Source organism: Bos mutus, chromosome 6 (assembly GCF_027580195.1).
Source record: "Bos mutus isolate GX-2022 chromosome 6, NWIPB_WYAK_1.1, whole genome shotgun sequence".
Lineage (NCBI taxonomy): Eukaryota > Metazoa > Chordata > Mammalia > Artiodactyla > Bovidae > Bos > Bos mutus.
In genome coordinates this window covers 105,243,252-105,531,609 of record NC_091622.1, presented here as the reverse complement: position 1 = coordinate 105,531,609, position 288,358 = coordinate 105,243,252, and the positions used below count along the sequence as shown (strand labels likewise).

The window sequence follows — 288,358 nt, the reverse complement described above, 5'->3', positions numbered from 1 at the left end:
AAGAATATAACTGTCACTGATCCTGGGAAGGTAAGCTATATTTCAGAAAAATTCATCTTAGTGACAGCAGACACCTTCTGAGCATTTCCTACAGATGGACCATAAAGAAGGCAGAGCACCAAAGAATTTATGCTTTCAAACTGATGCTGGAGAAGACTCTTGAGAGCCCCTTGGACTGCAAGGAGATCCAACCAGTCAATCTTAAAGGAAATCAACCCTGAATACTCATTGGAAGGACTGATGCTGAAGCTGAAACTCCAATACTTTGGCCACCTGATGCAAAGAGCTGACTCATTGGAAAAGACCCTGATTCTGGGAAAGATTGAAGGCAAAAGGAGAAGGGAGCATCAGAGGATGACATGGTTAGATAGTATCACTGACTCAATTGACACAAATTTGAGCAAACTCCAGGAGATAGTGAAGGACAGGGAAGCCTGGAGTCCTGCAGTCCATGTGTCTTAGATAATTGAATACAACTTGGCGACTGAGCAACAGGAACTTTGATGTATGCTTTTTTTGGATTATCTTTTGAATCTTTATAAGAACTTGAGAAATCTGGTGCATCTTGATTTCACAGATAAGGGAACTGAAATAGGTGAGGTTGGATGACTTAGTCAGAGTTACAAGATTAAGAAGGGTGAAGCCTGGGAGTGTTTTCATTAAAGAGGATAATTGCTTTATAATGTGTTAGTTTCTGCTGTACAACAAATTGAATCAGCTATCAATTCAACTGCCCAGTTGTGTCCCACTCTTTGCAACCCCATGGACTGCAGCACACCAGGCCTGCCTGTCCACCACCAACTCCCGGAGTTTACTCAAACTTATGTCCATTGAGTTGGTGATGCCATCCAACCATCTCATCCTCTGTCAACCCCTTCTCCTCCTGCCTTCAATCTTGCCCAGCATCAGGGTCTTTTCCAGTGAGTCAGTTCTTCACATTAGAGGGCCAAAGTATTGGAGTTTCAGCTTCAGTCCTTCCAATGAATATTCAGGATTGATTTCCTTCAGGATGGACTAGTTGGATCTCCTTGAAGTCCAAGGGACTTTCAAGAGTCTTCTCCAACACCACAGTTCAAAATCATCAATTCTTCAGTGCTCAGCTTTCTTTATAGTCCAACTCTCACACCCATACATGACTACTAAAAAAAACCCATAATTTTGACTAGACAAACCTTTGTCAGCAAAGTAATGTCTCTGCTTTTGAATATGCTATCTAGGTTGGTCATAACTCTTCTTCCAAGGAGCAAGCATCTTTTAATTTCATGGCTGCAATCACATCTGCAGTGATTTTGGATCCCCAAAAACTAAAGTCTGTCACCGTTACCACTGTTTCCCCATCTATTTCCCATGAAGTGATGGGACCAGATACCATGATCTTAGTTTTCTGAATGTTCTGTTTTAAGCCAACTTTTTCACTCTCCTCTTTCACTTTCATCAAGAGGCTCTTTAGTTCTTCTTTGCTTTCTGCCATAGTGTTGTATCATCTGAATATCTGAGGTTATTGATATTTCTCCCAGCAATCTTGAATCAGCTATATGTATGTATGTATATATACATATATATATGTGTGTGTATATATATATATATTTTTTTTTCCTCCCCTCCTTCTGGAGTCTCCCTGCCACCCCCTATCCCAACCTTCTAGGTCATCACGAAACACCAAGCTGAGTTCCACAGCAACTTCCTACTAACTAGCTATTTTACACATGTAATGCATATATTGTCAATGCTACTCTCTCTATGGTCCTTTTCTTGATACTACCATACAATTGCATGAGCTTCCCAGGTGGCACTGTGGGAAGAATCCACAGTGGTAAAGAACCAAGCTGACAATGCAGAAGACATAAGAGACATGGGTTGAGAAGATCCCCTGGAGGAGAGTATGGCAAACTGCCCCAGTATTCTTGCCTGGAGAATTCTGTGGACAGAGGCGACTGGTGGGCTACAGTCCATAGGATCGCAGAGAGTGAGACACGGCTGAAGTGACTTAGCACACTTGCACACATGTATAGATATTTTAGAGCCATGCTGCTTAACTCAGGGTTTATGAACAATTCCTAGCAACGTCTTAGAAACTGTTAATAATGGATAAGCTAATTATTTCTCTGTGGTGCATAAACTGAAAACCTGATTAGGAGTTGGAAGACAAAGTGGAGGAACAGTGGGTCAACTGAGACACAAGAGGAAACTGAGAAGAATGTGAAATTCCTCAGTCCAATCTTGGTGATATTAGACCCAAAAATGGTCATAAAGTCAAATTCAAAGTTTTTAAGATAAGACAAAAATTCTGAATATATAGTTTTCTTTATAGGATTCTTATGAGTATCCAAATAATTACTCGGAAGGAAATCCACTGAGAATTTAATTCTCATTCTTCACTTCCCAAGAGTGAAGAATGGCTTGCCCACAACTGGAGAGTCTTAAGTTATACTAACTCGGGGTACTCCTCTCTTGTCCCAGGATTTATCTCATTGCCCAACTCGGAATGTCATGTCTAACCACTGTGAGAAGAGACAGATTTTCCGTATTAGCCATCTATCAAAACCCCACACTTCACTCCTAAAGAAAATAGGACTTCTTTCTGCCTCTGTGTGTTGTGTTCAACGTTGTGGGCTGGAAATTTTTTCCTATTAAATGTGACTACCCCAGATTTCTCTATAGAAGTCTGACATGAGAGTAATGAGTCCTTCACACTAATCCTACAATATATAAGCAGAAGCAGGGTGTCAGAGAGCTTCCCCTTGGCAATATCTTTTATCCATTACTTTGATTTCACTTAGCAGAAAAGACCTCAGGGCAAGGGGGCAGTCACCCCATTCTTCCCAACTGTGATTAAAGGTGATGCCTACTGATGCAGCCCATCTTATTTGTACAGTGAATGGATTCTCATCACATAAACACTTAATATATGTCTTACCACATATAATTGGCAAAACACATTTTGTTTTTTTATACTAGTTCAAAGGAAACCAAATCACTTGTAGGTGACTTTGCAGAAGAGAGTGCTGATTAAATTCAACAAAAGCTGGTTTACTTTCTACCTTTTCAGGCAGAGGATAAACAAAAGAGACAACCAATTCAAAATAAATAAGATGGACTGTCCTTAGAAGTTTCCTAATCATGGAATAGAAAGGTCATGGGGGAAGAAAAAGCGATGGGGTAAGAGGACAACTTTGGCATTCATCCTTGCCTCATTCTTCCTCTTAGCTCCATCTCTGTGTATACACCACCTGTGTATCCACCTGTCATTGTCCTGTCCATGTTCCTTCCCCATTTATTATCCATTGTAGGTATAGATAATTTATATAGTTTTATAATAATCAAACTATTGTAGATATGTCTCTACTCATCCATCTCTCCACTCTTAATTTTTCCTTATTTTATAGGCATTTTACAGGCATATACTGTAAACTGGATACTTAAGGCCCCAATCAGTACCTCTATTAGAAAATATATCATAATCAATGAGTAAAAACCTGCCCTCAGTTTACAACACAGATGGGGAGAGTCTGACAAGTTGACTCTGGTGACAATTCAGAGGGATAATCGAAGTTAGCAGAGGTTCTGTAAGGACTCTGAGTGGGTGATGCCTGAAGGAGATTCAGTGAATAGAAAGCAATTAAACACTCAGGAAAGGGAGGAGGAACAGTATGTAGAGAGAACAGTGTGCACCAAAATAAGGAGACATAAAAGAGAAGTCGGAACCTGGTCAATCTGGAAAGGTGCACACAGGACCAAGTTAAATCTTTGGTTCCGCTTTGAAGTTGTTTTTCAACAAAAGTCATGAGTGTAACTGGAACTCTGCCCAGAGCACCTGCAACTCAAACGTAAATACTGCAACGGGGCTTAATTCATATTGCCAGAAATAGGTGAAAGCTGATGTCATGTAAAACACTCAGACTGTCAACAAAGGCTGGAGTGTATTTTCAGTTTAGATTATAAACTTGAAAGCTAGGATGTCATTTGACCCTATCAGGAAAACATGGTACTGTTAAGAGAGGAACTGTTAAGAAAGGTGGGGGGGAAACCAGAGGGAGAGATAGAAAGAAACAAAGAAAGGCAACCAGCACTAGATATATGCATTCTTTATCACCTCTTGGAGAATTTGTGTTTCCATTTAATACGTTTCTGTCCCAGGTGAAAACAATTGAGAATTTCAGTTATTATCCAAGTAGGATTAAGAATCTAGTTTCAACGCTGACGTGCAGATAGAACACGCTTTTCTCTTTGGAGTCAGTCTTTTAAACACAGCGTATTTTTGGAGAAATGTCTATTTAGTTCTTTGGCCCATTTTTTGATTGGGTCGTTTATTTTTCTGGAGTTGAGCTGTAGGAGTTGCTTGTATATTTTTGAGATTAGTTGTTTGTCGGTTGCTTCATTTTGCTATTATTTTCTCCCATTCTGAAGGCTGTCTTTTTCACCTTGCTAATAGTTTCCTTTGATGTGCAGAAGCTTTTAAGGTTAATTAGGTCCCATTTGTTTATTTTTGCTTTTATTTCCAATATTCTGGGAGGTGGGTCATAGAGGATCCTGCTGTGATGTATGTCGGAGAGTGTTTTTGCCTATGTTCTCCTCTAGGAGTTTTATAGTTTCTGGTCTTACGTTTAGATCTTTAATCCATTTTGAGTTTATTTTTGTGTATGGTGTTAGAAAGTGGTCCAGTTTCATTCTTTTTACAAGTGGTTGACCAGATTTCCCAGCACCACTTGTTAAAGAGATTGTCTTTAATCCATTGTATATTCTTGCCTCCTTTGTCAAGATAAGGTGTCCATATGTGCGTGGATTTATCTCTGGGCTTTCTATTTTATTCCATTGATCAATATTTCTGTCTTTGTGCCAGTACCATACTGTCTTGATAACTGTGGCTTTGTAGTAGAGCCTGAAGTCAGGTAGGTTGATTCCTCCAGTTCCATTCTTCTTTCTCAAGATCGCTTTGGCTATTCGAGGTTTTTTTGTATTTCCATACAAATTGTGAAATTATTTGTTCTAGCTCTGTGAAGAATACTGTTGGTAGCTTGATAGGGATTATTCTATAAATTGCTTTGGGTAGTATACTCATTTTCACTATATTGATTCTTCCAATCCATGAACATGGTATATTTCTCCATCTATTAGTGTCCTCTTTGATTTCTTTCACCAGTGTTTTATAGTTTTCTATATATAGGTCTTTAGTTTCTTTAGGTAGATATATTCCTAAGTATTTTATTCTTTGCGTTGCAATGGTGAATGGAATTGTTTCCTAATTTCTCTTTCTGTTTTCTCATTATTAGTGTATAGGAATGCCAGGGATTTCTGTGTGTTGATTTTATATCCTGCAACTTTACTGTAGTCATTGATTATTTCTAGTAATTTTCTGGTGGACTCTTTAGGGTTTTCTATGTAGAGGATCATGTCATCTGCAAATAGTGAGTTTTACTTCTTCTTTTCCAATTTGGATTCCTTTTATTTCTTTTCTGCTCTGATTGCTGTGGCCAAAACTTCCAAAACTATGTTGAATAGTAATGGTGAAAGTGGGCACCTTGTCTTGTTCCTGACTTTAGAGGAAATGCTTTCAATTTTTCACCATTGAGGATAATGTTTGCAGTGGGTTTGTCATATATAGCTTTTATTATGTTGAGGTATGTTCCTTCTATTCCTGCTTTCTGGAGAGTTTTTATCATAAATGGATGTTGAATTTTGTCAAAGGCTTTCTCTGCATCTATTGAGATAATCATATGGTTTTATTTTTCAATTTGTTAATGTGGTGTATTACATTGATTGATTTGGATATTGAAGAATCCTTGCATCCCTGGGATAAAGCCCACTTGATCATGGTGTATGATCTTTTAATGTGTTGTTGGATTCTGATTGCTAGAATTTTGTTAAGGATTTTTGCATCTATGTTCATCAGTGATATTGGCCTGTAGTTTTCTTTTTGTGGGGATCTTTGTCAGGTTTTGGTATTAGGGTGATGGTGGCCTCATAGAATGAGTTTGGAAGTTTACCTTCCTCTGCAATTTTCTGGAAGAGTTTGAGCAGGATAGGTGTTAGCTCTTCTCTAAATTTTTAGTAGAATTCAGCTGTGAAACCGTCTGGACCGGGGCTTTTGTTTGCTGGAAGATTTTTGATTACAGTTTCAATTTCCATGCTTGTGATGGGTCTGTTAAGATTTTCTATTTCTTCCTGTTCCAGTTTTGGAAAGTTGTACTTTTCTAAGAATTTGTCTAAAAAGACATACAGATGGCTAACAAACACATGAAAAGATGCTCAACATCACTCATTATCAGAGAAATGCAAATCAGAACCACTATGAGGTACCATTTCACACCAGTCAGAATGGCTGCGATCCAAAATCTACAAATAATAAATGCAGGGTGTGGAGAAAGGGAACCCTCTTACACTGTTGGTGGGAATGCAAACTAGTACAGCCACTATGGAGAACAGTGTGGAGATTCCTTAAAAACTGGAAATAGAACTGCCTTATGATCCAGCAACCCCACTGCTGGGCATACACACTGAGAAACCAGAAGGGAAAGAGACACGTGTACCCCAATGTTCATCGCAGCATTGTTTATAATAGCCAAGACATGGAAGCAACCTAGATGTCCATCAGCAGATGAATGGATAAGAAAGCAGTGGTACATATACACAATGGAGTATTACTCAGCCATTAAAAAGAATACATTTGAATCAGTTCTAATGAGGTGGATGAAACTGGAGCCTATTATACAGAGTGAAGTAAGCCAGAAGGAAAAACATAAATACAGTATACTAACGCACATATATGGAATTTAGAAAGATGGCAACAATAACCCTGCGTGCGAGACAGCAAAAGAGACACTGATGTATAGAACAGTCTTATGGACTCTGTGGGAGAGGGAGAGGGTGGGAAGATTTGGGAGAATGGCAATGAAACATGTAAAATATCATGTAGGAAACGAGTTGCCAGTCCAGGTTCAATGCATGATGCTGGATGCTTGGGGCTGGTGCACTGGGACGGCCCAGAGGGATGGTATGGGGAGGGAGGAGGAGGAGGGTTCATTTGTATACCTGTGGCGGATTCACTTTGATATTTGGCAAAACTAATACAATTATGTAAAGTTTAAAAATAAAATAAAATTGGAAGAATAAAAAAATAAAAAATAAAAAAAAAATAAACACAGCGTATTAAAAGTCACTAGAAAGTTAATGCAAACGTACCAAAAATAGCTTGTGAGGGAAGCAGATAAGAACACAAAAGACAAATGCATTCTAATTGCACAAATTCTTTTTCTTTCATTCAAACGCCCTTTCAAAGGCAGTTTTAAAAATAGTGTTTGAATAACTTAGCCTTGGCCAGTCTTTTCTCTCTGGCAGACTCCATTATTCCTTGAGGGATCTCTTCTGCTCCTGCTTCTAGACTTCTGTTCATATATTGTTGGTTAGGAGGTTTCTTACTCACTCAACCAATATTATTGATGATGCCTCGCATAGTTCTCCTTGCTACATAAAATCTCAGTTTGTTTGACTCTTTTCTGTTTATCCCTTTGACAAGAGAGCTACATTTTCATGTGTGTCCTTTGAGAACAATTTAAAAATCTTTTGTGGGAAGAGGTTTCACTGGAGTCAACTTTAATTTTCACAAACACGAAGATTCATGAGGTCTACTACATGCCAGGTAATAAAGGTAAAATATACACATAATCCTCACCTCCAGAAAGTTCACTTTCTTGTGGGCAAGATAAATAAACAGAAAATTACAGCAAAAATCAGTATGTGAGATCTTGAAGACCTATACTGAGACAGACAGAAAGGTTAAGAGACACAGTCTTAGAAAAGGGAGAATGAAAAGCTTCTATCCCCACTACACAAACTATGGAAGGTCCTGTATGTCATGAGATGGTATTAATCCTGTGGGTCACTGGGCTTGTCCAAGGTCTTCGTAACTGTTTCTTTTTTTTTTTTTTTTTTACAGACTCTTCATTTGCATACTTTTTTCATATAATAATCATATAATTGGGCACTAGTATTAAGGAATCCACCTGGCAATGTATGAGATGTAGATCAGGAAGATCCTCTAAAGGAGGAAATGGCAGTCCACTCCAATATTCCTGCCTGAAAAATTCCAAGGACAGATGATCCTGGCAGGCTACAGTCCATGGGATCACAGTCAGATTGAGTAACTGAGCACAATGTAATCATATCATTACCTTTCTCCTGAAGCCACGAAGAAGCCATTGAGTATATAAATTAAAATCTACTTCATTTGGCTGTCTCTTTTGTCTAGTTTGGATTTCTCTTGCTCTTCTACCTTCGTTACATGTGCCTTGTTCTTTCTCAAACCCCCACACCTGCTCTTCTCTCTCTGAAGCAAGTGTGCTGGTAAGGCTATCGATGTATGACTCAGAGCACAAGACGTCAGTGTAGCCACCACCATGCCCGTCATAGTGATTGTCACGTCTGTGGAGCACGGGGCAAATGTGTAGTGTGATGCTGATGCTCTTAAGGAAAACTTATATCTAGTCCATGAAGATGAGATTACTCTCTTTGCCAGCAGATGAGGAAGTAGGTGTTCGGAGGATCCCTATGCTTGACCAAGGTCACTCAGCTGGTTGATACCTGGACACTTTCTGGTGAGAACTGGGGCATAGGCCAGGGGGTGGGGAACAGACGTTGGGTTAATCAAAACAGGAGCTCAAAGTCTGGCTCACAAGATTGTGAGTCTACGAGTAGTTCTGTGCTGTGTGCTGCACTTAGTCACTGAGTCGTGTCCGACTCTTTGTGACCCCATGGACTGTAGCCCGCCAGGCTTCTCTGTCCATGAGGGTTCTCCAGGCAAGAATACTGGAGTGGGTTGCCATGCTCTCCTCCAAGGGGTCTTCCCAATCCAGGGATCAAACCCAGGGCTCCCCAATTGCAGGCAGAGTAGTTCTAGAACTGCCTAAATTCCTCCTTCCTGGTTCCTGGCTAGGGGAAGGAGAAGTAGAGGGCAGGAAGCAGGAAGAACTGACAAGGCAAGCCTGAGCATGAAGCTAGGACTGGCCCTGCATCTCTTGCTCACCACTGCACTAATCTCATTTGACGGTCATGGCTTTCTGACCTCTCACAGAGGAGCCAGCTTTGTTCAAGATCCTGTAGATGCATAGGGCCCAGAGGGGCTTTAAACCTCTGAGGTGGTACAGCCTGCACCCTCTGCCCTCCTAAGGCTGTATGCAACACATTAGCTGAAATTCCTGAGTATCAAGTCAGCTTTGCTCTAGTAGCTTCTGACCTTCTGCCTCGGCTCTGGAAATAGAGCTTCCTTGTCACTTACAAAGCCAACTTTCCATGTGACGACCCAGAACCAGTCCCAAGCCCTAGTCTCTTTCTGCTTCTCTCTACTCTAAGATTGATAACTAGATTTCTACCCCAACCCATCAATTACCCATTACTCTCATTATCTCCAATTTTTCAAAGACTAAGCCCCAAAGTTTCTCTTCTGTAGTCTCCTTTATATCTTCAGGTAGAAACTTCTGCTAAAAGAAGACATGAAGCTTGAGCCCATATCCTTAATGTAAAACCCAGCCGATGCTACTATCTTACCTGCCAATTGGTAAACATTTCCTGGTTTCTTCTTTCTGTTATTCTGTCTTTCACCCAAGCCTTATTTTACGATTTTACATATTTTGACCCTGATGCTAAATAAAAGAGAATACCACAGGCACCCCACAACCTGCAGAATAAAGTCTCAACTTCTTAACAAATATGTGTCCATGATGATGATATGAATCCCAGAAACCTACCCAGACTCATCTCTTACCATCATCTCTACACATGTGATGACACAAGACCACCAAACTGCCTGGATTTCCCTCAACATACCACTCTGTTCATCCCACTTCCCATCTGTATGCCTTGAGATATTCTCTTTCCTGCTTGGTAAACTTCTGTTCACCCTTCAAAGCTAGAGCTCATGTCCTCTCCTCCTAGAAGACGAAATTAGCCTGCCTTCTTGAGGGGAGAGAGAAAATATGTGTATTTCTACTAGCTTCTGATGATCTACCATCCCTTTTCCTTTCATGAATTTTTATCTTTCCATTCATCTATCCCCAGAGTTTCATCCAGTGGCTACATTGATAGAAATGTGAGCTGAAATCCATTTGATTATTTACCTAGCTTATTTAAGGACACAAAATGACAGTCCCAGGGGCCCTCATGGTTGTCAGATGTCCTTAAAAGATCAGGGTGCTCTCTCCTACTGAGAAAAGCGATGAAAGTACTCTGGACAAATTCTAACAAATTTACTCTCTGAAAAGTGATGAAAGTAACCCTGGATAAATTCTAACAGGCATCTGGTAAAGAACTTCTATAAATTACCTGGCCAGCAAGGTAAATACAACACGAGGCAAAGTATCTGGCACATAGCAGATACTTAGAATAGATGAGTAAGTTAATGGGTCTTTGGAAAAGGACATAGGTGCAGGGCAGGGCAGGTAGCAGATAAAAAGCCTACTGAGCTGCCCATGGTCTCAAAATCATTTGTAAAATAATGCTGCAGGCAACCACCACCAACCAGGATGAGATGGAAGTTGAACCTCTGTTCATCAAAAGTCTCCATGAGAGCAGTGAGAAGGCAAGCCTCATCCTGAGAGATGATATTTACAACATACATCACAAAGGACCAGCATCCAGACCTTATGTAGAACGCTGGCAAAGAAAGAAAAGAAACAGCACATTTGCTACCTTTACCCTAGGAAGGAAGATTCCTGGACTGAGAACAGTGGGGAGACAAGTTGCCTAAGCTTAGCCTTCATGCACAGAGAGGAAGAGCATTATGGGATCACAAAATTGTTTGATGTCAACAGCAGGTGTGAGTCAGGCTTGTGACTCTTCCTTGGCTCTGCTCACCTGCTTTGTCCCAGAGCCAGCCAAACCCAGGCTCCTAAGAGCAACTTTGTGTCCTTGTAAATAGCTACTGGGGACTTCAACCTAAACTTGGATCTCCTTGATCACTGTACCCGTCAAATAAACCAAGATATTTACAGACCAAGATCCTTACAGGGGATACAGAAAGGAAATAGATTTCCAAACCAGCACTGATAAAAACCATTTTAACGGTGAAGAAAGACCAATGATTGTCTTTGTCGTGGCAACTGGCATTTGGTCATAATCAAGAAGACAGACAGCAGATACAGTTGCAAGTTGTTTAGCTGTGTTTCTTGCTAAATTTCTGTGCCTTCAATGGTGAGTCCATTCAACTTTTTTGCTGTTAAGTTTCTCTGTGGGGAAAAAAAAAATTGTCGCACTGATCTGCATAGTAGAAAACCTGAATGAACAGGAGGGGAAACTTGAGCTGGGGGATGTCAGGATTCCCTCACCTGACAATACAATGCTTTTGCTCTCGTGTCTGAGAGGTGATGAGTCTTGGTTCAAAGCCAGAATGGTAGAACTGTCAGATGATTGGTAGATTGATGGCCCTGCAGGAAGCAAAATGGCGAGGCTTTGGTGTCCGGGAACCCAGGTTCAGGCTTTGCAAATCCTGGAATTGAGGGCAAGTTCCTTAACTGCTCTTACCTTTAGCTAACTCAACTATAAAACCAAGTGAAGGATGTCTTTGTACATGTTTGCTGTCAGGAGGAAATGACCTAATGCCTGTAAAACCCCAGTTTAGTACAAGCCTACACAGATGCTTGTGGAGTAGTCGTCTGTCCCTTCTTATTAGCACTCCTTAAAAAAAAAAAAAAAGGAAATGAGTATGTTTATCTAATGCCATAGAAAGAAAAACCCATAGACTAACTTTAAACATGCACTTAAAAAAGTAAGCATGGGTGACATGATCCAGAATTGACTGTTTAGGAGAATGACACTGATGTGTGGTGGTCGTGCAAGAAGGTCAACTCTCTGGGGCGGGGGACATCTCTAGTCATCCTCTGATAGATCTGCTAGCTCGGCTGTAACACAAGGCTAATACTCTCTGAAAAGTGATGAAAGTAGCTCTGGACAAATTCTAACAGGCATCTGGTAAAGAACTTCTATAAATTACCTGGCCAGCAAGGTAAATACAACACGAGATAAAGTATCTGGCACATAGCAGATACTTAGAATGGATGCGTAGGTTAATGGGTCTTTGGAAAAGGACATAGATGCAGGGCAGGGCAGGTAGCAGATAAAAATAATAATCATAGAAGGTAGCATATTATCAATTGTTGATTATGCTCAGTTCAGTCAGTTTAGTTCAGTCGCTCAGTCATGTCTGACTCTTTGCGACCCCATGGACTGCAGCACACCAGGCCTCCCTGTCCATCACCAACTCCCAGAGTTTACTCAAACTCATGTCCATTGGTTCGGTGAGTTGATTGTGCTAGGAATTTTGACATGCTCATTTCCTCTATACCTAACTTGGAAGAGAGGGAGTATTCTATTCCTCATTTTATAGAGAAGAAAACAGAAGCCCAAAGAAGTTCCCTAGCTCACCCAGTGTCCTATAATTAGTGCATAATGAAGCAAGAATTTGACAGTCTTCAAAGCCATCTTTCTTTTTATATATATATAACTTTATTTATTTTAATTGGAGGTTAATTACTTTACAATATTGTATTGGTTTTGCCATACATCAACATGAATCAGCCACAGGTATACACGTGTTCCCCATCCTGAACCCCCCTCCCTCCTCCCATCTTTCTTAAGGCTACCCCAAGCCAAGACTAATAGAGACTTAAACTCCGAGTGGAAAGTGAGGGGGAGAAGGTGGGATGTTGTCTGGAGTATCAACAGTAGTGGCTTGAAGGGGATGGTTCCCAGGGGATGGATTGTAGCCCTGGGTTGAGGCAGACATGGGGTGTCCTGGCTTCAGCACTCCTGCGATGGTTGGGAAGTGCTGCAGATCCTTCAGAGGCACCCCAGAACAGGCAGCTGTGGAGTCAGGAAGCCCTGTGTTTAAAACTTGGAGGGCAGTAGGAGTCACAGAAGACAATGCCATAGCTACTGCCGTAAATAAAAAGGAGCTTTCCGGCAGATTACTTTTTCCTCTATTTGAGGTTATTCATCAGCTTTTTTCTAATCTTGGATTGTACTCTCTGAAATCTCTCGCACAATGAATTTCCTAAAATGAAATGTTGCAGCGTTTACGGTCCTATTCACTCCCCCCAAGAGAGAATGGCATAAATAATTCACATTATCCTTTTTAGGATCACATTGGCTAAAATATATTAGCTGATATAATTGTCTGACACTTTGAGGAAGTGAGATTTCAAAAATAGGAGCCCATGGAGAATGAGGGAGGGAGAGAGAGAAAACACCTGACTCCCTTTGCTTCCTGTGGCTATTTATTTTAAAGATAAGACTTTTTTGGCCTCAAGTTTCTGGCATATTTATATATCTACTTATAATGTGCAAACCATTTCCAGGTTCTTAATGCACCAGTTCTCACATCTTCTACCTGTCCTCAGAAGCTTCAATCTTTCTTTGAGTGTCATGGCATTTCAGAATTGGAAGAAATTTAAACGGCATCTAGTCTCCAGTCAGAGCTATAACCCTTCTCTCTGTGCTTTTAGCTAAATTTACCCAAAATCACTCATTGACAGTGGGAACCATGCCCCCAACACATGGTCCTTCCACGACAAAAATTTCCCGAGAACAGCCTATAAACCTGCAGAGGCTACACTTGTTATTCAGATAAAGAACAAAAAGCCTTAGCAACCAGCTCAAGCTCCTTCTTACCACAGGACCTTTGCACATACTGCTATCACTGTGTAGTTTCCATGTTTATTCAAATCCATCCAAACTTTAGTCCTGTGCTGGATATAGCTTGCAAGGACTCACAAGGGCTGACTATTATACTTCCAGGAATGGTTCATGCTGGTTGTTAAACAGAACTGTTATTCAAAAATGAACTTATGAAAACTCATGAATAAATTATATTAAAACAAAGATAATACATACTCATTGGAAAAGACCCTGAGCTGTGAAAGATAGAAGGCAGGAGGCAAAGGGGATGACAGAGAACAAGATGGTTGGATAGCATCACTGACTCAGTGGACATGAGTTTGAGCAAGCTCTGGGAAATGGTGGACAGGGAAGCCTGGCGTGCTGCAGTCCATGGGGTCACAAAGAGTCAGATACAAGAACAACAATAAATACTCAAAAAAATCATCATCTCCTGATTCTTTCATTACCCTTCCCTACAACCTATTTTTTTTTCCCCAGATTCATTGGAGATGTAATTGACATTTAACATTATGTAAGTGTAAGTTGCACAGCCTGTTGATTTGATGCTCATATATTGTGAAATACTTACACCATAGTGTTAGCTACAGTATCTCCATCATGTCATGTATTTATGTTTCTTTTTTGTGATGAGAATATTTATGATCCATTCTCAGTGACTTTCTAGTATATAATGCAGTGTTATTAATTATAATCACCTTGCTGTACTTTTAGGTCCTCAGCACTTATCCACCTTAAAACCAGAAGTCTGCACCCTTTGATCAGCATCTTCCCATTTCTGGCACCCCCTAGCCCCTGGCAGCCACCATCAAACTCTCTGTTCCTACAAGTTCAACTTTTTAGATTTCACGTATAAGTGATATCACATAGTATCTATGCTTTTAAGTTCAATTCTGTGTGATCAGAACACTCAGTTCAGTTCAGTTCAGTTCAGTCACTCAGTCGTGTCCGACTCTTTGCGACCCCATGAATCACAGCACACCAGGCCTCCCTGTCCATCACCAACTCCCGAAGTTCAGTCAAACTCATGCTCATCGAGTCGGTGATGCCATCCAGCCATCTCATCCTCTGTCATCCCCTTCTCCTCCTGCCCCCAATCCTTTTCAGCATCAGAGTCTTTTCCAATAAGTCAACTCTTCGCATGAGGTGGCCAAAGTATTGGAGTTTCAGCTTCAGCATCAGTCCTTCCAACATGATCTATATGATGGCAATTACCATACTTGGCTTTCCAACTCCATCTTCAGACATACCCGATTGAGAGCCTGAAAGCAGAAAGACCATTTGAAAACTCACAAATGATAAACAGTAGAGCTTTTTTCCCCCCTCTCCTTTCCCCAGAGAGCTGCTTGTTAAAGCAAACAAGACACTGATGTATAGAACAGTCTTATGGACTCTGCAGGAGAGGGAGAGGGTGGGAAGATTTGGGAGAATGGCATTGAAACATGTATAATATCATGTATGAAACGAGTTGCCAGTCCAGGTTCGATGCACGATACTGGATGCTTGGGGCTGGTGCACTGGGACAACCCAGAGGGATGGTATGGGGAGGGAGGAGGGAGGAGGGTTCAGGATGGGGAACACATGTATACCTGTGGTGGATTCATTTCGATATTTGGCAAAACCAATACAATATTGTAAAGTTTAAAAATAAAATAAAATTAAAAAAAAAAAAAACCTTAATAGCACACCACTGCTTCAAAATCATCTCCACACTCACTTCCCGTGGATGCCTGTCTGGATCTCTAGTCTAGGTCTAATTCGTATATGGTGTTATCTCAGAATTTCTCAATAAATAGCTGTAGAGTGAATATCAAACTCAAGTTATTAGAAATATCTAACTTGAGTTGAAATCTTCAGCCCCTTTTAAAAGAGAATAATATTTATTATCTTAACACATGAATGAGAGTTTCTTTTGAGAATAAACTATCTTCTTTTGAAGTTACATCAATAAGTTATTTGAGGTTAAAGAGAATGCCTAGGACTGGGTGTTAACAGGAGTAAAAGGCACAAAGGATGTGGTTAAACTGCCTGCCTGAGAGGAGAGGAGTGGGTAACCTGAGCGCATAAAGCCAGAGGACTAGGGCTGTGAAGTGCCCACTGAGAAATCCCCTGTGGTTGACTGGCCAGAGAGTGTTTAAGAAAAAGGATGTCTGGTATTTTATCTGAAGTTTTGTTGATATTATGTAGATAATGCTGGTCTTCCTCTCTGACTGTGGTTAGACAATGGCATAAAGTCTACTATACACAGAAGTTGTGTGTGTGCCTATGAGTGTAAATTAAAGGAAGGGCCACATTTTGTCCTTGAATTGATGCTGCAATTCAACTGGTGTATGACAGCAAGGTAATTCATAACCTGAAATGATTTAACATATAATGGGCTTGAGAACTAGAGGTGATCATAATAAAGTAATATTTGGAATTTAGGAAAGACTCCTTGCCAGCTTTAGACTTCCAGTTCAGAAGACATATAAGATGTGAGGTTGTTTGTTGTTATTGCTTTTCCTTGGATCTTAAGGTGTTAGAAGATGGGAAATATTGACCTCAGTAGTGATCCTGTTTCTAAACTTAGAGAACAGAAAATGGTCATTTGTGGCTGGAAGTCCTCTTTGTATATAGTATATACAGTAGAATACTAAAGTGAGTGAAAGTGAAAGTTGCTCAGTCGTGTCCGACTCTTTGAGACCTCATGGACTGCGGCCTGCCTGTCCATGGGATTCTCCAGGCCAGTATCACTGGCCAGTATATATATATTGAAATAAGGAGAAAGGATACACTGTAGAATTAGGACCACTGAGTAGGTAGCAAAATCTGCAGCAATTTGTTAGTAAAGTGTCTCTCGGCCAAAGTGGAGCCTGGATATCTTGCTTTAGGCATTTCTTGTTGTTCTTTAGTCACTAAGTTGTGTCTGACTCTTCTGTGGTCCCATGGACTGTATCCCACCAGGTTCCTCTGTCCACAGGATTTCCCAGGCAAGAATACTGGAGCAGGTTGCTATTTCCTTCTCCAGGGGATCTTCCTGATCCAGGGATCAAACCTGCATCTCCTACATTGACAGGTAGATTCTTTACTGTTGAGCCACTAAGGGAAGGCTGCTCTAGTCACTAAGTTATCTCCAAAAGCTAAGGTCAACTATGCAAAAACAAGTATATCACATATGCACAAAGATAAAATATTGCTTCATTGATGCTTCTTCTCAACACAAGATCTAATAATTTAAAATAATTCATCATATGCATGCAGTCTTCTAAGCATAATTTGGCAAATACCGTTTGGAGGAGACAAGAGAGCGGCTCTGTGTAGAGGTATCAGGGTTTCACAACGTCATCACCACTGACACCCAGGGCTGAACAACCCTCTGTTGTGTGGGACTGTCTGGGGCATTCTAGGATGTTGAGCAGGATCCTCAGTGCCAGTTTACTAGATGCCAAAATTGCTTTCCCAGTTGTGAAAATGAAGCATGTCTCCAGACATAGTCAGCTCTCCTCTGGGAGGCAAGATCTGGTAAGAATCACCAAGCTAAATTTGAAGATGGGAAGGACTTGAGAGGCATCTCTGTAAGTTTCTGAGCATGTGACCTGGGGAAAATTTCCCAAGCCTTCTTCCTTGGTCTCCTCATTTCTGAGTTCAATGTTTTATGATGTGTCATGGGGTTCCTGGAAAATCCAATGAGGTGGTTCATGCAAAGGACTGAGAATCATGTTTAACAAAACACAAGGGAAGGTCTTGAGCAGTGCTATGCTTATTGTTAGTTATCTTTCCCACTTTATCTATTCATTTGTGTAGAATCTCATGTACAGAGTTGAGTCAAAATCACTTCTTGGATCATGGTAAAATATCCTTCTTAGATCATGGTAAAACATCAGCATTTGCTTAGACAAGGCTCAAAGCTTCTTTCTTTCCTTCCTTTTATCCCTCATTCCTTCTCACATTTAACTTCTTAAGTGGAAGAAACTCATCGGAACAGGCAGTTCTACCATCAGATACTTTTTGCACATGTGCATGGTTTTAGTTTCAACAACCTATTGAATAGTAAACCTCATTTTCTGTCTTACTTTTTAACCTATGACTGTGTTTTGTTTTAATATTTAAATTCTATTGGAGTATAGTTTTGGAGTATAGTTGATTTGCAATGCTGTGTCAGTTTCAGATGTACAGCAAAGTGATTCAGTTATCCATGTACATGTATTCATTCTTTTTTCAGATATTTTCTCATATAATTATCATAGAATGTTGAGTAGAGTTCCTTCTGTAGGTGCTTGTCGGTTACCTACGTTATATGTAGTCGTCTGTGTACGTTCATCCCAATCTCCTGATTTATTCCTCCCCATCATGTTTCCCCTTTGGTAACCATAAGTTTGTTTTCAATATCTGTATGTGACTGTTTCAATATCTCTGTGTACCTCTACTTCAGTGGTTCTTACTCTTGAGCAAATATCACAATTCCCTGGAGGGTGTGTTAAAACAGAGGGGTCACGCTCAGATGTTCTGACTCATTAAAATTACGGTGGGACCATTCATCTGCATTTCTAATGAGTTACCAAGTGATGCCTATGTCTCTGGTCCTGGTACCACAGTTTGAGAATCACTGCTCAGGTTCATTTCTTCTAGCTGATACCTAGAGCCCCATTACTGCATCTTCAGTATTTGACTTATTCATTCCTCTCATGATGGCTGACCTGGCCATCTCCACTTCTCTGAGCCCACAGACAAGGCTGCCATCAGCACGTTCCTTACCTCTCTCCCTGTACACATGGGCGGGACTGTCCCTATGTCTGTCCCCAGGAAGAGCATTGCTGATCCACAGGGTGAGAACACGCTTTATGTTCATGATACTGCCCGATCACTCTGGAATGGCTGAGCCGGGCTAAGCCCCCACCAACTGTGGCTAAATAGCTTTTCCCCCATTTACTACAAGAGGAGGGCTTTACCAATGGCTCAGCAGATAAAGAATCCACATTTCAACCCCCGGGTCAGGAAGATCCCCCGGAGAAGGAAATAGCAACCCACTGCAGTATTTTTGCCTGGAGAAGAATCCCCTGGACAGAGGAGCCTGGTGGGCTATACTCCATAGGGTCACAAAGAGTGGGACACGACTGAAGCGACTTAGCACACACACAACAGAGGAGAATCCAGGAAGGAGGAAGTAAATGAAGCTGACCCTCACCTCCCCAACCAGGAACAGAGCTAATGAGTGAAGAGTCTGACTCCACCCCACTACCATGATCTGACTCCACCCCACTAGTTTCCTACCAAACAATCTTTCGGTGGCTTTGAGTTCCACCACACGATTTTCCATGACTCGTAAACTGACCTTTATTATTCACCTCACCCTTAAAGTGTGCTTATTTACCCTCCCTAGTCTCACAGCCTTAAACTGGCAGATAAACAATCTTACTGTTGAGAGTCTTAGCAGTTAAAAGAGAAAAGGCACTCAGTGTATATGAACTTCCCTCAGGGCTGGGTTAGACCGCTGCGCCCAGTCAAATTCCAATTTTTTATGGTGTGAGTCTGTTTCTATGGTGTATTTCCCATTTGATCCCATGAGAGCCTCAGACCTCTGCATTGGCTTTCATAGAGTGGGGTGGCCAGGACCATGCTGTGTCTAAGGGAAGGACTCAAGACTGGATGTACTGCTCAGAGCTACCTATTGCTTGTGACTTTAGAGAAATTACCCTTTACTCTTCTATGTCTGCTAGAGGTGGTAAAACAGCTTCATGGCAATGGTTCCATTTGACCTTTATCCCCCATACCAGGTAATTCCAGGCAGGCATTGTATGCAAGTAGGGGATGGAACTTCCAGTGGATGATTCTAGGTCATGTGGATATAAGAGGCAGGGCTGAAATCCTGAAGTAGGCAAGTCCTTTTCATTCTACAGCACTCTGATATATCTCTGAGCTTCAACTTTCACCTATATAAATAAGAAGTTGAAGGAGTTGTTGGTTTCTTACCCTCAATGAATTTACAATAGATATCTTAGTTACACCATTTTTGGACATCATTGCCACCCCACACACACACATCCACGTGTTGAATTTCTAACCACTCAAAATGTGACCTTACTTGGGAATATGGTTGTTGTAATTAGTTAGAATGAGGTCCTATTAGAGTAAGGTGAATGCACATGAGAGCATAAAACAGAAGCCAAGTATTGCCTGCAGACCACCAGAAGCTGGGAGAGAGGACTTCTCTTTCACCGCTCGGAAGGAACCAATCCTGCCAACACTTAACTTCAGACTTCTGGTCCCCAGAACTGTGAGAGAATGAATTTCCATTGTTCTAGACCTTCCAGTCTAGAAGAAAAACTATGACCTTAAAAAAAAAGCTATGACCAACCTAGACAGCATATTAAAAAGCAGAGACATTACTTTACCAACAAAGATCCATCTAGTCAAACCTATGGCTTTCCCAGTAGTCGTGTATGGATGTGAGAGTTGGACCATAAAGAAAGCTGAGTGCCAAAGAATTGATGCTTTTGAACTGTGGTGTTTGAGAAGACTCTTGAGAGTCCCTGGGACTGCAAGGAGATCCAATCAGTCCACCCTAAATAAAGTAAGTCCTGAATATTCATTGGAAGAACTGATGCTGAATCTGAAAGTCCAATAGTTTGGCCACCTGATGCACAGAATTGACTTTTGGAAAAGACCCTGATGCTGGGAAAGATTGAAGGCAGGAGGAGAAGGGGGTGACAGAGGATGAGATCATGGATGGCATAACTGACTCGATAGACATGAGTTTGAGCAAACTCTGAACATTGGTGATGGACAGGGAAGCCTGGCGTGCTGTAGTCCATAGGGTCACAAAGAGTCAGACACAACATGACTGAGCAGCTGAACTGAACTGAGACCTTCCAGTACACGGTACTTTATATGGTAGCCTTGGGAAATGAAGACACCCTCCCTTGGACTGCAAGGAGATCCAACCCGTCCATTCTGAAGGAGATCAGCCCTGGGATTTCTTTGGAAGGAATGATGCTGAAGCTGAAACTCCAGTACTTTGGCCACCTCATGCGAAGAGTTGACTCATTGGAAAAGACTCTGATGCTGGGAGGGACTGGGGGCAGGAGGAGAAGGGGATGACAGAGGATGAGATGGCTGGATGGCATCACCGACTTGATGGACATGAGTCTGAGTGAACTCCAGGAGTTGGTGAAGGACAGGGAGGCCTGGCGTGCTGCAATTCATGGGGTCGCAAAGAGTCGGACACGACTGAGTGACTGAACTGAACTGAATATTTTTACAGTACCCCAACTGGCAGACCCCTTCCTTTCTCATTCTAGTTCCTACCTGTGGCACAGGGTTTCCCTTTAGCTGAGGAATGAGGGACATGAGGGTAGAGCTTTCTCTTTCTACATCTGGGACCCATCTAGGGGGCAGTCCCATCTGGTACTCATCACCAAGGAGCATGCAGAGTTGTCTTTGCAAGTGCTGCCAACTCAGAGACTAGAGAAGGGAGTGCACCCCCTTCTTCTCATTTCAGACACCTGCCCATCTTTACCTTGAATTCACACAGCAGCAAATGAAGCTTAGGTTCCCAGACAAGTCACACTTGCCAAATGGTGACATAAAAGTCCGAGTCCCTCACCTGGTATAAAACCACCAAAAATTGATATTCTAGCAAAATGGAGATTAAATGCCTGTGTAAAGTGATTAGGCACAATTAAATGAATTTTAAAGAACATCTCATCCCTTAGGCTACAGGCAGTCACCTCTGGCTTAAGCAGTTCTTTACCAAAGGATCCCCTTGCCATCTCCAAGGTGTTACAAAAAGCTGGAGGAGAATCATGACCCTTGTCTCATTGCTTTGGCTCTTCTACTCTGCAAGTTAAATAAGCTCTGAACTCAACAGATCGAGGGTCAAAGAAACCCACATGTGCAATTGCCCCCCACCTCTCAAATCCCAAGTGCAGGTCTCTCCCCTGGACCCTTCCTCTGCAGGCCACATGTGTATTCTTGTCTCCACCCTCTTCCCCAGGATTCAGCAAACACTGGTCTTAGAAATAATACATGTCAGTTCTCCCCATAGCATCTTCTTGAGTCTTGAAATTTTTCAAACAATTGCATTTGAATGACCTTTCTCTTGAGCTTCCCAGGTGGCCCTAGTGGTAAAGAAACTACCTGTCAGTGCAGATGTGAGAGACGTGAGTTTGATCCCTGAGTTGGGAAGATCCAATGGAGAAGGGCACGGCAACCTACTCCAGTATTCTTGCCTGGAGAATCCCATGGACAGAGGAGCCTGGAGGGCTACAGTCCACAGGGTGGCAAAGAGACATAAGTGGAAGGACTCAGCATGTACACGTGGCCTTTCTCTTATCCCCATTACTAAGCCTCCTCAGAGAGAAATCACGGGTTCTGTACGTGAGTCAGATGAGTCACCAAGAAAAGGGGAGGCTCCCTTCCCACACAGTGACTTGGGGAAGAAGCCCTGGACTTTATCTACTTCTCCCTGGGAGAGTCTCCAAGCAAACTCATCTCTTCTTCATCAGGGCAATTTCCTCTGCAAAGCTCCATCTGATTTACTCTTTTATTCACCCCATATTGAGCATCTACTGTGTTCTAAATGCTCAGTATACAATGGTAAACAAAAGAGATTAAGCCTTAGTGAAGTTTATGTTCTAACCAGGGAGATGGAAAATTAACTGTGAATATAACAACCAGGTGAGGCATATAACATTCCAGAAGGTGATTTGAGCTATTAGAACAAGGAAAGGTAGACAAGGAAGAGGAGGAATAAAATTCTGAGGATGGAAATTAGATACTGTAGAATTAAATATGGGTGTAGCTGGGCCTCTCCCAGGAGTGACATTTGAGCCAAGACTTGAAGGATGAGGTGAGGAAGTCATCCATGCAGATATGTGGCAGAAAATCTGGGAAGAGGGAATATTAGGAAAGATGGGACCATGGTTGGAATATTTAAGGACAAGCAAAGAGGCCAGTGTAGCTGGAGAAGAGTAAGCAAGAAAGAGATATCTACATGACCTATGTGACAGATTCATGTATATGAAACTTCATACAGTTTTTCTCCCTAATAATAATTATTCTGAGAGTATCCTTCAACACCTTGGTGGTGGTGGTGGTTTAGTCACTCAGTCATGTCTGACTCTTGTGACCCCATGGACTGTAGCCTGCAAAGGTCCTCTGTCCACTGGACTCTCCAGGCAATACTGGAGTGGGTTGTCATTTCCTCCTCCGCTCAACACCTTTATTTCACATCAAATATCTCACAAAATATCCTATGCAATAATTTCTGGGCAAGCTCATATGTCCATCCACAGTCAAAAATAACCAAAAGCCACACTGCCTTCCCTTCCCCCTCTCTTTCTCTCTGGTCCCTAGGCCCCTAGGCCCTCTCTGGACTCCTCCAGAGAGCACTAGAATTTCAGTCAATGTAGATTAATGTGATATAACTGGAAGAGACACAAGAAGTCCTGCAATTTAATGATTTCCAAACAAGCTATTTCAATAAACATTATCTACTCTGTACCAGCAAGTAAGATTTTGAATGACACACACCATTTTTTTTTTTTTTTTTTTTTTTTAATGTTATCATTGCTGTACAAGAATCAAAAATACAAAAATGAACAAGCAATAGTCCCGGCCTGAAGAGAAAAAGGAAGTGGCCAGAAATGCAAACAAAGAAAAGACTTCCCTTAATATAATAAGAACTAGCATTTCTTAATCCTACACACATTCTGAGCAGTTTTCTGAATGCATTCTATGTGTTATTTCTATTAACCTCATATCAGTTCTGAGACATGATCGCATTTGCATCCATTATGTTACAAGGAGAAAGATTCTGAGAGGTTAACAAGCTTCTCTGAGTTAAAACAATTGGTAAATGGGAAAAGTGAAGTTCAGTTTCTATCAGCTCTACCCGTTTGATCTCTGAGACTCCTAACACGCTCCGCTGGCACATGATTAGAACCTTAACAACATCTATACTCGAGTGCTGTGGGAACAGAGAGGCAGAGTCAGCCACTCTCCCTCCATGGAATAACCGGAAAGCCACCCAACGCTACAGAATGTGGGGCTTTGGGTTTAGAAGTGCGGAAAAGAACACACCTGTGGAGGAAACATAAGCTAAGGGAATAAAAAACACAGAGATTCCAGCTGAATTAGGAGATGAGGCAGGAAAGGGGGGTTAGGGACATGCTGTGAGATCCTAGTGATTCCTGTTTAGGAGCTTGGATTTTATACAGAGGATAATCCATAATAATAATAAAATAATAATCTGATGCAAGTGCAGTGGTAAAGAATCTGCCTGCAAAGCAGGAGACTTACAGGAGATTCGCATCCCTGGGTTGGGAAGATCCTCTGGAAAAGGACATGGCAATCCACTCCAGTATTCTTGCCTGGAAAATCCCATGGATGGAGGAGCCTGATGGGCTACAGTCCATGGGGTTGCAAAGAGTCAGACACGACTGAGTGGCTGAGCACACAATGGTATTCTATCTTGATGAATGAGCAATTTTACTCATCCCTCTATACAGAATTGGTGAATTACTCCCATTTTTCATTCACCTTATTTCCTGACTTCTTCAAAGACTAATAATTTGGCATCCAGCTCTGAAAATAAGCCTCATATGCAGTCAATAAACAGTTATTAAATTAATGGCATGTATGCTCATAGTTTTATGCCAAGCAGTAAGGCAGGCTTTCAGGATAGAATAAGCATTTATGGACATGGGCTGATTATTTGGTTAGTTGGTTGGTTGGTTGCTTGTATTGGTAGAGTACTTGGTAAATGGAATGTATAAATGAATTACTGTGAGCTCCCTAAATTCAGAGGCCATGTCAAACTCGTTCTTGCATCCCCCTAGTGCTTAGTACTGTACCTTATAAACAACTGGTCTCAATAATTACTGTTTGAATGAAAGGTAAGATGAACAAGTCCCTCACCCATGATGAGTGAGGGACTGTATGATCATATAAATAAGTAGAGGAATTGGTTGCATGAACAAATGAAGGAATAATTAAACGTGCCTGTGTTCTACCCTATCTCTGTCTTTCCCTCAAGGAAACAGACTTTTACAAGCACATAACATTATCTTACACTTATTTCAACCTCTTTCCCCAAAACACAACCCAGAAGCAACCTATATTCCTGGTTAGAGGAATGTGTCAATGTGTTCTTTTTATTTTTTTAATTAAACATTTAAAGTGTAAGATTACTGTAGGTTCTCATACAGTTGTTATAAAAACAAAACAAAGCAAAAAAACAGTGTGCCCTTCACTCAGTTCCTCCCAATGGTAATATTTGTGAAACTATAGCACAGCATCACAACTGGGATGTGGACATAGATAGCAGTCAAGACATAGAGATTTCCATCACATGGATCCCTCTCATTGCTCTTTTATGGCCACATACCGTTTCCCCCCAAGCCCCACTTCCTCCTCAACCCTTGACAACATCTTAACTGTTCTCCTTTCCCATCATGTTCTCACTTCAAGAATGGTAAGTAAACGGAATCAAGCGAGAAGTAAACTTTTTCAAAATTGTCTTTTTTTCACTCTTCATGATTCTCTGAGGAGTCATCCAAGTTGTTGGATATAGCCACAATTTGTTTCTTTTTTGCTGTTTCCACATATAATTTTTTTAACACCAAAAACATTTTCTATTGGGATATAGCCAATTCACAATTTATTTCTTTTTACTACTAAGTAAAAAGAATTTATTTCTTTTTACTTTTACTAAGTAGTGTTTGACGTTATGAAAGTACCAGATTGTTTAACCGCTCACCCACTGAGGACATTTGCATTGTTTCTAGGTTTTTACTGTTATGAGTAATAACCTGTATTTGAGTATACATTGTTGTGTGAGCATATATTTTCATTTGGGGAGGATAAATGCCCAGGAGTGCAATTGTCAGACATTAGTGTTTCAAAAAATGGTAAACAATTTTCCAGAGTAACTATACCACTTAAGCATTCCCACTAGCAATGTACGGGTGATACAGGATGTGGAAAAACTAGATTGCTCGTACATCACTGGAATGCCACAGACACTGCCCATAGTCATATATTTTATTTTACCTGATCTAACAGGTAATGCTAGCTCATTGAGATTTTGATTTGCATTTTTCTAATAGCTAATGATGTTGAACATTTGTTCATGTGCTTATCTGCCATCTGTGTCACCTCTTCTGTGAAATGTCTGTTCATGTGTTTAGTTCATTTTTTTCTAACTAAATTCTTTCCATTGACCTTTTCAAGTATTTTACATGGTCTAGATATTAGTTCTTTGCAGGTATGCGGTTAACAAAGGTTTCCTCCCACTCTATAGTTTGTACTTCATCCTCTTAACAGGATCTTTCACAGAGCAGAAGTTCTTCAGTTTTACGAAGTCAAATTTATCCATTTTCCTCTTATCAATTATGCTTCTGGTGTCAAGTCTAAGAACTCTTTGCTTAGTTCTTGATTCAAAGACTTTATCTTATTTTTTCCAAAAAGGTCTTATGTTTTACATTTAAGCCTGTGATCCATTCTGAGTTAATGTTTATATGAAGTGTGAGCCTCAGGCTAGGTTAAGTTTTTTGGTTTTATTTTCCATTGCCTCTGGTGTTCATCCACTCAGTCATGTCTGCCTCTCTGCAACCCCATGGACTGCAGCATGTCGGGCTTTCCTGTCCTTCACTATCTCCCAGAGTTTCCTCAGATTTTTGGTTTTAAGTGTACAGCACAATGGTTCAGTTATATGTATATATTTGTTGAAGTTTAGTCACTAAGCTATGCCTGACTCTTTTGCAATCCCATGGACTATAGCCCCACCAGCCTGCCCTGCCCATGGGTTTCCCAGGCAAGAAATACTGGAGTGGGTTGCCATTTTCTTCCTGACCCAGGACTTGAATCTGTGTCTTTTGCTTGGCAGGTGGATTCTTTACCACTGAGCCAACAGGGGAACTGGTGCATATGTATAGATAGGTAGATAGATAGATAAGCTAGATAGATAGACAGACAGACAGGTAGATAGATGATAGATAGCTTTTAGATTTTCTTCCTTTATAGGGTTTTTAAAATATCGTGTCCAACTCTTTGCAAACCCATGGACTATACAGTCCATGGAATTTTCCAGGCCAGAATACTGAAGTGGATAGCCTTTCCCTTCTCCAGGGGATCTTCCCAACCCAGGGATTGAACCCAGATCTCCCACATTTCAGGAGGATTCTTTACCAGCTAAGCCACCAGGGAAGCCCCCAAAATATTGAGTATGCTATACTCTAGGCCCTTGTTGTTTATTTATTTTATATATAGTAATTGTGCATCTGTTAATCCTAGTCTCCTAATTTTTCTCTTCCCCCATCACCCTTTCCACTTTGGTAACCATAAGATTTTGGAGCCCCAAAAAATAAAGTCAGCCACTGTTTCCCATCTATTTGCCATGAAGTGATGGGACTGGATGCCATGATCTTCGTTTTCTGAATGTTGAGCTTTAAGCCAACTTTTTCACTCTCCTCTTTCACTTTCATCAAGAAGCTCTTTAGTTCTTTACTTTTTGCTATAAGTATGGTGTCATCTGCATATCTGAGGTTATTGATATCCCTCCCAGCAATCTTGATTCCAGCTTGTGCTTCATCCAGCCTGGCATTTCTCATGATGTACTCTGCATATAAGTTAAATAAGCAGGGTGACAATATATAGCCTTGACATACTCCTTTTCCTATTTGGAACCAGTCTGTTGTTCCATGTCCAGTTCTAACTGTTGCTTCCTGACCTGCATACAGATTTCTCAACAGGCAGGTCAGGTGATCTGATATTCCCATCTCTTTCAGAATTTTCCACAGTTTGTTGTGATCCACACAGTCAAAGGCTTTGGCATAGTCAATAAAGCAGAAATAGATACTTTTCTGGAATTCTCTTGCTTTTTCGATGATCCAGCAGATGTTGGCAATTTGATCTCTGGTTCCTCTTTCTTTTCTAAAACCAGTTTGAACATCTGGAAGTTTACAGTTCACATATTGCTGAAGCCTGGCTTGGAGAATTTTGAGCATTACTTTCTTAGTGTGTGAGATGAGTGCAATTGTGCGGTAGTTTGAGCATTCTTTGGCATTGCCTTTCTTTGGGATTGGAATGAAAACTGATCTTTTCCAGTTTTGGACATGAGTTTGAGTGAACTCTAGGAGCTGGTGATGGACAGGGAGGCCTGGTGTGCTGCAGTCCATGGGGTCACAAAGAGTTGGACATGACTGAGCAACTGAACTGAACTGAACTGAACCATAAGATTGTTTTCTATGTCTATGAGTTTCTTTCTGTTTTTGGAAATAAGTTCATTTATATCTTTTTTTTATAAATTATGCAAATAACAATGGATTAATGTCCAAAATATAAAAATGGCTCATACTGCTCAATATCAAACAAACACACAAATCACAGAGTCTTCATTACAGTAGCTATGTAAGTCTTGCAATTGGGTGAACTGATTCCTACATTTGTTCTCTTGCTCAAAACTTATGTTGGCTGCTCTAATTCTTTGCCTTCTCATATGAATTTGTGATAATTTTATCTATATACACCAAAAAATCTTGCTGGGATCTTGATAGCAATTGTGTTAACACCTGTATATCAACTTGAAAAGAAATGAGGCCTTTACCATATTGAGTCTTTCAATCCATGAACCAAATATACATTTAGATCATATTTGACTTTTTTCATCAGCATTTGTGGCTTTTAGCTTAAAAATTCTGTACATATTTTCATAAATTTATGCCTAAGCTTTTGTAGTAATTGTAAAAGGTCATTTTATTTTATTGTCCATATGTCACTGTTAATGTATTGAATACAATTGATGTTTTAATGTTTATCTTTTATGTTGGAAACTTGCTGAACTCATTTCTTAGTTCTAGAAGTATTATTGGTAGATTCCTTGTATTTTCTATATAGGCAGTTATACCATCTACTGATAAGAACAGTTTTATTTCTTCCTTTATGATCTGTTTTACTTCTATTTTCTTTTCTTAACTTACAGTATTGGCTAGAAATCCCAGCATTATGTTGAATAAGAGTGTTGAAAACAGATATCTAAGGAGAAAGGAGAAAACATTCACTCTTTCACCATCAAATATGATGTTAGCTGTAATTATTTTTTTTTCTTTTGTAGATGCTCCTCAACAAGCTGAAATTTATCCTTCTACTCCTATTTTTCAGAGATTTTATAATGAACAGGTATTGAATTCTGTTAAATGATTTTTCTGCATCAATTGATAAGATTTTGTGATTTTTTTTTTTTCTTTAGCCTGGTCATATAGTAGATTACGTGGATTGATTTTTAAATATTGAACCAGACTTGTGTCCCTGGAATAAACTTCATTTGGTCATGATATACAATTCCTGGGTAGTATGTTAAGACTCTAGATCTTCAGTTCAGTTCAGTTCAGTCACTCTGTTGTGTCCAACTCTTTGCGACCCCATGGACTGCAGCACACCAGGCCTCCCTGTCCATCACCAACTCCCAGAGTTTACTCAAAACTCATGTCCATTGAGTCGGTGATGCCATCCAACTGTCTCATCCTCTGTCGTCCCCTTCTTCTTCTGCCTTCAATCTTTCCCAGCATCGGGGTCTTTTCAAATGAGTCAGTTCTTCACATCAGGTGGCCAAAGTATAGGCGTTTCAGCTTCAACATCAGTCCTTCAATGAAAATTCAGAACTAATTTCCTTATTTAAGCCTATGTTTTATCTGGTCTACTCTGATACAACTCTGAGATGGGACGATGCCACACCATTAATGCCAGGGGTAGTATAAAGTCTAGATACCCCACATGACTTCCATGGTACCCTTTGTTTTTGCTGGATAAGGATGGGACATCTCCCCACCAGACCTCATGCATACCTCCTTGTTTGGGGGAGTAGAAAGGTCTCATTATGACTCCCCTTCTTTGACAGCATCCCAGTGTGTGGGGGTAGGGGAGAGAAATGCATTACTGCCCAATAAGGTTGGAAGTCCAGGTACCCCACACCGTCTCCACAGACAGGAAGATGGGGAAGAGGCTCATTACTGCCTGGTAGGGATGAAAATCCCAGCTTCCTATTTGGCCTCCCTGACACCACCCCAGCAGGGACTTGGGGTCCCTTGTTACACCCGGAAGGATAGAAGTCTAGGGTCTTCACTCAGCCTTTGCTGCTATGGGTGGTTTTTCATGTGGGGTGTGGCTGCAATAAAGTGGTTATTTCCTGGAAGTTTTCTGTTGTCTACCACACACCCCTTTCCTACTCCTCTGGGTAGAGAAGGCAGGCTTTGGTTAAGTGTTTTTTGTTTTTTTTTTTTTTTTTTTGGTTTTTGGTTTTTATCTATGCCTGTTGGCAGATGCCAACAGGTGGCTGGCTAGGTGGCTGGCTTCTTCAGCTCCAAGTTTGGGACATGTGAAGACAAAGAAAATTCAGGGAACTCATAACCTTGTTTCTCTTTAAGTCCAGAGATTTCTAGCCAGTCCATCATCTTCTTCACACACTGCAGTTTTCTTACATTATTCTTGATGTAACATCTAGGGTGTTTAGCTGGACTTAGTGGAAAGACTAGGTCAAAGTCCAGTTACCCCATCTTCCCAGAAGTAGAAGTTTCCAGCTGTTCCTCATGGTTTTCCTATTAAAAATATTAAATTGTTCACATCCTTGGCCTCAGCAGAGACATCCATGTATTTCTTATTAACCAATTTACTTGGCTTTACCAGAATTCTAAACCTCAAAGCCCGCCCACCCCTCAAAAAAAAAAAAGTGAAATAAAAAGAGGAAAAAACAAAGTTGTGGAAGTTTTCTTGAGCCAGAGAGTGCTAATGTTGCCACTTATAAAGAAGAAGCCTCTTGAGAATTAATTCAGATAGAAACTGCTTATTTTGATTTAATATTGCTGAAGCCTCAGTTCTAGGGCATTCATTCAGAAATCCCAATTTTAAAAATAATCTTGCATGCTCAACTTTTGGTTAGATATCATTAAAAACTTCCCTACCCTTTCACACAGTAGAGACTCGGGAAAATAATTCAACTCTTCTTGATGACTCAGACCCCAATTCTAAGCTGCTGGGGCAGCTCTCCTCTCTCTGTGCCAGGCAACTGCAAGCTCTTAATGCACGTTTCCGCAGCTGCCTTTCCCACATCCCTAATTTCTGCTCATAATGTCCTAGGGAACTGGAATAAAAAAAACCTTTCCTGATAGATTTGTGGGTAGACACAAAGTCAAATGCTTGGTCTAAGGACACAGGGTCTCACCCACCATACAACAAGTAATTGACTCATGGTGAGTTTCATAATTGTAGTGTAACTGCAGAAAGGTAAACTTAATTCAATATTCTTAATTATACTCTGGGTGGTTGAGATTGCCAAACAAGTAGAAGTTAGAAGAAGAAGAGGAGGAGGAGGAGAAAGGAAACAAAGAAGAGCAACTAAGTGTCATTTTGCTAATGATGAGCATGCTGTTATCCTGTTGGAAATATATGAAGTTTTGTTATAAACCAGATAGTACACTGGATCCACTACAGATATTATTATTCTTGATATGGTCTACTCTAAAGAGTCACAGTAAAGCATATTATACACATTTTTAAAAGGAGAGAACTGGGTCTGAAGTTAACTGGATCGATTGCCTGAAGCCGCACACCTTGCACCAAAGTAGCTGGATTAAACCCAGTTCTGCTCTTATCCTTGCCATGACAATGGTATCGGGGTAGGAGTCACAGGTCTAGCTAAGCACACAGATGATAAAACCCATGCTAAATACAACACAGCTACCTAGAAAAGTGCTTCTCAAACTCTAATGGCTACAGAAATTGCAATTGAGTAAGTCTAAGAGAAGTCAATCCTGAATATTCTTTGGAAGGACTGGTACTGAAGCCGAAGCTATGATACTTTGGCCACTGCTGGCTCATTGGAAAAAACTCTGATGTTGGTGATGTTGGTGAAGTTGGTGATGGACAGGGAAGCCTGGCATGCTCCAGTCCATGGGGTCACAAAGAGTCAGACAAGACTGAGCAACTGAACTGAACTGAACTGAATTGAACTGACGTTGGGAAAGGTTGAAGGCAAAAGGAGAAGGTGGCAGCAGAGGAAGAGATGGTCAGATAGCATCACTAACGCAATGGACATGAATCTGAGCAAACTCCAAAAAATAGTGAAGGACAGGGGGGCCTGGCGTGCTGCAGTCTATTGGGTTGCAAAGAGTCAGACATGACTTAGCGACTGAACAACAACAGCAGCTAGGGCCCGGAAAGTTAGCTGGTGAGAAAAATCACCCAGGTTCTGAGTGGGAAAGCTGGAACCAGCCCAGCTGCCCTGAAGAGCAGACTCCTCCAAGGACTAGGAAAAAGACAGAGATTTCAATATTTGAAAAATCTTTTAAAAAGAAAGTTGTTTTTTTTTTTTTTTAACAAAACTATCAAAACAAAAAGATTTGGTGAAGAAAACATGAACGGTATGTGTTTCCAAGACGCTGTGTTCCAGGGTTCTCTGAGACATTTTGTTTTATGGATTAGTATATATTTTTATGTCTCAAAATTATTTGGCAGTTATTCTTTGGGAGAGAATGTTCTGTGACCCAGCAGTGTTAGGTTAGAAGGGCTTCAGTGAGATAAAGACGAAAGTCAGAGAGCACTGGCTTTTGCTAAGAAAAAATGATGGTGTTTGAGCCTGTGTTGGACACCAGGTCCCATGCTGCATTAAAAAAGTTCAATGCCTCCCTGACCCCAAAGCCCATAATGTTGGTGCCACAGAGCAATTAAGAACACAGATGCTCCAGACCTAGGGTTGGCCACCGGCTCACACCTGTAGAGAAAGATGAGTATGTGGACTACAAGTTCTAAATCTGTGATGTTATCTACAGATTCTCCTCTTTGATGAGGGGGTACGACCCTCACACCTTGAGCTGGAAGTTACCCAATAGGTCAAGCCAGATCCCGGGGCTATAAATATCTCACATCTCATTCTCCTAGTCAAAGACCTCAGAACGGAAGCAGGCTTCTAGCATCTGGTTTCACATTCAAAGCAAATAGGATATCCTACTCATCTATTCTGTGCTGCTGTCTCATCAAATCATTCATTTGGCTTTTAACGAGTAGGTAATATGCTTGCAATTCAAGGGAGGTGTAAGGGACAATGTAAGGGAGATGGTTGGATGGCATCACTGACTCCATGGGCGTGAGTTTGAGCAAGCTCCAGGAGTTGGTGATGGAAAGGGAAGCCTGGCATGCTGCAGTCCATGGGGTTTCAAAGAGTCAGACACAACTTAGGAACTGAGCTGTACATGTTTACAATTGCCTGTCTTGTTAATAAGACAGGCCCTGAGTTTGAGGAGGTGGCAATGTAAAGGGAGACAAACCAAGAGTGGCTGCACATCCCTCTAATACGAACCTGCGTGTGTGTGAGTGCTCACTCAGTTGTGTGCTGTTTGCATTCCCGTGGACTATAGCCCACCAGGCTCCCCTGTTCATAGGATTTCTCAGGCAAGAATACTGGAGTGGGTTTCCCTTTCCTCCTCCAGGGGATCTTCTCAACCTGGGGATCGAACTTGTATCTCCTGAGTTTCCTGCATTGGCAAGTGGGTTATTTACCACTTTGCCACTTGGGAAGCCCATCCCTCTGATAGTATCAATAATAACCCAAAAAAAAACCGTCTGGGACATACCCAGGTAGTTTGGGAGAGAGCCAGTTCAACTCCTGGGTTGAACACATCACAGCTGTTGCCAGGAGTATGGTGATGCCATTTCTTCAATCAAGGACCTTCCTCTCCAAAGCAACTGTTTCCTCTGCTGTCATCTGGGGACCAGGACGGTGCTTGCCTAGAGGGTCTGTTGTGAGGATGAAATGAGTTGATACTTTCAGATGGGCTGGAATAGGGTCCATCAGGTAACTAGTGTCAGACAAACATTAGCTCTGATTATTAGAAAGAACTATGATAGGAAATATGTGCCAACAATAAACATACAGAGAAGGCTGGTGTCTTTTCATTTTTGTATTGAGTGTTTCTTAGCCCACTTCTTTTCTCTCTACTTTTATTTGTGGCCAGCTTCACATTCACCCCCTTCTTAGGAAACTGGACAACACCTTGGCTCTGGTCAGTCTCTCTGAGTCTTGTCTCTCCTGCTCCCCCATCGCCATCAGACTGATGAGCACAAGAAGCAAGCATTCTCAATGCCTCCCTCCACTGCTAGAAATCCAAGGGATGTGTTACTCCCACAGCCTAGATCCATGCCCTTTCCTCAATATAGCTCCCACAGAGAGGAGACCTGGGTTAGCTCTCTTTTGTTTATTACCTTGGTGGGCCTAATTTATCCTCTGTTCCCTTTCATAAGTGTTCTGGTCTGATTAAGACCATGGCTGCATCTGAACCCCAGCTCTGCTGCTAATTAGCATGTAACTTTGGACATGTTGCTAATACTTTTATTTTTGCATTCGGTTCTTCATCTATAAAATAGGGGAAGGTGAGGTGAAAGTCTCTCAGTCAGGTCTGACTCTTTGCAACCCCATGGACTATACAGCCCATGAAATTCTCCAGGCCAGAATACTGGACTGGGTAGCCTTTCCCTTCTCCAGGGGATCTTCCCAACCCAGGAATCGAACCGAGGTCTCCCACATTGCCGGCAGATTCTTTACCAGCTGAGCCACAAGGGAAGCCAAAATAGGGGAAGGGTGGTGCCTAAAACAAGGTGTTGAGAAGATTAAAGAATTAATAGATATAAAGCACTTGGAATAATGTCTGGAGATAATAAGTATGTTGTTAGCTCTCTTACTATTGTCTGATATATTAGTAATAGTCATAGAATGATGCAGAAACATACTTCTGCTTCCAGAAGTAAAAACCCTATGGACATAAAGATTTAAATAGCAGCAGTAAGTGATGCTGATGCAAACAGGATGTGAGCCCAGGTCTCTCTGACATCAGCATTGACTACTGTCCGATAAGCCACTTTTCCTCCCACTACCTCCCTCCGTCAGAGGGAACCACCTACTCTTCTCTGAAAGAGCCAGGGCATCTTTCACTTCTGTTCCATTGCCGAGAAACCCCGCATCCCACTTTGGTCCAGGCCTTGGTAGAGCAAAAGCTTCCTTTGCTTTCAGCATTTAGTGCAAGTATAACTTCCTCCCTGGGAAGGGACTAACCATCTCTACACTGGCTCAGGTGACTCCCTTGAGTTGGAACACACCTTGCACTTTGCACCGTCATGACGCATGCTGCCCTGTATCACTGTAAATCTCCACCTCTGTGCTGTCAGATGCTGAGGGTGGCATCCAGCTCAACTAAATGAATAAATAAATGAATGAACCTTGGCTAGGTCCTCAGGAAACCTATGACCCCAGGCATTAGAAGGGGTAACTCAGAGACCTCACAGACGTTAAGGAGATTCATGATGCATTGACCTTATCAGTGACCAGTTGAGTAACCTGGACTCCACCTTTTAAATTTTATCTATTTATTTATTTTTGGTCATGCTGGGTCTCTGTTGCTGTACACCAACTTTCTCTAGTTGCAGCGAGTGGGAGCTACTGTTCGTTGCAGTGCGTGGGCTTCTCACTGTGCTGGTTTCTCTGGTCGTGGAGCACAGGCTCCTGGCACACGGGCTCAGCAGTTGCAGCTCACAGGCTCTAGAGCACTGGCTCGGTAGATGTGGCCCATGGGCTGAGTGGCTCCAGGGCATGTGGGATCTTTCTGGACCAGGAATCAAACCTGTGTTCCCTGTACATTGGCAGGTGAATTCTCATCAACTGTACCTCCAGGGGAGTCCAGACTCCACCTTCTTTATCTGGGTGAAAGCAATCATAAAAACCCCACCTCCGTACCTTTACAGATTTTGGAGGAGGGATCAAGGAGGAAAAATGAATGCGACAGCCCATGACAACCTTGCGAGAAGCGCACAAAGGTCATATATTCTCTTGTCCCGGTCATGTTCCCACAGCTGATATCAGACCCTGATATTTTCAGAGATGCTTCAGGAATAATTGAAGCTTGTCCCTTGCCCACTGAAACACTAGTGCTTACATTGGCATGTATACTGGGGAGCCCCAGCATGTGGCCCTGGGAAGGGAACTTCCCTGTGGAGTTAGTTCAACAAAAAAACAAGCCGAGGGGATGTCTCTAAGTTTCCCCCAAATGGGCCTCTTTAGCTTTGTACTTACAGTGAGAAAATTACCATCCTGGGGAGGGCACTGGAGACCCAGGAGGTCATACCCTAGATGACCCTCTTGAAAAAGAGTATGTCAAGGCTGTATATTGTCACCCTGCTTATTTAACTTATATGCAGAGTACATCATGAGAAACGCTAGGCTGGAAGAAGGACAAGCTGGAATCAAGATTGCCGGGAGAAATATCAATAACCTCAGATATGCAGATGACACCACCCTTATGGCAGAAAGTGAAGAGGAACTAAAGACCCTCTTGATGAAAGTGAAAGAGGAGAGTGAAAAAGTTGGCTTAAAGCTCAACATTCAGAAAACTAAGATCATGGCATCTGGTCCCATCACTTCATGGGAAATAGATGGGGAAACAGTGGAAACAGTGTCATACTTTATTTTGGGGGGCTCCAAAATCACTGCAGATGGTGATTGCAGCCATGAAATTAAAAGATGCTTACTCCTTGGAAGACAAATTATGACCAACCTAGATAGCATATTCAAAAGCAGAGACATTACTTTGCCAACAAAGGTCCATCTAGTCAAGGCTATGATTTTTCCAGTGGTCATGTATGGATGTGAGAGTTGGACTGTAAAGAAAGCTGAGCACTGAAGAATTGATGCTTTTAAACTTTGGTGTTGGAGAAGACTCTTGAGAGTCCCTTGGACTGCCAGGAGATCCAACCAGTCCATCCTAAAGGAGATCAGTCCTGGGTGTTCATTGCAAGGACTGATGTTGAAGCTGAAACTCCAATATTTTGGCCACCTGATGAGAAGAGCTGACTCATTGGAAAAGACTCTGATGCTGGGAGGGATTGGGGGAAGGAGGAGAAGGGGACAACAGAGGATGAGATGGCTGGATGGCATCACCGACTCAATGGACATGAGTTTGGGTAAAGTCCGGGAGTTGGTGATGGACAAGGAGGCCTGGCGTGCTGCGATTCACAGGGTCACAAAGAGTCAGATACGACTGACCGACTGAACTGACTGACTGAACTGATAGAGAGTCAAATTGAGAAAGAGAAAGGGGGTGAACTGCTCAGAGACACACTTAGCCTGATGCTTTGAGATTCTGAGACAGGCGGGCTTTCCACTGCACCTGTCTCCTACTTTCCTTCGTCTTGGAGGATAATGTCTGGAATCTCTTTGTAAACAGGCAGGTGTGTTACCCCAGCTAGGGAACAGAGCAAGGCTCACACACACTCACCCTGCCCTTGCTTCCTTCTCACATGGCAATCGCTCTGGCTCCAGACAGGGCTGCTGATACCCAAGTGAAGAAACAGGGAGCCATCAAATAAGATGAACTAGCAGATCACACAGATTGTGGGGCTTCCCTGGTGGCTCAGATGGTAAAGAATCTGCCAGCAATGCATTAGACCCGGCTTCGATCCCTGAGTCAGTAAGATCCCCTGGAGAAGGGAAAGGCTACTCACTCCAGTATTATTGCCTGGAGAATTCCACAGACAGAGGAGCCTGGCAGGCTACAGTCGATGGGGTCACAAAGAGTCAGACACGACTGAGTGACTAACACTTAAATGAACAGTGACACACAAACCAAAGCCCTTGGCTTCTGAAACTCGTCTAGCACCTTATACTTGTTGCACACCCTTCATCCAAAGTAAACAGCACATTTGATGTTGTGCAACAGTGTCAATAGAAGACAGAAGAACAACCCCAAATATGTTTATGCCCTCATTCCTGGAGCCTGTCAATGTGTCATATCACATGACAAGAAAGAGTTACAGTTGCAAATGAAATCAAGGCTGTTAAGCAATTGACCTTAAAATAGGGAAATTATCCTGGATGATTTGAATGGGCCCAATGTAATTACTTCCCAATGTAATTACAATGTAATTGGACTTCCCTGGTGGCTCAGACAGTAGAGCATCTGTCCACAATGCGGGAGACCCGGGTTCATTCCCTGGGTTGGGAAGATCCCCTGGAGAAGGAAATGGCAATCCACTCCAGTACTATTGCCTGGAAAATCCCATGGACAGAGGAGCCTGGTAGGCTACAGTCCATGGGGTCACAAAGAGTCAGACATGACTGAGCAACTTCACTTTTCCTTTCCAATATAGTTACATTATCAGGGCTTCCCTGATAGCTCAGTTGGTAAAGAATCCGCCTGCAATGCAGGAGACCCCAGTTCAATTCCTGGGGTGGGAAGACCTCCTGGAGGAGGGATAGGCTACCCATGCCAGTATTCTTGGGCTTTCCTTGTGGCTCAGCTGGTAAGGAATTACCCCACAATGCGGGAGACCTGGATTTGATCCCTGGGTTAGGAAGATCCCTTGGAGAACGGAAAGGCTACCCACTCCAGTATTCTGTCCTGGAGAATTCCATGGACTGGATAGACCATGGGGTCACAGAAGAGTTGGACACAACTGAGTGACTTTAACGCATGCAATGTACTTACAGGGATCCTTAAGTAGGAAAGAGTGGGGAAGAGAAAATAGAAAGAGGGAGAAAAGAGTAAGAGTCAGAATGATGCAACATGAGAACAACTCAACTTAGCTGGTTTTGATACAGGAGGGGGCCATGAGCCCCAGAATGCAGGCAGCATCTAGAGGCCAAATAGGTAAGAGAAAGGATTCTTCCTGAGAGTTTCCAGAAGGGAACACAGCCCTGCCCACACCTGAATTATAGCTCGGACCCATTTGCACTTCTGACCTCAAGAACTATTAGATTAAAAAAATATATATACATTGTTTAAGCAGGTAAGTGTTTGGCTATTTGTTATAGTAGCAAATAAAAAAGTAATACACTGTCTAAGAATAACTAGTATGTCCCAGAGTCACACCAGCTAGGGGATGTGTATACCAACCTGAATGTGTATTTTGTTCATCCTTTCTCTCCACTTCCTGGAGAGGGAACCATCAAACAAAATGAATTAGCAAATCTCACGGCTCACAGGGCTTCCCTGGTGGATCAGATAGTAAAGAATCATCCTGCAATGCAGGAGACCCGTGTATTTTGTTCATTCTTTCTCTCCACTTCCTGGAGAGGGACCTTCAGCTTCCAGACTCTATTCCTCTGACCTTGTCACCATTGGTCATTCCCAGGAGTGTTTTAACTGAGTTGACCTATAAATGCTTATAAAGAGGCCCAGACAAAATCTTACTCTCTTCAACCCTTTACCTATGTTCACTCCAACGGCCACCGCAGCTTTCCTGGCTCCACAAAGGCACTTCTTTGCACTCACTCTCTGTTCTTGAACCAAATCATCCTGTTCTCTCTGCATTCAGATGCCACTCTGACCACACTGGTCCCACAGAGCCATGGGACTGAGCCCTTGATGCAACCAAGAGAAATGTTATCCCATCAAATCAGCCATCCACTGGGTCCAGCTCCTCCTCCCTAAATCTATTGCCCAGCTCCCCATGGACTCTTGTCCAAGAAAAAATCCGAGGGGCAAATACCGTCTCATTTAAGGAAGACCTGCTTTCTGACTCCAGAAACATTTCTGTAGATCAAAGATCTCTGTGTCCAATAGGATGAGTTTGCTGGGAGTTCCTTGCCTTCTTCATGAAGCTCACGGGGCTCAAATCCAGAGAGACCCATTTAAGGCTGAATTTAAGAAAAGTAAGAAAGCCAACTGGCTTCCCAGGCGGCTCAGTGCTCACGAAACTGCCTGCCAGCGCAGGAGCCACAGGAGATGCAAGTTTGATTCCTGGGTCGGGAAGATCCCCCAGGAGAAGGAAATGGCAACCCACTCCAGTATTCTTGCCTGGAGAATCCCACGGACAGAGGAGCCTGGTGTGCTACAGTCCATGGAGTCGAAAAGAGTCGGACACAACTGAGCACACACACACACACACACACACACACACACACACACACACGCAGGCCAGCAGGGACCAGTCTGCTTTGATTTATATGCCCTGCAGATCCACTGTGTGCCAGGCCTTCTACCAGACACTTTATATAATTGTGTTGTTAATTTGTCTCAGTTCAGGGCTCTGAGCTTCAGAGAGTTAACCCTTCCCACATCCCTTCATCGGGAAGCAATGCGCTTAGAACATCGGACTCAGGGAGGCTGGGCCCTGTGGGAACAGAGGCTCCACCTGCACCAGCTGCCCTGGGCAGAGATGTCGCATCCTGGGTACAGGGGCGGGTCTGCTGCCCTAGCAGCTCCACCCTGCCCAGCCTGGGAGGAGGTGGCAGACTCAGACCTCCTCCAGCATATGGTTGATCAAGGAGGAGGGAGGGGAGCGGCTGCAGGTGGCGCCATCCCCAGGGCCTCAGGATAGGCAGCTGACATCAGCCGGTGAGAAAAAAAAAGAATCTATTTTTAAAACAGCACAAGAAAAATTAAACTTGCGGGTCCATTATTTCCTATAAAAAAATCAAGTAAGGAAATAAAAATGGTTTCAAGTTATTTTATTCTGAATGTATTTTTAATGCCAATGACAACAAAATCACTCTTTCACGTGAGTCACTTTACAAAACAGAAAACATGATTTCCTGAAATGGCATGTTTCAGAAGCTGAAAGGAAACCACGCTCTGACTTGAGGAAGATGGAATGTAGCTAACTCTGTTCAATCCGGGGTCTTTTTCTCTGGAATGTTCTCCCTTCTCTAGCTAACTCCTGGTTCTCTCCGTAAATTTTATTTAAGCTGTTACTTTCTTAGAGAGTCCATTTCTGGTCACCCCCTCCTTTTAAATGAGGTCCCCCCATTACACAATCTCAGAGAACATTGTCCTTTTTCTTCATTGCACTCCCTGAACGTGTGTTCATTATTCTGTATGTGTTCGAGTGCCAGGCTCTTGCAACGTGATGAAGTATGCCAATGCAGACACAGCCCTGCTGTCTTAGAGCTTATGGTTTAATAGGGGGAGTAAGAAAGGTTCTGTGTCTCTCTCAATCAATAATACTAAGAGATGCAGAATTCCCAAAAATGAATGTCTTTAAGTCAAGAACTCTGAGCGCACATAGCAAAGGACTGTGCTTATACATTAAACAAACATCAAGATGTGTAGCTCTCCTACCAGACATATTCACTCCAAATATGTCCCCCCAGCCACTGACCCAGTGTTGGGCACATATTAAATGCTCAACAAATGGTTCAGTTCAGTTCAGTTCAGTCACTCAGTCATGTCTGACTCCTTGCGACCCCATGAATTGCAGCACGCCAGGCCTCCCTGTCCATCACCAACTCCCAGAGTTCACTCAGACTCACGTCCATCAAGTCAGTGATGCCATCCAGCCATCTCATCCTCTGTCATCCCCTTCTCCTCCTGCCCCCAATCCCTCCTAGCATCAGAGTCTTTTCCAATGAGTCAACTCTTCGCATGAGGTGGCCAAAGTACTGGAGTTTCAGCTTTAGCATCATTCCTTCCAAAGAAATCCCAGGGCTGATCTCCTTCAGAATGGACTGGTTGGATCTCCTTGCAGTCCAAGGGACTCTCAAGAGTCTTCTCCAACACCACAGTTCAAAAGCATCAATTCTTCGGTGCTCAGCCTTCTTCACAGTCCAACTCTCACATCCATACGTGACCACAGGAAAAACCATAGCCTTGACTAGATGGACCTTTGTTGGCAAAATAATGGTTAGTGAAACTCAATGAAATGGAAACTCGTCTACTTCTGACACATAGGTTAGTGGTGTAGTTACTGCCTGTGGCTGTGAGTTCAAAGCTGAACCCAACAGGCCTAACAGACAAATACGTGGACTATTATCACTAATGACCCTGCAAAACATGCCAACTCTCAGCCTTGGCATGGAGTCCAAATCTAAAGAAGCATTTTTCAGCTTTAACTTCATTCTTCTCTGGCCTGGGTTGGGTCCTGCTGACATGACCTTCTGGAGAAAATGCATCTGAAACGGCACGAGCTTCTGCCGGGCTTCTTCTTTATCTTTCTCTGGCTGGTCCTTCTCACCGTCTTCTTCAGCCAGTTTCTAAGATGCTGGTCCTGCTTAGACTCCTCTCCCTCTTCTCCCACCCAGGCCAGCAGGCATCAAGTGGAAAGGCATAGGTCAGCTGCCGTCTAGACGAGGTTTCATTTATCTAGTTTGCTTAACAAGCACTCGTTCGGCAATGACTAGATTCCAGGCACCGTTTTAGGTGCTTTATAAATAATTCATTTAGGGTTACAACTTACCATATAGGATTAAGGGCTGGCTGGTGGCAGAATTCTAGACTCGCATCCAAGAAATGATGGCACAAGGGAATAGAGTGAGAGTCTGGCTGCCCCACAAGCCTCCAGCACCTCCTTCCTTGAGAAATAGCCAGTTGGCTGTATCCCCATTCTATAAACAGGTGCAAAAGCCCCCACTTACCACTTCTACCCAAATAGCATTCTCTCAGCACCTCCAACCTGATGCTGATCCTGCTGCATCCATTCTCATCCCAAGCAGATCACCCAAGTACTGCCAGCCCTGAAGATCTCAAATTGGACTATCTCTGCCTCCCTGCTCCATCTTACATGTTTTTTTTAATCAGAGTATAATTGATTTACAAAGTTGTATTAGCTTCTGCTGTACAATAAAGTGAATCAGTTATATGTATACATATATCCCCTCCCTCTTGGCCTCCCTGCCATCCATCGCACCCTTCTAGGTCATCACAGGAAACCCAGCTGAGTTCCCTGTGCTACACAGCAGGTTCCCCTAGCTGTTTATTTTACACTTAGGAGTGTGTTTCTGTCAAGCCTAATCTCCCAGTTCACCCTACCTTCCCCTCCTCTCCTGTGTCCACACATCCATTCTCTACACCTGTGTCTCTATTCCTGCTCTGGAACTACATTCATCTATACCATTTTTCTAGATTCCACATATACGTGTTAATATACAATATCTGTTTTTTTCTCTTTCTGACTTACCATATGATCCAGCAATCTCACTCCTGGGCATGTACCCTGCTGCTGCTGCTTCTGCTGCTAAGTCGCTTCAGTCATGTCCGACTCTGTGCGACCCCATAGACAGCAGCCCACCAGGCTCCCCAGTCCCTGGGATTCTCCAGGCAAGAGCACTGGAGTGGGTTGCCATTTCCTTCTCCAATGCATGAAAGTGAAAAGTGAAAGTGAAGTCTCTCAGTTGTGTCCGACTCAGCGACCCCATGGACTGCAGCCCACCAGGATCCTCCATCCATGGGGTTTTCCAGGCATGTACCCTGAGAAAACCACAATTCAACTGGTGTTCACTGTGACACTATTCACAATAGCCAGGACATGGAAGCAACCTAAGTGTCCATTGAAAGATGAATGGATAATGATGTGGCGCAGCTACACAATGGAATATCATTCAGCCATAAAAAAGCACAAAACTGGGTCATTTGTAGAGATGTGGATGGACCTAGAGTCCATCTTACATGTTCCTGAAGACCCATCTAACCTGGCCACGGTCCTCAGAATCTTCCTCCTCTCCATGCCCCATCAATTCTAATTCTACTTCTCCCCTGTTTCCCAGCCCATCTTGGGCTCTCTGCTCTTCCCGTCTGCACCTTCTTTCTGTTCCTTGGCACCTGGAGAGTTGTAAGAGTCTCCTCGCTGGCCTCTCCTTTGGGTCCCCACTCACAGAGACTTTCCTTCGCATCTCCTCCAAATAACCTCACAGATAATGGAAATTAGATCATGCTACTCCTCTACCTACAATTATCCAATGATTTTTTATTGTCTTCAGAAAAAAAGCAGGGAAGTCTTTCCTCGAAGGGGCAAGATAAACACGCTGAAATGTCTAGCCTCACTCCTTGGCATTGTGTCTTCAACACCTGTGTGTCACAAGTATCCCAAGCTGCAGGTTTCCACCCCTGCCTTGCTTACCTGGTCCCTTTTGCCCCAAATCAGACAACTCTCTCTACATGGAATGTGCTTCCTCTGGTTAATCATTCCTTCCCTACTGACCAGAATTGAGATGGTGTAGGATTTTGGCCACCTCATGCAAAGAGTTGACTCATTGGAAAAGACTCTGATGCTGGGAGGGATTGGAGGCAGGAGGAAAAGGGGACGACAGAGGATGAGATGGCTGGATGGCATCACCGACTTGATGGATGTGAGTCTGAGTGAACTCCAGGAGTTGGTGATGGACAGGGAGGCCTGGTGTGCTGCAATTCATGGGGTCACAAAGAGTCAGACACAACTGAGTGACTGAACTGAACTGAAGATAGCAGGTAAGTGTATGGAATGTGGACCAGTCTGTGAGTGCTAAGTTGCTTCAATTGTGTCTGACTCTTTTGGACACTATGGACTGTACCTTGCCAGATTCTTCTCTCCATGGGATTCTCCAGGCAAGAATACTGGAGTGGGTTGCCATGCCCTCCTCCAGGGGATCTTCCCAACCCAGGGATTGAACCCACATCTCTTATTTCTCCAGCATTCACAGGCAGGTTCTTTACCACTAGCCCCACCTGGGAAGCCCCGACATCTGTGGTACTAGTGAATAATACTTGTTTTCACCTGTGTTCTCAACCTGGTATAGAGGGGCTGGGACACACGCCTATAATGTAGGACATTTAACCACACTGGTTAGGAGAAAGACAAGGAAGGGAATATTTTCAAGGAGAGCATTTCGGTTTATTTCTCCAGGCAAGAGATGCAACCAAGCCTGAAATAGCTAATGTCTGCTTGCAATGTCTGCAGCATGATTTTAAGCATGTCCTGGTCAAAATACTGAAAAATAAACAAAACAAATATATTTTACTCCCGGTAGGAAAGTTGGATGGTGGTATCCTCATGGACATCTTTATAAAAGAAATGGAAGAAATAATTGAGGGCTTAAATAAATCTTGACTAGGCAAGGGTTAAGGCTGGCCAAACATTTTACAGACACAAAAACGATCACCATTTTTCAGTAAATTGAAATCACTACAATTTGCTAACATGTTTTAAGCAGTAAACCAGTTAAATAATTTAATTTCTAAAAGCAGATTCTCTGTGTAAATATATATATATATGTGGAACTGTAGCCCACCAGTCTCCTTTGTCCATGGAATTCACCAGTCAGGAATACTAGAGTGGGTTGCCACACTCTTCTCCAGGGGATCTTCCAGATCAAAGGTTTGAATCTAGGTCTCCCACATTGCAGGCAGATTCTTTACTGTCTGAGCCATCAGGGAAGCCCGTGTGTATATATAATAATGAGTATTTATATTACAGTATATCATTAAGATACATACATATTGCAGATACACCATTGCATAGTACATAGTCTGCAGTGTGTGCTGTGCTTAGTTGTTCAGTCATGTCCAACTCTTTGCAACACCGGGGACTGTAGCCCACCAGGCTTCTCTGTCCATGGAGGTTCCCCAGGCAAGTATACTGGAGTTGGTTGTCATGCCCTCCTCCAGGGGATCTTCCCAACCCAGGGATTGAACCCATGTCTCCTGCATTGCAGGCAGATTCTTTACCATCTGAGCCCCCAGGGAAGCCCAAGAATACTGGAGTGGGTACCCTATCCCTTCTCCAGGGATCTTCCCAACCCAGGAATCGAACAGAGGTTTTCCTGTATTGCAGGCAGATTCTTTACCAGCTGAGTTACTAGGGAAGCCCCCACAGTTTGCTATGGTAAGATCATGTTCCTATTTGCTGTAGTCTACACAGAACTGTGTTTCTTCTACTTTATGATAAACAGAGATGTGTTTGTAGGTAATTTTCCACACTTATTATCATTGCCTTCTCAGTTCCTATAAGAACCTAAATTCTTATAGAAGCCAACTCCTCTAAATAGAGATGACTCCAAGCACATGGCTTGGAGTCAGGAGGTCTGAGCCCCTGTATCACCACTGCATTCAAGCTGCATGATTATCAACTCACTTCTCTAAGTCTTGAGCTTCCTTATCAGTAAAACTAAAAACAGTACCTACATCACAAGTTGGGTTCTGAGGTTTCAATGAGGTAATGAGTGTTAAGTTTTTGGTGACTGGGAAACACTGGGAATGCATAATAATAGCCCACCTACATCTCTCATGCAAAATAATGGATAATTCCAGGGTTTCTGTAAAGTCATCATGGGTATTTATTTGCATTTGGAATTGGGCTTGGGATACTTTTCCAGCTTCCTTTCAGTTCAGTTCAGTCGCTCAGTCGTGTCTGACTCTTTATGACCCCATGGACTGCAGCAGGCCAGGCTTTCCTGCCCATCACCAACTCCCAGAGCTTACTCAAACTCATGTCCATTGAGTCCGTGATGCCATCCAACTATCTCATCCTATGTTGTCCCCTTCTCCTCCTGGCTTCAATCATTCCCACGATCAGGGTCTTTTCCAAGGAGTCAGTTCTTCAGATCAATTGGCCAAAGTATTGGAGTTTCAGCTTCAGCATCAGTCCTTCCAATGAATATTAAGGACTGATTTCCTTTAGGATGGACTGGTTGGATCTCCTATCTGTCCAAGGGACTCTCAAGAGTCTTCTCCAACGCCACAGTTCAAAAGTATCAATTCTTTGGTGCTCAGCTTTCTTTATAGTCCTACTCTCACATCCATACACGACTACTGGAAAAACCAAAGCTGGACGAAACTTTGTTGGCAAAATAACGTCTCTGCTTTATAATATGCTCTCTAGGTTGGTCATAACTTTTCTTCCAAGGAGCAAGCGTCTTTTAATTTCATGGTTGCAGTCACCACCTGCAGTGATTTTGGAGCCCAGAAAAATAAAGTCTCTCGCTGTTTCCACTGTTTCCCCCTCTATTTGCCATGAAGTGATGGGACTAGATGCCATGATCTTAGTTTTCTGAATGTTGAGTTTTAAGCCAACTTTTTCACTCCCCTCTTTCACTTTCATCAAGAGGCTCTTTAGTCCTTCTTTACTTTCTACCATAAGGGTGGTGTCATATGAATACCTGAGGTTATTGGTATTTCTCCCAGCAATCTTGATTCCAGCCTGTGCTTCATCCAGTTCAGCATTTCTTATAATGTACTCTGCATAAAATTTAAATAAGCAGGATGACAATATGAAAGGCAAAAAGACAGGATACTGAAAGATGAACTCCCCAGGTTGGTAGGTGCCCAATATGCTACTGGAGATCAGTGGAGAAATAACTCCAGAAAGAATGAAGAGACAGGAGATGGTAAGAGTGAAACGTTGACATTTTAGCAATCAGTGACCTAAAAGGGACTAAACATATGAATTTAACTCAGATGACCATTATATCTACTACTGTGGGCAAGAATCCCTTAGAAGAAATGGAGTAGCCATCATAGTCAACAAGAGTCCAAAATGCAGTACTTGGATGCAATCTCAAAAATGATGGAATGATCTTAGTTCTTTTCCAAGGCAAACTATTCAGTATCACAGTAATCCAAGTCTATGCCCTGACAAGTAACACTGAAGAAGCTGAAGTTGAATGATTATGTGAAGATCTACAAGGCCTTCTACAACTAACTCCAAAAAAAGATATCTTTTTCATTACAGCAGAGGACGGGAATGCAAATGTAGGAAGTCAAGAAAAATCTGGAGTAACAGGAAAATTTTCCCTGAGTACAGAATGAAGCAGGGCAAAGTCTAATAGAGTTTTGCCAAGAGAACACACTGGTTATAGCAAACACCTCTTCCAACAACACAAAAGAAGACTCTACCCATGGACATCACCAGATGGTCAATGCTGAAATCAGATTGATTATATTCTTTGAAGCCAAAGATGGAGAAGTTCTATACAATCAGCAAAAACAAGACCAGGAACTGACTGTGGTCAGATCATGAACTCCTTATTGCAAAATTCAGACTTAAATTGAAGAAAGTAGGGAAAACCACTTGCCCATTCAGGTATGACCTAAATCAAATGCATCATGATTATACTGTGGAAATGACAAATAGATTCAAGGAATTAGATCTGATAGAGCACCTGAAGAACTATGGATGGAGGTTTGTGACATTGTACAGGAGGCAGTGACCAAGACCATCCCTGAGAAAAAGAAATGCAAAAAGGCAAAATGGTCATCTGAGGAGGCCATACAAATAGCTGTGAAAAGAAGAGAAGTGAAAGACAAAGGAGAAAAGGAAAGATATGCCCATTTGAATGCAGAGTTCCAAAGAATAGTAGGGAGAGATAAGAAAGCCTTCCTCAGTGCTCAGTGCAAAGAAATAGAGGAAAACAATAGAATGGGAAAGACTAGAGATTTCTTCAAGAAAATTAGAGATACCAAGGGAAAATTTCATGCAAAGATGGGCTCAATAAAGGACAGAAATGGTATGGACCTAACAGAAGCAAGAGATATTAAGTGGCAAGAATACACAGAAGAACTGTACAAAAAAGATCTTCATGACCCAGATAATCATGATGGTGTGATCCCTCACCTAGAGCCAGACATCCTGGAATATGAAGTCAAATGGGCCTTAGGAAGCATCACTATGAACAAAGCTAGTGGAGGTGATGGAATTCCAATTGAGTTGTTTCAAATCCTGAAAGATGACGCTGTGTAAGTGCTGCACTCAATATGCCAGCAAATTTGGAAAACTCAGCAGTGGCCACAGGACTGGAAAAGGTCAATTTTCATTCCAATTCCAAAGAAGGCAGTGCCAAAGAATGCTCAAACTGTCACACAATTTCACTCATCTCACAGGCTAGTAAAACAATGCTCAAAATTCTCCAAACCAGTCTTCAACAATACTTGGACCATGAACTTCCAGATGTTCAAGCTGGATTTAGAAAAGGCAGAGGAACCAAAGATCAAATAGCCAACATCCGTTGGATCATAAATAAAGAGAGAGAGTCCATCAAGGCTCCCTTTGCTAGGTTTCTTTTTTATTCACAATGACCTTTGGTTTTCTGTAGACTAATCCTATCAATCTCTTAGGGTTTACTGAATAATTATAGTGTTGGATGCATTGCATAGATTATATCATTTAATCATCACAGTAATTCCACTTTCTTTACTCCCAGAGTCAGCACCTTCATCTCTATCTCATGCTTTAAATCCCATAGATACTTTCCCGTTTACCAAACCTGTTTCTTATAGAATTTCTATTGAAATGCAAAAACTTTATACATGAGTTTACATCCAGGGTTATCCACACATAGATAGCTAAATAGACAATCATACAGATAAATAGCCATGTAGATAGATAGATAGAAAACAAATTTGATCATAAAATTGTGGAGGCTAAAAATGTTCCAAGATCTGCTGAGGGAGACCCAGGAAAGTCAATGATTATTAACACTTTCAGTCTGAGTCCAGAACCCTGAGACTCAGGAGAGAAATGATTTAAGTTTCAGTTTGAAAACTGATAGCTTCAGGACCCTAGAAGAGCCGGTGTTTCTATCCTGAGTTCAAAGGCAGGACAAGCCCAATGTCCCATCTCAGACAGTCACGCAAAAAATGTTCCCTCTTTGTTTCTACCTAAATCTTCAAGTGAGTAGAGAAAGCCCACCCAGGAAAGGGCATCTGCTTTTCCTTTACCTACCATTCACTCCACTGTTCAAAAATCTGTTTTAGCTTTTCCCACCAGAGTCCTATCTAGATTACAGAAATCAACACAAAGCAATCAACTCTCCCATAGATACATATTCTGTTCTTGTCTTCTTGGCCCAGTTTGACGATCGTGGTGGTGAAAGTGATGATAACACTTAATTATTATTTTTAAAATTTCCGTAACTTATCACGATCCTTTCATAATTTGCCTCACTTCATTCATACAAGCTGAAGCACACTGCCCATTGTTCAAATACGCAGACCACAATTTAGATACAGGGACTAGTCTGCTCAATGTACCCAAGAGAATGAAGAGCCCAGTTGGGTTTTTAAAGTCATTTCTGTATGACTCCCTAGTCCCTTCTCCACCTACCACATTAGATAGCTTTGCCAAATGTAGCCAAAAGAAAAAAATCAAAAGCAAATTTATCCTGTACACATCCAGTGGACCTGCTAACTGCATAAAGAAGCACTCTAGTATAAGAAGTCACTTGTGTTGAACTCTTGAACTTAAACAGTGAATGATTTGGGGGAAAAGAGGCAGTCATGATATTCTCCTTCACAAGTTTATTCACCACTGTAATCTTATTTTCACTGCTCTTATAGATACCACCAGTAGCTTTTTTTGCTTACCAAGAGAGATGATCGGCTGAAATTTCTTGGCTGCCCCAGGGTTAATTCTGCAGGAAACCTTTCTAATTAAGTCAGCTGTGCAGACTTTTATAAGATAGTCTTGGTTCTCAGGAATTCTACCCATCCAAACATCCACGTCCCCAGACTTCAGATGCTAAACGAACTGTGCAAAACCTCAGCAATTCCTCATGGATAACATTGGGGTGAGAGCAGGCAGAGGGCCAAAGGCAATAAGATTACTGCCCTGAAAGTCTCTGGTACCCTCTGGGGGATTCCACTGACTTTTCTTGAGTGGGATTTAATTAAGATTTATTTTGCTATCACAGGCATCTGTAATCACTCACTAGTAGCAAGAAGTGTGTAGGTTGAGGCAATGATAAGTTTGCAAGAGATTAGAGATAGAGATTTCTCAGCTGTTCCAAGAAAATAAGATGCCAAGGGTTATGTGCACCACCAGGCTTCCCTCATAGCTCAGTTGGTAAAGAATCTGCCTGAAGTGCAGGAGACCCGGGTTCAATCCCTGGGTTGGGAAGATCCCCTGGAGAAGGAAATGGCAACCCACTCCAGTATTCTTGCCTGGTGAATCACATGGACAGAGGAGCCTGGCAGGCTACGGTTCATGGGGTCACAAGAGTCAGACACGACTTAGCAACTAAACCACCACCATGTGTAAGATAGGTACTTGGAACCTGCCATACAAGGAGCTCAGCTCAGTGCTCTCTGATGACTTAGACGGGTGGGACATCACAGGGGAAGTGCACAAGGAGGGGGTGGTATATGCATGTGTGTGTATATATATATAGTGATTCATTGTGTTGTACGGCAGAAACTAACACTGTATCGTAAAGTAACTATACTCCCATAAAAAAATAAAAAGATGCCATGTGCTGATCACATAACCTACCTTTTCTTCTTCAGTTTACCTAGACTAGTACACTGGTTCTCAGACTAGATTGTGATGTGCATGAGAGCAAGAGAACGTGTTTAGAATGCACAACCTGATGCCTGAATTCCAGAGCTTCTAAATCATAGATCTTAGATAGGGCCTTGGAATCTGCATTTTAATGTGCTTCAGTGATCCAGAGAAAATACTTTTAACACCTACCATAGAGGGAATCTGTATTAACCTGGTTTCCCAGAACACAAGAGCTTAAGGTATTAATGGTTGATGGCTTTATTGGATAAGCTGATCTTCAGTTCAGTTCAGTTCAGTTGCTCAGTCCTGTCTGACTCTTTGCAACCCCATAAATTGCAGCACGCCAGGCCTCCCTGTCCATCACCAACTCCCAGAGTTCACTCAAACGCATGTCCATTGAGTTGGTGATGCCATCCAGCCATCTCATCCTCTGTCATCCCCTGCTCCTCCTGCCCCCAATCCCTCCCAGCATCAGAGTCTTTTCCAATGAGTCAACTCTTCGCATGAGGTGGCCAAAGTATTGGAGTTTCAGCTTTAGCATCATTCCTTCCAAAGAACACCCAGGACTGATCTCTGAAGCTGGAATGAGGGCAAATGGGAATATGACAGGTTCAGTTCAGTTCAGTCATGTCCGACTCTTTGAGACCCCATGAACTACAGCACGCCAGGCCTCCCTGTCCATCACCAACTCCCGGAGTCCACCCAAACTCATGTCCATCGAGTTGGTGATACAATCCAACCATCTCATCCTCTGTCGTCCCATTCTCCTCCTGCCCTCAATCTTGCCCAGCATCAGGGTCTTTTCAAATGAGTCAGCTCTTCTCATCAGGTGGCCAAAGAATTGGAGTTTCAGCTTTAGCATCAGTCCTTCCAATGAACACCCAGGACTGATCTCATTTAGGATGGATTGGTTGGATCTCCTTGCAGTCCAAGGGACGCTCAAGAGTCTTCTCCAACACCATAGTTCAAAAGCATCAATTCTTCAGTGCTCAGCTTTCTTTATAGTCCAACTCTCACATCCATACATGACCACTGGAAAAACCATAGCCTTGACTAGACAGACCTTTGTTGGCAAAGTAATGTTTCTGCTTTTTAATATACTGTCTAGGTTGGTCATAACTTTCCTTTCAAGTAGTAAGTGTCCTTTAAATTCATGGCTGCAGTCACCATCTGTAGTGATTTTGGAGCCCAGAAAAATTAAGTCAGTCACCATGTCCACTGTTTCCCCATCTATTTGCCATGAAGTGATGAGACCGGAGGCCATGATCTTCATTTTCTGAATGTTGAGCTTTAAGCCAACTTTTTCACTCTCCTTTTTCACTTTCATCAAGAGGCTTTTTAGTTCTTCCTCACTTTCTGCCATAAGAGTGGTGTCATCTGCATATCTGAGGTTATTGATATTTCTCCCAGCAATCTTGATTCCAGCTTGTGCTTTGTCCAGCCCAGCGTTTCTCATGACGTACTCTGCATATAAGTTAAATAAGCAGGGTGACAATATGCAGCCTTGACATACTCTTTTTCCTATTTGGAACCAGTCTGTTGTTCCATGATAGGTTAGGAAAGTGAAAAAGTGAAAGGTGTTAGTCGCTCAGTCGTGTCCAACTCTTTGTGACCCCATGGACTGTAGTCTGCCAGGCTCCTCTGTCCATGGGATTTCCCAGGCAAGAATACTGGAGTGGGTTCCCATTTCCTCCTCCAGGGGATCCTCCTGACCCACGGATTGAATCCAGGTCGCCTGTATTGCAGGTGGATTCTTTACTGTCTGAGTCACCAGGGAAGCCCCGATAAGTTAGAAGGGAATGTCCATATGGTAAGATGCCACCAAGCTGGCTGAGCATTTTATGTCACTTCCAAGAAATTATTCTATCTCATTCTCTCATGATATTCCCTTCCAAGTGTCTTCACAAGTCACTGTGTTCTGGACAGTCTCTTTGGAGTTATGAAGAAGAGCTTATCTGATAGCTTGCATTTCCCAGTGTCAAAGATAAACCCCCAAGAGTTCAAATTCCCCTGTACTTCCGGTTATTCTGCCTGGGCCTAGGTGAATCCTATAGCATCTTATCCTTCAGCAGCAAGTGGGGTGCTCAGTGTAGCAGGTGAGAGGCTCAAGGTGTGGCTATGAGGCTGGGGGCTGGCAGGCTGGGAGGTAGGGTGGGATAAATGCAGAGGACATGGCTGAGGAAGCTCCTGTAGAATGTGACTGTAGCTGGATCTGGGTCTAAACAGATGGCGAAGGGGACCAGAAGTGGCACTTAAAAGCCATTGGATACAGATTCCAGGGCCAGCCTCCTTACCCCATCTACTTGGGCAAGACACTCTAATTGTGGACAGGAACAAAACAAAGGGAAACCACAGGGACTGAGCTCTCTGTGAACTGAAATATGAAACTCTGAACCAGAAACTCCTCTGTTTTCTTCCCCACATGCACCTGTTTTGAACAAGGTTGACTGGAGAACCGTATGCCTGGAAACTTGACCTGGACCAAGCTGAGGGGAGAGGAAAGCAAGCATTGAGGGTGTTACCTGGGGGGAGGGAGGGTTTTATTCCCACTTTGTATCTCTCTCCTCTGTCATAATTTGATCCAGATGGCCCTGCAGAGTCAGGGTGAGCATAAAGAGAGCAGGTGTACAACAGGACCTCGAGTTTAGTCTGGGAGGAAAAATGGAGCAAGGAAGGGCTTTGGAGTTGGCCAGGTAGAGTTCGGTTCAGTCCAGACTCAGTCACTTTCTGGTTTTGTAACACAAACTCTTAAAGTCCAGTCTGTTTCTTTTCATACAAAGGGTAGTGCTCACACACAATAATATACACAGATTATCTGGAGCCAAACAGGTGCTCAACTGGTATGAGTGCCCTTGTTCACCTTCTGGCCCGAGGTATAGTGTAAATGTGCAAATGTAAGCTGAAGGCCCACCCTTGGTACCTCCTCTGTGTGTGTGTGTGTGTGTGTATGTTCATGAATGCTCAGTGGTGTTTGACTCTTTGCAACCCTATGGACTGTAGCCCACCAGGCTCCTCTGTCCATGGGATTTCCCAGGCGAGAATACTGGAGTAGTTAGCCATTTCCTCCTCCAGGGGATCTCCCCAACTCAGGGACTAAGCCCACATCTCTGGCACCTCCTGCATTGGCAAGCGGATTCTTTAGCCACTAGTGCTGCCTGGGAAGCCCTTGGCCCTTTCTAGTTGTATAGAAATTAAATAGAATTTGGGAATCTTGTGTGAGTCAGCAAAAAAAAAAAAAAAAAATATATTTGCTTGTGCTTATGCCATTGGTGTTTATGCTGATGTGGCAATTATAGGGTATTTGTGGATAATTTAGGGGTGGGCCCTAGAAATGGTGCCTCTATCACAACCAATAGCAAAAAACCTGAGGAAGCCAGGGCACCGTATTGAGAAGACAGGGCAGTCTATGTGTTGAAAGGCCCCAAATGCATTCTCTCAAGAGCTATTTAAACAGGGATTGCAGCTGGTCTTCCTAGGATGTCTGACCACTACCAACACAAGGTGATTTAAAAGCTGTGGCCTCCCCACCCCGCTATAATATATGGCTATAATCTATCATATTTGCATTCCTACAAGACCTCAGATCATTTATTTAAAATTACATTATAAAGGCATTGCTTCAATGAGAATAAAAGTGTATTTGGAACTGGAGCTTTATGGTCTTTCAGTATGAAGATTGTTTTTATGCAGGAATTTCCAAAATGATGTTTCAGAGTAAGTAGCACAAACTGTGTGGCTTACAACGACAGCGATGTGTTCACTTACAGTTCTGGAAGCTTAAAGTCCTAAACCAAGGTGTCAGCTGGGTCAGCCTTCCTCCAAAGCCTCTCAGGGCGACCCTTTCTTTGTGTCTTCCAGTTTCTCGGAGCCTAGGTGTTCCCTGGCTTGTGGCAGCAGAACCCTCAATCTCTGCCCCTTCTTCATGTGATTTTCTTCTCCTTGTGTGTCTCTGTGTCTTCTCAGGGTGCTCTGTTTTCTGTGTGTCTCTCCTCTTCTTTTAAGAACACCAATTATCCTGGCTAGGGGTCACCTAATGACCTCATTTGAAGTTGATTATATCTTCCAGGTGGTGCTAGTGGTAAAGAACCAACCTGCCAATGCAGGAGATGTAAGAGATGCCAATTTGATCCCTGGGTCGGGAAGATTCCCCTGGAGAAGGAAATGGCAACCCACTCCAGGATTCTTGCCTAGAGCATCTCCATGGACAGAGAAGCCTGGAAGGCTGCAGTCCATGGGGTCACCAAGAATTGGACCGATTGAAGCGACTGAGCACACATACAAATGCATGTACTGGGGGTTAGACTCAATTCAACCCACAACAGGCTTTAAAGATAAAACCTAACTAAACAAGTACAGTCTTTAACTACATCATTTATGTTTTCTTCTGAATCTTTTCTTCCATCAACATCATCAGAAAGTCACACTGCTTCTTATGCGCTCTCATTGCATTTACACCAACTGTTATGATAACCTAGGTCCAAGCAGAACTGCCATGTAATAATGGAATATTACTCAGCCATGAATAAGAGTGAAATAATGCCATCTGCAACGACATGGATGGACCTAGTGATTATCATAGTAAGTAAAGTAAGACAGAGAAAGATAAATATCAAAGGTATCATTTCCATGTGGAATCTTAAAAAATGTGATACAAATGAACTTATTTAGAAAACAGAAATAGACTCATAGACATAGAAAGCAAACTTAAGGTTATCAAAGGGTAAAGTGGGCTAGGATAAATTAGGAGTTTGGATTAACACTAATATAGTAACACTAATATATATATTACAAATAATCAACAGGAACCTACTTGATAGCACATAGAATTATATTCAACATCTTATAATAACTATAATGGAAAAGAATCTAAAAATTATATATGTGTGTGTGTGTGTGTGTGTGTGTGTGTGTGTAACTGGTTGTTGTTGTTTAATTGCTAAGTTGTGTCTGACTCTTTGCATCCCTATGGACTTTTAGCTGCCAGGCTCCTCTGTCCATGGAATTTCCCAGGCAAGAAGACTGGAGCGGGTTGCCATTTCCTTCTCCAGGGGATCTTCCCAACCCAGTAGTCAAACCCGTGTCTCCTGCATTGGCAAGTGGATTCTTTACCACTGAGCCACATAATATATATAACTGAATCACTTTGCAGTACATCTGAAACTAACAAAACACTGTAAATCAACTATACTTCAAATAAAAATAATTACGTTTTAAAAAGGAGACCCAAATAAAGCGGTAGTTCTGAAAACCCAATAGCTTCCCGGATACCCCAGAATTAGCAATACTTCCCATCTGAAACTCTGTTACATATATAATAGACATAATAAAAATCCTGTCCTCTAATTAAATGTTTAGAACATGTAGTACATACATACAATGGAATATTACTCAGCCATAAAAAGGAACAGACTGGGTCATTTGTAGAGACGTTGATGAACCTAGACTCTGTCATACAGAGTAAAGTAAACCAGAAAGAGAAAAACAAATATTGGGTATCAACTCATATATATATGGGCTTCCCAGGTGACACTAGTAGTAAAGAATCCATCTGCCAATGCAGGAGATGTACAAGACACACATTCAATCTCTGGGTCAGGAAGATCCCCTGAAGAAGGGCATGGCAACCCACTCCACTATTCTTGTCTGGAGAATCCCATGGATAGAGGAGCCTGGTGGGCTATGGTCCATAGGGTCACGGAGTGTCAGACATGACTGAAGTGACTTAGCACACAGCATAATCCATATATGTGGAATCTAGAAAAGTGGTACAGATGAACCTATTTGCAGAGAAGAATAGAGAACAGACAGAATGGACTGTGGACATGGTGGGAAGGAGACAGTGGGGCAAATTGAGAAAGTAGCATTGACATATACACTCTACCATGTGGGAACTAGTTAGTAGGAAGCTGCTATAAAACACAGGAAGTCCGGCCTAGCACTTTGTGATGACCTATAGGGGCAGGATGGGGAGGTGGAATGAAGTCTCAAGAGGGAGGGATATTTATATATATGAGGGCTTCCCTGGTGGCTCAGCAGTAAAGAAGTCACCTACAACACAGAAGACACAGGAGACTCAGGTTCAGTCCCTGGGTCAGGAAGATCCCCTGGAGAAGGGCATGGCAACCCCCTCCAGTATTCATGCCTGGAGAATCCCATGGACAGAGGAGCCTGGCGGGCTACAGTCCATAAGTGACTCACACACACACACACACACACACAGCTATGACTGATTCGCGATGTTACATGGCAGAAACAAGTACAACATTGTAAAGCAATCATTCTCCAATTAAAGATAAGAAAAAAAAAAATGGAAAAACTACTGGTTGGGACAAGCAACCTGAAGCTAAGAGACATGAGTTTATCCTTGCTCAATGGTTTGCCACCTGCGGATCCCAGGCAAGACTTGTAACTGAACTTCTTTGAGTCTCAAAGAGACATTGTGGACCAAGATTCAAATGAAGAAATCCAATGTTTAGAAGAGCATCTGAAAATAGTAGTTACTCTACTGATGTCAGCTATTGTCATTCTTCTTTCCTTAGAGAGAAAAGTAATGTTGGTTTCCTTCTCCTTCTCTTAGAAAATATTAGAGAGAGAGCATTAAAGAGATTAAAAGCCCTGTCCCTACTAAAAAACCAAAGGTCCAACTTCATTTTGAATGTTGAGCTTGACTTGATTCCTCTGTTCTTCTACCCTCCACAAACTGTTAATCACACAGGCTAAGCGAAGCCCGTCAAGGATTCTAAGGCAGTGTTTGTGCTGTTTTCTTTTTTTCTTAATTCAATTCTTATTTCAAGACCTAAATTCAACTGATGTGAAGACAGATGGCACAAGGCCCTTTGCCCTGCCAATTTAGCAACCCTGGCAATGATTCAGGTCCTTCATGGAGAGAGAGCAATTTTGCCCACATGGTTTAAAAATACTACAGTGTTTTTAACCTCTGGGAAAAATGTTTGGCAAACAACCTAAAGCAGATTTGGTGTGGGGGGAGGGGCAGGGAGGATGATGTCATATTCCTAGCCAGATTTGTGTAAACAAGGCTCTGCTCACAATTTACATATAGAATTAGGAGACATAGCTGGACTGGGCTGGCAAGAGATTTGGCTAAGACACTGGGCTTTGGTCCACTATGTTGGTTCTTCCCCCAACTCACCACAGTGGGTTTGTCACTTCACCTCAAAAAGACTCCACTTCCTTATTTTACAATGAGAGGTTTAATCTATAGCCAATTCAGTCCAACAATTACTGGATGATGCAAGGTCGGTTTTTGGTATTGTGATGAATTCCAAGATGAGAATTAACTACAATTGCCCTCAAGAAATGTACTAATTTATTGAGACATATACACTCCCAAAGCTCATCGCTTGGTTCCCTTTACTCAAAAATCTCTTCTCTCTAAAATTACACTTGGCTGGGTTCTTTTCAACACTCAGGCCTCAGCTGAAAAGTCACCTTTGCAAAGACTCAACCCCAAATCATCTGATATAAAGAAACTCCCAACCCATACATCCTTTGTCACTCATTGTCCTCTTCTCCTACATCATTCATTCATTGCACTGTGCTTTCTTTCCCAGAGGGGTGGTATGGGGAGGGAGGAGGGAGGAGGGAGGAGGTTTCAGGATGGGGAACACGTGTATACCTGTGGTGGATTCATGTTGATATATGGCAAAACCAATACAATATTGTAAAGTTAAAAATAAAATAAAATATATATATATATATATATAAGAATTTCTTTATCACTGGCATCTCATCAGGCAGAGTAACTTCTACCTCCCCATGGTCCTGGTAGGACAAAGCAACTAATATTCTGAAGCCATTATGGTGTCAAAGCCAGGAAGGGACACCTGGAGATGAGGGGGCAAATGAATCTATCCCCAATGTGGTGAGAACCTAATGATTCTGAGGTTGCTTTTTTCACAATGTATGCATATGCATGCTAAGTCACTTCAGTCATGCCAGACTCTTTGAGGCCCTATGGACTGTAACCCAGCAGACTCCTTTGTCCATGGGATTCTCCAGGCAAGAATATCAGAGTGGGTTGCCATGCCTTCGTCCAGGGGATCTACCCTACCCAGGGACTTTTTCACAACAGTGAAAGTCACTCAGCAGTGTCTGACTCTTTGTGACCCCATGGACTATACAGTCCGTGGAATTCTCCAGGGGAATCCCCTCCTCCGGGGGATCTTCCCAACCTAGGGATTGAACCCAGATCTCCCACATTGCAGGCGGATTCTTTACCAGCTGAGCTACAAGGAAAGCCCAAGAATACTGGAGTGGGTAGCCTATCCCTTCTCCAACAGACCTTCCTGACCCAGGAATCGAACCAGGGTCTCCTGCATTGCAGGCGGACTCTTTACCAACTGAGCTATGAGGGAAGCCCTTTTCACAATAGGTAATAGCAAAAATGACACCAACATTGAGGCATCATTGTGATTATTAAATTATGCCTTTATGCAAAGTGCCAAGAACAATGTCTAGTATATATTGAGGTTTTAACTTTTCATGTTAGTCCCATGAGGCTCTCCTGGGGAAAATTAATGTAAGCTAGGCAAAAAATTCAAATTTAATGGAGATTTATTAATTGGTAAACCACCTAACATTCTGTGAACAATGAATTAGGCAATGGCACCCCACTCCAGTACTCTTGCCTGGAAAATCCCATGGATGGGGGAGCCTGGAGGGCTGCAGTCCACGGGGTCGTGAAGAGTCGGAGATGACTGAGCGACTTCACTTGCACTTTTCACTTTCATGCATTGAAGAAGGAAATGGCAACCCACTCCAGTGTTCTTGCCTGGAGAATCCCAGGGACAGGGGAGCCTGGTGGGCTGCCGTCTATGGGGTTGCACAGAGTCGGACATGACTGAAGCGACGCAGCAGCAGCAGCAGCAGTAGGAACCCGGGCAGAGATTTTAAGGAAAATCTCTTTCTTCATTTACTTACCACCTTCACCTCTCTGATGGCTAAAAAACCTTAGCATGGAAGCAGAAAAACTAGGCCAGGAGATAAATCCAAAGATCAGGAACATGTTATGTTCAAAATAATGGTTTACCTCTAACCCATGAGCTATGACACTGAGTCCTGAATTTCCCTTTTTTAGGGTCAGCCTTTTGGTGGGATGTGTCAGGGTGGTTGGGCCAAGAATCAGGAAAAATCTGAAGACCCCTTCTGGAAAGAAGAGACTTCAATGGGACAAGATCCACCAGCTCTAGTTACCCAGATATGATCAGATGTGTTTGAATGCCAGCTGTGTTTATGCTTGAGATTTTCCCCAAGAATCTATTTCTTGGCAGTCAAGAAAATTGACCAATGGGCAACACAGACCCAGGTGAAATGGAGCACATAAGAAATCCAAAAGAGGATAAGCCTTAAGTTCAGCAGAGGTTCTTCCCCATCCAAAGATGTCAGAGTGATACAAGAGGGAGAACACATGGGGGCCTCATGGGATGTGTCCTGAAGGAGCTGGTATAAGAGATGAGAAGGGAGAGGCAATCAGTGTGAGGCAAGTCCCATTCAGGGGCCCACGGTCAGACCACCCAAGGCACCCACATAAACAGATGCTAAACTGTAAATCAGAAATTGTTGTTGTTGTTGCTGTTTAGTTGCTAAGTCATGTCCAACTCTTTACAACCCCATGGACTCCAGCACACCAGGCTTCCCTGTCCTTCATATCTGCCGGAGTTTGCTCAAGTTCATGTCCACTGAGTCAGTGATGCTATCTGACCATCTTATCCTCTGCCATCCTGTTCTCCTTTTGCCTTCAATGTTTCCCAGCATCAGAGTCTTTCTTCCAAATCAGAAATAGTGGTGCTAATTAATCCAGGTTTTCACACGGTAACTCCCATACAACTGGTAAAAAATCCAGAGAGTTTGATCCATTGCAGGAAACAGCGCTCTCAACAAGGAGTTTATGAAATAAACATCACACCTACCGTGATGGTGCTAGACAGTCTCTTATGTTCCCAGGATATCTGTATGTGCAAGTTGCAAAGTGCAATCCCAGGCTGACACCACCCTGATACCAGCTGCTTGACAGGAAGCTGAACTTGGCAGTCACCACCTACTGAAAGGAAGAAACCCAAGACCACATGGGGACATTGCGATGCTCACCCTGAACCCACAAACTGATCACCTAAATTTGTTTTATTCAAAAACTTTCAAGAGAAACATGAGGAGAGTGCAAGAGCAACAGGAAAGTGGTAAAGTTAGGTCAGACCTTGCTCTTCTTTTTTCTCATCCAACACTTTATCTTGGCCTTAACAGAAGAAGTAAATTAAGAATAAAATCTGTTTCTGCATAAAATGGTTATGAGAGAGTTAATTCTTAGGCAGATTGATTCTTAGGAGTCCAGGACCCTCGAGGAGGAGAAAGAGGTCTGGGGCTCTCCAGGAGGAGAAGGGGACAAACATTATTTTTCTCCATTGCTCTGTTTTAGTTACATAGGACATTTTTTCTTAAACTCTGAGTTGTTATAACAACAAACTTGCTTTAAGCCTAATGATTACACAATAAACAATTAATTCATCTTGCTCAAGGGTTTGTTTTTCCTTAAGCTCTGTACTAAAGATTATATAAAAACAATGAGTCTTGCTCAAGGGTGTATTTCTCCTTAACAAGAACCTTTTCTAAATCCAGCTTTAACAGCTGGAAGTTCATAGTTTATGTACTCTTGAAGCCTGGCTTGGAGAATTTTGAGCATTACTTTGATAGTGTGTGAGATGAGTGCGATCATGCAGTAGTTTGAGCAACCACAGATCAAGTTGCCAACATCTGCTGGATCATCAAAAAAGCGAGAGTTCCAGAAAAACATCTACTTCTGCTTTATTGACTGTGCCAAAGCCTTTGACTGTGTGGATCAGAAATGGGAATGCCAGATCACTTGACCTGCCTTCTGAAAAATCTATATGCTGGTCAAGAAGCAACAGTTAGAACTGGACATGGAACAACAGACTGGTTCCAAATTGGGAAGGGAGTACATCAAGGCTATATATTGTCATCCTGCTTATTTGACTTATATGCAGAGTACATCATGCAAAATGCCAGGCTGAATGAAGCACAAGCTGGAATCAAGATTGCCAGGAGAAATATCAATAACTTCATATATACACATGACACCACCCTTATGACAGAAAGCGAAGAAAAACTAGAGAGCCTCTTGATGAAAGTGAAAGAGGAGAGTGAAAAAGTTGGCTTAAGATCATAGCATCTGGTCCCATCACTTCATGGCATCTAAATGGGGAAACAATGGAAACAGTGACAGACTTTCTTTTTAGGGGGGGACTCCAAAATTACAGCAAATCGTGACTGAAGCCATGAAATTAAAAGATGCTTGCTCCTTGGAAGAAAAGTTATGACCAACATAGACAGCATATTAAAAAGCAGAGACATTACTTTGCCAACAAAGGTCCATCTAGTCAAAGCTGTGGTTTTTCCAGTAGTCATGTATGGATGTGAGAGTTGGACTATAAAGAAAGCTGAGCACCAAAGAATTGATGCTTTTTTAAATTTAAATTTATTTATGTTAATTGGAGGCTAATTACAATATTGTATTGGTTCTGTGGTGTTGGAGAAGACTCTTGAGAGTCCCTTGGACTGCAAGAAGATCAAACCAGTCCATCCTAAAGGAAATCAGTCCTGAATATTCATTGGAAGGACTGATGTTGAAGTTGAAACTCCAATACTTTGGCCACCTGATGTGAAGAGCGACTCATTTGAAAAGACCCTGATGCTGGGAAAGATTGAGGGCAGGAGGAGAATGGGACGACAGAAGATGAGATGTTTGGATGGCATCATCAACTCAATGGACATGAGTTTGAGTAAACTCTGGGAGTTGGTGATGGACAGGGAAGCCTGGTATGCTGCAGTCCATGGGGTTGCAAAGAATGTTTCAGGACTGAGCCACTGTGAACTGAACTGAACTGAATCTTCTGACTAATCTTGTCTTATGTTGTGGCAGTGGGTCTGGTAAAACTTTCTATTGTTGGTTCTAATCTTGTTAATTTAAGGTGTGTGTTGTGGGAGTGGGTCTGGTGAAAGTACAAAAGGCCTGGATAAGACTTGATAAGTGGGGCACTCTCTAATATCTATGTCAGAAGCTTTCTGGGTCCTTTTTCACTGCAATAAAACTACTGCCACACAAGAACTCTGAGTATTCAAGCATGGGCCCTGATCTCAAAGCTAAACCTTCTTTAGAGATCACAAATCCAATATTGTTCACCATAAGCTATCAGTTATTTTTAAGAAATCAATTTCTAAAATAAAACTATATATCAAATTTGCTCTGGAGACCAAATTAGCATTAAAATGTAGCATGTTCTTTTTTATGGCTGAGTAGTATGACATTGGGAGAAGGCAATGGCACCCCACTCCAGTATCCTTGCCTGGAAAATCCCATGGATGGAGGAGCCTGGTGGGCTGCAGTCCATGGGGTCGCTGAAGGTCAGACACGACTGAGCGACTTCACTTTCACTTTTCACTTTCATGCATTGGAGAAGGAAATGGCAGCCCACTCCAGTGTTCTTGCCTGGAGAATCCCAGGGACGGGGAAACCTGGTGGGCTGCCGTCTCTGGGGTCGCGCAGAGTCGGACACGACTGAAGCGACTTAGCAGCAGCAGCAGCTTTGCCACTGTATATATGCACCACGTGTTCTTTATCTATTCATCTGTCACTGGCCATTTAGGTTGTTTCCATATCCTGGCTATTGTAAATAGTGCTGCAACGAACGTGGCCTTAGAGCCTGTCCTACAGAGTGAAGTAGTTTAGAAAGAGAAAAACAAATAGTGTATATTAACACATACATATGGAATCTAGAAAAAAACAGTACTGATGAACCTATTTCCAGGGCAAGAATAGAGACACAGATGTAGAGAATCAACAAGTGGATGAGAGTAGGATGAATTGGGAGATTGGGATTGACATTAATACACTGCTGCTGCTGCTGCTAAGTCGCTTTAGTCGTGTCCGACTCTGTGCGACCCCAGAGACGGCAGCCCACCAGGCTCCCCTGTCCCTGGGATTCTCCAGGCAAGAACACTGGAGTGGGTTGCCAATTCCTTCTCCAATGCATGAAAGTGAAAAGTGAAAGTGAAGTCGCTCAGTTGTGTCCAACTCTTAGCGACCTCATGGACTGCAGCCTACCAGGCTCCTCCTTCCATGGATTTTCCAGCCAAGAGTACTGGAGTGGGGTGCCATTGCCCTCTCCCATTAATACACTACCATGTATAAAATAAGCTAGTGGGAACCTGCTGTAAAGTACAGGGAGCTCAGCTCAGTGCTCTGTAGTGACTTAGTGGGGGCAGGTATAGGGATGGTGTTCTAAGAGGGAGAAGATACATGTATACATATAGCCAATTCACTTTATTGTACAGCAGAAAGCAACACAACATTGTAAAGCAATTATACTCCAAAAAATTTAATAAAATTAAATTTAACCATATGTTATAGAATAAAAATAATAAATAAAAATTGCTTTCAAAAAGTAAGTAAAGATAAATTAAAATATCATCTGTTTGGGGGCTCTAAAATGGTATCTCATTCTGATTAAATTTCCATTTTCCTAATTATAAATGAGATTGAGCAAGAAAAACAAAAGAAATCAGTTTCTCTGGAAAAACTGAGTACTTTTTGAACTCTCTCTATACTATTTTGGCATTTTCTTATGAGTCTATATTATTCCAAAATAAAAAGTTTAAAAATAAAATTATTTTTAAAGTATAGATAAAAACTTCAGTATCTCCTCATAAGCATTAAATTCATAGAAGTTGAAAAAATATCTTAAAATCTGTCTGAACGGGTTCCATGTTGTTGACATATTTTCTGATCTACATGTATTTGTGAGATAATTTTATCATTTCATGCACTGAAAAAAATGCTACGAGGTTAAGAGTGTCCCACTCTCTTTCACAGGCAAGAAACAAGAAAATTGGTTAAATTAGATAACTTGCTGAAATCCATTCAATTAGTGAAGCTAGGAGGGATTTGAGCTAAGCTAGTGTAACTCCAAAGCCTGACAGTCTTGGAGCTCTGCCTCCCAGGGCGATTGCAAGAGCCAGTAAAGACCTTCTTTCTCTCCATCTCAGAATCCATAGTCTGACTTGAATGTGCTTGGACTTTAAAATTCCTGCTTTTTTTGTAGGATTGTGTTTTGTTTTTTCTGTAAGTCTTTCTTGTGATCTACCCAAAGGCATCATAGCTTGAGTGGACTACCTAGAAAGTAAAGACTGGATAAACTCACAGTGGGCTTCCCTGCTGGCTCAGTGGTGAAAAATCTGCCTTCAATGCATTAGACACAGGAGACACAGGTTTGATCCCTGGGTCAGGAAGATCCCCTGGAGGAGGGCATGGCAACCCACTCCAGTATTCTTGCCTGGAGAATCCTGTGGATTGAGGAGGCTGATGGGTTACAGTCCATGGGGTTATGAAGAGTCAGACATGACTGAAGCGACTGAGCATGCACAAACTCACCTTATCAAGTGTTGACATAGGATTGTCCTACTCAGACTCACAGGTGACTCTGCACCCATCCTGGATCCTCTACTCGCACACGTAGGGGACCACTTATCCATCAGCTAGCATTGCTGGTGGCCCTGTATTCTGCTTTAGTGGCACTGTGAGAGACCCCAGGTGAAACCAAAACACCCAAGGTTAATTAGATGCCAGGTGCAGTACTGCACACAGGAGATCAGCAATTTGACCTCGCATCATCCCTCCAGGTAAGTATGACCACCCTCATTTTAATGTGAGACTCAGAATTGTCAAGTCTTTGCTCCAGACCAGCTAGTCTTTCAGGGGTGCACCTGGGTAATTGTAATCTGGCTGTCAAAACCCAAACTCCTCTGGATTTTCCTAATACCCTCAGGGACCATGGACCTAATAAACTCTGGTTGAGGGGAACAGTGTGGTGGACAAGAGATAAGGATTCATGAAGGAATTAATACAAAAGCAACTGTTATCCAAACAGAAGAAGAGTCATTCTCTAAGTACGGTTCTGTTTTGTAAATAAATTCGTTTGTATCATTTCTTTTTTAGATTCACATGTAAGGGATGTCATACGATATTTCTCTTTCTTTGTCTGGTTCGCTTTACTCAGTCTGACAATCTCTAGATCCATCCATGTTACTTCAAATGACATTATTTCATTGTTTTTAATGGTTGAGTAATATTCCATGGTGTATAGGTACCACAACTTATGGTTACCAGGTGAGAAGGGCAGGGGGAAGGTATAGTTAGGGAGTTGCACGTACACACTGCTAGATTTAAAATGGATAACCAACAAGGACCTGCTGTATAGCACAGGGAACTCTGTTCAATGTTATGTTGCAGCCTGGATGGGAGCGGAGTTTGGGGGATAACGGATAGATGTGTATGCATGGCTGAGTCCCTTCACCATGCACCTGAAGCTATCACAACATGGTTAAGTGGTTACACCCCAATATAAAACAAAAAGCTTACATTTAAAATTAATTCGTTAATTTAAAAAGAAGAAAATTAATATGAGAGATTCTTTTGACCATGGAATGTAGGATATAGATAACAGGAAAGAGGGAGAGATGGGTTGGAACTTGTGGGTAGCTGGGCTCAGGCTCAGAGAGAATTTTCCTTGTCCACCCAGCTATGTCTGTATCACACTTCGTTCTTAGCATTCCAAGCCCCTTTTGCTTTTCTAGATTCCCCCACTGAGCTCCTCTGTCTCTTCCACCCATGCATTTAGTCATACAATTCTTTTGACCTTGACTCTTCTTCCTGACATTAGATTTACTCTTCCTCCCTCCCCTCCTCTTCCCTTCCGATTTCCATTCTTTTTTCCTTCCTGCTTCCTTCCCTTCCTCTCCCTTCCTCCTTTTTCCTTTTGTTCTAGCAAATCCAACTCATCTTAGAGGCCCTGACTTTAGCATCACTCCCCCTCCCAAGGAAAGTCATTCCTGAATCCAGACTAGAGCATATTTTCTTCTAGTGCACCAGAGGGCTTTCTTTGTTTCTGTCTCAGAGGGGCATCACCCTGATCTTTATTTTGTGTTCAGTGTGGCTCTAATCCATTGGATTTTAAGCTCCATAAGGGTAGGAGCAAGATTTTTCTTTTTCACCTCTGTACCCCACACCTAGCCAGTGCCTGGCAAATAGCAGGTAGGGGAGGTCAAGAAGTGTTGCTACCTGAATGGATGTCTGATTAGGTCACTTCATTGCATTTATCACAAGTTGTAGTTTTATAGATATTTGCAAAGTCCACTCATTTGTTTTCCCTTCCTCTGATCTGAACGTTACAGGAGGACAAGATTAGCTTGTCTTTCACCAAACTGTATTTTCAGCACCTAATGGACTGTTTGGCACATAGTAAATATTCAATAGATAATGAATGGATGGACGAGCTAATGAATGAATAAATGAAATTGCTGAAAGGCTATAAATATCACCTCCAGTATTAGCCATATTTTCATTGTACCAAACTGTTTTCTATTGTCTGATATGAAGCAGGGAGTTTCATAGACGTGGATTCCCATTGCAGTCCAGCCACTAACTAGATGTAAATATAGGCACTCTATTATTTGTCAATGAATGCCACAATGATCCCCTTTCTGTTTCTACCCCTTGTGTGATCTTCTCCCACACTCCTTTGGATTTGGCCATGCGTTTGGATTTGGCTAATGAAGCCATAGTAAACAGGATGCAAGCAGCATCCCAGAAAAGGTTTAATTACTGAGACTTTCCCGTTCTTGCTGCACTTGGAACCCAGGGCTCACCGGGGGTGGAGGAGTCCTAGCTAGCCTCCTGGATGATGAGAAGCCTTGAAAAGGAGAACTCAGGCATCTGGATGACCTCCTGACAACTGACAGAAACATGAATGGGACATTTCTACATCACTCAGCTGCCTGCCAACCCACCAGCAGACACCTCATGGTCAGATTGTCCTGGTTGTGTCCGCCTCCCCAAATTTGTATATTAAAGTCCTAACCTCCAGTGTCTCAGAATATAACCTCACCTGGAAAAAGGTCTTTAAAGAAGTGCTGTTGTTCAGTTGCTAAGTCATGTCCAATTCTTTGTGACCCCATGGGCTGCAGCACTCCAGGCTTCCCTGTCCTTCATCTCTCCTAGAGTTTGCTTAAACTCATGTCCATTGAGTCAATAATGCCATACAATCATCTCATCCTCTAATGTCCCCTTCTCCTCCTGCCTTCAATCTTTCCCAGCATCAGGGTCTTTTCCAATGAGTAGGCTCTTAAAATGAGGTCATTAAGATGAGACCTAATTAGACGTGACCGGTATGCTTAAAAAAATGAAATATGTGGACATGGACACAGGAAGAGTGCTGTATAAACATGAGGACCACCATTTATCCTTACCTCACGTCCCTTGGAAGAAACCAACCCTGCCAACACCTTGATTCAGACTTCCAGCCTCCAAAACTGGGAGACAACACATTTCCGTTGTTTTAGCACCCACTTTGTGGAACTCTGTTATCACAGCCCCAGGTAATGATCACAGGTCCAGCCCAAACTACCGACAAAGTGACCCACACAACAGCAAACTAAATGAATGGTTATTGCTTTGAGCCCCTAATGCAGCAAAAGCTAACTGATTAGGTGGACATATTATGCAGTCTCTCTAGGCTTCAGTTTTCACAATTACAAAGGGATTTAAACATATTTTCCTCATCTGATTATCAGGAAGATTTAGTGGAATAATGTCTCCAAATTGCTCAGGACAGTACCTGGCATATGAGTAATACTTAACCAGTGCTTGGGGCCTCGCAGGTGATGCTAGTGGGAAAGAATCTGCCTGCCAATGCTGAAGATGCAAGAGATGTGTGTTCGATCCCTGGGTCGGGAAGGTCCCCTGGAGTAAGAAATGGCACCTTGCACCAGTATTCTTGCCTGGAGAATTCCCTGGGCAGAGGAGCCTGGTGGGCTACAGTCCCGGGGCCTCACAGAGTTGGACATGACTGAGCACCATGCATGATGAGTGCTTACCTTAGCATCCCCTTTGGAGTGTATGGTAAGTCAAAATCAGAGTTATATATCTCTGAAAATATAAACTTCTATACCTTTGAGTATATTTTAAATAATTATGGAATTCAACATCATTTTGTATAAAACATCAATTTATATAAAACTAGAGTATCGAGTGGTGAGCACCAAGAGAACAGCAGGCACTTTACAAGGACTTGCTGTCAGTCTAAATGAACTAGGATTAAGGTAGAACAAAATTAAAATATACTGAGCAACTAATATGTTCCCCAAACTTTTCCCCATGCATTTATTGAACAAATGAGCATCATTCCATTCATTTCTTGGAATATCTCTAAAAGATAAACATTACTATTTCTCAATCATAGACAGGGAAACTGATTGAGAAATAAACTGCGACTTGTCCAAGATCACATAACTAAATATTTAGTACAACAAGAAAAAGACCAGACTCCACATTCTCTACATCATACCTAAAGGATTCGGTCCATATGCCTTGCAGGGGGAAGAGGGGATGTCTCAGGAAGCCATCAGCAACATCATGTCACAAGATAAATCAGTGTTCCTGAGCTGTGTGCTTAGTCACTCAGTCGTGTCCGACTCTTTGTGACCTCATGGACTGAAGCCAGCCAGGTTTCTCTCTCCCTGGGGATTCTTCAGGCAAGAATACTAGAGTAGGTGGCCATGCCCTCCTCCAGGGAATCTTGCCAACCCAGGGATCGAACCCACATCTCCCACATTACAGACAGATTCTTTTCCATCTGAGCCACCAGGGAAGCCCAAGAATACTGGAGTGGGTAGCCTACCCCTTCTCCAGGGCATCTTCCTGACCCAGGAATTGAACTGGGGTCTCCTGCATTGCAGGCAGATGCTTTACCAGCTGAACTGCTAGGGACACCCAGTCAGGGTTCCATGTGCATTAAACCCATATGCTTCCATGTTACTCAGCAATGTTTCCAGATGTTCTGGTAATTTCAAAGTGCCACATGAGGACCTCATGTGTGTTTAAGGACACCCTTCGGGTTGGGAGACCTCAGCCTCCTATAGCTTCATTTATTGCACTGAACTCAAGAAGAGGAAGTCCCAGCCCTACACAGGTCACACCACCCAAACTCTGCGGCTGCATTTCACAGGAAACCAAACCTAAAAGGACCTAGGAGGAGGGTTCTGCTAAAGGACACTGCTGAACATTGAGAATTTTTCAGCCCCCTGCCTCCTGGATTACCGGCTCCTGGAGTTCTCCGTAATGCCCTCACGGACCCCTCACGCAAGGGACATCTCAGCACAAGGCTGTTTGCACTCCCGACACTGCTCAGGTAAACCTTGTAGGCCAGCCTCATCTGAGTGGTCATCTCACTGTCGTAGAGGATCATTAAGAGAGAGCTGACAGCAAGAATAAAAGGTGTTTTCTAACATGAATTCTGGGCCATCTATAAAGCATAGAAAGGGAGAAAAGAAACCAGCTCCCTTGATCGGTTTTTAAAGATCCCTTTCTTCTGCTGGAAGAAAGAATCGAGATACTGACCCACAAAAATTTAAAGATGAAATGTTTTCAATCTTCTGACTGTTGGCAATTCAGATTTAAGGTCAGGCTGGTCACCAGCTTTCTTGACTGATGTTCATGACAACAGCCACCTGGAAAGGCAACCTCCATTCAAAGTAGGCCATTGAAAGTAGAAGTTAACTCCTGGAGCCTTTGTGGGGGGATATTTCTTAAATGTTCTACATTGAAGTGGTTTGTTTTGTTTTTGGTTTTTTTTCTGTGTTGGGCTCAAGGAGTATGGACTTAGCAATCATGCTCATTGTCTTCCCTCTCCAGGGGCAAGGAGCTCAAGAGGGAGAGTGAAGTTGCATCGAAATGCCCACCCTCTACGGGTGCCAGGAGGCATCTCTTCTAGATGTCTCTTCTTCTTAGAGACCAACAAATGATAGAGTTAGAATAAGACAGAAAAGAGAATGTGTCATCAAAGTGTCTATACTTTAAAGGGTACTGATGCAGTTGGACTTCATCAGCGCTGATTTTACTAGGATGTACCCATTTACTTATCTAATTATCTCTCTTTATTGTGGTGTATGTGCATGCTAAATTGTTTCAGTCATGTTCAACTCTTTGCAACCCTATGGACCATAGCCCACCAGGCTCTTCTGTCCATGGGATTCTCCAGGTAAGAATACTGGACTGGGTTTCCATTCCCTCCTCCAGGGGATCTTTCCCACCCAGGGATCAAACTGTCCTCTCTTACATCTCTCCTGCATTGGCAGGTGGATTCTTTATCTCTAATGCCACCTGGGAAGCCCCTCTATTGCAGCATGACCTCTCAATGCTGTTCCTTTGTATCTCCAAGGACCACCCAGAGCACAGGGAACAGTTATGTCAAAAATCAGAAAGTCAGTTGTAAGTTAGGAACAGTTATCTCAAAAATCGAGAAGTCAGTTGTAGGTTAGGCAAACGAGGTCAGCAAAGAACATAGTTTCAGAAATTATCTGAGAAACTTAAGATAAAATATGCCCTAAAGAAGCAAGAAGGCTAACTGGGGTTTATTTAGCTCTTACCAACCAGTCTATAGCAATCCACTCCAGTATTCTTACCTTGAAAATCCCCTGGACAGAGAAGCCTGGTGGGCTACAGTCCACAGGGTCATAATGAGTCGGACATGACTTAGCAATTAAATGAACCAGTCTATATGCATTAACTCACTTAATCCTTACACCCAAACTTGAGAGTTAGATATTGTTTTGCCTGGTTAACAGATGAAGAACTCGAGTGGCCAAGTTAATATTCAAAGTTGTCCTGTCACTAATATCAGTAACTGAATAGAAAACTACCCTGATTTGCACCTGATTCTGGCTGATACTGGAGAAGGAAATGGCAACCCACTCCAGTATTCTTTCTTGCCTGGAGAATCCCATGGACGGAGGAGCCTGGTGGGCTACAGTCCGTGGGGTCGCAAAGAGTCGGACACAATGGAGTGACTTCACTTTCACTGGCTGATATAAAAGGTGGCCACTGTTTCTTTGCAGCTTCATAGAACTCACTTTGAATCCATTCCTAGAGTGGTTTTTTACACCAGCCCTACTTTTAATTAATTATTATTATTTTTGTCTCTACTGGGACTTTGTTGCTGTGCACAGGCTTTCTCTGGCTGCAGCAAATGGCTACTCTTCACCGCAGGCTTCTCATTACAGGGCTTCTCCTGCTGTGGAGCACAGCCTCGGTAGGACTGCAGGCTCAGTAGTCGAGGTGTACAGGCTTAGATGCTCCACGGCATGTGGAATCTTCCCAGACCAAGGACCAGACTCATGGCCTTGGCATTGACAGGTAGATTCTTAACCACCTGAGATCCTTACCCCAGCCCTCTTCATGGTGACATTGCTTTTATTTTCTCCAAGGAGCTCTTTCAGATGATTTTATGAACAGCTCCATTCTAAAACCAAAGATTATGGTTTTCTGTACCACCTGGCCAACCCTGGCTTAATGCCCAGGAACCTGTTTCTAGCTCACTTTGCCATAAGTCAGGTGCTCTCTTGAAAAGACTATAGGATTTTACATCTGAGTAAGTTGATCAGGATCCAAATTCCACAGCTTGACCAGATATGCTACTTTATTCCCTCCAGTCCTACATCTTTATAATGGAGCAAGAGCACATCACTAGTACTGACAACTCTTTTTAGCCTCAATAATATGATATTTATATTAAATAACATACAGCATATATTAATATCGGGTTGGCCAAGAAGTTCATTTGAGTGTTTCCGTAAGATGTAACAGAAAAACCCAAACATTTTGGCCAACAATACTTAATATGTGCTCAATAAATGTTTGTTTGTTTGTTTGTTTTTCTCTCTCTCATTGGAAAAGACTCAGATGCTGGAAAATTGAGGGCAGGAGGAGAAGGAGACGACAGAGGATAAGATGATTGGATGGGATCATTGACTCAATGCACGAGTTTGAGCAAACTCTGGGAGGTAGTGAAAGGGAAGCCTGGCATGTTGTAGTTCATGGGGTTGCAAAGAGTCAGACATGACTGAGCAACTAAGCAATAACAATTAAGTATGTGCTCAATAAATGTGGTTTTTTTCTCCATTACTTTCTTTTCCTCACCCCACATCAGCTCTGGCCTTATGCTTAAAACATGCTCACAATCAGCATGGAATTTATTAATATAGAAAATTTTATGAATATTTTATTTTTATAAACTCATTAGAGAATAGTAATATACCACAGTTGCATAGCCTCATAGAATCAACAGAGTCCTTGGGCACTTTTTTTTTTAATTTAATGATTTTAACTGCTTAATGAAGTAAGCAGGGCAATGTTAGATGTTGAAACTGAGGCTCAAAAAGTTGATGAGGATGGACAGTATGGTGATATGGAAAAGAGGCTTTGAGATCAGTCAAAACGAATATGAATGTGGTGTGTGATTTAAATATGTGTTTGGGGGGTAAGTGACTTATCTCTCTGAGTTTTGGTTAGCTGTTTTTGTTTTATGTAGTCTGAAATGGTGTGGGTTAGTACACACTAGAGGTTACTATGAGGATGAAAGTGAATGTATATATTGTGTCTGACACAGAGGAGACATTCAGGAAACAGATAAATGGCAACTCTATAGTGTTGCTGCCACATCACAACAGATAGCTGAGCTAGTGCTGGAAGTACCATTTTACGAATGCCATCACACAAAGCAGTTAGGTTCACCCTGGTAGGCAGTCGCCAAGATCCGCCAAGACTTGAGTTCTGGACGGTTGCTCCAAGTTGTGCCTACCCTTCCTAGCATGAAAAAAATGTTCAAAGGAGTTAAATTATTGAATAGAGATAAGTGGCTAAATCTAAGTCAGATTTAAGATTTTTAACAGATTGAACAAAACTTTCAGCAATTTGGGGAAGTAACTTACCAATAAGACTGAGAAACATCAGATTATATAGGTTAGATAGGAGTGGCTTGATAAGGAAAAATGATCATGAAAACCAGAATTATGGGAAACCGTAATCATAGAAATTTTGCTATTTTTGTTACTTTAACGGACAGAATACTTTGGGAATCATCATCATGTTTATTCAAAATTAAGGTTAATCGGTTTAATTTTAATCCTGTTCTCCAAATACCAGTGACCAGAAAAAATTGCCATTTGAATGCCTGCTGTGTGCTAGGCAATGAATACTCACTGTTTTCTACTGTTTTAGTAGATAAATTAGTTCTCACTCTGTAAAAGAGGATACCAAGGTTCAGAGAGACTCCATACATTGTCCATTTCACAGCAGAAAGAGGAGCCAAGTCTGTTGAAATCCCAAGTTCCTGCTCTTTGCACTGCACACCATCAGGGTCCTGCTGAATGTGTTCAGGGTCATGATCATAGCATCAGTGTCCTTCCAACTAACCAATAGCATTTTAGGACTCCCAGATATACCATTAGCAATAGTAAAACATGTGTGTGAGTTTGGATTTTTGTACTTCATTGGTGATGCTCACTGAAACATTGCTTCCCAAACATCTAAGCCTGAGAATTAGAACCCCACCAGTTTAGATGTCTCTGTGAATAGCTATGTGTGCTATGAAATAAGATAAGCCAGAAGGTCTGGACATAACACGGCAATTCAGTAGCCATGTGTTTGAGGGCACAACCCTTATTGTGATGTCTTTTCTGTTGATTCTATCATGAGATAAAGATGAAGGGTGGCCAGTAGTCAAGCCCAACATCTGAAAGAATTGAGCCTATACAGGGCACCCAAGGACCCACGTTTCATTATCGAATCAGCAGATTCAGAAAGACTAATTTTATACAAGACACTCTGAGTTAACAGGACTTGAGAGCATTGTCTCACTCTGGTATTCTGGCCCATACATCCATCTTCTGTGACTTTGTTCAAGTGTGAAGGGTGTATTCAAGTTGTAAGTTCCCTCCCAACAGGTAAATCTACACGAGATATCAAATAACTGTCAGGAGCTAGCTTGATGAGCACAGAGTCCAAGCTGTGTCATTACAGTAGCTGGATTTGCCCAGCTACTGATGATCTAATGACTTGATAGGCACCTGGGAGCCAGTCTGTGCCCTCCCCCACACCCCACGGCTACTTATGAATATTCATAGAGCTGGGCAAGTCTAGGGATCTGCTGGCCAGCTCCATGTCTCTCTGGTCCCTCCCAGAGAACACCTCCACACTCTGCTCATCCCAGACTCCTATTTCTGTTACCAAGTTCTCCCTACTAAACCACCCCATCCATCTGGTGAGAAATAGATAGCCTGGGGTTGAGTTCAAACCTTCCCTTCCTAGCAGGATGATTTTAGACAAGCTACTTAACTTCTCAGAAACTTAGGCTATTATTTACCAATTGGAATTGGCAATACCTAACTTCTGAATGTGTGGTGAGAAATGAGATGTAGTATGTAAAATTTACATATTATAGTGTCTAACAAGTATGAAGTGCAATATAAATGAGAGTGGCTACATTATCATTTTTAGCACTGTTATCGTGAGTTATTTTATATTCAGACAAACCATCATTAGAATCTTTGGGAGTTTGGGTCTCTTTCTAAGAATGTTGACCTAAAGAAGTCTTATTATAAGGTGATTTCTACAGAAAGGTAATCTTGTCATTTTTCCATTTATTTTAATCAGCCATTTATCAAAGCCTTAGGAGTATCTTCCAACTCCCCAAATGTACTTATCTCCTGAAAACACAAAGATTTAATGAAAAATGATGCCAACTCCTTTAGAATACTTTCCTTGTCAATTTTATATCCTCAGTATTCTTCGTGGTACATAGAAATTGCTCAATAGTTGCTTGTTGAACTAGATTTGCCTAACAGTTAATAGTTTACAAAATACTTTCACTTCCATAATCATGAGGTCTTATATCCCCATTTTTTCAGAAGAGAGATATAGAGGCTCAGTTGTACAATTCATTGTACAATCTGGCGTACCTGGACTTAGAGACCTGCCTTGCCCCTGGCTAGGGAAGCAATCCTGAATAGAAAAGCGGATAAGGAAAACCTTAATTACATGGAGGAAGTTCAGTTCAGGAGTTAAGTTCTAAATGCACTTTAAGTCACAAATCAAGTGATGGTCTCATCTGAATCCATACTGTGAATGTGTCTGCTGGACAGATTTGGCTCAAGAGGACTTGTGCTGAATGCAATGACAGAATGGTTCAATACTGAAAAATCTGGGTCACTCAGATTGTTGCCTTACAATGGAGTCTAAATTACACAGGATGTTACATAGGGTTCTGGCATTCAGTAAATAGTATCATCATCAACATTATCATTATTATTAAATTATATTATTCTTGAAAGTGAAAGTCACTCAGCCCTGTCCAACTCTTTGCAACCCCATGGACGGTAGCCGCCAGGCTCCTCTGTCCAGGGAATTCTCCAGAAAAGAATACTGGAGTGGGTTGCCATTTCCTTCTCCAGGGGATCTTCCCAACCCAGGGATTGAAGCCAGGTCTCCCACATCGCAGGCGGATTCTTTACTGCCTGAGCCATTAGGGAATACTGGCTTTTCAGGCCTCTTCGTGTATTTTTAGGTTTCCTTCAACACTTCTTTGAAGTCCTTATGGTGAAACAGGTCCTCAGAGATGACTAGCATACAGCAAGTGTCTAACAAATAACTGCTTGCAGAATAACAGTGCTTTCACCATTGGACATGAAACTTCTGTGGGAGATAGGCTGCCCTATATGTTCTGATTGACAGATAAACAGGCCCATCCCTAAATCTCAGTTTATTTTCTTACATCTTTCTTTCTCCCAAAATTCTCCTTTGGTTCTGCCCTAATGCATTAATCAATCAGTGGAGAATTCATCACAGTTGGGATTAATCTGGGCCTGGCAGTTGTTGTTTAGTCACTAAGTCATGTCGGACTCTTCTGCAACCTCAAAGACTGTATCCCACCAGGCTCCTCTGCCCATGGGATTTCCATGCCAGAATACTGGAGTGCGTTGCCATTTCCTTCTACAAGGGGATCTTCCCAACCCAGGGATCGAATTTGTGCCTCCTGCATTGCAGGCGGATTGTTTATCCCTGAGCCACCTGGGAATCCCAGGCCTGGCAGCACCTGCCCCCGGTCAGTGTGCTTCTAGCATCATCTCTGAGTGCCAAATGAGAAAAGGAGCGGGGTCAACAAGTAAACTTTGAAAAAATAAGAAAACACCAAACTAGGCTCCTGATAATCTACATTTTATTTTGCTCTAGTTCCATTTTATCTGAACAGTAAAATAATATTAATGAGAAAAGTGCAGAAAGGGGAAGGGTTGAGGGAAAGGAGGAGGAAGTTGGGGAAGAAGGAAGGGAGGACAAAGGGGAGAGAGGAACATGTGAAAGCAAAATGAGTGAATGAGGAGAAGAGAGGATAGAGAGGCCATTTACTACAAAGGGAAAGGGGGACAGGGAAAATCTTACTAATTTTGCTACTGGAAAAAAAAAAGGAACTCTTTCTGCAGAAGAGAAAAAGAGATGGCTTTTGAAAATCAAAAACACTAAGAGGAATAAATTCCAAAGCAATAGACTGCACTCAGTTCATTAAGGGTGTTTTCAAAATCACTTAATATTAAAAATGGATGCACATGAACATGGCCTTAAGATATTGAAGGGAAGTTATTTGTTATCAAGACAGTTGCAAAATCTTTTTTAAAAATATGTCCATACTTAGTAGAAAAACTAGGAAAGCAATCTCCCATATTTCTTTTAAAAAAATCTATAATAGCAATCCACTTGACTTCAAATGCCTCCATTCATCAAAAATCCAATAAAATTAAAAGTTAAATTAAATTTAGCTGATTGTCCTGACCAGGACGTAGAATTAGAAATCCAATCAGCATATATCTTTCTCTAACTATGTGTACCTTTAAAATGTAACTTAGTCATTTGTGATATGAAAATAGAGGAAAATTACATATGGTGAGGACCAAATAAACGAATATCTGCATCTGAGAAATCTTGATTTCAATATGTTTGCTCAAAATTTGTGCACCATGCACACACACGCACACACACACACACACACACTTCCTGCCCCTCCTCACAAAATATACAAACGTCCACATGTCACACCCTCCTTCAACTCCAAATAACAGCCATCACTTTATGTATACTGGGTGTGATTGTGTAGGGAATCAGATGAAGGCTGCATTTATTTTATATTCATTTCTTTTCTTGTTTTAATAAGAAAAAGCAGCCACTTTTAATTTAGACCTGCTCCTCCAGCCTTGACCCAGTTTTGGTTGCAGTTATACACCTTACCTTTATGACTGATTCTAACATCCTCTTCAGCAATTCTTAGTTTGCTTCTGGTCATTTCCTATATCTATTTAAGTACCTTATCATTATTACAACTATGTTTCTTAAACTTTGCAATAAACAGAGGCTAGTATTTTTATAAGCTTCATCTTTGAGGAATAAGTGAGAAATACTTGAGAGTAAAAAAAAATGTCCTTACTGCAAAAGCATTGTTTTCCCTTCATGAAATATTAATTTCAGATCAGGTTGAAATGCAGCAGAAATATTTATGATAAAAATGTCTCAGTTTGGTAGCATGGGTGAACTCCCAGTGGAGAACAAGAGTTCTGGATAACAAGGAAATACAATTTGTTACTTTACATGTTTCCAATTGTTTAACCTGCTTATGATACCATAAGGGTATTAATTATTTGGGGATTAAGATTCTCCCCCAAATTCCATCTATTTATAAAGCAATTCTTTCCTTCCTAACACATCCACTGAGACCCCAAGTGGGTTACAAGTTCAGAAGTAGCCTTTCTGGTTTTAATGCCCAAATTTAATGTACATTCTTTTGGAGGTCTTAAGCACGCTCCCAGTCTATAGAATCTTGTTTCTTTAATTTCAGTTTTTTCTGAAATATTGATATGTTTTAACCATCAAATCCATTACCTTTACAAAATACTTTTCAACCTACAAAGTGAGCAAATCTTTGGGATCATCTCCAAAATGGTGGGATTAATGGCCCAAATGGATGACTAGGATAGGAACCCCTTTACTCTCAGAATCCCAGTCAAGCCACGCACCTCTCTTGACATGGCCCTCTTTATACCTTGAGGGAGGTGAAAGAGACCGATAGGGAGGGCAGGGACGGATGGAACAGCTATTTCTCAAACAGGTTCATTTTGGACTCCCGGGGCACCCCAGAAGCCTGCTGCTGCTGCTAAGTCACTTCAGTCGTGTCCAACTCTGTGTGACCCCAGAGACGGCAGCCGACCAGGCTCCCCTGTCCCTGGGATTCTCCAGGCAAGAACACTGGAGTGGGTTGCCATTGCCTTCTCCAATGCATGAAAGTGAAAAGTGAAAGGGAAGTTGCTCAGTCATGTCCAACTCCTAGCAACCCCATAGATTGCAGCCTACCAGGCTCCTCCGTCCATGGGATTTTCCAGGCAAGAGTACTGGAGTGGGGTGCCATTGCCTTCCCCACCCCAGAAGCCTAGGGGTCTGTAAACCCCAGGGGAACTGTATTACTGAAATGAATGCATAGATGCACATGGCAAAATAAATTAATGACGAGTATATTCCAGCCCTTTCTCTTAGGCTTTGGAGCCTGGTGTATATTCAGGCAATTCTAGCACTCGGCGTGGCATTTATGATTAGCCCTGTATTGGCTTCTACCTCTTAATGCCATTGGTATTTTCCCTTGTTGGAGAAATAAACAGGCATCATGAAAAAGGAGAAAGGTATCTTCTTTCTGTGGATTCCCAGAGGGCCCAGGGTCTCTTCCTGCTCAGACCCTCCCTGACCATGGGACCTAGGAGGCCAGGTACAGTCTCTTGGTACAGGCAGGATTCAGGCAGCGTCCCCATGGCAGAACCAACTCTTGACATGTTAGCACCATTTGTAATAAGCGCCCTGCTGTGACTGACAGGTGGCACTGGAGCATCACTTCCCTTTCAGCAAGAGCCATGCTTTGGCTTTATTTCTGTGGCTAACTGGGAAGAGAAACTGAAATCAATGCCTCAGTTCCTATAGAAAATGAATGCACAAAACACGATGAAATGTCCCCATTTCTGGGATGCTGCAGCCTCTCAGGGTGCCTGAATGAAGGCAAGTATCTAATGGCGCTATTTTATCTCAGATCACCTCTAGATCATGGAGATTCCTGGAGAAAGACCTGCAGCCCTGGGGGTAGCAGTGGGGGGTGTGGGGAAAGGTTCCTCAGCCTGGAGACCCTTCCCCACTCCCATTATCATGTCCCAACTAGGGGTCAGGGTTATTTCTAAGGAAAATTACAGGGGCCTTGGGAAGAAGTTCCTGACCCACAGGGAACTGGTGGATCCCCTCTGGGCATGCCTCCACTGTATCCCTCTAGCTCCTTATGTTCCTCTATTATTTATAGATATGCATCTTTAATCTCACTCCCTTAGAGTTATTTATGGCACTATGGAGAACAGTATGGTGGTTTCCTAAAAAGTAAAAATAAGACAACCGTATAACCCAGAAGCAATTTCACTACCAAGCATACACCCTGACAAAACCATAATTCAAAATGACACACGCACGTTACAATAGCCAGGACATGGAAACAACCTAAATGTCTGTCAACGATGAATGAAAAGGAAGATATGACATTTATATACAACAGAATATTGCTTGGCCATTAAAAAGGAACAAAACTGGGTCATTTGTGGAGACGTGGATGGACCTTGAGACTGTTGTATAGAGCGAAGTCAGAGAGAGAAAAATAATCTATATTAATGCACATATGTGGAACCTAGAAACGTAGTACAGATAAACCTATTTGCAAGAAAGGAATAGAGACATAGAAAACAGCCATGGACATGGTGGGAGGAAGAAGGGATGAGCTGGGAGATTGGGGTTGACCTATGCACACTACAATGTCCAAACAGGTACCCAGGGGGAACCTGCTATCACAGCCCAGGAAGCTCAGCTCAGTGATGACCGAGAGGGGCGGCTGAAAGGGAGGACATGTATGTATACATATAGCTGATTCACTTCATTGTACAGCAGAAACTGGCACAATATCGTAAAGCAACTATACCTCAATAAAGCAATAATAAAAAATAAAACGAAGTACTATGGAAAAAGCAGACAAATGCTATGAGGGCAGAGCCTTGCTCTGTGGTGTCTAATCCCTAGTATCTGGACCATGTCCAGCACTTAGCAGACCTCAGTACATGTTTGCTGAATACATGAATAAATTCTGAGGAGGGCATGGCAACCCACTCCAGTATTCTTGCCTGAAGGATCCCATGGACAGAGGAGCTTGGCAGGCAGTCCATGGGGTCACAAAGAGTTAGACACAACTGAAGTGACTGAGCATGCACACAGGACTGCTAGGAGAATCAAGTGTGGTTATTGTACTTTCTGTAAGAGTGAGAAGTGTTAGTGAGTGGTGGGTGTGGAGCAGATGGAAATGAGTGAACTGAGGTTCTTACATCCACTTCCTCTGCCTCACTGCCCAATAACATGCCTGGGGTATTTAAAAAATACCAATATCTGGACTCCAGCCTGTAGAGCTGACTCAGACTTTTGGAGGCATCAATATATTGCATTGGCCAAAAAGTTTGTTCAGGTTTCCATAACAAGTTATGGAAAAATCCAAATGAACTTTTTGACCAACCCAAGAAAGAATCCATACCTCCCTCATCTGGTGGTCATGATTTGCAGGTAAGCACTTCTTATTTCTGGAGACTAAAACCCAAAAGTGACATAAGGCATTTAATTATAAAAGTTCAAGTTAATGTGAATCACCATTTCTCCATGTCTTAACTATCTTCTGTTCTCATGTCTTCCTGACAAGAGTCTTACTGACAGCTATTATGTTACCCCCATTTTATAGATAGGCAAACTGAGGCTCACAGCAGGTAGACAAGGTGTCCCAACACCTAACTGAAACATTTGAAGTCCAGTGGTTTGTAAAACCATCTTGTAGAGCAGGCTACCTGCCACCTCTGAATGTTCGGTTTGGTTTTGTAGAAAATAAGAATGATAATACAGATCATATGGGGTTACTGTGACAGCAGCTGGGGACACAGTAGATGCTCAGTGTTTGTTCCATCTTTTTAAAAAGTGTATATGTCAGGAAGGGACGGGCATGGTCTTTAATAGGTCACATTTGTAGAACTGACGGACATGAATCTTTGTCTGATTCACCACATCCCATTCTCACCACATCCTTTACAAAAATGACTCAGATCAGGTAAGACCTCAGCGCTCTCAGACGGGGCTTAGACATTCTGAGTAGAGCAAAGCCCTGTACTCCTCACGGAGGGCCATCCATTCTGTCTTGTGGACAGCACCACTTGGCTGACTCATCCTCTGATATGGGTCAGTAAGACCCCAGTTTTGCTCTTGAAATGCCAGAGAAGTTGGGATCCCTTAATAACATTTTAAAATTATTTTTGTACAATACATTGCTCACATCTCTTAAAAGCTGCTAGTAAAATCTCTCTTTTAAACTTTTACTAAGATTTTAAAATACAAACCTAATAAGCACGGATGTTACAGATTGCATAATTTTCAAAGGTTTAGGTACAAAGCAAAAGCTAAGAATTCCTTCCCAACCACTCCTCTGTCCACTGCTGATGCCCTAAGTGTTAGCACTTTGTCAAAAGTCTTTCTGCAATTTTGCTCTGCAAGGAGCTCTATTAAAGAAGACAATAAAATGTGAGAAACATAATAACATACTTCCAACTTTTTTAAACCATTCTTTGTCACCAAGTATGGAGGGATTGCAGTTTTTAAATGGATTTTTTAAAGGAATCTTTGAGCTGGAAGAGACCTATTGGGCCCAACCTTTTCATTATTCAGATGAAAAGAACAATGAGGTCCAGAACATTCCAATGCTTTGTTCAAGGCTACACCGTGGATGGCTGGAAAAGAGCTTTCCTGACCACCTCCCCAAGGCCTCTGATCCTAGGTTATAAGCTTTGGAGGAAAATACCCTGTACCTGTGATTTCTTCACATTGTACATAAGCTTGAGCTGAAAGCTAGGCACAGGGGTAGGTAACCCTCCACAAAGATAGCCTTATTTTGACTCATTTCAGCATAACTTAAAACTCCTGGTTAATGAACTCAAAGGAATGAAGGAATTATATATATTTTTTAATTTTATTTTATTTTTAAACTTTACAATATTGTATTAGTTTTGCCAAATATCAAAATGAATCCGCCACAGGTATACCCGCGTTCCCTATCCTGAACCCTCCTCCCTCCTCCCTCCCCTACCCTCCCTCTGGGTCGTCCCAGTGCACCAGCCCCAAGCATCCAGTACCGTGCATCAAACCTGGACTGGCGACTCGTTTCAAAGGAATTATATTATAAGCAAGACATTCAAAATCATAAATGCTCCCAAAGTGGGAAAGGGGTTACAAATTTGACCTGCATTACTGTAATCAAGTCACTGAATTACTCTAAATATTAATATCCAAAAATCAATGTCCATAACCATGCTCTGTGCTTAGTCACTCAGTCGTATCCAACTCTTTGTGACCCCATGGACTGATTCCCACCAGGCTCCTCTGTTCATGGGGATTCTCCAGGCAAGAATACTAGAGTGGGTTACCATGCCCTCCTCCAGGGCATCTTAGCAACCCAGGGATTGAACCCAAGTCTCCCACATTTCAGGTAGATTCTTTACCATCTGAGCCACCAGGGAAGCCCAAGAATACTGGAGTGGGTAGCTTATCCCTTCTTCAGGGATCTTCCCAACCTAGGAATCAAACCAGGGTCTCCTGAATTGCAGGCATATTCTTTACCAGCTGAGCTACCAGGGAACCCTGTCCATAACCGTACATATCCAAATATAATATGACCAATGTTAAAACAACTTGTAAGCTTTACTTTGTTATGCAAGGGAAGACATATCCATATTTCCATAATGTTTATAGTTTGTAGGATATTTTCAGAGCATCAGCTTATTTCACACTTAATACTGGAAAGAGATAACATGGACATTCCCATTTATAAAGGAAGAGAGGCCAAGTGCTCCTACAAGGTCATGTGCTGGTTAATGACAGCACTGGAGGTCAGTTTTCAGTCCAGGACTCTTCCAGGAACTGATGTCCATTGCTTGTGTTATATTGATGAAGTCCTCTTCCTTACTGGACAAGACAACTTACAAAGAGGCCGTGAACTGGACACTCCACAGTCATCCAGAGAGAATGGCCAGAGTACCTAAAGGCCAACCCCCCTTTCCCTGTATCCTTTGTTGACCTAGAAGCACAGGGTGAGGCTTGCTGTAGGGTAGGACATCGGGTATCTGGGGAACTGGAGTTTAGTCCCAGTTTTTTAGTAATTTTCTTGAAGCCAGTGGTCCAAGATCACACAGCTCAAATCCAAATCCCATCCTTTGTCACACATGGTCCTTGACGATCAAAACCCAATAGACCTTCCCAGGTTCTTTTTCACATGCTACTAATATCCAAGCTGCTGGCCTCTGTGATCCCATCAAGCCATGTAAAGTCTCTGTGTCACACTATATATTCTAACATCTTCACACCCTTGCACATGGCACCCCATTTACCCAGAACAACTTCCATAAATCAAGAAGATGCTGACTTAATCTGCAAGATCCAGATCAAGTATGATCTCCTTTATGAAGATCCTCTGGGCTGTCCAAGACAGAGTCAGAATTCATTCTGTTTTATCTGCATCTGTTTTTACAAAGCACTTTGCTAACAACCATCATAGGGGGAGTTAGAATAGAATCTACCTTATACTGAGTTTTAGGCATGCCTGGAGGGAAGGCACAATATTTGAATAAAGTTAGTTTTCAGTAAATGCTATTGGATAGATGAATGAATGGATGGGTGGATGGATAGACGGACATATGGATGACAGAATGATATAGGAGTACCTAAAGCTCAGTGGGCAATATGGTTGAATTGCTAGGAAATGGAATGCTTGAGTCCTGTAGATTTGGGCTCTTATTGCAGATGGGTGACCTTGGGTGCATAATTTAACCTCCAAGGATCTCATTCTCTTTAAAAGTGAAATCCACTCTCTACCCCACTGCACTAGCTTGGAGCCCCAGGAGGCTGATGGATAGAAGTCATACCAATGGCTCCTCACACTTGGCTTCCTGTTGAGTTTGGTCAGTGGAAGAGATTCAGGGCAGGAGACCCATGAGATGTAGATTTTTATTCCACCTACCACAGCTCAATCCCTGCGAGTCCCTCACCTGAAAGTCACAGTTCTTTTCCCATCAGCCTGCTTCTGGATCCCCATGACCACTGGCTCCCTTGACCCCTCCTGGCACATGCACAGGCACAGCCCCTCAGGCCCTTCACAGTCCTTTGGGATCCCCTACACCCTGCCCAGACCTTTTAAACCGTCTCTTTATTAAACTGTTCTCAGATTACCCAATTTGAGGGTGCCATCTGTTTCTTGCTGGAACCCCAACTGATCCCATGGGTAATATCCTTTATACCTCCCAGAGTCTCTGTGCAGCTAAATGGGGATCATGGATGTAAAGTCCTTGTTGAATACTCTCAGGGTCTCTGCTGCTGATTTATATGCTAAGTGGGACTAATGATCTCTCCAACGCAAGCGAATACAAGCCACAAATAAACTGTCGTGTCCTACGTGACGCAGTATATAAATGTAACTCCCAATAAATATTTCATGGCGAAGTCGCACTCTGAAAGGAAAAGCATCCTTTCTGCACGCACTTGGGCTCCCCAGAGCAGAGCTTGGGCTAATGCACCCTGGGCGCCCAGGGGAAGCACGCGACGGCACGTCAGGCAAAACCAGGCTTGCTCAGGATAGGTTTGCCCAGCTCCCCGGGGGGCAGATTGGATGAATGCTGACATGAATGCTGACAGAAAGAGGACAGCGTGTCAGGGAAGACGTCCTCTCCCCCATCCCCTCCCGAAATAAACCAATTATCAACCTGGATTGATTCTCTCTCTGTCGTTTCCTCTAAGCTGCCACCTGCATCCCGTCTTAACAGGAAGCGACAGGAGCCTGTTCACCAGAATTAAAACATGTTGCGGAAGGCCCAGTAATGAGCTTGCTTTTGTTTCCACAGGCTGAGTTGAAGATCCCTCTCATTTGCCGGGTGCCAAGAAAGATGAACAGACCGTAAGTACCGCAAGGTCGCCTTGAGCTTGCACCTAGCGTCTCCTCCATGGGGACGGGAGTAGGGTACTGGGGAGAACCGCCGGAAGGATGCGGTGTGCCCACGTGGAAAGGCCGGGCTTGAGGATGTGTGGGTGCTCAGTGATTTCTGCAGGAGGTTCCTTGTTCTTCCCCAGTGCAGTCGGGGATGTGGGGTTAGGCAGAGACTAGATACCCAGCATCGGAATGCCAGGAGGGCATCCAGAAATACCACCCATCCACCTCCCACCAGGGTGTGAAATGAAAATTAACAGAACCGCAGCATGCACACTTATTCCGACAGAGAGAGCCTGGAATCCAGCTTTCTGTCTGTGGAACACCCAGAGCGGGTGCTGCGGCTGGTTTAGGATCCTGTCTAAATGGGTATCTGAATCAGCAAAAATTCATCCCATTTCGGATGTAGTAAAAAAGATAGCAGGCCTCCAAAGTATAAGAAATATTTATAATGAAAAACAAAAGTCCTTTAAATTGGGAAAATTGGGTGCCCTGATTTTAAAATCAAGCTATTTATTTATTTTGCCGTTTGGAGAGGCAGTACTGTTTTTCTCCTCTGTGTGAAAAGAGCAGTCATGTGAGAAAGAACAAGGATTACAGAGTCAGGCAGACCCTACTATCAACCCTTGCTTTGCCCTACTGTTTTATAGCCATACAATATTCAGGAAGTTTTACCTGTTAATAACTCCCTGGATATATTAACCCTTTCTCTGGGAAGAAGGATCTGGCCTGGAAAGGAAGACTGCCTAGGGGTAGCCCATGGTAACCAGGTGATGCCTGGGTATCACAGGTGGGCACTGGGCATGTGGTTGACACCAGGGTGACACAGAAGCATAACCCAACAAGAGACTTAGACCCCTTTTGGGGGGCAAAGTAGGGTTACTTTGACAGTCTCAGCAATATTTGCTACAGGCTTCTATCTGGCTTGGAGGTCATGAATCCCTCCCCTTCAGTCCTTGCTTCTGTTTCTCTCTCTGCAGTTCTGCTCTGTGCCAATAATCTCCTTCCTAAATAGGAGAGGTGTCTCCCTTTCATGACTTGAGATGGCTTTGCTTTTAGCCAGATCTTGGTCGCTCAGCAGTTGCTCTCATCAACCTTCCCGAATGGAAGTTTTTTTGAGTTCAGCTGTAGAGTCATATTGGATGTGAAGCTGCCCATACACAGACCAGAAAACAAATCAAATCATCATAACATCATAATCATGAGTTTTCTATCTGAGGATGTTAAATCTGAATCTGTACTTTCGCAAGATCCCCAGTTGATTTATATAAGCTTGTTAAAGTCTGAGCAGCATCTGACTGTAGAGGAATGGTTCACAGAGCTGTCTCTATCGCAGTACCCTGCAGAAGTATCTCGAGTATTTGTCAACTCAGGGAAGGCAGTTACGTATCAAAGGTTACATGAGTGTAAAATGGAAATTTTCTTCTCTCCCTACACACACACACACATACACACACACAAATATACACACTGTACATACACACAAGATTTTGTTCTGCTACACCTTGGAGGGAGCACGCCTTCCTCTGTGAAAACCATTAACCCAGTTTGTTCAAGGCAGTAGATTTTAAATCTGACTGACCATTAGAATCATCAAGGAAGCTCCAGACAAAATTTCAGCAACTTTCCCCAGACCAAAGAAATCAGAATACCTGAACAGTGGGCCGTTCTACTAATGCACAACTGAGTCTAACCTGCAGCTAAGCTTGCAAAATTCTGGTCTAAGATATCTTACAATTCCATAATCTAGAATTCTGATTTTCTAACATGAAATTCTAAATGGCCTTTATAACTACGGCTATTTACTCTGAGCCACTGGGCAGTTTTACAAAGAATGAATAAACATAATGAGAGGATGATATAGAAATAGATTATATATTTATGCACTTGCACACACATATGGGTACATACACAGTGTGAATATATGCTCATGCTTTCCCCTTCAAATATATCAGCTGGGTCAAAAGCATTTACTGTACTTGCTTTTTATTGCTTATTTCACTTAACATAATCTCTTTAAGCATCATCCATCTAGTGTCAATTTCTTTCCCTTTTTTTAAATTCCTTCAGTGAGTTTATTTATTTATTTTTTTGGCTCATTTGTTTTTGAGAAGTACAGAACAAAATACAATTATTGGAGGACAACTGCTCTACAATACTGTGTTGGCCTCTGCCACACATCAATACAAATCAGCCACAGGTATACAAATGTCCCCTCCCTCCTGAACCATTCTCCCATCTTCCCCACCATCTCACCGCCCCCCCCAGGTTGTCACAGGACACTGGGCTGAGCTCCTTGTAGAAGGTAGAACAGCCATTGCCAGTGACTGGGGCAGGGCAAATAAGTAGCTGTTTAAAGTATATAGAGTTTCCTTTGGCAAAATATTGTGAAGTTTGGTTGCACAATGGTGTGAATATTCTTAACCATGACTGGACAGTATACTTAAAACGGTTGGCATGGTAAATTTAAGCTTTATATTGCTTTTCTGCTATTTAACATGAGGCTCCTTTGTGATGGACATGTACACTCTGCTGTATTGAAAATGGGTAATCTACTGCATGGCACAGGGAACTCCACTAGGTGTTGTGTGGCAGCCTGGATGGATAGTTTGTGGGAGAGTGGTTACATGTGTATCTACGGCTGAGTCACTTCACTGTTCACCTGACACTATCACAACATTGTTAATCAGCTGTTCAGTTCAGTTCAGTCGCTCAGTCGTGTCTGACTCTTTGCAATCCCATGAATCGCAGCACACCAGGCCTCCCTGTCCATCACCAACTCCCGGATTTCACCCAAACTCACGTCCATCGAGTCGGTGATGCCATCCAGCCATCTCATCCTCTGTCATCCCCTTCTCCTCCTGCCCCCAATTCCTCCCAGCATCAGAGTCTTTTTCAATGAGTCAGTTCTTCACATAAGGTGGCCAAAGTACTGGAGTTTCAGCTTTAGCATCATTCCTTCCAAAGAAACCCCAGGGCTGATCTCCTTCAGAATGGACTGGTTGGATCTCCTTGCAGTCCAAGGGACTCTCAAGAGTCTTCTCCAACACCACAGTTCAAAAGCATCAATTCTTCGGTACTCAGCCTTCTTCACAGTCCAACTCTCACATCCATACATGACCACAGGAAAAACCATAGCCTTGACTAGACGAACCTTTGTTGGCAAAGTAATGTCTCTGCTTTTGAATATACTGTCTAGGTTGGTCATAACTTTCCTTCCAAGTAGTAAGCGTCTTTTAATTTCATGGCTGCAGTCACCATCTGCAGTGATTTTGGAGCCCAGAAAAATAAAGTCTGACACTGTTTCCACTGTTTCCCCATCTATTTCCCATGAAGTGGTGGGACCAGATGCCATGATCTTCGTTTTCTGAATGTTGAGCTTTAAGCCAACTTTTTCACTCTCCACTTTCACTTTCATCAAGAGGCTTTTTAGCTGTACTTCAATATAAAATTAAAAGTTAAAAAAAAAAAAAAACATTTACTGAATAATATATCCTATGCCAGGCACTAAGCCGGGCCCCTCCCTTATGAAGATGAATAAGGTCTAGCCCCTGCCCTCAAGAGCATTAGCCGTACATTAAGCAAAGCATTTTAGTATTAGGTTAAAAGTGATGGGAACGCTCCACAAATGCTACAGAGTCCAGCTGTCCTGATTCAAAATTGCTTCTGAAATTAGCAAGCTATTCTACATTTACTGTCTCTGCAACCAGACTCCTTAGTAATCAATCAAGCTACATAAAGCCTCTTTCCTTGGAACAAACTGGTGGAGTTAGAGTAGACTGATCACGTGGGCCCACTGCTCATGACACCCTTGGGGCTGGATACAGGAGTCCCCGATTTGGTTTCCAGTATCTCTCCATCATTCTGGACAGAACAGATAAGAACTGTGGTGCTGCGGTTCTGGGTATTCTGGAAGAGACCATTAGAGTGATGGCTTCTAGGCCTTTCCAGTAAGAAAATGCCCTCCCTGGCCCAGCTCCTTTGGGAACTCAGACACTCAGATCAGGGACTGATGAGGGAATAAGCACCCCCAATGTGCCCCCTTTGAAATGTGCTGAGAGGGTGTAACAGTTAGCTCACTTTGTTTACCCTTAAAATGATTCCTAGTTCCCGTGGAAATTTCAGAAAATATACAAATATACCAAGAAGGAAACAAAAATCACCAATTATCCTAAGACCCAGAAATAACTGTGTTTTGTTACCAATCCTTCTCACTGTTCTATGTCTTGTGTAATATTTGGAAATTTCAGGAAGTCTACTTTTAAAACTTGTATTGTTTTCAGTTATTCATTCAATAATACTGTTTTATGTTATAATTATTGTCTCATGTTAGTAAGTCCTCTTCAAAAGCAGAGTGTTTTAAGGCTTGTGTTGAAATAAGATCCACAATCCCATAGCCATAATTCCAAAGTCAAGAGGCTTCCAAATACTGAAAATTTTTGGTAACTAGAGTGAGAACAAAATTTGACCCTCGATGAGGTGAAGTTATGGATGTTCTTCATTTATCCCACTTACTGTGAAAAACCCACACACTTTGTGTTTAATGACTACCTATTGCTCCAGAACTTACTGGAAATATTACATAGTATTCAATACACGTACAATATTACTTTTCTAAATTCCAAAATATCTTGAATCGCTAGCCGTAAGGGATTTAGAAAGCAAATGGTGGATCTGTATTTTATCTGGTGGTTTGTTTTATCTTGACCTTGGCTTTGGCCATATCACTGGTTACCTATAAAGTTTTATGAGGCAGTTTTATTGCTGAGATCTAACTTAATACTTTATACTCTAGGAGTAATAGCCTGTTTCACTATGATCCCCAGCATGTGACGTTGGGTGTCTTATCACAGGTAATACAATTATTCTGTGATAGTCTAGTATTACATAAGAACACAGGCTCAATCAAATCATCTAACAGAACTTACAATATTTTTTTTCCTGCTCTGGGGAACTTGTCTCTCATGTCTATTTTGGAATGAGTTTTGATGGCTAAAAAATGTTTGTCTCTAAAAGAGAGAGTCTTAATAGTATGGAACTCAAGTTTCCATATATGGTTGTAACCCCATTAGTAATAGCTCTAAGAGATATAATTAAGACTCTCCTTTTTTCTTCAGCATGCACACATAATCTTTATTAGAACCTGTGAAGAGGGAAAGTATTAGTCACTCAGTTGTATCCAACTCTTTGTGATCCCATGGACTATGGCATGTCAGGCTCCTCTGTCCATGGGATTCTCTAGGCAAGAATACTGGAGTGGGTAGCCTTTCTCTTCTCCAGGGAGTCTTCCTGGCCCTGAGATCAAACTCAGGTCTCCTGCATTGCAGGCAGACTTTTTACCACCTGAGCCACCAAGGAAGCCCCATTAGAAACTCTATGCTGTGTTTAAAACCAACCACCAAGCCTATTTCAGCTTTTAGTTAATTCAAGATCACTTTACCTCCAAAACTTTTCTACCTATTTCTGTTCTGTACTGTTGTTGTTCAATCACTAAGTCATGTCCAACTCTTTGCAACCCCATGGACTGCAGCACGCCAGGCTCCCCTGTCCTTCACTGTCTCCCAGAGTTTGCCCTAACTCAAGTCCATTGAGTCGGTGATGCCATCCAACCATCTCATCCTCTGTCGTCCCCTTCTCCTCCTGCCTTCAATCTTTCCCAGCATCAGGGCCTTTTTCAATGAGTGGGCTCTATGCATCACGTGGCCAAAGTATTGGAGCTTTAGTTTCAGCATCAGTCCTTCCAATGAGTATTCAGGGTTACTGTTCTGGAAATACATTTTCAGATGAGTGGACTCTATACACAAATAGAACAGGAATGACTGGTTAGATTGTTCCCACTTGAAAGCTTCTTTATTTCTTTAAAGTGTTCAGTGGTTTTTAGTATATTCACAGAATTATGCAACCATCATCCTCAATCAATTTTAGTGTTTTCATATTCTTTATATATTATAGATATAAGTCCTTTATCAGATGCCTCAACATTTTCATCAACTCCAAAAGAAACCCAGTTAGAGGCTCTTCTTGAATAGTCTTAGGATAAAAGGCTCACTACCTTCTGATACAGTGAGTTTAAAAATTGTAAGAAAGGTTATCTTTTTACTGACATCAGCAAAGCCAGCTTCAAGTCAATGCCAATCATTAATCATTAAGCAAAATAATGATACTTTCCCACAGTAATTTACTCACTGGAATTCAGCATCTAGTTAAGAAAATATGTGCTTAGTTGCTCAGTCGTATCCAACTCTTTGTGACCTCGTGAACTGCAGCCCACTGGGCCCTCTGTCCATTGGATTCTCCAGGCAAGAATACTGGAGGGGGTTGCCATGCCCTCCTTCAGGGAATCTTCCCAACCCAGAGATCAAACCCATGTCTCCCGCATTGCAGGCAGAGTCTTTACCAAATGAGCCACCAGAGAAGCCCAGTTATGAAAATAAAAGGGTAGAAAGAAAATTTCCTGGCCAGTAAGGCCTACAGGCCAGGCACCCGACTAGTCAATTTGCAGGAGGATCTCTGCCATGCTGACTGGCTGTTCAGCACTAAAACATGCTTCCCATATTGCCACAGAAGATCTGCCACCTTGGATAACCACCCAGTTCAGAGTCAGTTGAAGCCACATCTCTCTGACTCCAAAGTCCATGATCTTTGTGACAAATTGAGCTGCTACACAATGATTAGGAAAATAATCCTGTGCATATCTCATCAAGGACACATTCACAAACTGAATGACTGCTTTCCTTGTATGGGCATATTTTCTCTTTGAAAACTCACCTGATGAAACTCACTGCATCACTGGGTGGCAATGGATATCAGTTTCTCTTGAAATGGTCCACTTCAATGTTTAGTACACACGAAGTCCCAATAAATATTTCTCTCTATTTGTATTGGATGTGGCATATCAGTTTTACGATAAAATAATAAAATCTTGTGTAAACCCCAGGTCATTATTTCCCTTCCTGATACATGTGAACACCACTGCCTTTGACCTAAGGGAGCAACTGAGTTTTGATTTGCAGGAATTAATAAGTGTAAATCCCACCAAACCTTGGGGAAATGAGAAGCAGCAATTTGGGCATCCTGAGATCAGAGCCTTGCATCCAGCAGGGGAATCAATGTGGCTGGCTTCCCAGTTACTCAGTAGTAATTACGAACCAACTCTCGGGGCAACCAGGCTCGCCCACTGGTGCTATCAAAGTCATGGAGCTAGGATTCAGCTTCGTGGTTGGCTGGCAATTAAAAAGCTACAAGCTGTGAGAGAACATAGCTGAGATACAGGGCGAGAGTTTGACCGAGGTTGCAGACAAGGCCAAAGACACTATTGTAAGAGTAGCAGGTGTGGTTAGTCCTGAGACGAATGAAGATGGGTGGTGATGGGGCAACAGGGGGTGTGAAGGTAGACTTTCTTCTCTCTTAATGGCAGAATTACCAGCTGGGGATGGAACTAGCTGACTGAACTCACCTACCACCACTTGGGAAGCTTAACAAACTTAGTCTTCTGCTAACTAGCCATAAGGCTGGACTTTTCTTTGTATGGGTGGCCTTTAAAAACATCACAAAAAGTAAAGAAGGTTGTGACTTATTTTCATCTTTGAGTTTATTGTTATCATTCAAGTAATATATATTCACTGCTAAATACAAAATATGTTTACATAAAGAAAAATACCACTAATCAAGCCTCTAAAAAGGAGTCAACATTACTGGATTTTTGCTTTACGGCTTTTTCATACAGCTATGCATCCTATTTTATTTTTTTAACTTTAATGTGTTATAAATATTTTCAAGTGTTACTAAAGTCATTTTCATGGCCGTAGAACCTTCCATCATTTAAGCAGCTCATATTTTATATTCTTCCACTGCTAGAGAATACCACAACCCACAGACAAATTTGACAAACTCTATTCATCTAACCATGTCCAAACGCTAAAATGCTCTGTTTCGTTACCTGCAATGAGCAAATCCAGCACACCCAGGGAAACTTACAAGTCTGGCCAGTGTTTGGAGAAACTGACCCCCAATGATAGCTTATAATGATCACAAAGTATTTTATTATATAAAGGTGCAGAGAAATCAGAGATAAGGATCATTTATGGTTGGATACTCCATAAAGATCGAATTACCAGTTGCTTGCATATTCTCCTTTACACACACCTGACATCTAAAAGGGGCTTTAAGACAGTAAAGCAACAATGTATGCAATAGGTGTAGCACCCTGGCTGGCACAGGGAAGCATGTAGTAGATACTGTAGCAGATGGTACTTTCTAAACATGGCAGCAACAACATCTCCCACCCCACTTGCTCTAGTGCAACATGACCTGGACACTCCCTGTTCAGAAGTCAATCAATGTCTCCACTTCCCTCAGCTTGTGAGGGCCTGTGGCAGTGTTGACCAATGGCATATGGCAGGAGGGACACTGCCCGGTCTGGGCAGAGGTTTTAACAGCCAGGCAACTCTGCTTTCTCCCTTTGGAAGACCACTTCCAGCTGTCACATGCCATGACCGTCAGGCTATGAGGAGCTCCAATCTGTGGAGAAGCCCTGGGGAGAGAGATCCCATGGAAAGGCGAGGGGCTGAGGGTCACTGGGCGCTAGGCTTAAGATCAAGAAGCCTTCTGGGGCATTCAGCTCAGTCCAGTTTTGAGAGCGCAACAGCATGATAGAACCTGAGAGGAGCCCATCCAGCTAAAAGCCAAGAGAGAAAAAAATAAGTTGTTTCTAAGGAGCTGCTTTGGAGGAGGGTCTGAGGTAGCAAGAGGTGACTAGGACAGATATTGTCCTTTTTATTTACATATTTTTATTTATTTTTGGCTACTTGGGCTCTTTGCTGTGCACAGGCTTTCTCTAGTTGTGGCAAGCAGGGGTACTCTTTATTGTGGTGCTTGGGCTCTAGAGCATGGGCTCAGAAGTTGTGGCACATGGGCTTCGTTGCCCTGTGGCATACGGGATCTTCCTGGATCAGGGATCGAACCCACATGCCTTGCGTTAGCAAACAGATTCTTAACCACTGGACCACCAGGAAAGTCCTTTGTCTGATATATTTCTCATCATTGCAGTTATTACCACAAGCTAGAGTCTGTTGGATATTCAGGATTCGACTTAGATATTTGTAGGACTTGGGAAAACATCCATTCCAGAGGAGCATGACAGTAAACAAACAGCTCCTTGTGGGCGAGCAGAGGGCTAGTAAGGAGTGCTTTGTTCCACGTGTGTGCAAATGGCTAAGGGCACACAGAAGAGGTTCTGGTTACTCTGTGAGAGAGCAAATCTTGGGAAAGGGTAGGGTGGTATTAGAAAAGACATCCTCAGAGGAGGTGATAGTTGGGCTGAGCTAGGGGAATGATGGAAAGTTACCGAGTAGCAAATGGAGGAAGAGTAGGGATATACTTAAGAAATCACTGCAGCTGGAAAAGCTCAATCAGGATTTAATATAAAGGGCAATGTTACATTGACTCATAATTTGAATTTTGTTGTTTCAAAACTGAATCTAAGTAATTGGAGAGAGAATTTCTTAGCAATTTATGATGGCTGATGGAATTCTAGTTCCCATATCTCTTTAACGATGGGAAAAGAAGGCCCTTCAATCCATAACCAGAAGGAGGATGAAGGCCTGAATCTCGGTTGCAATGCTTAAAATCTCATGTTGGGGGGGTGGATGTTTGCTGCCCTGCCATGTTCTTTGTAAATAGGCTGCAATTAGAGCATTTATCCTGCCATTTGGTGCCATTGTTTGTTTAAACAAAAATGCTTTGAATAATGAAAATTCTACACCCAGGTCAGTTTCTGTGGGCTTTTCTAAGGATTCTATCAGCAAAGATACAAGAAACTTCTTGAGGAAGAAACATGAAGATTTTTTTCTGCCATTTCGCAAGGTTTCATTCTCTTCCTTTATTATCTGCAATTGCTTTAAATATTGAATAGGAACAAAAGAATAGCCATAAAATATGCATGAGGTGTAAAGAACAATAAAACAGTTGATATGTTCACTCGTTCTCAGTTTTTTTAATTACTATTATTTTTGCAGTTTTCATTCACTTTTCTGTGATCACAACTCCTTACCTTCAGCCCTTCACACACAGGGGAGCAACTGTCCTGAATTTTGTGTTAATCATTCACTCACTTTTATTTTTAATTTTACAATATATGGCTATATCATTAACAATAATTTGGTTTTGTTTGTTGTTGAACTTCAGATCAAAAAATCACACCAGAGGGTCTATTGTGCACCCAGACTGCCTGGTTTTTAATAACTGTTTCCTTTGGTTCCATTACGAGACCTTAAAAGTTAAAGTGGTTGTCCCTCAGTCGTGTCCAACTCTTGAGATCTTGAGTGTTAGTAAACATTACTGCGTCTGTATTCTCAACTACAAAATGAAAGTAATAGCAGTGCTTTCTTTGTGGTGGTCTTGTGACCAGTAAATGAGCTGATTGATATAATAAGACATTTACACATAAATGGAACATAATCTGGGCTCTGTATGTAATAGTCATCATCATTCTACAATCTGTTTTATGACTATCCCAGCTTACATTTCAGAGATAATCCTTTGCTATTGTGGATAATCATAATTCCTGCAGTTTCACGCCCATGTGAGATTTTTATACGTGCATATAATACTATGTATTGCTGTCCGATCAATAGACATTTGGATTGTCAGTGCTGCTAAGAACACTCTTGCTTTTGTCTTGGAGTATATACTCAAGAGTATCTGTATATAAGGGCTTCCCTAATGGCTCAGCAGGTGAAGAATCTGCCTGCAAAGCAGGAGACACAGAAGACACAGGTTCACTTACTGGGTCTGCAAGATCCCCCAGAGAAGGAAATGGCAACCCGCTTCAGTATTCTTGCCTGGGAAATCCTCCATGGACATAGGAGGCTGACAGGCTACGGTTCATGGGGTGGCAAAGACTCGAACATGACTGAGCAAATGAGCACACACACATCTGTATATAAAGGTATATTCTCAGGATGGAAATTTCTGGATCACAAGGTATGCACAGCTGCAAATTCCAACAGGTCATGCCACAGTTTCCAAAGTCAGCAGGCCAGTTTGCACTCCCACAAGTGTGTGTACATGGCCTATTGGCTATGCCGTCTCATTAATCGTCCATACTAGCAGTTGTCTTGTTCACCGAACTGGTAGGTGGTTTTGATTTGCCTTTTGTTGACCACAGATATGGTCAAGCATCATTTCAGATACCTATTAGCCATTATGCTTTTCTTTTTTGCCCACAGTACTAGTAGAAATCGTTTGCTTACTCCTCTGTAAGGCTTTTTGTCTTTTTCATATTGTTATGTAAGTTATTTCTTTATTCTGTACATTTTTCCAGTTTGTGACTTAAGTTTCTTTCTCTTTTAACGTTTTGTTTTGCATAATTTTGAGGCCGTCAAGCATCACCAACTTTTCTTTTTTTATTCAATTTTAGTATTGTTTGCAAAAACTTTCCTTATCCTGAGATCAGTAAAGTAGCTCCCTAGATTGAATTCCAAAATCATAAAATTTGCTTTTAATCAGTCTTCAATTGATTACTTTGAGTGTAACAGGAAATCCTAAAGGAAATCAACCCTGAATATACATTGAAAGGCCTGAAGCTGAAGCTGAAACTCCAATACTTTGGTCACCTGATACAAACAGCTGACTCATTGGTAAACACACTGGTCCTGGGAAAGACTGAAGGCAGAAGGGGGCAGTAGAGGCTGAGATGGTTAGGTATCAACTCAATGGACATGAGTCTGAGCAAACTCCAGGAGATAGCGAAGGACAGGGGAGCGTGGTGTGCTATAGTCTGTGAGGTTGCAAAGAATCAGACACAGCTTAGTGATTGAACAACAAAGAGAAGTAGGGGAGAATTGTTGTTTTTCATACAGATAATTTACTCAGCAACATATAATAAAAAAGCCTACCTACCCCTTCTACACTGATTTGAAACATCATAACCAAATTTTCTTAAACAGGTGGATCATTTTCTGGCCATTCTCTACTGTGCCATGTTTCGCCATGTCAATTACACAAGTTTTAATTGCTATAACTTTGTAGTAACTCATGGTATCTAGAAATTTGCAAACCCCAGTTTGCACTTTATCAATGAATTGGCTCTTGAATATGTATTCTTTCAGTTCAGTTCAGTTCAGTCACTCAGTCACGTCTGACTTTTCACAACCCACGGACCACAGCATGCCAGGCCTCCCTGTCCATCGCCAACTCCCAGAGTTCACCCAAACTCATCTCCATCGGTCACTGATGCCATCCAACCATCTCATCCTCTGTCGTCCCCTTTTCCTCCTGCCTTCAATCTTTCCCAGCATCAGCGTCTTTTCCAATGAGTCAGCTCTTCACATCAAATGACCAAAGTATTAGAGTTTAAGCTTCAACATCAGTCCTTCCAATGAACACCCAGGACTGATCTCCTTTAGGATGGACTGGTTGGATCTCCTTGCAGCCCAAGGGACTCTCAAGAGTCTTCTCCAACACCACAGTTCAAAAGCCATCAGTTCTTCGGCACTCACCTTTCTTTATAGTCCAGCTCTCACATCCATACATGATTACTAGAAAAACCATAGCTTTGACAAGATGGACCTTTGTTGGCAAAGTAATGTCTCTACTTTTTAATATGGTGTCTAGGTTGGTCATAGCTTTTCTTCCATGGAGCAAGCATCTTTTAATTTCACAGCTGCAGTCACCATCTGTAGTTATGTTGGAGCACAAAAAAATAAAGTCTGTCACTGTTTCCCCATCTATTTCCCATGAAGTGATGGGACCAGATGGCATGATCTTCATTCTTTGAATGTTGAGTTTTAAGCCAACTTTTTCACTCTTCTGTCACTTTCATCAAGAGTTTCTTTAAGTTCCTCTTCACTTTCTGCCATAAGGGTGGTGTCATCTGCATATCTGAGGTTATTGATATTTCTCCTGGCAATCTTGACGCCAGCTTGTGCTTGATTCAGCCCAGCATTTTGCATGATGCACTCTGTATATAAGTTAAATAAGCAGGGTGATTTTATACAGCCTTGACATACTCCTTTTCCTATTTGGAACCAGTCTGTTGTTCCATGTTCAGTTCTAACTGTTGCTTTTTGACCTGCATACAGATTTCTCAGGAGGCAGGTAAGGTGTTCTGGTATCCCCATCTCTTGAAGAATTTTCCATAGTTTGTTGTGATCCACACAGTCAAAGGCTTTGGCGTAGTTAATAAAGCTGAAGTAAATGTTTTGTGATTTGCTTGATCTAATAAAATAAAACTGACTTTAAATAATTTACCCAATTTATAATTTGTATAATTTCTCAATTTGTTACTATACTTTATATTGTTTTTCCATTTACCTGTCCTTTTTTCTTTGTTTGTTTGTTTTCTTTTTGGTCTTCAGTTTTTCTTTTTTCTGATTTTATATGCACATGTGCATGCATGTGTGTATATATATTTTTTCTCACTCCATTATACCTCTACTAGTTTATTAGGTATGACTTATAATTCTCTTTCTGTGATCTCCTTAGATATTTTTAATATATAATTAAATTACAAACATCTAAGGGACTCCCCGGATGGCTGAGACCTAGGTTCAATCCTTGAGTCAGGAAGATCTCCTGGAGGAGGAAATGGCTCAGCTGGACATGACTGAGCAACTAACACTCATTTACAAGGTTATTTAACCCTCTTTTAGAATAATATATGCATTTTCAATACTTTATTTCTAATCATCCATTCACAATTTATATGCTTCTGCAGTCATGTATTTTAATTCTATATTATTGTTAACCCCTTGAAACCATTCAGTTCAGTTCACTTGCTCAGTCCTGTCTGACTCTTTGGGACCCCATGGACTGCAGCGTGCCAGCTTCCGTGTCCTTCACCAACTCCCAGAGCTTACTCAAACTCATGTCCATCGAGTCGGTGATGCGATCCAACTATCTCAACCTCTGTGGTCCCCTTCTCCTCCTGCCTTTAATCTTTCCCAGCTTCAGGGATTCTTCCAATGAGTCAGTTCTTAAGACTGTAGTATTGTTTTAAATAGTCAGTGCTTTAGAATATTTATCCAAATATTTAATGTAATATTTGGTCATTTTCTTTTCTTTTTATTTCTCAAACATTCTTGTGAAGACCACCTCCTCTCAGTAGAGCACAATTTGGAATTTTCTTTCATGTCAAGGCCCCTCATAAGAATATTAAAATGTCTTAACTTTTTCCTCATTCTTAAAATGATATCTTCATTGGACAAAAATTCCATATTGACCGTTATCTTACCTCTGAACTATAAAGTTATTTTTCTACACTCTGCTTCCAACCACTGTTGGGACTGAAAAATTAATTATGAGTATAATTGTCATTTTTTTGGAGGTAATATTTCTTTTCCATCTGGATGCTTCGAGGGTCTTCTCTTTGTCTTTGGTTTTCTGCACTTTCACTATGATGAACCCAGTGAAACTTATTTATTTGTCTCATTTTGGACACAATGATTGTGTGTCCTATGGACAGAGAAGCCTGGTGGGCTACAGCCCATGGGATTGCGAAGAATCAGACATGACTGAGTGACTAACACTAACACTTATGTGGAGGCAGGGTCTCCGACTAGTCCCTGAGCACAGAATATCTTAAATTCTCAATATTTCAAATTCTCAGTGTTCTATGAGGCTATAAAAATCAAAGCCCATCCCCCAACCCCCATTTTAGCAATGCCATCAAGGACAGGCTGTTTTCAGTATTCTGTTTCCATCTCTGAGTTCTCACTTCATTTAAATCTGAGCTCTCTCAGAGCAGTTCTTACTGTTGCCAGCAATCAATTGCAAATTTTTTTTTTTTTAACTATTTTCTGTGGAAGTTTTGGTCAGAGTGTCTTGTTCATTATGCCACAAGAAATAAGTTTCTTCCTTTCACCCTATGGAATTCAATTTTTTAATTTATTTTGGTAAATTTTTAATTAAAAATAGAATAAAAGAATTTTCATGTTTTCAGTTTTATCAGTGATGCTCTTATTTTTATATAAAGTAACACATCCCTGGGATTGATGTGTTCTTTACTCAATATGATTCATCACAGCTTTGCAAATGCTCATTCAATGAACATGAATTAAGTTCTTACTACTTGCCAGACTTTGTATTATTCATATTTGTATACAGTATCTCATTCCGTGTACTCATCAGAGATAGAGGATTCCAGGGCTACCCTATATATTAAAAAGGAAAAACAGTATCAGATAGAAGTCTGTATGAAGCTATTATTGCTTGTTATGTGCCTGTATTAATAGGTCTATATATGTACTACCAGTTAATCCTTGTATGCATAAATGAGCAAACAAATAAACATAGCAATAAATAAATCCAAAATACATGAATGACCTTAATGCTGTGAAGGAATGGTTATGAGCTTGGGCTCTAATACCAGCTATGACAATTCTTAAGACTAGAAGGCTGGACTGCTCATGTCATTTCTCTGTCCCACAGTGCCCTAGATCAGCAGGAGATAATAATACTCCATCTAATGTAATAAAAGGCATCCCCAATGGCTCCGTAGTAAAGAATCCACCTGCCAATGCAGGAGACCCAGGTTCAACCCCTGGGCCAGGAAGATACCCTGGAGAAGGAAATGGCCACCCACTCCAGTATTCTTGCCTGGAAAATGCCAGGGACAGTGGAGCCTTGCGGGCTACAGTCCATGGAGTCACCAAGAGGTGGACATGATTCAGTGACTAAACAACAACAATGTAATAAAAAGACAGATTAAATAAATAAACTGTAAAAACACCAGTACTAGATATCTCTTTCCTCTTAATCAAGTTATCTTTGATAACTTATCAGTTGTGTGACCTTGGACAGGTTACTAAACCTCTGTGCTCCTCAATTTCTTAATCTAGGCAATGTAAATAATAATAATAATTAATATAATTATTTTATCTTCAATATAATAATTATAATTGTTATTTTATTACATTGTCCTGATTACTAAATGACTTAATATATGAGTGCCTAGAACATTATCTTGAACATGGTTTAAACCTTCATAGATTATAGCTATTCTCAGCAGTTACGGTCTCAATTTAAGAGAAACTCTAAACTGTACTAGCTTTTTCAATGTAAGAAATAACATTTTAAAAAATTTATTTCCTCTAATTGTAAAATAGGAACACATTCATATAACACACAAAGATAAATCAGAAAGGCATTTAAAAAAAAGTAAAAGTAGCCAAAAATGATACTCCTGTTACAGATTGCTACAACATTTTAGGTTCAGAAAATTCTGGAAGAATGTATACTAAAATGTTAGTAGTGGTCGGTCTCTGCATGTGGGAGCAGGGTGATTTTTAACTTTGTGTAGTAGGTACATAATGCTGATATAAGTATAACTACAGGTATATTCAAGCAATATATGCACATGTTGTTGTTTAGTAGCTAAGTCATATCCTACTTTTACAGGCTCCTTTGTCTATGGGATTTCCCAGGCAAGAATACAGGAGTGGGTTGCCATTTCCTTCTCCAGGGGATCCTCCCAATCCAGGGATCAAACCCATGTCTCCAGCTTAGCAGGTGGATTCTTTACCACTGAGCCACCTGGAAGCCTATATGCATGTGTAGACATATCTAATTGTTTCTTTATAATTCAGTCACTGAAATAGGGCCAGTTAGCAGTGTTTAAATTAAGACTTTAATTGATTCAGTCCTCTATTCTCTTCTTTCTTCATCCATATGTTAATTCAATCCAGCATCTATATTCATTTGTGCATCCATTCATCCATTTATTTCCTATGTGCAAGGCTCTGTGCTGGCTGTTAGGGACAAATAGAGGGAGATGCCTCAGTCCCATATTTAACAATCCAGTGGAGCCAATAGAACAACGGATCAGTAAGCAAGGAGTTTCCAAACAGTGACGTATATTATGTGCAAATGAAAGTGCAGGGTAGTGCAGGAACTCAGAAGTAAGGGCACCTGCATCCACCCCAGAGGGGTAAGTGAGAGGTGCAGAGCTGCAGAGACTTATGTGAGACTCACAGAAAGGTTTCTCCAGAGCTTGTGTTGAAGACAAGTCCCTGGTAGCTCAGCAGTAAAGAATCCGCCTGCAATGAAGGAGACCTGAGTTCAATCCCTGGGTCAGGGAAATACCCTGGAGGTGAAATGGCTACCCACCCCAGGATTCTTGCCTGGAGAATCCCACAGACAGAAGAGCCTGGCGAGCTACTGTCCATGGGGTTGCAAAGAGTCGGACAGGACAGAGTGACTAACTTTCACTTTCAGGAGTTTGCCGGGTACACACGGAAGAGAAATGCATTCCTTGGATGAGAATGCTTAATGATGTCTGGAAAACCTGCTTCCTTCTAAGCCAATGAAGACTGCTGCTTCCGTCCTCCCAGGAAGACCAAATCTCCCTTATTTGAGAGCTGAAAGTAAGGGCATTCAGTCCAGTCGCTCAGTCCTGTCTGACTCTTTGCAACCTCATGGACTGCAGCATGTCAGGCTTATATGTTCGTCACGAACTCCAGGAACCTGCTCAATCTCATATCCCTCGAGTCAGTGATGCCAACCATCTCATCCTCTGTCATCCCCTTCTCCTCCTGCCTTCAATCTTTCCCAACATCAGCATCTTTTCCAATGAGTCAGTTCTTTGCATCAGGTGGCCAGAGTATTGGGGTTTCAGCTTCAGCATCAGTCTTCCAATGAATATTCAGGATTTATTTCCTTTAGGATTGACTGGTTTGATCTCCTTGCAGTCCAAGAGTCTTCTCCAATACCACAGTTCAAAAGCATCAGTTCTTCAGCGCTCAGCTTTCTTTATAGTCCAACTCTCACACCTGTACATGACTACTGGAAAAACCATAGTCTTGACTAGATGGACCTTTGTTGGCAAAGTAATGTTTCTGCTTCTTAATATGCTGTCTAGGCTGGTCATAGTTTTAATTCTAAGGAGCAAGCATCTTTTAGCTTCATGGCTGCAGTCACCATCTGCAGTGATTTTGGAGCCCAAAAAAATGAAGTCTGTCACTGTTTCCATTGTTTCCCCATCTATTTGCCATGAAGTGATGGGACCAGATGCCATGATCTTCATTTTTTGAATTTTGAGTGTTAAGCCAGCTTTTCACTCTCCTCTTTCACTTTCATCAAGAGGTTCTTTATTTCCTCTTCGCTTTCTGCCATAAGGGTGGTGTCACCTGCGTATCTGAGGTTATTGATATTTCTCCTGGCAATCTTGATTCCAGCTTGTGCTTCATCCAGCCTGGCATTTTTCATGATGTACTCTGCATATAAATTAAATAAGTATGGTGACAATATATAGCCGTGAGGTACTTCTTTCCCAATTTAGAACCAGACCATTGTTCCATGCCTAGTTCTAACTGTTGCTTTTTCACCTGCATACATATTTCTCAGGAAGCAGGTAAGGTGGTCAGATATTCCCATCTCTTGAAGGATTTTCCACAGTTTGTTGTGATATACACAGTTAAAGGCTTTGGCATAGTCAATAAAGCAGAAGTAGATGTCTTTCTGGAATTCTCTTGCTTTTTCTATGATCCAAAGGATTTTGACAAATGATCTCTGGTTCCTCTGCCTTTTCTAAATCCAGCTTGAACATCTGGAATTTCGTGGTTCATGTATTGTTGAAACCTGGCTTGGAGAATTTTGAGCATTAATTTGCTAGCATGTGAGATGAGTGCAATTGTGCAGTCGTTTGAACATTCTTTGGCATTACCTTCCTTTGGGAGTGGAATTAAGACTAAACCTTTTCCAGTCCTGTGACCACTGCTGAGTTTTCCAAATATGCTGGCATATTGAGTGCAGCACTTTAACAGCATCATCTTTTAGGACTTCAAGTAGCTCAACTGGAATTGCATCACCTTCACTAGCATTGTTTGTAGTGATGCTTCTTAAGGCCCACTTGACTTTGCATTTCAGGATGTCTGGCTCTAGGTGAGTGAGTGCACCATTGTGGTTATCTGGGTCATGAAGAAATGGATTGGTGGTGGTGGTGATTTAGTCGCTCTGTCAAGTCTGACTCATTGCCACTCAGTGGACTGTAGCCCACCAGGCTCTTCTGTCCATGGGATTTCTCAGGCAAGAATATTGGAATGGGTTGTTATTTCCTTTTCCAAGGGATCCTCCCAACCCAGGGATCAAACTTGTATCTCCTGCTTGGCATGCAGATTCTTTACCACGGAGCCTCCTGGGAAGCCATTGAATGGATTATTAGTAAGTAAAACTGAGTTTCTTTGTTTTCTCAAGCTTTGGGCACCAAGGTTTAGAAGGCTAGAACAAGAGGACAGCCATTGGCTCAGAACCAGAAAGCCTGAGTCTTCATCCCCTGTCTGCCATTCACAAGCTGTTTGAACCCAAGCAAGATCTTTATTCAATGAGTCTTGGACTTGCTTATCTAAAAAGAAATACAATAGCATCAATTTTCTCCACCATCTTTCCTTTGCTGGACGCTTAAAACGGCAGCGTGTTTGATTGTGAAGATAAATGACTGCGGCTACTGTAAAAAGAGGTTATGCAAAAAGAGATTAAGCCTTGAAATCAACCAGACTACAGTCCCAATTTTTCCTCTGTCACTTGCTAGATTAGGGTTACATTATATAAACTATGTAAAGCACCTGGGAAATGCCCATTGTCAAATCCTCTTAACTGTTGGTTCTTTGAACTTGGAGTCATAAGACAGTAACACCTCCATCATTTAGTGACATTTTGAGACTAAGATAAATTGCCCTGTTACCTCATCTATAAATAGAGATGTCTCACAAGATTTTGGCCCCATAATGTCACTTTAGCTAATATGTGGGGAACATCTTAATCAGTTCAATGATACCAAAAGGATGTGACTACTCATTACATGGTAATTTGTACAACGAGATATATTGCTGAGAAGATGAGTAACACGGTGAGGGTCCTGTCCTACCGTACCAGAATGAGAATGAGAAATGAAGCGTAATGATATTTCTCCTGCTTTCTGATCTATGCAGAGGGTGAATTGCCAGAGTTTAATGTAAAGTCCTCTTGCCTGGAAACTCCCATGGACGGAGGAGCCTGGTAGGCTGCAGTCCATGGGGTCTCGAAGAGTCGGACACGACTGAGCAACTTCACTTTCACTTTCACTTTTCACTTTCATGCATTGGAGAAGGCAATGGCAACCCACTCCAGTGTTCTTGCCTGGAGAATCCCAGGGACAGGGGAGCCTGGTGGGCTGCCGTCTATGGGTTCGCACAGAGTCAGACAGGACTGAAGCGACTTAGTAGTAGTAGCAATGTACAGAAAGGGGCTTCCCAGATGGCTCAGTGGTAAAGAATCCACCTGCCAATGAAAGAGACGTGGGACTGATTCCTGGGTTGGGAAGATCCCCTGGAGGGGGAAATGGCAACCCACTCCATTATTCTTGCCTGGGAAAACCCATAGACAGAGAAGCCTGGCAGGCTACAGTCCATGGGGTCACAAAGAGTCAGACACGACTCAGTGACTAAAGGATAACAAAGTACAGAGAGGCCACAGCAGAACAAGTGGATTCAGTATAATGGGATGTAATGAAATGGACACTAATTTAGAATCCAGAGCCCAGATTTCATTTTAGATTCTGACCCAGCTGACCTTTGGAAGATCAGAGCAGGGGCATCTTTGGACTGTAGCACAGATAACTTGCCTGTGTTTATCAGGCAATTGTTATTTTGCATTGGAGAATAGTTGATTTACAATGTTGCGTAAAGTTTCAGGTGCACAGCTAGTGATTCATATACATACACCTTTTCTTTCTCAGATTCCTTCCCCACGTAGGTTACTACAGAATATTGAATTCCCTGTGCTATACAGTAGGTCCTTATTGATTATCTGTCTTATGTATAGTACTGTATATATGTTTATATACACTATCCTAATTTATACCTCTCTCCCATGTTTCCCATTTGGTAACTACAAGTTTGTTTTTAAAGTCTATGAGTCTGTTTCTGTTTTGTAAGTTAGTTCATTTGTATCTTTTTTTTTTTAGATTTCACATATAAAGGGATATAGTATGATATATTTCTTTCTTTCTGATTTATTTCACCTAATACTATAATCTCTAGGTCCACCCATGTTGCTGCAAATGATGTTATTTCATTCTTTTTACAGTTGAGTAATATTCCATTGTATACACGTACCATATCTTCTTTACCCATTCTTCCGTTAATGGACACGTAGGCCTTGCCTGTATGTAAACACTGTGTTTGTTACCATCACCTAGAAAAGTATCTTTTATGAGTCAACTGAATGAATAACTGAAGCCCTTTTTACAATTAGCTTTCTCCCCGATGCAATGGAGATTATAATAGCTGTCTGTTAGAATTACTGCGATAAACAAAAGAGGTCTCGCCTAGGACACAGTAGGTGCTTGACATAGAGCACGTCTCTCCTGCACTGATGAGAGGCTCTGTCCTATCTTGTAGGAGGATTTAATATGGCCTTTTCCTACAAGTTCCACCAGAGATCTCTTCGTATGTCCATAAGTTAAGTGCCCTTACAACTTCCAAAGGGCTCTGTCTTAAATTGCCTTCTTCAATGGAATTAATGATAAACAAAATAAAACAAATCGTTTCTGGTAATAACACTCAAGATACAAAAAAGACAGATGTCTAGCTATTCCCCATCCTTAAAAATATTCAAATTCATAATCCATCATCTTAGAAGCCTCATATAAAATAATCAGATAAGAGAAAGGGATGGAAGATTTTGAAGGTTTCTTAATAAGCCTTAGATTATAACTGCAGTTGCTAATTCCCCAGTTTTCATCAGAGCTATAGAGGGAAACCATTGAGAAAAGGAATGATTTCTTGAAAGACAGCAAGTTCTTGGAAGTAAACTCAAGGTTAGTCTGGGATAAGTCATGTCTCCTGTGCATCATACAGAACCTGGACCCAGGTGAGAAGTGAGGCCTGATCCCTGGGCCAAGGACCTGACACATATGAAAAGCCTGGGAGGTGGAGAAATGACAACACTGCACAGGAAATGCTGGGATCAAATGTATACAATGTTCAGTGATGGCAACAAAAAGACTGAAAAAAGCTGCCTGAAGATAGGGAGAAAGGTCCAGAAAGTCTGTCTCGAGAATATTTCCTTCAGTGTAGTCTTAACAATAAGAACCTTAGTTCAGCAAAGTCTTCATATTGCCAGATTCATAGCTTTGAAAATAGGTCCGCACCTGGCGGCGGAGCGGGAGCAGGTGAGGGCTGCTGGCCGGGCCGAGCTCCATCTCGGGGGACGTTCGAAAAAAAAAAAAAAAGAAAATAGTGCTGGGATTAACCAAGCTTCTATCACTACACCTGTGTAAAGTGGGTCCTAGTGGGCAGTAAACAGATAGGAATAATGGTTTGAATGCTGGGCTATTTGAGTTCCTGTGAGTCATAGAAAGTTTCATTTGCCCATGAAAACACTCAGAGTTTTACATACAAGAAAAAGAAAGGAACAGGTAAAGAGACGGTCTGCCACCATCACATCAGCATGGCTCAGAGAGACAGGACTTTTATCAAAGTAGTGTGTCTTGAGAGCCACGTTTTTCTGCCAACAAACACATGGCTTAGTTGCCCACTTCTGTCTCCTCCACTCTGTCTTCCACAGGCCAGGGTCACTGGCAGTGAGAAATTTTGTCCTGACAAAATAGATTTGCTCGGGCTCATCTGTTCCAGAGCTGATAATATGTCCTAGAAACACCTCACTGGGCCGTGTCATTTTGCACTTCAAGTCTTGGGTCTATTTCCAGAACTGAAACATAAGCGACATAGACTGTCTCTTCTTCCAAAGCTCTCTGGGTCTAAAAATAAATCTTAACCTTGCAAAGCTCAGTCTGTGATTCACCTTTGCTCTAGTTTTGATTAAAATAAATATTAAAGTTAGCAGAACTGCAATCAGAATTTTAAAATTTCAAAATGAATATCTATAGATACAACCATAATATGTATGTTGGTATGTGTGCATGTGTGTGTGTGTGTGTGTGTGGCACACATGTGTGCCATTTCTAAATTACCAGTATGTACCTGATACAAGCATTATGTCATAGGATGATCCTAAAGATTATATGTATTATTATATATTTGCCATCACTTCATGGCAAATAGAAAGGAAAAAAAAGTTGAAATAATGACATATTTTATTTCTCTTGGCTCCAAAACACTGCAGACAGTGATTGCAGCCATGAAATTAAAAGATGCTTGCTCCTTGAATGGGAAGCTACGATAAACCTAGACAGTCCATTTAAAAGCAGAGATGTCACCTTACTGACAAAGGTCCATACAATCAAAGCTATGTTTTTTCTTAAGTCACGTACAGATGTGAGAGTTGGACCATAAAGAAGACTCAGTGCCGAAGAATTGATGCTTTCGAACTGTGGTACTGGAGAAGACCCCTGAGAGTCCCTTGGACTGCAAGGAGGTCGAACCAGTCAATCCTAAAAGAAATCAGCCCTGAATATTCACTGGAAGGACTGATGCTGCAGCTAAAGTGACAATACTTTGGCCACCTGATACAAAGAGCCGACTCATTGGAAAAGACCCTGATGCTGGGAAAGGTTGAAGGCACAAGGAGATGGGGACAACAGAGGATGAGATGGTTGGATAGCATTGCCCACTCAACGGGTCTGAGTTTGAGCAAATTCCGGGAGATACAGGGAAGCCTAGCATGCTGCAGTCCATGGGGTCACAAAGAGTTGGACATGACTTGGCCCCTCAACAACAGCAACAACACATGTATTATTGTCTTCAAAAGTAAGCTAGACAAAGTGCTGTGCTGTGTGCTTAGTTGCCCAGTCATGTCAGACTCTTTGCAATGCCATGAACTGTAGCCCATCGGGCTCCTCTGTCCATGGGGATTCTCCAAGCAAGAATATTGGAGTGAATTGCCATGCCCTTCTCCTGGAGATCTTCCCAACCCAGGGATCGAATCCAGGTCTCCCACATCGCAGGCAGATTCTCTACCATCTGACCAGGGAAGCCCAAGCTAGACAAAGTATGTACACTTAAATCTATCTGATTTTAATGCTGTGTTAGTTCTACTTAGCCATGCTGATTTATAAGGTTTTTACCCTCAAAAGGAGAGGAATTGGTATTTCAAGAGCCACATAGACTCTCAGAACAATAGAGTTAAAAGTTTCCTTGAAGCACATTTACTCACATTTCAGGCACCTAGTGAACTGTCTGTTACAGCTTGGGCACCGAGCAGGCACTAAGCACAGCAACAAGGATGCGTTGTCAGTCATCCCTCAGGGGTGTCATCACACCCTATCATTAGCTGTTAGAGGCAACAATTGCTGTGCAAAGGATAACCCAAGAGGCTTGATGTTTCAGAGAGGACCATCCGCCTCAGGCTGGGGCAGGAGCCTAGAGATGAGCAGCATCAAGGAAAGTCTTTTGGAGAAAGTTTTCTGTTTTACTATTCACCCTACTCCCTTTGGGGACTTCCCAGGTGGCTGCTGCTGCTAAGTTGTGTCAGTCGTGTCCGACTCTGTGCGACCCCATAGACAGCAGCCCACCAGGCTCCTCCGTCCCTGGGATTCTCCAGGCAAGAGTACTGGAGTGGGGTGCCATTGCCTTCTCCCTCCCAGGTAGCACTAGTGGTAAAAAAAAAAAAAAAAAAAAAATCCTCCTACCAATGCAGGAGATACAAGAGATATGGGTTCAATCCTTGGGTCATAAAATGGCATCCTTTGGAGTAGGAAATGGCAACCCACTCCAGTATTCTCACCTGGATAATCCCAGGGACAGAGGAGCCTGGTGGCTACAGACCATGGAATCGCAAACCGTCAGACACAGCTGAGCGACTGAGCACTACTCCCTTTTATGGCTTGAGGTCTTGCAGAACGATTCACAGTAGTCAAGATGTGAAAACCACCTAAATGTCCATCAGTGAATGAATGGATAAAGAAAATGTGATACGTGCATGCACTAGAATATTATTCAGCCTAACAATGAAAGGAAATTCTGCATTCCACAATAACTTGAGTGAACCTGGAGGACAGTAAGCTAAATGAATTAAGCCAGTCACAGAAAGACACACTGTGTAATTCTACTTGTATGAAGTATCTAAAATAGTTAAATTCATGGAATCAAAGAGTGGAATGGTGGTTGCCAGGGCCTGGACAGAGGAAAAGAAATGGGGAGATATTAATCAATGGACATAAACTTCAATTAAGCAGGATGAGTAAGTTGTAGAAATGTTTTGTCTAACATGATACTTACAGTTAACACTGTACCATCCATTTTAAAATGTGTTGATTATAGATCTCATGTGCTTACTGTGATCAAATAATTAAAAAAAAAAAAAGAACCAACTCAGGAGTCATAGCCAGGGAAAACATTATCTACAAATTCAGGGAGACCCATGACAGGCACCCAGCCATCAACTGGCATCTTCTAACGATTGCCAGCTAGCAAGGATCAACATGAACACCCTCTCCATGCTATGCAGAAGTGGAAAGCTCTACCTAAGAATTTCACAAATTTCAGCATAAGTAATTGCTCAGAGCTCTCTCTGGTTCAGAATGGAGAACAAGAATTAAGAAGCAGCAGGAAAATTTAACTACACTTAGAATCGTGCTGAGCCACGTTGGAACAAGTGGGAAAAGAAAAATCTGAAATACTGATCCTGTCTTTGTTTTGAGATTTTATATTTCCTCATAGTAGATATTTTGCTTCAATTTTAAAAAGTCATGCTCAAACTATGCTCAGCTTGATTACTGAGTTTTTGGTGCCCCCTTAAATTTTGTTTCCAAGGTGAATGCCTCACCTGCCCCCCCTCCGCCCCCCCCCCCGCCCCGCTGATCTCCATCCTAAGCCTCTGGTACATTCTGGGCTTCAGGGCGTAGACCCAAAAGTGGGCTCTGCCTCTTACTGGTAGAGACGAAACCTCACTGTGCCTCATTGCCCTTATCTGTAAATTGGGGAGAATGGGAGCACCTCTCACTGAGTTGTGAGGTTTAAATTGAGTTAATATCTGGGCTGTGATAGAACATGGCCAGCCCCCTGGCAACTACAGCATTAAGTTATAACAAGGACACATAATAAGTGTGAGCCATCATCATCCTGCTCATCCCCATTTCTCACCATAGCAATGACCAAGACAACTCTGGTGTGTGAAGCAAGGCTTGTGGCTGAAGACTGAAAAGTGAGAGAGAATGGAAACTTGATGCCCTCCACCACATGCAACTTAAATCTCATAGTAGACATTCATTCCCTGGAGCCTCTTTTCATGAGGGCTCCAGCCCTCATGTTGCTCAGCTTCCTAACCTCCTCTTGACCCCTCCCTCTGTCCTCCTCTGTGTCTCCTTCTCACCTTCTTGCTCCTATGTTGTCTAAGTTTTTGTTGATCTGTACAGAATACGTTGGCCTTCTCCAGTCCCGTCTTCCTGTGTGAGGAAAACATGAAGCTGGTGTGTTTAATTAACAGAGATGCAGACATAGAGAATGAACTTGTGGACACAGTGGGGGATGGAGTTCAGTTCAGTTCAGTTCAGTCGCTCAGTCGTGTCCGACTCTTTGCGACCCCATGAATCGCAGCACGCCAGGCCTCCCTGTCCATCACCAACTCCCAGAGTTCACTCAGACTCACGTCCATCGAGTTGGTGATGCCATCCAGCCATCTCATCCTCTGTCGTCCCCTTCTCCTCCTGCCCCCAATCCCTCCCAGCATCAGAGTCTTTTCCAATGAGTCAACTCTTCGCATGAGGTGGCCAAAGTACTGGAGTTTCAGCTTTAGCATCATTCCTTCCAAAGAACACCCAGGACTGATCTCCTTTAGAATGCACTGGTTGGATCTCCTTGCAGTCCAAGGGACTCTCAAGAGTCTTCTCAACACCACAGTTCAAAGAGGGTGGGGCAAATTGAGAGAGTAGCCCTGACACATATACATTGCTGCTGCTCTTTAGTCACTAAGTCACACCTCACTCTTTGTGACACCATGGACTATAGCTCACTAGACTCCTTTGTCCTTGGGATTTCCCGGGCAAGAATACCAGAGTGGGTTGCCATTTCCTTCTCCAATATATACATTACCACGTGTAAAATGGATAGCTAGTGGGAAGTTTTCCAGGTGGCGCTGGTGGTAAAGAACCCGCCTATCAGTGCAGGTTAGACGTAACAGACGTGGGTTCTATCCCTGGGTGGGGAAGAGCCCCTGGAGAAGGGAATGGCTACCCACTCCGGTATTCTTGCCTGGAGAATCCCATGGACAGAGGAGGCTGGCGGGGTACAGTCCACAGGGTAGCACAGAGTCGGACACGACTGAAGTGACTTAGCACAGTGGGAAACTGTTGTGTAGCACAGGGAGCTCAGCTCAGTGCTCTGTGATGACCTAGACGGGTGGGATGGGGATACTGGTGGGAAGGAGATCCAAGAGGGAGGGGATACATGTAAACACATAGCTGATTCCAGTTGTTGTACGGCAGAGACTGACACAGCGTTGTAAAGCTGTTATCCTCCAATTAAAAGACAAAGTATTTAGCACAGTGCCTGAGGCATTAAAAAGAATTCAGTAAATCCTACTGTTTTATTATTTATTATCATCATGTGTTCAGTGGCTAAGTCGTGTCTGACTTTGTGACCCCATGGACTGTGGCTACTGGGATAGCCTTCGCTGCTTGTCCTTCACTACTTACCACTATTAAAATGATATATTATTGATAGTTTAAAAAAAAGGACTATGTAAATGATGACTTGCTGAACAACAGGGAGACACAAGCCACCCACACGGAGTCAGCAAGGAGGTGCCTCGGTGTCTGATTTCCCACCCCAGGGTGATTTTGATTGGAGACGCAGTTTCAGTGCATGCACACAAAGGAAGTAGCGTCACTGGATTTCTTGCTTAGAGATCCCAGAATAGGTGTGCAATGAAAGGGCAGTCCTCTGTCCCTGGTCACGAGAGAGCAGGAGACAGCAGGGTAGCAAACACCTGTTATTTACAAGGTGGTTGGGGCAGAGGTCACTAACTTTTCACAGACTCAACTTGAAGTGGTTATTTTAGAAGGTGCCCTGAGCCAGGAAAGCAGGAACCTGTAGCAGGAACCCCAAGCTCAGGTCCTTATCTGAATGTCCAGACTCTAGTTATGAGCAGGTAGTCACAGTGCGAGATGCCTGGACAGTAACTCAAAATGTCTGTTTTCTCAGCAGACAAGCTCAGGTTCAGGCCAGCTAATGTAACCTTTTTTTTTTTTTTTTTGAGTTTTTTTTTTTTAACGTGCAAAAAGAACATCCCAGAAACAGAAGAGGTTTTAAGTTATTAACAGTGAACCACTACATAAGAAAGCCCCCTCTTCACTTTGTAAATAGGAATATAGTGCAAATAGACGTAAAAGGAGATGGACACTTTAGGATTCAATGCAAACCCTAAAGTTGTTTTGAGGTTGAGATTTTCATCGGTGTTGACAAAAAAAAAAAGCGGGGGAGATTTCCACGTATGATGATCTAGGACCCTATGATGATACACACAAGAGTGTCCAAGAACTTGTTGTTTGTTGTTTAGTTGCTAAGTCATGTCTGACTCCTTGTGACCCCGTGGACTGTAGCCCACAGGCTCCTCTGTCCATGAGATTTCCCAGGCAAGACTACTGGAGGGGGTTGTCACTTCCTTCTCCAGGGGATCTCTCCAACCCAGGAACTGAACACACATATCCTGCATTGGTAGGCGGGTTCTTTACCACTGTGCCACCAGGGAAGTCAAAGAACTGAGGAACCACAAGATACTTGGTGTCAGTGATTCCCGACAACGTATCAGTGGAATTTCCCTCTGGACATTTGGACTTTCGTTAGTGACACTGAGAGTTTACACTCGTGTTGTGACTGTGGAATGTGAAGTCCTAATTTTGAAAGCTGGTGGGGGCATGTTAGAAAGCGGAGGGACTTTGAGGACGGAGGGATACTTGTGGGCTTCCCAGGCGGTGCTGGTGGTAAAGAATCTGCTTACCAATGCAGGAGACATAAGAGACATGGATGTGACCTCTGCGTCAGGAAGATCCCCTGGAGGAGGGCACGGTAACCCACTCCAGTGTTTCTGCCTGGAGAATCCAATAGTCAGAGGAGCCGGGTGAGCTATAGTCCGTGGGATCACAAAGAGTCGGACACTACTGAACTAACTTAGCATGCAAGCAAAGACCAAGTCCTAGGTGGTATATGTAACTTTGGGGACTCCCTGGTGGCTCGGATGTTAAAGAATCTGCCTGCATTGCAGGAGACCAAGATTCAATTCCTGGGTTGGGGAGATGCCCTGGAGAAGGGAATGACAACCCACTCTAGTACTCCTGCCTGGAGAATACCATGGACAGAGGAGCCTACCAGCCTACTGACCACAGGGTCGAAAACAATCAAACACAACTGAAGCGACTTAGCACACACACAGATACTAGTACAGCCACTCCTTCCTCCAACAAGACCCTCCTCGACTATTACACTCCTACGCATGGCAGCGCGTAGGAGTATCTTTTCCTAATGTGTCATCTTTTGTCGCATCAGCATCTACCATGGTGGCAGCAGGAAATTCTGAGATGGTAGCTATAGATAAGAGAAAGGAAATCAGTCATTATCAGACAACCACCAAAGGCTATCTTGTTGCTTCTGGACAGTGAGCACCATCAGGATAAGGATGCCATCTCTCGGGGTCACTGCTGTATCCTCAGTCTGCAGCACAGAGCCTGTCACAGAGCAGTCTTTCAGTAGCAATTTGTGTCATTTATTTTATTGAAGTATAATTTACAATTAATTTCTGCTGCACAGAGAAGTGATTCAGTTGTATGTGTATATATACATTCTTTTTCATTTTCTTTTCCATCATGGTTTATCACAGGATATCAAATGTAGTTTCCTGGGCTTTACAGTAGGACTTTATTGCCTATCCATTCGAAATGTGATAGTTTTCATCTTCTAACCCCAAACTCCCAGCCCATCCTTCCTACACTCCATGCCCCTTTGACAACCACAAGTCTGTTCTCTGTCAGCACATTTCTGCCTTGTAGAGAAGGTCATCTGTGTCACATTTCAGGTCCTACATATAAATGGTATATGGTATTTTCTATAGACCTTGATGGATGGAAGTTATTGCCAGTGCAACTGAAAAAAAGGAACCTAAAGATGGAATCTCATGACTGATGTCATATGAGCTCTTCCTTCTACTGTCATCCCAGGGAGGAGAAACCTGCATTTACCTCTTTTGGAAAAAGCCATTCTTATCCAGGTGATGTAAGTTAGAAATCCAACAGCAAAGAAAACCATGATAATAGCCCAGATCCTGAAAACTTACTTCCTAAAGTTGGACCAGCCACTTTAAAATGCCATGTCTGTCTCTCTGTCCCTCTTCCTGTGGGCATATAGCCTGTTCTGTACTTGATAGATCTATTGACCATCCATCAGTGTGGATTTGCCAGGTACATACTAAAATAATTTTTAAGTGTGACTTAGAGTGTTGCAGTGCTTAACATTTTGAATGTCCTTCAAAGTCCACTGTTTTACCTAGTCTTCCCAGGAGCTCTACAGGAATATCAAGGCATATATAATTATTCCCACTTCAGGCTTTAAGGTAACTGATGATTTAAAGTTAGATGACTTTCCCAGAGCCATCCACTTATTAAATGACAGTGCAACCCAGTGAGATAGATTATGGTTTTTGCTTTATTTGTTTTCCATTTCTGTTAAGTAGATGGGGATACAGAAGCTCCAAGATTGCTTGGCTCACCCGAATTCATTCAGGTGCCATTGGTGGCAGTACCAGGATTCAGGCCAGCAAAGTCAGATGACCTGGGTTTTCTTTCTAACATCCATGCTGCCTGTCTTCTCCTTCCTCATTCTCAGTCCCCTGCCTCTGTCCTGTCTGGAATGACCTCCCCTTCCCAATAGGCTCACCTTTATGATGTAAATCACATGACTGTCTGGCAAAAAAATGTGTCCCTTATTCCTTCAGACCTCACTGAACACCCTGTCAGTACCCGCTTGCCCTGACTTTGCATTTGTTTATTTTGCCCCTGCATCTCAATCTGAAGCTCTCTGAAGGCAAGTGCAATGTCTTGGCCATCTCTGCATATCCCAGAGAAACTCTGGGATGGGCGTCAGGTACACGGCAAGGGGCACTGAACATGAAGTCTGAATGTATACGGCACTGCAAGCTGACAATGCAACAAGCTGTATATATGTCAGATTCTTACATATACTTCACTTTTTTCCCCCCAAAACTGATGCTAAAAAACATTTTTCATGTATTCGTGACTGCAGTTGTATTCTTGAGAAAGTGAAAGTGAAGTCACTCAGTTGTGTCCGACTCTTAGCGACCCCATGGACTGCAGCCTACCAGGCTCCTTCGTCCATGGGATTCTCCAGGCAAGAATACTGGAGTGGGGTGCCATTTCCTTTTCCATAATTGAGAGTGCCATATTAATGGGTGCTGTATTGGAAGGATGCGCTTTTGTCATTCATTTCTTCTCTCACAAGTTCATTCGCTCAGATGAAGAGATCTGATGGTTGTCTACAAGTATCCTGCCCAATACCTGGGGGAGGGGGGCTCCTTCAGCCTCACAGGATAATCTGGGTGGTGCATCACACCATCCACTACAGAGAGCCTTGGTGTGGTTTGGATTCTCTCTCAGGCACAGTGGGGAAGCCTGTGGAGTGAGCCTGGTATTTGCAATTGACCCGTCACTCCATGTCAACTCTTGTTTTCTGTTGACGTGATGCTGCTGAGCCCTTGGTGCAGACCCAGATTGAATCAGCGACCCAGACTATGGGAAGCACTGGATTGTTTCTGCCTCCCTTGAGGCCTCTGTTCTGAGCAGCAGCATTCCCATCATGCCCCTGCAGTTACCCATCCCCCCCAAGCATGCCATCCACTCCAGGGGGCCTGTGACACCCCACTCCACTCCATGTGCCCTGCCACACACAACCCAGCTGTCCCTGGAAAGCCAATTCCTTTCTACGTAGAGGTCTAAAGCAGGCTTCAAAGCACAATCTTACTCCCCTATAGCTTTAAGACATTAAGGCAAAAATCACACATTCTGATCTAATACTTGATTTTTTTTTTTTTTTTTCATATGAGAAACAGCCCCACCATGCTCAGAGGCTGGGGACTGGGCGAGCTTCCAGAGGCAGCTGCCTTGAGCCCGTCTTAGCTGTGGCTTCACTTCCAGCTGAAGCAAAGGTCTGCCTCTGAAGCTCCAAGCACAGGCTCCCAGGCGGGCGCCTTCTGGCTTCAGGCATCTGCCTTTCATCTGCCTCAAAGTAGGTTTCACGTTGCTGTTTTTAGTTCTTGCTACAAGGACGGCTCTTGGGCGGGGAAGCAGACACCCGCGGCGCTGGAGAGAAAGCAGAAGCGTGATTATGGGAGAGTAAGAACAGTCTCGTAGCAGGTCATCCTTGTACAGCTCTGTGTAGTCTGTAGACTGTATCTTCAGTCTCCAGACAAGAGCTAATGGCCCAGCCATAGCATCCCTGTTTTACTTAGGGATTAGGAGTGAAGAATGTTTATGCAGCTTGGTTAAGATTGCACAGCACTGAGCACTCAAGGAAGAATTGTGATACTCAAGGGGTGTGGGTGTGAGTACGTGTGTTGCAGAGAGAGGCAAAGAATGAATGACACAGGTGCAGAGGCAGAATCAGAGAGAAACCTTTAAGATCTCTTCCAAAAATTTCAGTCCAGTCCCTGACCAATGCAGGAACGTCCTGGATAGATTCCAATAACCAAAAGCTTACTCATTGCCTCTCAAGCTAGACTACAGTGTTGTTGACTCTAAAGACTAAACAAGTGAAAATGTTAGTCACTCAGTTGTGTCTGACTCTTTGGGACCCCATGGACTGTAGCCTGCCAGGCTCCTCAGTCCATGGCATTCTCCAGGCAAGACTACTGGAGTGGGTTGCAAGAATACCCTTCTTAAGGAGATCTTCCCTACCCAGGATATTAAACTGAAAATAGGAGGTAGTGAAACAGAACACAGACTCTAAACGATGGGCAGTTCTGGAGTTGAGGCTCAGCCATCCTACTTTGTATGCGACAGAAAAGTAAAAGTGTTAACTGCTCTGGTGTGTCTGACTCTCTGTGACTCCGTGGACTGTAGCCCACCAGGCTCCTCTGCCCATGGAATTCTCCAGGGAAGAATACTGGAGCGGATATGTTACACAGAAGAAGAGCTTAATATTGCTGCATCTTGGATGCTTCACCACACAGTAGTAATAATGTCCTTCATGAGAAAAGCTATGTAAAGCTCCTAGAACTTTCCAGGAGAACTTTCCGTAATGATGGGAAATGTTCTAAATCCGGACTCTCCAATATGGTAGCCACATGTTACACATGAATATTGAAAGCTTAAAATGTGATGAGTGCAACCGAGAAACTGATTTCGTGAGTTACTTTTGAGTAACCACATGAGCATGTGATGATCTGGAAGCTACAAATTCATGACCCCATTTGTCCTTCATGACTTATACGATGCAGAGATGATGCATTTTATTAATGAGGAAGTTGAGTCTCAAAGGAGACCCTACTGAAATCTCACATGGGCACCTCATGCCATCAGTGGGCTCCTAAATTTGGGAGCTGTAAAGTGTCCCCACCCACCCAGCTCAGCAGGCACACGCAAGCCCTAAGGCCAGCCAGGCTTGGCCTGAGCAGAGAAAGCGTTTTGCCGAGAGAGCCAAAGCCACTGACTAAGTATTATTCATTGTCCCAGTGTTAAGACATTCTGTCTAAACCATTTCCCATCACCAATAGGAGAGAGTTGGCTGGGGACAAGCCTTGGAGTTTCATACAATCAGTTTCACACAGCCTCACTCAGCAGGGCAAGAAAGGGCTTAAAATTTGATGCTAGATTATGCTCTGCATTAGCCAGAAATGGTTCTAACTCCAGATCAAGAGTATTCTTAAAATTCCTTCAATACGGTTTGGGCCTTGATATATACCAATATTCCTTGAGGAGAAAGGCATCTATTATGGGATGAAGTGTGTTCTCCATACCCACCAAGTTCATATGTTGAGGCCCTAACCCACAGTACCTCAGAATGTCACAGTATTTGGAGATAATCTCTTTAAAGAGGTCATTAAGGTTAAAATGGGGCTTCCCCGATGGCTCAGCAGTAACGAATCCACCTGCAATGCAGGAGAACCAGGAGACATGAATTCGATCCCTGTGTTGGGAAGACCCCCTAGGGAAGGGAATGGTAACCCACTCCAGTATTCTTGCCTGAAAAATCCTATGGACAGAGGAGCTTGGCAGACTACAGTCTGCTGCTGCTGCTGCTAAGTCACTTCAGTCGTGTCCAATTCCGTGCCACCCTATAGACGGCAGCCCACCAGGCTCCCCCGTCCCTGGGATTCTCTAGGCAAGAACACTGGAGTGGGTTGCTATTTCCTCCTCCAATGCATGAAAATGAAAAGTGAAAGTGAAGTCGTTCAGTTGTGTCTGACTCTTAGCAACCCCATGGACTGCAGCCTACCAGGCTCCTCCACCCGTTGGATTTTCCAAGCAAGAGTACTGGAGTGGGGTGCCATTGCCTTCTCCGAGACTACAGTCTATGGAGTTGCAAAGAGTCAGATATGGCTGAGCATGTGCACAAGGTAAAATGAGGTCATTAGAATGGATCATAATCCAGTATAGTCAGTATCCCTGTAAAAGGGGAAATATGGACACAGATGTACAGAGGAAGACCAATCCAAGCAAGCTTACACTGTCATCCTTGGGTTTCTATGGAGGCTTGTTTCCAGGCCTCCCATAGACACCAAATCCATGGATGCTCAGGTCCCTTATATAAAAGAGTATAGTATTTGCATATAAACTACACACATTGTCTGGTACAATACCTAGTAGAATGTAAATACTATGTAAGACTGCTTACCAGGTGGCACAGTGATAAGGAATCCACTGCCAATGCAGGAGACACAAGAAACGAGAGTTCTGGGTTGGGAAGATCCCCTGGAGGAGGGCATGGCAACCCACTCCATTATTCTTTCAGGGAAAATCCATGGACAGAGGAGCCTGGTGGGCTACAGTCCATGGGAGAGTCAGACACAACTGAGCACGCACACAATTGGAAATACAACGTAAATGCTATGTAATCGGTTGCTGTTGCACAGCAAATAGAAGTTTTTCTTCTTGGAACTTTCTGTAATTTTTTTCCAAATATCTTCTATCAATGGTTAGTTGAATCCACAGATGCAAAACCTGCAGACATGGAGGGCTGACGGTACAGCATTTATTTGATCAGTCTTCCCAGATGACTCTAGAAGCAGCACAGGTGAAGAACCTCAGCTTTAATTCACCAAGGAACAACACTCATTACATAGATGTCAAGAGCAAGGATGATAAGAACAACTTAAAGCATTATAGCTTTTTAGAATTAATACAGCACTTTCATATACATTTTTACAATGTTGTTGTAAGAATTAATCATCTTCCTAATTTACAGATGAGCCTCTGGAATCTTGTTTCAGTTCAGAGTCTATAATTAATAAAGCCAGATTACCCACACTACTTCCTGGACTACTCAATCCTGGGCAAATCCATTTCATCACTTCATCTGCTTTTCACCAAAACCGTCTTTGAGCAGGGTGAATGTGTATCCCGATTTGCCCAAGGCACTGCATGTCTACTGCTTTTTCCCAAAGTAATTATGAATAACACCTTCTTTCACTCTCAGAAGCATCTGTGTTTACACGATTTATCTTATGTTCAACTTACAGATAGGGCACTTTTCCCTGTAAAAGGTTTCCTGCGGTGGTTGTGGTGGCTGTTGTTTAGTTGCTAAGTCACGTCTGACTCTGTGACTCCATGGACTGTAGTCCTCCAGGTTCCTCTGTCCATGGAATTCCACAGGCAAGAATACTGGAGTGGGCTGCCATTTCTTTCTCCAGGGGATCTTCCTGACCCAAGGATTGAACCTATGTCTCCTGCATTGGCTGCACTGAGCCAACTGGGAAGCCCATGGTAAGGGAATGTCTTTGTGCAATTCATGGTCTCACAGACACATCTATTGGGTAAAACATAGACTGAACAGTGGGCTGTTTTATAGAGGACAAAGCACACCCAACAGCCCGATTCAAAAGACCAGGACCCTGATTTGACCTGCTTCAGGCTTGCAGTGGGAATTTAGATAAAGAAGAAGGAATTCAGCTAGATGAACCTTAGTTCAATTCAGCTTGAATTCTCTGGTTAACTTGATGAGTACTTAATGTGTTTAAGCACCATCCCTACTAGCGCAAACAGTAAAGAATCTGCCTGCAACAGAGGAGACCCTGGTTCGATTGCTGGGTCAGAAAGATCCCCTGGAGAAGGGATTGGCAACCCACTCCAGTATTCTTGCCTGGAGAATCCCATGGACAGAGGAGCCTGGCAGGCTACAGTCCATGGGGTTTCAAAGAGTTGGACAAGACTGAGTGACTTTCACTTTTCACTTTCATTTTCAATGTGTTTAAGGGACTGTGAGTGGGAGTGGGCAGTAAAAGAATGATCAGGGTGTTCTGGGGCCTTTGGGGGAAGGAGGACATATATGTGATGGTGATGTTTTGCACCCAGACGTCTGAAATCTGCATTCATTAGTTGGTTACAATAGTAAACGAACCCCAGAAAGATGAGTTGCTAACCATAGAAAAGTTTATCATTTTGTTCATGCAGTGTGTGGTGATTCCCGTGGTGCCCAGGGTGGACCCCTTCTAGTGGTTCAGGGATGCAGGCTTGCATCTGGCAGCTTCAGCCTTTCGAGCAGGTACCCGAGGCAAGGACAGCGAGAGCCGGGCAGTGATGACACCCTTCCTGTTTTGCTCACACTCCATTGACTAGAGCTAGTTGCTTGGCCCTGCCTAGGAAGTGGGTTACTTGCTAAACCCCACCCTTTGAATTTCAGTCCCCAGCTAGCACTTCAACCCTGCAGCCTACAGCTTCCTGCCTGCCTCCCCAGCTCCAGACAAACTCTCAATGGACAACAGAGAAGTCGTCCCCATGCCTTAGCTTTCTACTGTCCCTTCCTGCCTTTCTTAACCTCCCTGTCCCTCAGCCCAACACCTAAGTGATATCTGCTTGTATCCGTTTCCTAAAGATGCTACAACAAGTGACCACAATTGTATAGATCGCTCAAAGCAATAGAAATGTATTCTCCAACAGTTCTGGACATCAGAATTCTGAAGCCAAGGTTGTCTGCAGACAGTGCACTCTCTCCTAGCTTCTGGCGGTTGTTGGCAATTCTTGGCACTTCTTCACTTGCAGCTGCATCACTCCATCTCGGCCTCCATCGTTCCATGGCCACCTTCCCTCTGTGTGTGTGTGTCTTCACATGATGTTCCACTCTCTGCATCTGACTCTTTTTTTCTCTTCCTATAAGGTCCAGAGTCATATTGGATTAAGAGCCCACCCTACTCCAATATGAACTCAACTTATATTTTAATCACACCTGCAAAGACCCTATTTCTAAATAAGGTCATATTCACAGGTACCAGGGGTTAGAACTTCTACACATTTTTTGGCGAACACAGTCCAACCCAAGCCATTGTTTGAGAAGCCTCCTCACATGCCCTGGAGCAGAATTACCCACTTCTGCCTCTGTGTTCTCATGGATCATATGCCATATACCAGAGGATGGCTTTGTTCCAGTGTGGGAGTTACTGGTTTGCACACTTCTTTTTCCCATTTTGTGGACAGGGATGATGTCTTGGTATCCTTGACATCTTTTTAGGAGCATTTCTCGTAATGCCAGATGTTGTAGTCTTGTCTAGAACAAAGGACAGGGGTTTTGGCAACAGATATTCCCTTGAATTCCAATCTTGCCACATCCTAGCCACGTAGTTGGAAGAAGATATTTAACCTATAAGATTTTCAGTTTCTCCTTCTTTTAAGTTGAGAGCTCTAACCCAACCAAGCCAGCTTAAGCCACAAAAGAAATTCATCCTTTCCTGAAGAAGACCCAGTCCAACCTCACCTTACCAAAGTTCCCTCTAGCGATTATATTCTCTGGATCTTCCTCGTCTCTGATGACTTTCACTAATCTGAATGGAATCGAAGGGAAAAATCATATTGTTCTCCTGAGCTCTGCCCAGGTAGGAAGCTAAAGAGCTTCAGGAGGCTTGAGCAGTGACAGAGATTTCAAAAAATCAAAGTGTGACTAGGAATGCTGGAAGCACAGAGGTGTCTCTGAGAAGCAGTGGGGCAACTCACACGCAAAGCAATTAGTGCTCTCAGCGCCCAGGCTGGCAGAGAGCAGCGTAAGCCCACCAGGCAAGATTGGGGCTACAGCATTGTTTTCTCTTCTGGTAGATCAAATGCAGAAAGGTAGACAGCGTGAAGTTTGAGTTGCAAGGGGAAATGACAGGCAAACGCAGTAAACAGAACTAATTAACTTCAGCTTCATTCCCAGGTTACAAAGGGCCAAGTAGGCACAGCAAGCTGGCGGGGGAACAGTGGGGTCTCTGGCTTTGCCTACTGACCCAGAGACAACTTGTAAGATACGTCCCCAAGTGCCTTCCCAGGTTTCTCCTTTTATATCCAAAGTGTCCAGTGGAATGCTTTTTTTTGAGACAAATATTCACCCTTCCTCCTTCATCTTTCCTCATTGTCTCCTCTTTTCTCAGAAGCCTTCTCTTAAATTCCCACTGGCTTCTGTCCGCCTTCTCTGAGCTCTCAGCCAGAATCCAGTGCTGACCGAGGAGAGGGAGTGTGACAGAAGGTTACAGACAGGGCTCAGGACAGGACTGTCTGTCTGGACGCAGCTCAACCTGTGTGATCTTAGCAGGCAACTGAACCACTCTGTATCTCGTTTTCCTTGTCTGTAAAATGGAAATTCTAAATGCAACTTCACTGGTTGTCCTAAGTACGCATGGGAGAATGTAAACACAATGCATGACCATCATCTTTTCATGATGCCACCCAACATGGTTTTACCTGTCCCATTTCAACCCACCTCACAGCGCTGCCATGGGGAGTCAATGAATTATTGCATATGAAGGCACATCACAAAGTCTAACACTTTTTACGTTGCAATTGTTGGTCCTATTGCAATTATGTCTACTTCTTATATGTACAGCTTTCGGCCCAACTCCATTTCTACTGTTCAGTATGGTGTGGAACAATTATAAGGGCTTGGGGTAGAAAGATGACCAAACTCTTGATCTTCAGAGAACTTGTAGAGATCCAAGAAGGCATCGTGGTCAAGAGGAAAGAGCATTAGTTCTGGGATCAGATATACCTGGATTAAGGTGTGCCATCTCCTTCAAATTGCTCATCTCCTTTTCCTCACTTGTCAACTGTGGTCAAAATTGAACTTCCTACATAGGGAATAATAATAAAATGAGAGAATGTATGAGTTGGCCAAAAAGTTTATTCAGGCCCAAGAAAACTTTTCAGCTAACCCAACAGAGTGTTAACATACCACTCTGAATATAGTATTAAGTAAACAAGCACTCTCATCAGAGCCTCTGAGAAAGCCACAAACCACTAAAAATGGTGAGGAAGATAATCACAATTAACAGCACAAAATGATGATGCTCTCAAGCTGAAATAATGCTCAGTTCGGTTCATTTCAGTCACTCAGTCATGTCCGACTCTTTGCTACCCCATGGACTGCCAGCACTCCAGGCTTCCCTGTCCTTCACCAACTCCTGAGTTCACTCAAACTCATGTCCATTGAGTTGGTGATGCCTCACAGGCAGCCCTGTGAGGTGGGTTGAAATGGGACAGGTTAAACCATGTTGGGTGGCATCATGAAAAGATGATGGTCATGCATTGTGTTTACATTCTCCCATGCATACTTAGGACAACCAGTGAAGTTGCATTTAGAATTTCCATTTTACAGACAAGGAAAACGAGATACAGAGTGGTTCAGTTGCCTGCTAAGATCACACAGGTTGAGCTGCGTTCATCCTCTGTCAACCCCTTTTCCTCCTGCCTTCAATCTTTCCCAGCATCAGAGACTTTTCACATGCATCAGCTCATCAGATGGCCAAAGTATTGGAGTTTCAGCTTCAACATCAGTCCTTCCAATGAATATTCAGGAATGATTTCCTTTAGGATTGACTGGTTTGATCTCCTTGCAGTCCAAGGGACTCTCAAGAATCTTTTCCAACACCACAATTCAAAAGCATCAATTCTTCAGCACTCAGCTTTCTTTATAGTCCAACTCTCACATCCATACATGACTACTGGAAAAACCATAGCCTTTACTAGATGGACATTTGTTGGCAAAGTAATATCTTTGTTTTTTAATATGTTGTCTAGGTTGGTCATAACTTTCCTTTCAAGGAGCAAGCATCTTTTAATTTCATGGCTGCAATCACCATCTGCAGTGATTTTGAAGCCCAGAAAAATAAAGTCTGGCACTGTATCAGCTGTTTCCCCATCTATTTGCCATGAAGTGATGGGACCAGATGCCATGATCTTCATTTTCTGAATGTTGAGCTTTAAGCCAACTTTTTCACTCTCCTCTTTCACTTTCATCAAGAGGCTCTTTAGTTCTTCTTCACTTTCTACCATAAGGGTAGTGTCATCTGCATATCTGAGGTTATTGATATTTCTCCCGGCAATCTTGATTCTAGCTTGTGCTTTATCCAGCCTAGCATTTCGCATGATGTACTCTGCATATAAGTTATATAAACAGGGTGATTTTATACAGCCTTGATGTACTCCTTTCCCAATTTGGGACCAGTTTGTTGTTCCATGTCCAGTTCTAACTGTTGCTTCTTGACCTGCATACAGATTTCTCAAGAGGCAGGTCAGGTGGTCTGGTATTCCCATCTCTTTCAGAATTTTCCACAGTTTTTGTGATCCACACAGTCAAAGGCTTTGGCATAGTCAATAAAGCAGAAATAGATGTGTTCCTGGAACTCTCTTGATTTTTCCATGATCCAGCGGATATTGGCAATTTGATCTCTGGTTCCTCTGCCTTTGCTAAAACCAGCTTGAACATCTGAAAGTTCATGGTTCACATATTGCTGAAGTCTGGCTTGGAGAATTTTGAGCATTACTTTACTAGCGTGTGAAATGAGTGCAATTGTGTGGTAGTCTGAGCATTCTTTGGCATTGCCTTTCTTTGGGATTGGAATGAAAACTGATCTTTTCCAGTCCTGTGGCCACTGCTGAGTTTTCCAATTTGCTGGCATATTGAATGCAGCACTTTCACAGCATCATCTTCCAGGATTTGAAATAGCTCCACTGGAATTCCATCACCTCCACCAGCTTTGTTCGTAGTGATGTTTTCTAAGGCCCACTTGACTTCACATTCCAGGATGTCTGGCTCTAGGTGAGTGATCACACCATCGTGATTATCTGGGTCATGAAGATCTTTTTTGTACAGTTCTTCTGTGTACTCTTGCCACCTCTTCTTAATATCTTCTGCTTCTGTTAGGTCCATACCATTTCTGTGCTTTATTGAGCTCATCTTTGCATGAAATGTTCCCTTGGTATCTCTAATTTTCTTGAAGAGATCTCTAGTCTTTCCCATTCTATTGTTTTCCTCTATTTCTTTGCACCGATCACTGAGGAAGGTTTTTTTTATCTCTCCTTGCTATTCTTTGGAACTCTGCTTTCAAAATGTGCATGGCTTAAGTTAAGAACATTTAACTTAGCTTTCATTCTATAAATGAAAAGAAGTTCCAGATCTTAACTGCTTCTGTTATGAGTAGCCTCTCCATATTTGCTTACATGGGTCTAAGTTTGAGGTATTTTTAAAATATTGCTTAGTTAAAGATATGTGATGAATGCAGAAGTAGTAACAACATTGAAAGTGGTGGAAATAAAAATGGAGACTTTTTATGTGAGAAAATGAATAAAAATGATGAATGTCCTATGGTTTATTTGCCATGACTCTTTCAATAGTAGGAACATTCTGGAAGACAAACTGTGAATCTGTTGTGTTTGAAAAGTGTGGTCAATATGCACCAACAATATATATCAAAAGAAGAGGAGAGTGATTGTCAGCCCCTGGGCTGGACTGGGTCTAATAGGATTCATGATAAACAGAGAGCCAACCCACGCTCTTGTGGTGTTACAATATGGTGGAAGAAACAAATGCTCCACACAGAGTCACACGAAGGTCAGATATGCTCAGTGAAAGTTGTATGTTGGGATACGTCTGAAATGCTCTGCAGATTGCAAGGACAAAATAGAAGTCCCCTACTTTCTTCTTTGGTACTCCTTTACATGGAGCACTGATAAGGGCTAAGGAGGCTGTCTGCATACTTCATGGACCAGGAAGCCAGCAAAAATGATGGTGGATGTGGAGGAGGTCAGATAGAAAGAAGTGGACTGAGTCAGGAGGTGGCTTGAAGAGAAACTTTCCAAGACTATGATGACTTGATCTGGAGGTATTAGATGGTTGAGGATGATTTCTGAACTCTTTTATTTCACAACTGGATAACAGAAGTTTCCATTTACAGAACCAAGGAGGCCTGCAGAGATGGATGTCTGAAAGACAGGAGTCACATTTTTAATTTTTTTAATTTTTAGATGCTTGTCACCCATAGAATTGTAGATATCAGGGGTCCCCCCTACACAAGGGCTGTTCATGCTGTCAACCACCATTTAATACTGTAACACAAACTTTGAAACAGGTAATATACATATCAAGCCCTCTATTCAGAAACAGAGCTGGGGTTCAAATAAAAAGATCTCTAACCAAACATATTTGAGCTTTTATTCCATTGTCATTAACTGTGTGACATTTGGAGGAAAACTGGGAAAATCCTTTTGTGGTTCAAGCTTCACTAAAATCTAGGAATAATCCCCACATCATCAAGTGATTTTGAGAATAAAAAGAGAGAGAAATTGTTTTATAGCCAGACTCTATAATTTCCCTGTTCACTTTTCCATTTCTCTCTCTTTCTTTCTTCTATTGCCCTGTTACTTGGTGATAGAACTGGAGTAAGTTATTATCAGATGTCTAATGAAAGTTTGTTGAAATTGTCTGGGAATGCTAAAAAATTATTTGCCTTACCCCAAGTTCCTGACCATTTCAGATAGAGATAGATAGATGATAGATTAGACAGATAGATAGAATTATATAGATCTATATATCCAAGAGATATAGATATATCAAATGTCCTCATCTTATTTTCCAACAACACAATGATCTGAACATTTTCTAGCTCCCTGTAATTGTGATCTCCACTCTCCAACTGTTTCGTCTTCTTTCTCTTCATCTGAGCATCTGAGACAGAGGCAGTATCTGTATTCTTTCTCACCTGTCTCCAGTCTGCAGCCTTCTGCTTTACCTGCTGCTGCCCATGCTAGAGCAGAATGCAATTAAAGGACTTCAGAAGGCAGCTGGAGCTCAGCCTTCATGAGAGACAACACGTACCTTTGACAGCTTGGAAATGCTTTTCAATCAATATGGTCCGGGCAGGGGTCACTCAGAGGGTACTTAGATTCTTCAGAGTTCTTCAGGAGCTGACCTTGTCATGTTGACCCAAATCTGAGTAGACACCAGGAGGAGCAGGAAGGAAATGGAGGGCCAGAAGAGAAGGTTTTCATTAAGCTGTGATGGGAAGTGAGAGTGGATCAGGAAATGTTGATTCCTGATTCCCAAAGCGGCTCTGGCATTTGGCAAGATTGCTATGAAACGGGAGTGAGGAGAGGGCATCTTTTTGTGTTTTTCTCTTCTACACTTTCTGCAAATACCTTCCTCACAGCCCTTGTTCATTTTCCCATCCGTTTGTTCAGCAAATGTGCATGGAGATAAATGTGTATGGGCATAAACATCACCCTCAATTCTACTGACATATTGTACGGGACTGCCCACTATGGCATACACACAACAACAGTACTGCCTGGCTTGTGGTAAGCTTCCCATAAATAAGGATGTATTGGTGTGATTACTAAAGAAGCCTATGAACTCATGAATGAACGGAAGGATGGATCAATAGATGAATGAATCAATGAGTGAATGAAAAGGAAAGGAAGGATGCTCAGCCCAGCCTATGAGATTGTGTAAGGAATAAGAATGAGGTGAACTAGAAGAAAGAAAGATAAGCTTTCTCACTCAAGCTGTGTTGGTGTAATTAATTTTATTGGCTCCTGCCTTCTCAGAGTTCATACTTCATTTGGAGAGAGCATGCCACCATCATTTCTGAATCCCCAACACGTAGTGCAGGGCTCTGCAGAGAGTGAGAAGAAAGGGGGTGTGTACCTGGATGAGGAGATGCAGGTTAGAATCCCCATTCTGCCACATTCTACCTGTTAGAGGCTGGTCCCTGGAGCTCTGGGCTCTTTGTTTTCTCCTCCACATAAGAATCCACCTGCAATGTGGGAGACCTGGGTTCGATCCCTGAGTTGGGGATGATCCCCTGGAGAAGGGAAAGGCTACCCACTCCAGTATCCTGGCCTGGAGAATTCCCATAGTCCTTGAGGTCGCAAAGAGTCGGACATGACTGAACGACTTTCACTTAACTTCACTTCCACATAATAAAGGTCATGAGAGCCTTTCTCAGAGTATCTCACAGAATGGTCACAGAGCCCAGAGGGGGACAAATACGTGTCCCAGTAAGTTGTCAACCATCAACCGCTATTTAGAGGCAAACTTGCGAACAAGACATCAGCAGGCTCAGGAGTGAAATGACAGAAAACAAGCCCAGCTCAACTCATGATACAACACTGAATCAGCAGCCATAGGGCTGGAGAATTTTCAGAGAAAATAACCTGATTCTCAGAGCAGGAGCTTAGGAAGGCAGTTCTCTGGTGCATCCCGTAAGTACCATCCATCTTCCACTGCTTCTGACTCCTGCGGGCCTCAGAGGTTCTCAGACACCGGGCATCTACTGGGTGTGGCTGGCAGTAGCAGAAACACCAGGCATGGCTTTATTAAATTTTCCAAATTTTTATTAAATGTTTCTGAAGCTTTGAAAAAAAATAGATGATTGGGCTTCCCTTGTGGAGGTTCTAATTCCATAAGTCTCTATAGAGACTGTGACTGTTTACTTAAAAAAGGCCCCCAGTGAGCAGTCACAGTGGGGACCACTGTCCTGCTCACCACTGGGTTGCCTTACCACCATGTGCCTTACTGCTGGGAAGATGTTGCCATGAGACCTGCTTAGGTTTATGAGACATTGGCCTGGGGAGTAGGGGCAAGGAGCTCCTCACAGGTAGACCTGCACGTTCTGTGAGGTTAGCTGGAACTCCAAATTTGGGTTGAGGTCTGGCCATCCTCTCTCCAGCCTTGAGAGACGTTAGCATCTCCTCGCCCTGGCTGGGTCAGAGTTTACTTCTGGATCCCAGGATGAGTGAATTGTCAGGGGATCTCCCAAGCGAACACTCTATTGCCTTGAATCTCAACTGTCCATATGTTTTGGGAAGTCAAGCCCCCTCTCATCCCTCCTCCTTAAGTCCAGGCCAGTTTAGCTCTAGTTGTTAAACCGCTAGTGGCTATAACCACTAGTTACTGAGCAAGGTCCTTTATACAAGCCCATGAGGGAGGCTGGCTTTGCTATCTTCACTGAAGGTGTCAAGACAGAGGCTAACACGGTTTTGTGTGTCCCAGGCAGCTAAGAGCTGAGTTCATCTCTCCCTGCCTCCAACCCTTACCTCCCAACCCCTCTACTCCATTCCGCAATGATGCCGGCCCCTTTCTAGGGGCTGCCATATCCTGGTAAAGCAGAAACAATCCCTACCTTTTAGAAAATGAACATTAATTCAGAGAAATAAAAGGAGTAATATCTCAGAAGTCGTTGTTATTATTCAGTCACTTAGTCGTATCCAACTATTTGCGACCCCATGCGCTGCAGCACCCCAGGCTTCCCTGTCCTCCATTATTTCCCAAAACTTGCTCAAATTCATGTCCATGGAATTGGTGATGCTATCTAACCGTTTCTTTTTTTTTTTTTTTTAAACTTTACAATATTGTATTGGTTTTGCCAAACATCGAAATGAATCCACCACAGGTATACTTGTCGGGCAGAGGATGAGATGGATAGAAATAGATATTTGCAAACTCCATGAAGTCCAGGGATGGTGTATAAGAGGGGGCATTGATGTCATCTGAGTTACAATGTTACCCCGCATTGAAATCCAAAGGACAATTGGAAAACAAAGCAAAGAGTGAAGAAAAATAAACAAACATCCCACCTGGGGGAACCACGTGAAGAAAGACTTTGAATTTAAAGGGATAATGGCCTTTTTGAGGAAATGAAAGGTCAGGAAGGCCTGAGTTAGAGAGGAGGCTTGGAGTCAACCTGCAAAGGTCAACAAAAGACAAGCCATGTGGTCCATGCAGTCTTTGCTGTGAGAACAAGGAGATGCTGAAAGTGTCAGGCATGGAAGTAAAGTGTTAGTTGCTCAGTTATGTCTGACTCTTTGCAACCCCATGGACCAGACTTGCCAGGCTCTTCTGTTCATGGAATTTTCCAGGCAAGAATACTGGAGTGGGTTGCCAGTGAGATCAACATACACAGATACATTTTAGAGTATCCATAGGCTGCTCTCTGGAAACAGACTGGAGGGGGACAAGAAAGAGAGAGTGTGGAAAGTCCCTAAAAGGCTCCTCTCCAAGTGCCAGATGGTGCTGAAGTCCACCTCATTGTCCGCTAAACTTCATGCCCAACATCAGCGTCTACAGAAGCAGAGGCTGCAACAGGGATTCATGTGCGAGTGAGTTACGGAACTCGTGCTGGCAGGAGCATCCTTCAAGGGGGAAGACACCAGGAGGGGCTGGAGAGTTATGAAAAGGTTTTCCTGACTCTGTAGGAAGCTCCTGGGCCTGAGTGTCAGAGAGATTGTTGAATGCAGAGGCAGGGAGCTGACTCAGCAGCTCAGGATGCCCTTGAGGGTGAGAGCGAACAATCCCTTTTCTCAGGCATCACCAGGCCAGGGGGCTCCAGTCAGTGAAAAGAGTGCAAATCTTAACAGTTACCCCCTAGCAGCAGAGGAGGGGTATGCCAGTCCAGTAAAGGGGACCCAGCGGGGTCACCAGTATCATCTGCTGCACTTCCACCCATGGACCCAAGTGGTCATATTGTTTGAATAAGTGAGTCAATATAAAACAAACTTATGGTACCAGGGGATATGAGAGGAGAGGAGGGGTAAATTGGGAGATTGGGACTGATACATACATACTATTATATACATATGTAATAAGGATCAATGCTACGGCATAGTGAACTCTACTCAATACTCTGTAGTATTAGGAAATAGCTGACCTATATGGGAAAAGAATCTAAAGAAGAGTGGATTTATGCATATGAAATGACCACCCACTCCAGTATTCTTGCCTGGAAAATTCCCTGGACAGAGGCCTGTAGTGGGCTACAGTCTATATAGTCGCAAAGAGTCAGACAAGACTGAACAACTGAGCATAAATAATTCACTTTGCTGCACACCCAAAACAAACACAACATTGTAAATGAACTATATTCCAATGAAAATTAATCTTAAGAAATAATGTGGTGTGGTTTACATTCACTAAGTCATATGTGACTCTTGTGAAAGGATTCTTATTTCGCCCAGGCTCAGAAGGTTGGTCAGAACACTGGGCACTCACAGGCCTTTGGCTACCAGGCCAGGCTTGCAAAGTGTGTGTGGTGAGCCTCGTCTTCTACATAAAGGAGGTATTTGTGCTTCAATGTCTGGAGCTGAGTCTGGGTCCACAGTCCTGGGGCTGAAAAACTCACAGTTTTCACCAGTAAAACGGATCCATTCTGTGACTGTCAACCTTCCTGCCAACCATGGAGAGGGGGAAAAATAAATTTTAAACCCCTGGAAGAGGAAGGCACAGCTGACGTGGCCATGCCTCTGACTTTAGGTGATGTTTACCCAGCATAAGTAAACCGGAAACTAGGAAAGCTGGGTTCTAGAGCTAGTTCTATGAAAAAAAGTGGGCAAAAAACTCTCCCTGCCTGCAGTGCAGGTGAGGAATCTGAGGAACACAGAGGCACAAAAGCCTCCTCAAAATCCCATAAGTAATGAGTGTCAAGACTAAGTCATTTTTGAAAGCACACACCGTTCATTTGGGACATTTTATAATGTGGTCTAAAAGCCATATTCCGAAATATTGTGCAGCCATCAAGTATGATATCACGGAGGCAAACTGCACAAGCAACACACAGACACGCACACACACACACACACACACACACCCTTAGCACAATAAATGCCCCCCTCTCTTCATTCCATTAACCCTAAAGGAAATCAGTCCTGAATGGTCACTGGAAGGACTAATGCTGAAGCTGAAGCTCCAGGAATCTGGCCTCCTAATGCGAAGAGCTGACTCACTGGAAAAGATCCTATTACTGAGAAAGATTGAAGACAAAAGAAGAGGGCAACAGAGGATGAGAGGGATAAATTGGAAGCTTGGGATTAACATACACAGGACTGTGTATAAAATAGATCATTGTTGACTAAAAAGAGGTACAGTGTGAGAGTTGTGAGTTAAGTTTTATTTGGGACTGCAAATAGGACTGCAGCCCAGGAGGCAGCCCCTCAGATAGCTCTGAGACACTGCTCCCAATAGGCAGTGGGGGAAGGTCAATATATAAGATTTTGGTGAAGGAAAAGTTCAATACACTTAAGCACTCATTTTACAAAAGGTTTTCTGCTAGTCTTGAGGATCTGATGTCATCATGAAGAGATCTAGTGTTTTTCTAGATATGAAGAGATGCAAGGATTGGGATCATAAAATCTGTTCCTGAAAATATCCAACTGTATAAAGACCTGTCCCACCAGATTCCCTGGAGCACAGAGTGCCTCACTCCACCCTGAACTCCCTCAGGGGGTGTTGAAGGTCAGCAGCTGCAGATGCACATCTGAAACTAACTCAACACGGTAAATCAACTCTACTCCAATCAAATATTTTTTAAAAGACATCTTGAGATTAGGGGCTAGCAAAGCACATCGGTGTTTATCTGTCCCAGCATCACTGCCCTCCCTCAGTTCTAACACTCTGGACTGTTTAAATACAACCTAAACTCCTCAGGCTCCATACTTTTCCACTTGGAGTGGGGAAGAGAGAGTTCAGTTCCGTCGCTCAGTCATGTCTGACTCTTTGGGACCCCGTGGACTACAGCACACCAGGCCTCCCTGTTCTCCTTCATTGTCTCCCCAAGTTTGCTCAAACTCATGTCCATCAGCTTAGTGATGCCATCCAACCATCTCATCCTCTGTCGTTCCCTTCTCCTCCTGCTTCAGTCTTTCCCAGCATCAGGGTCTTTTCCAGTGAGTCAGTTCTTCGCATCAGGTGGCCAAAGTATTGGAGCTTCAGCATCAGCATCAGTCCTTCCAATGAATATTCAGGACTGATTTCCTGTACGATTGACTGGTTTGATCTCCCAGCATCAGGGTATTTTCTAACGCATTGGCTCTTCACAACAGGCAGCCAAACAATCTATGCAAACAAAGGGTTAGCACGCAAAGACATTTAAGTTTTTTCTACTCCTTCAAATCTTCCAAGGCCTAGAATATAAGGACTCAAATGTCCAAACAAAATTTTTTTCTGGTCTCTAAGCAACCTTTGTTCCCAAACCACTTGCCTTGATGACCTAGACTGCAAATACCAAGTCCTGTTTGGCCCAGATGAGAACCATTCAACAGTTGTGCATTTATCAGCATTGCAGTCACAGAAATACCTGCACTAAATGGCTCAGTGCTGATCCACGGTGAAAATTTGTGGAGTGTTCAATTACCCTTAGAATTGTTCATCTCTTACCTGCGGAGCCCCAGCGTCTAATCATGGAACGAGAGGCTGCAGTCAGGAAGCTGTTCGCTGCACACAAAGGCAGTTCAGTGAGAAGCCACGGGCTCCAGGCCGCCCCAGCGCAAAACAAGTTGTCCATTTTCAAACCTGCATCATCCTTCTCTCAGCATTTTGTTCCTAACATCTTCCTGAGAGGACGGAATAACAGTGAATCTGATGTCACTATAGGGAATTTCAGGATGGAAAGAACTCAAGGAGTAGAAGTCCCAGGGGCTACCGTTTGTGGGTCTTCACTGGATGTCATCTGTTTCAGACACGAGCCATGTTTCTAGAAGCAAGTCTATCTAGCAAAGCTTTGCCCCTGACTCCAAGGACCCCTATGTGGAAAGGCCCCAAGCTTAAGCTTCTTATACTGAGTTAGAGATTTATTCACCCATTTCCCTATTTAAATTTAGTTTGTTTTATTGAAGAATAGTTGATTTACAATGCTGTGTTAGTTTCAGGTGTACAGGAAAGTAATTCAGTTATACATATGTATGTATATGTGTGTGTGTGTGTGTGTGAGAATATGTATACATATTCTTTTTCGGATTCGTTTCCCTCCTCAATGGCACCCCACTCCAGTACTCTTGTCTGGAAAATCCCATGGATGGAGGAGCCTGGTGGGCTGCAGTCCATGGGGTCACTAAGAGTCTGACATGACTGAGTGACTTCCCTTTCACTTTCCACTTTCATGCATTGGAGAAGGAAATGGCAACCCACTCCAGTGTTCTTGCCTGGAGAATCCCAGGGACAGGGGAGCCTGGTGGGCCGCCGTCTATGGGGTCGCACAGAGTTGGACACGTCTGAAGCAACTTAGCAGCAGCAGCAGCAGCATTATTGTTGTTTAGTTGCTAAGTCCGGAGAAGGCAATGGCCACCCACTCCAGTACTCTTGCCTGGAGAATCCCAGGGATGAGGGAGTCTGGTGGGCTGCCGTCCATGGGGTAGCACAGAGTCAGACACGACTGAAGTGACAGCAGCAGCAGCAGCAGCAGCAGTTGCTAAGTCATGTCCAACTCTTTTGAGGCCCCATGGACTGCAGCCTGCCAGGCTCCTCTGCCCATAGGATTTCTCAGGCAAAAATATTGAAGTGGGTTACCATTTCCTTCTCCAGGGGATCTTCCCAAGCCAGGGATTGAACCCACGTCTCTTGCATTGGCAGGTGGATTCTTCACCACTGAGCCAACAGGAAAGCCCTCTTTTCCCTTATAGGTTACTACAAATATTTTTGTTGTTGTTGTTGTTGTTATTTTTTTTAATTTTATTTTTAAACTTTACATAATTGTATTAGTTTTGCCAAATATCAAAATGAATCCACCACAGGCATACATGTGTTCCCCAATCTGAACCCCATGTAGCTCCCTATGCCATACTGTAGGTCCTTGTTGGTTATCTATTTTGTATATGGTAGTGTTTATATTATCATCCATTTCTTATTCCACAAATGTTTAATGAATATCAGTTATCTACCAGTAACCACATAGGAATTAGAAACCAAATGAGATCCAGTCCCTGCCCTGAAGAATCTCCCTAACTCAGATACATTGCTACTCTTCTGCCCTTTCCAGAAGATGTTTATACTCTCTCTCTCAAAGGACAGACAGACAAGGAAGTTAGTGCTTATAACCTGATATGTAAAACATGATGAGGAAACAAACACAGACCATGAGATCCAGGAGAGAGACTGCTTAACAGAGCAGGCCGGCAAGCTAGACTGGATCTTGGTTTTGAAAGATTTGAAAGTAAGAATCAGCCAGCTGCCTTACAATCTGGGCAGAAGAAACTCTTTGGGTATGAGATTCAATATTGCATGGGTGCGGGCATGGTGCCTTTAAGGGAAAATGAAGGGAGGCAGACCCTGAGGTTAGAGAGAACCCCACTGAGCAGCTCCAGATGTAATCATCGAGGATCCTGAAACAGTTAAGTTAGCCTCTAAGTGAGGCGATTCTGTAATACCTGGGTTTCTGCCATCAATGTTAACATGGCAATTCTGGGTACAAAACCCCACTGAAAAGGATAAAACCATTGGCCCCTCCCGCCACAAAAGGCTCAGATGCCCAGTAAAATGGTACCCTTAGGAATGGAGGTAGCTCTGGCTTGTGTGGGTTGAATGTACAGTTTCCACTTCTGAACTTTAAGTCTCTCATTTTTACAGTGAGGAGCTGTGAACTCTAAGGGATTGGGGGGTAGCTTCAAGGAGATGGATGCATGCCTCCCTTTATCTTGATATATAGAATTTCCCTCATAGCTTGACTGCCCAAGGGGTAAGAAGGAGTGTCCAGGCTATAGATTTCCCACATTCTTTTGTGCAAAAAAATCGGGGCTTGTTATCTAGGTGCCTTCTTTGTACGCCACTTAGAACCTCTCAGTGAATACTAAGTCAGAGCACTGTGGAAAGAATCTTGGGCTTTGAGTCTGAGAGGAATCAGTTTGGGTGGCCCTGCCACTCATCACTAGGGGACAGGGTGTTACATGCCTCTTGGCCTCAGTTTCTGCATCTGCAAAATGGGGACAAGAACACCCATCCTCTTAGAAGGAGAGCACCTCAGTGTCTGTCTCCCTTCATTTTCCTGTAAAGGCACCATATTCATCACCCATGGAATGTTGCATCTCATATCCATAGAGTCATCTTAGAGGACTCCCTGAGCTGTTGTTGTTCAGTCACGTATCTGACTCTTTCTGATACCATTGACTGCAGCATGTCAGGCTTCCCTGTTCTTCACTGTCTCCTGGAGGTGGCTCAAATTCATGTCCATTGAGTCAGTGATACTAACCATCTCATCCTCCGTCACCCCCTTCTCCTCCTGCTTTCAATCTTTCCCAGGATCAGGGTCTTTTCTAATGAGTTCTCTTCGGTTCAGGTGAACAAAGTATTGAAGCTTCAGCTTCAGCATCAGTCCTTCCAGTGAATATTCAGGGCTCTTTTTATTTTTTTTGTGCTTTGACTTTTTGTAGAGTCCTCTTTAATATTGTGAAAATCTATTCAAACCCATTTATAATGCTGACTGTCCTCTTTCCTTGCATTTTTATTTCTTTTCTTTTCCCATTTTACTCCCTACCTCATGTCTCTCTCTCTTTCTCTCTCTCACACACACGTCTGTGTTTCTGGCAGAAATGAAGCCAATTTTAATAACTAGTGAGGTCACAGTCATACAGAGAGCAGCCAAGGTGCTCTGAGAAGGACAGCAACCCATAACGTTGAATTTTATTCCAACAAGGTGTTGCCCACATCATTATTACCTAGACATGGTCCTAAAGATGCCATCTGTCTAGACTGCATACCTATCCCTGGCTTGCTGGCAGCAGTCTGAGAACTCTGACTGGTTAGAAAACACAAAGCTTCTAAAAACAGAGGGAATTCATTTTCCTAACAGGTGATTACTATGCTTAACTCTAATTTAGCATGAAAGGCTGGGCAATTGCTTTCAGAGATAGCGGAGTGTCATTAGAATGAATTACAGCACTTGGTCCCTGGGTACGCGCCAGTACAGCCACAAAGGCTAAGCCTTTAGGGAGTTTCAGCTGTTTAGTAGAATTATCGAGTTGTGTGGCCATCACCATAAAACACTTTTACATTTCCATCATCCCCATTTACTATTAATCCCTGTCTCCCAACCCACACCCTCTGCCTCCGGCAACTTCTCATCTACTTCCTGACTCTGTAGATTTATCTTTTCTGGACATTTCATGTAAATGGAATTGTACAATATGCAGTCTCTTGTTTCTGGCCTCTTTCACTTGACATGTGTTTGAAGTTCATCCAAGTTGTAGCATGTAAAATAGTTCATTCCTTTCTACTGCTCAGTAATATTCCATTGCATGAATATACCCCGTTTTGTCTGTCCATCCCCTGACTCATGAGCTTCTTCAGTTAAGTTCAGTTCAATTGTCCAGTCGTGTCCAGCTCTTTGTGACCCCCTGGACTGCAGCACGCCAGGTTTCCCTGTCCATCACCAACTCCCGGAGTTTACTCAAACTCATGCCCACTGAGTCGGTGAAGCCATCCAGCCATCTCACCCTTCCCCTCCAGCCTTCAGTCTTTCCCAGCATCAGAGTCTTTTCAAATGAGTCAATTCTTCGCATCTGGTGGTGAAGTATTGGAGTTTCAGCTTCATCATCAGTCCTTCCAAAGAATATTCAGGACTGATTTCTTTTTTTTTTTTTCCAGTTTTATTTATTTTTTTACTTTACAATATTGTATTGGTTTGCCATACATTGACATGAATCCACCATGGGTGTACATGTGTTCTCCATCCTGAAACCCCCTCCCACGTCCCTCCCCATCCCATCCCTCTGGGTCATCCCAGTGCACCAGCCCTGAGCACCCTGTCTCATGCATTGAACCTGGACTGGTGATTCGTTTCACATATGATATTATACATGTTTCAATGCCATTCTCCCATATCACCCTGCCCTTGCCCTCTCCCACAGAGTCCAAAAGACTGTTCTATACATCTGTGTCTCTTTTGCTGTCTCACATACTGGATTATCGTTACCATCCTTCTAAATTCCATATATATATATGTTAGTATACTGTATTGGTGTTTTTCTTTCTGGTTTACTTCACTCTGTATAATAGGCTCCAGTTTCATCCACCTCATTAGAACTGATTCAAATGTATTCTTTTTAATGGCTGAGTAATACTCCATTGTGTATATGTACCACAGCTTTCTTATCCATTCATCTGCTGATGGACATCTAGGTTGCTTCCATGTCCTGGCTATTATAAACAGTGCTGCGATGAACATTGGGGTACACATGTCTCTTACAATTCTGGTTTCCTCAGTGTGGATGCCCAGCAGTGGGATTGCTGGGTCATAAGGCAGTTCTATTTCCAGTTTTTTAAGGAATCTCCACACTGTTCTCCATAGTGGCTGTACTAGTTTGCATTCCCACCAACAGTGTAAGAGGGTTCCCTTTTCTCCACCCTCTCTCCAGCATTTATTGCTTTTGGACTTTTGGATAGCAGCCATTCTGACTGGCGTGAAATGGTACCTCATAGTGGTTTTGATTTGCATTTCTCTGATAATGAGTGATGTTGAGCATTTTTTCATATGTTTGTTAGCCATCTGTATGTCTTCTTTGGAGAAATGTCTGTTTAGTTCTTTGGCCCACTTTTTGATTGGGTTGTTTGATTTCCTTTAAGATGGACTGATTGGATCTCCTTGCTGTCCAAGGGACTCTCAAGACTCTTCTCCAACACCACAGTTCAAAAGCTTCAATTCTTTGTCACTCCGCTTTCTTTATAGTCCAACTTTCACATCCATACATGAGCTTTTAGGTTTGTCTTTTTTTTTTTTTTTCCATTTTTGGCTCTTATGAAAAATACTGCTGAGAACATTTGTGTGCAAGCCTTGTATAGATACTTAAGCGTGGATTTGCTGAGACATATTATAAATTTGGTTTAAATGTTTTAGAAACTGTCTTGAGAGTCTTGATTTTTTTCAATAAACCCATTCACTCTTCCCTTCACAACTAAAAACCTAGTGACTCCACCATGAGGAACACATCCAGTTCATTCTCTCTCTCTGCTCACACCACTCCTTACAGCCTAGGATTAAAAACAAAAACAAAAGCCACTCTTTATCTCCTGGTTAGACACTTAGTAGAAGAGATGTGAAGGGTTCGAACCACAAAATGAGCCTGCCAGAGAAGTATGAAGGCTATTTTTTCTTTCTCTCTTTTTCTGCCTACATGGTGCAGGGAAAAAATGAAAACACATTAGAAGGTACTGGGAAATCAAACCTTCCACTTGAAAAGGTTGGTGTGGTTCCTGAATCACTAGCTAGAGTCTTTATTTGTAATGCTCTGAGCACACATTAACTGTTACCTAATTAGAATTTAATTTACTGGAGAGCTGTAGGTACCTACCAAGTGCCTAGCATAGAAATTACTTCTCTCATTTCCAATGAGCAGCTTCCCCACTTCAACAGGTTGTGATCCCACCAAAAGGAAGCCCCTACCTCGTAATTTCTTTGTAATCAGGTTGCAGATCACAAGGGAATTTTGAATCTTTTCTCCTGTTTTGCTCGCAAGTCAGTTGACAAAAAATTTTTAGGTGGAAAAAAGAAAAGGGTATTTGAACTTAAATCTACCCTGAGTTTATAGCTCCTCCAGCTATGAAATAATAGATGCTGGGGGACTGATCCAGAAGTACAGCAAGACAAGTATTAAAGTCATCAGTGTGTTAGGAAGGGGGTACAAAAGCCCACTGATTTACATTCATTCTGGAAGAGCAGAGGGGAGGAAGGCAGCATGATTCTATGGGATTCTGTTCCCTTTGTGTTCCTACACTTGAAAGGAACTTTTGCTGGACACCCAGCTTCACATCCCATCTGCCAAGGCATTATTATTGTTCCCATGTCGACCTGAGAAACATGTGACTCAGAACAGTAAAATCAATGCTTCAGGCTGAAACCCAGAGTCTAATCACAGACGTAAACGTGCCAGCTATTTCTGGCACCTAAGCAGAACTCATTCTGCTTTTAGGACACTGTAAATTGGCGATGGTTCAGGGTGGGTTAGCCAGTGGCATTTCGGTAAATTTTAATAAATGTTTGTCAAACAACTCCTTGGGTAGGGGGAAATGTATGCTTATATAAGTACACAAGTTTGTTACAAATTTTAGTGATGTGAACATCTACTACATACCATTTACAAAGAATAATGAAATATACAGTGTTCTTTATCATCCATCCCATATAGCCAGTTGATTCTCACAGAATTATTTTATTGATTTTTGCTAAACTCATAGCCTTAGCCAACCTCTGGTTGCAATTGACAAGGGACGACAGTTCTGACATCAATATTGATTAATATTTTCCTTTACACGAATGAGTAAAACAGAAGTGAAACCACAGAGAAGAATGCCAGAACCTCACTGGTTTGTCAGCGACGTGAACAACCTCATTGCTGAATCCGAAAATACCTTCTGGAAAATAACTTCTTGGTTTTTGTGCTAGTCACAGTGGCTCAACTCGAGACATGACTCACGTTTAAATTAAACCTGCTTTACTAACATTTCTTCCATCATTAAATCAAACTCTGATCTGCAGCATGTGCCGATGCCTGCGGGTAAGTGCTCCTAGTGTGGAAAAAGTCAGTGCCGATGTGAAGTCATGAAATGCACTACGGCACGTTTCCATCATGCATCGGCATATGCACATACATACATCATACAGGTATGACAGACAAAACTAGCACCAAGACCACAGGTAACAGTACACTATGGTAGAATAAGTAGGAAGTGATGCATGGCACAGTGGTAAAGAATCTGCCTGCCAGTGCAGGAGATGCAGGTTTGATCCCTGGGTCAGGAAGATCCCCTGGAAGAGAGCATGGCAACCCACTCCAGTATCTACCCAGGGAAGACAGCCCCTCCTCCCCGCTCCCATGCAGGTTCAATGTTACAGTCCTCAGTCATTACTGATCTTTTGTTTAAAAACTCAGGGCTTTCTCTGAACACTGACAGTTATTAGTTGACCTTGGGAAAGTTGTTTGACCTTGACACTCATTTCTTTCATTGTAAAGTGGGGAAGTTCATAGTTTCATCACAGTATCACTGTGAGGACTGATAAAGCAACCAGCACAGAGACAAGACCGCACACACACTCAGTAACTAGGAGTTTGCACCCCAGTCTGCCCCTCCCTATGTCCTGGGGCTCTCTCTGACCCCCATTCATTCTACACTGACCCCCATTCATTCTTCCCATCTCTGTCATTATCATTTCCAATTTCTGTGCCCAAAGATAACTGACCACGGGACCTTTCTGACTAGGAGAATACATACACATAAAAAGCAGTAGTAACAAGGCTTTTCATGTATTAACTCATTTGATTCTCCTGACAGTTCTATGAAGGAAGTGTTTTTCTTTGCTCCATTTTGCAGATGTGGAAAATGAAGTCCAGAGGGAACAGGTCACTTACCCAAAGTCACATTACACCTTTCCTACTTGATCTCATGGCCTCTAGTTACAAGGCAGATTCCGGTTCTGTAGGGTCCGGGTGTCCCTGGGATTCTGCATTTCTAGCCAGCTCTTGGGAGTAGTTGCTGGTCCAGGAACCACACTTTGACTGGGGAAGAACTGGATTGGTAGGCTAAGAAGCAGACCATGCCACTTGCATGCATGCATGCTCAGTCGCTCAGGGGTGTCCAACTCTTTGCAGCTCCGTGGACTGTAGCCTGCCAGGCTTCTCTGCCCATATAATTGTCCTGGCAAGAATACTAGAGTGAGTTGCCATTTCCTACTCCAGGGGATCTTCCTTACCGAGGGATTGAACCTGAGTCTCTTGCATCTCCTGCATTGGCAGGCAGATTCTTTACACTGAGCCACCAGGGAAGCCCCAGACAATGCCACTTAGCTGATTCCAAAGTTCATGTTCTCTTCTGGGAAGTAAGAACTCTGTACCAAGCAGGAGTCTTCTGATGGGGACACCTGGAGACACCACAGTATCAGAAATGTCTGCAGAACAAGAAAGACAACACAGATCCAGGACACTATGTGAATAAGCTTCACATACCCAGGGCACCTGGCTTCTTCATAATGATCATGTTTACCATTATTCAAGCCACTCACCAACATGCTACACACCATACACCCAGAATGACTCAGTTCAATTCAGTTCAGTCACTCAGTCATGTCCGACTCTTAGGGACCCCATGGACTGCAGTGGCCTCCCTGTCCATCACCAACTCCCGGAGTTTACTTAAACCCATGTCCATTGAGTCGGTGATGCCATCCAACCATCTCATCCTCTGTTGTCCCCTTCTTCTCCTGCTTTCAGTCTTTCCCAGCATCAGGGTCTTTTCAAATGAGTCAGTTCTACTCAGTTCAGTTCCGTTGCTCAGTCATGTCCGACTCTTTGCGACCCCATGAATTGCAGCACACCAGGCCTCCCTGTCCATCACCAACTCCCAGAGTTCATTCAAACTCATGTCCATCGAGTCAGTGATGCCATCCAGCCATCTCATCCTCTGTCATCCCCTTCTCTTCCTGCCCCCAATCCTCTCAGCATCAGGGTCTTTTCCAATGAGTCAACACTTCATATGAGGTAGCCAAAGTATTGGAGTTTCAGCTTCAGCATCAGTCCTTCCAATGAACACCCAGGGCTGATCTCCTTTAGGATGGGCTGGTTGGATCTCCTTGCAGTCCAAGGGACTCTCAAGAGTCTTCTCCAACACCACAGTTCAAACGCATCAATTCTTCGGCACTCAGCTTTCTTCACAGTCCAACTCTCACAGATCAGTTCTACTAATGCCCCACAACAATTCCCTACCACTAGGCCCCTGCCAACATGTCACCGAGGCACATGCTGGGGAGAAAATTTAATCACTGAATCCATTGATGTTTGAGCCGAAAGAACGTCAGTGCTCAAATAATCGGAGTTCTTACTCTATAGCCGGAGAAATTAAGGTCCAGAAGTGGCAAACACTCCATGAGGTAGAGGCTAGGTGACCCCCTAGATTTGCCCCGTCACTCTCCAGCCAGAGTGGCAGTCTACAGCCAGGGAGGGTGGCCTGGGCATTCAGGGCACGTGGTCAGCCCCCTGGTCTCTGCTTCCTCTGGAGTCCTACATGCAGCTGGTCTGTGCTCCAGGTGGGACAGAATATCTCCAGGAGGCTCTCATAGACAACATCAAATAGATAAACAATGTGAGACAGAACAGAAGAAATTATGCTGCTGCTGCTGCTGCTAAGTCGCTTCAGTCGTGTCCGACTCTGTGTGACCCCATAGACGGCAGCCCACCAGGCTCCCCCATCCCTGGGATTTTCCAGGCAAGAATACTGGAGTGGGTTGCCATTTCCTCCTCCAATGCATGAAAATGAAAAGTGAAAGTGAAGTCGCTCAGTCGTGTCCGACTCTTCACGACCCCATGGACTGCAGCCTACCAGGCTCCTCTGTCCATGGGATTTTCCAGGCAAGAGTACTGGAGTGGGGTGTCATTGCCTTCTCCAGAGGAAATTATGAAATGCAGGAAAACTTGCTTTTTTTAATGGTTTTTGGAGGAACCATCATTGAGGAGAGATTAATCCTATGGGCGGAGTTGGGAGAGGTGATGCAGAATGTTACGGAGTTTTAAGCATTGTTATTCGAGTAATAACACTCCCTTGATCCCTGACTCCCACTATTCCTGGGACCCTGGGGTCCCAGGTAGCATCAGTTTCTGCCCAGGTTACTGCAGTAACTTCCCCAAAGGTCTCCTGGCTTCTACATTATTCACCAAGGATAAAACTATTCTCCACACAGCAGTCAGGGAGATGCTACAGGAACATGACTGGTATCACCGTGTTCCTCTGTCAGAGACCCTGCCATGACTTCACGTTTATTCAAAGCCTCAGTCCCACCCTCTCAATCACATCCTGTCTCACCCCGTATGCTGTCATGCCTCCAGAAGCACTTATATGGTCTTCCCAACCCATCCCCACACTCAGTCCAATTCAACCATGCTGAGCCCCTCACCATGACCCCACCACCCAGCCAGGATTCTGCCTTCAGACTCTCGCCCCAGCCATCCCTGGGGCTGGATGCTCTTCCTGCAGACTCCCCACAATTGACACCTGCAGCACCTTGTCCGTGCTCACTCCTCCTTAAGGAAGCCCACCTTGACCACCTCATGGAAAGTTGCACCTGTCTGCACATCATCCTGTGTGTGGTGATTGTCGGCTTTCTCTCCCTAAGGGTGGAGCTCCTTTTCTGTGTTGCTCCATGGGAGTGAGCTATCTTTACTCTGTTCACTGATATCTCCCAACCCCAAGGACAAGCCCAGCCTGGATACTTAGAGCTGTGTGGCCATGAGCAATGTGTTTGGCCTCTCTGGGCTTCTTTTGTCCCATTTGCAAACTATAATAATGGAGAAGGAAATGGCCACCCACTCCAGTATTCCTGCCTGGAGAACTCCATGGACAGAGGAGCCCAGTGGGCTACAGTCCATGGGGTCGCAAGGAGTTGGACACGACTGAGCAACTTTCACACTTCAAAGTATAATAAGGCAACAGAAATAATTGAGAAAAGTGGTTGACACTTTAAGTAGTATTTTGGGTCAGTTTATCCATTATCTCTGACTTCAAGCTCATGCTTCTTCATCGGGACCATGATATCAGACAGATCTGGTATTAAAGCTCAGTTTTGTCATGTCCCCCCAAGCTGTGTTGAACCCTTCCTCTGGGTGGGGCTCTGTACTAAGAGCTAAAAAGACAGGAATGCTATCTCTTCACTGAGAGATGTGGGCATGTTCCTTGAGTTCTGTCAAGAATCAGTTGCTGAGAGGATGAAACAAGACATGTCTGAAACAAGAGAACTTGCCTTAATTGTTTATCTGTGAATCTCTTGTAGGAAGTTGGGCATGTTATTTATGCTGTTTCTCTACATACTGACAGAGATTTCAGGGGTCGGGCCCATTCAGAGACAGGCCAGTGGCTCATGATGGCTGCCGTTAGGGTCAACTGAGTGCTGTAGAGAAAGAACTGTGGAGAGATGTCAGGGACCAGACCGTGGGGGCTGTGTGTCACGCTCAGAACACGGACCTTAACAGAACATGGACCATAACCGCAGGCGGTGGAAATGACAGATTTTAGAATGAAGACCCCGGCTGCAACATGGCTGAAGGATTGAAGAAAATGAGATGTTAAGTGGAGGGATTCCTGAGAAGGGCTGCAGATTCCAAGGCAGAGAGGGGGCACCAAGCCCAGGAGCTGGCATGATATAGAACTTTATCCTTTCTCACCCCATTCCCCCTCACCCACCTTGATTTCTCTTCCTTTGTTTTTCTTATTCTTATTTTTTTGTTTATTTTTGGTTGCACTGGGTCTTCACAGCTGTACACAGCCTTTCTCTAGTTGCAATGCACAAGCTTCTCATGGAGGTGGCTTCTCTTACTGTGAAGCACAGGCTCTAGCCACGTGGTTCAATAACTGCATGTGGCTTGCAGGCTTAGTTCTCCATGGCACGTGGAATCTTCCCAGACCAGGGATTGAACTTGTGTCCCCTGCATTGGCAGGTGGATTCCTATCCACTGCACCACCAAGGAAGTCCCTCCCCTTCCTTTCTTTTGGGCCTTCTAGAGTCAGTGAGTGTTGGCCCAGGAGATGGAGGGAAGGATATTGTCTTGGGGAGCTTCATTCTCTACATTCTAAGCATGAGGTCCCTCCTGGCATTCCTGCAGATCACCAAAGAAGGTCCCTTATGACCCTTTACTCTTGGGCTTTAATGGATTGTGTATAACCAGGCACAAATCAAGTTTTTATTTTGAGGGTTTTTTAAAGATAAGCATATTTCTTTTCTCTTGTTGTTTTCTATCACACATCCAGAATCTTTCAGGCATGACCATCTATAAATTAAATTCCACCCTGAATACATCTATGGACCTATAAAAAGGGTAATTCAGTGTTATTTTTGTATTTTCTCATTACATACATTGATGGCCTATGAGAAGTTACATCCCTGACAATCAAGATGGGGTGGGGGTGGGGGGGATTGTTGGAGAAAGCATTTGAAAAGATGATATGTAAGACTTCTATTCTTTAGCACATTTGTTTCCTCTCCCTAAATCAAAATTTAAACCTAACAACTAAAAAAAAGCAGGAGAAAAGGTTTTATAGGATTTCTTGAAACCTGGACATAAAAGGATTCAGAATTACTTTCTTGTTTTCTAAATTAGGTTATCTTTCTTTTGTCTTTCCGTCCTCAAGGAGATTAAAAAGAAAAAGAGAATTTATTTAGAAGGCATGCAAAGAGGCTTAATTGGAAGACAAGCACTGGGGAAATGAAAGGGACCTCAGGCACCACACGGGAGCCAGGAGCTGATCCAGAACTTTCTGTATCAGCATCTGGTTAGTGTGGGCAAGTCATTCCACTTGTCTGGGCCCAAGTTGTCTCATCTGTACAATTAACAGGTTCAACATATGGTTGCTGGGCGGGGAGGGGTAGTTAGGGAGTTTGGGATAGACTTGTACACACTGCTATATTTAACATGGATAACCAACCCACCAACCCACCGCATGGCACATAGAACTCTGTTCAATGTTATGTGGCAGCCTAGATGGGAAGCGAGTTTGGAGGAGAGTGGATATATGTGTGTGCATGGCTTAGTCCCTTTGCTGTCCACCTGAAACTATCACAGCACGGTTAATCGGCTATGTGTGTGCATGCTAAGTCACTTCAGTCGTGTCGGACTCTTCATGACCCTATGGAGCCCGCCAGGCTCCTCTGTCCATGGGATTCTCCAGGCAAGAATACTGGAGCAGATTGACATTTCCTTTGCCAGGGGATCTTCCTGACCCAAGGATCAAAATTGCATCTCTTATTTCTCCTGCATTTGGCAGGTGGTTTCTTTACCACTGGTGCCACCTGGGAGGCCTAATTGGCTATACCCCAATACAAAATAAAGGCTTTTTAATCAAAAATTAACAGGTTCAAGCAGCTTCAAGATGATATGCATGTATCTTTCCATGGAGACTCACACTCTGGGACCCTCTGAAACTGTAACTCGGGGAAAGCAGAAAGCAGCATTCAGACACCACCCTCTACTCTGTACCTGCAACCCATAGGCAGAGCTGGTCTATTCTAGAATATTCCAACTCCATTTCCTCCCTTAGTAGTAGTAGTGTTAGTCACTCAATCATGTCCAACTCTTTGCGACCCCATGGACTGTAGCCCGCCAGTCTCCTCTGTCCTTGGGATTCTCCAGGCAAGAATACTGGAGTGGATTGCCCTTCCTTTCTCCAGAGGATCATCCCAACCCAGGGATTGAACCTGTGTCTCCTACACTGCAGGGAGACTCTTTACCATTTGAGCTACAGGGAAGACTTGTCCTGCCTTAATAAACAAGAATTAGTAATTCCCTCCAGAGATTCTATGGATCTTCTCAAGAGTGAATGTTTCTTCTGCTGCTGGTCTGCAGGAAAGAATGACAAGAGTTCAGAGCTTTGGTGGGAGGTGCACACACCAATCATGACCACATAGGTGGCCACCTCTGAAAACTGAGGTCTGATCCATTTCATCAGAGAACCCAAAGCCTCTCCCTGAGTCTGGAAAATCTAGAGGAGGAAGGGAAGCCCACGTGGCCTAAAGGAGGACCAAGGCTACCTCCTGGCCATGTGTAAATCCACAGGCAGCTGTCAGAGCTGCGTACCAAGGGAAACTCAGGTCAGAGCCAGGTGGACTGTCTTGAAACCAGGTAGCCATTCAAATCAGGAGTAAATGAAACAGGAAGCCATGGGGGAAAAGAAAAACAGAGGAGGTGAGCTTCTTGTTCACTAGCTTGGTTCCCACTCATGGGCTGCCAGCTTCATGAGGGTAGGACCTTTTGTGTCTTGTCTGTGTTCCCAGGCATAATAACCAGCACATAGTAGCTGCTCAATAAATATCTGACTGGAGGATGGTACCAGGGTCCACTGCTCAATTTCAATTCAGTTTCAGTAAAGGACTTGAGTCTGAGAGGATTTTGTTTCCAAGACCGTGAACTATCAAAGAGGATACAGGAGGAGAGGGGCCAGGTTCAGGATAGAGTGAGGGCTTAGGGAACATGGCTGCCACCAGCCAAGATAGAAAGTGAGCTCCATTCTAGCTCATGAAGGATATAGCACATCTGTCCAGATACTTTGGGGAAAGATAAGCGGAAAAGATGGCATCTCTGCTGGGCCCAGCAGATCAAGAATTTGATGTTGTGGAGACGTTAGAAAGAGAAGAGAATGAGGGAGAAATGAATCACAGGCAGGGGAGACCACATGAATGGAGAAATTTTCAATGTGCTGTGTTTCAGCCTTGCCAGAGGTTCGGTTTGCCTGGAATGTTGGTTTGTAAAACAAAACTGAGAGTTGAAATGATGGCTGAGACAAAATTGGCAACGATCTTAGAGTAGAAAGGGACAGATGTCAAGGAGAACAGTTAAGGGGTCCAGATGAAAGATCAGGGGAGATTCCACGAGGACAGGACCCTTAAGCTAATTCACTGTGCCACCAAGTTCTCAAGTTCTGTTAGGTATACCCACCCCTCTTATGCCATGGTTTTTAGGACTTTGTCATAGACTTTCAGCTGCTTACGAAGCAAGACTCTTATCCCCTCTGTTTAATGCAGGAACAGCAAAGTGTGCAGAATATATGCAGTAATGATGCTTCAGGAAACATACCCACCCATCCTACTCTGATCGTATGCATGGCACAACCATAACCAGGCTGTGGTTAAGTAACATGGTTGAGATAACACAATGAAGCAGTAAAATAGCTAGGGCCTAAACCCAAACCCTAAAGCCACAAGGCCAAACTCTCTTTCCACTCCAGCTGTCTGTCCCCAAAATTAGCATCCAGAGTTGCAGCTAAAACTTCATAAATGGAAGACACTGGACAGGACAGATAGAAGGCAATGCCCCCAGTGCTGAAGCTGCTTTGAAATATAAGTCTGTCTTGTATCTGGGCTCTTCCCTCACTTTCTGCTACACACGTACTGTCAGGCAGGGCAGAGATATCTCCGAATTGTGTACTGTGATCTCCTGGTGTGCACAGACAGAAGGAGATACAGGACCTTACCGCATTCCTGTCTCTGAGCAGTGTTTGAAACAATGCCTTATCATCAGTATCTGCTTCCCAGCAAATGTAGCCTCCTGTGAGAAGCTAGTGTGTGTGTGCGTGATCTTCTTCTCCAAGATCCTTTGCCAATTTTGAATGGGGAGGCTGCGTGAGCTTGAGAAAATTGGCCCTGGGTAAATAGATTCAAATTCAAACTTTAAAAGAAAAAAAAGTCTGTATGTTCTTCAGCTTTTCTGGGTTCAGCAGTGCAAGCGCATAAAAGGTATCCATCATCCCAGCTATGGCATATCAAATTTGCAAGAGCCTGGGCTTTGCTCAGATGCTCGGGATGGGTGAAGGGGGCGGTAGGGGAGGGCGGTGTTGAACATTTCCTAGGCTTAGAAGAAGCTACGCACAGGAATATACAACTCAATGGAAGTTTGTGCATATCACACATGTGCCCTAAAGACCAAATGGAAGGAACAAAATAGGAAACTCTAGTTCAGAAAAAGTTGTTTGTGATGACTCACTCAGTGACTATTTTAAGAAAATTAGAAGTATAGCATTCTGCTGCAAAAAATAATTACAATGGCCCCTCACATGCAAGAGCAAAGATTCAGAGAACCAGTCTGTTCTGACTTGCTGGTGTCTTCTGGAATTAGCTGAAAAACTTTTGAGAACTGGCCTGACATTTTCAGGAGTCATGGAAGGTTATAAAACAGGCAGCAGGAAGAGTCTAGCTGATTTGGCTTGTAGGTTTGTCAAATACCTTCTGGATGCTAGTAACTAGTGTCACATCTACTCACACTTCCACACTTAGTTCAGTTCAGTTTAGTCACTCAGTCGTGTCTGACTCTTTGTGACCCCATGAATTGCAGCACACCAGGCCTCCCTGTCCATCACCAACTCCCAGAGTTCACCCAAACTCATGTCCATCGAGTCGGTGATGCCATCCAGCCATCTCATCCTCTGTCGTCCCCTTCTCCTCCTGCCCCCAATTCCTCCCAGCATCAGAGTCTTTTCCAATGAGTCAACTATTACATGGGGCAGACAGACACTAAAGTGGCCCCCAGTTACCTCTTCACCTGGTACTTGCATCCCTCCCTGTGTAATCCACTCCCTCTTAATTGTGAGCAAGGCCTGTGATCACCTGTAAACAACAGGATATGGCAAAATTGACAAGACGTCATTTCCGTGATGACATTATGTGTGATCACAACTTCCCTCTTGTCTGCTTGATTTACACATTTTGATAAAGCACGTGGCTATATGGGGGAGACCCAGGTGGCAAGGAACTGAAGGCATCTTCTTACCCACATACACCAAGGAAGCAAGGCCCTCAGTCCAACAGGCCATAAGAAACTGTTGAACCTTCCAACAATCCCATGTGCTTAGAACCATGTAGAGCCTTTCCCAGTTGAGCTTTCAGAGGAAACCCCAATTCTGGCTGACACTTTGATTTCAGCCTCAGCAGAGACCATGAAACAGAGGACCCAGCAAAGTCACGCCTGGATTCCTGACCCACAAAAGTTCTGAGATAATAGCATTTTGGCCTGGATGAAAATTTTTCATTATCAACTGCCCTTCTTGGTCCTCCTGGTTGTCCACCTCTGTTATTCCTTGCTTGTTGGAGTAAGACTTGAACCCTAGATAATAAAAATGATTACCAACATGCAATCAATATGTGAGGGAGTTATTATAACTCCCCCTTCCTTGGGTGTAAAATGGGGATGATGAGATAAACTGCTGACTTCTTCTGTTGGCAGAACCAGATTCAAATTCTGATGGAGTCCAAATGAGTGCTCTTAACATCTGTGTCCACACCACACCACACCACATCCTGTAGAGACCAGCATCTCTCTGATTTGCTTCCCCACTCCTTCCTAGGGGATGCCCTACCCTCAGGATCATCCTGCCCTGGGCCCCATCCTTCCTTCCCCCACCACCCCCCGCTTCCATTCTCTAATGAAAACTATAGTCAAGACCTATGTTGAGCTTGGGACCTCAGACTCTCTAGAGTCTGAATCCAATGTGACGCTGTACTAGACTTTCAGAGTCTCTCCCTCTCAACTTCCTTTGGGAATTGTCCCAGTTGAATAGAGTTGCCTCACCTGGGGCAGCCTGCATCCACCATCTGGTTCATCCAGGAGTACAAAGGCCTGGCCCGCTGCCACAACTCAGGATAGTTCTGAAGGGCCCTGGTGCCAATCTCAGAGCACAGCCCAACCGTTGCCCCTTCCAAATTCTGCTTCCTTCCCTGCCCTCCACAGCGACTGATGCCAGGATCTCACCCTGATGGACTTCCTGCATCATCCTCTCCATCTCAGTGTTTCCTCAGGAGCCTGTGCATCCATGTATGCGTGCTAAGTCACTTCAGTCGTGTCCGACTCTGTGCAACCCCATGAACTATAGCCTACCAGGCTCTTCTGTCCATGGGATTGTCCAGACTAGAATACTGGAGTGGGTTGCCATGCCCTCCTCCAGGGGATCTTCCTGACCCCAGGATCGAACCTGCATCTCTTATGTCTCCTGCATTGGCAGGCAGGTTATTTACCACTAGTACCACTTGGGAAGCCCCCTCAGAAGCCTGATATGTGGCAATTCCTGAGAAGAAGGAACATGAGCTGAACACAAGATGAAGAAATTTAACAGGGTTGGGGATAGGCTTGGACTGGACTCTTAGGGTTGTGGTGAGCATCAGTGACCAGTAAGTTGTAAATCTTATCAAAGTTTAGGGCTGTTGTTATTAGCATGATAATTATAGCATTATACATTATTATTATTCATGATCTTGGAGTCAGCAATCCAGCTGCATGGCCCTTAAAAGAGAATTAAGGCATAGGGAAATTTTATGTGATTTCTCAGAAATCTGCACGCTCATTGGGAGTGTAATGAGAAGCTTCTGGAAAAAGCTAAACTTGCTCTCAGTACTTATTAAGAGAAGGTCATTTCACAGCAGAAGAAATGGTAGCTTTTCATCTGTGCAGGTCAAACTGTACCTGCCATCTTGGGTGTGCCTGGGAACACTGGTAAAGGTGAAAAATTAGAGGAAAATGGCCAGGAAAGCATGGAGCAGGCATCTGCCCCAAAATAGGTTGCTCTGCCTCACTCTCCATCAGTCTGGAAAATGCTGTACATCCTCATTCATTGAGCTTACCAGGTGGCACTAGGTAAAGAACCTGCCTGCCAATGCAGGAGCTGTAAGAGATCTGGGTTCTATCCTTAGATCAGGAAGATCCCCTGGAAATGGACATGGCAACCCACTCCAGTATTCTTGACTGGAGAATCCCATGGACAGAGGAGCCTGGAAGGCTACAGTTTATGGGGTCACAAGGAGTTGGACACAACTGAAGCGACTTTGCATGCACCTCATCCATCAGTCTGTGGAAGCCTTCCTTGACTACCCCCTCACTTAAAGATGTTCCCATTTATTTCTTTTTCCTTCTAGACTATATGCATTTTTGCCATTACACTTCTTGTTTTGTCCTGCTGGAGATTTGGGTCTTATTTATTTTCTGTACTTTAGGATGGGTTGGGTTACATATTCTGTGTATTGAGTCCTCTAGGGCTATAGTGGGAGAAGGCAATGGTAACCCACTCCAGTACTCTTGCCTGGAAAATCCCATGGACGGAGAAGCCTGGTGGGCTGCAGTCCATGGGGTTGTGAAGAGTCGGACACGACTGACTTCACTTTCACTTTTCACTTTTATGCATTGGAGGAGGAAATGGCAACCCACTCCAGTGTTCTTGCCTGGAGAATCCCAGGGATGGCAGAGCCCGGTGGGCTGCAGTCTATGGGGTCGCACAGAGTCAGACACGACTGAAGCGACTTAGCAGCAACAGCGGCAGGGCTATAGTGGCTTAAATCAACCATGGGATTTAAAACAACAGAAAGGTATTCTCTCACTGTTCTGGAGCCCAGGAGACTGAAATCAATCCCGAGGGCTGTGTCTCCCCTGAAGCCTCTAGCGTAGGATCCTTCCTTTCTTCCTCCAGCTTTGGATGCTCCAGAAGCTCCTTGGATTGTGGCAGCATCACCCCAATCTCTGTCTCCATCTTCCCGTGGGATGGCACATGCCCTTCTCTTGTGTGTCTTCTATGGTCTTCTTTTCTATGCAAACCTGTCCTTAGATATGATGTGTGTGCACATGCTAAGTAGCTTCAGCCGTGTCTGACTCTTTGTGACCCCATGAACTGTAGCCCGCCAGGCTCCTCTGTCCATGGGATTCTCCAGGCAAGGATACTGGAGTGGGTTGCCATGCACCCCTCCAGGGGATCCTCGTGACCCAGGGATCAAACCTGTGTCTCCTGCATCTCCTGCATTGCAGGCAGATTCTCTATCCACTGAGCCACCTGAGAAGCCTAACTTTGAATATAAGGCCACCCTAATCCAGAACAATTTCATCTCAAGATCTCACCTTAATTACATTGCCAAAGACCCTCTTCTCAAATAATTCGGTTTTGATAGATATATCTTTCTGTAGACTGATTCAACTATGCAGAACTGACTTCTGTTAGATCTACCTGAAAAGTCCTTGGTCCTGAGAAGAGAGAGTGTAAGAAAGGGATGGAACAAGAAGACATGTGAAGGAGGACTGGATGAGTTTTGTCAACTGACCACTCAGGAGGGAGGTGCCAAGGAGGAAAAGGAAAGCAAAAATAGCCAAAAAGTGTAAAACCAGAAGTGATAAGTGGATAGTTAAGTAGAGAACCTGGCTCCTGAGAGATGATATGCTCTTTCTCAGCAGAGGACAAGGTGATTACAAGAACAACTAATTGGCTCACCCACTGGCACTCTGTGCCTCAGTTTCCCCACAAGCCTATGGCACTTCCCCTTTTTTGGGGATGTGCTGAGTTCACTGTTCTGTAAACTAACCTGTGTTGCTTTCCTGGGGGGCACTTGATGAGGATCAAAGATAAGCAATAGAGCAGTCATTTGAAAGTGCCCATTGGATTATGTGGATGAGGCAGGCTGAACGGCCCACAGGAAGGACAGCTGGTCTTGGATGTTTGAGGTCTTGAAAATGGTGCCTAACTACCTACACTACTGCCATATACAGAATCATCAACACAGGCTCACAAATGCCAAGGCCAATTTGTGGCAACATTGACTGTCTCCTTCAAAGCTTTTATCAGTTTAATGCAAAGCAAACAGTTTTGACCTGGTATGATAAACATTCTTAAATAATATTTTCTGTGATATACTGAGACTTTATAATTCTTTCATCGTGGTACATTTTTTTTAATGTGTTCCTAAAACCTGGAACCCTAAGGAATGATTTGAGCCAGAAAGAGCTGGTGGAGAGGAAAACTGTGGGGTGGGACATTGTGGTTCTCCTTGTGCTTAGCAAGCAAAACTCAATTCCAAATAACTGGAAAGGGAGAGGGAGCAAGGAAGAGAACCTCTTCTAATGTTAAAGCTTCTATTGTTCTCTGTTCTTTCTATGTGTTTTAAAAACAAATAAACTTAACTGCTCACTGTCCAGGTTCAGTTCAGTTCAGTTCAGTTGGTCAGTCATGTCCAATTCTTTGCATCCCCATGGACTGCAGCATACCAGTCCTCCCTATTCTTCACCAACTCCCGGAGTTTACCCAAACTCATGTCCATTGAGTCAGTGATGCTATCCAACAACCTCACCCTCTGTCGTCCCCTTCTCCTTCCACCTTCAATCTTTCCCAGCATCAGGGTCTTTTCAGATGAGTCAGTTATTTGCATCAAGTGGCCAAAGTATTGGAGTTTCAGCTTCAACATCAATCCTTCCAATGTATATTTAGGACTGATTTCCTTTAGGATGGATTGGTTGGATCTCCTTGCAGTCCAAGGACTCTCAAGAGTCTTCTCCAATACCACAGTTCAAAAGCATCAATTCTTCGGTGCTCAGCTTTCTTTATAGTCCAACTCTCACATCCATATATGATTACTGGAAAAATCATAGCCTTGACTAGATGGACCTTCGATGGCTGTTAACTTGCCAGCTTTGTTCATCTGTTAAATAATCTGTTGTGGGAAGGACAGCACCACCTCCTCATCCTTTGTACCCCCCCACCCCAACTCATTCTTACTCCTGTTCCTTAGTGGGTCTCAGAGGGGCCTGACCCTGAGTATCAGGCAGCTACACACCCTGGCTCCCCCAGAGGGAGGGTGCATGTAGCACATACCTGGCAGATTAGAGACCTGGTGTGGAGCACTGGCTGGGCCATCAACCAACTTGGTGACCTTGAATCAGATCCCCTCCACTCTCAAGGTCCTTGTTCCCTCATCTGTAGCAAAAAGCTGAGAAGGATGCCTGCCCAACTTAGGTTACTTAGGTTAACTGCCCTGCTGAGGGTTACTGTAAAGATGAAATAGAAAAAGAGCTTGAATTAAACTCTCTTCCTAAAGTAAGAAAGCAAAAGTAGATTCTCTGGAAAAGTCAGAGGAAGCTCTCAGGCTGTTGGGTTCTTGGGGATCCCAGGAAGAGGTTGAGAAAATTCCCAGAACCCCCCCCCACCATATTCTCCTAAAACTGAACTGGTTAAAGCCATTTCAGAAAATGTTACCCTGGCTGTCAGAGCACAGAAATGTTGCCCATACCTTAGAGATGTAATGAAACCTGAGGTCTCCTCAGTGCAGGGACACATCAGAAGTTGCCTGGTATCAGAGAGACCTAAAAGACCCTACACAATAGAGTGAGTGGTTCACTATTGTGTAAGAGCCCAGATAGGCAGGGCATTCGTTTATCTATTTATTATTAATGCGTCATTTCATATCTTAAAAACATTCCTGAGGGCACAGCTGAGGTCAGCTAGTCCTTGTGCTGGGAGAGAAAATATTCCCAGGATATGTGTCTTCTCACAAAAATCCTCTACTCTAGGGGAACATGAACACCTGAACAGGCACACATACACAGCAATATGATAAAAATATGATTGTTTATCTACTTGTTCATGGTCTGTCTCCCGACAACCATAAAAGATTCACTAGGAAGCCTTCATGTGTCTTCTTAACAACTTCATCCCATTGCCGGGCACAAAAGAGATCTGATATCTACAATATCTCTAATATTGTGTTGAGTTAATGAATAAATGGATTCATGAACAAATGAATGAATGGTAGAACAGAGACATACCAAAAATACTAAAATGTTCTAAGAGGAAGCAGCACAGAAGACCTCACAAGGATCTAATGTTTGAACTAAGCCTTGAAGACTGGAAACTATTATTGCAGGAAAGACCCAGTTCTGACTCCATACGGGAACTGTTTCTTGCTGTTGGAAGTGTTTGACTTGCTTTACATTGCTTTTGTTATTGTAATCATAAATGGTGTCCTGTCTCAGAAAATCCTGCCCCTCTGCCTGATTGTTAATTAAAGTGTCTTTGTTCAGGACCCTGTCCACCTGTGGATGTCAGGAAGGAAGAATTATCACACGCCCTGTCCTAGGATTGCCTTTCTAAGAGATATTTGCAAGATTAATGGCCTTTTAACTTCATTTCCTCACTGCCCCCCATCTCTGTTCTATAAAAGAAACTGGCATCCAGAGTGCAATAAGAAGGTTATTTTGAGACACTAGTCTGCCATCTTCTTGGCAGTAAGCTCTCCAGATGAAGTATTCCTTGCTTCAACACCTAGTCTCTGATTCACTGGCCTGTCGTGTGGCAAGCAGGGACAATGTTGGGGGCTTGGTCAGAGAGCAGGGCTAGCAGGAAATAAGAATACAAATAATACAAATTGTATCCAAGGCCCCTGGAGCAGGGATCCTGGTAAAGACTGTGGACTGGGTCCTGTGAAATGGAGGAGGGGTGGGGATTTCAAGTAGAGGTGACTTGGTTATATTCTGCCAGTTAAAAAGATGGTTGTTCTCATTGCAGTTTAGTGGGTGGATTGGAGCCCAGGAAGCTAGGGGGCTGACACTGGAGTCCAGGCTGGAGAGAATGAAGGCAGAGCTAAGACTAGGTATCATTTAAAGGATTGAAGAGAGATGTTTGGGACTCAGTTTCTAGGATCTGGTAACAAATTGTGGAGATGGTGAGGATGGAGAGGACAAGGGAAGGAAGACTCAAGGTGAGTGCGCAAATAATTGTTTGGAAGTTCTGTGAATAATGGGGCCATTCCTTAGGAAAGGGCCTGAGTCAGCTGGGGGTGACCAATTAAAAAATTCCAGAAGGTAGATGTTTATCTCCAGAGCTTAGAAATGAAGTCAGAATGCAGATAAAGATTTATGAATCGAGCTTTCACCCAGATAACTAAAAAACAACGAAATAATAAAATGTATTGAATATAAAATAATACAATAATGAAACAACTGTGTAATTGTGGAATAACAAAAACTGGAAAATAATGGAATCATCCATTATCTTTCTAGATGATCAATTTACACGGTGACAAAATATATTCAAACAACTCACTACATTTTTAATTTATTGTGTTGCAGTTAATAGGCTATACAAAAAATCCTAGATGGATATTTCTCTGTCTCTGTCTGACTTTACTCAGTATAACAATCTCTAGTTCCATCCATAGTACAGGGAACTCTGCTTAATGTTATGTGACAGCCTGGATGGGAGGGGAGTTTTGGGGAGAATGGATACATACACATGTATGGCTGAGTCACTCTGCTGTGCGCCTGAAACTATCACAACATTGTTAATCAACCATACTCCAATATAGAAAAAAAGTTTAAAAACATCCTGGGTGGAGAGAGAGCCTCAAGTTATCTTTCAGCATGTCCTATACAATCAGGCACAGTCCCAAGCCCTGGACATGCAGTCTCCTGCAGTCTCTGCCCTCATGGAGATGGCAGTTCCTCAGCGTCACAGTCGTGAATACAACCTATACATTAAGTCGAAGGACAACTAAAACTCAGGCGAGTGCTAGAAGGGGTCTGTCTCAGAGGAGAAAGGAGGTTTCTCTGATGAAATGACAGGTGAACTGAACTCAGAAGCTTGAGTTTGATGCAGGGGAAGAAAGTGTTTGAGAAACACTTCCCCCTGGAAGAGCCCTGGGGGAGGGAGGAAAGGAAAATATAAGGTCCTAGAAGAAGCAGGTGTGGCCCAAGTGGAGAGAATCAGGAGGGCAGGCAGGTCAGAGGAGCTACCCTGGTAGCTGCCAAGGAGCATTTGTGGAGGAAGGGATCATCCGTTAACGTCTAATAGAGCTCACAAAATGCCTGCGAGAAAAATGAAAGTATATTAAACTTGGCTAATGAAATGAACTAGAGATTCTTTATGATAGAGAATGCCTTACTGAATTTGAACAAATTAACTCAATTTAAAATTAGTTAATCTCTTCATAGAAAATAGCATCGCAAAGTCCCTAAATTATACAGGAGTTCAATAAATATTATTTGGATCTGAGTTGCTATTCCTAAGTCATCTTCCTCCCTACCCCAGATGATGTTTGCTAGTTTTGGTCGAATTCAGCCAACACAGGAAAGCATGTAGGACATTTCCTGGCCTGCAGGCACTGTCCTTGTTTGACAGCCTCCCCTTAACCGGGTGGCATGCGCGTGATTCTTTTTGCTGTACAGAGCAATGTTATGGAAATTCAGGGACCTTAGGGAGGACACCACTTGACCACGCTGATGTGAGAAAGCCCACGTCTTCATCCAGTTAGGGGCACTTATTCTACCCCAGGCTATTGCTCCTTGTAAAATAAAGCTCTTATATTTAAAAAAAAAAAAAAGTATATTTTCAAGTAATTGGATTATCTTAAGTCCAGATTTTGTTTAACTCCACTGGAAATGCAAAGAGAGATTTGGAATTACGTGTGAGACATTAATTACTTACATCTGACTGAGTGGTTATTTCTATGAATGAATGCACTTAATTAATTTTTCCCCTCACTTCTTGCTATTTCCTGACAATAATCTATTTTCTTTCATCACAGGGGCAATAGAAAAATAGCCAAAGAAGGAGCCAGTGATTTGAAATTCCAGAACTTCGCTCTGCTGAAAAATAGGTCAGAATATTTCTTTGTTCATGAATAAAGGAGTAAAACTTTTGATGCTGTGGCAAATAAGCTGACCAGCACACACACACACGCGTGCACACACACACACGTATCATTAATGGGATAGACTTATATTGCTCTCAGTGATCTTAGACGTTACAGGGAGACCGAGATCTAGAACAAGAAGGGACTTGACATAGGTTGAACTTCCAGACGGCCAGCATGTATGTAATGCAGGTGTTGGTTATGGGAGAGGGATGCAGTAGGAGTTTGGGGTTAGCAGATGTAAGCTATTATATATAGGATGGATAGACAAGGTCCCACTGTACAGCACAAGGAAGTAGAGTCACTATCCTGGGATAAACCATAATGGAAAGGAATATAAAAAAGAATTATATATATATATGCATGTGTGTGTGATAAGCCACTTCGGTCATGTCTGACTCTTTGTGGCCCCATAGACTCCTCCGTCCATGGGATTCTCCTGGGAAGAATACTGGAGTGGGTTGCCATTTCCTACTCCAGGGGGTCTTCAGAACCCAGAGATCGAAACCACATCTCTTACATCTTCATTGCCAGGCGAGTTCTTTACCACTAGAGCTACGTGGGAACCCCCCTATACACACACACACACACACACACACATATATATAACTGAATCACTTTGTTGTACAGCAGTAATTTACAAACATTGTAATTCAACTATAATTCCATTAAAAAAAATCAAAGATTATGTGTAAGGTAAAACAGCCAATAAAAAAAATTAAAAATTTTAAAAAAGCACTGCCCAGGCATCCATAGCATTTCAGACCAGGGCTATTTCCACCGCCCACCTGGGTCTCTAAACAGCCCAAGAGACAGCCTTTGAGGGGAAAGCTTGCATCCTTCAGCTGCTGAATGATTTAAGTGATGAATCATGGGAGGATCTGGCCATGAGTTCACAGCCAGGTCTCAGAAGTGAGGAGACTAGAGGGAGCCATATGCCCACTTGGTTTCTTTTCTTTTTATTTCAATTGAGTGAAACATTTACGAGCAATTACGGCATTAGGACAGGCTCTTGAAAATGCTGAAATGAGAGCCAGAGTCCTGTCTCCAAGGGGCTCGCAGCCAAGTCTGAGAGCTCAGAAGGAGGGCCACTCGATGAAATGAGTGACAAGGGACCAATTGTGAAGCCAGCTCTAGCTCTGTGTTGAGCCAGGTCTGATTCTGACCAATGCCCCATTGCCCAGAAGGGTTGTAGGCCTGCCTGCCCCTAGCCAGAGCCCCTCACCAAGCCCTGCCAGAGCTGTCTCCATACCTAAAGGAACCCAAGGGTTTCCAGGTGTCATAGCAACACTTGTATCCCAGCTAACTTCAACTCAAGTCAACCTTCAAACATCCGTTCAGTTCCTACTAAGTGCCAGACACTAGAAGTGTTCTTGGCATGCTAAGATGTTCTTGAAGTAATATTTTCCCTAAGCAGAGTGAATGCATGCCTGTAAAACAGAATATTTGAAATATTTTCAAGGCTGCATTAAGCAAAGGAAAATTTGTGGCTGTTCTCAGACTTCTTCAGTGTTTACATTCAACACATTTGAATAATGCCTTTTAAGTCAATATTTCTGATTTCTTGACAATAGCAAGAGATGGGAGATGGACGGGTTAGAAGTCTTCCTTCAAATGGAGATGGCTGCAGCAATTACATACCTCAAAGTAATATTTACAGTTACATTTGCAAAAGAGGGAGAGCAGTGCTTTTTTCCGAAGCAAATTATTTCAGGATGTGTCATAGCATGCTCGAGATATATTAAAAAGAGCAACAGACGATGTTTCTGCAACCTGTTCCAAACCATTTATAAACCCAAATTAAAAAAAAAAACTCCTATATACATACAAATCTTTGTACCACTGCATATTTTATAATGAAAGTATTATATGAATATAAATTAGTATCTGAGATCTATAAATCAAATCAAAATGTCTAAAAACTACAGATTTGGATCTACCATCATACTTTCAGAACTAGTAAATGGATGTTTTCATTCTCCACTCAAATGATCATTATCAGCGTCTGGTGATGATGCAGTAAGGGCAGTGCCACATATGGGCAGGACCAAAGGACAGAATAGGTTCTGCTCCCTAGCTGAGTGACCTCACTCAAACAAGCCCCTTTCCATTTCAATGCCTTGCTTCTTTTAGAAATGGTACTTGGAAACAAGAGCAGACTGAATTAACTGGTGGTCAGGTGCTTAGAACTCCCACACTTTCACTGCTGAGGGCCCAGTTCAGTCCATGGTTGGGGAAATAAGATCCCACAAGCTGTGTGATGCAACATGAAAAAAAAAAAAGAAAAGCAAGAGTAGACTGTCTTACCCACCATCAATCCCCCGGATATAAGGTAGTGCTTGTGTTTGGGGAATAACTGCCTGACCTCTGCAGCGTGCCTGGAACACAGTAGGTTCTCAGTAAATAACAAAGGCCAACAGGCACTGAGTGCTCGCCACGGGCTAGGTGCTATTTTAAGAGCTTGTATGCTGAGAAAGGTAAATATCATATGAAATCGCTTGTGTGTGGAATCTAAAAACCTGGTACACATGAACCTATTTGTAAACAGAAATCAAGTCACAGATGTAGAAAACACGCTAATGGTTACCAAGGGGGAAAGAGGGGGAGATAAATGGGGAGACTGGAGTTGACATATACACACTACTATATATAAATAGGGGCTTCCTAGGTGGCACTCGGAGAAGGCAATGGCACCCCACTCCAGTACTCTTGCCTGGAAAATCCCATGGATGGGGGAGCCTGGGGTCCTCAGTCCGTGGGGTCGCTAAGAGTCGGACACGACTGAGTGACTTCCCTTTCCCTTTTCACTTTCATGCATTGGAGAAGGAAACAGCAACCCACTTCAGTGTTCTTGCCTGGAGAATCCCAGGGGCAGAGGAGCCTAGTGGGCTGCCGTCTATGGGGTCGCACAGAGTCGGACACGACTGAAGCGACTCAGCAGCAGCAGCAGGTGGCACTAGTGGTAAAGAACCTGCCTGTGCAGGAGACCTAAGCAACCTGGGTTTGATCCCTGGACCGGGAAGAGCCCCTGAAGGAGGGCATGGCAACCCACTCCAGTATTCTTGCCTGGAGAATCCCATGGACAGGGGAGCCTGGCAGGCTACATTCATAGGGTCTCAAAGGGTCGGACACGACTGAAACAACTTAGCATGGCACTCACAGCACATATATGAATAGAAAGCTAATAAGGACCTACTGTATAGCACAGGGAACTCTACTCAGTACTCTGTAATGCCTATATAGGAGTAGAATCTTAAAAAGGGATTGGATGTATATACGTGTATAACTGACTCAGTGGTGGTGGTTGGTGGTTTAGTCGCTAAGTCATGTCCAACTCTGCAACCCCATAGACTATAGCCTGCCAGGCCCCTCTGTCCGTGGGATTTTCCAGGCAAGAATACTGGAGTGGATTGCCATTTCCTTCTCCAGGGGATCTTCCAGGCCCAGGGATCAAATCCAGGTCTCCTGCAATGCAGGGAGACTCTTCACTGACTAAGCAATGGGTCGTTGCCAGTAACATTGTAAATCAACTATACTCCAATTTTTAAAAATGAAAATAAAAAATCTCAATAGGTAGTGTCTCACTGCAGCCTAGCAGTCACATTCTCACTAAGAGAAGAACACAGGCTGGACACGGTGAATAACTTCCCTGAGGCTGAGGTGTATGGCAAACAATAGGCCTGAGTAGGATAAATATTACCAATCTCTGAAGCAACCCTGGCTCTGCATCGCTGACCTCGTGACTGCCATCCCTCAGTTAGGTGTTGGGGTCAACTCCAGCAACAGGCACAGAAGGGCTGTCCTCCCCCACCCACCCCAAACTCAAACATGCACGGACCTCCTGGTAACATACAAGGGAGAAAGCAAAGCTCGGTGCTGGGGGTTCACAAAGGTGATACCGCCCAGGAGACTATCCAAGAGAAACACAGGATCACATACCTGTCCATTACCCGTGACCTGTCCACAAGACTGAGACGACTGTTTTCTAGAACAGCCCGTGGAATCTACCTGGCAGAGTCTTCAACACCCACCACATTCCCATGTGGGCAGAAACAGAAGCACGTCACTGATGTTTTCCAATGGAGTCCAAACTCGAATCAATAACGGAATGCCTAACAAGCACCAGACTCTCCATAAAAGAAACCTCAGCATTTAATCCTCTGAAGCAGGTATTGAGTTGGCCAAAAAGTTTGGGAAGATGTCACAGAGAAACCCCAATGAACTTTTTGGCCAACCCACTGTGATCATTCCCATTTAACAGATGAGGAAAGAAAGCCTGAGAGAGGCACCACATCTTGGTCACAGCCACAGAGCCGGTAACTGGTAAGAGCTGGATCTAGATTCAGAGTCTGACTTCAAATCCAGAGCCTGTTCTGGGTTCTAAGTTTTCTGTTCCTGTGAGTCTCAAACCTACGCTTGTCAAGACTCCACTATGAAGAAGGAGCACATGTCCTGAGAAAGGACATTCACACCCACAATCACGAAGCCTCCAGTGTCGATTCTTCGAGCTGACATGTCCTGAGAAGGACATCCCCAATCACGAAGATTTCTAGCAGCGATTCTTAGAGCTGGTCCCTGGACCAGCAGTATCAGCATATCTGGGAGCTGCTTGGAAGTGTAAGTCCTCAGCCCCACCACTGAATCAGACACTTGGGTTTTAGAGTCTGAGCCCCTGGATTAAACAAGCCCTCCCACTGATGATGACGGCTGGGCATGTTTGAGAACCTCGACATCAAACATTGTTACCAAGAGTGCAAGCTTTGGAGCTGGAGTAAGAGGCCTCTGGGCTCAGCCCTCTCAACTAGATAAACGAGATGGAAGGAAGAAGATGTAAGATAGGGGTGCGGGAGGGTGGGATGGAAATGGGAGAGAACGCTGTCCTCACCTGTGAGAGATCACTGCCCTGGGGACCAGAAAAATCAAAGACGAGGAAGACAAAGCCCCTGCCATCAAGATGCTCAGCCTCTGGTGGAAAGAAACAAAAAGGCCGGTGTCACAGAACACAAGACACTGGGCCCCATGCGGCGGCCGAAGCAGACGCAGGCCCTGTGAGCTCGGGGGGTGGCAAGGACTGGGAGCCGGAGGGCTTTCTCAAACCCACTTTCTAGGGAGAAGCCAAGCCAAGGCTCACACTCCAAGTGCAAGGCTCTGTTTCCATCCCCATTCCTGACGAGGCCATTCCTAACAGCGTCGCTCACGTTTCCCACATTCATACTCTGTCCAATGCATCACCTCACTGTCTAGGGATTTTTCTCTCCCACCATTAATACCTGCAGCAATAGCCAACTCCAGGGGACCAGGTGGAGCTGGCTGTCAATTCTCAGGCCCCAGGAGGCCGGTCCTCAGGGAGCTGGCTTCCCTGTTCCGTTCAGTGCACTGGGAGGCCCCCTGCCGGCTGTCCTTGCCAGGCACCCCTGAGATCACAGCTCAGCTCGGGATGGGCGGCCACAGCTGTAGGTCTGAGCTTGGCTTCCCTGGTTTTCCCCTTCCTGTTCTTCAACTGCTCTGAGTATCTGCGGCGCCGAGAGAGATGTTAAGAATCACTTCTGTTCCCTCTGGTCCCCTCACTGTGCAGAAAGTGTCCTTCCTAAAGATTCCCCCAAGCTGAGAGCTTTACAGAGGGTGCCAGGAGCTTTCAGAGGATGCGTGGGAAAGTGTGCTGTCCCCCCAGCTCTCATCTGCAAGGAGCTCCTGCGTCAGCTCCTATGTGGAAAATGGTCAATAAACACAGCTGAACGGAATAAGAAGAGCGGGAAGGAGGTGGATAAAGTCAGGATGCCCCAGGATGCTACGAGCTTGTACTCCTCCCAGCACCTGGCAGAGACTGGATCCTGAAATAGGTGATAAAAGAAACTTTTCACGGAGCAAGAAGGATGGAAAAACAAAAAGAGAGAGAAGGGAATTTCCTGGCAGTTCCGTGGTTAGGACTTGGCAATTTCACTGCCGAGGGCCTGAGTTCTATCCCTGGTCCAGGAACTGAGATCCCACAGGCTAGGCTGCACAGCCGAAAAAGAGAGCGAGAGAAACAGGGAGAGATGGCAGAACAAACGGGAGAGGGACAGAGAGCATGTGGAGGGTGGAGGGGATGGTAGATTCAGGCGTTGCTCTGCCCACTGGAGCTAAAGTCGGCCTGGCAAAGTACCGCGCTCTGCACCGCTCACTCGTCTGCTGTATGACCATCAAACTGCCAAATAAATTTATTTTCCTCTTTGAATATTTGTCAGGAGCTTAGATAGCATATATGGAAAGGATTGTAGCTCACAGGACATGCTTTCTGTCCCCAAAGAACTTAAAGTCTAGTTGAGGAAAGAAGGAAAAGTGAAATTTAATATGAGATTTATGTAAGAAGTTAATAACTATACACTGCTTTGAGCTACACCAAGTGTACAGTTAGAGCTAGAAGGGCTGACACAGAAGCTTAGAGGAGGGAAGGCTCTGGGACCCTGGTAGGGTAGGATGCCGAGGGGGTGAGAGTCAGACTAGGCTGCCCCTAGGCAAGAGTGTGGTGGGGGCTATGAGCGTTTCACAGTTCAGAATGAGATCAAACACTGGCAGTGTCTTTCTGGGGATAACTTCAGGGAGTTGCATCCTCCCAAATATTTTTCTGTAAAAACAAAATAGAAAAGAGAAGATTCTTAGACCTAGTCAAGGATATCTTTCGCAAAAAAAATGAATCCATAATCCTCCTATGCTGTTGGTGGGAATGTAAATTGGTGCAGCCATTATGGAGAACAGTGTTGAGGTTCCTTAAAAACTAAAAATAGAGCTACCATATGATCCAGAAATCCCACTCCTGGGCATACAACCAAAAAGACAAAAACTCTATTTCAAAAAGATACAGCCACCCCAAAGTTCACTGCAGCACTTCTTACTATTCACAACAGCCAAGACACGGAAGCAACCCACGTGTGCATCCTCAGACGAATGGAGAAAGGAGATGTGATATATATACAGAATGGAATATCACTTAGCCATAAAAAAGAATGAAACAAGGCATTTGCAGCAACATGGATGAACCTGGAGATTATCATATTAAGTGAAGTCAATCAGATAGAGAAGGACAAATATTATATGATATTGACTAATACGTGGGATCTGAAAAAAATAATACAGTGAATTTATTTATGAAACAGAAATAGACTCACAGACTTGGAAAACAAACTTATGTTTACCAAGGGGGTAGTGTTAGTTGGTCAGTCATGTCTGACTCTTTTGAGACCCCATGGACTATAGCCCGCCAGGCTTCTCTGTCCATGGAATTTTCCAGGCAAGAATACAGGAGTAGGTAGTCATTCCCTTCTCCAAGGGATCTTCCTGACCCAGGGATCAAACATGGGTCTCCTGCATTGTAGGTGGATTCTTTACCATCTGAGCCACCGGGGAAGCCCCACTAAGAAGGAAGGGAGGAGGGATAAATTGGGAATTGGGTATTAGCAGATATACTCTATTTACAGTAGATTAACAACATGACCTACTGTATAGCACAGGGAACTATACTCAATATCTTATAATAACCTATAGTGGAAAAGAGTCTGGAAAAGAATATACATATATAATTGAATCACGTTTCTGTACACCTGGATCATTGTAAATCAATTATACTTCAATTTTTAAAAGAACATTTCCATCACCTGCCCCTAAAAAGGAAGGAACCATTATTCACTTATTAAATACGAGACTTGATCTGATTCCACCTTGGTGTGAATTTCATCTGCTTCAAAGGAATAAGGAGTCGTTCCTTATTCTCCGACGTCAAATTTGTAATGAAAACTGGAACCAGTCCCCGGGGGGGGTTGCATGCACACCCACGGACCAGGTTCCTACGTGCTGGACACCCTGCAGGCCTCTCTGGAGGAGGCCGAGTCTGCATGTGGACCCAGACGTGGGCTGTGGTGGGGCTCGAGGCTGTCACTCCGGGGTTGTTCTCTTATCTGTGTTTCCCTGCCGCCTGCCTCGCCGTCATCCACCTGCCCCTTCCCTCCTCTGTGCTCATTCAACAACATGCTTTTGTGCATAAGCTGCGTTCCAGGCACTGTGTTAGGCACCTGGTCTCCCCTTTAGGAGCTAAGGGCCTGGGGTAGGAAGTTTGAGAAGGAGAGTTGGGCTCCGCTCTGGTGACATAAGTGTGGGTTCCACCGGGCAGGTGCCAGGTGATCAGAGGAGGGTTTGGGTGCCTATGTCAGGGAAGAATAAAAACCCACACTGTTGAGGCCTGTCACACCTCTTCCTGAGACTGTTACACCCCTGTCCTTCCCTCTCCACTCGGACATGTGTGCTCCGGCATCACTTTCCTGAGATGCGGCTCTGATCATCCTTTATCCTCTGCGTTAAGATGCGTCACACCACCTAGAGGTCAACACAGTCCTTCCAGCTTATCCCTCAGGCTCCCTGCCCTCCAAGCTCCCTGTGCGTTTCCACACCTCCGCCTGTGTGTCTCGCTGATGCAAACCCTCCCCATCCCTCAGGGAGGTGGAGAGAAGAGGGTGGGCCCATCAGGTGGGATATACAGCACTAACATCCCATCGTAGCCCTGACACTGATAGCAAGATACTATCCAACAAGAATTGCTATGAAGTTTGAGTGAAATGAGCTCCCAACATGCTGCAGATAGAGCAGGAAGAAGGGAATGAATTTAGAAACTTGACCTCTACCTTCACTCCTTTTTGTTTTATATTTAAAATGAGTTTTGCTGTTGTTTTTACTCATTAAACTGTGTCCAGTTCTTTTGTGACCCCATGGACTGTAGCCCACCAGGCTCCTCTGTCCATGGGATTCTCCAAGCAAGAATACTTGAGGGGCTTGCCATTTTCTTCTCTAGGGGATCTTCTCGACCCAGTGATCGAACCCGCATCTCCTGCATTGGCAGGCAGATTTTTTTTTAATCACTGAGCTACCAGGAAGCTCCTAAAATGAGTTTGAAAAGTGAAAGTTGCTCAGTTATGTCTGACTCTGCAACCCCATGGACTATACACTCCATGAAATTGTCCAGGCCAGAATACTGGAGGGGATCTTCCCAACCCAGGGATCAAACCCAGGTTTAGGTGGAGTCTTTACCAGCTGAGCCACCAGGGAATCCCAAGAATACTGGAGTGGGTAGCCTAACCCTTCTCCAGCGGATCCTCCTGACCCAGGAATTGAACCAGGATCTCCTGCATTGCAGGCAGATTCTTTACCAGCAGAGCTACTAGATGTAGTGACTATTAAAAAAAAATCAGTCATTTTCCCCCAAATCAGAGAATTTTATTCTAAAGTCATCTTTCTATTTCAGGAGCAGAGCTTTCAGTGAGGTATGGAGCTGAGCCAGTTAATCCTGGAGGTTTGGGAAAGGGGATGAAATCACCCCAACCACTTCCCAGGGGGTTTGCTGCCGCATTCTGGACCAGCGGCAGGTGCCTAGGGAGACCCAGAGGGGCCCACCAGACTCGAGAGGGTGATGAGGAATTAATCTCCAAGCCAGGAGCCTGACCCTGGAGACAGGATCAAGTCCCGTCCCTATGGGACCGGAATAACACACCATCCAAACTCTGTTCCCATGGATAAGACAACATGCGTGCACCCTGCCCGCTCCATCAGACCCAGTTCTCCCAGGAAGCAAGGGGTGGAGGGGGGAGGAGTTTAATCTAGTACCCTCGAAAAATTAAAAATGATTAAACCTTTTAAATTATTAAGAAGTATTAAAAATTCAAACTAACTCAGAAATTAAACATCTTCATTTGTAATGAGCCTTAAATATTGAAAACCACGAACCTCTGGAGGCCAGCTTTGGTCACTCCATACACCATGAACTGCCCTGCCCACCATGTGGACACCTGCCTGTCCAAGCAGAAATAGAGAGGGACAGCTGCTTTCCTCAGGGCCCAGATACCAAAAGGAGCAGGAGGGTCGGGAGGGCAGAGGGGCGGCTGCCAAGCGACACACCATCCAGCTGCGGCCTGTTCACACGTGGCCACGTGATGGATGCTGTTGACGAAAGCAAGCCAGGGAGCATCCTTGTCATTCCCTGGCAAGAGGCAGCTTGCTAACCATGGGCCTTGCTTAAGCACAGAGAGAATGCATCAAATCTCCAGGAAATCTGCGAGCGGCATCCGTCATTAATCACCCTGGGCTGTCAGGCTATGAAGAGTGTTAACACAGGAGCCTTTTCAGAGTGCTTGTCATCTGCTGGTGTTGAGACATGGTCCGCACTCCAGCCAGACATACCCCTGGAGTCCAGGACGCCTCCCCAGACCCCTCCTTGCAGCCTCCCTCCCCACCCCACCCCACCCCCACCCCGGGCTTTTGGGCTCAGCTGGAATAATAACATCATTCCTGCCTGGCTGCTGCTTCCTCTGCTAATTCATCTGGCTTGCATTGACGCACAGAGGACCCTGGGGTGCACAGTCCCAGAGGATATGACATATGAATGAGCACTGTGGCTTTGGGGCCCCACCAAGAGGAGTCAGCAGATAAACCACTTGCAGACGGCTTTACAACTGGGAGGAAGCTTCCAGAGGCAGGGAGCCCGGCGGACTAAGTTGTTGCCTCAGCTGGTGAATAATAAGGCCAATCCTGTCACTGCTGATGGCTTTCCGTGTCACTTCAGACACGTGACTCCTAAGTCTTAGTTGCATCTGCAAAGCAGGGAAAGCCCACCGGCCAGAGCTGAGCCCTGCTCAGTGCCTGAACAGGTGTTTTTCCCTTCAGATACGCTCTTTTTAGCATCCCAAGACCTCAGTCCAGCCTCCAAGAATCTGAAACCTGCAACCACAAATTGGACATTATTTCCAATGTACTTTCAGATGTTGATGGTCTTTGAGTCTAAAAACTGGATGGGTGAGGGCTTCCCTGGTGGCTCAGTGGGAAAGAATCCACCTGCCAATGCAGGAGACACAGGTTCGATCCCTAATCTGAGAAGATCCCACATGCCACAGAGCAACCAAGCCCATACACCACAACTGTTGAGACTGTGCTCCAGAGCCGGGGAGCCACTGCTACTGAAGTCCACACGCCCTAGAGCCAATGCTCTGCAACAAGAGAAGCTACCGCAATGAAAAGGCTGGGCACGGCAACTACAGTGTAACCCCCGCTCGCCACAACTAGAGAAACGCTCGCTTGGCAACAAAGATCCAGAACAGCCAAAAATGAAATAAGTAAATAAATAAAATTTTAAAAATAAAATAAAAATGGGGGTGAGGCTAAGATTAGACAGAGAACGAAATCTTAATTTAAAACCTGAAGCTCCTCCTCCAGTCCCAGGAAGAGGGTGCCTCGCTCTCAGAGTCCCCGGGTCAGGACCCCATCCTGCCTATGCTCACGCGCTCCCGTCTGTCCATGGCCTGCCACGCCCACATCAGGCTGCCTGTACCGTCCCAGAAATATATCATTTCTGTCTCACACATCAGGAGTTGCAACTCTGGGGAGCCTTTCGTGGTGTTAATCAAAGACCAAGATGTCAGGGAAGAGGTCATGTGTGGAAAGTGTCAAGAGAGAGCTCTCAGGCCCCAGATAAATGATCTGCTCCTTCCTGGCTGATTTACTGTTAATTTCTGCAGAATCTCGGGTAACTTGAAAGAGAGCCAAGAGCGAACCACACGGCACCTCAGGGCAGTGCACAGTCCTTCCAAAGCATGGCTGGCCAGCGCCTGCAGGCAAGGGCCAGGGGAGGTGGCAAGGATCTTGGGAAGGGGGGTGTCCCACAGGCTGGTGGTAATTCCTTCGATCTTGGCAGGATGGGATGAGCCATGGAGCCCTGTGAACCCCACATTTCCTCCATGAACTTGGAACAGTGGTAGCTACCCAACAGAATCATTTGTGGCATGAACCTTGTGAGAAGAAGGCAACAGGCTGAGCTGGAAGTGGGGCTCGTGGGCTGTGATCTCCTGGTGACTACGATCTCCCAGCTTAACTCTTCTGTGCCTGGCATCCCAGCCACCACCAACGAGACCTCATAAATATTTACACCTGGCGTGTGTTGCGATGCTCAATTAATTGCTCCTGTGACGCACTTTGAGAGCCTCGGAGAATAGGTACCCTGCAAGGACCAGGGGTTATTAAAGGCGCAAACAACTAAGCTCACAGCAGGCTCATCCTTTAGAGCTCTCATTACCCCAGGGCTTTTCAGATCATCACCCGAAATCTAGGGAAAAGGAGCTTCCAAAAGCACACTGGGGAATGTGTCCAAGGGGGAATGTGGCGGCCAGGAGAAGACCTCACTGGTCTTCCCAGATAACTTCACCAATGAAGACATGCAAAGGCCTGAAACTATTTGGAAAAAATAAATAACAATTCATCCTCACTAGTCGTCAAGGAAGTGAAACAGGTAAAAAAGAATCAAGCGGCAAGTAGGAAAAGTTGTCTTAAATGGTTTTAAACGGTCGTGGATTTAACAGTGGTAAGATGGGATGAGATGATCACCCCTCACTCTGTAAACAAGAATATAGATTGAAAGATTGATGCAAACCATCCAGAAGGCATGTGAGTGATATGAAACAAGGAGCTAAGAAGACGCACAATATCATTGTCAGACACTTCCGCTGCACTTGATGGAGTCTCTCCAAGGAAATACTCAGCAATCGGATTCAAAATGCAACCAGGGGTCCACAATGCAACATGATTTACAGTTTCAAAAGGGAGCAAGAGCCTAATTTCCCCCTGCAGAAATCACACAGCAGATAAATAGCATGTTTCTTAGTAACAGTTAAAGATCTACAATGCAGTTTTTATTGGAGTACAATTGCTTTACAATGTCATGTTAGTTTCTTCTGTACCATGAAGGGAATCAGCTGTATGTATACATATATCACTAACTCAATGGACGTGAGTCTGGGTGAACTCTGGGAGTTGGTGATGGACAGGGAAGCCTGGCGTGCTGTGATTCATGGGGTCACAAAGAGTCGGACACGACTGAGCGACTGATCTGATCTGATACATATATCCCCTCCCTCTTGGTCCCCCCTCCCACCTCCCCCATCCCTCTCCTCTAGAAGAGTTTGAGCTTCCTGTGCTTTATAGCAGGGTCAATAGACTTCACCCATGGTAGTGTGTATATGTCAGTCCTAATCTCCCAATTCACCCCTGCCTCCCCTTCCTCCAGCATGGGCTCACACGTCTGTTCTCTATATCTGTAGGAGCCTATGCATTCTTTCATATTATTTTTAGGCATCTATATATCAAAATGCATGCAGACATCCTCATACACACATGTGCACATATGCCTGTGAAGTGAAGTCGCTTGGTTGTGTCCAACTCTTTGCAACCCCATGGACGGTAGCCTACCAGGCTCCGCCGTCCGTGGAATTTTCCAGGCAAGAATACTGGAGTGGGCTGCCATTTCCTTCTCCAGGGCATCTTCCCAAACCAGGGATTGAACCTGGGTCTCCTGCATTGCAGACAGACACTTTACCGTCTGAGCCACCAGGGAAGCCCGTACATATGCCTGAGCCTCGCCGAAATATTACCTGTGGTGTTGACTGTTTTTTTCTAGATGCACTTCTCTGTTTTCCTGAATTCTCTGTAATGAGATGTTCCTTTGGGTCTAGAACAGCACAAGCACAAAGGAAGTGCTCTACAACTTGATTTGTGACCTGCCTTCGATGACTACCTGCTCCTCTGGGGAGGACAATGAATTGAATGCAGCAGACACTTACCTTGGTTCTCTTTTCTGTCCTAGGTCATGGCCCAGAATCGACAGTGCCACAGGTAAGTCAGGGCCCCCAGGCACCGAAGCAGTGGCAATGTCAGCAGGAGTCTGTTATTCCTCCTTCCATCCTTTTCCATTTTTCCTTAGATAAAGCTATTGGCCTGTTCAAGGCGACGTTAGTGACTTAGAGTCTTTCCCTCTGATTGCTCCCAGGCTGGAAGTCTATGACGTCCACAGCTTTGGAGGCTGCCAGATGAGGTGGAGATCCTGGCTCTCCATTTATTAGCTGCGTAGTCTTGGATGAAGCGCAGATCCCTGTGGGCCCCAGTTTCTTCATCTGCAAAATGGGTAGAACTCTGGCAGCGTGCCAGTATTTGTGGCCACTCATTAGTGTTTGTTCAACTAAACTGTACATAATGGACTCCTTCTAAAATATGTGTTGGGTGGATGAATGAGTCAGAAACCACTTTTTGTGCTTCTCCTATATCTCTTTTAAAAGGGCCTAGTTCCTGTTAGTAGACACTTATTTAGGACCCTGTTAAAGTTTGAATATTCATCTTAGAGTATTGTTATATCAAGGGAGGTCCCATAAAATTTCCTAGAAAACTGACGGCTAGAAATGATGACTGGAACAAGACTTAAAAAAAAAAAAAAAAGAGAAATCGGGAATTCCCTGGCTTTCCAGTGGTTAGGACTGCAAGCCTCCACTGCCAAGGGCCTGGGTTTGGTTTCTGGTCAGGGAACGAAGATCCCACGAGGCATGGCCAAAAAAAAAAAAAAAAAACAGGAAATGAGAAATTGACCAGAGGGAGTGTGCAAAGAAGCAATAGGGGCTTTGGGAGTGATGTCAGCACAAATGAATTCACAGGATTCATTGTATTATATTATATATAATGAATTATTCTTTATATTACTTATAATGTGTTATATTCATATAACATACGTTGGGAGAGTATAACCAGCACCCGGTGTGCCCCGCACAGCAGCGAGAAGGAGGAAAAAGCAAAATCAACTTTGCAAGTATGAATATAAATAAGAAACAAACGAGTAACCAGGTCTAATCCTTCTTACAAAAGCCTCTCAGTCAGGTCCTAAGAGAGGCTGCACTGACTCAAGGTGTGTTACTCGGTCGCTCAGTCGTGTCCAACTCTTTTCTACCCCATGCCTGCCAGGTTCCTCTGCCCATGGGATTCTCCAGGCAAGAACACTGGAGCGGGGATCCATTTCCTTCTCCAGTTCTCTCAAGGCTGTTGTTTCTAAATCGTACTAAGTCTCTGTTTTCAAGCATATTTTCCCCACATGCTTGCCACCTCTCAACACTTTCTACCATCCACTTAGAGTTTGGGGAGCAAGGGCGGAGGGGCTGTAGAAAATTCTAAAGGGGATGGTGCCTCAAAAGAGGTTGCTAATCTGATTCAGTGGCTGGCGAATGTTAAGTGTGACCTGTATTCTCTCCCTCGGGACTTGTTCTCCACCTGCCTTAAGGGAGAGGGAAACTGACAAACAGATTCCATTTCATTAACAGCATTCTAGAGACACAAGCCGGAGAAGGCAATGACACCCCACTGCAGTGTTCTTGCCTGGAGAATCCCAGGGACAGGGGAACCTAGTGGGCTGCCGCCTATGGGGTCGCACAGAGTCAGACACGACTGAAGCGACTTAGCAGCAGCAGCAGCAGCAGCAGCAGCAGCAGCAGAGACACAAGCAAGGAAACAGAAACAAATCAACCCTGCCTCCAAAGTTGAGAGAGATGAAGCTGCCCAGACTTGCCCAGAGCACTTGAATCCACACCCTAACAAAAATACTTAGTGAACCAGACCACCTCAGCCTCTGCAAGCTTACACACTATGGCCAGGGTCTACTTAACTAGAATAAAGCCGATATAATTAAAGACGCATGTGATGATTTATATAAAAGACAGTTTATCACCATGATATTTATAACATTCCCAGGTACTTTAAAGGCACTTGCAATTTTGTATCATGCGACTCATTGAAAATATGGTAAAAATACAGTTGAAATTAAAAGAACGTCTATATGAAAGAATACTACATAGACATTAAAAATGATGATCTTGAAGCATAGTCACTGAGGGGTATATTATAGCAAGATATTATATGAAAGGGCAGGCAAAAAAACACGCACACACATTGTGATCATATACACATAATTTATATCATGTCTGTATATGTGTGCTTGTGTGTGTGTTAGTGATTTTGCTCTAATTAAATATTTATAGTGGCTATCTCTCAGTTGGGGAAGATTCTGCCTGCAATGCAGGAGACCCTGGTTCGATCCCTGGGTCAGGAAGATCCCCTGGAGAAGGAAATGGCAACCCACTCCAGTGTTCTTGACTGGAAAATCTCATGGACAGAGGAGCCTGGCGGGCTACAGTCCATGGAGTCACAATGGGGTCACACAACTTATCAACTAAACCACTATATCTTGGTATGGGAATATTATTCTGACTTTACTTCTCTTTTTTGCTCATCTGTATCTTATGGTTTTCCTACAGCAGCATATTTTTTATGCTCAAAACAATCTATCAAAAAAAAAAAAAAAATTCTCTAGGCCTAGAAGACAGACACATATCCAAACTTGGACAACCTGTCAATATCAACATCTTCGGTGATGTTGATATATAGAAAAGAGTGTCAAGGTTTTCCACAAAATAAACTCAGGAGATTGTCTCCTTCTACTGAATAAAGATTGATATTGGAGAGGACAGCCCATTTAGAAAGTGCGTCCTTCTGTCTTAAGTCACCATACACAATAAAAACACTGATAAAGACGCTTGTTGTTTGACTCAATTAAACAGACAACAAATTTCATTTTGCACAGGAATACTTGTTTTGTTTTGGTTTTTTCCTAAGGAAAATCCGTCTTAAAGTTTGTGGGTTTTTTTTTTACCCTCACTTCTAAAAGAAAAAATAATATAAATTTTAAGACTTCGCGGGGAGGGAAATGGTAGGTAAGGAATATGTGAGCATCCACTGCCGCCTGCTGGCCATTTCTAGGTAGTGCAATATCTGTATTACTATAGCAGAGGCTCGTTCTCCCCCAAAATGCTGGGGAAGCTGGTGAACAGAAACAAATTGAAATGTTAACAATTGAAATGCAGGAAAAAGCTCTCCACCCAGTTTTCATAAACACAAGCCAGGATTCCAATCATCCGTGGGTTGATAAGCCCACGGATTTACAATTGCCTTCAAAATCCAGTGTGTATCAGAATCTCAGCAGCAAAAAATGCTTATCACAAACCCATGCCAGGGTTTGTTCTTTGGCAGAGCTGTAGTGAGGCCAGAAGGATAATTCTAATTCAGGTACTGCTAGGATAGTCTTTTGAGAATCACTGGCTGAAGAAAAAAATATAGACAGGTGGATGGAAACTTATCAAGTCTGCCTCCACCAAGAGGCAGCTGCCTGTTTAAATATCATCATTCATTCATCCATCTACCCATTCATTCAACCAACTGAGGTAGTTTCTTAATATGTCAGATACTCTAACCAGCTTTGACCACGAATTTTTGTCTGTTTGTTGTAATTGATAATAATTCTACTTAATGCATTTATCAAAGCACATGTAACATCAGTACACTAGAATACTCTTAAAAATACAAAATGGCATCACAATTCAATGAGATATCTTGACCACAAATTTTTGAAAAGGGAAATAAAAATGAAAGGTTCCCAGGACTCGGCTAGTCTGAGATTCTCATACCATACTTTACAGATGAGGAAACTAAGAACTAGAAAAGGGAAGTGAATTTCCAAGAGCTATCTGGTGAGAACCTTGAGCCTGTTCTCCCAACTCCCAGTGAATGTTTCCCATACAGCTATGCCTGCAAGTTTAGACTATTTGTGACTTGAAATTCACAGATCATACTCTTCAGATCAGGAGACTATGATTCAGTGAATAAAACTGAAATTCATTCACTGAAAACTGAAATCTAGCCAGAAGTGCTAGATGACTGAGCAGGTAGACAGATAGATAGATAATTAATAAATGGATAGATAGATAGAGATTTAATATGTATTAGATATACAACATACATAAAATTGCTGTTCAGTTGCTGAGACGTGTCCAGCTCCGTGAGACCCCATGGAGGGCAGCACACCAGGCTTCCCTGTCCTTCACTATCTCCCGAACTTTGCTCAATTTCATTTCTGTTGAGTCAGAGGTGTTATCTATCCATCTCATCCTCATACATAAATTACCTATGTCTGTATATTCTATTTCCATTCTTTCTTTCCCTGCCTGCTTCCCTCCTTTCTTCCTTCTCCTCTTGACTATATAAGTCATATAGTCAAGATTTATTCAACATCATCATCCTTGACTCAGAGACTGAAAGTAACTCTAGGAAGTCCCTTCCTGCCTTTCCCTACAGCCATGGATGGATGCCAAACAGAAGAGGTTCTAAAGTTTGGGACCAGCCAGGGTGCAGAGTGTAAACTACCCCCTCTTCACAGACCAAGAGGAAGAACAGGCTGATGCCTTCCATCCCCAAATACCTTCAAGTTTTTAAAGGATAAAAATGGAGAAAGGCAGCCTCATGTGGGAGAAAGAACCTGGGATGTGAGTGTGGAATTCGAATATCAGTGAGTCCAGAGAATGAGAGAAAATGGAAAGAAATTAACCTATCAGGTGGGGTGCATGCCAGACCTTTTATAAACTTGTCTAATTTAGCTGTGAAGGGGACTACAGAGGATGAGATGGCTGGATGGCATCACTGACTCCATAGACGTGAGTCTGAGTGAACTCTGGGAGTTGGTGATGGACAGGGAGGCCTGGCGTGCTGCGATTCATGGGGTCGCAAAGAGTCGGACACGACTGAGTGGCTGAACTGAACTGAACACATTTTATTCTCTTCAATGCATGATTAGCTAAACAGGGCCCAAGCGAAACTAGGAAACTTGTGGAGACACCAGTAGACATAGACAGCAATGGCACAGAGCTCAGCTTCATCACAGCACACGTGTAAGCTGGGCCCCAGCGGCAGCCTCGGTTTCTCAGTCATTGACTCCCGGAGCCTCTTGGCTAGAAGGGAGCTCTGCTCGAAGAATCCTTCAGAATAACTGGTAGGTGCTTGTAAACAGCTGAATGATGGAAAGGCACATATTTTGTCTGAAAACGGGCACCAACTAATGAACAAATTCCAAATATAGATCTGAAGATCTGAAGATCTGGACTGAGTGAAAAAAGATTTGGCCTTGAAGTTGACCTTGAAAAGACACGAAATGCAGAACACAGCAATTCCTTAGAGGGGCACTGAGCCGGGGAGTTATTTATTTAAGCTTCTCAGCAGTTATTTGGGGTAGATACTCTTATTCCTGGGCTTCCCAGGTGGCGCTAGTGACAAAGAACCCTCCTACCAATGCAAGAGATGTAAGATTTGTGTGCAACTTCTGGGTCAGAAGATCCCCTGGAGGAGGGCATGGCAACCCACTCCAGTATTCTTGCTATGGACAGAGGAGCCTGGCGGGCTACGGTCCACAGGGTCGCAATGAGTCCAACACAACTGAACGACTAAGCACGCAGGCGCACACTCTTATTCCTCCCAGGCTTACGAGCTTGCCACGAGGTCACATGGCCAAGATTTGAACCTAGAACTTCTCATTATGCTTCTGGGAAACATGGGCCCATGCCTTTGATCAGAGACTCTGCTGTGTTTGTTAATGGAGAACGCCGCAGCTGAGAACAAAATTTAAGGCAGCAAGACACTTTTAAAAAGAAATCGTGGAGCTTAGACATGACAAATGTTTATTTTCTATGTAAGTCAAGTCTAAAGGTAAACAGTTCAAGGCTGTGTGGCAGCTCTGTTCCATGAAGTTCTTGGAAACCCTGCCCCTCCTGCCTTGCTCACTCTCATCGTCTAAAATAGCAATGTCTGCAGGAGGGAGGAAGGGAAGGAAAAGAAGGAACGAACAGCACACAGAAATTTTCCTCAAGAAAGTTTCCCAGAGAGTGTGAGTTGATTTTCCATCTCTTCCATCAACCAAAACTTGGACCCATGGCCAAGTGATGATAAGGACATGTCATAAGATACCCTGCTACCCATGAGGGGTTCTAACGCGGAGAAGCAAGGGGAAAGGTGTGGGGGACACAACTGTCTTGGCTCTGGGTACTTAGTGATGGGAAGTTGGGATTTACCAGCCTCTTGCTTTTACCAGATATTTACGAGTGAGTTCCAGTACTTGGGCCATCCGATGCGAACAGCTGACTCACTGGAAAAGTCCCCGATGCTGGGAAAGATTGAGGGCAGAGGGGAAGAAGGTGTCAGAGGATGAGATGGCTGGATAGCATCATTGACTTAATGGACATGATCTTGGGCAAACTTCGGGAGATGGTGAGGGACTGGGAGGCCTGGCCAGCTGCAGTCCCTGGCATGGCCAAGAGTCGGATGTGACTGGGCGACTGCACACCAACCCTCACCCTCACCATGCCTCTCTCCCCTGTGTCTCTCTCTCTGAAATCTTGTGACTAAAATGAAAGCAGAAGCTCATTTTGCTTGGGGATCCCATCTGCTTTGGGAATACAGTCATCTGAAGGGCCTGTGAACTGACTTCACTACGTAGAGAAACAGAAAGTTTGAGGACTCTGCGTTTTCCTACTTCGTCTCCTCTTCTCACACCAGAGAAGCATATTTTCTTCCCGGGACCAGCCCAGGATTTCCTTCTCCTGTGACCACTCACGGTAGCAGCACTCAGATGCTCGGACAGCCACCCCATCCCTGGAAAGGGGTTGTAGACCAGGCAGCAATCTTGCACCTCCAGGGGCTTAAGTTCATGGACCTGTTTATTAGTGAAAATAGTCTGAGTCTCTCTGAAGTGTTAGTCGCTCAGTCGTGTCTGACTCTTTGCAACCCTATACACTGTGTAGCCCGCCAGGTTTCTCTGTGCATGGAATTCTCCAGGCAAGAATACCGGAGTGGGTTGCCATTCCCTTCTCCAGGGGATTTTCCCAACCCAGAGATCAAACCCACATCTCCTGCACTGGCAGGCGGGTTCTTTACCTCTGAGCCACCTGGGATGGCCCACCTTCCACGGCATGAGAGTTGGAGTATCTATGTCAGTAATTCCCAGACTTCTGAGGCCAGAGTAGATACCACCATGGGTGCTTGTGTAAAAAGCACTTGGTCTGCTCAGGGACCCAAGTTTGCTTTCTTCTGTTTTCTAAAGCAGCCAAGATGCGACTGGTCAGGGGACCAAAACTTGATGGGTATATTGGACACTTGCCACACCTCTGTAGGCATGAGGTGTCCACGTTCAAGACCAAAGTCTGGGGCAATTGCCCCTGCCAGTAAGGAAATCCCCCTGAGTTTACATGGCACATATTCATCTTCACTTCCCTCTTAAAAATAACTTTTAGGGAAATGTTGTCTTTTGTAAAAAAAAAAAAAGAAGAAGAAGAAGAAAAAGAAGAAAAGAAAGACGTCTCCTTGAGGAGCACACAGAAGTCAGTCATTCTCTGTGGCCGTGAGGGGCCCTCCACTGACACGGCATCACTACCACTCTTTCAGGAGGATAATGTGGAAAGCTACTGAGCAGCTTCCTCATCTTTCTAGAAAACAGCTCTCTCTCTCTGAGAAGCCAACCTACCTGTCAGGCCCAGGAAGACTCAAAGACCTGGAAGAACTGGGGGGGAAGTCACAAGGGTGAGGATCTGGGTCCAGCAAGAGGGAGTGCCAAAGTCAAGTTCACTCAGCAAGGGAGAGGATCAAGTTCATCTTGAAGTTCCATCACTGGTTCCATGTCCTGGGTGTTTCTGCAGCAGACTGGTTATTTATTGTCACTTACCATACACAGAGTTAAGGAGCAATCGGAGCCTGGGGTCTCACCACTGCCTCGGGGGAGGCAAGCACCACCGTCTGTAACTGTGTAATATACTCGTTGGCTTGCTTTGTTCCTACACGCTATGGAGAAGTTGAGCAGGGTATATTAATCAGGGAAGACTAACATATATAATGCATAAACTACAGAGCTTAGTTGTTCTGCTTCCCTGGTGGCTCAGACAGTAAAGCGTCTGCCTACAATGCGGGAGACCCAGGTTCAATCCCTGGGTCGGGAAGATCTCCTGGAGAAGGAAATGGCAACCCACTCCAGTACTCTTGCCTAGAAAATCCCATGGATGGAAGAGCCTAGTAGGCTATAGTCCATGGGATCACAAAGAGTCAGACACGACTGAGTGACTTCACTTTCAGCTAGTAGTTTAATAAAATAAAGGTTTATTTCTTGCTCACATCACAATCCAATGGAAAGTGAAGGGAATGGCAACCCACTCCAGTATTCTTGCTTAGAGAATCCCATGGACTGAGGGGCCTGGCAGGCTACAGTCCGTGGGGTCACAAAGAGTTGGACATGACTGAGTAACTAACACTCATACTTTTTCCAAAACACTCATTCAGGATTCACTCTGCTTTTTCCCAATGGCTTCCATTATCCCTGAGGGCCTTGGGGTCCTCTGTCTCTGGCCAGCCACTGGGGCAAGAGTGAGAGATGGAAGGTCAAGTGGGATGGCCCGGAGTGGAATCTACCACACCTTCCGTGTCCCAGTGGCCGTAGCACCAAGCCAAGGCCACCAAGTGGAAGGGACACCAAGAACTGTGTGCCTGAGCAAATGGGGTTTGATGAGCACACAGCATTCTCACCGCCGTGCCAGATGTTGAGGTAGTGAGGACCACGGCTGGAGGATGCTCCTAATTTTTACCTGATGTTGATAGTCGGAGATGGTCCCCCAAGGCAGATGACATTTAAAATATAGTATGATGGATGACGCTTTTGAACTGTGGTGCTGGAGAAGACTCTTGAGTGTCCCTTGAACTGCAAGGAGATCAAACCCATCAATCCTAAAGGAACTCAACCTTGAATATTCCCTGGAAGGATTGATGCTGAAGTTGAAGCTCCAATACTTTGGCCACCTGGTGTGAAGAGCTGACTCATCGGAAAAGACCCTGATGCTGGGAAAGATTGAGGGCAGGAGGAGAAGGGGGTAAAAGAGAATGAGATGGTTAGATAGCATAACTGACTCAATGGGCATGAATTTGAACAAACTCCAGGAGATGGCAAATGATAGGGAAGCCTGGTGTGCTGCAGTCCACGGGGTCACAGAGAGTTGGGCACGACTGAACAACAAAACTACAGTGATGGATAAGAAGGATCCAGGCCTGGGCAGAGCTGAGAAGAGAACATTCTGGACTGGCGGACAGTGCATGCAATGTGTCAGAGGCAGAGGAGCTTAGCATACAGCATGGACTTGAAAAGAGGCTGATGTGCCTGGAGTTCAGAGGAGGAAGAAACTGGAAAGAGATGAGACCAGATACAGGGCAGGAGCTGGGCTGTGCTGGGCTGTGCTGGCCTTCGGGAGCCACAGCAGGAAATCTGGACTCTGTTTCATGGGCCATGAGTGACGGGAGCTGATTTACAGGTTCAGAACCGTGCTTTTAAAATTATATTTCCAAAACTCTGTGTTGTTCATAACACAGAGAGGTACTGAGGGTCACAGAGATAAAAGACAATCCACTCCCTTCCCTACAGGAGGACAGCGTGTGTATACAACAAAGAAGCAATCAGATGCTGCCTCTTTTTATTTAAGTGTCGTGGTGAGTGAGACAGAAAACAACAGCTCTAACGATTTAGCGAGATTAAAGTAACCTGGAGTGGTCAGAAAGGGAAGCCCCAGGAGAATCTCAAAAGATACTGAGCATTTTGGAAAACAAAACGGAGGAGGCAGGGACTCCAGGTGGAATCAACACAAGCAAAGACTCAGAAGGGGCGTGTACGGTACATGGAGAATCCAAGCGGGGCTCAGACTGCCATGCCGCTGAAAGAAAAGACTTCTCAGCTCTCTATGAAGACGTGGTTATAATGACTATGCTCAAGGAGGCCAATCTCCTAAAATGAAATGATACTGAACCTGGACTTATAGGCACTGCTGTCCTGGATCATGAAGACCAGAGAAATGCCCCAATAATTCTGTGCTCATTTGCTTCTGCCAGACCTGCTGGTGTAACGGGTGGCTTTATTCACTTAATTCATGAGAGAGTGTGTGTGTGTTAGTCACTCGGTCGTGTCCAACTCTCTGACCTCACTGACTGCAGCCCTCCAGGCTCCTCTGTCCATGGAATTCTCCAGGCAAGAACACTGGAGTGGGTTACCGTTTCCTTCTCCAATGCATGAAAGTGAAAAGTGAAAGTGAAGTCGCTCAGTCATGTCCGACTCTTAGTGACTCCATGGACTGCAGCCTTCCAGGCTCCTCCATCCATGGGATTTTCCAGGCAAGAATACTGGAGTGGGGTGCCATTGCCTTCTCCTCATGAGAGAGTCCAAATTGCTAAAGGGCTGAAAAACCTGTGGGTTTCTCTGCCCGGGATCTCAGTAGTGGGTGTAACTGTACTGGGACAGGAAGATGGTATTAGTGCCCCAGGGGGATGGCCCCTTCTGGTCCCACCACCAGGATGGACGGTGGACAATGCAGACAGGATTCCACTCCTCCTGGCTCACTGTCTCAAGGAGATTCGCTTTGGCTACTTGACACTTGCCCCATGCTTGAGTCCTAGGCAAATTCCAGAAAACTGCATTTCCACTGAGCCAAAGTTTCATGAATTTACACATTATACCGTACAAAAGACTTGGGCACGCTGACACAAATTCACAACTATTAATTTTGTGTTTCGGTATGGGAAGAGAGGGCTTCCCAGGTGGTACTAGTGGTAAAGAACCCGCCTGCCAATACAGAAGCCATAAGGGCTGCCAGTTCGATCTCTGGGTCAGGAAGACCCCCTGGAGGAGGGCATGGCAACCCACTCCAGTAGTCTTACCTGGGGAATCCCATGGATGGAGGAGCCTGGCGGGCTAGAGTCCATAGCATCGCAGACAGTCGTACACGACTGAAGCAAGTTAGCACATACACATGGGAAGAGAATTTAGGGTGAATGGACAAAAGTTAAAGAACACAATGAAACTGGACCAAATGGTAGCAATACATAGCATACCATAGTCCTCTACGCTATTTGGACACAGGCCAGAAATTTGCCCTGAGAGTCTCATCAGCCAAAGGAAGGGAAATACGCTCTTTTCTAGGACTGATGCTTTTCCTTCACTCAAAGCAAACAAAAAGCCAAGCTGTGTGCAGCTTCCAGTCCTGAGACCTGCTAGAAGCTTCTCACATATGTGCTAATAAAGACAACATGATAAGAACATTTTCTGCCTATGGTGTTCCTAAATTCAGACTAACAGCATGAACCTATTTTGCAATTTAGGAAAATTAAGTCTATGAGGAAGCAAAAAGACTGTAGGTTATGTGAACAATTCTTTGGTGGTTTTGCATAATCTGAGAGTGAAATGTGAAACATTTACCCTGACTGCACTAGATAACCTTTGGGCAATCTTTCATTGATCAAGTTCAAAGGAAGCAGTTGAGTGTTGAAGCACCCCCGGCTGAGCAATATTCATTCAACAAATGCCTATCAAGAACTCTTGTGGTCCATTTGGGCCCTGCAGCCGAAGCCAGGGAGAGATGAATAAGTAGATACGGTCCCTAAGCTCAAACTAGAAGGGGACGACAGAGGATGAGATGGTTGGATGGTATCCCCGACTCAACGCACATGGGTTTGGGTAAACTCCGGGAGTTGGTGATGGACAGGGAGGCCTGGAATGCTGCAGTTGATGGGGTCACAAAGAGTTGGACGCGACTGAGTGACTGAACTGAACTGAAGCTCAGACCATGTAGTCTGTTCAAGAAAACAATGTATGGATAGATAACAATGTGTGGATAGAGTCGGGCAAATGCAACATGTGTGTCAGAGGGGGAGGGGACAGCACCCCAGGTCCTTGGCTGAGATGCTGCTGAGTCATCACTTGGGTGCAACTAATTTTGGGGCAGAGTTCCTTCTAACTTTGCTTCTCTTTCAGTGGGAAAACTTACCTGCTGCAGAAAAAGCCAGCCTTCTGAGTTGGGATTTGATTTCCTTTCCTCCTTTTCCAATTGCCCCTGTTAGGCAAGAGCAGCTGATGGAGCGAGAAGCATGAAAATGTGCACTTCATTTTGAGCAATTACAGTCAAGAACAATTAACTGAAATGAGCACAAGATTTCTGGAGAAAAACAAGGGCCCAGTCTTTCCAATGTTTTGCAATAACATTTTGCTGTTTTTGTTGGCAGGACAGTACCAGACTATTAATGAGCCTCTTCTTCTTGATGGTGTAAGTCAGCTGCTCTCTTTACCTATTTTGTCAGTCTTTGATATTTACAAAGTAAGTGGCTTTTTTCTATGTACTTGGTGAATTGTAAAACATTAAACTTTTCCAAATGGCATGATTTCCTGGCAGAGAAAAGTGCATTTCAAGTCTTGGGTAGAATACGGTATTCCTATAATACATGTAAATCAAATCATTGTGCTGTATGCCTGAAACTTACACAGTGATGTATGTCAATTATTTCTTGGTAAAGCTGGATAAATAAATAAATATATTGAGGCATTAATACAGAAAAAGACAAAAAAACACATATTTCAATTCCTCAGCTATAAAATGGAGATAAAAATAAACTCATAATGGTCATTGTGAAGACTGATTAAAATGAAAATACCAACACATGATGCTGGCAAGTGTGTGGTGAGAAAAGCACCTGCCAACACTCATAGTGAAATTTTAAATAACAAGAAATTCTTTGGAAAGCAATTTTATAAGATTAAAAAATATAAAAATATTTATTTTCTTCAATCCCATAATTCTATGGGACAAATTAAAGAATTAACCTAAAATTTGGATGAATAATTAAACACTCATTTATGTTTTATAATATATTTTAAATGGCAACACACTGGAATCATGTGATATATTCAATAATAGAAAAATCACTGAATATATTATGATAAATCCATATTGTTCTGTTGTTCAGCCACTCAGTCATGTCTGACTCTTTGCGACCCCATGGACTGCAGCACATCAGGCCCCCCTGTCCTTCACCATCTCCTGGAGCTTGCTCAGACTCATGTCCACTGAGTCGGTGATGCCATCCAGCTATCTTGTCCCCTGTCGTCCCCTTCTCCTCCTGCCTTCAATCTTTCCCAGCATCAGGGTCTTTTCCAATGAGTTGGATCTTCACATCAGGTGGCCAAAGTATTGGAGCTTCAGCTTCAGCATCAGTCCTTCCCATGAATATTCAGGACTGATGTCCTTTAGGATGGACTGGTTGGATCTCCTTGCAGTCCAAGGGACTCTCAAGAGTCTTCTCCACACCACAGTTTGAAAGCATCAGTTCTCCAGTGCTCAGTCTTCCTTATGGTCCATCTGTCAAGTCCACACACACTGCGGGAAAAACCATAGCTTTGACTATACAGACCTTTGTCAGCAAAGCGATGTCTCTGCTTTTTAATATGCTGTCCAGGTTTATCATAGCTTTTCTTCCAAGGAGCAAGTGTCTTTTAATTTCTTGGCTGCAGTCACCATCCGCATTGATTTTGGAGCCCAACAATATGAAATCTGACACTGTTTCCATTTTTTCCCATCTATTTGCCATGAAGTGAAGGAACTGGATGACATGATCTTCATTTTTTTAATATTGAGTTTTAACCATCTTCTATTAATAATAAATCAATAGATATAATATTAATTGTAAATTAATCATATTTACAAAGAATTTTAATGACTAAAAGAAAATTTTAAATTTATAATGTGAAATCAGCTACCTAATATTATAAATAATTTAATTGTTAACAATTATGTGTACATAATTTAAATAGCTTTATCATATCTATAGATGATAAATGGAATAGATAGAAATGATAGAGATAGATGTATAGATAGATGATAGATATATGAATAGATAGAATTTACCTGTAAAATCTTTGGTTCTTTACTTCTTGAAAGATTTCTTTAATAATTAAAGCTATGAATTCTCACCCTAGGACACACATGCACACACAATCAATCCCAAAATATTTTATAAAGTGGAAGACTTATATATACTGAGCTTTTAGTAAGAACCCCCAATATTAACAGTAGACAGATAATAGAAAGATTTATGCTGTCTCGTAAAGAACACAGACTGACTAAATTGCATTCCACCTTTTGTGTTGAATGATCAGATTTGCCATGAGCCAAACTGAAGCCCAGAAAGTTTTCCAGATAGGGGTCTGGTGAGTCCCCACTGTGCTACTGCTTACCTGGAGATTAGACTCATCCTATAACTAGTCTTTACTTTTACCAAACTGCTTTGATAGAGTGATGATAGAAAAAGGCATGCACTTGGAGTCTTAGGACTAGTAAGCCCTATATAAATATATATTTATAGTATATGTTCTGCATTATTCTTGTTCTCTAATATATATATAGAATATATATTATTTATATAACAATTAGAATAATACATATTATACATATTAGATTATTAATATATATTATATAATAATATATAATAGTATTATATATAGCCCTGGGATTTCTTTGGAAGGAATGATGCTAAAGCTGAAACTCCAGTACTTTGGCCACCTCATGAGAAGAGTTGACTCATTGGAAAAGACTCTGATGCTGGGAGGGATTGGGGGCAGGAGGAGAAGGGGACGACAGAGAATGAGGTGGCTGGACGGCATCACTGACTCGATGGATGTGAGTCTGAGTGAACTCCGGGAGTTGGTGATGGACAGGGAGGCCTAGTGTGCTGCGATTCATGGGGTCTCAAAGAGTCGGACACGACTGAGCAACTGAACTGAACTGAATATATATTATGTATATTAGAGAATATACATATATAGAGAGAATATACATAATAAAGAATGAGAATAATGCAGACTTAGAATTTAAATTGGAGAAGGCAATGGCAACCCACTCCAGTACTCTTGCCTGGAGAATCCCAGGGACGGGGGAGCCTGATGGGCTGCCGTTTATGGGGTCGCACAGAGTCGGACACGAATGAAGTGACTTAGCAGCAGCAGTAGCAGCAGAATTTAAATTTAAGCCTATCTAATTCTAGTTTCCTACACTATAGTAAAATCATCTCATAGATTTTTTTCTGCTTATACAATGAGATAAAGTACAGAAAGAACCTAGGACATATAAACTCCTTAACAAGTGTTAGAGAGGCTTTAAAGGGCGGTGAACAAAGCATGATGGGTCGGCTTCCTTTATCTCAGACTCTCTTTAATAGTAGCTGTTATCACAGTAGCATTCATAATAGTATTTACAGCTAATATTTGTTGAGTGCTGACCATCAGGCAATATGCTCAACATTTTACATACGTTGTCTCATTAAGACACTTCTGGTAGTCGTTAATCCCCTTACTCAAAGTATAGTGTACTTTTACCACTTTTATTTCAGGCTGCTGCTGCTGCTGCTGCTAAGTTGCTTCAGTCCGTGACCGACTCTGTGCGACCCCATAGACGGCAGCCCACCAGGCTTCCCGTCCCTGGGATTCTCCAGGCAAGAACACTGGAGTGGGTTGCCGTTTCCTTCTCCAATGCATGAAAGTGAAAAGTGAAAGTGAAGTCGCTAAGCCGTGTCCGACTCTTCTCGACCCCATGGACTGCAGCCCACCAGGCTCCTCTGTCCATGGGATTTTCCAGGCAGGAGTACTGGAGTGGGGTGCCATTGCCTTCTGCTTATTTCAGGCAGAAGAGCTCTTTTCAACATTTCTTGTAAGGCTGCTCTAATGGCAATGAACTCCCTCAGGTGTGTTTGTCTGGGAGAGCCTTTATTTCTCCTTTATATCTGAAAGGTAACTTTGCTGGGTAGAGTATTCTTGACTGACATCTTTTATCTTTCAGTATTTTTGACTATTCCCTGGTAGCTCAGTGATAAAGAATCCTCTAATGCAGGAGATGTGGATTCGATTCCTGGGTTGGGAACATCCCCTGGCAAAGGGAATGGCTACCCACCCACTCCAGTGTTCTTGCCTGGAGAATTCCATGGACAGAGGAGCCTGGTGGGCTACAGTCCATGGGGTCTCATGGAGTCAGACATGACTTAATGATTAAACAGCAAATTTTGAATATATCATTCCTCTCTCCCCTGACCTGTAGAGGTTCTCTTAGATATCTGCTGATAGCCTAATGGGAGTACATTTGTAGGTGACTACCTTTTTTCCCTGACCGCTTTTAAAACCTTTATCATTGACCTTCGACAGTTTTGATATAATGTATCTTGCAGAAGATCTTTTTGCGTTATGATAATTAGGTGTCCTATGAGTTTCATTAACTTGTATATCCAATTCCTTCCTCAGGTTTGGAAAGTTCTCAGCTATTACATTTTTAAACAAACGCTCCCTTCTCCCTCTCTTCCCTTTCTGGCATATCCACTATTCTCATGTTGCTTCTTTCTAATGGAATCAGATAGTTCTTATAGAATTTTTTCATTGCTTTAAAATCTTAGTTGCTTCTCCTCTTCTACCTGAGAATCATTTTTAGATTTCTTTCTTTGAGCTCACTGATTCTCTCTTCCATATGGTCTGCTCTGTTTCCAATGCTTTCTAATACATTCTTCAGCTCATGTATTGAGTTCTCAAGCTCCAGAATTTCTTTTTGGTTCTTTTTTAGATTTTTAGTCTCTTTGGTAAGTATTGCTTCTGTTCACTGGTTTTACTCCTGAGCTCATTGAATTGCTTTCTGAGTTTTCTTATAACTCTGAGTTTCTTCATGACAGCTCTTTTGAATTCTCCATCAATTAGATCATAGTCTGCTGTGACTTTAAGTTTGGTTTCTGGATAATTGTTATGTTCAAGATGTGAGACTGTGTTACCATGGTTTTTCATGGTGCTTGGTGAGCTGTTCCTCTACTAGTGCCTTTGAAGTAGTAAACACCCCTCTTGTTTATGTAAAGCTTTGTTTACTTTGACTCTGAAAGATCCACACATTGGTAATTACAGACCTTTCTTCTGATTTTCAGTACACACCGCTAAAGCACAAGTTTTTGTTTTTGTTTTTTCTTACCTCAGCTCTATTTGAGAATTGGCACTTTCCACCCTCCACTGCTTCTACCAGAGTGGTCACTGGTGCCCTTGTCATTTCTGCTTACGCCTCTTGGGTCACCGGGGGTGCCTTTCTAATGCCAGTGTCTGCCATTGACATCTTCATGTCCAGAGTTGCTTGGCACATTGAAACTGCTGCCGTAGCAAGGGATGGGGAGCCAGGTAATACTGCCATGGGCAGGAGGTGACAGAGTCACAGGTACACCTGGAGATTGCTGCCCAGTCCCCTGTGCTCATGGGCACGAATGTAGCCATGACCTAGAGTCATGTGCACAACCCCCACTGGTGGTACCAGGATTTCTGGGGTTCAGGATCAGGGGCACTACTTCTATTCTTCCCCCAGTTCTACCCACTCTATATATTCCAATCTACCCTTCTTCAGATGAACAAACATGTGGGTATCTCTGGAGTCCCAGTGTCTTGGGCAGAGGAACCTTTGTTGAGTTTAGTTCAGTTCAGTCATGTCTGACTCTTTGAGACCCCATGGACTGCAGCACGCAGGCTTCCCTGTCCATCACCAACTCCAAGACCTTGCTCAAACTCATGTCCATAGAGTCGGTGATGCCATCCAACCATCTCATCCTCTGTCATCCCCTTCTCCTCCTGCCCTCCATCTTTCCCAGCATCAGGATCTTGAAGGAGTCAGTTCCTCACATCAGGTAGCCAAAGTATTGGAGTTTCAGCTTCAGCATCAGTCCTTCAATGAATATTCAGGATTGATTTCCTTTAGGATTGACTGGTTTGATCTCCTTGCAGTCCAAGGGACTCTCATGAGTCTTCTCCAACACCAAAGTTCAAAAGCATCAATTCTTTGTTGAGTTATGGATGTCTTAATTGTTGTAGATTGAAGGGGAGAGACAAAGGGAGTGTCTCACACCACCATGATGGTTTCTAAGGATATCGTTACAATTCTGCCACCATGAGAGGTTAACTCCCCTAGACTCCAGACTCTTAAATCTTTAACTCACAGCAAGGGGATCTCTATTACTCCCCTGGCCAGCACTGTAGCCTATAATCTTTGTCATTGTTGTACCTCCCGTTGACTTACTGAAATGTCCCCTCCTTAGGAAAGGAATTCCATGGCAGTCCTGGATGGAGCAAAAGGCCACACAGGTGATGACTATGAAGACCCTGAGCTTCACGTGGGAGAAGACTGGCAATCAGTGAAAATCTTACCAGCCAGGCCTATTAAGGAATCTGAATATGCAGGTAATGTTTAGGGCCTGAAATCTGAAAATCGCATGCGCATGCTGCGATATTGTAGAGTGACTAAAGATACAGGTTCTGAATTAGCAACTCTAGGTTAAAATCCTGCTTCCACAGCTTATTAGCTGTGTGTCCTGGAGCAAGCACCTGAAAACCATTTTCTATATTTGAAGATAGGGTTCAAGATATCTGAAGATAGAGCTTACTCCACGTACCCCAGGTAGTTACATGAAAGATGCATGTTGAGTTCTCAGAGGAGGACTCGGTGCAGAGTCAGAGCTCTATGACTATTTATTATTATCATGATGGCTTCCCTGGTGGCTCAGATGATAAAGAATCCACCTGCAATGTGGGAGACCTAGGTCCGATCCCTGGGTTGGGAAGGTCCCCTGGAGGATGGCATGGCAACCCACTCCACTCTTCTTGCCTAGAGAATCCCCATGATGATATCTTGAGTCTGAGAGACAACTGATGAATATGGCAGAAGATCGACAAGCAGAGATGCGGGCAACATCCCTGTTAAGACAGCGTTGCAGAGAAGAGAGCAGAACAAAAGGGGAGACTTAATATGGCTGATTTGTCTTGCTCATAGCCAGCATATAAGTAGCACAAAAACATGGCAGCAAAGCCAGGCTTTGAAGAGAAAGAAAACCTTAATATACACCATCTTTTCTTCTTTGTAACTGGGGCACCTTACACAGCTTAAACAAGGTCTCTGAACCTTAAATAAAGCAAAGTGTTGTGAGGGAAAAGAGGAAGTATTTGTGATTTGAGAGCCTGACCTACTGAAATGAATCTACAGAAGTCCCTTTGAGGACAATCACCTTGTAAATAATAATGATATTCCTTTGTTCATCCACTCAATATGCATTAATTAATATCTATTGTATGCCAGTTAGCATTGATCAAGAGATAAAAAGGTAAGTATGATAGAATAAGTTTGGTATATAATGTATATAAGTATGTTAATTATATAGCTGCTGTTGTTGTTCAGTCACTCAGTCATGTCTCACTCTTTGCAATCCCATGAACTATAGCCTGCCAGGCTCCTCTGTCCATGGAATTATCCAGGCAAGAATACTGGAGTGGGTTGCCATTTCCTTCTCCAGGGGATCTTCCTGGACCAGGGATCTAACCCATGTCTCCTGCATTGGCAGGTGGATTCTTTACCACAAATCCACCAAGAAAGCACAAGTATATAGAAATATATGTTAAGTATAAAATACGTATGTTAAGTATGTAATGTGGGCTTCCCTGGTAGCTCAGCTGGTAAAGAATCCACCTGCAAAGCAGGAGACCCTGGTACTATTACTGGGTTGGGAAGATCCCCCGGCAAAGGGATAGGCTATTCAATCCAGTATTCATGGGCTTCCCTGGTGGCTCAGATAGTAAAGAATCTGCCTGCAAAGTGAGAGACTTGGGTTCAGTCCCTGGGTTGGGAAGATCCCCTGGAGGAGGGCATAGCAACCCACTTCACTATTCTTGCCTGGAGAACCCCAGTGGACAGAGAAGCCTGGCAGGCTACAGTTCATGGGGTCACAAAGAGTCAGACATGACTGAGTGACTAAGCACACACAAGTGTGTAACATAGAAAAGAGATCCAGGGTGGTGTGCCAGGTGGGTGGGGTCTAGGAAGATTTCTGAAGGGCATGACACAGTCCAAGCCTTGAAGGATGAGTAGAATTTCCCAGGTGGATAAGAGAATGAAGAAGGTTCAGGTCCAGACTTTGGCATTTATGTATATGGACCAAGAGAAGTGATCTCTCCTCTTTGAGCCTCAGCCTCTTCATCTGTTAAGTGGAAGTAGAATTACAAGCTCATGCCTATATTGTGTGGAGAAGGCAATGGCAACCCACTCCAGTACTCTTGCCTGGGGAATCCCATGGGTGGAGGAGCTACAGTCCTTGGGGTCACAAAGAGTCGGACACGACTGAGCAACTTCACTTTCACTTTTCACTTTTATGCACTGGAGAAGGAAATGGCAACCCACTCCAGTGTTCTTGCCTGGAGAATCCCAGGGACAGGAGCCTGGTGGGCTGCCGTCCATGGGGTCACACAGAGTCAGACATGACTGCCGTGACTTAGCAGCAGCAGCAGCCTATATCATGATGGTTCATTAAGTTTGTAGATGTGCAAATATGTTGTTCATTACAGTGTGCAGAGTCATGTAAAGTATGACTTTAAATTTTTTTCTTTTTTCACAGATACACGCTATTTCAAGGGTATGATGGACACACCCCTGTCCTTAGATTCCAAGACCTCTCTCCCGACAGACAGGCTAACCTGGATGAAGCTGGAAGAAGTAAGTAAAAGCTTGACTGCATGAACCAAACACATGGAGGGCACTGCCTAGTATCCAAGAGCTTTACCGTCTCTCATTTCCAAGGCATCTTGTTGGAATGCCTTGGTGGTGAGCAGGTCAAGCTCAGTGAGGTGCAGGGTGATTCAGCTGGAGGGATCGTGGTCCTTAGAATAGATAACTAGAAGGAAAGAGAACTAACATTTGTGGAAGATTTTCTGTGAGCCAGACATCAGGCTAAGGACTTTCACCTGCGTCTCACTTAATACTCATCCTGTTCTCTAGGAGCAGAATTTAAACTCAAATCTCTTTGATAACAACATATCATTTTGTCCAGATTTAGGCCCAATGATTCCAACTGCTAATGGTATGGTAATAAGTCCAGTCAGTCCTCCATATCTGTCAGTTCCCCATCTGTAGATTCAATCGAGGATTAAAAAAAAAAAATTCCATTAAATTCCAAGAAGCAAAACTTGAATTTACCACATGCCAGCAACTATTTACATAGCACTGACATTGTATTAGGTATTACAAGTAATCTGGAGATAATTCAACCAACCAAGTATTTTGTAGTTCCTTAGTATGTACTTGATGAAAAAATCTGAGTATAAGTGGACCCACACAGTTCAAACCCATGCCGTTGAGGCTTTCACTGTATACAGAAGGATATGCATATGTTATTTACAAATACTCTGCAATTTCATATGAAGGACTTGAGCATCCACAGATTTGGGTATTCCAGGGGCACGCTGGAAGTAATCCCTGGCAGATATGAAGAGACAACTGTAGGTCAACCTCTCTGAACCTCTTTCTTTGTAAACCCAGTAGCCAAACAGGAGTAACAACCTCTGCCATGCTTACTTCAAAAAGCTGTTGAAAATATCTTGTAAATGTAAGTGCTCTAAACACATATAGTATTTTGTTTTTAATAACATTGCACAAAATACATATTAATCATCCCTGAGGTTGCAAGGCTATCAGTCATAACATTTGGGTAAATTTCATGTCAATGTTTTCTGTGCTAATGTATCTCATGCAACGAAGTCTTTGTTGTATAGTATATACTGGTTTTCCTTCCTTTGCACATTGTTTCAGTCATACAACTATGTCCCATGTCATAAAACAAGCATCAATAAGCATAGTCTTTACAGATACTTCACTCCTCATATAAGATTTTTAATTATTTTATTTAACCATTGAGTGAAAATATTTTAAAGGCTTTCGGTACATACTGTGAAGTTGGTCCCTGAAAAATCATTTCAATTTACTGTCCCCGCCCCCCAGCCCCCTGCAGAAGCCCTGTATTAGAATTTCCACCTCATAGAATTCTCTCCAAAACTGTGCATTATTTTTTTAATTATAATTTTTAAAAAAGAGAAAGAGATTTTGCTGTTCCTTCTTTAAAATTTGTTTCACATTTATTAGTGACTGTGAACCCACTTAAATATTTATAACACATTCATCCTTGTGCATTATCTATGCAAATGGTTTACTCGTTTAACTAGAGGGTTTCTTTTAAATATTGACAAGAAAAGGAAACTACAATTTTTACCAAGCCATTCACACAGAACACAGCCAATAGAGATTGGGAGAGCAAGATAAGGGATGAAATATTGAACACTTCCTCTTTACACAGATACTAAGCTAAACATTTTAATCATTCACTCAACAAATTCATTTAAGAAACATATGTTGGGTGCCTGCCATGGACCAGACACAATTATCCACTCTAGTATTCGGCAGTAAACCACCAAGGCCCTGCTCTCATGAAACTGACATGTAGTGGGTGGAGACCTATGATATGTAAATGGATAAAGAATAGATACAAAGACAATGTATCAAGTGATGAGCTTTGAAAATAGAATGAAAGCAAGGCAGTCAGGAAAGGTCTTTCTGAGGAAAGATGGGAATAAATGAATGAATGAATGACATTTAATCCTTAAAATAACCTTGCAAGATGAATGTTATAAGTCTCATTTTAATGGCTCCAACTTTTTGAGCTCTGCTTCTTTGGGCCAGTTACTTACCTTCTCTGAGCCTTTACAGTCTAAACTATACAATCTCATAGCTTTCATGATAATCCATACAGAGCACAGTGCCAGGCACAGAGCTGTCAGCTACCAGATGACACCTCCATGAGCACAGGGCCGATTTTAGCCCCAGCATCTAGCACAGTGGCTTTATGTCAAAGGTTCTCAGTACATACTGCTCACATGGATGGAAGAGCTTCCAGGCGGCACTAGTGGTAAAGAACCTGCCTACCAGTGAGGAGACACAAGATACTCAGGTTCAGTCCCTTGGTCTGGAAAATCCCCTGGAGGAGGACATGGCAACCCACTCCAGTCTTCTTGCCTGGAGAATCCCGTGGACAGAGGAGCCTGGTGGACTACAGTCCATGGGGGTCACACAGAGTTGGACATGATTGAAATGACTCAGCACAGCACACAGCATGTGAATGGAAATGGACAAACAAACTCAGTGCTTTGAACTGAAATTGGAAATATGACTAGCTTGAAATATGAAGGCTTCCTTGGTAGCGCAGCTGGTAAAAAGAATCCACCTGCAATGGAGGAGACCCAGGTTTGATCCCTGGGTCAGGAAGATCCCCAGAGAAGGAAATGGTAACCCACTCCAATATTCTTGCCTGGGAAGTCCCATGGAAAGCAAAGCCTGGCAGGCTCTAGTCCATGCGGTCGCAAAGAGTCAGACACAACTTAGCAACTAAATCACCTCCACAGCTTGAAATATTAATAGGAAAAGAAACGCAGTCTTCTTTCCCCTGTTTGATTTCTTTTTTTTTAATGGGATATAGTTGTTTTAAAACATTGTGTTAGTTTCTGCTATACAGCTAAGTGAATCAGCTCTATGTACACATATATCCCTCCCCTCCCCACTCCAATCCCACCAATCTAAATATTACCACAGAGCACCAAACTGGGACTCTCTTGCACTGTTGGTGGGAATGTAAATCCATACAGCCACTATGCAGAACAGTAAGGATTTTTCTTGAAAAACTAAAAATAGAACTACCATATGACCCAGAAATTCCACTACGGGGCTTATATCCTGTTGTAGCTGTTCAGCAGCTCAGTCGTGTCTGACTCTTTGCGACCCCTTGGACGGCAGCACACCAGGCTCCCCTGTCCTTCACCACCTCCTCGAGCTTGCTCAAACTCACATCCATTGAGTCGGTGATGTCGTATCCTGGAAAAAAAAAACATAATTCAAAAAGACCCAGCTTGGTCTCTGTCCACATGGACACTTTCTCTAGTCTGTCCTGCAGAGCTGTCATATTTAGTCAATTCAGTCACTCAGCCATGTCCGACTCTGCGACCCCATGACCGCAGCCTGCCAGCCCTCCCTGTCCATCACCAACTCCTGGCGTTCACCCAAACTCACGTCCGTCGAGTCGGTGATGCCATCCAGCCATCTCATTCTCTGTTGTCCCCTTCTCCTCCTGCCCCCAGTCCCTGCCAGCATCAAGGTCTTTTCCAATGAGTCAACTCTTCGCATGAGGTGGCCAAAGTATTGGAGTTTCAGCTTCAACATCAGTCCTTCCAATGAACACCCAAGACTGATCTCCTTTAGGATGGTCTGGTTGGATTTCCTTGCAGTCCAAGAGACTCTCAAGAGTCTTCTCCAACACCACAGTTCAAAAGCATCAATTCTTCAGCGCTCACCTTTCTTTCTAGTCTAACTCTCACATCCATACATGTGAATACTTGCAATTATCTCTGAGATGAACAGCTGGGGCAGGCCCCAACAGAGCACTGTTAGACAGGGAAGAGGGCATTTCAGGAGCTTCATCTCTAAAGCACGAAACATATTGAGGGAAGAATAGGAATTTCAGAGTCACTGGGCCAGAGGCTAAAGTCACAAATTCTTGTCTGGTTACAAAAAGTAGAAAATTCTGACCTAAAAAGTTAAGCTTTTCTTTCCCTAAAAACCACTGATAATTCCTCTTTGCACAGAAGTAAACTTTCATGAGAAGAATGCTTTCTTAAAAGATGATAATTCTCATTTGATTTTTCTTAAACGACTATGCCAGAATTTAAGTCTCCATTCTTATTACTTTATATCCTTTCATATTATCTTTGTAGTTTTTTGTTACAAATTTCTTCTTTTAGCTAGGTCACTTTACAAGAGGAACTAAAATTTCAATATATTAAAGCAAGTGAAATCTTGTGAGAAATAGGAGGTGGGAGATGAGCACAATTTTGGCCAGGAGGCAAGTTGTCTTATAAATTAATTCAATAAGGACTTGGCCTCAATTCAAATAAAAAAGGGAGTTTTGCTTTTATAACCAATGTTTGAAAAATAGTTTTTATGGTAAGCAGACTTTTTTTATTATTATAACTTCATTCTCAGGAGTTAATTCCAATTAGTTTTGCACATTTACATGGTGATTAAACTATCTGTGAATTGGATCTTCAACAGTCCTTACAGGAACCGGTTCTTATGTTGATTCCTTAGACTGATTGCATGCGTGCATGCTATGTCGCTTCAGTTGTGTCTAATTCTTGGCAACCCTGTGGACTGTAGCCCACCAGGCTCCTCTGTCCATGGAATTCTCTAGTTATGAATACTGGAGTGGGTTGCCATGCCCGTCTCTGATTCTTCCTGACTCAGGGATCAGACCTGAGTCTATAATTATGTCTCCTGCATTGGCACACAGGTTCTTTGCCACTAACACTGTCTGGGAAGCCCCGTTAGACTGGTTACAACTATCTTAAAGCACTAAACCATTGCCCATCTTTTCATTTATTGAGCACTTGCTGTGTACAAAGCACTATGCTCAACAATGGGGATTTAAAAAAAAAAGGGAGCCAGTGTCCACAGTCTAATGGAGGAGGCAGTGGCCCAAATTGGCAGTTTTGAAATAATAATACAAGGTGTTAAGACTGAGGTGACACAAGATACAAAGAGCAGGGAGCTGCATCACTCAGACCAAGCAGAGGCTTTTGAGAAGCCTTCTGCAGGAAGCGATGCAAAGCGGTCTTCTACACCAGTAACACATTGCATTGTTATCGGTGGTTCTCTCCTGGGAACGGTTTGCCCCCTAGTGGATATTTACGATGACTGGCGACATTTTTGGTTGTTAAGACTTGGGGAACGCTGCTGACATCTAGTGGGCAGAGGGCAGGGATGCCGCTAAGTACCCTGTAAACGCACAGGGCAGCCTCCCACAGCAAATTGCCCTGCCCCAACTCTCAATGGTGCCAAGGTTGAAAAACTTCTGTTATAATGAAACCTGTGTTATAATATGCTGTAAACTCAGAACTGCATCCATATGATTCCACCTTTTGCATCTAACCTCTTATTCTTCTTCATCCCCGCATAATCTAGCATTGTTACAGGTATGTAGTAGACGTTAGAAAAGCTGTATTTGATAGAAAATGAGAATAGCCCTGGAGAGGGGCATAAAATACTTCTAGGCCTGGGATCCTATGCCAATACCGTCAAAGTGTAGGTCCCTCTGGAGAAGATGCAGCCAAAAAACTCTCTCGTGCAAGAGCCAAATGGATCCAAATGTCCAAAGACACAAAATGGAACATGGCCAGCTACAACTAGGGATTATCATCCTAAGTGAAGTAAGTCAGAAAGAGAAAGAAAAACACCATATGATATCACTTGTATGTGGAATCTAAAACAGGACTCAAATGAACCTATCTACAAAACAGAAATAGACTCACGGATGCAGAGATCAGACTTGTGGTTGCCAAGGTGGGTGGGGAGAGAGGGGGATGGACTAGGAGTTTGGGGTTGGTAGATGCAAGCTATTACATTTAGAATGGATCAACAACAAGGTCCTAATGTACAGCACAGAGAAATATATTCAACATCCTGTTATAAGGACTTCCCTAGTGGCTCAGATGGTAAAGCATGTGCCTACAATGCGGGAGACCTGGGTTCAATCCCTGAGTCAGGAAGATCTCCTGGAGAAGGAAATGGCAACCCACTCCAGTACTCTTGCCTGGAAAATCCCATGGATGGAGAAGCCTGGTAGGCTACAGTCCATGGGGTCACAAAGAACCAGACACGACTGAGCGACTTCACTTTCTTTCCTGTTATAAACCATAATGGAAAAGAATATTAAAACAGAATGCATATAGGTGTATAACTGAGTCTTTGCCATACAGCAGAGATTGGCACAACATTGTAAATTACCTATTGTTGTTGTTGTTCAGTCACTCAGTCGTGTCCAACTCTTTGTGACCCCATGGACTGCAGCACACCAGGTTTCCCGATCCTTCACCATTTCCCAGAGTTTGCCCAATCCATGTCTGTTGAATTGGTGATGCCATCCAACCATCTCATCCTCTGTCACCCCCTTCTCCTCCTGCCCTCAATCTTTCCCAGCATCAGGGTTTTTTCCAGTGAGTCGGCACTTTGCATCAGTTGGCCAAAGTATTGGAGCTTCAGCTTCAGCATCAGTCCTTCCAATGAGTATTCAGGGTTGATATCCTTTAGGATTGATACTTCATTTAAAAATTAATTTTTAAAAATAGAATTTGGCCAGCAAAGGGGAGAAGAGCAGGCACTAAGGAAGCCTGATCCCTAACACCCTAATTATGCGGGGCCAGGCAAGACAGAGACCTGGAGACTCTCCCCTGCTCCAGGCTAGCAATAGGAGGTGGGAAGAGCATTGGGAGAGACCCTCTCTCTTGGGCAGGTGCACAGGGAAGATTGAAAGCTGAGGATGCAACAAGAACTTGACAAAAACCCTCCAGCACACCAGCTTCAGTGGGGTCTCCCTGGAGGAACTGAAAGCTGAGGGTGTGATGAAGGAAGCCACAGCAATAACAAAACCGAAACCATACCTGATGCTTTACTGTATTGACCAGCAGAAGAGCCACATCATGTGTAGGCAGAATTATGTGGTCCAGTGTCCCACAGAGGAAAAGAGGCGGACTTTGACCATCAAGACCTAACAGGCAACAGGGGGTTCAATGACCCTCCCTCTCCTTCACCTTGACCACCTCAACTTGGCAGCAATAAAGTATACTGCAAAAACTCTATATTAGTCAGGGTTCTCTAGAAGTACAAGCAGTAGGTAGGTAGATAATAGATAGATAGAGATAGATACTAATAGATAGATGTGTGTATACTCAATCATGTCAGACTCTTTGTGACTTTCTGGACTGTATCCCACAAGGATTCTCTGTCCATGGGATTTCCCAGGCAAGAATGCTAGAACAGGTTGCTATTTCCTTCCCCAGGGTATATCGCTTCCCACCCAGGGAGCGAGCCCCCATCTCCTGTGTCTCCTGCATTGCAAGTGGGTTCTTTACCACTGAGACACCTGGAAAGCCCCCAGTAGATTGATAAAATAGATACACAGATGGATAGAAAGATAGGATAGAAAGCTCGAGACACATAGGCATATAGATGTATACATATAAATAAATTAGTGATTATGGAGGCTCAAGTTCCACAATCTGCCATCTGAAAGGTGAAGACCAGGAATGCCGGTGGCCTCTAACTTCCAGCTCAAGTCCAAAGGCACGGGCACCAAGAGAAGCAGTGATGTAAATCTCAGTCATCAAGGGCAGGAGAAGAGCAACGACCCGAGTCAACAGTCAGGCAGAGAGAGCAAACTCTCTTTTCCCCTCCCTTTTTATTTTATTCATGCCCTCCCTGGACTGAAAGATGCCCACTGGCTTTGCAGAAGGCAATCAGCCTTACTCAGTCCGCTGATCCAAATTATAATCTCATCCAGAATCACTTCCACAGACACACCCAGAAATAAGGTTTCACCAAACATCTGGATACCCTGTGACCCTGTCAATTTGACACATAAAAATAAACATCACAGACCCCAATACTGACCTAGGCGTAAAGGCTTTCCAAGGCATTGGGCATCATTAGTATGTCTCCCTCACCTTCTTCAAGATTCCCTGTAGCTCAAATGGTAAAGAATGTGCCTGCAGTGCAGGAGACCTGGGTTCAATCCCTTGTTCGGGAAGATCCTCTAGAGAAGAGAATGGCAACCCACTCCAGTATTCTTGCCTGGAGAACCCCATGGACAGAGGAGCCTGGCAGGCTACAGTCTGTGGGGTCACAAAGAGTCAGACAAGATTGAGCTACTAACACACAGCACCTCCTTCACCCTCACATCTAAAGATTATTCAGCAAGCCCTTAATATTCAACTCTGCCTTTAGCTTTTTTAAGTGGTGATTTCTCTTTTTATTATGTGGGCCATTTTTTTTTAAGTCTTTATTGCGTTTGTTACGGTATTGCTTCTGTGTTATGGCCATGAGGCATGTGAGATCTGAGCTCCTCTACCAGGGATCAAACCCACACCCCCTGCATTGGAAGACAAAGTCTTGACCACTGGACCACGAGGGAAGTCCTACCAATGCCTTTAATACAATTAACAATGACAGCTAACCATTCTTCAGCTTGACTGGTGTTATTTCCTGTTCTAGGCACATAGCCTATCTCATGTAGTTCTGCCATCCTTGTGAAGTGTCAGTTCTTCTATTACCCTCATTTCACAGCTGAGGAAACTGAGGTTTAGAAAGTTAAATGACTGGCCACCTTCTCATAGCCAGCACATGATGAAGGTGAAATCCCAACAAGGGCATTTACACAAGGCTACACTTTGATCTGCCTGCTCAGTCCCTTTCATGGACTTGATCATGTATATTGATCTTCACAATAACTCAATGACATGAATTGACATGAACAAAATTTTCCCTATTAAAAAAGATGGAAAAAATATCTAAGGCTCATAATATGGTAAATGCCTTTCCAAAGTTTCACAGCAATAAGAGGCAGGATTGATTCTCAAACCAAATATTTTTTTATGCCGAATTACCACCTGAGGCCCCTACACTCGTCACTGGCATGGTGGTATTTACACACGTTGAATAGTTGCCAACAATACACACAGGGTGATCTGTTAGAATGATGAGTCCTGGACTCATAACCTAAGGGATCTAACCATACCAAGTGGCAGGTTATGAAATGGAATAGTCGCAATTTAAGAGATAATTGTAATGCATTGTCTTCTACAGGTGGAAAAACCCATTTCCAAGGATATCAGAAAACAACATGTTAAAGGTAAAGTCAAATCACAAAGTTTGAAATATATCTGTATATTTTTAGATTTTTCTGAACAAGGTTATCTGTTAAATTAACCTTCATCTAATAAGGTTTTCTAATTTTGGAAAGACTCTCTCACATCTTATGCCTTTTTATCACCTTACCTTATTAATGAGGAAGTTGACTATGAAAAGTCATATTCCATGTTGTACAATCTGGAAAGAAATTGTTTTGAAACATATATTTCTTGCCTCAAATACATAGCTAAGTTACTCCTCTAAGCATATCCTTGTAAAATTGAAAGATAGACATCTAATTTTAAAATGTTTGATTAATTAATATGAAAACAGATTTTAAAGCTTTAGGCAAAGCAACTCAATTTGGAGATGAAGAAACAGGTAAGAAACTGAAAAGAAACAATTTCAGTACTGCTAGAAGCACAAATGGAGGATAGCTACAGTAATTTAATTGAATCCTATACATTATAGCTTCTCTCCTCACTTTCCCCAATGTCCCCTTCTTTTTACAATGTCCACTTGGAAAAGATGACAGCCCCATGATTTACATTTCCCAGTAACTTAAACGTATCAAATTCATCTTTTATGTGTCTTATGCTATATTCTGTAACGTATTACTAACATCAAATTTTCTTTAATGGGAAAGTGTAATTATTAGAGTCCTAAGAGGGAAGAGATGGCACGTCCAAGTTAGGATAATTTAAAGAGGTTTATTTGTAAAGAAACTGTTTACTAAGGTATGTGAGGTGTTGGGGAAGAGTGTGGGATGATGCAGGCACTGGGGCCAGCAGCAGTGACATTATTACCACTCCTAAACCCAGAGATGAGGGGACAGCCACAGGAAACAAGAAGGCGCTCACCACCTTGAGAGGAGCAGCGGCCGTTTTTGAGGGACATCACCAGCCCATGTGGCTGGTGGCTCAGACGGTAAAGTGTCAGGAGATCCAGGTTTGATCCCTGGGTCAGGAAGATCTCCTGGAGAAGGAAATGGCAACCCACTCCAGTACTCTTGCCTGGAAAATCCCATGGACGGAGGAGCCTGGGAAGCTACAGTCCATGGGGCCGCAAAGAGTCAGACACGACTGAGCGACTTCACTTTCCTTACTTTCCTCCCAGGGTGGGAATGAATGGAATAGACGCCCCAACCTCCCTCTCCAAGCTCCCTCTTGTCTCCTGCTGGGACTTCCCAATGGCCAAACCCAACCAGAAACCACAGGGCCAGTTTGCCTGTGCTGGTTGGTCCCCGAGGATTGAGCGTAGGTGGAACAGAATGGACCAGATGAGCAATGGACCTGGAGGCACAAGAGACGATGCCCACAAAGGGAAGCGAGGCGGAAGGAGCAAGGAGAGCGGCTGGCGCCCTGGCTGTGCCACGCCCTGGCTGTGTGACCTTAAGTGAGGCACCTAACCTTTCAAAGCCTTTACTTTCCTCCTCTTGAAATGTGAGGTCACCAGGGCTTTTATGACTCTTCAGTTGAACTGCATAAGCAGAAGCAGGGGACAAGGGCTGTTCCCTGCCCTATCTCTCCTCTCCATCTTCCATAGCCTGACTGATCCCTGTCTATCTGCCCTCTAGACCCCTTTAAACCGTCCCAAATAGGGAAGCTTTCCTATTCCTCTTGAGTCCAAGAACATGGAAATGCCTTTGATGTACAGAGCACTTGATTTAGAGCGTTCCTTCAGTAACTGATGTATTAGTATTGCTAGCCCTTAGAAGACATGAATTATATAGCAGTTTTTTCCTGCCTGAGAGAGAAAGGGCCCAGAGCGCAGAGCACAGAGGGACCTCAAAGCAGATCATAATCATTTGATATATACAGAGGTTCTAAGTCATAATAGAACCTTCATAGCCATTTATGGAGAAATGAGTCCTGGAAAGTGAAAGTGAAAGTCCTTCAGTCATGTCCGACTCTTTGCGACCCCATGGACTATGCAGTTCATGGAATTCTCCAAGCCAGAATACTGGAGTGGGTAGCCTTTTCCTTCTCCAAGGGATCTTCCCAACCCAGGGATCGAACCCAGGTCTCCTGCATCGCAGGCAGATTCTTTAGCAGCTGAGCCACAAGGGAAGCCCTGAGTCCTGGGGAGAAAGGTAAGAAATGGGTTTCACAATTCTTCTCTTTTTTTAATAGTTCACTGTAGACATGAAGCTTCATTTCTTTGATGGCAGAATCTTCTTTGACCACCATTCTACATATATTAATACGTCTGTGTGACAATCCAGATGGTTCTAATACCAATTCCAACATCCATAGGGGGTAGTTCTCCCACCCACACATCATCAAGCAATTCTCTGGACACCAGATGGGTGTCCTACAATTCAATCAAGTTCTGGCACTGTCCACCCAGAGACAGCATCCGATGAACAAGTTAAGGGTTCGGTCCTACCAGACCGCACCTCACCACCACTGCAGATGCTGTCATGAGCCCAGATTGTCACCTGCGCGTCTATAGACTGAAGGTTCCATCCACCCCTGCCTTGGGTTCAACTACTTTGTTAGAGTGGCTCACATAACTCAAAGAAACATCTTACTTACTAAATTGCCAATGTATCAATAAAAGGATGTAACCCAGGAACAGTCAAGTGGAAGAGACACAGAAGGGAGGTATTGGGAAAAGTCAGGGAGCTTCCATGTGTTAAAGCTCTGTGTGTTCACCAACCTGGAAGCTTCAAACTCTTGGGAGTTTGTGGAGACTTCATTACGTAGGCACGGTTGATTACATCATTGGCTGTTGGTGACTGAACTCAATCTCAAGCCACTCCCTGCTTCCTAGAAGTAGGGGTAGGTTTAGATTTGGGGGACTGTAAGTTTCAACCCTCCAATCACATGGTCAGCTCCACTGGCCACCAGCCCCCATCCTTAGGTAGGATCTACAAGTAATCTCCTTAACATAACAAAAGACGCTTAGATAGCTCTCATCACTTAGGAAATTCCAAAGGATTTAGGAGCTCTGTGCCAGACACAGAGATGAAGACCAAATATACATTTCTCATTATAAATCACAAATCACAACTATTCATTCATCTATTTATTTATACTTCACCTTAGCTCACAACTGTTGGAGTAGTTAACAAAAACTTGCATGGTATAGCAGAAAAAGTTTTAAATCATAGGAAATATAGAGACAGACAAAGGTAAATATGAAATTCGGGATCCTAAGGCACAAGTCATTGCATTCTATTAAAATTAAGCTACTAGTTTGCCTCAATCTTCCCAGTAGTCTATGCAAAAAAGGGAGAGCCTGCTTTTTCATGTGAAAAAGCATCAATTGCCCCAAGTAAGAAAAGAGTAAAGCAATTCCTCAAGGAGTACAACAAGAACACATCTTTCAGAGTTAAGTTTGTCCTGCCAGTTTTATAGGGGATGATGACTGGTATCCGGGTACCATGGCTGAAAAATATAGCTGTTTTTGTAAAACTAGTGCATGCATGCTAAGTCACTTCAGTCATATTTGACTCTTTACGACCCCATGGGCTGTAGCCCACCAGACTCCTCTGTCCATGGGATTCTCCAGGAGTGAGTTGCCATGCCCTCCTCCAGGGGATCTTCCCAACCCGGGGGTTGAATCCATGCCTCTTACATCTCCTGCACTGGAAGGCGGGCTCTGTACAACTAGGACCACCTGGGAAGCCCCTTTTCAAAAGTAGACCCCAGTGTAAACTGCAGAGGGGACCTCAGTGAAAACAAAGCTCACAGAAGTTCAGCTTGTAAGTTGCATGGAAATCTTCTTCAATGAGAGTAATTTTCTTTGTGTCTTCTCTTCCTACACTTCTATAATTGATGGTTTTATATTACTATCCAGAGCTCTAAGGGACTGTACTGAGAAAGAAGCTGGAAGGGAGAAAAGTAATATGAATATCCTCATTTTTTGGATCAGGCATCTTTCTGGAAAATGCTTGAATGATTTATGTGTTTATTACAAAATTCTGTATGTTTGATGCAAACACATTCTCAGATAATTTATTCATTCTCACAAAATGTCATCGAGAAAAACATATTGGGTGGTTCAGTCATGGCAGAGTTTTATGGTGATATTTTTCATCAAGTTGAGCAGTTATAGATTTATGTTAATGTACATTTCATATTATTTTTCTTGAAATCATATTCTGACATTATCTGGAAACTGTCAGATTTCAAGAACTTATCTGCCCTGAAGCTTGGCTTCTTTTATTCACTCCTAAAAATGGATAAAAGTTTATTTGGGGGCAAAGTAGTCATATAGTGTAAGTTGGTTGTGAAAGTGTTAGTTGCTTAGTCATGTTTGACCCTTCGCGACCCCATGGACTGCACCCCACCAAGCTCCTCTGCCCCTGGATTTTTCCAGCCACAAATACTGGAGTGGTAACCATTCCCTTCTCAGGGAGTTGTGATGAACCATTAATTAGCATTAGCTATAGAGGCAGAAGAAACTCTCTCTTTTTAAATGAGGATAGCTGTAATATTGAAAAGTGGTGTGGTTTAGCTTCTCTCTCTTTTTTTCTTTTTTTAAATTGGAGGATAATTGCTTTACAATGTTGTGTTGGTTTCTGCTGCACAATAACACGGATCAACTCTAAGTGGCTTAGCTTCTTAACGCTAAGCAGAAAGGAGGCTAAAATGAGTTTCTTTGCCTTCCATGTGAACCAAGCACAAACTCTAAACCAATTTCCTTAGAGGTGAAAAGCATGTCATATATAAGAATGAATTTATAACAAAATACGATAAACTATCCATGAAAAGAAAGAGGGAATTACACACAGGTGGCTGAACCTGTATATCCAGAAACATGAGCTTGGTTAAAGTACAATAGAATTCCATATAATGCCATCAAAAGACCTTTCTACCAGTTTGCTTTTTGTCAAATTTAGATGCCAAAGAGTTTTGAGTTAATCCGAATCTACCCCCTCATCTTATGCCAAGAGGCTTGGCAAGAGAAGGGGCTCACATAAGGTCACAGAGCAAGCAGTCCCATCCTAGACCAGAGCCCAGTCTTTTGTGAATATGGCAATGTTTCCAGGGTTTTACTATATTTGCTAGTATCTAAAATTTTTTCTGCAAACTCCCTAAATGATTTCTCACTCACCAAACTCCAGTATTCTTGCCTGGAGAATCCCATGGAGCCTGGAGGAGCCTGAAAGGCTACAGTCCACAGGGATGAGCAGGGTTGGACACAGCTGAAGTAACTCAGTACAGCACTTAGCACAAATTTGGCAAGGTTTTCAGAGAAGAAAATGGCAACCCACTCCAGTATTCTTGCCTGGAGAATCCTGTGGGCAGGGGAGCCTGGTGGGTTGCTGTCCGTAGTGTCGCACAGAGTCGGACACGACTGAAGCGACTTAGCAGCAGCAGCAGCAGCATACAAGGTTTTAGCACAAAAGACAGGAATTGATGGATGATACTGTCCTCTAGGGGCAGAACACGGCGACACAAAACATCACAAAAAGGATGGAATTTGCCTTCCTATAGATTATATCCTTAACAAAAAACACAAGCTTTAGCCCACAGACCTAGAAACCTTAAATAAATTTAAGATTATCCTCCTACCACCATTTTAGATTTAAGTTTATTTCAGACACAAACAGGAGCTCAAAAGTGATAGAAATCATATTCCTGTTCAGGCTCAAAGCAAAAAAAAAAAAGGAAGGAAGGAAGAAAAAAAAAGTGATAGACACATTGATACAAGATCAGTTCAAAGCTAATGTTATACATGTTGTAATGTTATAGATGTTGAACTACAGGACAATACTTTGTCTCACCGTCACACAGAGACAAAGAAAAGTGTTAGATAACCGCTCATGTAACAAACACACATTTCAATAGAGAGCAATAAAGAAGCCACAAATAGAAGAGTTAAAAACAAGGCAGTTATAACACCATGTGATAACTACCAGGGTAGAAGTGCACTTTATTCAAAATCACTTTGTGCCAGGGTACAGAAGACCTTAGACCACAAGGACCCACCTGGTCAGGTCTCCACTGTGGGAACTCGATACAATCCTTAATTGTGCCACAACAGGAGAACTGTGAGTCCTAGGGCTGATTCCCAAAGCAGGGCACATAGAGCTGAGGTGGGAGACAGTGACCTCAGGGAAGGTTAAATATTAAGCCAAAATGTGGTTGCCTGCAGGTTGGATCTGGGGACAAGGACTCCTGGGTTCAAATGCCAGTTTTACGACTTCACAAATATCTACAAAGAACTTAAGCTCTCGAAGTTTCCTCTCTGAAAGGGAGGAAATGCTCCTAAATCATCAGATCCCTGTCTCTCGTAAGGTACTAACTGACACAAATCCTCTAGCACAGGTGTTGACACGTGATGGACCCTCGATAAAGGGACACTGGACCGAACTAATGACTTCCACAAGTCTTTCCTCCCTCACTTATTCTTGACCTTCTCCCTGCCCTGGAATATCTCTCTGGCTCTCTGTGTAGGCTGAAACCATGCTTGATCTAGTTTGGTGCTGAGCATACACGGTAAATCTGTTACTGATGAATATAAAAATAAATTCCTTAACCTTAAAGATCAAACTTTTCTGCACATTGTTTTCCCTGCAGCAAACATATAGCACCATGCAGAGCACATAGTAGATGCGTGGTAAACCCTACGGTAACTCTAAAAATTAGCCCATGTTAATAAAAGTGTATCAGATAAGCATTGTCGGGGGTCACAGGACCACCAAGAGATCAGCCTGTGACACTTAGCCACGAGTTCCCAGTAGGTGGGGGCCTGCAAGGGGCAAGCCAAGAAACCCAACTGCTTCTGGAACCATCTCTGCTTGTGATGTGAACTTGTTAGTGCAAGCTCATGTGCCCAACGCACATGAGGCCACACAAACCGAAATGGTGGCGTTTGGAGCGGAGGAAGGTTTATTGCAGGGCCATGAAAGGAGCTGGGTGGCTCACGATCTAAAAAACCCTGAGCGCCCCGAAGGGTTTTGGCAAAGCATTTTCAAAAGCCAGGTGAGGGAGGACATCATCAGTCCTGAGGAAGCCTGCGGTTGTGCTCATGGTCATCAAGTAGTTAACATCTTCTCTTTGGCGGGGGTTTTAGCATCGGTAAAACAACTCAAGAAACATGCATCAAATACTGCTCTCCAGGGCCTTCAGAGAGGAGCTAAAGCAGAGGATATGGTGGAAAGTCCCATAAGGTCCTGCTCAGTTATAAATCTAGGCAAATGATTTTCCTGGGGTTTCCCAGGTGGCACAGTGGTAAAGAATCCCCCTGCCAATGCAGGAGACACAAGAGATGCATGTTCGATCCCTGGGTTGGGAAGATCCCCTGGAGTAGGAAATGGCAACCCACTCCAGTATTCTTGCCTAGAAAATTCCAAAGACAGAGGAGCCTGGCAGGCTACTGTCCATGGGGTCGTGAAGAGTAGGACACGATCAGGTGATTGAACGTGCACACATACACACACACTAGCCCTTAATATCCCATCTGTAGAAATACAGTAGAACACAATGGCCTCTAGCATTTTGTGCATCCATGGGTATGGTTCATACATGCAAATCCACCCACTCCACTGCTCACCCACCCCATTGCCTCTGAAGCCTTGGTCCTGCCCTTCACCCTGCCTACCCACCTTGCCTCCACTCCCTGAGACACTGAGTTCAGCCAAAAAGATGTCTCCTGGGATTGTTTAGAAAGAGACTTCTATCCCACACCTGTTACTAAGCCCCAAGGTGCAGCTGTTGACATAGATGTTCCTAAGAAATTGCACTTTCCAACATTACTTGAGGAGCTGTTAAAGTCAGCAGGTCCCTCCCACATCCCAGACTTTGCCTAACTTAATCCCTCTCCACTCAACCCCAAGAGTGGTTTCAGCAATTTACTGCTGAAATTAATTTCTGAAAGTTTCCACAGACTTTCTCAAAAAACTCAAAAAGGTTTCTCAGAATAGGCCTTATGATCATTTGGATCATTTCTTCTTTAGATGCTTCTATAATTAATCATCAGGGCATGAAATTCCAGTGGTTCACTTTCATATATTAATATTATAAAACTCTTCGACATCATAAATACCGCAAAGAGGCCAGGTTTTGTCCAATTTTTTCCAGAGTCTATGTTTTAATTACGTAATATTACACCGATGCTTTGTTTCCAAAAGTGTTGATTGTCATAACCGTATTTCATAAACAAATAGTATTGCATATATTTAACACAAACTGACTAGGAGCTAATTGAAAACAAGTGTATTTTATTTACTCCTAACCATTCAAGGAACTACACTTCATGATCTGTGCTTTATGGACATGAAAACAAGCCCAGAACGTTTAAATAATTTGCCCAAGATTACTCAGTCAGTGATGGGGGGGAGGGGTGAGATTAGAACCCAACTTGTGTGATTTCAAAGATCTCATCTGCGTCATCGTCCCTTCCATCAAGAAACAAATTCTCGAATGTCTATCTTCTTGTCCAACCATTTAAATCACAGATGAGAATACCAAACAATAGAGCAAACCTTAATTTGTAGCTTCCATCAGTTTCTATGGTGCAAATACTTCCGCTATGGCAGATTTCAGGACCAATGAGCAGGAAGATGGGAAGACATGCCATATTTTACTGGTTTCCACCATAGACATGACAGAGGTAAAGAACTTCAACAGCATAGACAGATGTGGTAGAATAATCAGGAAGTCATGAGTTTCGAGCATATGCTACCTTTTTCATAACTTCAGTGTATATTTACACAATTATTTTTTTTAATAATGGCTATGTTTAACACCTGAATTGCAGAATCCTGAAAATTTAACAACCAGCTCTTATAAACAGGCACCAGGCACACCACCCCTGCCCCAAAACGGACAAACAAGTCTCACAATACTTTCTTCTTCTCCCGGTTGTTGTTCAGTCGCTCAGTCAGGTCTGACTCTTTGCAACCCCATGGACTGTTGCACGCCAGGCTTCCCTGTCCTTCACCAGGCTTCCCTGTCCTTCAGCATCCCCAAAAGCTTGCTCAAACTCATGTCTATCGAGTCAATGATGCCGTCCAACCATCTCATCCTCTATTGTTCCCTTCTCCTGCCTTCAATCTTTCCCAGCATCAGGGTCTTTTCCAATGAGTCAGCTTTTCACATCAGGTGGCCAAAGTATTGGAGCTTCAGTTTCAGCATCAGTCCTTCCAGTGAATATACTGGTTTGATCTCCTTGCAGTTCAAGGGACTCTCAAGAGTCTTCTTCAGCACCAAGTTCGAAGCTATCAGTTCTTCAGCACTCAGCCTTTTTTGTCCAGCTCTCACATCCGTACATAACTACTGGAAAAATCATAGCTTTGACTATATGGACCTTTGTAGGCAAAGTAATGTCTTCTCCCAGAGGCTTTAATTTAACTTCACAGACAACTTCATGATTCCACTCTAATAAATTATGGTGATAATCACACCAGGTCCAGTAGATTCTACCTCCATGCTGTGTTCAGCTCACTATATGGTCTCCCGAGAAGCAACACATTTTGCAGCGGAAGTGAGTTTTATCTTGTCACAAACTCAGGAGGAAAATGACAGTCGAGCAGATGTTGCTAATTACACATGTAGCCACCAGATGGCGAGCACGCCAGCCTCCTCCTACAGAAAACTGCTTGATTGAATTTCAAGATGGGAAAAGACCCCAAAGAACACCTGTTTGGGTCTTCTGATGCAACAGGGAACTGTTCGTAGCACTTGAGTTATTTGTGTACCTCATCAGGAAAGTAGATTGCCGTTTTCTCTGTAATTTTCCATTATGAAATAATTTCCTAACAGTGGGTATGCAATAAAAGTCATTACTTGAAATGCATTAACTCATTTATTCCACACGTGAGTTCCCATGAAGTATGAGTAACCAAGTTTCACTTTTCCAGAATAAAAATTGCAACTGTTTCTCAATCCATTTATGTCATAAGTATTTTTTGAGCACCTGCTATGACCCTACCAATAGTAAGTAGCACAATCAAAATGCAAACTCAAGAAGTCCAGCTCCAAATCTCATCCTCTTCCAGTGTATACTTGAGTTGTTATTACTTCTTAAACAAGTCCTATGCCCCCCTAAAAAAGATGCCTGCATTTTACCTGAATTATTATCAAAGCTATATGACATTCTGATGAGTTATTTCACCTTTTTGATATCATTTTCTCATTTGTGGAGTCCCTGAAGTTCATTTATACCTATTAATTTGTAACATTTCAGATATCTAAGCAACAAATAAGAGAAACCCATGGCATAAATTATTGCTATTAAACATATTTGATATAGCTGAAGCCCTCAGGATTTCCACTGTTGCATATGATATCATACACACCATTTTTATTCTTTTTTATTTTTTGAATTTTGTAAATGTCTTTATTGAGATACAGTTCAGGTACTATAAAATTCACTAATTTAAAGTACACAGTTCAGGGATTTCCCTGGTGGTCCAGGGGCTAACACTCCACGCTCTCCATGCAGAGTCCAGGGTCAATTCCTGGTCAGGAACTGAACTCAAATATCCACATATCACAACAAAGACTGAAGATCCCGCATGCCACAGCTAAGACCTGGCACAGCCAAATAAATATAAGAAATATTTTTTTTTAAAGAGAGAGAGAGGCTGACTCTTTAAAAGCAGATGGCCTTCACTGGTGGTCCAATGGTTAAAGTTCTGAGCTTCCGCTCCAGGGGGCATGGGTTCGATCCCTGGTGGGGGAACTAAGAACTAGCATGCCAAAAGAATAAAAAAATTAAAAATTTTAAAGGATAAAGTATGCAATTCAATGACTTTAGTATGTTCACAGAATTCTGCAACAAATGGCCACAATCTAAGTTTTGAAAAATGTATCTCCCCCCAACAAAAGCCTGTTCATTAGAAGTTGCTCCCCAAACCTTCCCCTTTCCCAAGAAACCACTAATATACTTCCTGTCTCTATGGATTTGCCCATCCTAGATTTTTAAAATATAAATGAAATCATGCAATACATAGTCTTTTAGCTTCCTTCATTGAGCATGTTTTAGAATATCATCTATGTTGTAACATGTAGCATGTTGTAGCATGTAACATGTACTTTATTCCTTTTTATTGCTAAATCATAGTCCTTAGTATAGATACATTTGTTTATCCTTTCACCATATTTTTACTCTTTCATCAGTTAATAAACATTTGGATGAATTTTACCTTTTGACTTTTATGATAGTACTGTTCTGAAAATTCATGTACAAGTTTTGGTATGCGTGTATGTTTGGCTTTCTCTTTAGTATATCATGTCCAACTCTTTGCAACCCCAGGGACTGTAGCCTGCCAGGCTTCTCTGTCCAGGGGATTCTCCAGGCAAGAATACTGGAGTGGGTAACCACTTCCTTCTCTAGGGGATCTTCCCAACCCAGGGATCGATCTCAGGTCTCTTACGGCTCCTGCACTGGCAGGCAGGCTCTTGACCATTAGTGACACCTGGGAAGCCCAGAATATACACCCAGGAGAGGAATTACTATACCATGCAGTAGCTCTTGGAGAAGGCAATGACACCCCAGTTCAGTACTCTTGCCTGGAAAATCCCGTGGGTGGAGGAGCCTGGTAGGCTGCAGTCCACGGGGTCACTAAGAGTCAGACATGACTGAGAGACTTCACTTTCACTTTTCACTTTCATGCATTGGAGAAGGAAATGGCAAACCAGTTCAGTGTTCTTGCCTGGAGAATCCCAGGGACTGGGGAGCCTGGTGGGCTGCCATCTATGGGGTTGCACAGCGTCAGACACGACTGAAGCAACTTAGCAGCAGCAGCAGCAGCAGTAGCTCTGCATACACATGTATTTTAAATGAGGAGGATACTGATGCCAGGGAAAACTTGCATTATAATGGGGGTACACAACTTAGAGACAGGGAACAGAAAAGGTGCATGTATGCAGTGTGTGTGTGCTCAGTTGTGTCTGACTCTTTGGAACCCTATGAACTGTAGCCCACCAGGCTCCTCTGTCCATGGAATTTTCCAGACAAGAATACTGGAGTGGGTTGCCATTTCCTACTCCAGGGGACCTTCCTGACCCAGGAACCAAACTCGAGTCTCCTGCATCTCCTGCACTGCATGGGGATTCTTTACCATTGGGCCACCAGGGGAAGCCCATACAGAAAAGACGCACCATGGTTAAGGCAAAGTTCTCGTCACAGCCTAAATGACCCCATGTGACCCCGTGCACGTTCTCACCTCCACCACCGCTGCCTGGAGAGTGTTGTGGGTTGTGCTTAGTCACTCAGTCATGCCCAGCTCTTTGACACCCCATGTACTATAGCCTGCCAGGCTCCTCTGTCCATGGGGATTCTCCAGGCAAGAATACTGGAGTGGGTTGCCATGACCTCCTCCAGGGGATCTTCCTGACCCAGGGATTGAACCCAGGTCTCCCACACTACCAGCAGATTCTTTACCGTCTGAGCCACCAGGGAAGCCCAGAGAGTAGAACCCCTTGGTTCTCATCCCACCCCAGGGCCTTTGTACTTGCTGCTGCCTCTGTCAGGGACGCTTGCTCAGGTTTTCACATGCTGTGTGCCTTCACTTTCTTCAAGCTTCTGTTGTCATCCCCCTGCACAGAGGTCTTCTGGCATCTGTATGAAAAACAGTAGCCCCACCACCCGTCTCTCACACACCAGACCTTCACTTTTCTTTGCAGTGTTTATCACCACAGGCTATCATATACCTTTGTTTGTTTTCTATCTCCTGCTACTGGAATGTGAGTTTACATGACAATAGAAACTTTTTTTTCTGGTATTGTATTCCCCAACACCTACATCAATAAATCTATTAAAAATGAATCCATGCCTGGCATACACTAGGGGCTCAAGAACAAGCGAATGAATAAAAGCAAGATGGATGTCCTTTTCTAAATTCACAATCACTGAATCAAATGAGATACATATCTCTGAAGCAATAAATGGAATGTTCCTACTGAATTCCAGATACTGTCTTTTTATTGAACTTTGTTTTCAGTGAATTGAATTGATCCCCAATAGATACAGTGCTGCTGCTGCTGCTGCTAAGTCGCTTCAGTCGTGTCCGACTCTGTGCGACCCCATAGATGGCAGCCCACCAGGCTCCCCCGTCCCTGGGATTCTCCAGGCAAGAACACTGGAGTGGGTTGCCATTTCCTTCTCCAATGCATGAAAGTGAAAAGTGAAAGTCTGACTCCTAGCAACCCCATGGACTGCAGCCCACCAGGCTCCCCCGTCCATGAGATTTGCCAGGCAAGAGTACTGGAGTGGGCTGCCATTGTCTTCTCCGAATAGATACAGTAGTAGGTATGAAAAAGGTGTCTAGAACACCTGACATTTAGCTTCACAGGGAAAGTCATCAGCATAAGCTGATATAAGATAGTTTCTCAGGGAGCTCTGCTGTTGAAACCAATACACAATAAAATGAGGGCAAATTAGTTTCCTGCTTTCTGATTTAGTGCCTTAAGGAAGCACCCTGTGGCCTAATTTTTTTAATAATTGCATCAAAATAGTCAACGACTTAACATTAACTAGATTATCGCTGTTGTTGAAATAAAACCTAGGTCATATTTTTGTATTTTTACAGTTTAGGAACATCTGCAAATTTTGTCTCCCATTAGTGTTTGAATTCATGCAGAGAAGTCTATATTATCTAAAATGCATTTAAAAAAAAAAAAAAAAAGAAGGAGAATGGTAATTTTGTCCAATGAGGTAGTTTTTCTGTTATTTGGGTTTTTTGTTTTTGTTTTTGTTTTTTTTGGTGTCTTTGAGTTTTATTGGGAAGGGGAATCCATTGTAATGTCAGACCAGTAGATCTCTTGCCTGTGAAATAAAATCCATTATCTGGCTTCTCTGGAGAGGTATGGAGCCCTCTCAGAAGAGCTGGACTGAAGAAGGCACTTATCTCAGTCTACTCCTCCTTCCCTCAGTTAGTTAGGCCTAGAAGAACCTTTAAAATCATCCAGACTAGTGTGTGTTGCGTTGTGTTCTTTTTGACCAGCTAGACATTTTCCCCAAAGAAATCTTAAAGGAGATCCAATGGGAAGTACACAGAGATGGAGTCTCCACAGTGACAAGGGATGATGAGCTAGAAACCCAGCCTCTCAGCCTTACAGTTTCCTTAGGTGTCTCCAGGGGGACCCAAGGGGACTCTTCACAGCAAAGTTTTAAAACAATGATTTATTCCAATTGTGTCATCTCACAAATAAGGAAAGGAGACTCAGGCAGTGCTCAGTTGAGTTTTAAGTCTCCTATGATAAGATACTTGATTCATGGCAAATAGATGGGGAATCATTGGAAACAGTGACAGACTTTATTTTCTTGGGCTCCAAAACCACTGAAGATGGTGACTGCAACCATGAAATTAAAAGATGTTTGCTCCTTGAAAGAAAAGCTATGACCAACCTAGACAGCATATTAAAAAGCAGAGACATTACCAACAAAGGTCAATATAGTCAAAGCTATGGTTTTTCCAGTAGTCATGTAAGGATGTGAGAGTTGGACCATAAAGAAGGCTGAATGCCGAAGAATTGATGCTTTTGAACTGTGGTGTTGGAGAAGACTCTTGAGAGTCCCTTGGACTGCAAGGAGATCCAATCAGTCAATCTGAAAGGAAATCAACACTGAATATTCATTGGAAGGACTGATGCTGAAGCTCCAATACTTTGGCCACCTGATGCAAAGAGCCGAGTCATTGGAAAAGACCCTGATGCTGGGAAGGATTGAAAGCAGGAGGAGAAGGGGATGACAGAGGACAAAGTGGCAGGATGGCATCACTGACTCAATGGACATGAGTTTGAGCAAGCTCCGGGGGATGACGAAGGACAGGGAAGCCTGGCCTGCTGCAGTCCATGGGGTCCCAGAGAGTCAGACACGACTGAGCTACTGAACAACAGCCATGATAAGATGCAGTCATCTCACTGACTCCTCTCACCCCCTATAAAACAGCATTTATCAGGTCACATCCATTTTTACAGATAAGTGAACATTGCTTACTCAAAGAGCTCTCCCTGACACCCCAGACCAACTCATCTCCCACGTGTCCCTTCAATGCCACACCCTTCTCTTCCTGAAGTGTTTTCTCCAGGAAAGGTAGTGCACGACTACCCTTTAGGTGTAAGCGCTACGGCAGCAGGGACAGTGTCTCTCATCTTCCCCATTGTGTCCCCAGAAGCTAGAACTTGGCCTGTAAACACAACTGGAAACACCTTGAGGGGAAGGATTGTGTTGCATTTGTCTTTAACTCCAGAGCTTGGCCCTGGGCTTAGCTCAGAGTAGCAGCTCAATAATTGTCTGAGTTGAATTGCACTGTGGAAATAAAACTACTTAAGAATGAGATGGTTCAGTCGTTTGACTCTTTGAGACCCCACGGACTGTAACCTATCAGGCTCCTCTGTCCATGGGATCCTCCAGGACATTGCCATCTCTTCCTCCAGGGGATCTTCGCAACCCAAGGATGGAACCTGGGTTTCCTGCATTGCAGGTGTATTCTTTACCACTGAGCCATTGGGGGAGCCCCTAAAACTACATTGACATCAGGAGAATCCTTTCCAGGCCCCATTCAGGCTTTTTCTAGGGTCAGATGGTCTTGGGCAATTGTCCTCCCTAGTTTTGTCTTTCATCAAATAAAGTAATTGGACTCCGGGATCTTAGAAAACCCTTTCATCTGAAATGTTCTGTGATGCAGTTTTTCTCTTCTTAGAAATGCCTGATGAAAGTGGGAGGCAAGAACTTGAATAAGATGACTACATATATAAAAGGATATCAATCAACAGCTAATGGTTAAGAGAGGACCTCAGGGGTCACACCATATGCGATGAGATCTTCATTCTACCATTTACTAACTGGGGGATTGGAGGTGAGGTACTTAACTTCCCCATGCTCCAGTTTCTTCATCCAGAGCAAAAGCGAGGATTAAATGAGATCACATACCGAAAGTACTTAGCATGGTGTTGGGTATTTCATAAGATGGCAACAAATGTTCATTGGTATTGCACCAGAATTATTCAAATGGGGATGATTTCCATTTAAACGTATGTAAAGATAACTTAATGACATTTGCCATAAACTCACTCCTGTTTCTTCTTATGTTTTAGGAGACAAACCCACAAAGGGAAACAAGGTAAGAAAAAACATTAAAATGCATTTGTTACCCACTCTTTATTTTAGAACCATAGGAATATGGACAATGAGAAGGCTTAGATGGCACTTGAAAGATATACCCTAGAAGTTTGGTTGGGCTTTGTTGTTTGTCTCTAAACCAAAAAAAAAAATTGTTAACCATTAGCTCTGCTCAAAGAATAACTGTAATTTCTGGTTCTCTTTCCTTTTTCAGACTCCTTTACCACCTCCTCGGTAAGACACTGAAAAAGAGAATTTTGTTTCACAATATACTTACATGATTAGTTCCAGAATTTGAAAAGAGAAACACAGACATCTGACACTGAAAAACTAAAGAGTTGGTCAATGAACAAGAGTAAACAAGCCTCGTTCATCCATTTAATCATTCATTCATTCACAGTCATATAGTCAATATCCCTTCATGCATCCATCTTTAATGAACGCCTTGCTTCCCTGCTTCCTGTTTCTTTCCCTTCATTTAGTATAGAAGTCTCTCCCTCCTCTAAGTACAGAAGTCTACCAGAGTCCTGGCACTGGGAAATGCCTTCAAGGGACCAATAATATATAAGTATATATTTATATAAGTACTTATGTCTTTATACATAAGTACATGTATTTTATATACATGTTAATATGTATATGTAGGGCTTCCCTGGTGGTTCAGATGGTAAAGAATCTTCCTGCAACGCAAAAGACCTGGGTGAGACCCTTGGGTTGGGAAGATCCCCTGGAGAAGGGCATGGCAACCCACTCCAGGATTCTTGCCTGGAGAATCCATTGGACAGAGGAGCCTGGTGAACTTCAGTCCGTGGAGTCACAAAGATTCAGACAAAACTGAGTGACTAAGTATGCATATATATATATATATATACACACACACACACACACACACACACACACACACACACGACGGGGGATGGAGAAACCAACAGATTTGATTTCTCAGGCCCTGAGTTGGCCACTCTGTTGTCCTACTTGGGCCCATGAGGACCTCCATCACAGCACTTCCTACCATGGTGGGCCACCTTCTCACCGCTCCTCTCTTTGCCCTCCCAGAGGGCAGCTTTTTGAGCCAAGGTCTGTGTCTTTTTCTCCCTCTGCATCCCCAGCACCACCAACAGGGCCTGACCTACTCTGTGAATGACTGAGGGCCTAGGGGAATAAACTGGTGAGCGATTGGCTATGGAACATTGTCCCATTTCGTTGGAGAAATTCAAAAGCTCAGGTCTTCCAATCTGGGGCAAATGAAAGCCTGCAATCACAGTTTCACCCCCCAGGCAGCCTAAAATGTCAACAGCTGGCATAGACCTGTGAAACCCTGTAGCAAATTACATCACACTCTGGAAAAAAAACAGAACCAGACCGAAGGGCAAGCTGCAGGGAGAGAGACTAAGACTCGTTAGAATAATGAGTATTCTGACTTTTGAAGCTCCCTGTAAAGTAGTAAGCCATCCCCCAAACTGCCGTTTCCAACCCAAATCGGGGGACACAGAAGGCAGGGCTGTCTGAATTCTGGGTCTGAGGAGCCATCTGTATGGCAAAACTTCTCAGCTCCTCACTCTGACTCTTCTTTTTTTTTTAATTAATTTATTTATTTTAATTGGAGGCTAATTACTTTACAATATTGTAGTGGTTTTGCCATACATTCACATGAATCAGCCATGGGTGTACATGTGTTCCCCATCTTGAATCCCCTCCCACCTCCCTCCCCATCCCATCCCTCAGGGTCATCCCAGTGCACCAGCTCTGAGCACCCTGTCTCATGCATCAAACCTGAACTGGCAGTCTATTTCACATATGGTAATATACATGTTTCAATGCTATTCTCTCAAATCATCCCACCCTCGCTTTCTCCCACAGAGTCCAAAAGTCTGTTCTTTACATCTATGTCTCTTTTGCTATCTCGCATATAGGGTGATTGTTACCATCTTTCCGAATTCCATATAAATGCATTACTATATTGGTGTTTTTTCTTTCTGAGTTACTTCACTCTGTATAATAGCCTCCAGTTTCATCCACCTCATTAGAACTGATTCAAATGCATTCTTTTTAATGAGTGAGTAATATTCCATCATGTACACATACCACAGCTTTCTTATCCATTCATCTGCCGATTGACATCTAGGTTGCTTCCATGTCACTCTGACTCTTCACACAGGCCGCCGGTCAAGCCTCCAAAGAAGTACCAGCCCCTCCCCCCGGAGCCGCCGAGCAGCAGGCCACCATTCCCCCAGAGGCACACCTTCCCCGAAGCGCAGAAAGGGGCCAGGTGAGAGGCTTGCTGTTGCTGACAATGAGGTGACCAAGGTATGGGGGTGGGGGGGAAGGATGGCCACCTCTTGAAGTAGATTCCCCAGCCTGGTAGGGAGAGCCACCCCCACCTTTAGAGAAAGCATCTCAGAAGCCTGTAGTTTGACTCCTTCATGGAAAATACACTTTCTTTTTATGTCCTTCTTCCTTACATTGCAAAGAACAGGTTTTGGGGACCCAGCAGGATGGGGTTTGGATCCCAGTTGAGCCACTTCTGGCTGCAAAATTTCAGGAAGCTCTTAAATATCTCTGAATCCTGCATATTTATAAGAAGAAATTAACCATCCTCATGAGGTAGAATTGTGGTGAGGAGGTAACTTTTGTCAAGTTCTAGGGTAACATCTGTCACAGCATAGGAAAGAAGAAAGAACAATCACTTAAACAGCATCTCCTATCTGTACCTAACGGAATTAGACAGCCATAACCCTATTTTGTGGAGAAGGCAATGGCACCCTACTCCAGTACTCTTGCCTGGAAAATCCCATGGGCGGAGGAGCCTGGTAGGCTGCAGTCCTTGGGGTTGCTAAGAGTCGGACACTACTGAGCAACTTCACTTTCACTTTTTCACTTTCATGCATTGGAGAAGGAAATGGCAACCCACTCCAGTGTTCTTGCCTGAAGAATCCCAGGGGCAGGAGAGCCTGGTGGGCTGATGTCTATGGGGTCACACAGAGTCGGACACAACTGAAGTGACTTAGCAGCAGCAACCCTATTTTGGGGCTTCCCAAGCAGCACTAGTGGTAAAGAATCCACCTGCCAATGCAGGAGACGCAAGAGACTCAGGTTCAATCCCTGGGTCAGGAAGATCCCCTGGAGGACGGCATGGCAACCCACTCCAGTATTCTTGCCTGGAGAATCCTGTGGACAGAGGAGCTTGGTGGGCCACAGTCCATGGGGTCGCAAAGAGTCAGACATGACTGAAGCAACTGAGCATACATGCCCACAGCCCAATAAAGTTTGGTTTTCTAAGGCTTGAAAAGGCCAAAGTACCCACCCCAGTAGAGGTACATAATAGATGCCTGGAAAAAGGGCTCCCTACCCACAGGGCACAAAATGTGACTAAGATTCAGAGAAGTTAGGTGTCTTGTTAAAGTTATAGGGTTGGTAAATGACTGTTGGTGCGGGGCGGGGGGGGGGGGCAAAATATGCAAAGTCCATTGCAAGACATTGGGAATGCCACCAGAACTAAGAGAGCTTTGTCTTACTTCTTTTCTTTTCTTTTTATTGGAGTATAATTGATTTATAATATGTTGCTTTCAGGTGTACAGCAAAGTGAATCGGTCATTCATACACATATATGCACTCTTTTTTTGGATTCTTTTCCATATGGATCATTACAGAGTCACTGAGTAGAGGTCCCTGTACTATAGAGTAGATCCTCGTTAGTGAACTGTTTTGTATATAGCAGTGTGTATATGTCAATCCCAGTCTCCCAGTTTATTCTTCCGCCTCTTTCCTCTCTGGTAATCATAAAATTGTGTTCTACATCTGTGGCTCTATTTCTGTTTTGTAAATAAGTTCATCTGTACCATCTTTTTAGATTCCACATATAAATGATATCATATGATATTTGTCCTTCTCTGAGTGATTTACTTCACTCAGAATGACAGTCTCTAGGTCCATCCATGTTAATAATGCTGCAAATGGCATTATTTCATTCCTTTTAATGGCTGAGTAATATCCCACTGTATATATGTACATCTTTATACATTCTTCTGTTGATGGGCATTTAGGTTGCTTCCATGTTTTGGCTATTGTAAATAGTGCTACAATAAATATCGGGGTACTTGTATATTTTTGAATTATGGTTTTCTTTGCGTTTATGTCCAGGAGTTGTATTGCTGGATCTATTTTTAGATTTTTAAGGAACCTCCAGGCTCCATAGTGGTTGTACCAATTTACATTCCCACCAACGATATAGAAGGGTTCCCTTTTCTCCACCCCCACTGCAGCATTTATTGTTTGTAGATTTTTTGATTACAGCCATTCTGACTGGTGTGGGGTGATACCTTGTACTTTTAATTTGCATTTCTCTAATAATTAGTGACGTTGAGTATCTTTTCACATGCTTTTTGGCCATCCATATGTCTTCTTTGGAGAAATGTCTCTTTAGATCTTCTGCTCACTCTTTGGATTTTTTTGTTGTTGTTATTGAGCTGCATGAGTTGTTTGTATGTTTTGGAGATTGGTCGCAAAGAGTCGGACACGACTGAGCGACTGAACTGAACTGAACTGAAAGTAATGAAAATAAAAACAAAAATAAACAAATGGGACCTAATTAAACTTAAAAGCTTTTGCACAGCAAAGGAAACCGTAAACAAAATGAAAAGACAACCCACAGAATGAGGGAAATATTTGCAAAAGAAATGACCAAGACCTTTGCTTTAGGAAGAGAGCTTTGCATTTATTTATAGCTGTGCCCAGCTATGTCATCAGATGGCCATTGCTAATGACCACGTGGGAAAGACCACGTGAGGCTGTTGTGAGGTTGGAAACTTTATCTGAAAACAGAAGGAAGGCTGGAGATCTGAGTGTCTTTGGCCAGCTCGGGCTCTCTGCCTTCCTGACAGCTGCTCCCTGGGTCCCGTGGGCTGAATCACCCTCTGGAGCGACTGTGTTTACATCTGGGGATCAACTGCCCAGTGAAGGCAGCCAACAGCTGCAGCCCTTCCAGTTGGCCTTGCTCACCCCAGGTGGTGGGGTGGTCCCCGAGTCTGTGTTTCAGCCCCCCTTGGTCTCTGCTTGCTCTGCCCTTCTCTGCTGGGCATATTGTAGTCCGTGGGGTCGCAAAGAGTTGGACACTGAACAACAACAACAATAAACTTGGCTTTGCAAAACAATTGCTGAATTAGAGCCCTTCAGTTCAGGAAAATGCCATTTAGAGCACTCATTGACAGCCCGAAGCCAGGAGAGAACACTGATGTTTGGAGAATGTTGGTTAGACATTCTCAACCACTTGTGGGTCATCATTATGATTTTTACAATACCCATGTGCTTCATAGTTTTTGCTCAGCTCTTTTTTTAATTTATTTAAATAGATATATTTAAAAGGGAAACATAGCACTACCATAAGTAACCACAAAACAGTTTCTGAGCAAAACTTTCAGTCTGGAGGAGGTTTTTTTCTGTTAAAGGGGAAGAAAAATAAAGTTAGAGTGATGTTCAAGATATATGGGCTTTCCTGGTGGCTCAGATGGTAAAGAATCTGCCTGCAACACAGGAGACCTGGGTTCAATCCCTGGGTCAGTAAGATCCCCTGGAGGAGGGCATGGCAACCAACTCCAGTATTCTTACCTGGAGAATCCCATGGACAGAGGAGTCTGGCAGGCTACAGTCCATGGGGCTGCAAAGAGTCAGACACGACTGAGCAACAAACACTTTTAAGATATACTAACCACTGCGTGTAAACTCTCTCCTTGATATAATTAGAAAGATGAAAAAAAGAAAACTTTCCCACTCTGTATCCATTGTAATTTGAATGCCATGATACATGCACCAAATAAAAATCAGCCTGAGAAGTCAGGAACATAATCATTGCCTGCTGCAGCTCTAGCTACTCATGGGCCACTTTGGAGTCCTCAGCATTCTGCAAAAAGCAATGCTTCAATCCGCAGTTTTCTGATAAGGACACAGAACTGCAGACTGAGCTCTGAAATTTCCTTTAAGCTTCAGCCAACTCAGTGGCCCAAGGTGCAGGGTTCAGCCAAAATATAATTTACATAAAGTGTGTGCTATTTTAAAAAAAATTTACAGATGGCTAACAAACACATGAAAAGATGCTCAACATCACTCATTATCAGAGAAATGCAAATCAAAACCACTATGAGGTACCATTTCACACCAGTCAGAATGGCTGCGATCCAAAAGTCTACAAATAATAAATGCTGGAGAGGGTGTGGAGAAAAGGGAACCCTCTTACACTGTTGGTGGGAATGCAAACTAGTACAGCCACTATGGAGAACAGTGTGGAGATTCCTTAAAAAACTGGAAATAGAACTGCCTTATGATCCAGCAACCCCACTGCTGGGCATACACACTGAGGAAACCAGAAGGGAAAGAGACACGTGTACCCCAATGTTCATCGCAGCACTGTTTATAATAGCCAAGACATGGAAGCAACCTAGATGTCCATCAGCAGATGAATGGATAAGAAAGCTGTGGTACATATACACAATGGAGTATTACTCAGCCATTAAAAAGAATACATTTGAATCAGTTCTAATTGAAACTGGAGCCTATTATACAGAGTGAAGTAAGCCAGAAGGAAAAACATAAATACAGTATACTAACGCACATATATGGAATTTAGAAAGATGGTAAATAATAACCCGATTATGAGAGACAGCAAAAGAGACACTGATGTATAGAACAGTCTTATGGACTCTGTGGGAGAGGGAGAGGGTGGGAAGATTTGGGAGAATGGCAATGAAACATGTAAAATATCATGTAGGAAACGAGTTGCCAGTCCAGGTTCGATGCATGATGCTGGATGCTTGGGGCTGGTGCACTGGGACGGCCCAGAGGGATGGTATGGGGAGGGAGGAGGGAGGAGGGTTCGGGATGGGGAACACATGTATACCTGTGGCGGATTCATTTTGATATTTGGCAAAACTAATACAATTATGTAAAGTTTAAAAATAAAATAAAATTGGAAGAATAAAAAAAAAAAAATTTTACTTTTAATTAGAAGATAATTGCTTTGCAATGTTGTGTTGGTTTCTGCCATGTGAGTGTGACTGTGTTCGTCACTCACTTGTGTCCGACTCTTTGCAACTCCATGGGCTGTAGCCCACCCGGCTCCTCTGTCCATGGGATTCTTCAGGCAAGAATACTGGAGTTGCCGTTTCTTCCTCCAGAGGATCTTCCCAACTAGGGATCAAACCCGGGTCTCCCACATTGCAGGCAGATTCTTTACTGTCTGAGCCACCAGGGACAACATGAATCTATGTCCCTTCCTTCTTAAACCTCCCTCCCACCCTCTATTCCACCCCACCCCTCTAGATTTGTCACAGAGCCCTGGGTTGAGCACCCTGTGTTGAACACAGCAACTTCCCATGAGCTATCTATTTTACACAAGGTAATGCTTATGTTTCAATGCTACTCTCTCAATTCGTCCCACCCTCTCCTTCCATCTCTGTATCCACAAGTTTGATCTCTATGTCTGTGTCTCTATTCCTGCCCTGCGAATAGGTTCATCAGTACTGTTTTTCTAGATTCCATATACATGCTTTAATATGCGACTCTCATAAGTCTCTTCTGACTTTCTTCACTCTGTATAATGACAGATGAATGGATAAAGAAGTTGTAGTACATATATACAATGGAAGTGTGTGATATTTTTATCAACAACGCACTCATTTGCCTAACTATGGTTTTCCCTCTTCAACCTTGCTGACACCATATCAGCTCAGGCCATCTTAGTATGTATGTTCTGATGATTTGGGAGATGGAAAAAAATCCTTATACATGTTGAGAAACCGTAAAGAGAGAGAAAGTATGGATTATAAAGAAGGTACGCAAATTCACATTCATGAATGGAAACTATTTTAAAGTCTGAACTTTATTATTGTTATAGTTTTACAATATAGATATATAATGATAGGTATAATGATATAATCTATCATTATAGATATTGCCTTTGAGGAAAACTGAGTTACGGGCACATGGGATGTTTCTGTATGATTTCCTACCACTGTGGGAGAACTACAATTATGTCAGAATGAAAAGTTTAAGTTAAGGAGGGTGTGACTGTTAAAAGTGTTAAAAGTGTCTTGTAAGGTGTTCTTCTTCTCCAAATGGCTTTCACATGTATTATTTCATGAGAACCTTAACCAACCCTTTTCATTTCTGTCGGCATTTACCCGTTTCACAGATGGGAAAATGAAGCTTCAAAGAGGAAACTTTACTTATTGAGTGTGATGGAGCTCGAGGATAACAGAGCAAAGACTCAAATCCAATTCATTTGAAACTAAGCCAGAAACTAAGAGAGGTTCAGGAAGGGCTATTTTTACATTAAAAATAGTGTTATCCTCAAATACACAATGAGCACCAGTTATGCACAGGAAAGAGTGTGCAAAACTTTTATTGTGCAGTCAAGGACCACGTTTTATTTATTGACCATCTCCAGCAGCCAATCATGGGACAGTTTATGAGTGGAAAGATGCTCTCAGAGAGGCAGGTTGGGGCTAGAGGGGGAGGCCAGAGTACGCACCCTCACTCCTCCATTCTGTCACTTTGTGGGTCTCTCTGTCTTCATAAATCTCATTGAAAGGACCCCCTGAAAGCCCAATACCTTCATTTCACATGTGAGGGGGGCAACCAACTCGTGGGGGTCTTGTCACCACAGGCATTTCAATGCCCAAGGACATTTGTTGCTCCGAGAGAGGACATCTTACTTCCTAAGTGGATTCTCACTTAAAAATCCAGGTTTTGAAAGTTACCAGTTTCAAAGGCCAATTTTCCCGAAGTCTTAAATTTCCATCTATAAATATGTGCTACACTATGTTGCTTCAGTCGTATCCAGCTCTTTGCGACCCCATGGACTGAAGCCCGCCAGCCTCCCCTGTCCATGGGATTTTCCAGGCAAGAATACTGGAGTGGGTTACTATTTCCTTCTCCATCTATAAATATATTGCTCCATTTACAAATGGAATGCTTTTATCTAAACAGAAAGACAATCCTTCTGCCTGTCACATTACATAGGTTAAAACATAAGACCTTGAGGAACTCAGTTAAATATCCTTAAATTTTTGAAACGTCTTTATTCGCTTCATGTAATTGATTTTTTAAGTACTTCAAATGCTGACAGGGCAGGTTTAAACCCTAACAAGCCAAACTTTTAACATTTCATTTTTATAAATCTAATAAAGTGAATGTATAATTATAGAAAAATTCAAGTTCTCTTAAACAGTTGGAATGGTTTAGAAAAGAAGTTGAACATAGCTTGACTCTTATTAACTTAAAATCACAAGTCTAAAAGCAATTACCCATTTTAAATTGAAGCCACATGGCCAATCTGTCCGCATTTCTAAGATGCCAGAGTTTCTTAAACGTTAAAAACACCGAGATTGGCCTCATTTTAACCCCAAACAAATTAATACTTTGGGTGTCTGTTCTACTTTATTACTTCTATTCATATCTCTTTATCTTCCACTTGCCCTGCTAAGAGGGAGAGGCAGGGTACGGATGCATTATCTCAGATGGGCTGATGAAACAGGTTAAAAAAACACGGGACCTCGGCATACTCACTTCTTGCTTGGAGATCTAAGACCAGGGTATAGCTTCTGAGTGCCGTATGCTGCTGGCACCGTCTTTGCTGATACAGATAGACCTGTACCACCTGTACCACAGCCTTAAACTGGGATTGGTGTCGCAGCCTTCATCTCTCAATGTCTCTTCTGTTCCAGTCTTCTCACAAACAGAGGTAGACAGAGGTACATATCACCCCATCTCCCTTCATAGCCGCAGCTTCTGGCTTTGCCCACATTCTCACAATAGTGCCCACTGGATGCCCAACATTTTCCTTTTTATCTCCAGCAATGCTCACAATGAGGCTTCCCAGGTGGCTCACTGGTGAAGAATCTGCCTGCAGATGCAGGTGACCTGGGTTCCACCCTGGGGTTGGGAAGATCCCCTGGAGAAGGAAATGGCTACCCACTCCAGTATTCTTCCCTGGGAAATCCCACAGAGAGAGGAGCCTGGTGCGCTGTACTCCATGGGGTGGCAAAGAGTTGGACACAGCTGAGCGACTAAACAATAACAACAATTTTCACAATAAGCCTCTAGGATAAGTATCCTTGTGGCCACTTTCAGATGAGAAAAAATGAGGTTTAGAGAGGCTAATGAACTCAACTATTAATATAAATGAAAGGTTTGGAGTTTCTTCTGAGACCATCCGATGGTCCAAAGTCCACTTTATCAAAGTCCCTGTCGAATTCTTGATCATTCAGTTTCATGTTCTTTCTTGTCTCAGATCTCCTCTCATCATCAGCATCCTTTTTCTCACACAGGCCTTCCTGGGTCCTGCTGTACCACAGCTTCACACCTAAAATTCTTTATACTGCCTCAAAGTTTAAAAAAAAAAAGGGGGGGGAGTTTTAAAATCAAGGTAATAATAGCAGGTCCTTCTGTGCTAATGAAATTTGACATGGAAAACCAAATGTCAGTAGAAATGATGATGTTATTTAAATTCTTCTAAAATGAGAGGCAAGTTTATTCATGTCCTTTCTGTCACCACCTTTTATATTGGCTCGTAACTTCTTTTGCTTAGAAAATTATGAGAAAAATAACCTGGCTTTAATTTTATAGAACAGTGATAAATATCACACTGGACTATGGGCTATTAATTTGGCAATGAAAATGTAATCAAAGACCTTTAAGGGCTCAGAATGATTTTATTTTGATCATTATGAACTGTATTTTATGTAACATCATATTTCTTTCCCTTGCAGACAGATAAGCTTAAAGAATTTAAGTGAGGTAAGTAGCAATTCTGTCCTGCTACTGCTGCTGCTGCTAAGTCGCTTCAGTCGTGTCCGACTCTGTGAGACCCCATAGACGGAAGCCCACCAGGCTCCCCTGTCCCTGGGATTCTCCAGGCAAGAACACTGGAGTGGGTTGCCATTTCCTTCTCCAATGCATGAAAGTGAAAAGAGAAAGGGAAGTCGCTCAGTCGTGTCCAACTCTTAGCGACCTCGTGGACTGCAGCCTACCAGGCTCCTCCATCCCTGGGATTTTCCAAGCAAGAGTACTGGAGTGGGGTGCCATTGCCTTCTCCGAATTCTGTCCTAGGAAACAAAAAAGGGAATTTTTTGCATTAACTGTCTGTGATGGGCAAGATGCTTAATTATCATAACAGCTATGCTCAATATGTATTAATAGCCTATTTTTTTAAATTGTTTTTGATTGGAGGCTGCAGTCCATGGGGTCACAAAGACCCAGACATGACTGAGTGACTGAACTGAATTGAATTGCTTTACAATGTTGTACGGGTTTCTTCAATGTAAACAATGGAAACTAGCTGTGAATATACATATATCCCCTCCCTCTTGAGCTTCGCTGCCTACCCAGATCCAATCCCACCCTCTAGGTGGTCACAGAGCACCAGGGGAGCTTCCTGAGCTATATAACAACTTCGCAGTAGCTGTCTGTTTTACACAATTATCAGATCAGATCAGTCACTCAGTCGTGTCCGACTCTTTGTGACCCCATGAATCGCAGCACGCCAGGCCTCCCTGTCCAACACCAACTCCCGGAGTTCACTGAGACTCATGTCCATCAAGTCAGTGATGCCATCCAGTCATTTCATCCTCTGTCGTCCCCTTCCCCTCCTGCCCCCAATCCCTCCCAGCATCAGAGTCTTTTCCAATGAGTCAACTCTTCGCATGAGGTGGCCAAAGTACTGGAGTTTCAGCTTTAGTATCATTCCTTCCAAAGAACTCCCAGGGCTGATCTCCTTCAGAATGGACTGGTTGGATCTCCTTGCAGTCCAAGGGACTCTCAAGAGTCTTCTCCAACACCACAGTTCAAAAGCATCAATTCTTTGGCACTCAGCCTTCTTCACAGTCCAACTCTCACATCCATACATGACCACACGAAAAACCATAGCCTTGACTAGACGAACCTTTGTTGGCAAAGTAATGTCTCTGCTTTTGAATATGCTGTCTAGGTTGGTCATAACTTTCCTTCCAAGGAGTAAGCGTCTTTTAATTTCATGGCTGCAGTCACCATCTGCAGTGATTTTGGAGCCCAGAAAAATAAAGTCTGACACTGTTTCCCATCTATTTCCCATGAAGTGATGGGACCGGATGCCATGATCTTCATTTTCTGAATGTTGAGCTTTAAGCCAACTTTTTCACTCTCCACTTTCACTTTCATCAAGAGGCTTTTTAGTTCCTCTTCACTTTTTGCCATAAGGGTGGTGTCATCTGCATATCTGAGGTTACTGATATTTCTCCCGGCAATCTTGATCCCAGCTTGAGTTTCTTCCAGTCCAGCATTTCTCATGATGTACTCTGCATATAAGTTAAATAAACAGGGTGACAATATACAGCCTTGACGAACTCCTTTTCCTATTTGGAACCAGTCTGTTGTTCCATGTCCAGTTCTAACTGTTGCTTCCTGACCTGCATACAAATTTCTCAAGAGGCAGATCAGGTGGTCTGGTATTCCCATCTCTTTCAGAATTTTCCACAGTTTATTGTGATCCACACAGTCAAAGGCTTTGGCATAGTCAATAAAGCAGAAATAGATGTTTTTCTGGAACTCTCTTGCTTTTTCCATGATCCAGCGGATGTCGGCAATTTGATCTCTGGTTCCTCTGCCTTTTCTAAAACCAGCTTGAACATCAGGAAATTCATGGTTCACATATTGCTAAAGTCTGGCTTGGAGAATTTTGAGCATTACTTTACTAGTGTGTGAGATGAGTGCAATTGTGTGGCAGTTTGAGCATTCTTTGGCATTACCTTTCTTTGGGATTGGAATGAAAACTGATCTTTTCCAGTCCTGTGGCCACTGCTGAGTTTTCCAAATTTGCTGGCATATTGAGTGCAGCACTTTCACAGCATCATCTTTTAGGATTTGGAATAGCTCAACTAGAATTCCATCACTCCCACTAGCTTTGTTCGTAGTGATGCTTTCTAAGGCCCTCTTGACTTCACATTCCAGGATGTCTGGCTCTAGGTCAGTGATCACACCATCGTGATTATCTGGGTCATGAAGATCTTTTTTGTATAGTTCCTCTGTGTATTCTTGCCATCTCTTCTTAATATCTTTTGCTTCTGTTAGGTCCATACCATTTCTGTCCTTTATCGAGCTCATCTTTGCATGAAATGTTCCTTTGGTATCTCTGATTTTCATGAAGAGATCCCTAGTCTTTCCCATTCTGTAGTTTTCCTCTATTTCTTTGCATTGATCGTTGAAGAAGGCTTTCTTATCTCTTCTTGCTCTTCTTTGGAACTCTGCATTCAGATGTTTATATCTTTCCTTTTCTCCTTTGCTTTTCACTTCTCTTCTTTTCACAGCTATTTGTAAGGCTGTGAATATATACACAATTATAATGTACCCTATTTTAAAGGTGATAAAACTAAAGCAAAACAAAGTGAGCCTGAGATTTTAAATGAAATTCTTATTTGCCACCACATTCAGTGTTTATTGGGAGACATGAGGTCTCCACCAATGACTTCCATTCTTCAGCATTTCAGAAGTAACTGTTGGAAATTGTGATACAATTTCCTGGTTATTAGTTGCTCACAAGAAAGACAGGAGTGCAAAGAGGAGTACGTAGGAAATACAGAGTCGCACAGACCTGATTTAGAATCCTACTCTGCCACCAACAACTTTGTGAACTTAAGCAAACTCTCCTGCCCTCACCCCAGTCCTGTTCTGTTCTGTTTTCCCAACCAAAAAATAGAGACAGGTATCCTCAACTTGGCAAAGTTGATGTGACACAAAGTCAGTCAAAGTTAGCACATAAATGTCCAGGTGAGCAGTAGAGGCTCCCTAAGTGGCATGAAGGTCAGGTCAGAGGAAGTTATCTTAGAGTCCCTTAGATGTTGACTTCTTTAAGCCCCAAAGAAGAAGGTCTTTAAGCCCGTGGTAGGCCCTCATTTCACCCCCACTGGCCTCCTAAGGGATTTGGTTCTTATCTTAATATTTGACCTATGCTTTTACATATAGAACTTGGAGGTTGATCCCCTTCTTTTGTTCTTTTGATGTTGAAAACTTGGCCTCCATGCACTGAGGCTGAACGGAACCTCAGAGACAGAGTTTTGGGTGAAGCAGAAAGGAATAGCTTTATTGCTTTGCCAGGCAAAGGCTGTCACAACGGGTTCCTGCCCCCGAAAGCTGTGTGTCCCAACAATAGAGGATATGGTGAGGAGTTCTTTATAGCAATAGTTCAAGGGTGAGGTTGCTGATAAGATTAGGGTGTGTGCAGGGCCTGCACTCTTCTAATCTGGCTCCAAGTGGTCTCCTGATGAGTTTCTATGGTTCCTGAGGTCATCAAACTGTGACCTCTCTCTGGAATGAAGAATTGTATCAGGTAATTAACATTTTCATTTATTGGGGGTTTTAGTAGTACTTCAGAAGACCATCCCCAAGAAAAAGAAATGCAAAAAGGCAAAATGGTTGTCTGAGGAGGCCTTACAAGCAGCCATGAAAAGAAGAGAAGTGAAAGGCAAAGGAGAAAAGGAAAGATATACCCATTTGAATGCAGAGTTCCAGAGAATAGCAAGGAGAGATAAGAAAGCCTTCCGCAGTGATCATTGCAAAGAAATAGAGGAAAATAATAGAATGGGAAAGACTAGAGATCTCTTCAAGAAAATCAGAGATATCAAGAGAAAATTTCATGCAAAGATAGGCTCAATAAAGGACAGAAATGGACCTAACAGCAGCAGAAGATATTAAGAAGAGGTGGCAAGAATACACAGAAGAAATGTACAAAAAAGATCTTCACAACCCAGATAATCACAATGGTGTGATCCCTCAACTAGAACCAGACATCCTGGAATGCAAAGTCAAGTGGGCCTTAGGAAGCATCACTACAAACAAAGCTAGTGGAGGTGATGGAATTCCAGTTGAGCTATTTCAAATCCTAAAAGATGAGGCTGTGAAAGTGCTGCACTCAATATGCCAGCAAATTTGGAAAAGTCACCAGTGGCCACAGGACTGGAAAAGGTCAGTTTTCATTCCAGTCCCAAAGAAAGGCAATGCCAAAGAATGCTCAAACTACCGCACAATTGCACTCATCTCACACGCTAGTAAAGTAATGCTCAAAATTCTCCAAGCCAGTCTTCAACAGTATGTGAACCGTGAACTTTCAGATGTTCAAGATGGCTTTAGAAAAGGCAGAGGAACAAGAGATCAAATAGCCAACATCTGTTGGATCATCAAAAAAGAAAGAGAGTTCCAGAAAAACATCTACTTCTGCTTTATATACTATGCCAAAGCCTTTGACTGTGGATCACAGCAAACTGTGGAAAATTCTTAAAGAGAAGGGAATACCAGACCACCAGACCTGCCTTCTGAGAAATCTGTATGCAGGTTAGGAAGCAACAGTTAGAACTGGACATGGAACAACAGACTGGTTCCAAATAGGAAGAGGAGTACATCAAGGCTGTATATTGTCACCCTGCTTATTTAACTTATATGCAGAGTACATCACGAGGAACACTGGGCTGGAAGCACAAGCTGGAATCAAGATTGTCGGGAGAAATATCAATAATCTCAGATATGCAGATGACACCACACTTACAGAAGAAAGCAAAGAAGAACTAAAGAGCCTCTTGATGAAAGTGAAAGAGGAGAGTGAAAAAGTTGGCTTAAAACTCAACATTCAGAAAACTAAGATCATGACATCTGGTCCCATCACTTCATGGCAAATAGATGGGAAATCAGTGGAAACAGGGACAGACTTTATTTTGGGAGCCCCAAAATCACTGCAGATGGTAACTGCAGCCATGAAGTTAAAAGATGCTTGCTCCTTGGAAGAAAAGTTATGACCAACGTAGACAGCTTATTAAAAAGCAGAGACATTACTTTGCCTACAAAGGTCCATCTAGTCAAAGCTATGGTTTTTCTAGTAGCCATGTATGGATGTGAGAGCTGAACTATAAAGAAAGCTGAGCACTGAAGAATTGATGCTTTTGAACTGTGGTGTTGAAGACTCTTGAGAGTTGCTTGGACTGCAAGGAGATCCAACCAGTCCATCATAAAGGAAATCATTTCTTTACTATGAAAGGACTGAATATTCATTGGAAGGACTGATGCTGAAGCTGAAACCCCAATACTTTGGCCACCTGATGCGAAGAACTGACTCATTTGAAAAGACCCAGATGCTGGGAAAGATTGAAGGTGGGAGGAGAAGGGGATGACAGAAGATGAGATGGTTGGATGGCATCACTGACTCAATAGGCATGAGTTTGGGTAAACTCCGGGAGTTGGTGATGGACAGGGACTCCTGGGGTGCTGCAGTCCATGGAATTGCAAAGAGCAGGACAGGACTGAGCGGCTGAAATGATACTGATATAGAAGAGCTCAAAGATATTGTTATGCTTATCTCTTGAGGCAGAACCAGGACTCTGCCCCAGTACTGCACTACTGTTTCTTGGCTGTTCCTCCTTTGTCTCTGCATCCCCTCCCTTCCCTGATTAGCAACTATTTGAGTCTGCCATTTAGGACTCAGGGAAGGTCATGGAGTCCGGAGTCTGTTCCCTATAAAAACGAGGAACAGGGTTCACAGAAAGGCTCTGTCCCCGGGAGCCCCACAGGTCCTGCTCAGTTTTATTCTCTCTCTGTTTCTTTCTCCTTTCTTCCTTCTTTCTTTCCTTCCTTTCTTCCTTTCTCTCTAGTATTATGAGAATGTTAGAATTGAGTCACATTTCTAGCTTGCCCCTCAAGCAAGATAGTTATGACCTCCAATCCATAAGACAAGAATGTCAAGGAGGCTAACACATGACTGCTGCATGAGGGGTTATATTCAAGACTCCACCCAGGTTATCCTCTTTTGCAAGTTGTTGGACTTTCCAAGTGCCACCAGGAAGGAGAAAGTAGGGGTGGTCCTCTGCAGCTGAAGGAATTTACACATCTGAAGGGACTTCACCCCTTTCTTCCTGCAGATCAGCTAATGTGTCCCAAGTAGGCTGTCACTCAAGATGACCATTATTCACTGCTCAGTATGAAAGGACAATAGGCCCACCAATCATGAACAAGAAGGAAATGGGAATGTCTGCCTTGGACAGCAGGGATCCTGCAGGACAGTTTGTTTTTCTCGCAACTTTCATTGGCATTCTGCTGGAAATTGATAACATCTAAAGAACAACAAGGGCTAGTGGAAGAACACACTTTTCTTCCTTATCTCTTGCCAAGACACTTCCTCATTGCTCTTGCCAAAACACTGCCTCATTGTTTGGACTGAGAGTCAAGGTCATTTCTCTATTCCAAAAACCCATCTCACAGGACACATGCCATGCTTGTGTGCATGTTAAATTCTTGTTTAAATTACATCTTGAGGACCAGAATTCATTCCGGCAGAAGCGATGTGCCACCTGCCACCACCTCCCTCCAAAAAAAAACAACTAAGAGAAAAAAAGAGGGCTTCCCTGACGGCTCAGACAGTAAAGAATCTGGCTGCATTGCAGGAGACCAGTGTTTCATCCCTTAGCCAGGAAGATCCCCTGGAGAAGGAAATGGAAACCCACTCCAGTATTCTTGCCTGGAGGATTCCATGGACAGAGGAGCCTGGCTGTTGCAAAGGTTGCAATGGACAGAGGAATCTATGGGGTTGCAAAGAGTCAGACATGACTGAATGACTAACACATACACATTAGAGAAAAAGAAGCCTCAGAAAAGTGGCAAGAATTGCCAGCTGGCAGAAAGATGGAGCCAGTGCTGAAGCCTGAAGTCTCAATCTACCTCCATGTCCATAGTTCTGCCCTAGGAAATACGCGACTCACCTGAAATGAAATAGTGAAAAAAAAGAAGAAAGAAACAGATGAAAGGATGGGATGAGAAGGTGGGAAATGAAAAAGAAGGCATTACAATTTAACTTGAATATGTTAATTTTCTAACAAAAAAAATCTAGATTTCACTCTACCTTTTTCTATTTATTTATTTTTTATTTTTATTTTTTTTTACTTTTTGCAATCCTCTTTAATGTCTGGCTGAACAGAGACAGCTGGATTCTTTTTTTTTCTTAACTTTATTTAATATTGGAGTATAGTTGACTGTAGGGCTTCCCTTGTGGCTCAGCTGGTAAAGAATACACCTGCAATGCTGGAGACCTGAGTTCAAACCCTGGGTTGGGAAGATCTCCTGAAGAAGGCAAAGGCTACCCACTCCAGTATTCTGGCCTGGAGAATTCCATGGACTGTATAGTCCATGGGGTTGCAAAGAGTCAGCCATGACTGAGCAACTTTCACTTCATAGCTGACTTACAATATTGTGTTAGTTTCAGGTGTACAGCAAAGTGATTCAGTTATCCATACACATACATCTGTTCTTTTTCAGATCCTTTTCCCATATAGGTTATTACAGAATATTGAGTAGAGTTCACGGGGCTATACAATAGGTCCTTAATGATTATCTATCTCATATAGTCTAGTACTTCCCCACCACCACCTTTGCCGTTTGGTCACCATAAGTTTGTTTTCTATGTCTGTGAGTGTGTTTCTGTTTTGTAAATAAGTTCATTTGTATCATTTTTTTTATATTCCACATATAAGTGATATTATTAATATATTATATTTGGACCTAGAGGTTATTATATTAAGTGAACTCAGAGTAAAGCAAATCTCTCTCCACTTTTCTAATTGCATTTGATTTTAAATTCAGAGCCCTCAGGCAAAAAGTTGGCTGGGTTTCAATTAAATAAAAACAAGAGCTCTCTCAGACAGATGGCTTCTCAGCTGTATTTACAGCAAGGCTTTCCCTCTCCTTTGACAAGCCTGAGAACCACAGCACAAAAGATTGTGCACTTTGAACTGCCTGGTTCAAAGTCTTGGAGAGGACTCAGTGTGGAGACTTTCAGAACACTCATGAGAATCGATTCATTCATTACCCTATTTATGTAGCCTATTGTTGTTGCTGTTCAGTGGCTCAGTCGTCCAGCTCTTTGTGACCCCATGGACTGCAGCACACCAGGCTTCCCTGTCCTTCACCATCTCCCGGAGCTTGCTCAAACTCATGTCCACTGAGCTGGTGATGGCATCCAACCATCTCATCCTCGGTCGTCCCCTTCTCCTTCTCTGCTGTCCACTTCTCCTCCTGCCTTCAGTCTATAGTTTTGCCTTGATTTGCTGTCCATGAGGAAATGTGTGTCCTCTTTTCAGAATCCTAGGGGATGACAAGTTCCTTAAGGTAAAAGGGCTTGTCTGTTGGCCAGCCTTAGACAAGACATACAATGCCTCTCTGAGATATTTGTTGATACAGGTTTCTTGTCTATGAAGCCACTGTGAGTCAGGAGACCTGGGCTCCAGAGCCTGCTCAGTGACAAGATAATTCTGGGACTCTGGGCAAATGGCACCACCTCCTTGGACCTCATCTGCAATCTACTGGCTTTAACTTTTCACAGACCTCAGACCACTTTGAAAATTTGATGTAAAGTATGATAAACCTTTCCCACCCCAGAGAAAAATGCATGTATTTACAGAAGAAAAAAAAAATTGAGTTTTAATTTCAGAAGGTTCATGAAACCCACTAGGCCATTCAAGAACCTCTTCCATCCCCCAGGTTAAGAAGCTCTTGTCCAAATGATACTTGTAGACCTCAACTGCTGTAATGCATGAAATGGACTTTAGAGAATTATTTGCAGTTACGTAAATACTTCAACAAATACTGTACTTCAAGAGTGTAATAGGACTTCAGGATGCAATCCAAAAAAGCACATAGACTTTCATAATGAAGAACGATCAGGAATCCACTATTAAGGAATGAAAGAGAAAGAAAATGTTTGGAAAGAAAAATTGTTGCATTAAAAAGAATATTGTGAATATTTTCGTGCTCATCTTTAAAAATAAAAATTCCAAAGCAGGTATAAAAAAAATTAACTGAATGGCAACCCACTCCAGTACTCTTGCCTAGAAAATCCCATGGACGGAGGAGCATTGTAGGCTACAGTCCATGGGGTCGCAAAAAGTCAGATACAACTGACCAACTCTACTTCATCACTTAAACACAAACTCTATTAAAATTTTATCATCTCTCTTAAAATCCTGTTTTCTGTAATACAACCATACACACACACACACATACACACATACACACACACACACACACTGCTTTTAAATATATCATAAGCCTCATTTTTATCCTTAAGTTTTTATGTAACTTTGAGACATTGATAAAATATAATTTTATGCCATACTGTATATAAATAATTGCAATGAATTTCTAATTTTGCAATAGTGAATATAGCACCAAAATTTATTTAATATTTCCCACTTAGAGGGTTATATAAATTGTTTCCAGTGTTTTTATAAGTAATGACGTACTGGACATCTTTATACATGGAACTTGATCCAGATTTCAGGTTGTTGTCTTCGAAAAAGAAACTTATCAATGGAATTATTGGGATAAGAATTAGAATATTTCTAAGGCTCCTAATAGCTATGGTTAAATTGGTTTCAAAAATAGTCAAAGCAATTTATAGTCCCATTAGCAGACTGTATATTTGCCTATTACTTCAGAGTATAAAACAAAGAATATAAAATTTTTATTTTTTCCTAGTCTTTTGGAGGCATATTCACAGATTTTTAAAAATCTATGCTAACAGAAATGTTGCCCAAATTCTACTAACTAATACACACAGAGTATAATATAAAATTCTAGATCATTAAGAGTCACTCAATAATATTCTCTTTTTAATTCAATACAGGTCCTTGGAACAGAGAAAGGTGAACTGTTTATATTTGTTTTCTTATTCTAACACTATTAGGCTAAGTCCTATTTCCAGGTTAATAGCATTAGTCTTTTTTTAAAAAAAGGATTGCTTGTTTCAGGCCTTAGGCACGTGTGTGTGTGCATGATGACATGATCTAGATGGATTCAGGACCTCAGAGTCTATTCAAGAGTCCTGTGATCTAAACAGCATGATTTAAATTGGGCATGGGGTGGAGTTCTTTCTTCAGCTACAGGCTAGTGACAAGGAGGCACGCTGTCACCCCCTGACATTTTGGAAGGATATTGCTAGCCTGCTGCTCCACAGAAGCTCTGGGTGTCTCCATCCTTGATGTCAGTCACTCACACACATGTCAGCCCTCGTGCGTGCACATGTACACATGTATTCACACTGCTGGTGTCACTAGTGTGGAAGCATGGAATTCAGTACTCACTCGCTAGCTGGGAGGATGCTAATCTGGTGAGACCTTCATGCCCACCTTTGAGATACTGTTCACCATTCACTTAGAATGATGAGTTATGTCCAAAGCCGAAGGGCCTGAACTATGGCCCAATGAGTTAACACAGCCAGCCTGTGTCAAAAACAGTTTGACAAACCAACATTGGGTTAAGATTTCAGAGACTCACCACCAGCTGTTTTGTTTTGGACACCTTGCATTGCTTCTGTGAGTCCCAAGTCTTCTCATTTTATATTGAGGAAGTTACACTTGAGTGGGTCCTAACCAAGAGTTTCTGATGGAGGAGTAGGGGTCTGTTGGGAACGCTAAATAATTTTAAAACCTAAAGGAAACTGTGCCTGTTTCCTCAATAAAGCTCAGCATTCTAACTGAAACGTTCAGGAGCTGTTGCCTCAGGCTTCAGTGATTTATCAACGCGCAATGTGACATTGGCCAACTCACGGGGGTAGCTGTTGATGACCTGAAATGATTTTATGGGATGTGTGACTAGTGGACCAGTCACTGACTCCAATCACATTTTTAGTAATTATGGTCCTTCAATCAAAGGTGTCCAGTTTGTGATCAACCTTGGACACAGCACAGAGGAACAACCAAAATTAAGACATGTCAATGTTTATGCTTCCTTAACTTTATTACTTACAACTGCAACTAGAAGAGTGTTTTATGGGCTTTCCTATCATTGTTTTATTATATGACCTTGGTAATTCTGGATGGCTGGTTAAAATCCATCCAGGATTAAAAGGAAATAAAAAGTGATAATACCAATGAAGCAAAAGTCACTCAGTAATGTCTGACTTTTTGCAACCTCATGAACTATACAGTCCACAGAATTCTCCAGGCCAGAATACTGGAGTGGGTAGCCTTTCCCTTCTCCAGGGGATCTTCCCAACCCAGGGTTCAAACCCAGGTCTCTCGCATTGCAGGTGGATTCTTTACCAGCTGAGCCACAAGGAAAGCCCAAGAATACTGGAGTGGGTAACCCATCCCTTCTCCAGTGGATCTTCCTGACCCAAGAATCGAACCGGGGTCTCCTGCATTACAGGCAGATTCTTTATCAACTGAGCTATCAGGGAAGCCCAGTAATACAAATGACATATGTAATTACTAAATAAGTCTGGGTCCTATGGTTGGCACAACTTTTCAAAACTTGAAGATCAAAGAGGAATAACTGAGAAAATGCATGTCTGGTGGGAACCAGGCAGGAACCACTGGTCTACACCAGAATCCTGGGAGCTCTCCTGCCTTATCACAGGAGAGACAGGAGAATTCAGGTGTGCATGGGCAAGCATCCAGCATCCCCATAACCTACATTTCTCTAAACGGTTCTTAAGTTCAACATGTTTGCTTATGTTTCTATGTAAAATTTCATCTAAATGCAGAATTCAACTTCAACCCACTTCCACTTCAAGCCTGTCCAATACCAAATGCCTTCTAATGCAATATTCTATATTTGGTGGAAGTTTAAGAATGAGTTCTAGATTTAATATTTTTGACAATATTGACTATTCAACATTAAAGCAATTTTTATAGCCTCAAGGACAAGCTACTCCCCGGACCCAGGGTTTTGCAGAATATATGGGTTACAGTTTCCACTAACCACCAACTGCTCACTCTTAACAATAGAGATTACTTGGATGAAATTACAGCCATTTCAAAAGACCTCTAATGGCCCCTAATCATTTTGCTTTTACAACCTGACCAAATTCTGTGATGCCTTTACATAGTTCCTTATCACCAGATGAAGCCTGAAGCACCTCATCTGCCACAAAACCAAAGTCCTCAAGAGATTCCTCTTGCCGTTGCCAGGTAAGGAGCCAGGAATCCCTGGCTGGGTCCCAGCGTGGGGTCAGCCCTGTGTTGCCTGGGATAACGACTCACAGGGTCTCCTGAAAAAGACTCTCTGGCCTTCAATAATGAAGCCCAGTGACAAGGTCCCAAGGAAGCCAGTGAATCATAGTTGTTGTTGAAGTTAATAGGATTTAAACTGGCCATGGGGTAGAAGTCTTTTTTCAGCTACAGGTATTGTTCTTCTTGACTTTATAAGTGACTGATTGTGTGTTAGAGACAATATTTGAAGAAACGGGTATTCACTAGGCAGGATTAACTGGAATGGCAGCTAATCAACCTGGGAAGAAAAGTTGACATTTCTAACCAGTCTCAGCGGATGACTGCACAGAAGCTGACACTCACTTTGGAACAGCACTTTATAAATGAGCAGGGGTTGAAAATGCCATTATCTGAGTAAATACTTGCCTGATTAGGTTATTGTGACAACTGTCATCCCAACAGAAAAGTCGACGAGGCTAATAAGGCTGGTGATTCATTGGCTGAGGTCACATTAGTAGTAGCTTCCTTAACATCCCCAGTCTCTAAAATTAGTGCTACCAGGCCCTCCTGTCCGCAGTCTGGCCAGTGGCTCCAGCTCCGTCCAGGCCACTCTCCACTACTGCCAACAAAGGACATTTAAAGTGCTACTCCTCTTCCTACAACACTTCCCCACCACCCCTCACATTTCCCTCTCTCTGCCATCTCCCTATTTGGGAAACTTCTCTTTGTTCAGCAGACCCCAGCTCAAAGCCACCCTGAATCCAGGAAGTAGTTCTTCTCCATTCCCCAGAGGGAATACATGAGGCCCAGGGAGGCTGAGTCCCTTACTGCTGAAATCAAGTCCAGCTCCACTCTTCAGGAACCCATCACATCTACATGCAGAAGTGGAAGTGGATTGAAGTTGAATTTTACACTGATTCAAATCAGTGTAGATGCGATGGGTTACTGAAGAGTGGAGCTGGACTTGGTTTCAGCAGTAAGGGACTCAGCCTTCCTGGGCCTCATGTATTCCCTCTGGGGAATGCGGAAGAACGAACAAACCATGTGGCCTTGGGCATCACCTCTCATCTTCCATGTGAAGTTGAGAGCAGGGCCAGACCTATTCAACATGCCCACGCGCCCACTACCCACCAGCTCCCAATGCCATTGCCAGGCCCTGTATGTCAGGGGCATGGTCTCCACCCTCCATTCCCTTCCCCGCCATCACTTTTGTGTGCTATTTCACACCTTTGGTGACTTTGTTCTCACTCTTTGGTGTGTGGGCATTAGTTCTACAGCTTCATTCTCTTATTAGACTATTTTCTGTTTAAGGCCCAATCTGACACAAAACCCTTGCCCATACAACACATAGATACCCTTTCTAATGTACTCGTCTAAAAGGAAACAAAAAAATCATCATATTATAGTCAAAAGATCATGAGATTTCAGTTGGACCCACATCTGCATTAGTTGTTGTTTAATGTGGCTTGGCTTCTTCTGTGTGTTTGTGTGAACAACATCTCCTGATTTGAGGGGCTTCCCTCATAGCTTGGTAAAGAATCTGCCTGCAATTTGGAGACTTGGGTTCGATTCCTGGGTAGGGAAGATCCCCTGGAGAAGGAAATGGCAACCCACTCAAGTATTCTTTGAATCCCATGGACAGAGGAGTCTGGCGGGCTACAGTCCATGGGGTTCCAAGAGTCGGACATGCTTGAGTGACTTTCATTCACTTACTCACTCCTGATTTTTCTTTCTCTCTTAACTGACTGCATCTCCTAAGTCTCCTTTTTCCCAAACTGACCTCTAAATATTGGTATTCCTCAGATCTTTCTGAGGACCTTTTTCCTCTTGGTAAGAGTATAGGCAGTTAATCCATCCTCATGGTGTCAAATGTCAACTCTATATTGATCATTACTAAATCTCTGTCTTCTGCCCAATCACCCTTTTTAGCCCCAGCCCCACGTCCAGTTACCCAATGAGCAGTTTTCCTTGAATCAGTGACACATGTCTCAAACTCAATGTTGGAAACTGAACTCCTGATTTATACTTTCATTTCCAGACCCACTCTACCCTCTTACAACCTTTCTCACCTCAATAAATCGTATACTCTCTTCCCCATCTTCACTCTTCCCATCCTGTTTATTAACAGCCCCCTAAATTCTCAAATCTCAACTCATAACACGTCTTGAATCTGTCCATTTCCCTAGCCCCCAGGACAACTTGAGAACCAAACCAATTTTGTCTAGATTAAGTGACACTCTTTTTCTGTGCTCACCTCTATGGTGCTGTTTACCCCATATTGTGATCGTGGTATAATTATGTCTTCCTTTCAAAAACTAAGCTGCTTCAGGGCAGAAGCCATGTCTTATTCCTTCGATATCTCCCAAAACATAAATGTACTTAGTAAGCACTCAATTGGTGTTTACAAAATGAAAGAATTATCATTTCTGTTTTAGTCCAAGTGTTTTTTTTTTATTTTTATAAACTTTGTACTTGAAACCTAGAATATCTTCAGAGGATTTTACTCTTTTTTCAACATTTTCTAAAAATCTTGAAAAATTAGGGCAGTGAAATTTTGCTATCGAAGATTTTTAAATTAATATAGTATATACAGTTGCTGAGTCCAGCATTTTTGCAACCCCATGGACTGTAGCCCGCCAGGCTCTTCTGTTTATCAGATTTCCCAGGCAAGAATACTGGAGTGGGTTGCCACTTCCTTCTTCAGAGGATCTTCCCGACCCAGGGATCAAACCTGTGTCTCCTGCATTGGCAGGAAGATTCTTGACCACTGAGCCACCAGGGAAGCCAATAGTTCTATATATTTTTGATTGCACTGGGTCTCTGTTGCTGTGTGCGGGCTTTGTCTAGTTGCCGTGAGCGGAGGCTACTCTTCATTGTGCTGCATGGACTTCTCACTGCAGCGGCTTCTCTTGTTGTGGGGCACGGGCTCTAGGCATGCAGGCTTCAGTAGTTGCGATGCCCAGGCTCCAGAGCACAGGCTCAATAGTTCCAGTGCACGGGCTTTAGTTGCTCTGAGGCATGTAGAATCTTCTTGGACCAGAGATGGAATCAGTGTCGCCAGCATTGACAGGCAGATTCTTATCCACTGCCTGGATAAGAATCTGGGAAGCCCTCTATGATTTTTTCCCTAGACATTTAACAAAATGTCTAGGGAAATATAACAAACTTAATGGTGAATCGAAGGCTTAGATAGCAAAAGAAGCCTGACTAGTGATGACAGCACAATGTGGCAGTTCAGTGATCCAATGGCATTTCTGTTTGCGAAGCAAGTCGTAAGACTCCAGGCTTCCATGGAAATAACAAAAACCATATATGTATTCAGTTGATTTCATTGCTGCTGGTAAAGGGATGAATTTCGCTGAATTAACCCAGAGCCTTTGTTCAATTGCATGATCGTAGCATAGAGCATGCTCCAAGTAACTAAGATTTAACTTCAGCAACACCTAGAGTTTATAATGATGATGCTGACCACAATACAAAATGAATCAGAAGATTAGCTCTGTCACCCAAAGCTAAACATTAAGTGCTAAACTAAAGCTGTTGATAAACAGTCTTGGTAACATTGTTACTGTGTTTAGAAACGCATATTATTTCATTGTCTTTATTATATTTTTATAATCCTTTTTTTCTTTATGGATTTCCTTCCTTTACACACAGTTTTCTTACCTAGCTCACATTTTAAGAGAAAATGAAATAATTTCTATGCCTTTCTTCCTTGCTATGCACGACTCACCCTGAATTAGTAAGCAATTATTAATACTACAGAGTAGGAGCTGTAGTGTCTTCTCCAGTGACTGTATCTACGAGGCAAGTCTGAAGTCATGGCTTCCAAAAGTAAAGGATTACGATGCATGCTCATTGAAGTGACATGGAAAGAACACATGTGAGTCAGTCAATTTGTTCCACATCTAATGTCAGTCTGTCTTGAGAAAGGAAGGAACCAGCCTCCTACACCTTACAAAACAGATGATTCTTCTAACTCATCCAGTAAACTCTAAAGTGCTCTGTAAATATGACTTAGACCATGAGTACTGACCCAGCTAAAGTAGAAAGTACTAACATTCTTTCAATTGTAATATTTCCTTTAGCTCTTCATTCATGACACGCAACCCGACTGTGCAAAACCGAGGTAAGAACACTTTACTTAAGAATTATAAAATAAGCGGGTAAGTCATGACATTATTGATATTCCTGCACCATGAATTAGCTTTTGTGAAACTAAGAGTCCCTCAGCTGATGCATGTAGGTGTTAATTCTCTGGTTTTCATTGATAGGTGGCGTTGTATTGTGTTAATATCACATAAATTTTATCCTCAATTAAATATGATAACTTAGGTGGTTTCTAGTTTCTTCCTCTTATGGACATTAGTTGTAAGCAATATTGTAGATGTCTTCCCTTGTATGTAATATGTACCTATTTTTCCAAGTACATAATAGGATAAGTTCTCTTTTTAAGAGGGAAATGGCTACGTCTTAGAATATTCCTCTCTTCAGTGACACTACATTCTGGTAGCTTAGTTGCTAAGTCATCTCCAACTCTTGCGATCCTATGGGCTATAGCCCATCAGGGATTTCTCAAGTAAGAACACTGGAGTGGCTTTCCACTTTCTTCTCCAGGGGATCTTCCTGACCCAGGGATCGAACGATATCTCCTGCATTGCAGGAGGATTCTTTACCACTGAACCATCAGGGAAGCCCAACCCTAGATGTGTTTTCCAAATTAGACATATCACTTTGTTTGAACAACAGCTTATGAGAGCCCATTGTTTCCTATCCTCTCCAACATTTGTTCCTTGACAAACTTTTAGTTTTTGTCATTCCACTGGTTGCAAAATATATTTATCTTAAAAAGAATCTGTGAAATAGAGAAAATAAAAACCAACCTCTATTACTAATTCCTTGAAAAGATAAAAATCAGAAGGATACCATGTCCATGGAGATGTCAAAAGTAGCCTATAAATATAGTGTTATATTACTCTTGGTGATGGGTTTGGGTATTGTTAGTATTATTTGGCCCAAACTAGATATGTCATGTTCTTTTGTCTTTCTTTCTTCACTCCCTATGCCATAGAGATTCTGTGTTCAGGCCTAATCTTTCAATCTTTCCCTGCTGAGCCACAGAATGGTGGCTGGACTCCATGGGATAGAGTGGAAAGACTGAGGGCTCTGCTGACCTTGATCCCACTTCTGCCTCTTTGAGCTTCACACTCCTCCATCCATAAAATTAAAATAATGATATTAACTCACAGGGTCCCACTTCTGCCTCTTTGAAAATTCAAATACTATTAACTAACAGGGTTAATACACACACACACACACACACACGCACACACACATATGCACACACACACACACACACAGCCCTCTGCTTAGCACATTGTAGGCAACTGACACATTTTAATATCCTTCTTTCTTTTTTGCATTTCCTTTCCTTCTCCAGTGATTCTCTCCCTAACTGATCCAGTGAGACCAAGAGATTCCCCCATAGCCTCCATCATGTCCTTATTTCTCTTTGCCCTGCACCATCTGGACCTTACATGGGGAAACCAATATAGAAAACTCATATCCCCAGATGTATGCATCCCTAATAAGAGTTTCCCAAGAGAGGACTCCTTTTCTAAAGGAGGGTGGCCACATGGCTCAATTCCTAGAAATTGAATGACAGAAACAGCAGTCTTGGAGGCCAGATCTTGGTGTATGAAAATAAAGACCTGTAAGATCCAGGTGGAAGGTCCAGGGGCTGAATGGGCCAGGAAAGCCTTTACAGATGGGGGTTTTGAAACTGGAATTATCACAGAGATGGAGAAGCAGAATCATAGATTAAAGAGGAATCCAGAGTCTTGACTTGAAAGACAAAATCTTGAACACATAAAGAAATAAAGAGCAGCTGAAGAATGGAAAAGTGGTGTTAGTGAAGTGGAAAGCCTTCAAAGACATGAGTCCAGTCAAGCATCCTCTGACTGGGAGTGTATCATTCATACTGGGGTCATGTAGACTGTTCTCTACTCATCTGAGAAGAAACAGGTTTGCATAAAGAAACATCCTGGGATGGACAGGGAAATGTTTTTGTCTCCAATGCCTTCAAACACCATTAATTCCTCTTTTGGGCAACAAATATCCACCATGCACGTGGTTTATGCCCCAAATTGGGCTGGGCCTTAAGAATACAGAATAGAAACAGCCTCATCCTTTAACTGACCAGTGCTTGAACTTTTCCATCAATTTGTTCAGTGATTCTTTCTGGGGTAAAAATACACCCTTGGGTCACCAGTGCTTGGCAGAAATTAGGTGCACAGAAAACAATACACAATCCAGGCACGCGTAGAGCTCTGAGTCTAGTGGGCTCTCTAAAGTTTGCTAGTTTTAAGTTGGATGTCTCAGGTGAGGGAGACAGTGTTCCACATGTAGAAGACTGAAACCTACTTCTCCATCAAGGTAGGTATCATCATCCCAATATAACAAATGAGAAAAGACTTTGAAAATATACAGTTATACTTCTTTTTAAGGATGGTCCTTTATTTTATTTATTTAGTTTTAAGGAGTATAATTGGTTTACAACATTGTTACTTTCTGCTATACAACAATGTGGATCAGCTATATGTATACATACATCCCCTCCCTCCTGGGCTTCCCCTCCACCCCGCTATCCCACTCCTCTAGATCACCACAGAGCACCGAGCTGAGCTCCCTGTGCTGTACAGCAGCTTCCCATTGGCTATCTATTTGATACATGGTAGTGTATATATGTCAATTCTACCATATGCCCATTTACAGTTATTCTTGACTGTTCAGTTACTAGTTAATAAATAAGTTTTTCTCAATTTTCTGATAAATAAATTCAAGCTAAACTACTGGGAGCCTAAGTAGATGGATCTCCGGACAATAAAGAAAATTATCTTGATATATTGGAAGAGAAACCAGAAAGTTCGGGAAAAATATTCACTTTTGAGATGTTGGGTGATTTCTTTTCTTCATTTCAGTTTTTGTCCACTAATTTCTTCTCCTATGTGCATTTTATAAAATTTTTTGTCTATATGACTCTTTTCTTAGAAATTTTTTGTTAAATTTTATATGGAGTAAAGTTAAAATAGAGACATTACTTTGTCAACAGATGTCCGTCTAGTCAAGGCTATGGTTTTTCCAGTAGTCATGTATGGATGTGAGAGTTGGACTATAGAAAAAGCTGAGTGCAGAAGAATTGATGCTTTTGAACTGTGGTGTTGGAGAAGACTCTTGAGAGTCCCTTGGACTGCAAGGAGATCCAACCAGTCCATCCTAAAGGACATCAGTCCTGGGTGTTCTTTGAAAGGACTGATGTTTAAGCTGAAACTCCAATACTTTGGCCACCTGATGTGAAGAGCTGACTCATTTGAAAAGACCCTGATGTTGGGAAAGATTGAAGGCAGGAGAAGGGGATGACAGAGGATGACATGGTTAGATGGCATCACTGACTCAATGGACATGAGTTTGGTAAACTCCAGGAGTTGGTGATGGACAGGGAGGCCTGGCGTGCTGCGGTTCATGGGGTTGCAAAGAGTCGGACATGACTGAGCGACTGAACTGAACTGAAAGTTAAAATTTGCTAATAAATAGGTATGGAGAGCTGCTTAAAATAAAATGGTTTTATTATAAGTTTCAAGAAAAGCTCTAGAGCTGTTTCTTTATTAACACTGTAACATTAGTAGTAGCATTCACTGAGTGACTAGTATGAATCAGGCTCTGTGCTAAGAGATTTATATACATAAGCATTTTTAAATATTAGTAATTATTCATATCAATATGGTTCCACCAGTGTTGATATCAGTATGGTTCTATTGATATCAGCTTTTAAATATTAGTAATTATTGATATCAGTATGATAACTATGTTTTATCCATACCATTTTCATTAGACTATCCTAATTTTCTTGACCACCTACACATATTATCACCAATGTTCTTCCATTTACTGTGTCAATCTCTTTATTAAATATATATATATATATATATATTTACTTATTTATTTGGTTGCTAAAATCGTTGTGGTCTTAGCTGTGGCACACAGGATCTTCAGTCTTCTTGTGGCAGGCAGGATCTTTAGTAGGGGCATGGGAACTCTTGCAGGGGACACAGGAGACTTGGGTTTGATCCCTGGGTCAGGAAGATCCCCTAGAGAAGGAAATGGCAACCCACTCCAGTATTCTTGCCTGGGAAATCTCATAAACAGAGGAGCCTGGCAGGCTACAGTCCATGGGTCCTAGAGAGGAGAGTTGGACATGACTGAGCGCATGCACACACACACACACACACACACACACACACACACACACTGAACTCTTAGTTGCAGCACATAGTTTCCTGACCAGGGATCGAACCCTGGTCTCCTGTATTGGGACCAGAGTCTTAGCCACTGGACCATCAGAGGAGTCCTCAATCTGTTTATTAATGTGACTCTCCATTCTCCAGGTAGGAGAGTCCTATTTCCTGGGATTATAAAACTCAAATGCAGTGTTTTATGTAAAACTTTCCGAAGATTACCACCATTACTTTAGAACAAAGTCAACTAAATTCTTGTAGTGGAACTACATACTGGGAATTTCACTCATTTATTAAGCAAAGATCCATCCAGGACTTCTGGTGAAATTACATGGCAAAGCTGTTTTGTTTGTTTTGTTTAACTCATTCTCTGAATAGACAACAGATGCACAGAGCTGTTTCGGAATGCTCTTTTTCAAGTAGGATTCTTAAATATTCAAGCAAGGCCCTCAGAGTTGAAATACAATAAATCAGTTGCCACAATATCATGAAAAATTCATAATCACTGAACACATGTATGCTACACAAAATGATAGGAAATGCTGATAACAGTTATTTTCTTCCCTCAAGAACGTTCTCACTGTTTCGATCCATGTTGAAAAGATAGTTATGGCTATTTAAATAATACGTCTTCTTGTACTGCTGCATTAAAATTTAAAATACTATTGGTAAAGTCATTTTTTAAAATATTTCCATAGCTCTTTTAGCTCTCTCTTGGTTAGGATTTGCTTGGTTCTGCTTTCTTTCATTAATGATCTCTCTGTGTCATATTTCAGATACGTAATTAGCACAGAACTGGATTTTTTAAACCAATAAGCATCTGGTTTTTAAATGTAAAATTTAAACCATTGATATTTATTGTAATTACTAATTTTTTAATCAATTTTTATATTATGTTGTGCCTCCTACTTGCCCTTTTTATTGATTTTTGGGTTTTTTCCTGCCATATCTTGAATTCATCTCTTTTTTATTCCCTTTTCTCTTTCTAGAAAGTTATATATACATTCAAATTCTATTCTTGCTTACCTTCAGTATTTAGCTAAATAAACAAATAGCATGCTCGAATTTTAAAACTCTGAAGTTCATATCCTCTTTTCAACAATACATAAAACATAAGGTGCTTTTGTTCTGATGGTGGATTCTGCAGTGCGTCTGAAAGTAGAGTTTTAGCCTTATAAAATAAAATTGGAAAAGACAGATGTCTTTATCATTATTCCTATTTGTAGTTGTAAGTTGGTGAGTGAAATTAACTTACCATGATCAATGTAATTTAAGCTTTAAGTGACCAAATGCTTTTCTACAACAAACATTTGACACATGTATTCCCTATATTCTCAGACTCCACATTAAAAGTCACAATCCTTGGAATCCTCAAAATGGACCTTTCAGTGTTTCAGGAGTACTCTGCTCTTCTTAGTAAACTTACAGACAAATCTGGCATTTTGATGACAAAAAAGAAACAGAATAAATACACATATAACTTAAAGGTTATGGTAACTGGCATATAAATGTTTGCTAATGTTTTATTTAGCACCTTGCCTTAAAAAACATAGTGTGTGAAAAGTATTCCATTCTTTCAAAGTTCTTATTAAGCTACTGACCAGAATTATAACTTTTATGTTCTCTAGACTGAATTAAGACTAAATAACTTATAATTCTGCCTTCACATTAATAACTCCTTTTCCATTTTATATGTTATCATTGTCCAGAATTTTATTATGATGCTGTTTTCATGCTCTCAATGATTTGTCATTTTTATACAGTTAATTCTTGCTTAAAATTACTAACATATTTATAAATATCTTTGTTAAGCATTCCTTCTAACAACTGACTTCTTCCTTGTGACCCTCAGTCAGTTCAGTTCAGTCGCTCAGTCATGTCCGACTCTTTGTGACCCCATGAATCGCAGCACACCAGGCCTCCCTGTCCATCACCAACTCCTGGGGCTTACTCAAACTCATGTCCATTGAGTCAGTGATGCCAGCCAACCATCTCATCCTCTGTCATCCCCTTCTCCTGCTTTCAATCTTTCCCAGCATCAGGGTCTTTTCAAATGAGTCAGCTCTTCACATCAGGTGGCCAAAGTATTGGAGTTTCTGCTTCAACATCAGTCCTTCCAATGAACACTCAGGATTGATTTCCTTTAGGATGGACTGGTTGGATCTCCTTGCTCTCCAAGGGACTCTCAAGAATTTTCTCCAACACCACAGTTCAAAAGCATCAATTCTTTGGCACTCAGCTTTCTTTATAGTTCAACTCTCACATCCATACATGAACACTGGAAAAACCATAGCCTTGACTAGACAGTCCTTTGTTGGCAAAGTAATGTCTCTGCTTTTTAATATGCTGTCTAGGTTGGTCATAACTTTTCTTCCAAGGAGCAAGCATCTTTTAATTTCATGGCTGCAGTCACAATTTGCAATGATTTTGGAGTCCCCCAAAATAAAGTCTGTCACTGTCTCCACTGTTTCCCCATCTATTTCCCATGAAGTGATGGAACCAGATGCCATGATCTTAGTTTTCTGAATGCTGAGTTTTAAGCCAACTTTTTCACTCTCCTCTTTCATTTTCATCAAGAGGCTCTTCAGTTCTTCTTCACTTTTGGCCATAAGTGTGGTGTCATCTGCATATCTGAGGTTATTAATATTGCCTTGTGACCTTAATTTCTTGAAATTCATTTCTATTAGGTTTACTGGAATGACACAGTGAAAATATGTTATTTTTATTGAATTAGAGAATGCACCACATCAAAACTTGACAAAGTAGTAGTATCTTAAAGCTTAGGTGCCATGTGAAATCAAAATCCTTTCAATGAATTTTTTGTATTCTGTTACTATGAAATCCATTGGTCTATCTTCCCTTTTAAAGACTCTTACCCAGACATGATTTTGTAGCATCATATATTAGTCACTTGGAAAACAATGATTCACAAACGTGAGCAGATCTTTCTCACATTAACATATTTTATTATATAATATTTTTTTTAATCACATTTGTAAGTAATGCCTCCAATCTCATCAGAAAAGTCCAACTGTGGATATGCTATTAAGTCACTGTGGCAGATACAAGTTTTTCCAAACTCCAGTTTGCCCTTGAAAAGTCTAATTTTAAACTTGGCCACAAATACTGCCAGTTGTTTTCCATGAAGTGACAGGCTTACTTTGTTCATTTTTAGTAAAGCATCTGCCAAGTGCCCAAGTCTGAGTAACCATAATTTGTCTATTAGTCATTATTTCAGGTTATAAAAGATGATCCATTAAAACAAAAAGTTATTCTTTTGCATTTTAAAATAAATGGTGTTTTCTGAGTTGGAAACAAGCTTGGCTTGTTTAAGAAACTAAGCAAAGTTCATTACAGCCAGGACAGCATGGACAGTAGAGGATGGATGAAGAAATAAGAAGAGGAAGATTATACAGGACCTTATTGACAGAAGTTTAAATATTTGGATTTTCTTCCAGATCATCATGGAAGGATGTGTACCACGTGTATAGTAAAGTCAGAATTACATTTTTTGAAGGTGACTCCAGATGCCCTAGGGAGACAGGGACAAAATCTGAAACAAGAGAACAGTCCTGAGGAGACTGCTCTCAAGAGTGAGATGATGGTGGTAGAGACTAAGTTGCCATAAACACCGGAGGGAGTGATGGGTTCCATCATAGTCATATTTAAATGTGAATTTACTTTTCCCAGATCATAAAGAAAGCATGCCATCCTATGCTCCTCAGAGATGTCAGTCTCCAACCGGCTCTGGCCCTCAGGAAAATCCACTACTTCATAAAATCACGAGCAGGAAGAAACCTTTCCTCAGAAGGTCTGATGGCAAGGTAAAACAGACACTTCCTATGGTACTTTTCTAGATGACCTTAGCACCTAAATAGGGGCTTCCCTCGTGGCTCAGCAGTAAAGAATCCACCTGCAATGCAGGAGATGCAGATTCAATCTCTGGGTTGGGAAGATCCCCTGGAGAATGGAATGGCAACCCTCTCCAGTATTCTTGCCTGGAGAATCCCATGGACAGAGGGTCCTGGTGGGCTACAGTCCATGGGATCACAAAGAGTCAGACACGACTGAACTAACTGACCATGCACACACAGCACCTAAAGAGAGCTTTCTTGAACAATGCCTAAAAAGGAGATCATTACGATTGGCGCTGAGATTTCCCCCTTCTGGCTATATATTATTGGAGGTTAATATTTTAAAAAATATTTCACTGTATAACATTGCATCTTTCCATTTCACTAAAATTTGCAATTTGTATATTTCCATATTCTAAAAGTGCTTTTTAAAAGTTAATCCAAAAAATAGAGATATTTAGAACTGTGTTGTATGTGTATTGCTTGTTCAGTAGTTTTACAATTGATGAAGATTTACATATTGCAATTGTTTCTCCAACAAAAGATTCACAAGTTGTATGCTCATTTCATTTGAACCGTTCAGCAAGCATTTACTGAGCACTTACTCTATACCAGACAACGTGCTAGAAGTTATGGTCTCTGCCCCAGGGGAGATGTAAAAAGGGGCAGAGATGCAAACAGAGGTAATAGTAGATGGATTCTTGCTTGTCCTTCATCTATTTCCTGCTTTCTTTCTAAAATATTCTCCATTCCCACAACCAGTTCTTCTCAGGCCGTGCTGCACTTATACTCACATATATGGGGGAATAAAACTTTCTTTAGTTTCTACCCTCTTCCCTCCATCACGTTGCAACATTAATTTAAAGTCTTTCATGATATGGCACAGAAGGACATGTTCCTTCTGGGTCTCCATTCCATAGCCTTATAGGCTAAGAGTTCTGCTACAGAGCTTGCAAAAGATTTTAAGCAGGAGCAGAGCACATAGGATATCTCTAGTCAGTTCAGTTCAGTCGCTCAGTCATGTCCTACTATTTGTGACCTCATGGACTGCAGCACGCCAGGCTTCCCTGTCCATCACCAGCTCCCGGAGATTGCTCAGACTCATGTCCATCGAATCGGTGATGCCATCCACCCATCTCATCTCCTGTCGTCCCCTTCTCCTGGGGACCAATCTTCCTGGGGAAGATTGAAGATCTTTCCCAGCATCAAAGTCTTTTATAAAGAGTCTGTTCTTCGCATCAGGTGGCCAAAGTATTGGAATTTCAGCTTCCACATCTGTCCTTCCAATGAATATTCAGGACTGATCTCCTTTAGGATGGACTGGTTTGATCTGCTTGCTGTCCAAGGGACTCTCAAGAGTCTTCTCCAACACTCCACTTAAAAGCATCAATTCTTCGGTGCTCAGCCTTCTTCACAGTCCAATTCTCACATCCACACGTGACTACTGGAACAATTGCTCGTATTCCTGCAACGTTCCAAGTGCCATTGGTTGTCCTTATACTTAGTGTTAATTTTTACCTTAAGTCTAAAAGAAGTCTCATACTCTTAAGTTTGACTTTGCACATAGTTTGCACGTGGTATGAGCATAGAAATGTTTGTGCATGGCTCTTCTATTGCCCCGTCTTACATACCTGGCTTCCTTTTCATCATCTTCATAAGCACTGGAATCCCAGAGTCCTACCTAGGTATCTATCCAAAAATCACACCCCTCCAAGAACCTGGATTCTTCAGGCATGGGAAAGGCTTGCACTAAACCAGGACTTTCCTGATTTCAACTATCTGAATGCATGTTTATGATCTGTGGCCTATCTGTATATTATCTATAATAATGTTATACTTAGTAATATCTTTTAACTTTTTTTTTCATTTTACATCACTGCTCTATTAAACCAGTATTACATACATACATAGAAAGTAATCTTAAAACTAACCATGGCATTCTACTTCTAGGTATACACCCAAAGAAATGAAAGCAGGGACTTGAACAAACTTTTGTACACTCATGTTGACAGCAGCATTATTTATAATAGCTGTGAAGTATAAAGAGCCCAAATGTTTATTAACAAATAAATGGATAAATGAAATATAGTAACATTATTCAGTTGTAAAAAGGAATGAAATCCTGATGTGTTACAAAATAGATGAACCTTAAAAACATAACACTAAGTGAAATAAGCCAGACACAAAAAGACCAGTATAGAGTCTACTTATAGAATAAGTAAATTCATAGAGCCAGAAAGCAGAATGGTGGTTACCAGCGGAGTTATTGTTGAACGTGTAGAGTGTTTCAGTTTGGTATGATGAAAATGTTTTGGAGCGGAATAGTGTGATGGCTGCAAAGCCATATGAATGTGCTCAAAGTCATTGTACACTTGAAAGTGGTTACATGGTAAATCATATGTTGTGTATAGGGGCTTCCCAGGTGGCACAGTGGTAAAGAATCTACTTCCCAGTGCAGGAGATGCAAGGGATTTGGGTTCCATCCCTGAGACGGGAAGATCTCCTGAAGTAGGAAGCAACAACTCAGTCCAGTATTCTTGCCCATGAGATCCCATGGACTGTAGCCCACCAGGCTCCTCTGTCCAGGAGTCACAAAGAGTCAGAAGCAACTGAGCACACACACATGGTTTTATCACAGCTTTAAAAAAAATTCATTTTAGCTCAAACAAAACAAGGCTATTATATTATAGTCGGATGCCATCACTCACTAATGGACCTCAGCATAAGGAGAGATTAGGGATGCCAGAACAAGAGATTTCCCTCATGGTCCAGGGTTTAAGACTCTGCACTTCCAGTACAGGGGGCACAGGTTTGAGCTCTGGTCAGTGAACTAGGGTCCCACATGCTGTGCAGCATGGCCAAAAAATAAATGAACAGACACATGAAAAATAAATAAATACAATCTATCCATTTAAAAAATCTAGATATTTTAAAAAATAAAAGAAATGTCATAGTGATATTAAGCACCAAAATGAAGCACCCCTGTCGGATTATTCAGAGGGCTGGAAAGAAAAGTGAAAGGGGCCCATCTCTCCCTCCAGGTCATTCAGAATTGCCTCACACTGTTTGAACGGCACCTAAACACGCCAGCTCACACTCCGATCACACCTGGAGAACTACAGAGTTATGAAATCTCTCATAGCCATTCCCTTCTCCAGGGGATCTTCCCAACCCAGGAATCAAACCCAGGTCTCCCACATTGCAGGATTCTTTACTAACTGAGCCACCAGGGAAGCCCAAGAACACTGGAGTGGGTAGCCTATCCTTCTCCAGGGGTCTTCCCAACCCAGGAATTGAACTGGGGTTTCCTGCATTGCAGGCAGATTCTTTACCAACTGAGCTACTAGGGAAGAAGTAGCTCCAGCTTCGACTAACAAAATCAGAGTCGAAGCAGCACAGCGTGACTGAGCCCTGCCAGGCTCCCAGGCTGGCAGAGAAGCTCCCCAGAAGCAGCAGACCTTTCTCAGCACAGAGAGCTCCCTCTCCCACAGGGAAGTGGGGTTCTGGGCTGCCCTTTGTTCTGGAACCTGGTACCTGACTTTGCTGGAGGGGAGCAGGTCCTACCCCGCCCCTGGCAGTAGGGACTAGGTAAAGGGATTCATTCCAAAGGATGCCTCAAGTAAGAGGTGACTCTGCCCCCAAGCTTGATGGAAGACAATGGCAGAACCAGGGAGGAGGAGGAGTGAGGAGCCTAAACAGATTCCAGGCAGCAGGGCTAGCTCATGTCAAGCCCTGAAATCACGTGTGTCCAGACAAGAGCGAGCACAGCTGGCTCGCCAGGCCCCCATCCTCAGATCTGGTGTGGGCAAGAAGTGAGGGGGTAGAGTTGGGGGGGAAGCTAGCCCATGCCTTTCCCAGTGATGCTCATGTGCTTGGTGAACCCATCATTGCAAGATCAGGTTTGTGCTGGGAGGACCAGGGATTTTGAAAACCAAAGATTTGATGTCAAATCCCTAGTTCTTGCCACATGGAACAGAAGCTGACTTCCTGAGCCTCCACTGTCCTAACAACATCTGCCCTACAGGATTCTTGTGGCCACGGACTGGGATAAGAATGAGGGAGGGCCTTGGAGATGTTGGACTCATGGAAAGGGTTATTTAATATTATTATCCTTGGAACTCAGTAAAGGAATTGCAGATCCATGGCACATCTCCCTGACTGCCCTACCTTCTCTCTGATGTGGTGGATTTTATAATCAAAAGAAATAAATTTGTATAAATATGATACCATGGCACAGAGAGAAAGCCAGACAGACCAGGGTTCAAATCCCAGTCCTACCACAGGTGAGTTTAGGCAATTGACATAAAGATGCTCTCAGGACTTCCCTGGTAGTAGAGTGGTTGAGAGTCCACCTGCCAATGCAGGAGACAAGGGTTCGATCCCTGGTCCAGGAGGATTCCACATGCCACAGGGCAGCCAAGTCCATGTGCCACAGCTACTGAAGCCAGTGTGCCCTAGAGCCTATGCTCTGCAACAAGAGAAGCCACCACAATGAGAAGCTTTCAAACTGCAACTGGAGAGTAGCCTCTGCATGCTGTAACTCGAGAAAGTCCATGCAGCAACAAAGACCCAGTGCAGCCAAAAAGAAATAAATGAATGAATAAAAAAAATTTTTTAGTAAAAATTTAAAAATTAATTTAAAAAAACTTTTAAAGATGCTCTCAATCTACACCTATCTTTCCCTCCCCTGCTATTTTTATGGTGACTAGGGCCTCATAGGGATCAAAAATAACATACACTCACCTCAATAAGCTTCAGCAGGTGCAGGTTCAGAAAGCATTGATGATAAAAGGTTTGTTATCCATTTTGAGTTTGGTGCCAAGACACCTTTCTCAGTAGATGGAGTAACATTTCTGGTTACTTTCAATGACAGATCTGTTATGTCAATTTTATAATTCCTAAACTGCTGTTACTTTGTCTGTGTCCATCTCAAGAGCAAGGATAGGCAGTTTTTTACTGCATATTTGCTATAAATTCAACTGTGATCGGTCATTGATGTTTTTTTACTGCATATTTGCTATAAATTCAACTGTGATCGGTCACTGATATGACTGTGTTCCGTCACTCAGTCATATCCGACTGTCCTCTGTCCGTGGAATTTTCCAGACAATACTGGAGTGGGTTACCATTTCCTACTCTAGGGGCTCTTCCCAACCAGGGATAGAAACCACGTCGCTGGCATCTCCTGATTGGCAGGCAGGTTCTTTACCACTGAGCCACCTGGGAAGCCCCATGATTTGCACTAGTGGAACAAAAGTAAACTTTAATTAACAGTCCCTCCCGTTGACCCTAAAGCATTCACCGTCTCACCTGTACTGCAGGATGTCCAGCACAACGAATGGTACATTGGAGAATACAGTCGCCAGGCAGTGGAAGAGGCATTAATGAAGGAGAACAAGGTAATGGCTTCTCCAGGGCATGTTGGCATTGATTCTGTAGTCATCCTAGAGTTTTCTGCCCATAGGTCACGGGTTGTAATTTCTCACTGCTGGGGAGGTTGTCACTGAAAATGGGTTTTCAAATAGTTTTAGATTTGAGACTTGGTTGTAGCACTTATCAGCTGTGTGACTTTCTCAAGTTCCTAAACATCTGTAAATGCAGGTTTCTTTATTTGTTAAGTGAAAATAGTAAAATCAACCCTAAGGATCTATTTTGGAGACCAAATTTGGAGGCTAGGGTAGAAACGGAGGCTGCAATGGAAGATGCTTTCCTTCTGCTTTGTTCAAGATTCACGTCCTTCCTATAGGTCTGCCCAAGGTACAGTTGGCTTTTTACGTCTTACCTCTTTAAGAAATAGCAGGGATGATAAATGCTCAAATAGTCAGGATGTGATAGATCATGCTGTAGTAACAAACAGCCCCAAGATTTCAGTTGCTTGGCATAACAGAACTATATCTGTTTCTTGAGCTTCATGCTCAAGACAGGTTTGGGTGGGTAGACCCAGACTGCTAGGGGCTCCATCTAAGTGTATGCTCACACCAATCACACACTGGTTTTCAACACATTCTCTCAAACATAGCATGCTGCATCTCTGCTCACATTTCATTGGCCAGACTGAACCACATGACCAGACTCAACTTCAAAACAAGTGGAAATGTGTGGGGGAAAAAAAACAAATGGTTCCAAAGCTACAGGTGATCAAAAAAAGAGAGGACTTGGGATAACTGTGATCAGATCAAATCACTACTATAACCATCATCACAAACAGAAAATAGTTGTTAAGCAACTAACTCTACTGTGTGCCGAGAACTAGAATAGATTGTTTAGAAGTGACAGGAAGGCTCTCAGGACCAATGGAATATCAATACTTATCCTCAGCTAACCAATACAACTGTCATTGTTGAGTGAGGAAATACAAAAATGAATGAGTTATTTAATTAGAAGATGGGTGAATAAATGACAGGTCACCAATAAATTTTAATAAAACTTAGCTCTCAGAATTGATATAATTAAATTATTAATACACATTATATATAATTATATAATATATTGCTATCAAATTACTAAGTATATATAAGTTGCTAGGGTAAACAGAATAATGCTCTTCCCACCACAATATATGCACTTTCTAATCCCTAATATCTGTGTCTCTGTCACCTTATATGGAAAAAAAAATTGCAGATGGAATTAAGTTCGGAATCTTTAGATAGGGAAATTATTCTGGATTATCAGGGAAGGTTGACAATAATCACAAGGGTCCTCGTAAGCGGGAGACAGGAGGCTCAGAGTCAGCCCTAGACAGCCATAAGGCAAGCACTGGTAGCAGCTTCTAGAAGCTGGAAAAGGCAAGAAAATACATTCTCCCCCTAGAATCTCTAGAAGGAACACAGCCCTGCTGGCACCTTGATTTAAATCCAGTGAGTCCCATATCAGACTTCAATCCCCAGAACTGTAAGAGAATAAATTTGTGTGTTATTGAGTTCATTCAAATTTGTTATAGTAATAGTAGGAAATTAATACATCTGATAACAAAGTATCTTGAACATATTAGGAATTAGCAAAACTATCTCATTCTCTAGATAAGGAAACTGAGGCTAAGGTTTCAATTACAAGGTGGAGAAAGTGCCAGAACCTGTATTAAAGATCAGTGCTGTTTTCAAAAGATCCCAGCAGCCTCGGGGAGCCACTGTAGCTCTTTATTTTCTAGAAGGGACTACAAAGGACTCATAGGTAGCTGGGCGGTGCTTGCCTCAAGGACTCTCCCTTCCCTGTCCCCGAGGAATCCCACACACGGCTGACCTCTGCTGCGTCTAATGGTGCCATGGTCGTGCCAGCTCCAACCCTGTCTCTTCTTGGCTAATCAACTATGACACTCCCTGAGTCCCTTTCCCAAGGGAAAAATAGCTCTTAGAAGACCTATTTCCAGGAGCCCCTTGTGTGGATGGTGCTAGAAGGGCAATGTACATGCCATATAATGTCCTTCCCACTACATTTGGGCATTTTCAAGGCTCCCTTCCCTCCCTTTCTGTGTGCCTGTTTCCCAAAAAGCATTGAGAAAACAGAATCTCAGTTGAATGACTTCATATTTTCCTATTTGGTTTGTCTCAGTTTTGTCAAAACATGTTTCCCATTTATGTAAGATAATTTAATTCAAATTACAGGGTTGCCCAAATTCACTGTGACAAACTCATTGCAGAGTGTTAAATGATAAACCCCCAAACCAGACACATGTCTTGGCCTTCTCACTTTCTAATCTTTGGCAATGTTCTGTGCTTGAGTCTTAAGGCTTTAATTATGGCTGAATATTTTTGGCAGAACAGGTTCCAGAAAATTCCTTAAATTCACTTTATGCACTTGGAGATTGGTGTATTTATAGCAAGAATGTGGCCTTGGCTTTTTGGTATTCCGCTGATTGGCTGTGATGTGTCAGGGGATCCACTTAGATAATTAGAACCTAATTCCCTTACCTGTAAAATGGGGATAAAATACCTCCTCAAACCTTATATAAGGATCAAATAAAATGTGTATAAAGTGCTTGGCATCTTGAGAGCAGTTTTCAGTAAACCTTAGCTGCCAGCATCATCATGACATCACTATAGTTTTATAGTATTATTTATAAATTTAATATATTTATAGTGTTATTGTAGAGTATTATAATCATTATTATATATGCATGTATATAATATATATAAACATATAGAAATGAAATATAGTCAATAGAGGAGATAATTACAAATATAAATTATCATATACAATACCTATCACATAAAGAATGCATAGTACTATACATACTTAACTAGATCTACTCTACATATTTATAACTACATATCCAAGAATCAATGAAATTACAGTTAAAGATTTTTCAGTATTTTTCCTCATATAACTGACATGATGTAACCACAGAACTAAGCCTTATATGTGTACCTGTTCAGGAAGATTGCTCCATTTCTTAGCCTTTTATGACCAGATCTTCATCCTGAGCTACTCCCCAGGGTGTGCCTGATTATTTGATATTATATTTATAGCTTGTCTAGTTACAGCCTTCAGACCATTTCACATTGTTGGCTTTCTTTTGGAAACCTCTGCTGTCCCCCCTTGGCTTCTGTGACACTGAAGCTTCTGAGTTTCACTCCATCTCTGAGACATCAACTTGGAACGTTTTTTGTCTCCTCTTCTTTGCCCTGCACTTCCTGTCACCTCATCCCATGCTCTATTTTCTATTTCTCCTTCATAAAGTCTTTCCACTCACTTCGACATCAGTGACTGAAGCCACTCCCCATGAGGAGGATCAACGTCAATGCTCAAATCCTCTCCTACTCAAAGCCTGCAGTGTTCCTACTGTCTCTAGAATAATATCCTGAACATTAACAGAACAGGAAACACATGAACCCTGGCAGATGGCGGAAAGCAGCCCCAGAGCGGGGAGGAAAGGGAAGTCAGAGGGGGTGGCTTGTGCAAATGCTAAGAACCTGAAAGCAAGATGGTGCCCCTGGGAAATGGTAGCTTGACCAGCACCATCATCCCAGGGCTGGAGGCTGCAGGAGTGACCAAGATAAAACTGCAGGAGAGTCTGGTACCTTGGTCCATGAACATCATTTTATAGTTGTAGGCATGGCACTGAGGACAGCGGGGGATATTGGAAGATTTGGAAGAGGAGGGTGTTGTGATCTGAATGGTGCACTTTTCACAAAATAACAAGAACCCCTAGACATGTTGCTGTTCGGTCACTCAGCCGTGTCTCTTTGTGACACCACAGACTGCAGCACTCCAGGCTTTCTTGTCCTTCATTATCTCCTGGAGTTTGCTCAAACTCATGTCCATCAAGTCAATGATGCCATCCAACCCTCTCTTCCTCTGTCGCCCCCTTCTCCTCCTGCCCTCAATCTTTACCAGCATCAGGGTCTTTTCCAATGAGTTAGCAGTTTGCATCAGGTGGCCAAAGTATTGCGGCTTCAGCTTCAGCATCAGTCCTTCCAATGAATATCCAGGGTTGATTTCCTTTAGGATTGTAACCCTCAGTAAACACCTACTGAATTAAATTGAACTAGATGTCCATCAGCAGATGAATGGATAAGAAAGCTGTGGTACATATACACAATGGAGTATTACTCAGCCATTAAAAAGAATGCATTTGAATCAGTTCTAATGAGGTGGATGAAACTGGAGCCTATTATACAGAGTGAAGTAAGCCAGAAGGAAAAACACCAATACAGTATACTAACGCATATATATGGAATTTAGAAAGATGATAACAATAACCCTGTGTACGAGACAGCAAAAGTGACGCTGATGTATGGAACAGTCTTATGGAATCTGTGGGAGAGGGAGAGGGTGGGAAGATTTGGGAGAATGGCATTGAAACATGTAAAATATCATGTATGAAACGAGATGCCAGTCCAGGTTCAATGCACAATACTGGATGCTTGGGGCTAGTGCACTGGGATGACCCAGAGGGAGGGTTCAGGATGGGGAGCACATGTATACCTGTGATGGATTCATTTTGATATTTGGCAAAACTAATACAATTATGTAAAGTTTAAAAATAAAATAAAATTAAAAAAAAAAAAAAAGAACTGGCTTGCCAAAAACTAAAGCTTCTTGGGGATCTCAGGCACACAGGCTTCACTGCTGTGCCTGTTGGGAGGGTGGATCCTGGTTATGAAGATCATTGTGGAAGGGGCTGGAAGGATCATTGTTCTTCCTTTTGCTTCAGGATGGCACCTTCTTGGTCCGAGATTGCTCTGCAAAATCCAGGGCGGAGCCCTATGTGTTGGTGGTGTTTTATAGGAACAAAGTCTACAATGTGAAAATCCGCTTCTTGGAGAGGAATCAGCAGTTTGCCCTGGGGACGGGGCTCAGAGGAGATGAGGTGGGTATAACCCAATGGCTTCCCTTTTGCAACCAAAGGACAGCAATAAGGGGAGCTTTGAAGGAGTTCACAGGGATTCTCTAGTGGATCAGGCTGGAAAGAATCTGCCTTCAACGTGGGAGACCCAGGTTCGATCCCTGGAGAAGGAAATGGCAACCCACTCCAGTATTCTTGCCTGGAAAATCCTATGGATGGAGGAGCCTGGTGGGCTGCAGTCCATAGGGTCGCAAAGATTTGGACACAACTGAGCGACTTCACTTTGGAGATGCTGGCTGAGCCACTCCCAAATCCCCATGACTGCAGATCAGAGAAGAGCCACCCTGGAGGTACAGAATGTAATCTAATCCTTCCAGCCCCTTCCACAAGCATCCTCGTCCGTGTCTTAGCTCACAGGACCTGCAGCCAATCCTGACCTTTCCATGCACCCTCTCTCCTGCTTGGCCCGTTAAAGAAAACTCATTCTGTAACACACATCTCCATCCTGCCTGCCAGGAAGCCTTGCCTGAGACCCATGTTAATGCCACACTCCTTTCCCCCGCCAGCGCTGAATTTTACTGCAGCCATTTCTGGTGACATCAGCAGTACTGGCATTAGGAATGGGTAGGTGTGTGTCCCCACATTGATCGTGGGCTCAGTCACTGCATCCAGTGCTATGCTGAGCGTGACCAACCTCAGTACACGTCTGCTGAGAGGCAGCTTGGTGCAAGAATGACTCGATTAAAGCATTCATTAATAACTGAATAAATAGATCAGAGAGAAAAGGGAAAGGAGATTGATTTCTGCTGTGTTTATGCTAGGCCTGGTCTGTCTGCATTATCTTATTTTAACCCTCAACAGCTCTTTGATAGAACAGTGGTTCCTATCTTAGATGTAGGGAAACTGAAGCTTAGAAAATTAAGTCAAGGGCTAGAGATGCACAGGTGGTGAGAGGGCAAAGAGAAGTTGTTCTTTCAACTCTTCCAGAAGGAAGGTAGGAAGGAGGGAGGGAGGGAGGAAAGAGAAGGCGAGATAGGGTTCAAATTCTATCACCATTTACTATGTGTGTGAATTCAGGCCAGTCACTTCACTTCTCTGGGCTTTCAGTTCAGTTCAGTCGCTCAGTCTTGTCCGACTCTTTGTGAGCCCATGAACCGCAGCACGCCAGGCCTCTGTCTATCACCAACTCCCGGAGTCCACTCAAACTCATGTTCATTGAGTCGGTGATGCCATCCAACCATCTCATCCTCTGTCATCCCCTTCTCCTCCTGCCCTCAGTCTTTTCCAGCATCAGGGTCTTTTCCCATGAGTCAGCTCTTCACATCATGTGGCCAAAGTATTGGAGTTTCAGCTTCAATATCAGTCCTTCCAATGAACACTCAGGACTGATCTCTTTTAGGATGGACTGGTTGCATCTCCTTGCAGTCCAAGGGATTCTCAAGAGTCTTCTCCAAAACCACAATTCAAAAGCATCAATTCTTCAGCACTCAGCTTTCTTCACAGTCCAACTCACATCCATTCATGACCACTGGAAAAACCATAGCTTTGACTAGATGGACCTTTGTTGACAAAGTAATGTCTCTACTTTTTAATATGCTGTCTAGGTTGGTCATAACTTTCCTTCCAAGGAGTAAGCGTCTTTTAATTTCATGGCTGCAATCACCATCTGCAGTGATTTTGGAGCCCAAAAAAATTAAGTCAGCTACTATTTCCACTGTTTCTCTGGGCTTTAGGTTCTTCAAATGTAAATGTTCTTTGCAAGTCTGGACTTCTGTAATTCAGTGATTCTCATGTGCCCCCTCTGTTTATCTGCCGGTGTATGTTATGGCCTAAATTGTAGCCCCCTCCCAAATTCCTATGTGAAAATTCTAGCCCCCAGCACCTCAGAATATGACTGTATTTGCAGACAGGGTCTTTTTGTTTGTTTTTGTTTTATTTATTTTGGCTGCATCAGGTCTTAGTTGAGGCCTGTGGGATCTTTCGTTGCAGCACATGGACTCTAGTTGGGGCACATGGGCTCCAGCACATGCAGACTCAGGAGTTGTGGTCATCGGGCACAGCTGCCCCATGGCATGTGGGGTCTTAGTATCCTGTATGCATGCGTGCTAAGTCGCTTCTTATCCCCTGACCAGGGATCAAACCCACGTCCCCTGCATTGCAAGGAGGTTTCTTAACCACTGGACCACCAAGGAAGTCCCCTAGAGATGAGGTCTTTAAAGAGGTGACTAAGATAAAGCGAGGTCCTTAGAGTGGCCTTTGACCCCATGGGCCTGGTGTCCTCATGAGAAGAGGAGATTAGGATATAGACACACACAGATATGCGGTCACAGAGAGAAAGGGGACATTTTCAAGCCAAGGAGAGAGGCCTTAGAAGGAACCAACCCTGCCAACATCTTGATCTTGGAATTCTGACCTCCAGGTCTGTGAGAAAATTAATTTCCATCATTTAAGTTCCCTACCACCCTAGTGGGTGGTACTTTGTTGTGGAGGCCCAAGAAAACTGGCACACTAGGAAACCAGAACTGTCACACAGACACCTATTGTTCTTCAATAGACACCAAAACGACTGTTGCCAAGGCTGCCAAAATGCTTCAGGAAGGCACGAGTGTGGACATCCCAGCTTAAACCCAGTGCCTGACCCAGAGTCCTTTTCTGAGAATCACACGTGGCTGGAGAGGGTAGTCAGCACTGGCCAGGCCACCGTGGGGTCAGTTCACCAGACTCTGCTCCAGCCTGGGAAAGTTTCGGCATAAAGGAGAACATGAGTGAATAAATAAATTAATACATAAATAAATCTTCCAAATATTGCCAAGTAAGAAAGGGATCAAAAGGTTACACTGCCAACATTCAATAGATCATGGAGAAAGCAAAGGAGTTCCAGAAAAACATCTGCTTCATTGACTACGTGAAAGCTTTTGACTGTGTAGCTCACAATGAACTGAGGAAAATTCATGGGTATACCAGAGCACCTTACCTGTCTCCTGAGAAATCTGTATGAAGGTCAAGAAGCAACACTTAGAACCAGATATGAAACAACTGACTGCTTCAAAGTTGGGAAAGGAGTATGACAAGGCTTTATATTGTCACCCTGGTTGTTTAACTTATATGCAAGTACATCATGAGAAACGCTGGGCTGGATGAAGCACAAGCTGGAATCAAGATTGCCAGGAGAAATATCAACAACCTCAGATTTGCAGATGACACCACTTTAATGGCAGAAAGTGAAGAGGAACTAAAGAGCCTCTTGATGAGGGTAAAAGAGGAGAGTGAAAAAGCTGGCTTGAAACTCAACATTGAAAAGACTAAGATCATGGTATTTGGCTCTATCACTTCATGGCAAATAGAAGGGGAAAAAGTGGCAAGAGTAACAGATTTTATTTTCTCAGGCTCCAAAATCCCTGCAGACGGCCACTGCAGCCATGACATTAAAAGATGCTTGTTCCTTAGAAGGAAAGTTATGACAAATCTAGACAGCATAATAAATAGAGGGACATCACTTTGCTGACAAAAGTCTGTACACTCAAAGCTATGGTTTTTCCAGTAGTCATGTACAGATGTGAGAGCTGGATCATAAAGGCTGAGTGCCAGAGAATTGATGCTTTTAAACTGTGCTGCTGGAGAAGACTCTTGAGAGTTTCTCAGACTACTACTCAGTACTACTACTACTACTACTACTGGAGATCAAACCAGTCAATCCTAAAGGAAACCAACCCTGAATATTCATTGGAAGGACTGAGGCTAAAGCTGAAGCTCCAATACTTTGACCAGCTGATTCACTGCAAAAACAAAAAACAAAAAACCCTGATGCTGGGAAAGACTGAAGGCAAAAGGAGAAGGGGTGGCAGAGGATGAGATGGTTAGATGGCATCATTGACTCAATGAACTTGAATTTGAGCAAACTCCTGGAGATAGTGGAAGACAGAGGAAACTGGCATGCTGCATTCCATGGGGTCCCAGAGTCGGACATGACTTAGCGACTGAACAACAAAAACAAAGGGTTACAGCAAAACTACAAAGAGGAGTTGCAACTATTTCCTTTTGTGATGAGGATTAGTGAGTTAATGAATGTCAAACACTAAGAACACTACCTGTGACATGTCAATAAATGTTAGTCATTATTATTTTGTTATTATTCTGACTGGGTCATGGTGATAACTAGGACATAGTTCCCCTTAGGTCCAGACAGTGCATGCCTGCTTAGTCAAGTCTGACTCTTTGTGACCTTAGGGACTGTATAGCCCACTAGGCTCCTCTGTCCATGGAGTTTCCCAGGCAGGAATACTGGAGTGAGTTTTCATTTCCTACTCCAGAGCATCTTCTTGAGCCAGGGATTGAACCCACGTCTCTTGTGTCTCCTGTACTGGCAGGCAGACACAAGATTCTACACCACTGTACCATCTGGGAAGCCTCTGGGTCCAGATACCTATGGTTAATGGGATTTCCCAGCTCAATTTCCCTTTATTCTTCTGTGTCTTCTGCCAGCTCACAGAATTTCTCATTTACAAAAAAAAAAAAAAAAAGGCTTATCTGACTCCGACTTTAAGTGCTTGGGATTCCTTTTCCTCAGAGAATACAAGAAATGGAAATCATGTTCCCTGAAATGTGCTGGGCTCTCTCTAAGCTGCTGTTTTCATTTGCTCTCGCCTTTGAAAACACTCTGGAAAGGACGCGTTATTGAACCCCTTTTACCAGTGAGGAAACCAAGCTGTAAAGAGGTTACAGCTTTTTTCAAGCTATACTTTGGTCTGCCTGTGAAAGAGGAAACAATGACCCTACGATAACTTCCCCATAGTGTTGAATCAGGTTGCCAGCCAGTTCACTGCCGGCCTCAGCAGGTGAACAGTTGTCATCCTGACCACCCTTGGATTAGACCATCAGCTTTCAGATGAACAGCTCTAATTATCAGTACCAAGGACCCCTTAAGAATTCAAATGCGTTGGGTTGGCCAAAAAGTTTGTTCAGGTTTTTCTATCCCATCTATGGAAAAACCCAAATGAAATTTATGGCCAAGCCAGTATAACTGACTCATTTTTCTGTACACCTGAAACATTGTAAATCAACTATACTTCAGTAAAAAATAATTAAATAAAATCAGCATATCATTTTCCTAGATTTTTACAATATTTATAGTACTTTTAGGCCTAGAATCTTATATTTTGAGATGTTTCCCTCAATTTATATAAATTTTCATTTGTATAACCTAAAAAAAATGCAAATGCTTAAGAGGACTCTTTTTGGTTTATTATGGAATTTTCTCCTCTCATGCATCTCCCATGCAAGAGTCTCCTTTTCATGTCTATTTCACACTTACATCATTTATTATGCACAGACACTATACTGTGCAGTTAACAATTATTAATTAACTTGATCGATTTGATCCTCATAGCAACCCTTAAGGTAGGTGCTATCAATATCACCATCTAACCGACAGGGAAACTGAGGCCCAGAAGCGTGAAGTCACTGGCCCACAGACATGTGCGTGCATTCGTACTAAATCGCACAGTCACTGTCCCACTATTTTCAACCCCATGGACTGTAGCCCTTTAGGCTCCTCTGTCCATGGGATTTTCCAGGCAAGAATATTGGAGTGTTTTGCCATTTCCTTCTCTGGGGATCTTCCCCACCCAGGGATCAAATCCACATCTCCTGCATTTGGCAGGCAGATTCTTTACCACTGAACCACCTGGGAACCAGGACGCACAGACACAGCTGGGGTTCAATATAATCTGCAAAAATATTGCCTTTCTCACATAGCCTCAGACAGCATCATAACAAATGCAAATGATCCCCAACCCATTTGAAAATAACCTAGAACTTCAGTTGAAAATTAGTTAACACCTACCTGGAGCTTAGTGTGAGCCAGATGCTGGGTGAAGAATCACAATTTACAGGTGGTTCTTCCTGCCTCTCTTCTGAATGAGCTATGCCCTGGTGTAGAGGGGGATGACCTAGATTGCTCTCAGTTCCACCACATTTTTCATCGTTCTGTTGAGCCCTTTGCCTTTAGGAGGAGGAATCTCCCATTGCTAAGAAAAGATGAAAGAATTTCCTGCAGCCAGGCTTTGCTCAATGAAAATCAGCTACTAGCTATTTTATCTGGTGCTTGAATAAAGTAGCATCTTAGCTGACTCTGCAGGAGAACCGTAATGAGGCACAGGGTTTTCAAGGATCATTTTGATTTCCTGTGGCTTGGTGGCTGTTTTGCAAACTGTAGAATTTGACTGTGCATACAGTGCAGGGTCACCTCTAACATGGGAGCTATTTTGAGAGTAAGATGAGATGATGTAAACAGGGTTCTAGACACATAGAGGGAGGCAGGTGGTTAGTAAGTACCACTTCTGCCTTCAATGATTCCCTAAAGTCCTTTCACTGGATCTGTGTGCCCTGGGTTTAAATGAAAAGCTCACAAAGGGCCATAACAGTTGCAGCAGCCTGGTCTGGTCCCCTGGGAAGGCACAGCTTTTCGACACCTGTCACAAGCACAGAAGGTAAGCAAATCCACATAGGCCTGCAAAGAATGAGCCTAGAAAGGTCCAAGTTGCAGCATATTATAAAGTTGGGTAATTCTGTTAGCCATGTGACCAGAAATTCATGTCTGAATTTAGATTTAGGGAGCATCTGGAGCTTCCTGTGGCTGCTGTAACAAAAGTCCACAAAATTGGTAGCATAAAACAACAAATATGTATTCTTTCGAAGCTCCAAAGTCTACAATTCTGCAACCAAGGTATTGGCAGGTTATGCTTCTTCTGGAGGCTCTAGGGGAAGATCCTTTCTGCCTCTTCCAGCTTTTGGTGGTTGTCAGCATACCTTGGCTTCCTTGGCTGGTGGCCACATCACTCTGATCACTGCCTCTGACGTCACATTGCCTCCTCATCTTCTCCAAGTGACTCTTCCTCTGTTTCTATCTTATGGGAATACATGTGATCGCTTTTAGGGATAGCCTAGGTTGAACTCCTCTCTTGAGGTCTTCCTCTCAGGACTTCCCTGGTGGTCCAGTGGTTAAACATCCTCCTGCCAATGCAGGGGACATGGGTTCAATCCCTGGTCTGGGAAGATTCTACATGCCAAGGGGAAACCAAACTCAAGAGTTACAACTATTAAAGCCCACACCCCCAGACCCCATGCTCCACAACAAAAGAAGTCACTGCAAAGAGAAGCCAGCACAGGGTAACTAGAGAGCAGTCCCACTCACCACAACTCGAGAAAGGCTGTGTGCAGCAATACAGACCTAGGAAAGCCAAAAATAATTAATTTTTGTTAAAGACCTTCCTCTCAAGATCCTTAACATAGTCCCAACTTTTGTCATGCTAAGTAATATTCTTTTGCTTAGAAACATTCACAGATTCCAGGAACTAGGACACAGGATATCTCATGGAGGCCACTTTTCAGCCCACATCTCTCATTTGTTCAGTATTGGGCCACGCCTTATTTTATGCCTACGTTATGCTAGATCTGATGCTTCACTCTGGGGACAGAGAGCAGAGGAAGACGGGTCTCTGCCATCCAGGGGAATACTCTGTTAATCTGTACCCATCAATGCCTGTGCCTAAGCAGGGCTAAGATTTGAAATATTTAGCAGCTGATAGAACACTGGCCCTGGACCCACCAGTGAGCTACCTTCTTGTTAATAACCTTCAGAGCTCTACTTGCTGCCAAGTTTTAGAACTCACATCTGTCGACATTGCTGTGGAGTCTAGTAAAAAGAAGTGATCTCAAACGCTTGTAATAAATTGCTGAAAATTATGATAAACGTTTACTTGATAAAGTTTAAAGACTAAGAAACAGAGATAATTAATCAATGAGTTGATTTTTTCACTTTTCGTGTCTGTTTCTCTTTGTTCTCTCTTTGCATCTCTCTCTCTCTTCCTCTTTTTCTCTTCTCTTCTATTATTCCCATGTGTGGATCCAAACAGAATGGTTAACCTTTCTGGCAGAGAAACATTGCCTATGGTTGGTATTTAGGGCAATTGCCAAAGGTTTAAACAAATTTTAATATCTAATATTAGGATGGTATTTACCGTCCTCCTGAAAAAGGGAATTTAATATAAAAGTTTTAAGAGCTTAATTATAATCTTTCTAAAAATTATCTTTAGAGTAATATGTCAGTTGTTGGCCTATCTCTGGAAGTCAGTAATAAGAGATGACAGAATAACTTACTACGTCTGCCCAGCTTGCTTCCTTCTACTTGTTAAAACTACAATTTCATAGCAAATATCATCCATGGAGTGGATTATAAATAATTAGTATTGAATTCATTATATTGGGACTATCCTAGAGAAAATAGGAGTGAGACTACAAAGCAGGCATTTTTCCCTCTAAAGATTAATTCCAGAGGAAAAAGAGCCAAAATAGGGGAATAGATTATCTCTGTAAATACATATAAGAAATAAGAATGTATTCATGCCAAGATATTCTTATAATATGGAACCAAAATACTAGACATCTATACCAATCCCCAACAGAATTTGAATGTAAGTAATGGCTTTGTAATGTTGACAAAAATTCAAGTCTGGAGATTATTTCCACAGCACTTTATCCCTACATGAAAAGATCTATTTGGAGAGGGAATTTTTTTTCCATCCGCCCCCACCTGAATGCAATGCATGAGTCTCCATGAGGACAGAGACCTTGACAATCTCATTCCCTCTTGAATGTCCCTCAGGCCTGCAAACATTCCTGTGCTGGGCAGAGGGAGGATGTGCAAAACTAGAGAGAATCAAAAGTGTTAGTCGCTTAGCCATTCCTTTTTTCAGAGGATCTTCCCAACACAGGGATCGAAACTGGGTCTCCCACATTGCAGGCAGATCCTTTACCGTCTGAGCCACCAGGGAAGCCCAAGAGAATCAAAGTCGTCCCCAACACAGGTCCCTCCTTCACGCTGCACCATCTGGACTCAGCTCTGTTGGAACACTGGGTTCACAGGCCATAGGTAAAGTTGCATCAAGGAAGAAACTCATACACATCCAGAAAAACCAGTTTGCATTCCTGGTCCTGCCCCCAGCTGTGTGACCTCTGAGGAAGTTGCTTCCCACTCTGAGCTAGTTTCCTTGGCTTTTCAGAGAAGGTCCATTCCTGCCCTGCTCACTTCACAAAAAGTTACAGAAGGCAGGAATTCCTGTCTTTGTTCACACGTGCTCAACACCTGTCTTTGCACACAGGTCTTACTCTGCTCTCAGTATCTTTAAATCCACCTTGTCCACTTAACTCACCCACACTGTATAGCCCATCTCAAGTCTGTATCTTCCACAAAGCACTTCCTGATTCCTCTATATTTGAAACCACCTTCCCTTCTATTAAGTCACCCCATCACTTTATCTGTACATCTCTAGAAACATAAAAGTGTAACATTCTGCTATTACCTGTTTATTGCATAAGAAATCCAGGTAAGAACACTAAATTGGCCAAGAACTACCAGGCCAAGCCCTGTGGTCATCAGTATTCTTCCTGATTAGTCTAGAATGCATCAGAACAAGAGGGGTGTACAGGAGAGAGGCTTCACTGCAGATGTTCCCATCAATTTACAAAGTGAAGTCAAGACGTGATCATCCACATTTTAATTTGTCACAGTTGGGGGACAGGTAAGGGAGGCACCAGGGAGTCTTCATGGCTGACTGCAGTGTAATTAACCCATTTGAACTGCTTATCATAGGAACACAACAATAGAGTGGAAACTGACCAGTGTGACCTGATTCTGGTGAACAGTCCATGGGTGGGAAGCTTCGAGAACTGTGGAGGGCTCACTTCTGGTCACCCTCCTTACCTTAATCTTACCATTTATCATTCAAGAGCTTCTTTGCCACATCCTTTAAAAAAAAAATCAACTTTCTCCAGGGGGAAAATGTGAGAGGGGGGATGAACTGGAAGACTGGAGTTAACACATACACACTACTATATATAAAATACATAACTAATGAGGATGCACTGCAGAGCACAGGGAACTCTACTCAATCCTCCATAATGACCTATATGGGGAAAGAATCTAAAAGAATGGATATACGTGTATGTATAACCGATTCACTTTGATGTATACCTGAGGCTTATACAGCATTGTAAATCAACTGTTTGTTGCTATCATTGTTATTATTCAGTCGCTCAGTCATGTCCAACTCTGCAACCCCATGGACTATAGCATGCCAGTCTCCTCTGTCCTCCCCTATCTCCTGGAGTTTGCTCAGATTCACGTCCATTGAGTCAGAGATGCTATCTAACCACTGTACCCTCTGTTGCTCCAATCTGCTTTTGCTTTCAATCTTTCCCAGCATTAAGATCTTTATCTCCTATACTCCAATCAACTATATTCTAAGTCAACTATACTCCAATAATTTTTTTAAATCACTTCCTGATATACCTTTACAATCTAAAAAAAAAAAAAAAAAAGTCAAATGAGTTACCCTCTTTCCTAAGTAAAATGAAGCATCTTAGGCTGTACTTTAACCTACACACACAAAGGTCCTAAATTTTCACTAACTTTCTCTTCTGTGTTTCAGAAGTTTGACTCGGTGGAAGCCATCATTGAACACTACAAGTATTTTCCTATTATACTTATTGACGGGAAAGATAAAACTGGGACCCACAGGGAGCAGTGTTACCTAACTCAGGCCCTCCCTGTCAACAGACACTTCTCACCTAGGTAGCCTGCTCATTGTTTCATCTTCAGATCAGTGGATCCAGTGCTTCTGTTATTTTTTCCTTTGTTTCAAAAAAGATTATTTTCTGTGACTTCAAGGGATTTCTTCTTTCATTTTGTAGAAAAAAAAAAAAAAACATTCTATCATGGAAACTGGAAAATCAACATGGTTTTGAAAGCTCACATCACAGAATAAACATGTATAAGATGGATGCAAAAAATAAAAAAAACTGGTTTTTAAAAAATATCTTCCAAGGAAAAGAACTACAAACATGGTCATTATGCTCATGTTACAGATAAGCAACCAAGGTTAGAAGAAGCTATCGCTTCAGGGTTTGCAACTGGCACTTGACAAGTCTGGGTGAGAGTCCCCAAATCTATGATCCTTCTAGTACCTGGTGCTGTCCTCTTGATTTCAAAACTGTTTGGACTTGTGAATTCAGAATGTCTTTATGACTCCTTATGTTAAAGATGTAGGTGAATGTTAGCTCTCCTTTATTTGTAATTCTAGAAATTATAGGGAAGGATGTGGTATGAAAAAACAGATCACTTGTGAATACCACTTGAAGGACAGAAATCAGAAATGTTTTTAGTATGGTGTGAAATGGCTTTCCGCACAGCTCAACAGGTAAAGAATCCTCCTGCAATGCAGGAGACACAGGACACATGGGTTCGATCCCTGGGTCAGGAAGATCCCCTGGAGGAGGAAATTGGCAACCCACTCCAGTATTCTTGCCTGGAGAATTCCATGGACAGAGCAAGTCTGTGGGGTCGCGAAGAGTCAGACACAGCTGAGTGACTGATGCATACAGGTATGAAATGACCACAGTACCATTACCAGTCTACTCTGTTTAGAGTAGCTTTAAGCCCAATGGAATTAACAAATTCACAGTAAGGGAGTAAGGGAAAGGCTGAAGGAAAGTAGAATTTTTATAATTTGGATTGTGGACTTCCATTCAAAGGGAAAGAACTGTTCTCAAATTAGTGCCAGTGTCTTACAGGAACTTTGTACATAGCATGATATAGTTCCCCTCTCAATACTAAAAGGATTACATTTCATTCCTGTTTCATAACACAGATGAAGAAATAGGCTCAAAGACATCATTGATGTTACTCAATATAAGAGATCCCAGATTTTTATTATCGTTTTGCCTAGTTTCATCCAAACATATCTCCCCAGGTACACTCTCTGCCCTAGGCAATTTTATAATCAGGTTGAAAATTTTAAAAGAGACAGGAACACTTTGAAAATGCAGATTTATTCATGTTAAAATATATAAATAAACTCTTGTAGCGGCATAAAGTTTATTAAAAAAAGAGTGCTGATTGAAATTAATAGAACACCATGAACTTCAAAAGTTTTCAAAACCTACATGTGAAATACATGGAATATTTATGTAACTGTAGTTTAGTTTTAAAGCAGAAGTAAAGCCAGAAAGAATGAGAAGGTAAGAGATATCAAAGGAAACAATGCAAGTGACATTTCCTGGGGAGCATGGAAACAGACTCTGCAGAGAGGACACAGGCTTGGGGGCAGAAAGAATCTTACCCTCACCCTGAAAAGCTATTGAAAGATTCCAGATAACTGATTCACTTCTTACTGGGGCCATGCCATTCCATGCTGTGTTCTCAAAAAATGTTTTGGAGTCTCCTCAAGCGTTGTTATTAAAGTCCAAGAACATCAAGTGGTGATTGCTATTGTATAGGCTTATGTTTTTAAAAATCCTTTATTATTTCTTATTCATAAATGTATGTGATGAAGCTAAAAGCAAAAAGAAGAACCATCTTAAAATGCTCACAATGGCTTATACATATGAAAATTTCTGGAAAGAAATAGCTTTCTTAGTAGTGACAGAGGTTGCTTCAAAGAAGTGGGATTAGGGGACCATGCTAGTTGAGTCTTCCAGAACTCAGATGCCAAGATAGAAGTTAGATGTGCAAACATTTGTTGGAGATAATGACTAAGAGAGATTGAAAGGAGGAGGAACAGGAGTAGGTAGGAGAGACTTCAGGCTATGATGGAGGTCTGATACCTGTGAGAGGATGAGGGAAGAAGAGAGGAATGGCAAGAAAAGGCATCAGATTGAAATGCAGCTCTGGGAGGGGCTTGGTCAGCTCATTGGCAAGATCAGAGCAAAGACTGCCCACAGAGGACACAGCCTGTGTTGTGCAGAAATGGCCATGTCTTAGTCAACACCACGCTAAGTCACGGCCAGAGGCTACCCAGGAAAACACGACCTTCACATGCTCTGGGAGACCCAGAAGGTGCTATCACTAGAGGCCAACAAATAACTTTTGATCAGCAAGTTCTTTCAAGAGCAATTCAAGGGGCTCACCTCCATGCCTGCCACAGTGACATTCTGATTTTCAGTGTTGATTGTAATAATGACATTTTGCTTGTAGTAGATGACTAGAGAATAAGAATATAAAATGTCAAAGGTACTTTATTCTTACAACAGTTTGTAAAGAAGGCAAGGGCAGGTATTCTAATCCATTTTATAATTAAGGAAACTATGTCTCCTTGGCCAAAATCTTAGAATGACCTACTTGTGGCTAGAACCAAGGTCTTCATACACAATTTTCCTATTCAGTGTCTAGATATTTTTGGATCTGCAATTGAAAGGTCAATGATTTGGGCTTGGCATGCCCAAATTTCAAAGAGTTTTAATCCCTTTTCAACCATTTTTTCAGTTGTCAAGTGTCACTTGAAACCCAGCTTCAATACAGTAGTGGAATTTTAGCTTTATCTGATCATAGCATCTATTCAAGATATTTCTTTTTGAGTAAATAATTTCCATTCTGGATCAATTTATATCTTCCTCATATTTAATAATATCTTGTTAAAAGCAGTTGTTTGTGTATTTATGTATATTTGTTACTAGGCTTTCTTGTAGATGTTAGAATAATAGCAGTGAATTAAGTGGGAGAAACGGACAATAAATAAGTATATGATGAATAAGACAACCTTAAGTTACTTCCCCATTTCTTTGATGTGTTTTCTTGACACTTTTCACTAACTGCTTGTGAGTGAGGCCAATATTAGATATTTTGATGAAACTCATTGAATTGGATTTTAAAAGTATTGAACCAGAAATTTCCCAAAGAAAACTGCCCCTCTTGATATGTGTGTATAACCTTGTAACCATGTCATAGGTTAACTCTTCTGCTCAAATTACTATAGAGGAATGAAATTTTAACCCACTGTCAAATTTAGCTCACTGCTGGGTGTGTGTGTGTACACATACATTTTTGATAAGATAGTCTATAAAATAAATGATTGGCACAGTATTTCTGTATAGACTTTTCTATCTTGAGTAATATTTGTTCTAGCTAAGCATATTTTCAGTTTTTGTGGGGTTTTTTTTTTTTTGCACATTGCAACTGTACTAACTTAAATGAAAGCAAATATGTAATTAAATGTCATATCTGTAACTGGGTATTAAGTTCAAAATATAGTTTAATTTTGTTTGATTCATGCTCTATTATCTCTCAAAGCCCTTTTGAAATCATATTTAGAGTTAATTTATGAGAAATTTTCTAGAACAATTTTTGACATGTTAGATTTGAGACATAAAGGCCAAAAAGACCTAATCTCTGTGCTGGAGGGTTAAAAGCCTGGCAGGCAAGATACACACATAGTTAAAATCATGCAGTGCAGAATAATAGATTTGGTCATTGTCTCCCTTGAACCACCATTGCACTGGTAGGCCTGGGCGTAATCAAGGAAAACTGCCCAGGGCTGATGTCCAAGCAGAGAGTTAAAAAATGATGGCCTAAACTGCAAGTTTTAGAATTACAAATATGTCATCAGTTGATTTTTGAGTATTCTTATCTTTGTTGTTGTTCAGTCGCTCAGTCATGTTGGACTCTTTGAGACCACATGGACTGCAGCATGCAAAGCTTCCTTGCCCTTCACTATCTCCAGGAGTTTGCTCAGATTCATGTCCATCAAGTCGATGATACCATCCAACCATCTCATCCTTCACCACCCACTTTTCTTCCTGTCCTCAATCTTTCCCAGCATCAGGGTCTTTTCCAATGAGTCAGCTCTTCTCATCAGGTGGCCCAAGTATTGCAGGTTCAGCTTCAGCATCAGTCTTTCCAATGACTATTCAGGGTCAACTTCCTTTAGGATTGACTGGTTTGATTTCCTTGCAAAGGGACTCTCAAGCGACTTCTCCAACACCACAATTCAAAAGCATCCATTCTTCGGCACTCAGCCTTATTTATGGTCCAACTCTCACATCAGTATGTGACTACTGGAAAAACCATAGCTTTGACTATATGGACTTCTGTTGGCAAACTGATGTCTCTGCTTTTTAATATGCTGTTTAGTTTCATCATAGCTTTCTTTTCAAGGATCAAGCGTTCTTTAATTTCATGGCTGTAGTCCTTGTCCACAGTGATTTTAGAGTCCAAGAAAAGAAAATCTGCCACTGTTTACACTTTTTCCCATTCTATTTGTGATGGGACCAGATGCCATGATCTGAGTTTTTTGAATGTTGAGTTCCAGATCAGCTTCTTCACTCTCCTTTCACTCTCATCAAGAGGCTCTTTAGTTCCTCTTTGCTTTCTGCCATTAGGGTGGTATCATCTGCATATCTGAAGTTGTTATTTCTCCCAGCAATCTTGATTCTAGCTTGTGATTCATCCAGTATGGCATTTCACATGATGCACTCTGCACATACTTAAATAAGCAGGGTGACAGTATACAGCCTTTACATACTCCTCTCCCAATTCTGAAGCAGTCTGTTGTTCTGTGTGTGGATCTAACTGTTGCTTCTTAACCCACATACAGGTGGCCTCAAGAGACTCTTTTCTTTAGGGCACTATTCTAGGTCATTCGTGTAGGAGTGAAGCAGTAACCTGTTGAATGGGTAAGTGAACACAACAGAAATAGAGGCAGTTTCCCTGGGAAAGGACAGATGACTTATTAAGTGGGTTTGGGGAAGTTTCAACTATTAGTTGGAACCCTGTGGTGCAGGTACCCTACAGTTAGCTTTTTTATTGTAATGTTAATGCCTAACATTAAATCTTTGATTGCTGAGGCATCCATTTCAAAGACATCCATGTCAGAAAAAAGCACACTGCCATCTACACCACTAGATAAAGAGCCAGGCTGCCCCATCCAGATGTACCCCTTTCTGGAAAGTTCTGGTGGACCTAGATAACTGACTCTTTGACCCACTGCTTGCTTTTCCCTTCCTGTGCTTTAATTCCTGCTCTTCTGTTTTAATTTCACCAATAAGGAGTGAACCCTCAAAGCTCCATGCACCACCTCATCATTCCCAATAAAAGCAGAGAGACTCCCAGACCCACACATTCATTCTCTCTCTCCCTACCCCCAGGACCTTGCTAACTTGTCCAGGGCATGGCTTGTACCCTCCAGGACATATAAGTAATAAACTGCTTTTTCAAAGTTCTCTTACAGTGGTTGCTAAGGTATGTCTTGTGATCATAAGAATCACAAGCCCTGGTACAGTCTCATGATTGGCTTCAGCTGGGGAAATGTCTGTGAGGCTTGCCACAAGTAGCCCAGAGGAGTGCCCTCTGCCATTTCTAAAAAGTATCATCACTATGGATAGGCTGAGATCAACCCAAAAGAAACATATCAGTGTAGCGTTTGGAAAGCAATTTCACAATACTTAGTAAAATATAAAACATGTGTACCACTGCAATAAGACTTCCAATTAAAACATGGCTAAACAGGAACTTATATTTGATTCCTCTGGAAATTCTATTATAATAACAATGAAAGAATTGAAAAGACAAAAACATAGGATAAAAAGAACAGAAAAAAAAATGAGAGAAGAGGATGTCAACAAAATTTCAGATGAGAGAATTAAATGGACAAATAGTAACTGAGTTAACAACAACAGCAAGCTGAAATGTAAGCACTCTAGGAGGAAATTCAACAACAAACAAGCTTGTTTCTCTCAAGTGAAAAAAATGCACAACCTAAAAGTTAAGACGTTCTGCAGTCTGAACTCAAGTGGGCCTTAGGAAGCATCGCTACGAACAAAGCCAGTGGAAGTGATGCAACTCCAGCTGAGCTATTTCAAGTCCTATTAGATGATGCTGTGGAAGTGCGGCACTCAATATGCCAGCAAATTTGGAAAACTCAGCAGTGGTCACAGGACTGGGAAAGGTCAGTTTTCATTCCAATCCCAAAGAAAAGCAATGCCAAAGAATGCTCAAACTACCGCACAATTTCACTCATCTCACACACTAGAAAAGTAATGCTCAAAATTCTCCAAGCCATTCTTCAGCAATGCATGAATTGTGAACTTCCAGATGTTCAAGCTGGTTATAGAAAAGGCAGAGGAACCAGAGATCAAATTGCCAACATCTGCTGGATCATCAAAAAAGCAAGAGAGTTCCAGCAAAACATCTCCTTCTGCTTTATTGACTGTGCCAAAGCCTTTGAATGTGTGGATCACAATAAACTGTGGAAAATTCTGAAAGAGATAGGAATACCAAAACACCTTACCTGCCTCCTGAGAAATCTGTATGCAGGTCAAGAAGCAAGAGTTAGAACCAGACATGGAACAACAGACTGATTCCAAATTGGGAAAGGAATACATCAAGGCTGTATACTGTCACCTTGCTTATTTAACTTATATGCAGAGTACATCATGCAAAATGCCAGGCTGGATGAAGAACAAGCTGGAATCAAGATTGCCAGGAGAAATATCAATAACCTCAGATATGCAGATGACACCACCCTTATAGCAGAAAGCAAAGAGGAATTAAAGAGCCTCTTGATGAAGGTGAAAGAGAGTGAAAAAGTTGGCTTAAAGCTCAACATTCAGAAAACTAAGATCATGGCATCCAGTCCCATCACTTCACAGCAAATAGATGGGGAAACAATGGAAACAGTGACAGGCTTTATTTTCTTGGGCTTCAGAATCACTGCATATGGCGACTGCAGCCATGAAATTAAAAGATGCTTGCTCCTTGGAAGAAAAGCTATGACCAACCTAGACAGCATATTAAAAGTCAGAGACATCACTTTGCTGACAAAGGTCTGTCTAGTTAAAGTTATGGGGTTTTCCCAGTAGTCATGTATGGATGTGAGAGTTGGACCATAAAGAAAGCTGAGCACTGAAAAATTGATGCTTTTGAATTGTGGTGTCAGAGAAGACTCTTGAGAGTCCCTTAGACTGCAAGGAGATCAAACCAGTCAACCCTAAAGGAAATCAGTCCTGAATATTCATTGGAAGGACTGATGCTGAAGCTAAAGCTCCAATACTTTGGCCACCTGATGTGAAGAACTGATTCACTGGAAAAGACCCGGATGCTGGGAAAGACTGAAGGCAAGAGGAGAGGGGGAAGACAGAGGATGAGATGGTTGGGTGGCATCACCAACTTGATGGATATGAGTTGAGTCAGCTCTGGGAGTTGGTGATAGACAGGTAAGCCTGGCATTCTGCAGTCCATGGGGTTGCAAAGAGTGAGCTACAACTTAGCAACTGAACAACAACAACAGTGGAGGTATGTTAAAGGGACATAAAAGCCAACTGAATATAACAATTTTAACAAGAAAATACAATCAAAAGTATAAGAGAAATATTCACAAGTACACATTGATAAAAGTAAATGATAGAAAATAAAATAAATTTCACATACAGAAGAATTTCCAATAATTTATATAGATACTCCACCCTAAAAAAGGTTAATCACAACTCACCACTACTTAAGCTTGGACTGTACATGGTAACTTCCTTCCTAAGAGTACTTTATGGAAAGGGTGGGTGGAGGAATGAATAATCTACAATGGAGAAATCTAATAAACACTACCTTAGCCAGGTGATCAAGTTTATCATCATCCATGACAAGTCCTGTTGACTGATAACACTCACCCTTGATATCACGTACTGAGAATGGCACTTTATGTTATTCTTTTCAAAAGCCAGTAACCACAGTCTAATCAGGAGGAAAATATCAGACAAATTCAAAGTAACATTCTGCAAAATACCTGACCAGTACATAAAACTGTACAATAAAAATGAATACAACATTGTAAAGCAACTATACTCCAATAAAAATTTTAAAAACAAAACAACAACAAGAAAGTCTGAGATATTGTCACAACCTGTAAGAGTTTAAGAACACGTGAGGGATTAGGAATCCTGGATGGGATCCTGGGAAAGAAAAATTACAAAAGGTAAAACCTGAAGAAATTTAAATGGATATGAACATTATTTAATAATAATGTATATTAATATTGGTTAGGAGCAGCAGCTGCACTTTACTAGAGCAGCCATGAAGAGATACCCCACGTCCAAGGTAAGAGAAAGCCAAGTTAGATGGTAGGTGTTGCAAGAGGGCATCAGAGGGCAGACACACTGAAACCATACTCACAGAAAACTAGTCAATCTAATCACACCAGGACCACAGCCTTGTCTAACTCAATGAAACTAAGCCATGCCTGTGGGGCCACCCAAGACAGGTGGGCATGGTGGACAGGGCTGACAGAATGTGGTCCACTGGAGAAGGGAATGGCAAACCACTTCAGTATTCTTGCCTTGAGAACCCCATGAACAGTATGAAAAGGCAAAATTATAGGATACTGAAAGAGGAACTCCCCAGGTCGGTAGGTGCCCAATTTGCTACTAGAGATCAGTGGAGAAATAACTCCAGAAAGAATGAAGGGATGGAGCCAAAGCAAAAACCATACCCAGTTGTGGATGTGACTGGTAATAGAACCAAGGTCCAATGCTGTAAAGAGCAATATTGCATAGGAACCTGGAATGTCAGGTCCATGAATCAAGGCAAATTGGAAGTGGTCAAATAGGAGATGGTAAGAGTGAACGTCGACATTCTAGGAATCAGTGAACTAAAATGGACTGGAATTGGTGAATTTAACTCAGATGACCATTATATCTACTACTGCGGGCAGTATACAATGTTGTATACGAATACAATGTTGTATTCATTTTTACTGTACAGTTTTGTGTACTGGAATCCCTTAGAAGAAATGGAGTAGCCATCATGGTCAACAAGAGAATCCAAATTGCGGTACTTGGATGCAATCTCAAAAACGACAGAATGATCTCTGTTCGTTTCCAACACAAATCATTCAATATCACAGTAATCCAAGTCTATGCCCCAACCAGTATTGCTGAAGAAGCTGAAGTTGAACGGTTCTATGAAGACCTACAAGACCTTTTAGAACTAACACCCAAAAAAGATGTCCTTTTCATTATAGGGGACTGGAATGCAAAAGTAGGAAGTCAAGAAACATCTGGAGTAACAGGCAAATTTGGCCTTGGAATATGGAATGAAGCAGGGCAAAGACTAATAGAGTTTTGCCAAGAAAATGCACTGGTCATAGCAAACACCCTCTTCCAACAACACAAGAGAAGACTCTACACATGGACATCACCAGATGGTCAACACCAAAATCAGATTGATTATATTCTTTGCAGCCAAAGATGGAGAAGCTCTATACAGTCAACACAAACAAGACCAGGAGCTGACTGTGGCTCAGATCATGAACTCCTTATTGCCAAATTCAGACTTAAATTGAAGAAAGTAGGGAAAACCACAAGACCATTCAGGTATGACCTAAATCAAATCCCTTATGATTATACAGTGGAAGTGAGAAATAGATTTAAGGGACTAGATCTGATAGATAGAGTGCCTGAAGAACTATGGATGGAGGTTCGTGACATTGTACAGGAGACAGGGATCAAGTCCATCCCCATGGAAAAGAAATGCAAAAAAGCAAAATGGCTGTCTGAAGAGGCCTTCCAAATAGCTGTGAAAAGAAGAGAAGTGAAAAGCAAAGGAAAAAAGGAAAGATATAAGCATCTGAATGCAGAGTTCCAAAGAATAGCTAGAAGAGATAAGAAAGTCTTCCTGAGAAATCAATGCAAAGAAATAGAGGAAAAGAACAGAATGGGAAAGACTAGAGATCTCTTCAAGAAAATCAGAGATACCAAGAGAACATTTCATGCAAAGATAGGCTCAATAAAGGACAGAAATGGACCTAACAGAAGCAGAAGATATTAAGAAGAGGTGGCAAGAATACACAGAAGAAATGTACAAAAAAGATCTGCATGACCCAGATAATCACGATGGTGTGATCACTGATCTAGAGCCAGACATCCTGGAATGTGAAGTCAAGTGGGCCTTAGAGCATCACTACGAACAAAGCTAGTGGAGGTGATGGAATTCCAGTTGAGATATTCCAAATCCTGAAAGATGATGCTGTGAAAGTGCTACACTCAATATGCCAGCAAATTTGGAAAACTCAGCAGTGGCCACAGGACTGGAAAAGGTCAGTTTTCATTCCAATCCCAAAGAAAGGCAATGCCAAAGAATGCTCAAACTGCCACACAATTGCACTCATCTCACACGCTTGTAAAGTAATGCTCAAAATTCTCCAAGCCAGGCTTCAGCAATACGTGAACCGTAAACTTCCAGATGTTCAAGCTGGTTTTAGAAAAGGCAGAGGAACCAGGGATCAAATTACCAGCATCTGCTGGATCATCAAAAAAGCAAGAGAGTTCCAGAAAAACATCTATTTCTGCTTTATTGACTATGCCAAAGCCTTTGACCGTGTGGATCACAATAAACTGTGGAAAATTCTGAAAGAGATGGGAATACCAGACCACCTGACCTGCCTCTTGAGAAACTTATATGCAAGTCAGGAAGCAATAGTTAGAACTGGACATGGAACAACAGACTGGTTCCAAATAGGAAAAGGAGTATGTCAAGGCTGTATATTGTCACCCTGCTTATTTAACTTCTATGACGAGTACATCATGAGAAACACTGGGCTGGAAGAAGCACAACCTGGAGTCAAGATTGCCGGGAAAAATATCAATAACCTCAGATATGCAGATGACACCACCCTTATTGAAGAAAGTGAAGAGGAACTAAAAAGTCTCTTGATGAAAGTGAAAGTGGAGAGTGAAAAAGTGGGCTTAAGGCTCAACATTCAGAAGATGAAGATCATGGCATCTGGTTCCACCACTTCATGGGAAATAGATGGGGAAACAGTGAAACAGTGGCAGACTTTATTTTGGGGGGCTCCAAAATCACTGCAGATGGTGACTGCAGCCATGAAATTAAAAGACGCTTACTCCTTGGAAGGAAAGTTATGACCAACCTAGATAGCATATTCAAAAGCAGAGACATTACTTTGCCACAAAAGGTCCGTCTAGTCAAGGCTATGGTTTTTCCAGTAGTCATGTATGGATGTGAGAGTTGGACTGCGAAGAAAGCTGAGTGCCAAAGAATTGATGCCTTTGAACAGTGGTGTTGGAGAAAACTCTCGAGAGTCCCTTGGACTGCAAGGAGATCCAACCAGTCCATTCTGAAGGAGATCAGCCCTGGGATTTCTTTGGAAGGAATGATGCTGAAGCTGAAACTCCAGTATTTTGGCCACCTCGTGTGAAGAGTTGACTCATTGGAAAAGTCTCTGATGCTGGGAGGGATTGGGGGCAGGAGGGGAAGGGGACGACAGAGGATGAGATGGCTGGATGGCATCACTGACTCGATGGACATGAGTCTGAGTGACTCCGGGAGTTGGTGATGGACAGGGAGGCCTGGCATGCTGCAATTCATGGGGTCGCAAAGAGTCTGACATGACTGAGTGACTGAACTGAACTGAATATCGGTTCATTCTTTGTACAAATATGTTTGAAATATATAAATCTTATTAATGTATGTTCTTAGCAACAGAAGTAACTGAGAGTGGAATATAGGAGAATTCTCTTTACTATCTTTATATATTTTCTATAGGCCAGAAAACTATTTTAAAGCAAAAAAATTAATTAAAAAAAAGACAATTAATATATAGATTGGCTGAATGGATTAAAGAACAAGATATATTTCTACACTTTCTATAAGAGACTTACTTTAGATCCAAGTAAACACATCAGCTAAAAGTGAAATATTAGGAAAAGTTATTTCATGTAAGTGACCTTTCATGTAAATGTCCTTTCTCCAGTGTTTAGTCTTTGTTTTCTTTTTGAAGGTCATTTGATTATCTCTGCAAAGCTTTATTGGTGGGCTCTCAATTCTGCTACACTGGTCTGTAAATCCATCTTTATGGCAGTATCACACTGTTTTAATTACCGTTATTTTGTAGTATGTTTTGAAATCAGGAAGAGCAGGGCCTCCAACTTTTGTTCTTTTTCAAGATTCTTTCAACTATTTGGGATCTCTTGAGATTTCTTATGAATTTTAGCTTTTTTTTTTTTCCTACTTCTGCAAAAAATGCCATTGGGATTTTGATTGAGACTGTGTTTATTGAACCTGTAGATCATTATGAGCAGTATGGACATTTTAATAGTATTGAATCATCCAATTCATAAGATACAAGATGTCTTTCCATTTATTTGTATCTTCTTTGATTTTTGTTAGTAATATGTTGTCATTTTCATTGTACAGGTCTTTTACATCT

General features: G+C 42.8%; 1 protein-coding gene across 1 annotated transcript; it reads left to right on the top strand.

Moving 5' to 3' along the window:
* Positions 1 to 69,740: 69,740 nt before the first annotated feature.
* CLNK (cytokine dependent hematopoietic cell linker) lies at positions 69,741 to 279,031 on the top strand. Its single transcript, XM_070372699.1, has 19 exons — positions 69,741 to 69,914; positions 85,591 to 85,643; positions 160,611 to 160,682; positions 174,367 to 174,395; positions 186,495 to 186,535; positions 192,363 to 192,504; positions 194,706 to 194,803; positions 203,822 to 203,867; positions 219,868 to 219,893; positions 220,107 to 220,126; positions 222,051 to 222,161; positions 230,653 to 230,680; positions 240,573 to 240,591; positions 242,778 to 242,859; positions 246,969 to 247,009; positions 254,865 to 254,998; positions 260,350 to 260,427; positions 265,182 to 265,337; positions 275,801 to 279,031. The coding sequence occupies exons 2-19, from the start codon at positions 85,633 to 85,635 to the stop codon at positions 275,945 to 275,947; spliced, it is 1,281 nt and encodes a 426-aa protein (XP_070228800.1). The 5' UTR covers positions 69,741 to 69,914; positions 85,591 to 85,632; the 3' UTR covers positions 275,948 to 279,031.
* The last annotated feature ends 9,327 nt before the right edge of the window (positions 279,032 to 288,358 follow it).

What these genes read in the sequence shown, in the direction of transcription:
- CLNK (XM_070372699.1), top strand. An exon ending in CAGAATCGACAGTGCCACAG is followed by an intron (nt 174,396 to 186,494) that starts GTAAGTCAGGGC and finishes TTTTGTTGGCAG; the next exon opens with GACAGTACCAGACTATTAAT. An exon ending in CATTAATGAAGGAGAACAAG is followed by an intron (nt 260,428 to 265,181) that starts GTAATGGCTTCT and finishes CTTTTGCTTCAG; the next exon opens with GATGGCACCTTCTTGGTCCG.